The sequence below is a fragment of the Helicoverpa armigera genome, chromosome 27 (genome assembly GCF_030705265.1).
Source record: "Helicoverpa armigera isolate CAAS_96S chromosome 27, ASM3070526v1, whole genome shotgun sequence".
Lineage (NCBI taxonomy): Eukaryota > Metazoa > Arthropoda > Insecta > Lepidoptera > Noctuidae > Helicoverpa > Helicoverpa armigera.
In genome coordinates, this window is record NC_087146.1 from 2,659,989 (window position 1) to 2,897,552 (window position 237,564).

At 36.6% G+C, this 237,564-nt stretch overlaps 10 protein-coding genes, 2 long non-coding RNA genes and 3 other non-coding genes across 20 annotated transcripts; 4 read left to right on the forward strand and 11 right to left on the reverse strand.

Annotated features, from left to right (window-relative positions):
- Nucleotides 1–13,909: 13,909 nt before the first annotated feature.
- Nucleotides 13,910–17,713, reverse strand: LOC135118861 (uncharacterized). Its single transcript, XM_064041918.1, has one exon. The coding sequence runs from the start codon at nucleotides 17,711–17,713 to the stop codon at nucleotides 13,910–13,912; it is 3,804 nt and encodes a 1,267-aa protein (XP_063897988.1).
- A 12,038-nt stretch (nucleotides 17,714–29,751) lies between these two features.
- LOC110373783 (uncharacterized) lies at nucleotides 29,752–38,314 on the reverse strand. Of its 5 annotated transcripts, XM_064042011.1 has the most exons (11): nucleotides 37,413–37,580; nucleotides 37,191–37,306; nucleotides 35,420–35,526; nucleotides 34,602–34,832; nucleotides 33,907–34,083; nucleotides 33,280–33,344; nucleotides 32,618–32,768; nucleotides 31,710–31,872; nucleotides 30,845–31,298; nucleotides 30,508–30,608; nucleotides 29,752–30,245 (listed from the first exon to the last, which is right to left on the reverse strand). In XM_064042011.1, the coding sequence occupies exons 2-11, from the start codon at nucleotides 37,222–37,224 to the stop codon at nucleotides 30,127–30,129; spliced, it is 1,602 nt and encodes a 533-aa protein (XP_063898081.1). In that variant the 5' UTR covers nucleotides 37,225–37,306; nucleotides 37,413–37,580; the 3' UTR covers nucleotides 29,752–30,126. The 5 variants fall into 5 exon arrangements, with proteins under 5 accessions (XP_063898081.1, XP_049700461.2, XP_063898079.1 ...); XM_049844504.2 differs by lacking the exons at nucleotides 37,191–37,306; nucleotides 37,413–37,580 and adding an exon at nucleotides 37,911–38,314; XM_064042009.1 differs by lacking the exons at nucleotides 37,191–37,306; nucleotides 37,413–37,580 and adding an exon at nucleotides 37,911–38,313 and having other exon boundaries at nucleotides 30,845–31,121.
- Nucleotides 38,315–38,579: 265 nt separating this feature from the next.
- On the forward strand, nucleotides 38,580–41,214 carry LOC110373800 (RNA-binding protein 8A). The gene is made up of 5 exons (XM_064042012.1): nucleotides 38,580–38,776; nucleotides 39,080–39,182; nucleotides 39,535–39,652; nucleotides 40,456–40,569; nucleotides 41,076–41,214. Exons 1-5 carry the CDS (start codon nucleotides 38,716–38,718, stop codon nucleotides 41,178–41,180), a joined length of 501 nt encoding a protein of 166 aa, XP_063898082.1. The 5' UTR covers nucleotides 38,580–38,715; the 3' UTR covers nucleotides 41,181–41,214.
- Nucleotides 41,215–42,770: 1,556 nt separating this feature from the next.
- Nucleotides 42,771–45,345, reverse strand: Prosbeta7 (Proteasome beta7 subunit). Its single transcript, XM_064042133.1, has 5 exons — nucleotides 45,099–45,345; nucleotides 44,562–44,774; nucleotides 44,048–44,183; nucleotides 43,454–43,599; nucleotides 42,771–42,965 (listed from the first exon to the last, which is right to left on the reverse strand). The coding sequence occupies exons 1-5, from the start codon at nucleotides 45,233–45,235 to the stop codon at nucleotides 42,806–42,808; spliced, it is 792 nt and encodes a 263-aa protein (XP_063898203.1). The 5' UTR covers nucleotides 45,236–45,345; the 3' UTR covers nucleotides 42,771–42,805.
- Nucleotides 45,346–45,729: 384 nt separating this feature from the next.
- On the forward strand, nucleotides 45,730–47,940 carry LOC110373793 (large ribosomal subunit protein uL14). The gene is made up of 4 exons (XM_021331155.3): nucleotides 45,730–45,854; nucleotides 46,045–46,128; nucleotides 46,666–46,793; nucleotides 47,723–47,940. The coding sequence occupies exons 1-4, from the start codon at nucleotides 45,842–45,844 to the stop codon at nucleotides 47,918–47,920; spliced, it is 423 nt and encodes a 140-aa protein (XP_021186830.1). The 5' UTR covers nucleotides 45,730–45,841; the 3' UTR covers nucleotides 47,921–47,940.
- A 2,088-nt stretch (nucleotides 47,941–50,028) lies between these two features.
- Nucleotides 50,029–51,320, reverse strand: LOC135118976 (uncharacterized). The gene is made up of 2 exons (XR_010277898.1): nucleotides 50,789–51,320; nucleotides 50,029–50,082 (listed from the first exon to the last, which is right to left on the reverse strand). It is a non-coding gene; the product is annotated as an uncharacterized LOC135118976 (long non-coding RNA).
- A 305-nt stretch (nucleotides 51,321–51,625) lies between these two features.
- On the reverse strand, nucleotides 51,626–55,598 carry LOC135118929 (uncharacterized). The gene is made up of 4 exons (XM_064042088.1): nucleotides 54,946–55,598; nucleotides 53,314–53,511; nucleotides 52,869–53,045; nucleotides 51,626–51,912 (listed from the first exon to the last, which is right to left on the reverse strand). The coding sequence occupies exons 1-4, from the start codon at nucleotides 55,022–55,024 to the stop codon at nucleotides 51,848–51,850; spliced, it is 519 nt and encodes a 172-aa protein (XP_063898158.1). The 5' UTR covers nucleotides 55,025–55,598; the 3' UTR covers nucleotides 51,626–51,847.
- Nucleotides 55,599–56,770: 1,172 nt separating this feature from the next.
- LOC135118984 (U6 spliceosomal RNA) lies at nucleotides 56,771–56,876 on the reverse strand. The gene has a single exon (XR_010277906.1). It is a non-coding gene; the product is annotated as a U6 spliceosomal RNA (small nuclear RNA).
- Nucleotides 56,877–57,127: 251 nt separating this feature from the next.
- LOC135118928 (uncharacterized) lies at nucleotides 57,128–58,644 on the reverse strand. The gene is made up of 3 exons (XM_064042087.1): nucleotides 58,518–58,644; nucleotides 57,868–57,966; nucleotides 57,128–57,624 (listed from the first exon to the last, which is right to left on the reverse strand). Exons 1-3 carry the CDS (start codon nucleotides 58,614–58,616, stop codon nucleotides 57,490–57,492), a joined length of 333 nt encoding a protein of 110 aa, XP_063898157.1. The 5' UTR covers nucleotides 58,617–58,644; the 3' UTR covers nucleotides 57,128–57,489.
- A 163-nt stretch (nucleotides 58,645–58,807) lies between these two features.
- LOC135118936 (uncharacterized) lies at nucleotides 58,808–61,756 on the reverse strand. The gene is made up of 3 exons (XR_010277873.1): nucleotides 61,104–61,756; nucleotides 59,475–59,672; nucleotides 58,808–59,206 (listed from the first exon to the last, which is right to left on the reverse strand). It is a non-coding gene; the product is annotated as an uncharacterized LOC135118936 (long non-coding RNA).
- Nucleotides 61,757–62,927: 1,171 nt separating this feature from the next.
- On the reverse strand, nucleotides 62,928–63,034 carry LOC126055613 (U6 spliceosomal RNA). Its single transcript, XR_007511570.1, has one exon. It is a non-coding gene; the product is annotated as a U6 spliceosomal RNA (small nuclear RNA).
- Nucleotides 63,035–63,285: 251 nt separating this feature from the next.
- LOC110373794 (nucleolin) lies at nucleotides 63,286–67,287 on the reverse strand. Of its 2 annotated transcripts, XM_064042127.1 has the most exons (7): nucleotides 67,133–67,287; nucleotides 66,401–66,678; nucleotides 66,036–66,128; nucleotides 65,109–65,491; nucleotides 64,666–64,785; nucleotides 64,016–64,114; nucleotides 63,286–63,778 (listed from the first exon to the last, which is right to left on the reverse strand). In XM_064042127.1, exons 1-7 carry the CDS (start codon nucleotides 67,135–67,137, stop codon nucleotides 63,644–63,646), a joined length of 1,113 nt encoding a protein of 370 aa, XP_063898197.1. In that variant the 5' UTR covers nucleotides 67,138–67,287; the 3' UTR covers nucleotides 63,286–63,643. The 2 variants fall into 2 exon arrangements, with proteins under 2 accessions (XP_063898197.1, XP_063898198.1); XM_064042128.1 differs by lacking the exon at nucleotides 66,036–66,128.
- A 3,405-nt stretch (nucleotides 67,288–70,692) lies between these two features.
- On the forward strand, nucleotides 70,693–116,453 carry Np (Notopleural). Its single transcript, XM_064042095.1, has 10 exons — nucleotides 70,693–70,997; nucleotides 82,370–82,665; nucleotides 94,296–95,648; nucleotides 99,168–99,587; nucleotides 100,005–100,079; nucleotides 107,013–107,196; nucleotides 111,934–112,086; nucleotides 114,230–114,345; nucleotides 114,793–114,948; nucleotides 115,398–116,453. Exons 2-10 carry the CDS (start codon nucleotides 82,434–82,436, stop codon nucleotides 115,559–115,561), a joined length of 2,853 nt encoding a protein of 950 aa, XP_063898165.1. The 5' UTR covers nucleotides 70,693–70,997; nucleotides 82,370–82,433; the 3' UTR covers nucleotides 115,562–116,453.
- A 4,924-nt stretch (nucleotides 116,454–121,377) lies between these two features.
- Nucleotides 121,378–121,484, forward strand: LOC126055616 (U6 spliceosomal RNA). The gene has a single exon (XR_007511572.1). It is a non-coding gene; the product is annotated as a U6 spliceosomal RNA (small nuclear RNA).
- A 214-nt stretch (nucleotides 121,485–121,698) lies between these two features.
- Nucleotides 121,699–229,786, reverse strand: LOC110373752 (uncharacterized). The gene is made up of 53 exons (XM_064041889.1): nucleotides 229,434–229,786; nucleotides 198,966–199,119; nucleotides 179,860–179,951; nucleotides 170,747–170,908; nucleotides 169,939–170,119; nucleotides 169,439–169,530; nucleotides 168,822–168,971; nucleotides 168,106–168,239; nucleotides 166,546–166,646; nucleotides 166,302–166,319; nucleotides 165,859–165,943; nucleotides 165,151–165,267; nucleotides 164,470–164,587; nucleotides 163,756–163,851; nucleotides 163,052–163,168; nucleotides 162,496–162,579; nucleotides 161,687–161,788; nucleotides 160,449–160,606; nucleotides 159,851–159,989; nucleotides 158,967–159,091; nucleotides 158,018–158,157; nucleotides 157,367–157,511; nucleotides 156,704–156,778; nucleotides 154,537–155,253; nucleotides 153,352–153,417; nucleotides 152,805–152,849; nucleotides 152,268–152,285; nucleotides 151,105–151,274; nucleotides 150,354–150,502; nucleotides 147,498–147,614; nucleotides 146,772–146,918; nucleotides 146,164–146,304; nucleotides 145,469–145,646; nucleotides 144,808–144,944; nucleotides 144,004–144,311; nucleotides 143,409–143,542; nucleotides 142,784–142,938; nucleotides 142,179–142,370; nucleotides 140,909–141,651; nucleotides 140,206–140,450; nucleotides 135,386–135,515; nucleotides 134,674–134,823; nucleotides 133,766–133,947; nucleotides 132,516–132,613; nucleotides 131,958–132,094; nucleotides 130,812–130,933; nucleotides 129,877–130,018; nucleotides 128,979–129,118; nucleotides 128,375–128,502; nucleotides 127,686–127,790; nucleotides 126,332–126,428; nucleotides 125,784–125,927; nucleotides 121,699–125,202 (listed from the first exon to the last, which is right to left on the reverse strand). The coding sequence occupies exons 3-53, from the start codon at nucleotides 179,942–179,944 to the stop codon at nucleotides 125,061–125,063; spliced, it is 7,803 nt and encodes a 2,600-aa protein (XP_063897959.1). The 5' UTR covers nucleotides 179,945–179,951; nucleotides 198,966–199,119; nucleotides 229,434–229,786; the 3' UTR covers nucleotides 121,699–125,060.
- Between the last annotated feature and the right edge of the window lie 7,778 nt (nucleotides 229,787–237,564).

Below are 237,564 nucleotides of genomic sequence, written 5' to 3' on the forward strand. Positions count from 1 at the left end.
TGACATCGCTGTCGGACATCGAAGATCCTGAAACTATACTTTTTGTTATTAAAATTGCAGTATTTCAATTCGTCAGTCTTGAAAAACAAGTCTTAATTTCCTCGTTTTACTTCTTAAGTCGCTAAATCCATTTTTCATTTTTATATAGTTCCCAAGCTTTTCTATATCATGTAGATAAAACTTCTTCGAATCTGCAAAGCTCGCAATTCTAAAATTCTACGCAGTAGACACACTCATTATAACAAATGAGGAACATACACATTGTTTACCACGCGAATAGCTAAAGATAGCAGGAGTCAATGTAACGATACCGCGACCTGCGCACGAGTTGATAACGCAGATTGATCGAGACATTTACTATCTGATGTAGACGCTGTGACCGATGCTAAGGATCGCCATTTTGAAGTTAAAAATGTAAATTTACAGGGTTGACAGGAATATTAAAAGTCTTCAAATTAATAATGGTTCCGATTGTGAACCACAGCGGCTATTCCCAAACAAAGAGATAAGCCAGCTGTTCAAGACATATTGTAGTGCACAAGCATTTGCGCAGACACAAGTGCACTCACTATTCCTTCACTCTCGTAGCCTGTGGGACGGCAATCCGGCACGACCGGAGAGAAATCAGGCGCAGGACCGATAATAACCTGCTCTCCGATGTACTATTAAGATATTCTATGTCCATCTGTGGATGAAGCGTCTGCCAACTCACAGATTAAAATGATAAATGATGTTGGAGAAATTCTTATTACAGACTTTTACATAATACTTAATGAATCACCCGTTGATGAGTTACTTTTGAGGCACAGCGTAAATATTTATTTTCCGTAATGAGCCTCGTGTAAGGCAAGTTAAAATAGATTTATATTATCAAAAGAAAGGAAAAGCTGTAGTTATTTGAATGAAATGCGAAATATTACGGTTTGTTTTGCTCCTTGAAGGTCGTCAAGCAATGGATAAATGCCAAAACAATTGCGTTAATCTGAAACATAAAAAAAGCAAAAATAGTTATCTGTTCGTCATTCATGTCGTAAATTGCAATGATGTTGATATTTTTAGCCTGTTGATGAAAAGACAATCCACCAACTATGAACTCCAGGAAAACATTACCCACACGCTAGCTTCCGCCAGTGGTTTCACTTGTGTTCCGCGGGAACTACTTCGTAAACCGGTTTAAATGTAGATGCGATACGACAGACTTTCACGATAGATACCCAAGCTATTTAACACTGGAATAATTAGACATCGCTTGAAATTAGCTCGTTCAAACAAATAAACTCTTCATCGTTGACGTAAAATTCTAAAGTAAAAGTTCTAAGATTAGCTTGGCCAAAATTGAAACTGAATATTCTAAACCCCCAACCATTATTATCATCTTCAGCAATCAGTCTAGCCTCCCATTCAAATTCCTCAACCACTTATCACCTGATAAAGAGAAAATTTATACCGTCCAAAGATTACCATACATTTTGCAATATCTTTATCGACTCTTCAATCACCAGCCTATGAAGTATGCGTACGATAACAGTTGGCGCCTTGTAGTCAACTGAGATTATTAAAAGACTTGTGTCAATGCCAATTCTTTGTTTGTCATGGGCTGCGGGATTGTTCGAAAGAGTTACCGCGGCCCTGGTACATAAAGGGCTTTAGAAGGAACATGATGGGTTTTAGTCAGTAAGAGTCTGATACTCCCTCACGCTGCTAACAGCGGGAGGGGTCGTGATGATTTCCAAAAGAAAGTTGTCTTATAATTTTTCTTGTTGCTTTATATCTTTTTGTTCGTCTTTTGTTTCATTTGTTGCTTGTTCGTGTAGTCTTTACTAAGCTTTGTTTATCGTTTCGATTGGATTTCAGGAGCGTTTGTATCAGTCTTCTTTGTGTACATTATCATTCAGTTATGATTTTCTTTTGTCATATTACTTATCAATTTTAGTTTTTGAATGCGAACTCTGCTTTTGAATAGTCCATACTTATGACATTGGTTTTCTTACCCGACTGCCTAGGTACGATCTACTTTTGCTAGTCTAATATGATTATACACATTTCTGCTAACTAATACGAAAGCAAAACTGTTTCAAATAATGATTGTACCAGCTCATAAAATAATAACTTCTGAATTATTCGTTGCCTTATCATCTACTGTTTTATCACAAAGCGCCCCGATACACCAAGTACCGCCCTTAATTTGGAACAAATGCACTAATCCCGATATCGGTTACATAGAATATCTAATCTCCAAGTTCGATGTACACAAAATTATTAGCAGACATATTAACTCCTTCGTTGTTTATGTAATTATCTGATAAATTGAAAGTAGCGTGCCAATTTACTATCATAATCTTGGCGACATACCTTGTGTTGTTACGGGCAGTCGACAGAGCGGAGCGACTGAAAACCAGTCTCATTACATGTCTTATGGATCTTAGTATTCAGGAATTCAAGGTTTGAGTAATATGTAGTTTTAATTGCATGTGAATACGAACTAAGTATGCAGCAGGTTCTACATTTACTACCTCTTCTTCCTTCTTCCTCCTGCCCTGTCCCCAATTTTATTTGGGGTCGGCGAAATATGTCATCCTCTACCATTTTCCCCTGTCACTAGTCATACTGACACTACATTTACTACCGTAACGTGATTAACTGTATCGTTTTCTTCTGGTAACAGAATAAAGTCTAAAGACACAGTACTTTGTCTACACAAATACTTATGTCTGTCTGTATCCACGTAGGTAGTAATATAACTTTCATGTCTGTTTCTATTGTGACATTAGATAAAAGTTATATAGTGTCCCAAGTATTTCCTAAACAATAAGCAAATGGTGCCGATAATAAGGTCAGGAAACCCCGATAAAGAAAACATTAATCATCACAAATTGTTCGTAAATAACTTTTATCACTCTCCACATTTTGAAAGCGAGCCAGAATCACCCCAAATATGGATAGTAAGGAATGTTCGGGAAAGTCCTACAGGTGGCAAACATTTATTAAGATCATCATCTGCCTAGCCTTCCTCTCCCAATGATATTAGGTTCTACGACCTCCTCTCGATTCGAGTCCTAGGCGAAGGTCTTTGAGGCCGGCAACAAATCTTGTTTGCCATAAAGATTGCAATCTCTTGAATAAGAAAATATTTAGTCTTTCCTGCAATTCAACTTTATTTGATAATAGTGCATGCTTGATAGACTCTGTAGGACCTCTATTGTCCCCTATGACTGATCTACCTATAATATATCATACTCCACATGTAACTTCACTTCTACTTCATTTATGATTATTTTCTACAACCTATCCATCCTTTTATATGACAATAAATATTGAATTTTGACATAACTTCCACATAAATTACACCTTCAATCTCTTTTCTCAAAACAACGGCTTGATTATAGAAATTGGCATTCAGTAGTAGGAAATCATTTGATCACGATTCCCACCGTGTACCGGCCAAGGTTTTTATACCGTCATGTTATCACCGACCGGTAGTTTATTGAACTCTCTTAGCATTCCTAAAAGGATATTGAAATGCTAATCGTATGGAAACTTTTGTTTTATACCGAAGTATTTGGAATAATACTATCAGTTTCAGACGAGTTCTTCTATACTAATGTAATAAAGAGGAATCATTTTTGGTGCGTTCCCAATTTTTGTTCCAAAGCGACACTAATATAATCTAAATTTTATCAAAATATGGGCAGTAGGTCCCACGGGATTCGATTAAAACCGCGGCAAAACGGCTAGACATCAATAAAATTATGATCATACTCTATGGCTAAAAATCAATGAAAAACGTGAAAAGATAGTGCACAGATGCATTCTATTTTAGTTTTTATCGCTATCTGATAAAACAAAGCCAAACATGTAAACGGATATACCAATCCAAAACAATTTCTACTTTATTCGAAACATTGACATAATGTATCCATGTTATGAGATGAAAAATCTTCACACGGGTAAAATAAAATGCACAATAGCAGGAAAAGAAAAGCAGGATGCGTCGTGTACGCATGCTTGCATTTTGTTATTGTCGGCTCAATTGAAATGGAGAAATTGCTTTTCTCGCCGCAGACATTAAAATTACACGTGTATTTTGTTTTAGAAACTGTAGGTCTCGGCTGTCATTTGAGCATCTAACTGTTATGGATAGTCAGAAGCCAGTAAGTCTGACAGCCAGTCTTACCTAGGGGTATTATTCTGTTGCCCACGTAACTGGATTGAGGAGGTCAGATAGGTAGTCGCTCCTTGTGAAACAATGTACCCAGCTGCAACCGGTTAGACTGGAAGCTGACCTCAACATAGTTCGGAAAACGCTATGCAAAGAATTTTGTTTTTATTGGTGTTGAGTAAATTGTTTTCTTCATCATTATCTTAAACCAATATGATACTAGTAGGTAAACTGCTAGTTAAGAGGTCTTTATGCCTCTCCTAATATGCTGAGGATCGCGCAGCTATCAGCTTTACAACTTTTACCTACTGCCTGCATCATACATATTATTTAACCTATCGGAGAGCGAGAGGGCACGCGGCGTATGCCCATTTAACAAACATTTATATTTAAACTGCCTAATAATCTAATATTATTTTTGAAAATGAATACTTCACCGTACACCTATATGTGTACAATTCTGTATTGTCAATTTGATTCCATGTTCTGAAAACACGCATTGTCCATTTAACACCGTGTTTTGAAAAATTATGTCTCGAATAGTTACCAGGTCCTGAAAAAACATAATATGCAGCGAATGTCTTGTTGTTCTTCAAAAGCGATTCAACTCTTCTAGAATCTTGGGATTTTGGAGTATCAACTTAAGTCATTGTTTGTTTTGCGATATTTCATCTCTGGCATGTATGTTACTTTCTAACTAAACTGAAGTATACCCATTTATCTTCCAATGACTACAGCACATCCATCTTCTATTTTATTAACTTTCGTTTAAAACGTGTCTAGATCAAATTATAACCTTGCAAATATCTAAATTTTTAATCATAGCGGTCTTGAAAAATCTATATTTTTACCTAGAAATTGGTGTCAACATCCAAATGTTTTAAATCCGGGATTCGTTGTATTTGGATATCATCCAAGCTATTCTGTGCAATTTTATTTCTGTGGCCTCAGATTTGGGTACTTTAAAGATACATTTTGGAACCGAGCTGCCGGCTGCAACGGCCGACCCCACGTGCAGCGATTGCATGAAATCGGTCGATATCTTAGGGCGATTGCACGTGCTGCTGCCGCTTTAATACATACAAATCAGTATTGCAGCTTCGGCACGTGCTGTCGGCATCTCGCTTTCAAAACGTAGCTTTAATGTTTACTTGTGTTGCTGGGGAGTTTGTTGCGCCACTTCATCTTCCCAGCAAACACACATAGGAAGTGGTGAAGGATGGGCGTCTTTTGTAAATTTCTGACTTCTGATTTGATTTCCAATACAATCATTGACTGGTATGTAGTTTCTCTTAGCTTACAGAATTTTTATCACAATTAGGATCCTTTTGGAACAATCGTCATTCATTTCAATTAAGGCTAAGTGAATTGACAACATAAACTTTTATTAATACAAAATTCATAGTAAACAGTCGTTTTCAGAAAACTGTCTGTGAAATTGTTCTGCCCCTGTGTGTTAACTAAAATCGAAACACGAATGAATTTATATATTAATCAGGATTTAAACTGATGGTCTATGAATGTCAGTATAGATAACTATGACCTATCTTAATCTTAAGCTACCAGCTATGCTATATCATCTTACGTGTTCTTGCGATGATAGCCTAATTAAATTAATTATCATGACTAGATATATTCACCTTTACGTTTATCATGCATAGAAACTATCTTAGGTCTGATAAGTATGACCCCGGACGGTACATACTGTCAACTATGTATATACCAGTTGCTAAGTCATAGGAAGACATCACATACAACGATGACCTTATAAAGTACTTTCTTATATGAATTACTACTTTCGCGGTTCTACAAGAAACCATTTTTTGGTGGGAAATCATCAAATGATCCCTCCCGCTGTGGGTACAGCGTGAGGGGGAGTATCAGACTCTTACTGACTAAAACCCACCATGTTCCTTCTAGAGCCCTTTGTGTAGGTACCAGGGCCGCGGTAACTCGCGCGAACAATCCCGCAGTCGCGACAGTGTACTTATGTCTTGAGGCAACTTTTTCTAGCACCTGGATGAAAAGTAGCCCATGGTCTTTAGGTACCTACTTTCAATCGGTTCAGTAATTTTTACAGTGAAATCGCGACAGAAGAATTAGAATTTATACAAATTATATTATAATATTAGTTTAACATTGACTGTGTTTCGGATGGCACGTTAAACTGTAGGCCCCGGCTGTCATTGAACATCCTTGTCAGTCGTTACGGGTAGTCAGAAGCCAGTGAGTCTGACACCAGTCTAACCAAGGGGTATCGGGTTGCCCGGGTAACTGGGTTGAGGAGGTCAGATAGGCAGTCGCTTCTTGTAAAGCAACTCAGCTGAATCCGGTTAGACTGGAAGCCGACCCCAACATGATTGGGAAAAGGCTCGGAGGACGAGGAAGATTATATTATAATATACTTAATATAGTTTTGCCCTTGAGAAACTCCACTTTCCAAGCTAATACCTGAAGCCAAATATTATTTACGCTTTTCGCTCCAAAACAAACAATTACATTATTTTGGCAGCCATTTTGAATATTTCAGTTCCAAGCTAAATATAGGGATACTGCACTGCGTAAATAAATATCCAGTTATTATTATATTTTTGTCTTTTTATGTGTGAGAGGAGGCCTGTGCCCAGCAGTGGGACGATAAATAGGCTGTAACTAACTAACTAACTTTTTATGTCACTCAGATAAAATGTGATAAGTAAGTAAATTGTCTGTCTTGTTTGAGTTAATTATTGTAATAAAACTAAAAAGATAAATGCTACTGAGATTTTTTAATTGCATACAATTTTTTCTACGTCAATTTGTTCATACACTCCAGTGTCAGGTATAAAATGATTGATGGTAACTAGATTTTATTAAATTAGTAGCTTCTGCCAGCGGTTGAACTCGAGTTCCCTCGAAAGTACTCCGCGCACCCGAATACAAAGTAGCTTATGATCTTTGTGTGGCTTTGAAAGACTAACTAGGTCTATATTTAGTTGTTTCTGTAGTTTTGGCACGATGGCCGGAAGATAGTAACTTTGACATTTATAAGGGTGAAAACATTTTTCGATCTTCCTCTTATTTATTTATTTAGGCACACCAACAACTTATTTACAAATACTTTCACATATATAAGTTTACAATTGTAATAAGTCCTGCGTAAATATGTTCATTACAGGTGCGCACAACGTTCTAATTAAAAATAACTTAAATTAAACTAAACCAAACTATGCATAACAAAAATAATAATAAAAAAAAAGAAGAAGAATCGATAGAGGCAAAGGCTCTTCTTCTTCTTTTCGATACTTGAGAGGATATACACTCTTAAAAACTCATGGAATGGCTCTTTACTCTTCTAACAATAAATTCTTGCAAATCTAAATAAAGTATCGGATTTATCAAAGAAACATTGTAAATTATAACCAAGGGGTCAATCCAATCTTATCAAGTTATGAGCGTGGGACCATTACTCACGTTAATATAACTATTATTTTTATTGCTAATAATATAATTTACGTATTTACCTTCCGATACCCTCATTTCATACGGAATGATAAACATTATAATGTGTCAATGTTAAAGTCCTTATATCTTGGTATTTATATCTCATTTTTCTGCATTATTTTTTCAAATTCTTTTAGCATATGCTATCAGTCACTATCTTAGTATATGTTTTACACACTATAGTGCACAAGCATTTGCGCAGACACAGATGCACTCTCTATTCCTTCCCAATATTTTCAACTAGCCGTTTTCCCCCGTTTTCACCCGCGTCCCGTGAGTTACTCGTTAAGAGTGTAGCTTTATAAGAGTGAAAGAATTTTTCAAATCGGCTCAGTACTTTCGGAGCCATTATAATTTGTAAAGATAATACCTACAATGAATGAGTTTTCTAGAAAGATCGAGACCAGCCCATAAAAATATTCCTGACCTACATAACACATAGTAAGAATACATAAGATTTTACTAATTACCGGCCGCTTAGCACTGCCAAGTTTGTTATGTAACGGAATTATCTGTCTTATGTAGTCGGTTTGGCATATATAGGAATGTTTTAGAATACTATTAGAATAGTTGTCGTAATGATTTATTGACGTTTTATGTAACAGCTATTCCGTAGGATTCGTTATGTAACAAAAGACTAATTGATAGACGTTCCACCGTACACTGAAACGCTTCTCAATTTTGAAGACTGCTCAAACATCATTCTATCTCTGTTGCACTAACGTTAATTTCTGCATTGGAAATATTTTGAAGCAGAATTTAAAGTAACGTTACGAGTACTTATAGCCAAGTACGTATTTTGTTTGCCGAATGGTAGACAGACACCAGTCTAACCAAGGGGTATTGGGTTGCCCGGGTAACTGGGTTGAGGTCAGGCAGGACAGTCGCTTCTTGTAAAGCACTGGTACTCAGCTACATCCGGTTAGTCTGGAAGCCTACCCTAACATAGTTGGAAAAAAGGCTCGGAAGATGATGAGTCAGACAGCAGAAATCGCTCTATACCTATGTGGTACAGTTAGTTATCTTTGCTTTAAAGGTTAACCAAATCTGGTTAGAAGTGGATTCAGTTTAAACGATAGAAGGCCGACAGAAGGATACTGACAGAACCTTGGTCATTTGAAACGGTCGTGGGACGTCCCATATCCTTTGTCTCGCTGTCATATGCATTTGTGCAGAGGAAATTGTGTTTTGAAAAGGATCACATTATTTCAGTCTCTTCTACATGTAATGATCGTAGGACACAGCAAATCTATAATTCGTTCCTTAAGAGCGTGTACGCTCGGCGCGCGATGTCAACTTTAGGTAATTCAACGCAAAAAACCGCGCAGACTAGCGTCGCGGCTGTGTGCGTGCCTATCATACTTCACGTATAGTCACACAAACCATTTTGATCCTTTCGAGTGAAATTGGTAGAACAAAAAATATATTATTTAGTAAATAGTTAATAGCGGGAAAATAGTGTAAGTCTATGGATGTCTAAAATATAAAAGCATGAAAATAAGTCGTTAATACTTACACTCTTTTGCAAAAAAATCGGGCACCTATGAAAACCTTGGTTTTGAGGACTTTCTGTATATTACATACAATTTTCAACAGTACTAAATAGTCGACTGATTAATGACAATGTTAAGAGTTTCTGTATTTTAACCGATTTCAAAAAAAGAAAGGAGGAGGTTTCAATTAGATTGTTTTGTGATTGTTCTCAATTTGATTGTTCTCGATTTCTCAAAGACGCCTGGACCGATTTGAAAAATTGATTGTTTATATGAATGGTCCAGTCTATCCAGACCGAAAAATTGTGGTCAAATAACAACAATTGCCGGAAAGCCAAATATTGGTGAAGAGCTTGGGCTTACCATTGCAAATAAAGTTTTAAGTTATCTATCCTATATGCTTCAAAAGTTATTCGAGATCAAAAGTCAAAATTTGGGTACATCCAAAATGAAAAGAAAAAAAAAATTATAGCTCGATTGGTAACAGACATCTGCAATAAGTGATTTCTAGCCTAAGGAGTCCGCCATATTGGATTTAGACTCGCGACACATTTTTTTTCGAGTTATTCATAGCAAGCCCTTTCATTTGATACCCATATCGTAGGAATGCATTAAAAACATTTTTTTCTCCATCTTGGGTATACCGCCATATTGGATATAGAATCATACATTGTGTATGGACCTCAGGCGTCGTTAGTTTGTATTGAGTTGAAAAAGACCACTGATTTCCCGTTCAATAGTTTATTGTGCAAGTTACACTAGTTCCGTGGGATGCTAATCGTGGGTATAGTTCTAATCAACTGAACACTAAATAATACACAAATAATTAAATCGACTCGCGAAAGTAGGTCGCGCGACGTTAGCAAAAAAAATGCCTGTACGTAAACCGTACATGCTCCCGAGGGAAAAAAGTACGATGAGCATCCCTTACAAAGCAAAGTATAAAAATGTAAAAACAAATATAGCAGTAATATGCAAACAAATCATAGTAAAATAAAGTGTAAATAAAAGTATAATTATTAAATAAGTTCCTCAAAGTTGAACATCTTCTTCTGCGGGCCTTGTCCGCTGTGAACTGGTGCCGCTGATCTCGGGTGGCGTACTTCTTGCAGCTCGATTTCTTCTCCAACGGCAACGTTGTGGTCTCCTTTTGGTTTCACAGTCTTCTCCGTGGCCGTAGTTATCTTACGGCATCGTTTCCACAAAAAATATATGGCAAGTACTGCCAGTCCTCCCAACAGAAGCGAAGTTATTGAATAGTGATATATGTCGTGACTCGAGATGTCGGATGTTTTCGGTAATACTTCCTGGTGCTTTATGTCTTCCAGCTGTTGGTTAAGTCTTGTCACCTCACTTGCTGTCTCAGTGTCATGTTCCATTATGTTTAGTTGTGCATTTTTCCATCCGAGACCGAATATATGGTTTATGGTTGAGTTTATCGTTGGTACTTCAATATCCGGTTTCATATAAACATTACTACCTAAGTGATTGTAGGTAACTATCGTGGCGTCCTTTTTCTGTAGTATGCACTTAGGTTGTAATGAAATTATTCCAGTTCCGTCAATGACCGTCGGCGTAACTTGATCGCTACATATGGCGCGCATCAGCTGTTTGTCGCACAACGTAAACAGCCACAAGTTGGGCTTATGTAATTTTGTCCAGGTTTCTTTGCAGGTTACGTCATGGATAATGCACGATAATGACGTCTGTTGGCTGAACACCTTAGCTTCACAAGGCGCAGCCTCATCGTGTAAGCTGTAGACTGGTTGGTGCGATATGCAGATAAATTCATCTTCTCCGTACGCAGTACATTGACGTATGTCTTGCTCTTCCATAGTTATGTAGGAGTTCTTCACGAAGTTAATAGCAATAAAATTGGAGCCAGGTTGTAGAAGTTTTAAGTGCCCTTGTTGTAAAAATGGTATCGGTATGACTCGATATATTTTATAATCTTCGTCACTTAGTAACGGGATGTGAAGTTCAAATAAAAAGAAGTTGTTTGTTATTCGAGCCTTGACGTGAGTTAGATCGTAGATGTTTAGGAAATCCTTTTGAATATCTTTCACAGGCAACGACAGTCCTTGGGGTAATCTTCCCGATATGATATTAAGTTGTTCGATCAGTTGGGAGGCTGGAAACAGGTGAGTGTCTAAATGACCTTTGTTGATGTTACTTAAGGCATTCATTAGCATTTCTAGAATCCTGTTCAGCTCCTCGAAAATTAAAGTTGATGTCACCGCAGCAGAATGGATATCATTTATTGTAAACAACATTTGCGCGCGGTTCTCGATTTTTGTGATGACGTTGCATGATCTATTCATGTATGTTTTAATTGCTTGGAGTTGTTTTTCCATGAACTCAGCGTTTCTTTTGACAACATTGTTTTCTGCTTCTATGATCAAAGTTTGATTCTTCATTAGTTGTAATAAATAATTATCGTTTAATTGCATGTTTTGTATATCCTTTTCGTATTTGTTTGCAAATTCCACATCAAGGGTCCCAAATAACGTTCTCGATAACTTGCCAATTCCATTAAAGTAGCCACGTCTTTGTCTGGAATGTTGCGACAACAGAATTGAATTGTATTCTGCAAGGTGTTCCAGTTCATGACGTAAATGGCTGACAACTATTTCGCAAGGCGGATACTCGTGTGAGATCCTGTGGCACAAGGTGTCAATTTGATCGATGTATGCGCTGATCTTGTCGGTGGCTTGCCAGTATGATGTTAGGTTATAGTAGATGAGCAGTGTCCATTCGTCATGAATCAGTTGTAATTTGCCAGCTTCATCAAAGTAAACGGGATGATTGTTTACAATCGGTGTCACTTGCAAATTATTTGTTATGGGCGTGGATTGCGTTAACGTCGTCATAGTTAATATAGACATAAGAATGAGAGATAGTGCATTCTTATTTGCTCCTGTTGGACCTCGTTTTTTCGGTTCCGGGCTCGAAGGCTGTGTCTTGGCTTGATTCTCGTCGGTACTTCGCAATGGTAACGGCGCCAGCTTGGTAATGGGTCGTTTTACAGAGCCTTTCTTCGTTTTTAAAGTAACCACTCGGACTCTTCCGTCTGTTCCCGGGTGAACCTCATTTACCCTTCCGAGAGCCCATCGTCCTGGAGGAAGGTATTCATCTTTTACGAGTACTAGGCTTCCTTCTTTTAGATTGTCTTGAGATTGCTGCCATTTGCTTCTTACTTGCAGTTGATGCAGATATTCATTCGACCAACGCTTCCAGATTTGTATGTTGAGTTGTTCGACTAGTCTCCATCTATTTCTTAAATCGTGCTCGGCGAAGTCGTGTTCCTCTTGTGCTGGGCCCATTAGGGGCCCACCAGTAAGGAAGTGCCCAGGAGTTAAGTATTCGAGATCCTCTATATCTTCAGTTAATGGGCACAACGGACGTGAGTTTAGACATGCTTCGATTTGAGTTAGCAGCGTGGTAAATTGCTCAAAAGTGAGCTTCTGTTCCCCTAGCACTCGATTTAAGTGGTATTTCATTGCTTTCACGGCAGCTTCCCACAGACCCCCAGCTGTTGGCCATAGGGGAGCGTTGAAATGCCATTCCACTTGTAGGTGGCTCATCTCATTGAAGAATTCGGATGTCTTAAATGTGTCATGTTTTTCAAAGTCTTCTTTTAACAGTTTTGCTGCGCCCACAAAATTTGTTCCGTTATCCGAGTACATGTGCCGGGGTGTGCCTCTGCGGGCACACAGTCGTTTGAAGGCGGCGAGGAATGTTTGCGTGGTCATATCCGACACTAGTTCCAAATGTACCGCCTTAGTTGCCAGGCATATGAAAATAGCTATGTAAGCCTTGCATGTTTTCACTCCTCTCCCTTTGTTTATTTTTACGTCAACGTGTCCGGTGTAATCAACGCCAGTGTTCGTAAAGGGTCTGGATTGAGTTACCCGCTCCTTGGGCAAGTCTGCCATCAGTTGAACGTTCCGATGAGGTTTGAACCGGTGACACTTCACACACTGTCGTAGCTCCCTTTTTACAGTCCTGTTGCCCCCAATGATCCAGAACTTAAGTCGCACATAGGCTAAGGTGAGCCTGGCGCCTCCATGGAGAGTGTCGTGGTGCGCCTCTTGAATAATGAGTTCCGTTAATCTTCCTGTAGCGGGTATAATTAGAGGTTGTTTTGATTCCGGAGGCAGTGTTGAATTCATTAATCGCCCTTTTGCACGCAATAACCCGTTTTCATCAAGAAATGGAGACAACTTCAGCAGTGGGCTCTTTGATGATATTGGCAGTTTCTTTTCCAAACGCTCCATTTCGTCGCTGAAATACTCCCTTTGGACATTTTTGACCACCAACTCTGTAGCCGCTTTAATTTCTTGCGTTGATAAACACATAACTGCCTTTTTTCCTTCGCAGTCAGTTAAGTTATTATTAGAGCGAATTACCTTCTTATTTTTCATGTTGAAAGTTCTTAATATCCAGCCAAGTACTCGAATTACACGTTTAAAACTGCTATATTTATTTAGCAAGTTTTTAATGATGTCGCATGTTTTGTAAGTCGAAACGCAGCATTTTGCTGGTTTGTTATGTATTTGTTCATTGTTTGTTATGTAGGTCAAACAATAATTGTCTTGGCTATTTTTAGAATCATATGTCTTTAACCAACTTGGGCCCTCCCACCAAAGCTTAAATTCTAGCAGTTTGGAAGGCAGAAGTCCTCGGCTTGCGCAGTCAGCTGGGTTTTCTTCTGATCTGACATAGTTCCAATGAGTCGCAGGGATAACGTTGTTTATTTGAGCCACTCTGTTCGCTACATATTTTCCCATCTGTTTATATCTCCTTGCAACCATGCTAGCACGACTTTAGAGTCGCTCCAGCACCTTATCTGAAGCTTTTTCTCGACGAGTGTTTGTTTGACCTTTTCTATCAGTTTAGCGAGTAGTAATGCTCCACATAGCTCCATCCTAGGTAGAGTTATCCTTTTGTTGAGCGGCGCAACTTTAGTTTTTGCTGTTACTAGCGTGGTGACATACTCGCCGTTCAGATTTCGGACGCGGCTGTATAGGACACACGCATATGCCTTTTCACTGGCATCGCAGAATCCGTGTATCTCAATATCTGTGCCATGGCACTGTAGCCATCTTGGCATTGCTATTTGGCATAACAAAGGGATTTCTTTCCTCAATGTTTCCCACTCGTTAGTTAGTTCATCACATAGGCGTTCGTCCCAGCTGATTTTGCTGATCCAGATCTTTTGAAATAATAGTTTTGTTTTTATAATAAAAGGTGATAGGAAGCCCAGCGGATCGTACAACTTGCTTATTTCACTAAGTAATGTTCGCTTAGTTAGGGTTTTCTTTTCAGATAAGTTCCAGCTGTACGTGAAACAGTCACTCGATTGGTTCCACCTCATACCCAACATCTTTGTTGTTTGGTTTGTCGTTTGTTCCGGGCTGAAGTTAATGTGAGCGTCGCTGCTTCTTTGATCATCTCGTAGGTCGGCTAAGATCGTCGTTTCGTTACTTTTCCACTTGCGTAAGTTAAAGCCTCCTTTTTTCAGTAATTCGATAAGCTGGGCTACTAGTTCTTTCGATGCTTCAATTGTGTCTTTTCCGTGGACCAAATCATCCATGTAGAACGAGCTTCTGAGTACCTTTGAGGCCTCGGGATAATTATCCTGTTCGTCTTGCGCGAGTTTATGTAGAGTGCGCATTGCAAGATAGGGGGCACATTTCATTCCATACGTTACAGTGCTCAGTTCCCACTCTTGTAGCGGTTCTTTTGGGTGAGATCTCCAAATTATAGTTTGCAGATGTTGCTGTTCTGCATGAAGCCAGATGAAACGGTAGAGTTTCTCTACATCTGCTGTGAAGACATATCTGTAAGTTCTCCAACTGGTGAGAAGGGTAAACATGTCTTTCTGTAGGTTAGGACCGCAGTACATGTTATCATTGAGGCTGCTGCTATTTTTCGTTTTGTACGACGCGTTGAAGACAACTCTTAACTTGGTCGTGGTTGACTCTGCCCTCAGTACGCCATGATGAGGCAGATAGACTCTAGGTTTATTTTCTGTGATTACAGGTTTCATGTGACCCATAGTAATATATTCTTCCATAAAGCGTTTGTACTCGTGTTGTAGGTTTTTGTTTGTCAGCATTTTTCGTTCGAGTTGCAGAAACTGCGCTATTGCTTGGGACTTTGTGTCGATTAGGTTAGCTTCATAGTTAGGCTTCATGGGCATTTGCACGACATATTGCCCATTTTCCATTCTCGAAGTGGTCGAGTTGTAGTATTCTTCGCAGTGCTCCTCTTCGCTAGTTATAGTTGAAGTGTCGCCACATTCTTCCGTTTCCCAAAACCTTGCCATGTCTTCCAAGTTGTTGAGAGTTACAAAGCAGTTAAATGTTTTTACGTTTCCGCACAGAATCCAGCCTACTCTGGTTTGTTGCGCAACGGGGTAGCTGCTATCACTTCTCATTATTCCGTTTAGTATAAGTTCCGAGTAAGTGTCAGCTCCTAAGAGTAGATCGATCGGACCTGAGATATTGAAGTGAGGGTCCGCTAACTTTAAGTTTTCCAGATAACTCCAATTTTTTGTTGAAAAGGATGTTGTTGGTAAGTTGTTTGTAAGTTTTTTCATGATAAGTGTTTCCAAGTTGAAGCGATAATCAGAGTGAATTGATTTGCATTCTAGGGTCATTGATCCCTTGCAGTTACCGCTTAGCGATCCGATACCCGATACCACAGCGCTCAGTTTTCTTCGCGGTAGCCTAAGTCGCTGCGCTGCGTTTTCTGTTATGAGACTGACTTGTGAGCCTTGATCAAGTAAGCCTCGTAATTGAATGTAGTTTCCATCTACAGTTTTGACTTCCAATCGTAAAGTCGTCAGTAGTACTTCTCTCTCTTCGTTAGTTACATTGTTGACAGCGTGAGATGAAGAAGGTGTTGCTAGCGTGCTCGTAGTTATGTTGTTAGCTTGATTATTACTGGTTTGCAGAGTTTCATCATAATGTAAAAGTGTATGATGTGGTTTACGACAAACTCTGCACCTTTTGCGGGAGAAACATTGTTTTTCGCCATGACTGTACAGACAATTTTTGCAGACTTGCAACTTGCGAACGGTGTCGTCACGTTCCTTTGCGTTCATAGCAACAAATTTGTCACATTTCATTAAAACGTGATCCGTTTTGCATATCGGGCAAATTTTTGCTGTTGCGACGAAGACTTTAGGCGTAGTTATTGGCTTGTTATGGTGCATTGACCTCCGAGTATTGTATTTGTAATTGTTTTGATATACTTCTTTGTGGAATGACTGCTTGTTTGTTCTCCATGATTTGTTGGAAAGGGACATCTTGGAGCTGCTTCCTTGTAATGCTTCTAAGGCCATGAATTTGGCTTCAAGAAACTCGGTAAACTCCTCGAGGTCCGGAAAACCTCGCGGATCCTTTAGATCTCTCATGTAATCGCTGTGAGTTGCACTATCAAGTTTTTGGGATAGTAAATGTGCAACTAGCGGACCCCAGTTAGTGATATCCTGCCCTATGTTCTTGAGTCCATTCAAGCATTCCAACATGACGTCATGTAGTTTTCTTATGTTGGTGGCGCTTGCTTCTTGAATGGGGGGCTGGTTTATCAACGTATTCGTGTAAGTTATAAATAGAAGCCGGTTGTTGTCGTAGCGATGCGTAAGCAGTTCCCAGCAAGATGTATAATTTTCCGCACTGATGCCGAGATGTTGAACTAACTTTTCTGCCTCTCCCTTGAGCTTAGTTTTTAGGTGCTGCATTTTTTGGGCCTTGGAAAGGGCCGGGTTGTTATGCACACTCTCGAGGAAGAGGTCCTTGAAGGTAAGCCATTGAGTGTAGTCTCCGGAAAATTCCGGAATCGCAATTTTCGGCGTGGACTTCTCATAGTGAGCGTTGTTCCATATTTTTTGTTGCAAGCTTTTCCGAACATTATCATAAAGGTGTTCCGCGGCGTCATATTTTTGTTTATAGATGGAATCTTCGTCTTGCCAGAGGTAGTCCAGTTCCCAGTTCGCCTTTTCGATCTGTTCCCACTTAGTCTTCAACATGCTCAAGTTATCTTCTAGCTCCCATTTATCAGCGGATGCGGCTAAGTCAATCTTTTCCACAGTTCGTTCAAACGCTCTAAAGTTGCAGTATTGCTTGCGTAATAGATCTTGTTGCTTTTCGGACGTCTCAGTAGTTTCGCGTGGAGGTACATGAAATTTAATGTCATCGAAACTGAATACGGCAGAGCTTTTACCTTTTGTTGTTGAAGCGGACGGTGACGTTTCCGTCTTGCTCGGAGCTGAAGTGGGTAATTCCGCCTTCCGTTTCAATATGTCTTGCAAAACATCTTCATACATCCTTTTAGTGCAGCCGTAAACATCGTCAGTAAAGTATTGAAGGTCTGTTGCTTCAAACTCTTCTAGAAGTTGATGATTGTACACGAACTTCTCCCATGTCGTGTTCAGACGAGAAAGACGCTCCTCGAGGTATTCTGCATTCTTTCTGGTGGGGCTGTCCTTCTTGTAGTTAATGCAAATCTGCTTTAAGTTGTTAAAAGTAGCCTCTTGACGGCTGATAAGTTCTTGGACGCTCTGAGTCATCTTGTTTGTTCGTTCTGGCCTTGGATATGGCAGTATCGCACTTCCGTAGGCGGTTCAATAGTATCACGACGGTTTTGTGATTGTTATTTCGGACCCACAGTGTTTTCGCACTCTACAGCGATATATGCGCCTTCTCAATCCAACCGGGGCGACCCGCTTCTGGGAGACCGGCTAGACCGATTCGCTATCGACAAATAGAGACACGTTCACACTCTGGATCCGGCTCGAAGGACCATTTCTTGATGTATGGACCTCAGGCGTCGTTAGTTTGTATTGAGTTGAAAAAGACCACTGATTTCCCGTTCAATAGTTTATTGTGCAAGTTACACTAGTTCCGTGGGATGCTAATCGTGGGTATAGTTCTAATCAACTGAACACTAAATAATACACAAATAATTAAATCGACTCGCGAAAGTAGGTCGCGCGACGTTAGCAAAAAAAATGCCTGTACGTAAACCGTACACATTGTCATTAAAACTGAACATTCAAACAAAATTTCAACTCAATCGATAAAAAAATATGCTTCAAAATTGAGCTTTAAATAAAATAGTAATGTATCAAGATTTGTTGGTCGCGCTTGAAATGTACTCTATTCTCGGTATCCACGGCAGAGGTTATTCACCCTACGCGATGTGACGGAGCGACACGTCCTCTCTCTGTGAAGCCTTGCGGCGGTCTGGTTTGAGTTGACTCGCGTGCAGCGTTTTATAGTAGTTTTTAAATAATTTATAAAAAAATAAAAACGAGAGATTAAATTATAATATAAAGTTTATGTTTTAAAGAAAGAGTTATATTACTATAGTAAATAATTGTTATATTAAATTAAGTAAGATAGATAGGTAAAAAAAGCATTTGAAATTCACAATTTTTCACATTGTTAAAATATTTTTTTCTGAAAGATAGAGACCTAAATCAAAAAATGTTTTCAACTAACTATAGGCATGGGGATTTCGTCTATGAGTAACAAAATAAATATGATTAGATTTGCCACTGTTTTCACATGAATTTAAGCTTCGAAATAGACGCTGAACGGGAATTTTATAAAACATCTGTTACGTTATAGGGGTTTTAAGTATTTAAACTACACAAATTGAAATTTATGTTCAATTAACTATATAGACAGTGAAATTACCTTGCGTTATTAAAAAATAACATAGTTATAGGATAAGTAGTTACTGAGAAACAGTGGTTTGAAAAGTACCATTTTAGGCCAAATGGCGCGCGGTTGACGTACACGCTCTTAAAGTATATAGGTATATTTAAAAAGGATTGTTCTACTTATCAGCATCATTCGTACTCAATATAAGTGTAAGTGGAAAAGAAAGACTTATCTCTGACGATTCAACAAGTACTCACATTCATTGACACGATGATTCATTTGAGTTTCCCAACTATGTTGTGGCTGCTAGTATAACAGAATGAACTTGAGCACCAGTGTTTTACGTGGAGCGACTGACTATCCAATCTCTTCAACCCGGTTACCTGTTAGACTTGAATGTTTTAAGACTTCTGACTGCCAAACATGTTCAAATGACAGCCAGAACCCACCAAATTAACGTGCCTTCCTAAACACAAACAATATAACTATTTAATTTATACAATTATCACTAAGAAATCCCTAACTTGGTATCTCATTCACATTTACAAGAGACAGAATACCCATCCGTAGCGCCATTTGGCAGCATCACAAAACTCTGAATATAAATAGGTGAGGCAAATCATATGACTGCGACCTACGGACGGCTAACTATTTGTGGTATGTTTACTCTGGACATAACGAGGAATAACAGTGCGTATTATGGTTTTTTGGGTGTTAATAATCGAAAAATACAGGGGTCTTTGATCAAGAAATCGATTGAATTGTGATATTGAATTGGTTTGCTTGATTCGATTCAATTTTGGTGCATTTGCGAGTCGGCTGGCTCTCATTTTGGGATAAAATCAAAGCTGTCCTTTTAGTAGCCTATTTTAATATTACTGACGAAGAAAGGTCTAATCGAAGATACTATAATAATTATCGCACTTTGCTAGGCTTAGCCATGCAATTTCATTAAGAATAGACATAGATATTATATACCTTCAACATGCCCTACATATTAGCAGATAGATACATATATGAATTCATTCATAAAGCTCTTCATTCATTAAAACTGCATAACGTTATAGATCTGTGATAGTTTGCACATGCGCTCTAGTGAGTGTGCTGACACCTGACCTTTGCGAATTTGCGAAGGACGGCTCGACTTGTCTTTGTCAAGAGCAGACGAAGTACTTGGCAATATTTGATCTATATGCCAGCAATTTTGAATTGAATTGCAAAATAAAAAGATTTGAAAACCTAGCTTTATTTTTTTAGATTATAAATAGACTGCAATTTTTTCTAGTTTTTCTCTTTGACCTCATGGGACGAAGGTGCTATCAAATATCATGTAGTCGAAGGTTTGATAAAGTAAAGAACCTTTTGGGACCCCATGCAAACTTCAAATACCTTTTTAAACATTTTGAGGTCTCTTGTTCCATCATCTGGTCCTTCTAAACACAGCTACGTTCATAACTTATGTAATATTTTTCGTTGTTCCAGCCTGCGAACCGTGAGAAGATGATGTCGAGGTCTGCGCTACTGCTCGCCGCCGTCGGCCTAGGCTTGTCCACGTTCAGCGTCCGCCAGATGATCCTCCACCAAACCAGACGATTCTAGACACCAGACACTTATTCCCCAAGCCAGAGCTCAACAGACATGCCAGATTCTAACCACCGGTCTGCCCTGTCCATTAACGCGTTCTCTCACACAAACAGTCAAATATATATTTTTTTAAAAGTGAGATACGCGCAAATTCCAATTTGGGTTCTGGCCGAAAAAAATGGTATAAGAACATGTATGTGAGAAAAAAATGTAATTTATTCTTTTTTTTTATTTTTTTTTTCTCTGGACGAATGTGTTAGTACATTTTAGACATAGGAAGTAAGTTAATTTCGGAACGGATTTTAAGTGTGGTTTAGTATGGATGTGAGGAACGATTTTTGCGATTGTCTATGTGATGGAAACCAAATAAAAATAGACAGTAACATTCCTGTGGCATTTTATTTTAACGGTCGAAGGATAATACTAACTGCTACTTCTACATGTATGGTTTCACCGCCTCGCGATAGCTTTCTGCCTGAAAACTACAAACAAATGACGTTATAATTATTCATTTATCTTCAGATATAACGTATTCGGCAGTAGTGGAACTGGCCTTTAAAACTTTTGAATGCTACGCAGTAGTTCTTGTTTTGTAAACATCCTTTTTTGAGAGTACTCCATGACAGGTCTATTACGTTGGCTATTGCTATCCTCATGTGCAGTGATGATGGCACCGTATTCATGATATTTACTTCAACGGAAATAAATAATAATGAATAAGATTTGCGTTGAAAAACACGCTGAAAGAGGCCAGTTTCACTTCTCCCAAAAAAATCTGCTAGATAATAAAATAGGTACGTATGATGTTTTAAATGAATGAGTAGATTAATATCCCGAAGCGGTGAAATTCAAGCTTACAGACTTTATAGGGCTGACAAAATAACAGCTTTTTTTCGAGGTGCTTAATATCTGCACAAAAATAGATAGAAAAACGCTTTCTAAATTAAAAAGTTATTTTGCAAGCTCTGTTTAGCTAGTTGCCCGCTGTAATAAATGCTATAATCGCTTGACTATCAAAAATTAATAAAGTAGAACAACTAGATTTCTTTTGCGTTTTATTCCGCTCAATTTTCTGTTTGTGTAGTCCTTCCCAATGCTCTTTTGAGATGTACCTCAGCCTATAAGGGCGAGGACCTTAAGGTCCGCTTTCCTGAATTTCTCTTGCACTATCTTTGCATAGAATAAGTAAGTATTGCACTAATCCTTTGTAGTAAGGCTCATTAACCTAAGCTCGTATCTGAAGTCTAACAACCAGTGAAGTTGACCGATTGTATACTATCTCTGTCAACACACAGCAGGCCAACAATCCGCATGCGACTAATGATTACAACACGCAGCTTCTGCATTGCATGCATGCGGGCTCTAAAGAGTACTAAAGACTCCACTCCAAACTGTGTGCGTTCGCGCAGCGGAATGTTGTTGAATTTAAAGATTTTAATTATGCAGATAATTAGTGTAAGACGTCCTATAATTGTGTATGGTAAATAAAAATTTGTGTATGCAGCCATTGTGGAGAAATTCACCAAAAACAGATTCCGCTGGGCGAACGTTGGCGAACGTTGTCCTGGCGGAACTTTTTTTAATCCATAGACTTTAGAAGAAAAGAGATGTGTCCGAAAATTAGTGTGTATTTGTGTATAATTGATTATGAATGAATGAAATTAGTGCATGCATAAACTTTGGAGAAATTCAAGTTTCCGCTACGCGAACGTTTGGCCATTAGCTAGTTTTCATATAAAGCGCTTACATAGAGAGCTGTAGATTTTTACATACGTTGTTTTGAATTTGTTTATATTTGTTTAAAAAACAGATTTAGAAAAAGTCGTATGGTTTAAAAGATAAAAATATAAACGTAAAAAACACTTATTAGGTCTTAGTTCTTAAAGTATGCAGTTTGGGGTCTAGATTTTCACGTTTACACAAACCTTGTAAGTGTCTCCAACATGTTGCCAAGTATCAATGATGTTCCATTAGTAATTAAAAAGTTATAGGATATTTTAACATGAACAGATCACTGTTTACAAAGCAGTCGAATATCACGACGTTCTAAAGGAATTGCATGGTAAAATGTATGCCAATAATTAGTGTAATCATTCAACTATTCACTTGCAAAATTTCATGTCATTAAATTCAGTAATTATAGAAAGACAATTAAAATATCGAAACCCTACATAATCCGACCAAGTTCGGATTGCTACCAAAAAGCGGCCGTGCCATATGTCTAAGCAACGTTCTTAACTTGGAAGGTTAGTATTTATTAATATGGAACAGTTGCGTACACAAGCGTTAGGAAAAAATAAAACAATTGTATGTCTTGATTGATAAACATTTTTTTAATAATAATGCCACTATCTACGATAAAAATAAATCTTCAATTAACAAGTACTTCTATTTAAATATGAGTGTACAAAAATATTTTTATTATTATTACTTACATAAATTACTTAACTACGTGATTAAAAATAACTTTAATAAACGTTACGTATTTTAACTAAAATGTCGTAGATAGTGGCGTTATTATTAAAAAATATTTTTCATTCAAGAAATGCAATTGTTTTATTTTTTCCTAACTCTTGTGTACGCAACTGTACCATATTAATAAATATACTAACCTTCCAAGTTAAGAACGTTGCTTAGACATATGGCACGGCCGCTTTTTTGTACCTATCCGAACTTGGTCGGATTATGTAGGGTTTCGATGCTCCGTCAGTATTATAATTGTCTTTCTTTAATTACTGAATTTAATGACATGAAATTTTGCAAGTGAATAGTTGAATGACTAAACTAATTATTGGCATACATTTTACCATGCAATTACTTTAGAACGTCGTGATATTCGACTGCTTTGTAAACAGTGATCTGTTCATGGTAAAATATCCTATAACTTTTTAATTACTAACGGAATATCATTGATACTTGGCAACATGTTGGAGACACTTACAAGGTTTGTGTAAACGTGAAAAGCTAGACCCCAAACTGCATACTTTAAGAACTAAGACCTAATAAGTGTATTTTACGTTTATATTTTTATCTTTTAAACCCTACGACTTTTTCTAAATCTGTTTTTTAAACAAATATAAACAAATTCAAAACTACGTACGTAAAAATCTACAGCTCTCTACGTAAGCGCTTTATATGAAAACTAGCTAATGGCCAAACGTTCGCGTAGCGGAAACTTGAATTTCTCCGAAGTTTATGCATGCACTGATTGCATTCATACATAATCAATTATACACAAATACACACTAATTTTCGGACATCTCTTTCTTCTAAAGTCTATGGATTAAAAAAAGTTCCGCCAGGACAACGTTCGCCAACGTTCGCCCAGCGGAATCTGTTTTTGGTGAATTTCTCCACAATGGCTGCATACACAAATTTTTATTTACCATACACAATTATAGGACGTCTTACACTAATTATCTGCATAATTAAAATCTTTAAATTCAACAACATTCCGCTGCGCGAACGCACACCTCCAAACTTCCGGACGACTACCAGATATGTCCAAATGACAGTAGGGACCCACATAACGTGACTCCCGTGAAAGGAGGAACTCTACTACACTGTCGCCTATCACATCGCGCCTACCTTTTGATAAGTCGACCCACCTGTAAGTACTAGGTACGACATTTTCCTACTAAGGAACCACGCAAGGAACTGATAGCATTATAAGTAGCAATTATCCGGACAATGTTGTGATGCATTGACCTATAGTTCACTATATCTAACATAATGTACTATGTATTCACATGTTGTAGGAAGTAGTGCCAAATTATGTGCTCCCATGACCTTTTGCCTCGTGGACCGGTAATGTGCGTTGTTTCGGCATTTCTACGCATGCAACGTTTTTGTTACTTTGTCATTACAAACAGATCAGACTTCTAATAAAGGTCGCCGGAAGACGCTGGATGCAGGTCGCCTCCAACAGGTATCTGTGGAGATCTAAGGGGGAGGCCTATGTTCAGCAGTGGACGTCCTATGGCTGAGATGATGATGATGATTATGTGACCTCAGAAAAGCATGTATTAAACCACCGGCTTGCAGCTAAACACCAATGTTTAACAAGGAATAAATGAAACAACAAATAATAATAATTAACAATTTAATGAATATAATCAACCTTATTAACCAATTATGCATATAAACACAACGCAACTCAAAAACAAAAATATGCTTATTATAATACAAAGGTGTACTTTAAATGCTCTGTAAAATACATTTATTATAAAGTAATTATAAAATACAAATAATATCAATTTCTTGATGAATAACCAGTTTTCGGAAATATAACTAAGTTTTAAGTTCAAATTCTGGTCTTCTATGATTTTCAATAGACGTTGTACAAATTATTTTAGTAGGTTATTGAATATTGTGTATTAAGTATGTAGGTATGTAAAAATATTCTTTCTTGACTTTCGTAACTAATAATAATCGACGGTTGACCATTGCAAGAAGTTTCGTATTTCGCAAAATATCCAAATAATCTTATTAGATCGGATTATATTCTAAAATCATAGACGTACCTAACCAATGTTCTAAAAAGGCCGTTTAATTTTTTACAATACACATGAATACATTTCAATCAATTTCTAGTGTCCAATACTGGGATATTTTTAACCCAACAAAGAAATCATTAAGCCAGTAACTAAAATTTTTCATAATTATAATTAAACTGCACGTGAATACGACAATCCGCATTACGGAAAACGCCATTTCGTATTTCGGACTACGCCATTCCGGAATGCGTAATACGCCAATTCTTATATGTATGTATGTGTTAAATTATGTGTAACTTCGATATGTCGGATATACAACTTTACATTTTAACCCCTCTGCTCGACAAGATTTTGACATATGACTTTACCGTTGATTCGGCGGGATATTTTGAATCGCGACATGGAAGTCAAAAATTTGTACTAACTTTCAACACATGAATTCTAAGTCCGTAATGCCTGATCAGAAGTATTTTAACTATAACTTTAGAGCTCACTTATTTGACAACAACGTGCAAAGGTCAAATGGGGTCAGTTAATTCAGAAAAAGATAATAATTACGGTGTTTTTAAGTCTATCGAAAAGTTAGGCATTTCAAATTTGGTGAAAACTTACCAATAAATAATCGCATCACTTTCTCAAACACAACACAAACGTCATATTTATAACATTTTCAATCCGTTGCAATACATTTCGTGCACTTATTTATGTTCAATAACTAAAAAATCAGCACATAAAATACACAATAAAAATGAACAATTTACAAGATCAAAGAGAAGTAGACTTTGGAATGGAGTATGTATTTTTTTTTCAATCAGCGGTGTGCGATACCTAAATATCCGATTTAGGTATCGAATATACCTAAATCGGATATTTATTATAAATAATCGAATACCAATTTTATATATACATACCTATTTTTTAATAGCAACTTATTTCAATTTTATTTATTAATTTTAAATTATAGGTTCAATTTGTTTTTTTGTTGTTAAGAAAAAAGATATTTAAGTTTTATGAAAGTTTTTAGCATTAAATTTTTATATGTATTATTTATTTTGGTGTTGCGTCATTTGTAATAATTTTTAACTTTAATTGAATTTTTATTACCTATTACGGAATTTTAATTTATTCTTATATTATTTCTCAACAATTCTAAGATTTTTGTTTCGGCGGAGGGTAAGCCTGGTGTTCTGAAATATAATGCAATAAATAAATGCAATAAATAAATAAATAAATATAACTACCAAAGTAATGTACTTATTTGATGATGAGAAACAATAATAATAATTGATTGATTTTAAAGTCGCCAAATATTTTTAACCGAATCCCAAAAAGGAGGTGGTTCTCAATTTGGATGTTTGTTTTTGGTCGAAAGGGTATATTCCCCATATTTGTTATTAGGTCCAGGATCTGATGATGGAAACCTTGAGAAATCGAGGGCAACTCTCGAAAATTGTAAGCATAGATAAGGTTATAACTTGACACTCAGATCTATGTCTGATAACACTATGAAACAGTAAAGGTTTGGAGCTGACCTGATGATGGAGACCAGAGAAGGTCGAGGGAACTCGACAACTGAACTTCTCTCGTCTACATCTCCTTCACTGTTGCAGAGGCCTCGTAAATACGAATAATATAAGCACAAACACGAGAAAGTTTAAATATTCAGTTGTCGAGTTCCCTCGACCTTCACTGGTCTCCATCATCAGGTCAGCTCAAAGCCTTCACTGTTGAATAGTGCTACCAGGCAAACACCTGAGTGATAAGATTTCAACCTATGTATTTCTGCAACTTTCGAAAGTCGCCCTCGATTTCTCAAGGTTCCATCATCAGATCCTGACCTGATGATAATGGGACCACCTCGGAAGTATACGCTATCAAACAAAAAAAGAATCATCAAAATCGATAAATAAATGGCTGAGTAATCGCGTAACAAACATACGAAAAAATGGTCGAATTGAGAACCTCCGCTTTTTGGGAAGTCGGTTAAAAATAAGTCGGCGGCGGCCATCTTTCCTTCTTGGACCAGCTTTCGATGAACAGCGAACTATTTGCCCTTTCAAACAATAAAATCGTCATAAAATTTTGCGATAACTACACCTAACTACGGCTCTCGTCAAATTGCTTTGCCGCTCAGTTAAAAAGTTGGAAGTAACGAATCATTAAGTTTGGCAGGTCTACAGGAATCCTGCACATAAAACACCCGAATAAATAAATAAGTCTTCATTTGCCGTCTTCAGAAACCCTAAAAACCGAAGATTATTTTATTCCGGCTACAACGTATTTTCTACCACTGATTTTCTAGCATTTTTTTCAAAATAAATTTACTTTTCCTAATTTATTTTCAGATTATGGTAAGTATACAAAAGTGCAATTTAGTAATATTATAATATCAAATAATATAAAATTATTAAATCGATTCTTTATTTTAACGAATCGGATCATTCGATGCAAAACTTCTATCACCGTCGCCATCTTGTCTATGCGTCTTCAAATTAAAAAAAACAACTAATGTAAACAAACATGGCGAGTTCGATCAGAATTCCCGGTAATTACGATTGGATTTTAAAAAGATATATTTCTAACGGGATGCTAAATATGAAAGGTTTGAATGCGTAAAAATAATTTAAATTTATTTAGTTATTTTATTTAGTACTCACAAATGTGGTTTGATTGGAAAGAAAATAAATATGAGCGTTAATAATTAGGAAAGCATATGACTGATTCGCAGACCCCAATTGGGGTCTAAACCGAGCTTACGGTGACATTGATGTTCAGACCCCGATTGGGGTCCGCTACGGATTTGACGGTTAATTACAAGTAGGCATTATACTACAGAATTATTATATAAAAATACATGATAGTAAAATACAGATTAACATAATTACCAGCAGAAACATTACTTAAGTATAACAAGTTGTGAATTCATAAGTATGCAAATAAACATATTACAAGTATAGAAAACATACAAACCATCTTACAATAAGTACTATAACATTAAAATTATTATACTTTGACTAAACAATTAAGTGTATTTCTATACAAGATTAGTTTTTGTGCACTTTACCTAATGATTAGGCTATCTAAATATTATTTAAAATACTCACATAATTCCTAGTTCGTATCCCACATTTTGCACGCATATTTTTTCTTATACATAATTATCTATAGTTATTATTAATCAAAGTAGCGCTAGTACACAATGATCATCTATGTCATGCATTAAAATTCATTCTAATCGGCAAACAAATATAATTTTTAGGTACATTTAACCCGTTGTATGTTCGAACGCGAATACGCAAGACAATTGATTTTCTATTGTTTTATATTTAGCGACATACAAAAGCATTTTCTGCGGGCATGACTATTTAAAATTACTTATTTATTTACTGAATGGAAAGTATGTATGGATCTTTGGAAGTATTATTGATGAAACCTAACAAATACTGATAAATTATTTCTCATCATCTGTATATTTACTGGAAGCCATTGATTTTTTGATATTCCTGTTTCGTTATTTGAAGAAATATCGCTAAAAATCTAACAATTATTACCTAAATAAAATTAAGTGCAGTTTTCTATACAAATTAGGTACACGATGTACATTTTTCTAATATAAATCGAACTAGGTACTTAGAATAATTTCCTACAATCTTGACTATGACTCGAAATTATTAGTCTGTTATGTCAAAAAGTTCACAACTCAATTGTGTATTATTTTGATAATATAAAATACATTCACAAATAAATCCAAGAAAAACCCCCTGAAAAGATTTCATTTCCAGAAAATAAGTACGTGAATTGAATCTAAAGGAATTCTATTGAGAAGATTTCGCGAAGTTGCAAGTTATTTACATAAGTAATGCAATTAAATGCATTATTGTGACCATATAAACGATTACAACCTACCATTAGGCAGTGTTTAAGATTTGCTATTATTTCTTTAGCGCAACTTTAAATATAGGCACACAACAGGCAACTACAGACATCCAAATACATTTTGAACGTTGAATATTTACATTATTTTGAGAAAATTATACAATGTTGCGGTGGTGCTGAAGCATTTTCTTATAAGTACACCTGAATGCATGTACCTAACAGAAAAATATTTTATACAGCAGAAAAATTACAGAATCGGAGCTTTTAAATCATAATTAACTTACAACGCTTGTAAAAACCTATGTTTTAGCTGACAATCAAGCGAAACTTCTAGAAAAAAGAACATCTATATTACAAGATTTTCTACAAAGAAGACAGGGGTTTCAAGGACTAGTGAACGAGGTCGATATGTCCTTGAAAACCTGACGCTATGGTCTTTTAAAGTACTGTTCGTCTACTCGCTTAGCGAGAGCTACTAGCGACTCGTGTTTCCGAACGGTTTCAGCTAATTTGCGGCAAGGAAGTCGTGTGGTGATGATTGTGAATACGTGGCCGAAGATTAGGGCATCCAGTTCTGTGGGGCTGTGGAAAAAAAGAGTATTTTAGCCAGGTGGTAAAAAGTAAATATATGATATATTAATTTCTAAAAGTAAATTAATAAAATAGAATACAAAAATGATTTAACTAAACATGTGTTAAAAGTACCTGTACATATTTTAAGTATTAGTAAAATCATTTACACAAAAGTAATATTAATTAAGTAAAATTGCTAAAAATTTTAATTAGTAAACTACACCAAATCATGTTTACGTAATTTAAATTACCGTTGCTATCTAAAAAAATAATACCGACGCATAAAAATAAACTAATGTATGATCAACTATTGTCTACTCAAAATAAAGAACCATATTGCTATTAATAAATTAAAACATAACACTCACATTTAATTTGCCATTCTGCATAAACAAATGAAACGAAGTATATTGACAATAAACTAAAAATTTTATTGAAAACAATAAAATACCTAAACTAACTGAGGCATAGAATCGGAAAATGGCACCACCCAATTAATTTGGAAATCGAAAAATGTGCAAACTCAAAATTTCAATTAAAAATAATTGTCAAGAAAAAATAAGGTTTTACCATGAATGAATTCAACATTTGATATACATACTAAATTATTGTAATTTGAAATACATGCGAATTTCTGAAATAAAAACATTAAAAAATATTTCATGCCTAACTGTACTGAATGACATTTAAAAACATGTTACGTTTAACTGTCAAAAACTATCAATACGCCATTCCGTTCTGTCAAAAACACGCAACGTCGTATTAACGGATTGTCGTAGTCAATTTTAATCAATGTCAGCGACCGCAGTATAGTTATATGCCGCATTTCTTTGACGCAAATAGTTAAGTAGACTCTCAACGCTTATTTCCTCATTGCTTGGCAGTTTAAGCGTGGATTTAGAATCTGTAATATCGATAAAATATATTTTAGTATGCCCAGAAACGCAGTTTCACTACCATGAAACGCATTTATTTGGACGATATGTCGTCAACGCGTTTACTGTTGTGTTAATCACTCAATTTTCCGTAGATAATATATTGATAAAATATGACTGTCACTGGCACACTGTTGGATCCGTTTAGATGAAATCAGGCAGAGTGACAGACTGAATGTTGGGGATTGAAAACATATACAAAATAAAAAGTAAAAAAATATAAAAAATAACCTGCGGAAGTAGGGGTGCGAGCAAACGGTGATTTATCCGAATTCTCAGTAGAATCTTTGTCACTACTCAAATCTAGTTCGCATTCCTTTTGGGAATGATTGCTGTTCACCATTAGAAAAAAAATGTATGAATTAACAAAAAGATTAAAAAGAAAACTATAATGTAGATTAAAAAAAAATATGAAAAATCGGCCATCGTAAATATAAGATACAGACAAAACCTATAGATCATTGACCAAGGGTCGGTGATTGGTCAATCCGTGGATCTGCTACCGTTTCATAATCATCTACGTATTTAGAAAACTATCAAAACTACAAACTTAAAAGGTCAAAAATACCTCGTTTCCACAATCAAAGTTCTTGCAGAAAGTATATTTAATTTATCTTTATCTTGCAGCACACTGTCCGCATAATCGTCATCATTAATAATCATAACATCATCAGGGGTACAAGTTTCCAATGAATTCGATGTTTCAGTCAAATCGTTCTCTTCAATCGTGTCCAAATATTCGTTAACTTTCACCTCGACCGAGTCATACTTCGAATCGTCCAACGCATTCGGGAAAGCGATCACTTCGAAAGGATCAGTTTTCTCGTTATCCAAATCGATTTTCTCTGCAAAATCGTCGAGGACCTCATCAACTTTATCGAGAATATCATCGATTATTTCAACCACCGAATTGTATTTCTCTTCATCGACAATCGGGTCTGTTTGGCCCTCATACTTGCAGGTTAGATTGCCTTCCTTGGATGTCATTATAATTATTTGCTTAGAAGCAAAAGGTTTGAAGCCTGCATTGAAATTATTATCTGTACTTTTGACAACAGTTTCAAGACATATCAAATCCTGCTCTGCAAAGGTGTTTTGTATGGGAGTTTTGGATGCTACTAGATCCTGCGATCGAATGGCATTCATCAAAGAGCCAGCTGTTTTATTGAAAGACTCCAAATACAGCTACAAATACGTTGTATGCCTGTTTATGCCCCTTCCACGAAAAAACTACCGAATGGATTTTGATGAAACTTGTCAGTAATACATATAGCTAATACATCAGAATAACATATGGACTATGTTCTTTTTATCTAGATTCCCGAGAGAGAGAGGAAATAGTTCCTTCGGTATACATATATCTATAGTGAAATCCGCAAGAACCTATTGGATAAAAAAAATGCTATCTACTAAACTGTAAATACAATTCTTACCAAAAATATCCCTTTCCCTATTAATCATATTATCCTTGCTACTATTTCTGATGCTCATACGAGACTTCTTGGTCCTCGTGCTGCGTTCAGACGCGGTCCGCTCGGGGGACAGTCGACGGCGAGAGAGTTGGAACGCTTGCGATACTAAATACTCCTCTTGAGTCTACGATTGGAAGAGGGAGAGTTAGGAATGGAAGAAATTGGATAGATTTTTGAGGATTAGTGGATCTGGATATTGGGAAATATGTGAAGATTTATCTAAAGCTAATTTTGGAAACAGGACAAGTGTGAGTCGGGCGATTCTGATGCTCATACGAGACTTCTTGGTCCTCGTGCTGCGTTCAGACGCGGTTCGCTCGGGTGACAGTCGACGGCGAGAGAGTTGGAACGCTTGAGATACTAAATACTCCTCTTGAGTCTACGGTTGGAAGAGGGAGTTAGGAAAGGATTCGAAACTGTATAATCTTTTGAGAATTAGTGAGCGGGAAGGGAAGAGTAAAGGATAACGGGAATAGGACGTTTGCTGTTTTTTTTACTGTGGGAAATAAGTGTGGTTTTATCTGAAGCTACTTTGGAAACCGGCTTAATGCGAGTAGAACTACATATTTACATTTGAACTGAGTAATAATATTCTCAATATTCTGTGACTATTTGAAGCGGTCATTTTTGAGGTCAATAAAAACTAACTAGTTTTCAGTACCTATTCGCTATTCTAGCGACAACAAAATACATCTTCACAAAAATATCAAGTGTCTTACTATCTCGGTGCAACATATGATACACTACCACTGATGACAGACATACAAATACAAATAATTTATTTGCTTAAAATGCAGCCAAGTCTGACACCATACCGCTTTATCCTAGCATTATATACAAGTCTACGAGTAACTACCAAAGTAACATACCGTCAAAGTCATCTGCGTCAAATTATTGCACCTCAGCAGGTGTTTAAGCAGAGAGCCCGTGATGAGTTTGATGAGCGCCCCGGCTCTGGCGCCGGATGACATCAGTATAGCGCGCGTGTGACCGTATACTAGCGCGTCTACGGGGGTCGGGCTGCGGGGAGGGGAGGAGGGGGTGAGGAGTGGGAATAGGGGGGGTGGTAATGAAAGTATGATAAAAATATTTGTTTTTTTTATGGTATTCTTAGGAAGGGATACAGTGAGTTGGAGTTAGGTGGATGAAAGTTTGAAGGTAGGATTAGGTATACGTAAGGCCTACCTAACCAGAACCAAGAAAAAATAGTAGGTTCCGAAATATTTTGAAGGCTTAAATAATAAGCATTCGATTGTCAACCTATGTTCAATTATAATTTATGTTTTAAAGTTCGAATACATATTATGCAGAATGACAATTTAAAGAAAAATATATGATTTTAAAAATCTTATTTAAAATAATAAAGCTATTCTTAAACGTTAAAGTTTCCGACAAATAACTTGGCTTGTCCGAAGTTAGATATTAGACGCATTATTATTTTGTTCTTAAATTTAAAATCACTAGTAGCTAACTTCGGACAAGTAAAGCAACTTGAAATGTTAGTATCAAAAGTATTTAAAAAATGTCTTACGTGTTTCCGAAGAAGTAATCTCGATCGCCGAGCCTTTGACTCAAGGAGTTACAACATTGCTCCACCTGAAAATATTTTAAAAATATATGTAATAATAATATGTAAATGCATATTATTATAGGTATTTACATATATAATTAAAACAAACTACATAGTTATTGCGAACTAGACTAGTGTGAGTAGTTGCAACCGCAATAATATTAGAAGTTAGAATTTGGGAACGTTTAGGATAAGAAAAATATTAGGATGACAAAAGCAGTCAAGCTGTCTCGTTCGTTCTACAATAAAATTACATAAGTATATATGTTATTTAGCATGAAACTAAATATTTTCAGTTTAAAACTTTATATTCATTAACTAGCAAAGAAAAAATATCGAATCTTAACAACTCGAATTTTTAACAAAGGGGATCTAAATGCCATCTATGGTTTACTTTTCAGTATTTTTCAGATGAAGCACATCAAGCTTCTATAATCTGTTAGATTAATTTAATAGATTTTCAACTTTATCTCTACAAAATAAGATTCAATATTCATTGACAACATTTAATATATAGGAGTAAATTATGTGCTAAAGTCTGTACATAAGAAGTGTATTTTTTCAAACATTTGTTTAAGAAATACTCACATCAGCCAAAACCTGGTCCAAGGTCTTATCATACCAGTGCAGAGCCTTCAACCGCTTGATGACAGCGTTCCTCTTAGCCCTGGTCTGCAGCCAGCCCAGCGGCCAGGGGTAGACGGACGAGTTGCGCACCTTAGTCACCGCGTTGAACGTCTCGTTGTCCACCCACGATATGTACAGCTGGGTGAACAAATTACAGTATATATCATTTATGTTGGATGATGCTTCCAGCTGAGTACCAGTGCCTTACAAGGTGCTACTGCCTATCTGAACTCCTCAACCCAGTACTTAAACAACCCGATACCCATTGGTAAGATCGGTTGTCATGTCACACTTTCTGGCTTTTAAATACCCGTAAGACTGTGAAAGATGTTCAAACATAGTCCAGAACACATTCCGAAACATGAAGGAAAGATAGTGTACCAACAGTCAAGTGGTCAATGGGTCATCTTAGAGGCGCATTACGATTCAGTAGTTTTGGCGTGAAAGCCCTAATAGACCGATTTACCTTCTGCATTTATAATATTTCAGTTACCTAATGCTTCGTCATCAGAACTAAATAGCAATGCAAAATTTCGAAGACCTATAATATCAAGGAGAAGTAATTAAAACAAAACCAACATTCTCACCGTAACCAAAACTAAATAAAGCTTAGAAATCTGAAACAATAATTTGTCTATGCTACCAACGCTACCAACCTCAGCATTAACGAGCACATTAGTAATGAGGCTCATATAGGCCCTCATCTCAGCCTTCTCCTCCGTGCTGAGCTTGCCGCACAGCGTGACGCCCTTGTTGGCCGCGAACTGGACGATGGGCTCCAGCTCGGAGACCACGAACGCGCCGCACTTGATGAACGGCACCCGCCCCGACGGTGACATGAACTCCGCGTTCCAACGCATTTCTACCTCGAAGGGGAGGTTGCACATCTAAAAAGAAAGAAACATTTAATTTGCATAGAACATTTTAAGGAAGAAAGGGTAACACTAATGGTATGTCTGCGCCTTTCTCCTGACTGGCTTTGGGTTGGGGAGGTATTGTGGAAAGGTTTATGATGTTTTTGGTGGTTTGAGGAGGCATAGGTATTTCCTTGCATAGAACATAGGTTGTACCAGTTGGTGGTTGGGTACCTAAATTGGCTACTTGGGCTACTTGGGTATCTAAATGCACTGTGCTGATGCATCTATACTTTTACTTCATTTTTTCTTCTTATCAAGGATAGCAAGTGGTAAAAAAGCGAGACTATCTTTAAACGTTTAAAACTAACATATTTGGATAAATTTAATATATATTTTTTATTGTTTAAGTGCACTGGCTGAATAAAAATTGCTTGATTGATTTAATTAGGCCTATTATAATATGTATTTGCTATTTTGGTCATTTTTGCTAGAAGAAATAAAAAAGCCAGGAAGCAAAGCTAGTTCTCCTGAAGACCAAACACATTACTCAGTTATTTAATTTGAAACCTACCCCAATCCCGTACAGAAAACTCTAGCTACATTTCAGCAACTCGTACCTTCAAGAAAGCCTGGACAGCAAGACAGCTGGCGTTGTCCGGCAGCAGGATCTGCTCCACCTCGTAAGGTTGGAACAACTTCACGTTGTCCGGCCATGGCTCTTGAGCTGAAATACATTGTACGGTGATTAGATTACAACGGTGATAAAAGGACAATGAATACTACTAATATTTTGCATGTTAACTTCTTGAATGCGTTTAAATGATAGTTTGCTGCTATTATTAAACTGATTTATTTATTTATTATGCTTTCTTAATGTAAAACGGCAGACCTTACGCCTTAGGAATTCTATACTAGTCTATCTAAGGGTGGTGGTGATATCAAAGATAGATTACATCAAATGCACATGATGAAAATATTTAGGATTTATTTTTAGATATTGACGTTAAACTGTAGGTCCCAGCTGTCATTGAACACCCTTGACAGTCGTTACGGGTAGTCAGAAGCCAGTAAGTTTTACACCAGTCTAACCAAGGGCTATTTGGTAGCCCGGGTAACTGGGTTGAGGAGGTCAGATAGGGCAGTCACTCCTTGTAAAGCACTGGTACTCAGCGACATCCGGTTAGACTGGAAGCCGACCCCAACATAGTTGGAAAAAAGCTTGGAGGATGATGATAAAGATATTTAGGATTCTTTCAAATAAGAATGAAAACAAAGTCTTATAAATCCAGATAACAATGGCATTGTGTAACATGTGGCATTCAAAACAATACAACTAACAGGCATAAACAAAGGAAAAATAAAAACAAAACACCCAATTGTGTATGGGTTTCACATTAACATATAATTAAAACTGTCAACTGAAACACACTTATAATTAATTAAATATCAAGTCATTGCAATTTACAGGATTTACCAATTCAGTTTGTTTTAATTTAGTTAATAAACTAACTATTATAAAAATAATTATCTCAGTAAAGTAATATGTGTGGCAAGGAAAAATTTGAACTTTCAAGGATAACATGGTATCCCGAAAGAATTGTAGCAAATACAAAGATAGATTCTTGCCAAAAAAATACCCATAGGATCTGTCATCAGCATACTTTGGCTTCTTTTGAGTACTTGAATGCCAAGACAGTAATGCAATCCTACACAATTACTCTGATGTGATAATAATGATGATATCATCATGACATCATTGGTCAGACAGACTAGACAATCATCATATTATGTGGATGTAACTAATCTACTACTTAACTGAACTATTGGTTTTTATTTTAAATTAATTTTTTTGTCATAGTAGGTATCTCAGATTGTTTAACTTGATGTTAGAAAAGTGCTGTTTTCATTTATATATTTTTTTGGATATGACAAGATTTTTAGGACTAATGACTAGCTAGAGTACTATGATCAATTTGATTAATCAAGGAGAAAATCATACAGTTTTTAAAAGAGTCATGGAAGAATGTACCTATATTTTCAGAAATATATAGATTTTTCACTTTTTGAGGAAGAAAATGATTTTAATTATTTCCATCAGTGCTTAGTAACATGATAAAAATTACAATTTACTTACAAGGTTCTACATAAACAAATTGGAGTATGAGAATGTTACGTATGCACACTTTCACAACATGTCTATGTTATCACAATAAAACTTCAAGACTTAAAAAGTGAGGTTATGGACATAAAACTAAACACCAAACTTTAACGTATCAGGAACACGACTTGCAGATTACAAAGGGATCGTAAAGCACACCACGAGAAAAAATAACACAGTTTTTAACAGAAAACATACTCAAAATCACACACAAATCAAGAATATTATACCAAATTCGAACGGTTCGTCGATTCTTAATTTCATAGCTTTAGCTGTGTTACACTGTGTCCGAAAGTCCAAAATGACGCAACACCAGTAATATAGCACTATTTAGGACACCTTGGTGCTAAAATTAAATATTTGTGTCAAACAAAACAATATCAATAATGCAAACAAAATTATGTAACTTTCTTTCGTCCAAAATAATGACGATTTCTCAGCAAATAACTTACCATTCAGTTGAGTGATTATAGAATCCGTTATATGTAACTCCGGCATGATATTTAAGTTATTAACTAAGCAATAAGTAAATAAAATAATATTATTTCGTCAAAAATACTGAATAGATGCTCTGAAAATCCAATTTCACGTTTAGCTGACACTACTGACAGCTGTCACAAACTTAAGGTGTTGCCATTGCCATTGCCATTTCAGACTCTTTTAGTAAAAAAGCAACAGCTTTTCAATATCAACGAAACGCACGCGCATCAACTTATCGACCAAGCTATTATTCCTCAAAAATAATAAAAAGATGTACGACAACAACATACATGCAGCTTACTCGCATTGTATATGTTTTTGAATAAATAGAAATAAAAGCCAATTTGCCAATTGCCAAGAATAAGTTCTGGGGCTTTCCACATAATATTATAGTAAATTCTCCGACTGACTCTGACAAAACCCTTAGCAAATTTTATACCAAAATTAAAACAAATATTCTTATATATTACCCATTTGAATGAGCTTGGTCATATTATCGCCGACACACGCCACATTGTTGTTGAGTAAATTAATACCAAAAGCAAATTCTTCATCATCAAAAAAATCAAACGGTCGATCAGAAGGTTCTGCTTTGTTACCTCCCACAGAGGTAGCAGATTTAGAATTAATTATATCAATGTATTTGTTGAAAATCGCTTCTCCCCTGCTGGGTGATGATGAGCGGGTGGTTGCTGGCGATTTTGTGGATCTAGATGTCCAGTCTCCAGATACTGTATTTCGCGGTTCTCCTACGTTACATGCACTCATTTCGAAATTTTGATCCGTCCAATGAGCCTAAAAATAATATAACAAAATCAATGTAAAATACTGATGTCACTGTATTCCTGACATTTTGTTTTTTGGTAGCTTTCGTTAAGAAGTTTGGTGGCATATCCAACCACTTGTAGCAATAAAAAGTTCCATTGTTTTTATTTGGAGACGAAAACGATTTCGTTTTTTGCGTAACCGAAAGAATAGGACAATATCTTCCAAAAGGTGTGACAAGTTCATTCCAGTTTTTTTTATTTAAACCAATGTTGTATCGTATGTATAATATTCAATGTTATGTGATCTTAATAATTCATACCTCCTACACATTCGGAGTTAACGCCTATAGGAAATTACCAAATCTACTACAATGATGCGATCAATTTTTGGCAACATTGATAAATAAATACGTCATTCTGTCCGAATTAAATTCACGTTTATTTATGTGATAATTGTACGAAAATACATTTTAGATACATAATTTAAGAGCATAAAAAACACACAAAAATGGCAGATGTGCTAGATATCGAAAATTCCGAAGAATTTGAGGTTGACGAGGATGGCGAACGTAAGTAAAGCAGCAATGTTTTGATGCTCAGTTTTCACTAACATTAGTCAATTACTTCTGGTTATTAACTGTTAATTTGATTTCCCTTGTCAATTATAAATGTTACTGTCGTTACTCATGCTATATTTGCTGTATTAACTATTCGTTTACACAAACTTTTTTTAGGTTAACTTTCTAGTTGAATGAACTGAATTTAGCTCAGTTTAGGATTGGAATTTCGTTGCACCTGCTATGTATCAACGTTTAATATAGTTCAGTCAATATTCTGCAATGAATTATGAACGTATTTCGTGTATTTTTCAGAGGGAATCGCTCGTTTGAAGGAGAAGGCGCGAAAACGTAAAGGAAGAGGTTTTGGCAGTGAAACCGGCAGCGGAGGCGCCTCAGAGAGAGGCAACAGGGGCAGGTAACTATTTCAATTCAAACGCAAAAGAATTTTATGCTAAGAAAAATCAGCAAAACAGTTTGCAATAAAATCTATTTTGTTGATGATAACAATGATTTTTTCTGCATGGATAAATCAAAGATTAGAAATCAACCTTAGTGCCAATATCTAAGTATTCCTCATACTCCAAATATTTTTGGGCATTTTCTTAGAGCCTTATTGAAACAAAAATAACACCTGCCATATCTTATTACATTCCATATCATAGACTATTCTACTATGCTAACAACCTTTTTATAAGACTATCCAATGAAGCAAAGGAAATACATGTTCAGCCACTGCAAGAAGTAAAACCTCCTTTCCTAATTTCTAGGTATGATAGCTTGGCACCCGAAGGTGATGGCAACACTCCAGGTCCACAGCGGTCAGTGGAAGGCTGGATCCTGTTTGTCAGCAATGTCCATGAGGAGGCACAGGAGGAAGACATACAGGTAATTGTGGTGTTTTTTTAGAATTAAATAGAATGATATTTTTTATGACAACATCAGACATAACTTATGTTAAAATTTACCATGTGGGGTCAATTTTATTGAAATTCCTGACCTAATCAATTTGCGATCTCAATATTTAAATACTAAGTAACTATTGTTCATATTTAAATGTTAAATATCTATACTAATATTATAAAGCTGAAAAGTTTGTTTGTTTGAATGCGCTAATCTCAGGAACTACTGGTCCGATTTGAAAATTTCTTTCAGTGTTAGATAGCCCATTTATCGAGGAAGGCTATAGGCTTTTTATCCCGGTACGGGAAGTAGTTCCCACGGGATGCGGGTGAAACCGCTGGCAGAAGCTAGTAATACATAACATAGAAAAGAGTAATGGTGGTCTCTCAAATCCGAAAAAATACAAAACAAATGCAGTGAATATAAGGAATCATCATGTTCCCCTAAGTATGAGCAATCTAGATTTTGTGAGCAGACATCACCTTTTATACTATCCAGTACACATCCCTACTAATATTATAGATGCGAAAGTAACTCTGTCTGTCTGTCTGTTACGCTTTCACGTCTAAACCACTGACTTGATTTCAGTAAAATTTGGTACAGAGATAGAGTTGACCTTCAGAAAGAACATAGGATAGTTTTTATCCTGGACTTTTGAAGAATTCTCTTGGAAATGCGATATAACCGAACTCTACGCGGTCAAAGCCGTGGGCGGAAGCTAGTACACATAATAAAATAAAATAGATAAAATTACACAACTGTAATACTAATGCTTGTCCTTGTTACAGAACCAGTTCTCAGAATTTGGTGAGATCAAAAATATCCACTTGAACCTGGACAGACGTACCGGTTTCCTCAAGGGTTACGCTCTGGTGGAGTACGAGACTTATAAGCAGGCTGCTGTAAGTATTTCTATGATTTATACAATGTTCTTTCATTTCTTCTGCCAATAAATCAGTGTCCTGTAGACAAGAATATGCTCATAGATAGCAGATGTGGCTGAGTAACAGCAGCACAGTTACGCAAATGTTTGACCCAGTCTGTCTGTCAATGGTTGACCCTTGTGACATAAAGGTATTTTGTCAATGATGACATGGAAACTTATGTCTTGCATTTTATAATAAATAACCTCCACCAACTCGTTGAGAAAAGCCAGTATATTCTTTGACAGTTCCTGATACACCCGTTTCTAACTTCATTCTTGATCTCATCTATACAAGAGTTTGTTTGTTTGCTTGAACATGCTAATCTCAGGAATAAGTACTGTTTCAATTTGAAAAAATCTTTCAGTGTTAGATGGCCCATGTACATATAAGCAGGTCATATACATTTTGAAGTAGTTCCCATGGAAACACCGATGAAACTGCTGGCAGAATCTAGTTTTTAATCTAAATGTTTGTCCCACCAGAGTGCTCGCGAGGCCCTAGACGGCGCAGACATCTTGGGCCAGCCGATATCCGTGGACTGGTGCTTCGTCAAAGGCCCAACTAAAGGCCACAAGAAGAGGCGATAGAATCTAAACTTAATATATAAGCTTTACTTATAAACATTGCTTTTTATTTGTGCGAGAGTTTTTTCCCGAATTGCGTTAGTGTGTGTGAGATTTTGGTCCTCGATACGGTAAAGTTCTGTAGCTAGTTATGGTAATGTTATCATTTGTATCACAAGGAAATGAGAATCGAAACTGCAATAAGTTGTATTAAGTTCTTTCGTAAAAGATAATTTAATTGTATTACTTCTATATATAATACCTATTTTTTCTATATCAAAGATAGATATTATATTTACTAGATTCAGTAATTTGTATTATTATGTGGTGTAATAAAAAAACAATGTTTATAAGTGATTGTAATTATGTCTGAACAGAGTTATGTATTGCACTTTGTCTTTATACCAATTTCACGCAAAACTGCTGAACGGATTTTGATGTAACTTACGCGGGCGGACGGAACCCAGTAAATAATTATATACTTTACCATATTTCATAGTATCCGTATTATATAGAGGTGGCGGGATTTTGTTACCATTCTAATATAATTTAGTACAATACATACATTTATGTATTTGTTGAATAATATGAATAATAAAGTGCTTTGCGTAACGCTGAATTAACTTAGATGTAATTTTGTCTAAATATAAGCTTTTCTCTTTCTAATTTGTGTTTTAATTAGTCTCCCAATTATCTTTCTTACCAAGAAGTCTGTGTTCGCGATAAATTAATGAACTTATATTCATGTAGTCCTCTTAACCGAGACATTTGATGAAATGTGGTAGATTTATGCATAATTATAATTAATAACAATAAAGAGAAAATATTTTTACTTTTGATGCCAAAAGGCTTCGAAACTACTGAATCCAATTTGAAAAAATATTTCACCTAGCAATTAGGCAATGATCTGCATAGTACATGAAGAAAAGTTCCCCCAGAACGCGTAATGTTTTCAGTGAGAGATTTGATATGGAAGACTTCGTTACTTACACTTTAACACACTTGCGACACCCTATACACGTTAAAAAATAAAACAACAAAATAATTACAAAACAATATTTAATTTAATCCCCGACATTCACTTCATGTGTATCATGTGCGCTAGCGACCAGTCGTGCTTGAGTTCCGCCACATCTTCAACCTTGACGCCGGCAGCCGTCACCACGCCTAGTTGGAACCGGCTCAGCTTTTCTCTTTCTAAAGTATGTTTAATTTTACTGCCTTGCCTAATTATAATTACCATGAAGTGTCGCTATTCGCAGTATACCCATAAACTATTGAATTTATTTTCACATACTTTTCTCCAAGATATTTGATGTTATGTATGTCCACTAATATGTATAATAGATAGGAAAAATCTTTTTGTTTAATCGTATCGGAATCCGATTTGAAAAAAATATCACTGCTGGGAAGCCAGACTATCACCGACCCGAGCAACATAGGCTATATTATCCGGGTACGGGAAGAAGTTTCCCCGAAACTAATTACAATACACTAAAAACCCACTGATCTTTTTCATACAGTTTTCAGTGACATATTTAATAGGAAAGAGTTAGGTTCCTACCTATACTTTTACACACATGTGATGGCTCTCTAAAAATAAAACAACAAAAAAATTACAAAACAATATTTAATTCGAAACCCCACATTCACTTCATGTGTATCATGTGCGCTAGCGACCAGTCGTGCTTGAGTTCCGCTACATCTTCCACCTTCACCCCGGCAGCCGTCACCACACCTAGTTGGAACCGCTGGAAGGCGCGGGCGTCGCGGTAGAATAGAACCTCCATGCATTTGCGGACTAGGGCTCTGGGGAGAGAGAAAAATATGTTTAAAGTAACGAATTAAATAAATTATAGATGTATGTTCAGACAGATTTCCTGCCACGGCGATCTGCGTATGATATTATAGTGGCCAAGCATTTGCGCAGAAACAAGTGCACTCTCTATTTCCATAGCCTGATGGGCTTAAAGTGTTTCCTGGGAAACTGGTGTATCACCACTAACTTTCTAGACTATGGGCTGCTTTGTGAAAGTTTCTTAGAAACATAGCCCTTTCGGTCTGATCAAGGGTGGAAAATCGGTCGAAGTCGGAGATTTAGATCTGTCATCAGGTAAGGTATATTTACCGGAACAAAGTACATATGTAACCATTATTTGTCACGCTACATATTTCAAAATATACAGTGGGAAGTTTATCTTCTACTATATTACCTGAGTGATGATTCCGGTTTTTTTTTTAACCAAGAAAAAATATTTCTTTACAATAATAACGGAAACAGAAGACCATCAACTTACTTAGCACCCTCCTCATCCAAGTTGCCCTTGTCAACAGCCTCGCGCACCAGAGGAGTCGCCATGTACGCGCCGAGACCGGTCGCGATGGCTGCGTCTTCGTACGCTGTGCCTAGCTTGTCTACTGCGCCTAGGAAGGGCTCTCCGTCCTGTGTGGAAGAAAGAGTGATCAGTTATAAGAGGCGTATGCATATAATGATGTTTGAAGGAGACAGGACCTTGCTAAATATTTATTTAAATACTGGGTATCAGTATATTGTGTTGTTTTTAATGCAACAGATATACATCATCTGTTAATAGTTCAAGGCAATATACAGCTTGGTAACCGATGGATAGTGAAGTTACATAAGCTCTTATTTTTAAAATTGAACTCGATTCAAATGTACACTTTTTTATATTAAATAGAATGCTGAAAAGATTTGGGTTTTGGAAACAACTAAGCCACATGTTGCTGGGGAGTTTGTTGTGCCACTTCTTCTTTCCAACAAAAACATTTAAATGGTCAATGGTGGCGTTTTTGGATATGAGATGTTGGAAAAGTGCAGTTTTTCAGCAGTTATTTGAATAAATACTTTTAAAATTTGGTTTTTAACAGACCTGCATGCCAGCAACAACGTAGTTGCTCCACAAGGGGTCCATCTTGCTGCGTTTGTTGTACAGCACGCGGGTCAGCCAGCAGTGCAGAGAACGCGGCTTCAGGTGCAGACCGTCACCGATGCATTGCTCGTCGATGCTGTGGGAATTTTGAGATAATGAATTTCTACTATTGCTAAACAAGCCAAATATTTGTATGAAAAGGCTAGAAAAAAGCCAAGCTGCCCAAGTTCCTATAAACAGAAATATGTAGTTTTGGTTTTAGATAGTAGTTTTACTACAAAAGACTCACAGAATTAATGTCAGAATTTGTTAACATTATAAATTTTTACTAACTTGCTTCTAATACTGTAATAATGAAAATGAAGAAAATAAGTTTTTGACAACCAGTTTGAGAAGATCCTCAACATATAATCTTATATATCAAATAGGCTATGCAAATTACTACATATTTGTTTAACCACATTCTAAAATGAACCTCTTTCTATATATCTATATGGTACCATATAATACTTACATCTTCTGCTCAATAATGTCCTTCAAGTACTGGTAGTCAGCATAATCACCACCGTTACCCAGCAGGATCAGATCATTCACCTTCATGACACGAGGACAGTCACGGAATCTGGCTAACGTGCCGTATGAACCGAGGGTGTCAGCTGCGATCACACAGCCTTTGTCAAACTTGACTCCGATGACTGTGGTTGTGGTGGTGATTGGAGTGGCTGAACTGGAAGAGAGATCAGGTTATTTTAGTAAATTTTCATGATGGTTACGATGGTATGTGTGTTCTGATAATATTTCAGGGTTGATAAAAGAGAGATGCAACAGTTAAATGTAGAAAAAAGACGATATACGGTCACATGTTAGTCTTGTGGGATAAAATTATGGTGTAAATGAATTAATTTGTCCTCGTATGTTGGAAAACTTGGCTCACCATGACTGACGAATTGCAAGTTTACAGTTTAATATTGATTAAGAGGACGTAGTATTGAGTGAAAATAATCATTGTTTTAACATCAAAAATAGAAGAATATTGTTTAAATCTACTTACTGAGCTTTAAATTCCTGAACAGGGTGAGTGTTGGGTCCGAAGCCTGCCGAGTTTCCTGGGAAGTTATAGAACGCTCCTGGGGCAGGGCCGTTCTGCCAGAAGGGCGCAGGATTCATCATATCGCCCATAAATGCCATTTTATCAATAATATACTAATTTATTTTCTACTAAAATACTTTTTGTTACAAAATAGTGAATTGCACACAATGACAAGCCGCAACGAATTTGACGGAAAATGACAAACAGTTTTTGATCACATTTCGTTACACAACAAGATTTTGATTGATTTTATTTTGTCTTTTATTTGTCAGGATAGGGCTCACGTATATATTTTTGAAAAAATCAATAATTTTTAAATAATATTGCTGTTCGTATGCAAGTTACGATAAAATTAGGTATTAACATTATGTAAATAAACAAAGAAAAAGTTAAAAAACGGAACGTAAATAAATCGTTTAGAAAGTTTCACTTTGCAAAGAGGGATGATCCGAAAGAAATTAATTTACAGCGAAAATGACAACTTGTAATTAACCAAAAACCTTGTCATTATGTTTCATATAAGTTGAATGTATTATTGACCGAAATACCTACAACTAGATTTTGAATTTTGGAAACGTTTCTGCGACTTGCATACAACTTCATACTAGTCACCGGCATCAATTTTCTGAACGAAACGTAACTTCGATGATGTATTGCTAAGTTCACGTTCTTTCAATTTCCTCTCAAAAGATTGACACAACAAAATGTCTAAAAGAGGTTCGTGAATTTAATAAAAATCCATTTAGATCGTGTTATTTCGCGCTAAAATTTATAAGAAAGCATGTGTGAATCGAAACTAGTATCATATCTGTTTAGAAGGCACAAATATTTTCGTTATCCACTTTGTATTTCGTGAGTAGAAGTGTTGTGATGAAAAATGTATGAAGTGTGGTTTTTCTGTTTTAAGGACGTGGTGGTTCCGCGGGAGCGAAGTTCCGCATCTCCCTGGGTCTCCCTGTCGGAGCCGTTATCAACTGCGCAGACAACACAGGTTAGCACGAGTTTGTTTTAGAACACTAACATAACCTATTCAGGCACGTTTGACTGAACACTAATGATGATATTTTACGGACGCACTGTGTGCATTGATATCATAATGATTTCTTCCTTGGCTGTGTCTGAAGTTGTTCAGTTAGTAAAACATAACAAATTGCCGCCCTAACGTATTTGTTTCTGAAGGACGAAGAAGTTTTTATCAAAGTATCAGTTCAATGAAGGGCCTTGTTGCTACAATCATGATAGAAATTAGTTCATGAATAGATCCAACCCAGTTTCAGAATACTAATGCCTACATTTCGAAACATGACCTCATAAACATGAATTTCATACATGTTTGCCCATTAGATGCAGCAAATAAAACCAAAACAAAGACAAATAAGGTTACATTTAATACTACCTACCAAGGAGGCCAAAAGCAATACAAAAACAGTTAAGAACTCATTCATAGTTATGTTTTACCTCTATGTCTATGACAAAATTTTTAATTCAATACCTCTTTACTGAAATATTTGCCTATAATAATTTTCAGGAGCCAAGAACCTGTATGTGATCGCCGTGCAGGGTATCAAGGGTCGCCTGAACAGGCTTCCCGCTGCCGGATCTGGAGACATGATCGTTGCTACCGTCAAGAAAGGCAAACCTGAACTAAGGAAAAAGGTATTATCACCATTTTGTGGTTTTGAGAATGGCATGCTGTAATTTTCTTTGATTTTAGACATGATAGATAGTTGAAGTAAATAATGTCAAAACTTAGAATTGGGATTCCAAAAGCTGAAAAATCTGAGAAACTGAAACTTTCTCTGTTCAAACCGAAAGCTTAGTAACGTTTACATTTGGGAGAAAAAGATAGCAAAAGGGACATAATACCCTTTTTGGGGTATTCTCAAAACATTCCAATGTTATAAAGCTGGGTTCCAACCAATCTTAAGAGCTTTAAGATACATAGTAGATACTGAATGCATGAATGCTTGCTTTTTTACAATTTGTTGTACTAATAAAAAAGTATTACATTATCTCCAAAAGTATCAATAAAATAGAAGTTCTAGTTTTGCGATAATTACGGAGTTACCATGATGATATGCCATAGGGTTTCGCTAACATTTTACATCTGAACTGAGATTTCAGAGTGTTGATATGCCTTGGCTGACTGAGTGACTCCAATTACTAACAAAGAATTAATATCCTAATACATAAGACCTTAGAGTTTTTGTATTCTAACCCCCTAATGAGAGAGAACTTAAGATAATGAATGCGATTTTGATCAGAAATTGTATTCATAATGCAATTTGTGCATTTTTTAAATTGCTATAATAAGCATGGATTTTGTGAGTTTAATAGTATGAGTAGTTCGCAATAACGTTATACCAACTATGTTTTTATAATTTCGATAAACAGCAATCCAAGATGTTTGCCAAAATTCTAATCAAAGCATTCATTTCCGAAAGGGGTTGACAAAACACTAAAATGACAATTGAAGAACGATGTAATCAACCCCATTGGTAACTTATTTCATGGTTAAAATTTTCCACTTGAACTTGGTTTACACATGCATACATAAAACTAATACATATCTTAACTGTTCCCAGGTAATGCCAGCAGTGGTGATCAGACAACGGAAACCATTCAGAAGGCGGGATGGGGTGTTCATATACTTCGAAGATAACGCAGGCGTCATAGTAAACAACAAGGGCGAGATGAAAGGCTCGGCCATCACCGGCCCCGTGGCTAAGGAGTGCGCGGATCTGTGGCCCCGTATCGCGTCTAACGCCAGCTCTATCGCTTGAATAATATACGGTTAAGATTATATGGCTATTTTATTGGTTCACTTGGTATTCCCTGCTAACAGTAACTTTTACCCTATGCAGCTAATCTCTTTATAATTCTTACTAGTGTGATTGATCTCTACATTTTAGGTACACACCTACCCGAGATCTGAGGGTACATTCATAAAAAGTATTTAGGTAGGTAGTGAAATATTTATTCAGTTGTAAATTGCTCGAGATCAGCAATAGTCAGTAAATTCAACTTCACTACTTTTTTAACCCTAGAAGCCTAATCTATTTCGAACGTACACAAAGCCTTAACATACGTCTCAGAGGCGTACACATATAAAAGCCCCGATTTTAGGTAAATTATTTAATTATTATTTTTATTATTGAGCAGAAATTTTAATTTGGAATATAAACTAAAAATAAAACAACACTGTTATTAATTATAACTATAATTACAGTTATTTATTACAACAAAAAAACTATATGCATAAATTGGAACAAAAAAAAAATAGCTTCTTCAAAATCAGCTAAAAAATATATATTTTTTTGAATACCAAATATTTTTTTTTACGCTAATACCTATTCTTAGAGCAAATATTACAACTAATCAGATTTGAGCTTTAACAGTTGACCAAATATGTCCATTCTGAGTACGATTACGAACACTATAAATCCGCTCCGAGTTGGTAGGTGGTAAAACACGGTCTGCGCCAGATCATAGATAATACACTATATAGAGATAGATACGCAACTCATCGTTCAAAACAACTTACTAGCGTGAAAGTTAACGGGCCCCCGTCACAAGATGGCGTGGTTACTTCATGTATGGTTAGGGTAGATGGCGCTTTTCAAGAGTTCTCTTAAATATGTTTTTAAATTTGAAAATTGAAATCACTGTTTTAAATTCAATTTACTGTAAATTGAATTTAAAACAGTGATTTCAATTTCCAGTTCCAGTTTCCAGTTTTCAGTTTCCAACTTCTAGTCTAGTCAATAATATTATGGGAGATAATAAAAAAACAAAAGATAAAGAGTACATTTATCGGCTAAGTATATTTTATTTCCTTTTTTTATGTGTATTACAATATTTAAATGCTTGTAACTTAATTTCATCATTTACATCGAAATTTGTTATTTTTCCGTTAATTATTCTATTAACCCCGGTGCACCAACTGTGAATGATTAAATTAATTGACATATTAATTATAAAATCAATTAATTTATTTTTATGAACTATACAAGTAATTATACTAAAATCACAATGGCAATTGATGTAAAATTTCATTTTTCTTTCAGATATTTTATTTCAGGTGAATCTCGTAAACATGCAACAATCATATAATATATTTCATTTAATAATTTTATAAAATCATCACATGCATTAAATAAGGATTTTTCGTATAATCTATTTCATAATTAAATGATTCAAAATCAATTTCCTTTCTTAATATATCATTAGTACATGTTCCACATTTTTGAACACTTTACATTTCGATTTTTTACAATGTATCCTGCTACATATTTTTTTGATTCGGCATGCAAAATCGAGTCATTCCATTTAATTTGGTTCATTGTATTAATTAAAGAATCAATAGGAAAATCACCACTAACCAATTCAATTTCATTGTTTTGTTTTTCAGCAAGAAGATCTTTGAAAGATTGCAGTGATTTATTTTCATCTTTTCACAGTTGGCACTTACAGAATGGGGCGAATTTAAATTATTAAGTAACAAAGTTTTGAACGCATTAATAAATTGTAGGCACGAGGGATTAACATTTCGTATCCCATTACTTCTAATGTTACAAAAAAAATTTTCAAGAGGGTCCTGATTGAAATTTCTGGTTAAAAGGCTAGTAACTTTATATTTGATTTTTAAAACTCCCACATTTCTTTAAACGTTTTAATATTGTGGATCCAATTTTGAAGGGATGGCACTTTTTCATATCTTACTTCTTCTGTACCATCCCGTTTTTTTATAGTTTTAAAAGTCATTGAATCCAATATAGGAACTACCTCTGTCCATAATCTAAAATGAGGAGAATTATTCATTACACACCCTTGAAAATTTTTGGATCACCTGTATATGAATGTCCATTGAAAGAATCAAATAGTTTGTCCATAATGAGTAGAAAATCAGCAGTTTCTTCGCACTCCGCCGGAAGAAGGTTGTGTTCTGAAACAATATATTAAATAAGTACTAGAATACAGTTCATATCAATCTTTTGCTATTGTGGACCGAAATTAAAGAAAAAGAAAGAAAATACATTTATTCGACCCAGATTAGGGGACACAATAAAAAACAAAAATACAAAAATTTAATTAAAAATTAAACGGTGTGCCTCACGGCTGTGTCGAAAAGGCACAAACTTACAAACTTTAAAGTGGCAGTAACGATTTACTGTGCGTCTTTATCAGTTGGTTCAGTAAATAGTTGTGGGTGTAAATATAATTAGTAAGAAACCAACATTAAACTATATTTTGTAGTTTCATAATGTCTCAAATTTTTATTTCAATATGATAATTTTAATTTATTATTTCATTTCAATTTATAATGTTATTCCAACAATATATCTTATGCATCTTAAATATTGACATAGCCAATTTTAGATAAATTATTAGATATGAATTGTATTTTTATTTTGAATTTTATCGAGAGAAATAGCATCTCAATTGTTTGTTTTTAAATATTTTTGAACTTATAAATGTAGCCAGGACATCTAATATTATTTTAAAGAAAAATAATGAACTTTCTAATTTGTCTGTGGAGAATGAAGATGGTTAAAAACATGTAAATTAAAAATAAAAATCTAATTTAGTAAATTAATAGCAATTTTTTTTAAATATAGAGAAAATAATGAGAACAATAAAAGCATACTTACTTGCTAAGAATCTCAATGCTGATGATACCCTTTGGCTGAAAACTTGTGCAGCATATTTCACTTTCATTTTTGGAATTTTCTCTTTATTAACATGGTTTTCTGTTAATTTATTAACAAGCCTAATTTCATCATCCCCAACATCTAACTTCAACAGCATCTCCAAATGTTCCCACTTTGCATACTTTGTTTTCCCATCTTGTACAAATTTCAAATGTTTGGCGAGTAAATTATTTCTCATTCCCTTTAAAAGATGTGGAGGATCAAATAATGGGAAGACCTTTTGGTCTTCAAACTCGAAGGCTTGGGTCCTATATTCATTACCCTCTTGTAAATATTTGCGTTTTGTGTCTTCTTGAAGACTTTTATCACAGAAATATTTGTGGCTGATTGGTCACATATAGTGGCAATAACTATCAATCCAGTATTGGAGATTTCTTTTATTATTGTTTTGATCAGCTTCTTTAAATCGTCCTTTTCGTGGCACCTTGGCAAAATGAAAAGCATAAAGGTTGTTTCACTTTGCTTTTTATACCCTTGATCATAAAGACCAAGGCATGATCTGCGAGTTTTTGTTTGTCTGTGCCCAAAATCTTCAAAACCAGTTATCTGTTTTAGGGCAGGGTTGTAAAAACACCCGGAGCCAATGATACCTCATCAAACAGTAAATTGACCAACTTTTTTCTGCCGGCAATTTTGCTACTGTAGCTTTTAAATTTTAAATATATCAGGATTGAAGCCTGGTTTCAGTTCAAATTTACTCAACATTTTTGTAGGCTGCGCTTTGATGGCAAGACAAACATTTTTCGCATGAGGTTGTAAGCTTTCTGACTCTGTTTGTAAATGGTCAATGCCATGATTTTTCGTTAAATGTAAATCGCCTGCCTCGTGGTTTCTTTTTCCATTTCATTTGGAGGGAAGTAAATATTTTTATTGTTGCAGGCATTTTATTTAACTCTTTCAAAAATGATTTTGATGTGGAAATTTTCCTTGCAGAGAGTTTCTTGTTATTTTGTTCCTTATATTTCTTTTTCAGCTTCAATACTTTCTGTTTTAACTTTATTATCTCCTTCTCTTTGAGGTGACGACTCGTTTTAAATATTGACAAGTCCCTCTTTTCCTAGAACCTGTAATTTAAATTATGTTACACCTCAGATCAAAGAAATAGTGTTACACAAAGTTTTAATAGAATTGTGATAAAAATATGTTACATAATATTGTTCTGTTATTATATTATGACCAGAGATTGGAATAGGTAGGCTTCGAGGAACAGATACAAAAAGTGGAGACTTCCCTACAACAGCAGATACAAGCTTGATAAATATTTTTTATGGGGATTTTATGGGTAAACAAAATGGATATAAAGAAGATCATTCAGACTCCATACATTTTGGGCCTTTTCTACCAACGAAAAAAAATGGTATGGATGGTTAGAACTAGCTATTTGGATGAATAATTATTATGACACATAAGTTGTAGGATTATATCAAGTTATTATTATTAATCCATTTAATTCAGGTTTACAAGTTCGGAGATTTGTTATTGTCTTACATTTATTGATTCCTGCAAGTGCGGAAATAATCCTACCTAAAATTATAAACGCGAAAGTTTGTAAGTTTGGATGATGTTTGTTACTCTTTCACGAAAAAACTACTGAACGGCTTTGGATGAAATTTGGTATGTAGATAGCTTATACCCTGGAATTAGACATAGGCTATTTTTTATTCCGGTATACGCGGGTGAAACCGCGGGACGCAGTTAGTATGAAATAATCCTATACTAGTACTAATATTATAAATGTTGTGAGGATGTTTGTTCCTCTTTCCCGCGAAAACTACTAAACGGATTTAGATGAAACTTTACAGTAATATAGCTTATAAAAAATGTAATAACACATAGGCTTCACTACATAGTATAAAACAAAGTCGCTTTCTCTGTCCTTATTTCCCTATGTACGCTTAAATGCCCACTCTCTCTGCAAGAAGTTTTATGACCCTACAGTGGAAACAAATTGGAATCCTGATGATGGAAAGAAAAACCTAATGTTACAAGTCAAAGGTCAATTGTCAATAAAAATATTTACCTTTAGGGCGTTCAGCTGTCTGTAATGCATTCTGTACATCACTATGATAGTGGGTAGAGCTGGATGGCTCAATGACAGCAAGTTTATCTTGCGAAATGTTTAATAAATTCGACATGTCTGCCTCGACATGTCCCGATGGACCTTCAAGAGTTTGACCAACTGGTAATGTAGATAAATCTGCAAAAGGATGAAATTATTTATAGTTACTGTATAATTATGTAGAATATAGAACAATATTCATTTAATTCTTAGAAGATAGCATGTTGCATCAATTATTTTTGGTATATAATATTCATTTTATTTTCTTCTAATTAGGATTAGATTATTCAGTAGAAAATTTTATTTAATATTTGAGGAACAATTTTGTTATTACAGCGAAGGCAAAGAAATGTGGTTTTGTTTCTATTAAGATTTAAATAACATAAGACATCTAAATAGTAGGTACCTAGAGTTGGTATTGCATTTGGAGTAAGTCGGTGACTGGCTGAACGGTAACACTCTTCAAAATGTCTGTCGCAAAATCGAATTTGGTTATAAATGTAGATGTCGCCTTTCTCTTGTAAAGCTTTATCTAGTACTTTTTTCCACGAGTTAAACTTTTCCAAATGTGGGTATTCAGGTTTAGGAAATCGGTGCAATGGGCCTGAAATCAAGAAGTTTTATACATGAACAACTCACTCTCATTAAAATACCGTAATAGATATCATCATCATATGTATAAAATTTTAGTAATGTACTGTGATACCATCCTTGAATATTAATCTAACACTAGAAATAATAGCTGAGGTCTAGCAGTACTAGAACAGGAACACCACAGTTGAAGTAAATAAAATCACAGTAGCATAGCATGGGGTGCCGAGGGGCCATGGCCCTGGGTGGCGCTACTCTAGGGGCCGGCACCGCCGCCTAGCTGCAGCATCAAGCCAAGTAGAAGCTGATAGCGTTGACAGTAGAGGCAAAGGCATTTTTTGCCGCCTTTACATTGTCAGTTCCTATTTATGCCACCCCATAATACAATTTTCTTGAGAAGAGTCACTATACATTAAAGGTTGTCTGTAAAAGATCGCTTTTAGCGATAAGACCACCCATTGTTACACCCTTTTAGTTATTAAGTTTTAATTGTAATTTGTTATGGTGTACATAGTGTGTATAGATACCACCACCACCACCATAACAAATACAACAAGATAGATAGATATCTATCTATACTTCTAGCCTACCTCCCAATAACTTCTTGTCTACTAAAAGAAGATCTAACCTATCAGGCAGGCAGGGTACTAAATTTTTCGACTCGCTCTTGAATTTTTACATCTGCTTGTTTTTCGTTTAATTTGACAATAAATGCTTAGTCCACACAAGGCTTTATGTTTTTTGAGCTTTAAAGGAAAATCTAACATATCCTAGTTTGCAAAAAATATTGTTGCATGCTGTATGAATCGACAAAGTTATACATAGATCATTAGTGTATGAATCAACAAAATCCTAGGTAGGATGCTAAAATTTTCACACTGCTGCACTACATATCAAAGAGAGCCAGTAACAATTTCTGAAAGTATTCCTTCCAGCACCCTAGTGAATCCCAAAATCATGGGCTGAGACCGCACCTGGTCATGAGTCGATATCAATAATAATTCTTTCTTGCCAAAACCATCTTTAGAATTTTATTAAATTGTAGTCATTTGAATTTAAATAAGTACCTAAATAAGGGGGCTCGCCCCTAAGACTACCCACTGACCGGCAGCTAAATATACCTGCCGGGCGGCGGAATCCCATGCTACGCCACTGTAAAATCATAGTTTTAAAACCTGATGAAGTTATTTGGTCAGAGGGTCGTCTAGAGCGGGCTTTGTCTTATACGTAGATTCCGAGTCTTTTGATTGGATATAAAAGTTAATGTGCAGTTTCAATTGTTTGTGTAGGGTCAGGACAGGAGTGTGTGTGGTAGTGCATCTTAGATTTTTGATGACTCAAGGACTATGATGACCACAGATTGCACGGATGACAATAATGGATATTGTGCAGCCTATCAGCAAAAGATAAATTACGTGCATTATAAAGTTAAAAGTTTTGAACTTACCGTCATTGTCACAATCAAAGTAGCACTTATATCTTGACGTTGATGGCATTCCGCCCCTAAGACGATCCACTGGACGCATTTTCTAGTCCTAAATACGGTGCCGGGTCAATGTAAAAGCAGTCGATCGAGGTTCCAAAATACAAAGCCGGGTCAATGAAAATGCAGTAGATCACAGGTCCAAAATACGAAGCCAGGTCAATCACAGAAGCAGTCAGTATCAGAGTCCAGGAACACGCAACAATCGTAATAAAAAAACCAGAAAATAACACTCAGAATAAACCAACACGTTAGAAAACGGAAAACGGTTTAATTTAAAAGTATGGTCGACTGTCAATGTCAATCGTCAGTGTTTCAAGTGGTTTCAAGTAGTGTGATTATTGTGATTAACTAAGACGTCCTCATAGATAAAAAAGAATTAAAAATAAATCATAAAATTATTTAATTACAATATTTGTTAATATTTCTAATCACAAAACTTTTTTTAGATTTGTTATTAAATCGATGAAATATCGGTCTAAGGTGCAGTGACATCTAGTGACTAAAACGAAGTACAAATACCCAAGTTACGGGGCATCCGTCACTAGATGGCGCATTTCTAAAAAAAAACCTCAGAAAATTATTGTACTTCAGTTGCATCCCCATGCGCCAGATGATGGACCAGCTTCTGCAACAAGGGTAGGGTCGGTTTCTTCAGAGGCTCCAGATTCTTGTAAAGACGAAACTTACTCAGACACTTCATTATTTTCGTCCTCGCTTTGAACGTTGTCGATAATCTGGTTATTCTCAACTTCGGAATCTGAATCTTCCTGAAAAGGATTGTCTTCCTCGTTCAAAATTGCAAAAATATCGTCTTCGTCTAATACATTAGACCGTGACATATTTATACCTGAAACAACGCCGAAAAAAGATACAAAATATACGAAAAACAAGCAATAGTAAAATCACTCAATCTCAGTTAAAAGTTACACAAAGCCTAAATATACGTCTCGCAGGCGTGCAACACTTCGATAAATCAAAAATGGCGGGACTTTCCTCAACGATAGGGGCACCATCCTCTAGCTCCCGTCGGCCACGAAGATAACAGAAGAGAACCACGCGCTAGCTTCAACCGTTAGAAAAAAACAAACGATATTCGAATGCGTGTACGTCTCGCAGGCGTAGATTAGGCTTCTAGGGTTAATATTAATATCAGTAGATACGTAATACCTGAAGATCCGCGTACCTACATCAGTTATCTACATATTATATTGTATCTACCTACCCCATAAGATAATCGCTTGAAGGCCTAAGCGGGTACGCCCGGCAAACTTACCTACATACAAAAAGTCATGATGCCAAGCTTGAATGAAAATTCTCGAACTAAATACAGAAACCCATTGATCTAGATTCTGGAACCAATGGTTTCCAGGTTTTCCTATGTAGTACTAATTCAAGAAAGATTTCAAACTTGCGCACCCCTTGTCTGTTCTAAGTTGTAAATTTTCATTTGGATAATTTTCATCAATAAAATTGGGTGATGCATGCTAGAGTCTAGTTAGATTATCAAAATGTTTAAAGATAAGGGATGAGTATGAAACTAATCCCATCATTTAACAGATAAAGCAGTCAGTAGAAGTCTGCCACTCTTAAATCATAATTTTGCATCATTAATTAGTGATGGTTGCTAAAAGGTGCGTTCTGTCAACTCTTTTCGAGTACAAAATTGGGAAAGGGCAGTTTCCTGCAACGGAGAAACAATAAAAAAGTCGACAATGACGATATGGGACAAAACGCAAATAAATAACGAATTTTTTTATTTAATTTATGTTCATACCAAAGTTGTCCAAAAAATGTGGAACGCTTCACGATTTTGCGTGTCATCCTTGCGCAGGGCCATGCTAATCTTCTCTGTATCGTTCCAATTTTAGTATATGTACTGCCGAAGCAAGTACGACTGAAATGCGCAAAATTCTAAACATGTTTTGACTTTGTGGAAAACTTTGATAGCGCGATTTAGGATTCGATACATTTCGTGACTGTTGTATGACACTTGAGTACAGCGCCATCTATACGCACTTTAAAGAGAAAAAGTTTCTGAATCTTAGTATAGGGTCCCCTTCAAAGCATGATTATCATGGACATCATATTAGGTATAGTTTGCAAAGACTCACTTTTCGGAAAAAAATAAAACAGCCAAATTGTGTTTTAGGTTTATTGTATTTAAGTATGCGTTGCACACTTAAAATTATTTTACCATTTTTTAAAGCTTATTAAAAAAATATAAACATTTTCATTCGTATTACAGTACTCTTAACACGAAACTGTAAAATTTCCGCATCTTTTTAATACTTTTAAAAGAAAAAAAAAAACCTTTAACTCGTTTTTCGAACTGCTTTATTCCGAGAGCGTTTTTCTTTCTTATTTTCGATAATCAATCGAGCCATGCGTAACACAGATACTGAGAAACAAGTAATTATAGCGTTTCTAAGATAATTATTGATCTTCATAATTCCGTTATAACAGTACTATAATACGAGAGTATAATGTTGATATTTTTATTAAATTTTAAGCGTTTTCTGCCGCTAATTTCGCTTGAGCTTGCTTCATTTTGAGTCGGCGTTGGCTGCGTTTTTTCGCTAACGGTATGCTGCCAACTAATTTGCCTTTCTTTTGTAGAGCTATTAGTTTGGCTGATTTGCTCTGTAATAGAAAAAAAAAATGGGTTATTTTATTTCGGTTTTTCGGTCACTGGGTTGAGGGACAGATAGTCGCACATTGGTGGTCAACTGCTAGGAAAAGGTAGGTAGATGATAATTTTAGTTTTATACATTTTACGGGAAGTTAGTTAAAGTTTACTTTTCAGGATTAATAGATATAATTAAGGGTGTGATAATAATGTAATTATTTGATTAAAAAAAAAAATTAAAATAATGTGATTCTTACCTTAGCACCTGCTTTTGTTACTTTTCCTTTTTTCGGTGCCGTGTACAATACATTTATTCGCTTGTTACCCAGCATTGAGTGGTGTTTTGATAATGCAAACTGAAAATAAAGAATTGATTTAGTAATTATATTTCCTCCATCACTTCTGTCTGGATAAATAGGATACATTGCAATTTTCTGCAATTAGGTACAATAAACAGGCACCATCTATCCTTATGCAAAATAACATTTCATTCTGTTCCGCCATTTTAGCGTGACAAACCAACCAGCAACTTATATTCGCGTGAATACTAATAATGCAAAGCTGAAAAGTTTGTTTGCTTGAACATGCAATTCTTAGGAACTAGAATGCAGATTTGAAAATAGATTAGTCCTTTTATCAAGAGAGACTATAGGCTAATTTTATCCGGCTGAGCGGAGTAGTTCCCACAGGACTGACCACCACTGATGAACATAGGACTGAACCACTGAAGGAAACTAGTTTATGATATTATAAGTAACTATCATCATCATCATCATCATCTCAGCCATAGGACATCCACTGCTGAACATAGGTCTCCCCCTTAGATCTCCACAGATAGCTGTTGGAGGCAACCTGCATCCAGCGTCTTCTGGCGACTTTTATAAGTAACTATAAAAAAATATATTACCTCGTAGCTAGGTTCATTGCTAAGCTCCAAATAAGCGATGGCATTCTTCTTGCCTTCCAATGCTTTGGGTATGCGAATGTCTATGATGTGTTCATTCATCTCTGAGAAGTGGTTTATTATCTGTAATTAAGAGAAAAAAATGATTAGAATATACTTAGTTTAACTTTACGAACATAAGAGTTTCAGAACTGACATAATTTATAGTGGAACATGGAGGAAAGAATTATGAAATTAGAGAGACAAAGTTATTTAATAAATCAAAATCAAAAGTCATTTATTCAACTTTACAGTAATATAGCTTATAAAAAATGTAATAACACATAGGCTTCACTACATAGTATAAAACAAAGTCGCTTTCTCTGTCCTTATTTCCCTATGTACGCTTAAATGCCCACTCTCTCTCTCTGCAAGAAGTTTTATGACCCTACAGTGGAAACAAATTGGAATCCTGATGATGGAAAGAAAAACCTAATGTTACAAGTCAAAGGTCAATTGTCAATAAAAATATTTACCTTTAGGGCGTTCAGCTGTCTGTAATGCATTCTGTACATCACTATGATAGTGGGTAGAGCTGGATGGCTCAATGACAGCAAGTTTATCTTGCGAAATGTTTAATAAATTCGACATGTCTGCCTCGACATGTCCCGATGGACCTTCAAGAGTTTGACCAACTGGTAATGTAGATAAATCTGCAAAAGGATGAAATTATTTATAGTTACTGTATAATTATGTAGAATATAGAACAATATTCATTTAATTCTTAGAAGATAGCATGTTGCATCAATTATTTTTGGTATATAATATTCATTTTATTTTCTTCTAATTAGGATTAGATTATTCAGTAGAAAATTTTATTTAATATTTGAGGAACAATTTTGTTATTACAGCGAAGGCAAAGAAATGTGGTTTTGTTTCTATTAAGATTTAAATAACATAAGACATCTAAATAGTAGGTACCTAGAGTTGGTATTGCATTTGGAGTAAGTCGGTGACTGGCTGAACGGTAACACTCTTCAAAATGTCTGTCGCAAAATCGAATTTGGTTATAAATGTAGATGTCGCCTTTCTCTTGTAAAGCTTTATCTAGTACTTTTTTCCACGAGTTAAACTTTTCCAAATGTGGGTATTCAGGTTTAGGAAATCGGTGCAATGGGCCTGAAATCAAGAAGTTTTATACATGAACAACTCACTCTCATTAAAATACCGTAATAGATATCATCATCATATGTATAAAATTTTAGTAATGTACTGTGATACCATCCTTGAATATTAATCTAACACTAGAAATAATAGCTGAGGTCTAGCAGTACTAGAACAGGAACACCACAGTTGAAGTAAATAAAATCACAGTAGCATAGCATGGGGTGCCGAGGGGCCATGGCCCTGGGTGGCGCTACTCTAGGGGCCGGCACCGCCGCCTAGCTGCAGCATCAAGCCAAGTAGAAGCTGATAGCGTTGACAGTAGAGGCAAAGGCATTTTTTGCCGCCTTTACATTGTCAGTTCCTATTTATGCCACCCCATAATACAATTTTCTTGAGAAGAGTCACTATACATTAAAGGTTGTCTGTAAAAGATCGCTTTTAGCGATAAGACCACCCATTGTTACACCCTTTTAGTTATTAAGTTTTAATTGTAATTTGTTATGGTGTACATAGTGTGTATAGATACCACCACCACCACCATAACAAATACAACAAGATAGATAGATATCTATCTATACTTCTAGCCTACCTCCCAATAACTTCTTGTCTACTAAAAGAAGATCTAACCTATCAGGCAGGCAGGGTACTAAATTTTTCGACTCGCTCTTGAATTTTTACATCTGCTTGTTTTTCGTTTAATTTGACAATAAATGCTTAGTCCACACAAGGCTTTATGTTTTTTGAGCTTTAAAGGAAAATCTAACATATCCTAGTTTGCAAAAAATATTGTTGCATGCTGTATGAATCGACAAAGTTATACATAGATCATTAGTGTATGAATCAACAAAATCCTAGGTAGGATGCTAAAATTTTCACACTGCTGCACTACATATCAAAGAGAGCCAGTAACAATTTCTGAAAGTATTCCTTCCAGCACCCTAGTGAATCCCAAAATCATGGGCTGAGACCGCACCTGGTCATGAGTCGATATCAATAATAATTCTTTCTTGCCAAAACCATCTTTAGAATTTTATTAAATTGTAGTCATTTGAATTTAAATAAGTACCTAAATAAGGGGGCTCGCCCCTAAGACTACCCACTGACCGGCAGCTAAATATACCTGCCTGGGCGGAATCCCATGCTACGCCACTGTAAAATCATAGTTTTAAAACCTGATGAAGTTATTTGGTCAGAGGGTCGTCTAGAGCGGGCTTTGTCTTATACGTAGATTCCGAGTCTTTTGATTGGATATAAAAGTTAATGTGCAGTTTCAATTGTTTGTGTAGGGTCAGGACAGGAGTGTGTGTGGTAGTGCATCTTAGATTTTGATGACTCAAGGACTATGATGACCACAGATTGCACGGATGACAATAATGGATATTGTGCAGCCTATCAGCAAAAGATAAATTACGTGCATTATAAAGTTAAAAGTTTTGAACTTACCGTCATTGTCACAATCAAAGTAGCACTTATATCTTGACGTTGATGGCATTCCGCCCCTAAGACGATCCACTGGACGCATTTTCTAGTCCTAAATACGGTGCCGGGTCAATGTAAAAGCAGTCGATCGAGGTTCCAAAATACAAAGCCGGGTCAATGAAAATGCAGTAGATCACAGGTCCAAAATACGAAGCCAGGTCAATCACAGAAGCAGTCAGTATCAGAGTCCAGGAACACGCAACAATCGTAATAAAAAAACCAGAAAATAACACTCAGAATAAACCAACACGTTAGAAAACGGAAAACGGTTTAATTTAAAAGTATGGTCGACTGTCAATGTCAATCGTCAGTGTTTCAAGTGGTTTCAAGTAGTGTGATTATTGTGATTAACTAAGACGTCCTCATAGATAAAAAAGAATTAAAAATAAATCATAAAATTATTTAATTACAATATTTGTTAATATTTCTAATCACAAAACTTTTTTTAGATTTGTTATTAAATCGATGAAATATCGGTCTAAGGTGCAGTGACATCTAGTGACTAAAACGAAGTACAAATACCCAAGTTACGGGGCATCCGTCACTAGATGGCGCATTTCTAAAAAAAAACCTCAGAAAATTATTGTACTTCAGTTGCATCCCCATGCGCCAGATGATGGACCAGCTTCTGCAACAAGGGTAGGGTCGGTTTCTTCAGAGGCTCCAGATTCTTGTAAAGACGAAACTTACTCAGACACTTCATTATTTTCGTCCTCGCTTTGAACGTTGTCGATAATCTGGTTATTCTCAACTTCGGAATCTGAATCTTCCTGAAAAGGATTGTCTTCCTCGTTCAAAATTGCAAAAATATCGTCTTCGTCTAATACATTAGACCGTGACATATTTATACCTGAAACAACGCCGAAAAAAGATACAAAATATACGAAAACAAGCAATAGTAAAATCACTCAATCTCAGTTAAAAGTTACACAAAGCCTAAATATACGTCTCGCAGGCGTGCAACACTTCGATAAATCAAAAATGGCGGGACTTTCCTCAACGATAGGGGCACCATCCTCTAGCTCCCGTCGGCCACGAAGATAACAGAAGAGAACCACGCGCTAGCTTCAACCGTTAGAAAAAAACAAACGATATTCGAATGCGTGTACGTCTCGCAGGCGTAGATTAGGCTTCTAGGGTTAATATTAATATCAGTAGATACGTAATACCTGAAGATCCGCGTACCTACATCAGTTATCTACATATTATATTGTATCTACCTACCCCATAAGATAATCGCTTGAAGGCCTAAGCGGGTACGCCCGGCAAACTTACCTACATACAAAAAGTCATGATGCCAAGCTTGAATGAAAATTCTCGAACTAAATACAGAAACCCATTGATCTAGATTCTGGAACCAATGGTTTCCAGGTTTTCCTATGTAGTACTAATTCAAGAAAGATTTCAAACTTGCGCACCCCTTGTCTGTTCTAAGTTGTAAATTTTCATTTGGATAATTTTCATCAATAAAATTGGGTGATGCATGCTAGAGTCTAGTTAGATTATCAAAATGTTTAAAGATAAGGGATGAGTATGAAACTAATCCCATCATTTAACAGATAAAGCAGTCAGTAGAAGTCTGCCACTCTTAAATCATAATTTTGCATCATTAATTAGTGATGGTTGCTAAAAGGTGCGTTCTGTCAACTCTTTTCGAGTACAAAATTGGGAAAGGGCAGTTTCCTGCAACGGAGAAACAATAAAAAAGTCGACAATGACGATATGGGACAAAACGCAAATAAATAACGAATTTTTTTATTTAATTTATGTTCATACCAAAGTTGTCCAAAAAATGTGGAACGCTTCACGATTTTGCGTGTCATCCTTGCGCAGGGGCCATGCTAATCTTCTCTGTATCGTTCCAATTTTAGTATATGTACTGCCGAAGCAAGTACGACTGAAATGCGCAAAATTCTAAACATGTTTTGACTTTGTGGAAAACTTTGATAGCGCGATTTAGGATTCGATACATTTCGTGACTGTTGTATGACACTTGAGTACAGCGCCATCTATACGCACTTTAAAGAGAAAAAGTTTCTGAATCTTAGTATAGGGTCCCCTTCAAAGCATGATTATCATGGACATCATATTAGGTATAGTTTGCAAAGACTCACTTTTCGGAAAAAAATAAAACAGCCAAATTGTGTTTTAGGTTTATTGTATTTAAGTATGCGTTGCACACTTAAAATTATTTTACCATTTTTTAAAGCTTATTAAAAAAATATAAACATTTTCATTCGTATTACAGTACTCTTAACACGAAACTGTAAAATTTCCGCATCTTTTTAATACTTTTAAAGAAAAAAAACCTTTAACTCGTTTTTCGAACTGCTTTATTCCGAGAGCGTTTTTCTTTCTTATTTTCGATAATCAATCGAGCCATGCGTAACACAGATACTGAGAAACAAGTAATTATAGCGTTTCTAAGATAATTATTGATCTTCATAATTCCGTTATAACAGTACTATAATACGAGAGTATAATGTTGATATTTTTATTAAATTTTAAGCGTTTTCTGCCGCTAATTTCGCTTGAGCTTGCTTCATTTTGAGTCGGCGTTGGCTGCGTTTTTTCGCTAACGGTATGCTGCCAACTAATTTGCCTTTCTTTTGTAGAGCTATTAGTTTGGCTGATTTGCTCTGTAATAAAAAAATGGGTTATTTTATTTCGGTTTTCGGTCACTGGGTTGAGGGACAGATAGTCGCACATTGGTGGTCAACTGCTAGGAAAAGGTAGGTAGATGATAATTTTAGTTTTATACATTTTACGGGAAGTTAGTTAAAGTTTACTTTTCAGGATTAATAGATATAATTAAGGGTGTGATAATAATGTAATTATTTGATTAAAAAAAAAAATTAAAATAATGTGATTCTTACCTTAGCACCTGCTTTTGTTACTTTTCCTTTTTTCGGTGCCGTGTACAATACATTTATTCGCTTGTTACCCAGCATTGAGTGGTGTTTTGATAATGCAAACTGAAAATAAAGAATTGATTTAGTAATTATATTTCCTCCATCACTTCTGTCTGGATAAATAGGATACATTGCAATTTTCTGCAATTAGGTACAATAAACAGGCACCATCTATCCTTATGCAAAATAACATTTCATTCTGTTCCGCCATTTTAGCGTGACAAACCAACCAGCAACTTATATTCGCGTGAATACTAATAATGCAAAGCTGAAAAGTTTGTTTGCTTGAACATGCAATTCTTAGGAACTAGAATGCAGATTTGAAAATAGATTAGTCCTTTTATCAAGAGAGACTATAGGCTAATTTTATCCGGCTGAGCGGAGTAGTTCCCACAGGACTGACCACCACTGATGAACATAGGACTGAACCACTGAAGGAAACTAGTTTATGATATTATAAGTAACTATCATCATCATCATCATCATCTCAGCCATAGGACATCCACTGCTGAACATAGGTCTCCCCCTTAGATCTCCACAGATAGCTGTTGGAGGCAACCTGCATCCAGCGTCTTCTGGCGACTTTTATAAGTAACTATAAAAAAATATATTACCTCGTAGCTAGGTTCATTGCTAAGCTCCAAATAAGCGATGGCATTCTTCTTGCCTTCCAATGCTTTGGGTATGCGAATGTCTATGATGTGTTCATTCATCTCTGAGAAGTGGTTTATTATCTGTAATTAAGAGAAAAAAATGATTAGAATATACTTAGTTTAACTTTACGAACATAAGAGTTTCAGAACTGACATAATTTATAGTGGAACATGGAGGAAAGAATTATGAAATTAGAGAGACAAAGTTATTTAATAAATCAAAATCAAAAGTCATTTATTCAAAGTAGGCTGAAAATCAGCACTTTTGAATGTCAAGTTTACAAAAAAACGCCTGCCCTTCACCACTTCCTATGTGTTTTTGCTGGGAAGAAGAAGTGGTGGAACAAACTAAGAACCAGTAACACAATAAGAACTGGAAGTATCAAAAAAGAATCTATGCTCACCTTTTCCTTATCCACATCAAGGGGCAAGTTCCCTAAAAACACAACATATCTCTTTGGACCCTTAGTTTTCTTAACCAACTGCTCTCTTTTCTCCGTCTTCTCTTTCTTCACGCTATCTTTTTCTTTATCCTCAATCTTTTTAGCCTTTGTGTCTTCTTCAACACTTTTCTTTACCTTTTCCGGCTTTGCTTTCGGAGCGGCCAAGGATTTTTCTTTTAATGCGGTTTTAAGTAGATTGTATAATATGCGTATACGTCTCAGTTCTGAGTCGGTGAGATTGGGGGATCCTTTGAGAATCGATTGGATTTTGTTGTGAATTATTTCTGGTACAACCACATTGGACGTACCTTGAAGTGATTCTCTTATGGCTTGACGGATTCTACCTGTAACAGATGGTTTTATTAGTTAATGATATTTATTCATTCGTATAGTTATCGGCACGGATATTGAGCCCTGACCTTCACCTCGCGCAGAAGCGATTTATTGGTTTATTGCCTTATGTGTACAGTGCGCAAAGCGATCCCCACTCTTCCGCCGAGAGCTCAAGATCCGTGCCGATAACTATATAAATACTATATTTTATTTTAAGATTATTGAGGATATGGAAGGGATTTATTCAGATTTCAGGGCTAAGGGATGATCAGTGAAAAATAAATGTCATAGAAATAGGCACACATTGAATATGTAGAAATTACTATGCTATTACTTTGTCTAAACAAGGGGTATTGGATTGCCCGGGTAACTGGGTTGAGGAGGTCAGATAGGCAGTCGCTCCTTGTAAAGCACTGGTACTCAGCTAAATCTGGTTAGACTGGAGACCGACCCCAACGTAGTTGGGAAAAAGGCTCACTTTGCTACGCTATGTGCGTACACTAATTATCTTATAACTATTTTTTTTTTGACAAAACTTTCAGTAAGAAATCAAACCTTCTGCCTGTTGTTTCACCGGTATCCAACCTACTCCACGCATCCGGATAAAAAGTTGCTTGCAGTCTTTCTCCATTAATTCATTTAAAAGCACTGAAAGAAATTTTCAAATTGGTCCAGCAGTTTCTGAGATTAGCTTTATAATCTATACTTCTACACTAAAATAATAAAGAGGAAAAATTTTTTTGTTTGTTTGTACCATAAAGGCTCTGAAACTACTGACCAAATTTAAAAATTTCTTTTAAAATTTTGGGTAGCTACACTATCCCCAAAAAACATAAGCTATATTGTATCCAGGTACGAGAAGAAGTCCTCCTCGGACATGGGTGAAACCATGGGAAATGGATATGTATTAGAAAAAATACCTTTCTGATTATTAGTCATCTGTACTTTAAGGAATCTATCGATCAGTTCCTTGTTATTTAATATTGGATACTTTTCATTATCATTGTCATTGGTTTCTTCCACCGGCTTTGGTTTCGGTCCAGTTTTCGAAGGTTTTAATGGATTTATAGTAGCTATGGTCTCTGTAGTGTCCAGTTTAATGTTTTTCTGTTCCGAAGTTGTGAATTTGGTTTTGGACTTTCTTTTACGTTTCAGTTTTGTAGCATTAGGTGACGCTGAACGTTTTGATGTTTCCATTCTGTAAATAAAAAATATATATTATAATGTTTTCTTTTTTATTTTAAGTTTAGAAATGAAATATTGATTATTTATAGAACATCTATTAAACATATTATGTACACTTATTAAGAATTAGTAATATTATTAAAAAAATGCATCAAAAGTATAAGTGAATAAAAGTACTAATTAACTTCTACTATTTATAGTTTAACCTAACCCCATAGCTCAGCTCTATAGATACAAATTCACGTGCATATTTTGTTTACAATTTTTAGGTTATAATTTATCGTGTAGTTAAAAAACTTAAATGAATATTATATGTAGTCTTAACTACACTTTAATCTTTAATTACGAACTTATTTGAGTAAATAAGCACTGAAAACTGAAATCCAACATGCGGTTTTCAATTTGTGACACGTGCAAACATTTTAAGACAGATTTCAAATATTAATAGTAATACATATGATACGTACTTCATATTTTAACAAGCAGCCGCTGTTTATGTAAATTAGTGTAAGTTTTTCACTTATTTCATTGTAGTTTTCCGAAAAACTGGCAATTTTTTTGCTGTTTGTGATTTGTTTTGTTTTTTGACAGTCTAAATTTGATGAATGACAGATGACATGACGGATGGCAGACAGCTGTTATTTCGTTTAGAAACAAAATAAAATTATTATACGCTTGTTTGCCTCAAGAGGTACAGAGGTTTAACTATTTTTTTTAATTATTTGCAAATTATGTTTCCGTATTACCACGAATTAGGTACATGTCTTTCCTAAGGTTTGTTTTGTTACAGAGACGAGCAAAATTCTTATGAAAACTTTTATTTCACAAATATTACAACAATTTTTTAATCCTAAATTACGTTGTCGTAAATCAGTTACGTTGACGATCACTGATCACTTGACTAACGAGGCGGACGTTACATATTGCCTATGTATTGCCTCTACTTGCTATCTTCACAGGAAAAAATAACAGCAATTAAAAAGTCGTATCCTACCTTAAATATTTAAACGATGACTGTTTGGTTATGAAACGGTGTTAAAGACATAATTCTGTTATTCGTGAGTCATTCGGCTTCCAATACACATTTAAGATAGATGAGTAGGTTTGTTATGATCTTTCTCTTCGACAGAAATGTTACGAAAATGTCCCCATTAGGATGTCAATGACTCACGTTTTATAGTATCTCTTATTTATTTAGTTTTAAAGAAAGCTTACAGACTAATTACACCAATTATTTAACAAAGTATATAAAATAATTGCTAATGACAAGCTTCCACAGTTATGACAGTTAATTAGTTAAGGTAGTTTTACAGCACATCACACGGAACAGAGGTGACCAAATGCGTTTTAAACATTGTTCACACCATCAACTTCTGGCCATTTCTTAAATTGTCGATAGGGTTGCTTTTGACCACAATCTCACCAGATGGCATTATTTATCGCTTTTTGTGTATTGTTTCTTTTTATTATTGGTAGTGGTTTAAATAAATTATACCTAGATTTCACTAACGTAATGTAAAGGGACAACGGTTGTAAAAAAGCTGTTTACTAGACATTTGAATGGTTATGCCTGTACATACACATACCTAAGGTATAAAGGCTAGGCAGATGATGAAGCTTTCAGTGCTCAAAAGTAAATATATCTGGAAAAGTCTATACACTGTAGAATAGAAGATCGAGGCATTAACGCCTATGGCATTAAGCAGCAGGTTATTCAATACGACGAGTGAAATGCAGAAAATAAAGGACTTTGGGTGTTTTAATAAAAGTTACGTCTACGCCCTTCCTCAGACTTTTCAATTCTATCAAAAAAGTTTTCTACGTGTCATTGCACTAGGAAATTGCAATATTACATTGACCATTCATTAAAGAAATCTTTAGGCTATTATTTTCCTAAAGGACACTTGTGAAAGTTGTTCGTATGGTGCTAGTTGTTTAAAAATTCTAAATCTGTTAGACTAATTTTAAATTAGAATGGAGGAATAACGGTCTAACACATTTCAATATCCGATAATTTTATTCTGGTTTTAGTGTGAATCGGTTTATTACTTGACCTACTTAATTTCAGAATGTATTTTCCTTCAGCGAAATGAATATTGGTATTTTTGGCATTAGTATTTTTCCTCATATCAGTGAACAGTATTCAAATTATTGAAAAACAAAGGAGGTCGCATGCATTGAAGAGTTCTGCCTGCGCGTGCATCGATTGTAAAAAATGCGAAAAAGGGCTTGTTCACTCGCGAGGCCCAGTAGGGCCAAGGCCCACCGTGGCTGCGGGATTGTTCGTTCGAAAGAGTTACCGCGGCCCTGGTACACAAAAGGCCTACGAAGGAACACGATGGATTTTTAGTCAGTAAGTCTGACACTCCCTCACCGCTGCTTACCAACAGAGGAAGGGGTCATTTGATGATTTGCCATCGCTAAGAGAAAGGGCTTGTTCACACCTTTTTACGCCTGTGTGTGACGTTGACGCGCATTTTAGCGACACATAAGACTGGGCTTTTGTACATCTATCTATGACAAAATAAACGCCCGTGTGTAGAGATACAAACAGCAACCAACTGCTCTTTAAGATAAAAGCACGGCGTTTAAAAATCCTGGTGTGTACCTACTAGCCCTAAGAGCACTATAATCTTTACAATATTGTTTTTACTCGAAACTCTTATTTTATATTAAATTAACCCCTTTTTGAAAGGAAATAAAAATCTTCGAATTTATATAAGTACTAAACACTGACTAAAACCACAAGCCAGCAGTTTCCATAGTTATAAATTAAATCTCTTGGCAAGTTAATTGGCCACCCGGGAGGATGCCATTTGTCAATGAGGGCTACTTTACTTCCAGCCTCCTTGCCAACAGTAACCAGAATAGTATCAATTTGTCAGCTCTTAAGTATGATACTAAAGTATGATTTAGAATTAGATTTGCAAGGAATCTGGTTAATATGTATGTACATACATTTATTTATTTTATTTATTTATCGCATCACATAGTTACTTTGCCCCTGTAGACTTGTAATATTCTATCTTTTTGTAACGCTTTATCTTTTGAAATATTTGACTGTTTTTGGTTTAGATTAGGTAATATGAACTCCGTTCTCCCCTGGCCGTCCTTTCATTTGCCACCAGGCTAAACCTATCTCTTTAACCATGATAAATAATATGTGTTAATTAAAAAATTATAGTCACATCTATGTTACGAATAACCAGGCAGGCGTTGAGTCTGATTAGATAAGGACTATTAGTAGGTAACGCGAAAGTTTTTATGTATGGATGACATGGATGTGTTTTCCTCTTTCACGCAAAAACACAGAATGGACTTTGATGAAACTTGGCAGAAGTGTAGCTTATAGGTACCCTAGAATAACTTATAGGGTACTTTTTATCCTAGCGTGGGAAGTAGGTAGTTCCCTCAGGCCGCGGCTGACCGGCTGACGGAAGCCAGTAATTCATAATTAGAAACAATTAGAACGGTATTTTGTTTTCGCGGTTATCAGCTGATGTTTTTTCTCTACATAAGTATGTAGTTCATGCAAAAGGAGGACTTACTTGTCACCAAGTGCATTCTAAAAATTCTCAACCAATTATAGATTACCAATAAGAGATAAGCTTTCTTTCCTGTTCAAAGCTAAGAGACAAAAAATAAACTCAAAAGCTGACCGGAATCGGTGCACCCGAGCGAAAACTAACTGTTGGAAAGTAATTTACATGCTGTGTTGCCAGATGTGATAGCAAACCTCCGTGGAGGTTTCAATAATTGTAGCGTAGTTACAAGACTGGTCCCAACCTTTTTGCTTCTTTTTCTCAGCAAAGAGATCCTGTTAGGTCAGTTTATACAACCGGCTGGTAATTGAAACAGTTATAAAGTAAATACGACGTAGACATACACGCAGCCATATTGAATTTAGCTTTTGGACCAGTTTATGTGCCACAAATTGGTGTGAACTAGAAATCTCCAATGTAAGTGGGTAAGTGTCTCTATGGCAATGCTGTTTACATGGCCCCTCGAGAGGACAAGCTCCGTGCACCAAGACGGTTCGTTCAGTAAGACCGCAGTCGCGTAGCGGTCAAGGCTGCACGACGATCGCCTGTGCCTGACATCGACCAACAAAAAAAAGTTACAATAAAAAGCGCGCGCACGCGAAACTGTCAGTTATATTTTTTTAATCAGTTACATTATTTATTTTTTATTTAATTATTTGAAACAAAGCTTGAAGCGAATGTCTTAGTTGTTAATCATCGCTTTTAGTACGAATAACTGTTAAATCCTCAGTGCCGGTGGATAATGAGTTCGCTGTGATTGTGAGAGTTCGTCTTGGTGGCCGCTAAACAGGTGAATATAAAAAATTGATTTCAATGCACCGTTGCGTCTAATGACCCTTATAATATTTCACTTCTCGGCCATAATTTTGGAGTTTTTTTTTTCGACAACGACCGCAGTAAAATACTAATTAGAAGGTTTTTGCGCGTTCGGAATTTCAAATTCGAAATTTGAACTTTGCTTTTTTAAATGTGAACTCCTTTGTGAGAAAGGAGTTCTGGTTGAAAGAGTATCTATTTTTTCACGTTTTATCAGTGGTCGGTCGAGGCGATCGGGAATAACGGCCCTGCAATCATAGGTTGTTGCTCTTCCTATTACCGCTCCGTACTTGAGAAATAAAATCAACTCGTTTATCGAAGGAAAGCCTCTTGACCGTAGCTAACTACTGCTCGCAGGAAACGCGTTTCAAAACTATAAATCACTTTTTATCTCAGCACTTGTATGGCAAAGGTATTTCTCATTCAGCCTTATAGATAGATATTCTGTATTAAAATAAATTATCCTCAATAAATTGCATACCTCTGTGAAATATTTATCTACATTTTTAAGCTTAACAAAAACCAAAATGCGTTTAGTTACTCCTCTAACCAGTGTTCAAGGACAAAGAAATGTGTTATCTCGACAAGGTGACGTCTTTGCGTTCCGTTGTCGTAATGTAGGTCAGTGAAATGATCGAAACTCGGTCCCGTACGGATTCCGACCCGCGACGTCGCCGCTGACCGATTTCGTAGCCACGAGAAACTATGACATTCTTTTTTATTATTATTAGTTAGTACTAGGTTTTATATCGGCTACTTTCTTTTTGGAATCTATGGGCGATTGTGTTGAAGTTTTTTTGGGTAATAGGCTGTTTAGTTTTAGGTTTTAATATGGTTTCTTAAACTAGTTTGAAGAGCGGTTCTAAAATAAGTATTTTAGCTAAATAGAGTTCCCGGTTGCTAGGATAACTGAGTTGAGAAGGTCAGATAGGCAGTCGCTCCTTGTAAAGCACGGGTACTCAGCTGCATCCGGTAAGACTGGAACCCGCCCCCAAATTTTTGGTAAAGGCTAGGCAGATGATGATGAGTTTTTTCATTACTACGAGTTTATGATTGTAGACAAACAAAAAAATAATTGTAGCTCCCTACAGGATATCAAACAACTGGATATTGTAATTACTCTGCAAAAACAAAACGTAAATAAAAACTATTAAAAAAAAAAACTATTAAAGAAACAAATGCTTCCTTGTAATTCGCGCCAAACAATTCAGATTTAGAACCACATTACGAAAAAGAACGTCATTTGAATTTAAAAAAAAACAAAGCTGCGATGTTTAATTATACAGCCTGTAATATCACTGTGAAGGTTTTATACGGTTTGCAAGAATTCAATTGACTTTCTTAAGATAAGCGAAGATAGCAGGTTTTAAGGTCGTTAACACTGGTTGAGCCTTTCCTCGGTGGAAGGTATGAACTTATCTGAATATAGTATTTTAAAATAACCCATATAAGGTTTATTTTGTACATTTTTTAGAGATATCATTGTGCATGCGTAAGAAGGAATGCAACTTTAATGTTTTAAGTTGTATAAACTCGGTTTTTAAACTGCAGCTTTTGTGTTGATATAAAGTAGGTATATTATTTCGGTAATCTGAAGGAAATATATACGCATTTTTTGACCTCATTAAAAACGAAAAGTTTCCTTATGATGATGATGATTATATCATATGAATTTATTAAACTTTTTGACTCTAGAATAGAATAGAAAAAAATAAGGACCTTTTAGGTTCTAGGCTATATGTAGATCCACCGGGTCAGCTGTGCTTTTTGCCAAAATCAAATCAAAACTTAGCGTCGATATTATATATCTTTTAAAGTTATCCAAAAATTCCGCCCTAAACTAATATTACGAAGTTTTTGCGATACAAAATGTATCAGCTATAAAATATTATTGACATAGTATTTAACTTTCCAATGATATTTCCCGTGTTATGTCCCACCCGCATAACGTTGCATTTTATGAGCGAAATCGATATTTTATGTAACTATTGCAGTTACCTACATCATACCTCTATGTACGCAAAGGAATAGTGAGTGCACCTGTGTCTGCGCAAATGCTTGTGTACTATAATATGTCCTGCGCAGCTGACCTCCTGATATGAGAACAGCCGCCGTGGCTATCGGCTAGGAGGATATCACCTTTCTGTTTGCTATTACCATATGTTGATGATTTACACTTGAGTGCAATTAATTTGGGACACCAATAAAGTAATTCTATGCGTCTGTCCGTTGGGCTTTCCAGCCAAAACTAAAACCACTGACAGAAGCTAGTTCTAGGTATCTCAGAGTTTGTAATTTCACTTGCCAGAATCGTGCAAAAAAACTAGCATCTCAAAAATACGTCTCACGTTAAATCTTGGTAAATTAGCGTTTCACAATGTACTGCAAGATACATTAATTTTCAAACTTTCAGGGCCATCTTAGTTTCGCAACTTCAGTTTAAAAAAATTGCTGCCTATGGGTAAGAATTACGATGTTAATACAGTGGTAGTACTTTGAAATATACTCCAGTTTTACCTAGGGGTATAGGGTTGCCCGGGTAACTGGGTTGAGGAGATCAGATAGGCAGTCGCTCCTTGTTAAACACTGGTACTCAGCTGCATTCGGTTAGACTGGAAGACGACCCCAACAGAGTTGGGAAAAGGCTAGGCAGGTACTGACGGTTGGTTTCGATATAATTTCGAAGGTATATCAGTTTCGTTAATGACTGCGGTAACAGTTGGTCGTTATTCAGAGCGTGTCGATACCGTATTACGATTGCGATCATAGCGAGATTTAGAACAGCACTAACTAAGGGAGATCTACTGATATGAGTGATCTTGTCCCGTATAGTGATGTGAATTAGCCTTATTTTCTGTAAAGGTGTTGTGTACAGTTTTTTAAATTGTTTATTTTTTTCTACTGTCGAAGGAAGCTGAAATCAACTTTAAGGTAATCTTCTTTTTCAAAAACGAAACATAGTGACGGAGTATTTTGTTTTCTGATAGTTTAATGTATTTTGTTTTTATTATGGAAGACAGGGTGTAGTTTATTTTAAGTAGGTACTTGTGCCACACGTGTCTTTCATCTAAAACTGCTGGAGAACTAGGTACTCCGCGTATCTAATAAAAAGTAGCCTATACTATATATTTCCTCGATAAATGTTTTATGCAACTATTTTCAAATCGTTAATGAACTTTCAACATTATAATTTTAGTATAGGTCTGAATACATATGAATAACAACTGTGAAAAAATATACTTACATACCTATACTATTATGAATAAGATAATGAGGACTTTGACTGTTTAACACATACCTACTGAATACAGAAGGGTCTCAGGGTATTTAATATAGTCAACCAACCGTGGAAGACTACGGCCAGCGGCGCTTAACCTCGCAGATCAGTTGACAAACACGACCTAAGCTGCCCTTTAAGTTATTGCAATAAGTAACGGATTTCCATAACCTATCTGTTGATTTGCTCACTAGAGATTTCATTTTGACATTTGACATTATTTTGACATGTTATATTAATTTTATATATTTTGACATATGTATATCAAATTCAATATCCAATCGAAACACAACGTATAGATAAGTAACAGGAATCGGCAGTAAACCACCCGCGGTTTCACCCACATCTCAAGAGAAATAGTTCCCGCACATGGTTAAGAAGTACCCTGTATATTTGGTGAAAAAGCTCAGCTTTAGCGTGAAAGTAGTAGGTACATACAAGTAAATATCTTATCTATGTGCATAGGTACAAAATCCATACGTTACATAGGGACTAAAGGGCAGGTTAACAGGAGAATCGTGTTAAATATTCTTCTTCTTTTTAGCTACCTCAAAATAACAAATACACAGCTTTTACCTTCTTAAACTTATCAATACAATCAAAAACGTTTATCAACACAAATCTACCTATCATTACAATCCGTCGACCGGACACGCACCTATATTATATATCATGCATATAAACACACGCATTAGAATACAATGAGAATTTAGCAGTTACTCACAATTTGAGCCACCACTTTAGAGAACCAGCACACTGCAAACTTTTAGTCGGCCGATAGTTTGGGGCCATAAATCAGTATGAAGATGAATGGTAGTACGCACAGGATAAAGATCAGGGGCACGATTCTGCTAATTATTTTGAAACGACGTACGATTGATATCCAACTGAGATCCAATCACGATTACGATTGAAGCGCATGTGGCACTACCACTATTTTTTCTTTTAAATGAACGTTTTTATCCTGTTCTGTGATTCAATAATAAATCATATTGTCTGCAAATGATTTACGATAGCAATATGATTTTAGAACAGACTAATCTAGAGACCATATGGCAGACCAATATCAAATCATTGAAATGTCATTGGAATACGTACGGTCTTATATTAGCAGTAAAATGCCCGCTAAGGTTAAAACTGCTATTGAGATTCAATTGTTATCCAATTTTCACATTATTAACTTAGCAGAGCCGAGCCCCATCGAGCCCTAGTAAGCTGGTATGTAATGTAAACTTTGATTAGAATCAAGATTTTCTTTAAAAAAATATGTAATCGGTCGGCCGACTGTTTAGTCTGCAGTGTGGTAGCTACTTTTAGTTAACTGTTTATCTGTTTGGTTAATATTCGCGGTTTCCGCACTAACCAGTTGTGGAGAACCTATGATTATGGTCGTGATAATAAGCCAATTAATTTGAAGTTTCCTTTTCAGAATTTTAGAACGGACTTTATTATTATATATTAGCTTCCTACAACGGTTTTTCCTGCTTTCCGTGGGAATTCTTTTTCGTGGAAAAGGTATTTTCCACATCCAAATAAAAGGTAGCCTATAGCCTTCCACGATGCGGCTATCTAACTCTGTAAGAATATTTCAAATCGGACCAATAGTTTCCGAGATTAGCGCGTTCAAACAAACAGAGAAATTAAACTTCTTACAATATGTATCTATGTATTAGTAAAGCACTAGGTACGTTACCTAAGTCTTTTGTATTTTTAGTGTAAGTATAGGTTTAATTGTTAATATCCTTAACCAAACAAACTGGTATCGGTGGTAACCCACTAGTGTTCAAAGATTTCATCTTGTGTTTATCAGGTTATTAAACCTGCATCCCACACGAAGATCAGCTCCAAATAAGAAAGTATATCACTCAATAGTTTGCCTCCTTTCAAAGGAGAATTGATTTATCTATACTTGTTATCTTTTGCTTACTGTTAAAATCTCGAATGACTCATATCCATTGAGAATATCGCTAAATAATTCGTCAAATAATATCAAAAAATCATCGGAAATCATTAATCATGATTTTGATCGGTCAATGAACTCACCTACAAAATGTCGTCAAATCAATTTCGTCTTAATATTTAAGGTTTTACAGTTCAATGTCGAATGTTCTCTAATGGGTAATTTAATTAAGTGTATGTAACTTTTGATTAACCTCTTTGATAATGAGCATTGCTTATAAATGCGAAAGTAACTCTGTATATCTGCTTCCCAAAACTATCGTACTGATTTAAAAAATATGTTATACAGAGCCTGAAACAGTCTAAAGGCTACTTTTTATCCGGATGCTGGAAGTATTTCCCGCTGGACGCGGGTGGAACCGATGCTCAATAATAAACAAACTCCAAAAATCTATAATAATGAAATCCTTTATGCTGACGGACTGAGACGGATCAACGCACAGCCTGCATCACTAGCGCTTCTATTAAAACACATGTAATTTAATTTGAACATAATTGATATTTGAAACACATGGAAACAATATTTTATCCCATTATTACAACGGGAACCGGGATAGATCCAGAATTAACATTGACAAAGTGGCGGGCGAAAGCTAGTATAGTTACATAGAAAACCTACCTCAATTCTTGACACAAGTACATTCGATTCTATACTCTTATCCCTTCCGTATTTTCTCCGATAATTCATTAAGATAAACTCTCGATCTTAGTTAGAAATCTTGGCTAGTTCTAAATCAAAATGGCGACACTACAATTAAACCTGTGTTTCCTTGTGATTATCGCTTCAGCCATCGCCTTGGATAATTGCAAACGAGAGCTTTTAGAATTATGGGATGCATATAGTTGATTGTATTGGAGATAGGATTAGAGAGACTGGTACCTAAAGCTAGGCTTTCTTAATTTCAATATTTATGCCTTCACTGTTCAAAATTCAAAGGGCAAAAAACCAACCGTCCAAACTGCCGCTGAGAAAATATCGCATCGACATTGCTTCATCCGTTAAAAAGCTATGATGCTACAAAACATGAAGACAAGAATGTTACTCGTGAGATGACGGAAGATAGAAGAGTATGGAAAGAGAAAACATGCAGCTTCGACCCCAATTAAAATTGTTTTGTAGCATTCCATCATTCATGTAGCAAGGGCATCCTGCCCTTATGGCAGGAGGATGATGAATGCTACAAAACATGCAGACAAACAGACAGAAGGAGTAAAACTTACAACACCCCTCTTTTTGCATCCGGGGAATTAAAAAAGGGGTCTATATAGTCTTTTTCCAATTATATATGTATTGTAGTGTATTTGTGCAAGCGGCTGCAGCTGGATACGAGTGGTTTACATAGAGCGACTGCCTATCTGACCTCTCTTCAACCTAGTTACTCAGCCAAACACCCCTCTGTGAGTCTGGTTGTCAGACTTTCTGGCTTCTGGTTACCCACCCGTAACGACTGCTAAAGATGTACAGAAGACAGCGGACATCTTTCCGAAACACTGTATGGAACATACCTAAACATTTCGAACAATGTTGGAATGTGGTATTGCGTTTAAAATCCTTTTTCGCAAAACTTGAGCGAGTGGAAGTTTACAAAACTTTCTCCAACATTAGTGGGTCACTTGGCAGGTTTCTGAAAAAGGAGATGCGGCCATATCTGATCATAATATTGTCCTGCTACATACACCACTTTCATTTCAAGTTTTTTTATGATTGCTATAAGCACATACATATATGGAATCCACTCCGTCGATAAGCATTTGCGCAGACACAGGTGCACTCTCTATTCCTTCACTCTCTGCGCCCGATGGGACGGCAATCCGACACGACCGGAGAGAGATCAGGCGCAGGACCGACATTTACGTGCTCTCCGGTGTACGGGTGTATCAATCACCAACTTGCAGACCCTACGCTGCTTTGGAAATGTCTCTTAAGACTTAAGACCACAAAGCGAATTTGGTCCAACTCAAGAAGCGAACCCGGGACCCATAGCAGCCGACCACAATATCAATGCGGCAGTTAAAGGATCTTAATCTAAACCTAATCTTATAAAACAAATAGGTATTAAGTACAAACAGTGACACAGTAATCTCACCACACAACATACTTACAAAACCACCCTTATTTATAAAGCAATAAAGTCCATTTTCCAGGCAATAAAGTCGATTTTCCCACACATCTTTTACTACAAACAAAGATAATTATACAGTTATATAGCTCGTATTACTAAAGACATAAGGGAGTGTTTCGCATGCGTTTGGTATGTATGTCAGCTGCTCAGTGAACCGTTAGGCGGTTCGGCAAAGGTTAGAAATGTGTGTGAAAGTTTTTAATGGCGGGCTGATTGTCTATGGGCTTTGGTGTTGACGTGCGAAAAAGGTTGTGTGTTAAAATTGAAAAAATAAAACGGACTGTGGTTTATGGTTATAATGTGACTGGGCATAATTTTGAAAACATACTAGATCATGTATGCGATGGCGTGAAGGTTTTCGAAAATATTAAGCCTGTTTATTATTTTTCATTTACTAGATTTTACTGACCTCTTCAATATTCTTTTATTCAGAGAAGGCATGAGCCCATTTTAAGACTGGTTGTCAGACTTTCTGGCTTCTGACTACCCGTAACGACTGCCAAAGATATTCAAATGACAGCCGGGATCCCCCATTTTAACGTGCCATCATGAAAAAATAATATACCTATTATTTGGCTTAACCGTTTGCAAACAAAAAAAAAACATTTTAAAGTAAGTCCTATCAACCGTTGAAAGAACATTAAACCAACTTAAATACAACACAAGTTACTCAAACTACTTTCACCATTGTCAAGCTGTAACATCGAAAATCACTTTATACATACATAAATACTATGTAATATGTACATGTCTGTCTGTCTCGACATTTCCTTTGACCTGCTTTTGTCAAAAATAAGTATCGAAAATTTCAATCAACACTCTTTCACTTACATGATAGAGAAAGCTTTTAATTAAAATCTTGAGGAAAAATAAAACAAAAAAATTTTTAGCAAATCAATATAGTTCATTAAATAACTACATTCACTTCTTAACTTTTCTGAAAAGTTCATCATCTGCCGAGCCTTTGCCCAAATATGTTGGGGTCGGCTTACAGTCTAACCGAATGCAGCTGAGTACCAGTGTTTTACAAAGAGCGGATGTCTATCTGTCCTTCTCAACCCAGTTACCCGGGCAACCCAATACCCCTTGGCAAGACTGGTATAAACATCCATTGTCGTACCACAAGAATTTAAATGTCTGTTGAACACTTGTCTAAAAAATGGCAGATTATGATGTTGAAATAAGGTCCGTTTTGCAGTCACACTTTTTTTAGACATGTGTTCAAGAGATGTTTAAGTTTTTGTAGTAAGACTATAAGATCTTCATAATTGAAACTAAGCAAATGAAACGCGTTGATGTCTTTTGTATGTAACAAAATTTATTTCATTTGTAACATGAATAAATTGTAAATAATTACCACAATAACCCAAGAATGTTCAGTTTACATACATTAACATGTAATTGGGTCATTTTAATATAAATTCCGTTATTATTAATAGATGTTCTTGTAGTAAATGCAATGGATTTGTCAAAGTCAGTGATGTTGCGTAAGGCTTTAAGTTATAGTAATCTTGATTATGATAGATTACTCAAAGATATATGAGATGAATTATAAACTACATGTATTATATGTATAAAGTATAGATATTTATAAATAACTGTACTATACATATAATATTCTTCTACGCTACGGTTGAAATGTAAAATGCGGTTACAAGTTTTTTTCTGGATATTTATAGAAAGCTGGTTTTCCGAGTATTCACAAAGAAAAGAAGCTATTTTTCTGACAAAAAAGGGAAACCTTAAAAATTCTTATTGGCAAGATAATGAGGAAAAGAAGAAATATATATTTAAAAAAATAGTCAAGTAAAAATGAAATAACAAAGTCGCAAACATTCGAATTGAAAACCTGCTTCTTGGGAAGTTGTTAAAAAAATAGTTTGTTTACAATTAATATCCCGAAAAAATCCTAAACTAAGCCAAACACATACATCTAATCTAAATATAAAAAAACTAAAACAAACCAGCTCATCTTACGGTAGTCACAATATATTGTTAATTGACATAGCTGCTATCATGTAACGGCCGGTTATTTTCCTAGCGGCCCACAGTCATTACTGAAGCATTTCCTTGTTACTGGCTATGTGTGGGACAGGGCTGGCGAACCTTATTCTTTTGTTGTTTTCATATGGTCGGTTAATCGTTATCCCATGGTAATTGGTGCATCATCTTTTGAGCCTTTTTCTCAACTATGTTGGGGTCGGCTTCCAGTCTAGCCGAATGCAGCTGAGTACATGATGCAGTGTTTTACAAGGAGCGACTGCTTAACTGACCTCCTCAACCCAGTTACCCGGGCAACCCAATAAATACCCTTGGTAAGACTGGTTGTCAGACTTACTGGCTTTTGACTATCAGTGACGACTGCCAAGAATATTCAATGATAGTGGCGAAGCTTTGGAGTGCCAAATAAAAAAAATATGACGATAGGGTGTTCCACGGTGATAACCATAGCCAACCATGGTTACTTTTAACCTGGTGTTTCCTTCAGCATGTGGGTGAAACTGCTAGTTATTAAATACAAATGGCATAGTGTTGATAGCCAGTTCCAAAACGTCCACTACTAGACTGCTGGCTCACCTGCAGATATTCAACGTTTTGAATGCGTGTTGGAGAGCGCAGTGTGGCATATTTTTAGCTTTAGATATGGCCTATGTAATGTTTTTTATTAATGTAATTTAAAATTAATTGTTCGTAATTTTAGCTTTTACAATGTGTATGTAAGTTAGCGGAGTCTTTAAATTACCTCTACTATGCTATGTCATCACGGCGTCTCAATCCAAAGGTTTACCACCCCTGTTCAGGAGCTATCTTGTTGGTAGTTTTATAACAGGTTTAGGTTCGTCTAGACTCTACATAGATTGTAGACTTTACCATCCCTCTATTTGCATAGCGAACTTACCTCGGACCTACAACATACACAGAGGCAGTGATTTGATGGTATTCGCATTCTTTAAAATTGTCTATGTATATAAAGTCCAAGACAAATATGATTATATTCAAATTAGGCTAAGTAAATTAGCACTTTTTCAAGTCAATCACATTTGACAGCACCCCCAAAAACGCCCCTTTCACCACTTCAAGAAGAAGCGGTGACAAACTTCCCAACAACACAACTCTCTATTACATTTTCATTTACAATAATTCTTATAAAAATAACATTTGACAGTTAGCTTGTGTTGTGGATGCTAACTTTGGGGTTATAACTCAAGAATGGGTTGCCAGGTAGAACCGGCATTACTTGAACTACGAATATTTTTGACATCGGACAATCAAAGCTTCTCCACAATATATATGTACACGAACAAATGGGCTTAGTTAGCAGAAATGCAAAATTAATTGTCACTAACTGTCCCTTAAGATACCTACAAGTTAAGACCCACAACTAGTACAGATACCAACATATATTAACACAAACTCGTCTGGCGCCAGCCGGCTGCGCGGAGTTGTCGCTAACTGTACTCGCTTCCTGAACTACCCGTACTGCGGGTTTGTGATACTAGTGTGTTGAGGGTAGGCTGGTTTTGTGAGCTTTACTTAGTGTAGGAAGATTGTTAGGTAGCTTGTTGGTAGCTTACATACGGACATTCACATGTGATGGGACAGACTAGACTTATTAGACTTATTGGTAATAATAAATATGGAAAATTGCAGAATTTATAAATAAGAACAGTGTGCTATGATTTCCAGTACAAAGATGCTCAAGTGGTCAAGTTATAGTGTAGTTTAAGTACTGTTTTTCTGATGGAAAACTTATGTAAATACGGGAAAGTTTTATGTATCTATTGTAGTTTTATATGTTGATGGGAACTATGCAATGATTTCTTAATATTTGGTCCCAGTTCGATCTTTATTTTATTAAGCTTAAATAAAGAAAGTTTGTTAAGCTATTATAACGTTTTCTACAAAACGCTATCTTCTAAAACCGACGTTCAAACTTAATATTTTAATTTTTCAACACTTTTCTGACTCCTCATTTTTTTGTTCCAGGTCCCACCATCAATTTCCAACAAACCATGCAACAGTCATAGCAACAAACAAACAAACAGACAAAATGGGTCCCCCTCTAAGCACGTGGCCTTACAGCCATCCGCAGAAAGGTGCGAGTGAAAAATGTGACAAAACAAGTGACGATGTACATAAAAAGTGTTTTCTCTCCCAATGCGTTGACAATTTCAGAGTGATTTGTTTAAATTTTACATTTGCGTTGTTATTCTTTCAAGTGTTGTTAAGTTTGAACTCTGTGACCGCGGGGCCTGTGGTACTGAATATGGATTATTCTCAAGGTGAGAAAAACAAATGATTTTATTATTAACATCAGTGAATAAAATTTGCCAATAGGTTTATTGAACCCATAATTTTTATTCAAAATTAGGTCTGAAATCATCAGGAAACTGTTGCTTAAGACCATTGATTTACTTGAAAATTAGTACTGAAAGTCAGTCTACAACAGTCCTGGTTATTTTTTTTTATTGAAATGAGAGATTTTTAAATTATCTTTAAGAATCGAATGGCTACTTTATAAAAAAGTTTTTTTTTTAAATCAAAGAAACCACAGTTTTCATTGTAGAGACTTCAAAATATTTAGACAGAACTTTCCGTTATCAATTCATCACCTCAAAGCATTGAAATACCACAACACTGAAAAAAAAACTCGTCACAATACTAAACACTAGAAAAACAATGACAAAGAAAGCTTGTAAAAGTGCGAGTGTGGATAATCATGTGTTAACTTACATACAATAGTATGACGAATTCGGTAAAAGTGAGATAGAGGTGAAAATGTCGAGACTAGACTTTCAATTTGTTAGTCTATGTTTTGTGAATCAGCTGTGTATTGACCTAGAATTTGGGGATGAATAAATTCATTAGTGTGAGGAAAAAAACATTTGAAATTAACTTTTCGAAGTATATTTAAAAGCGAGATTCCGCGTATATGTAATGTTTCTTCTGGTGTAGGTACTCGCTATAGCAAACAGTAACAAATTGCGTGCGAACATTTCACAATCTTCATTCAAATCAAATCAAATCATTTAGGCCTTTACAAGCAGTTATGAACGTCAAAAATATAATTAAGTTTGATTCTAGTTGCCTATTCCAAAAGTAGCTTCCTATGGAGAAGAACGGGCAAGAAACTCCATGGTTACTCTTTTTAAATCTACCTAATAATATGCCAATATGGAAGGACAAATTATGTATGTATGTCGCTAAGGTGCCCTAGATATTTCGTCCTTGGCCTCATCAAAATATTAATGAGATAATTTATAATCGACACAGTTAGAACTTAGGCCCAATATGGCTTGCTATAAAGTAGTGCCTTTTTGTAATCCAAACGAAAGTAAGTACTACGAAATCTAATGTTTTGTAGATGTATGTAAACGTTTCTTTTTTTACTTTAAAAATATAAGGGGTTTTTATCCACATGGATACCCCAACGAAGAACTTTGACTTTGAGATTATAGGTACCACCAGCAATGAAAACGTTTTTTTTTTCGAAATAATCAAAACCCAGGAACTACTAGTCCGATTTGAAAAATTCTACCAGTGTTAGATAGCCCATTTATAGAGGAATCTACTGTTTACCCGGGTGCGGGTTTACCTGGCAGAAGTAACTTTGTAAACTGTTATCACATCTATTTCCGAATTAATTTTGAATATTTAGACCTTAAAAAAACCGTGTCAATTTTAGGCAGGTCACAAATTCAGGGCGGCAATCCCAAATCGGTGACAAACGTAGGCACTACCACACTTTCACTTCCTTGGCTACCAGGACCAACGAGGTCGGCGCCACTATGCCATCGATACAGGCTCTCAAACCGAATCATCGGAATTTTTATCGATTATAGTTACCGGCACGAATCTTGGGCTCTGACCTACATCTGCGCAGAAGTGATTTATTAGCAAAGAACCAATCCCGAGTGACGGCTATGACGCGATGCACTGCGGGCCAATCACCGCTTTAGCCCGCCCCCGCGCCTCACTTCATACCACAAAAGGGACCCTGCACAGATGAAGGTCAGAGCTCAAGATTCGTGCCGATAACTATACAAATTACCAAGGGAAGTTATTGCGATTGAAGTAAAGAATTGTGTGTGTATAGTTTGTACCAGAAAAAACCGGCCAAGAGCGTGTCGGGCCACGCTTAGTTCAGCACATTATATTATTATTGGAGAGGAGAGAGAGAGGGTTCCGTTTCCCGAGTATAGTCGGTAGTTTCACTTCCTTGCTACCAGGACCAACGAGGTCGGCGCCACTATGCCTTCGATACAGGCCCGCAAACCGAATCTAAGGAATTCTAATCGATTACAAATTACCAAGTTATTCGGTGGAATGTGGTTAAAAATGTGTAAGTACGTAGTGTGTACTGGGTATGTTCGGTTTCACCCAAGTCCCGAGGGAACAGTCACTAATAGCGGACCTTTTCATTGGTAAAAGAATTTTCAAAATCGGGTCAGTAGATCTTGAGATTACCCTAATTTTATAATATTACTAGACTCCGCCTGCGGCTTCACCCCCGCATCTCGAAGAATCTATGTATTTCCCATAAAAAAGTAGCCTCTATGTAATTATTATAAAAGTTATATGTACTACTGCCAAGTTTCATCATAATCCATCCAGTAGTTTTAGCGTGAAAGTGTCACAAACTTTTTTATATTGGATAAGTATTTATAAAACTTGGTCATAGCAAAAAAATAATACCAATATACATACATAAAAATAGCCTGTATCGCGTGCCTACATATCATATCATCATACCAAAAATCCATGACCACAACCCAATTGAAATATCTACTACATCTAGCCGCACCTTTTAATTAATAAATCATCATCAGTTACAATCTTGATAAACGCTTACATATAGCTTCAATTTTAATAACATTCAAGGCTTGAAAATAATCAAACAAAGCATAATATATTATGTTCATACTTCGTCGATCAGTGCTAATTAAATAGCAGTACCCAATATTATAAAACTGAAGAGTGGGTTTGTTTGCTTGAAAGCTCTAATCTCAGGAATAGCTGTCCAACTTCTTTAAGCTGTGCCCTTGGGTCCATATTATTGTTATATTATAAAATACTAGCCATTTCCCCGCAGTTTTACCCGCGTCCCGTGGGAACTAACTACTGCCCGCACCCAGATAAAATGTAGCATATGTTACTCTCAGAATAATGTAGCTTTATAAAGGTGAAAGATTTTTTTTCCTGTGATAATACTAGTGAAGTAAAAATATCGTATATACCTATATGACATATGGATAAATAATTGAATATTGATTTTAAATATAATTTCAGTGCTTGGCTAGCCCATTTATCAAGGAAAAGGCTATGATTTAGATACCTACTTTAAATCCGGTGGAACTGCTAGTCGTCTATAAATAGTCAGAAATCTATCTGAAAAAAGCTTCAGAGCTTTTAGAACATAATAGGACTTCGTCATTATAAAGTCTGTCGATAGATTTAAGTTAATCTTGTATGTTATTGAATGTAGGTCAATGACCTGGGGCCAGCTGTGACTCAGTTTTGTGAAGCACGTGTAGTATTTGGGTAATTCCATAATGTGGATAGACAGATAGATAATTTTTTATTGTATATAATAACATATTTAATAATACAGGAAATCACAAACATAAAGAGAAGTACAGTAAGTTAATTGAATTGTTTTGGGGATTATAAATTTTCACAAAGTAGCTCGCAGTCTGGAAGTTGGAGATTGATACCGACGCATGGGTATACACCGAGAGCACGTAAATGTCGATCCTGCGCCTGATCTCTCTCCGATGGTGTCGGATTGCCGTCCCATCGCGCTATGAGAGTGAAGGAATAGTGAGTGCATCTGTGGCACTATAATATGTCCTGCTCAGCTAGCTGATCTCCTTATATGAGAACAGCTGCCGTGACCGAAAATCAGCCTTGGACGTATTATTCAGCAGTCAAATCGCCGATTTGGCCAATGGCCGGCAATTTCACGGCTGGTTATCGTTACAGTTAAATGGTGGATCCCACCCTTGAACTTTAAGACGAGGAATTGGTCAACAATAATTCCATAACCGGCACGCGCATCTAAGGCGCCAAAAGGGGTCGGAGCGTCTGAGCGGGGCGAGGATAACAATACGCGCGCTAGCTTATAACTAAAAGTCGTAAGCGGCAAAATGGTTTTGTAATTTTAATATTTAGAAATGATAATTTAATAAAAATTCCTTCTACAATTTTAAAGAGTATGTATATACTCAACTACTAAAAAAGTTAAGAGGCTTAAATCGGTCCCGTTTGCCCATAATATGTGAATCTCTTTTTAAAAAGAGGTATGTTTGATATATTTTTCTCTGTTATAAAAGTTACCTAATCATGTTTTCACTTCTAACAAAATAAGGTTTATATCATGAACTTTCAGGTAACCAAGTTGTATTTTGATCCGTTTTGTATTTACTGAGAAAAATTGAGATCCTTGGCGCCAAAAATTCCAATTCGTCCTCTTAACAGCCTTACGACAAAAACTTAAACAACTGTTGAACACTTGTCTAAAATGTGTGACTGCAAAACGGACCTTATTTCAACGTCATAATCTGACATATTTTAGACAAGTGTTCAACAGACGTTTAAAGTTTTTTGTGGTACGATGGCTACTTATTTATTACTATCTACACAAAATCAATTAACGTTACATGTCAAAAACATTGCGATAGGGAAGGGAAGTTTGAACTGAGTGCGCGTGCACACCCAGTTGCAGATCCAGTCCTTCTACATACGTACGAGAACTTGTCTACAACTATTAATAGTGTACAGGGTGGTACAAGAATATCCGTTATAAATGTCTCAGAGATCAATGTATAGTTATATTGTAAAGAGGTTGATTTGTGAGATGTAAGGAGTAATCTCTATTGAACCAATTTTGTTTGCTAGCAGAAACCTAGGTTATTTAGGAAGTAATTCTCTCAGAACTTAGGTATAACTATGAGAAACAGAGTAATCCATTTTTTATATTACTAAGGCTCTCTTAATCGGAGCTTAAAAGTGTTGTTATGTAAAAATCATAGGTCTATATTGTGTAAATTATAAGATTTTACAGAAATATATTTTTAAACGAAAATCATACAGTGCACCGTTTTTGAGACATTGCAAATAGTATCTTTATAAGATGTCATTTAAAAACCTATCTCATTACATAGTCGGTACGGTATAAGGTACATAGGGTATGACATTCTTGTAACACCATGTATACAATATAAACGGTAGTCCGCAATTATTATACCCACAAGGTTTAAACTGTCACTGCTATCATTTAGCGGGAAAGCTTTCTAGAAAGCGATAAACTATGAGAGATATTAATGAGGAAACTGCCCAGTCTTGATAGGTGGCCACAGTGATTTGTCTACTTAACTATAATGTAGGAAACTAGTTATAATCTAGCAAGGTTTTATCTGCATCCTGGACTTTAATTTGATGTTTCTACAAAATAAATTAATTCACGTGAGAGGATTTATCATGTCAAGTGGGAACTATTTTGCGCATCTGGATAAAAGGCAGCCTTTCTCGAAATGTGGGCTGTCTAACACCGAAATAGTTTTTAAAATCGGACCGGATTTTAAAAACTTTGTTTGCTAGCATATCTTAATAAACAACTGAAGCTTGAATTGTTAGTGTAGATCAAGTACGGCTATAATATTTAAGATTTAACAACTGGTATATACACTTAATTAAGTAAAGAAAGACTGTGGATGGGGCTAATATCAAAATTATCCAAAACTATCTTATATTCTATCCTTTCTATCTCTATTAACCAAAACAAGAGATAGATAAAATATTGGGACAAACAAAATACAAAACAATATGTGCGGAACTTTAGTTAAATGTCTATATGTCATCTTATAAGGAGAGTTTGTCTCCGCGAGCATGATTCATCACTTTCTTTTTGTTTGATGAATGCTGCATGGGAAAACCCACGCGGTATTGCCAAATCGAAATATTCTAACAATTAAGTGGTGAATGTTTATGCTTTTTTCCTTTTTGTAGTTTTAGAAGGACAGTTATATTATGATTGTTTTTCCGTAGATTTTAAAGCCTGTCTGAATTTTAGGATAAATAATGGACAAATAAACCAATTAACACTCTACAATTTGCATTGTTTTTGCATAATTGTTCATTATATAATGCAGGCGTAATTAATTGTTGTTCCTTTTTAACCGACTTCCAAAGAAAGGAGAAGGTTTTTTTTAATCATTAATATTTACAAGCTGCTGTCATTTACATACTATGAGATAATCTGTAGAATCGGTTCAGCAGTTTCAGAGACTATGCATAAGGCATACATATCTCTTCGTATGCTTATAGTTCTAGGTACTTATGGAAAAGGAAGTAAAGTATCTAATAGCAACATTATATTATTCTGAATTGTTACTTTTAGCAATCTACATGCTGAAATTACAGCAAGATAACACTAAGTACCTATTTAGGATTGTTCAAAACACAAGTTTGTGAGTTGTAATGTTTCTCAAGCATGTCCGTGAAATAATTATTATTTATGTGTGTTTCATTGTTATTAATCTTGATAAGATTTAACATTAATAATGAATGTTGTTCTGGTGGTTTTGAAGTAAGTATTTCTCATTATTTTAAAACAGTTAAGCCAAACAGTTTTACTAAAAAAACTTAAAAATCTGTTTAACACTTGTTTAAAAAAGTATAGCCGCAAAACGGACCTTATTTTAACTTTATAATCTGACTTTTTTTTAGACAAGTGTTCGACAGACGTTAAAAAGTTTCGTGGTAGAACGGTTGTCAGTATTCTATTTATTCCTATGTATGGTTATTCTAAATGATCCTAAGTATTAGCATTTGTCCAATTAATATTCAAATACATTATATCCTGTGTGAGCTATGACTCATTATACGATAATACATTTCACCGAAATAGTCACAGCTGTTTCGTAGTATATTGATTACATAAAAACAAACATTTATTCATTTATTAGTGACTCATGCCAAAACTGAAACTGTGTTATGTAAGCGCATATAAAACAGTTAGTCTGACTAATCCTATATGAGACATCAAAAACATAAAAAATAGGACCTAAAGGTCCAACTATACCTAAGACCAGGTGTAAAAAGTCTGGTGCAACAAGAATAGAAAAATCACTATCAGTAAAAATCTTTTTAAATGGTTGACATACCGAGAAACATGCGGACAAACATACATGGTAGACATACAGACTTGGTCAAATTGAACTGAGAACTCATCATCATCATCTGCCTAGCATTTTTCCCATCTACGTTGGGGTCAGCCTCCAATTGGTTGCAGCTGAGAACACATGCATGTAGACTTTAGTGGTTTTATTACTGTTTAAATTAATGCAAATGAAAATTAAATTAATGAAAAAAAACATTTACATTATATATTTTTAAAATAGAACAATGAGGCTTTTGATACCTCAAGTCAATTCTGCCATCGATCCAAAATAAACATAAGATAAGAAAAGAAAGAAAGAAAGTAATCAGAGATTTTCCAAGGATCCTGGTACCTTAACGTGTTTCTACACTACTAAATTCATAATTAACAAAATCCTCAAATAAGACGAAATCTAACATAAATCTAGCACAATACTAGGTTATGTTATATCAATTATAAGTATGTCAGGAGTGCTACTCCGACTGGTTTGTAAACGGTACTCTGTGCTGCTGTGACGTGAATATGATGTGTCACTGCGCAGGTTGGGCGGCAGAAGGTCCATTACATAGAATTCAAAGATTTTTTACACAGAAATAAAAGCAAAAAGGATTATATTTTCCGCGTATATTGTATGTATTATGTATGTATGAAAATGTCGAAAAATATTCATTTAAATAAGAGAAAATTTTAAGCTCTATGCAAAAAGAGGGTCGATATAAGTTTGACTGCTATGTTTAATTTGTCCGTCTGGGGCATTATAGCTCTTAAACCGATGTACCGATTTGGATGCAGTTTTTCAGACGAAAGTTCTTACCGATGGTTCTTAGAAAAGTTTCATCAAAATCGTTGAAAGTTATGAGCTTTTTTGTAAACAGTCTTCATTTAAAATTTGGTTTAAAATTGTTATATTATCGTAGTTAAAATCAAATTAGCAAATTAAACAAAACCATCACTTAGTTTTCTGCAGATATCTTAAGGTGTCTACACACCAAAGCCGCTGATGCCGGCGGCACAGCCCGGCGGCCCAACCCGCCGGCCGTATTTTGTACAATCATGCCGCCGGCTTTCATAGAGTATTTGACAATTACTAGAACACCACATGCCGCGGCAGTCGTGCCGCCGGGCTGTGCCGCCGGGTCAGCGGCTTTGGTGTGTAGACCCCTTTACACTATCAAACGTCTAAGGCTTTGCCACTGTTTAGTAAACGCCTTGTATGTGGTAATTGAGACGTATTTAAATTCCGTGCTGGTTTAGCATTTGTATTGCAAGTGCCTTAAGTAGGTGCTTTGAAGTTTATACTTGATTTGTGGATAGACTGTACTTATTGGCATGTGTGCTTGTTGGTGAACTTTCCTTGATTAGCCTATTTTTTTACGTACATTTATATGCGTTTTAGAAACTAGTTAACCTATGGTATTTTAATGTCAATGCAATTAAAGCACATTGATAGCCTAGGGTATATTCAAATAGGTATTTCTATTTGGAATCCCCAGCTATTCTTTAAGAATAGATAGACAGAAGACAGTTCTACCACAGATTACTAAATAGTTGTTCTACTTTAATCATTAACATTGCATTTTTTACTAGCGTGAAAAACATAAATACAGTTAACAAAACGAATAAATGTTTGGATTTTTAAATGCTTCGTTAGTCCTTATCCATTCATTTATACTTTTGAATGCTAATGACGAGATTCTACTTTACATTTTATAAAAATGATGGCACATAATTTATTACTGTTTGCTAGAGCGAGTAAACCAGATGAACAAATTATGTCTATGTATTATGTGCGTCACAGCATCGCACACCCGTGGAATTTCACCTTTACGAAGACCAAACACACTAGAACTTCTGTACCTCACCTACGTACTGGCAATATCAACAAACTCGTTTTTGGAGTTTAACCTGTCGCTCAAATTAGTAGTTAACCCGTTATACGATTCAATGGTCAGTGCCGCTTGCTGGACACCGACACTTCCACAAATTATGTGTGTACATATTAAGATTAAAAAAAAACTGACTAAGTGCGAGTTTGAATCGCGGATGAAGGGTTCTGTATCATTTTCTACAAAAAAAAAAACGCTTGTGGTATGGGCTCCTACCATCTAACATTTGTACTGTATCTTTGTTTACAGTATTAGTTATTTTAGCGGTAACAGGAATGCATCTTCCTTCTGTGAAAATCTCAAATGTCTAACTATCCCAGTTCGTGAAATACAGCCTGTTGACAGATAGACGGACAGAGAAGTTTTAGTATAGGTCGGCCCATTTTACCCGTTACAAACGCTTAAAACAGGATAAAATAATCTTTGTTGTGTTTATCAATGGTTAAACTTATTTTCCCCGCGATTCCACCCGCACCCTTCCGCGATAAATGGGCAATCTAACGCTGAAATAATTTTCAAATAAGTCCGGTAATACCTGAGATAAGCGCGTACAAAGAAACAAATGCTTTACTTCACAATACAAGTACAGATATAAGCATGATATTAGATTAATTATGTAGGTCCAATTGTAAACAAACAACAGTAATTCTTTTTAGCAGTTATATTAATTGCAAGCTTTACCCCGTTGCTCTAGATTTTCTTAGTACCACAGAAACCTAGTCATTCTATGCATAGTTTTATAACAATGCCATCTATCGAATTTGAGCATAACTACTAACTCGAGAAGCCTTCTACTGTAGTAGATGATAGCTTGAAATGTACATAGAGGTCGCTGCAATGATCGATCAAGAAGATCTATAAATCACTGATAAACTAATATTATTAATACGAAAGTAACTTTGTCTATCTGTCTAGAGTGAGAGTGGAACTACTGAATCGATTTAAAAGAAATTTGGTGCACCGATAGCCGAAAAAGGACGTCGCAGGCTATATTTACCCGGATGCGGGAAGTAGACCCTCAGATCACAGTAGATCAAACCATGGGGAACTTCTAGTTTAGACATACACATCATTGAGAATACCCTTCTTCCTAAAATACATAATCATCATCCTCCGAGCCTTTTTCCCAAACTATGTTGGGGTCGGCTTCCAGTCTAACCGGATTCAGCTGAGTACCAGTGTTTTACAAGAAGCGACTGCCTATCTAATGAAATATAATATCTCCTAAAATACATAATGAATAAAAAAAATATAATTTCTGTTGGAACACTATATTTTTACATAGATATAAAAAAATTGCATTACTTGTAATTTTATGTTGAACTACCAATTAATTTGTCAAGCTTTGCCTTGAATTTAGATACAATATATTACGACCTTGATAACGCCCATTACGTGGAGGCCTAGGATGTCATATAGGAAGAAATTATATTAATAGGATTTCATAAAAGGCCTTCTATTTATCATGCAAAATATAAAATTTGATCAGAGTTTTTTCGACAAACTATACCTCTGTATTATAACTAGTTTCGTCAGTTCGGTTTCACTCGTGTCCCGTGAAAACTATCTACTCCACGCACATACATAAAAATTAGCTTATTTTTTCTCAATAAATAAGCTATTTAACACTGAAATAATTTATCATATTGGTCGAGTACTTAGTTCCTAAGATTAGCCCGTTCAAGCAAACAGACTCGTCAGATTTATAATATTATTATAGGTGACCTCTAAAATAAGTTAAAACACAAAGTTTTTATAACAATGTCATTGAATACAATAGGTACCTACAGTAATAAATAAAATAATAGACACACGATTTACTTAACTATGGCGTCCAACTTTTTTGGTAAAAACGATTGCTATATTTTGACACGATAAGTATTTACTTAGTGTCAGAGAATTAGAGAACTAAAGATTTCTCTATACTCGTTTGCTACTTAGAAAAAACGCCTTTATTTCCAAAAATATATAAAAAAACGCTGTTTAAAGACTACCGAAAGACATGTGTTGCTGGTGAGTTAATATATTTTAAAGCGCAAAAAGCAGCTATTAACAAGGTGGGGAAATTATTCAATTCATATTTACATTTACTTAAAAACTATTCTATAATCAAACCGAAAACTAAAAAAAATTAAGGCATAAAAAAATATCGTTCCCAACCCCAACGCTGTCGACTGGGAGCGTGCCCAAGAGGCTGGCAGCATTACCTCGTTTGCTTGAAGTTGAATTACTCGATGAAAATAACTTTATCTTAAACCTGAAATAAATCCAGTGAAAATTCCAAAACAGACGTTAAGACCGGTCCGACAGTTTAGGAAGTACGATAATTAATCACACAAACAGACAAACAACACATGATTCATATTACGTGTAAAAAGTGTGTGAACTTCGCGAGAGCATTGCTCGGACTCCACTTAAAAAAGATTATGCAAATATAATATCGACTACCTCTGTTCTCGAATGTTCTACTTTTGTGCAATTTTTTACCGACTTCAAAATAGGAGGGTACAAGGTTTGACCTGCATTATATGGTTTTCAACTTAGTATTTTTCAGACTTAGGAGAAGTTTTTAGGTACACAAAGTTTAACTTTGAATATTCAAAACCTCAATAAGACTTCTACTAGACACAATAAAAATACGTATTTGTCATTTTCATAACATGGTATTATCATTTCAGCAAGTTCTCTTTTCTAAACGGTGCAATGATTATTCATATAAATATTATAAAAAACAATAAGTAATTAAAAGCCCCATGTCCTACATATCTTTTCAAACAGCCCAAAAATATTTTTATCCACAGCCATCATACATCAAAACGTATGTATTTTTCATCAATTTTAACCTATGTATTTTTTCTCTTTCCAGGTCCAGTGCCACTAGCTAGGAATATAAGACACTTGCCGTGCATATCCCGGAGGTCCGGTCAAGAAGGCCTCTGTATGTTCGCCATAGATTGCCTCAAAGCCAACGGGTCCCATCTCGGCACCTGCATAGACAGGTTCTACTTTGGATCCTGCTGTCAAATACCTGACAAAACGATCCTACCACAAATCCTGAACAACATCGAAGATAATTCTATAGACAGCGCTAATTTTGTACATCCTCAAATCGTTCAAACTACAGTTAGTAAGATTCCTGATATATTCCCTACTAAAAAGACTACGACCACTACTGAAAGAATTGAAACTACGGTCACTGAAAAATCTGAAACAGTTCAAGATAGAACGGAGGCTGCAGATTTAGAGACGAAATCAGATGAACAATCGACTATTGATAATAAGATTGTAAATGATGATGCTAAGTTTACTACATCAGCTATTGTAGAAACTACTATGAAAGCTGAAAGTAAGATCACTGAAGCACCAGTGACTGAATTGCCTATGAAACTGTCGACTTTCCAAACTGTTTCAGGGGAGAACAATGTAGTAACAGAAAAACCTCAAGTTGACAACGATGAAGCATCAAAAATAACAACTACGACTGTAAAACCAAAACCTACTCGTAAGCCTTCGAGGCCGACTTTCAGGCCTTCTTCTCAGAAACCTTATAACCACACAAGACCTCAATATACTTTATCTACTTATAAGCCGAGACCCGTAAAGCCTGTTTACAATACTACCAGAAAACCTCCATACAGGCCTCCATCTAAACGACCTTCAACGAAAAAACCTCTGCCTATTCCTCCTAGACTTAACATAACCATATTACCTCAATCAACCAGCTCAAAACCCATATTCACACGCCCATCATCTGTTTCCATCACATATATCAACACAACAGTTTCATCATCAACAACTGTTGAACCTACGACCACAACAACTACAACGACGACGACAACAACAACAGAACAACCTTCATCAACAACAATTTTAACAACTGTGACAGAAAAAGTTGTTGAACAAACCAATCCAGTGACTGAGATTGAGAAAATAACAGAAACATCACCAGAGCCAACACAAACAGAGAGAGTTACAGACAAAACAACAATTTCTGAAGCTGTCGAAACAACAGTTACAGAAGCCGTGAAAGAAACAACAGTACAAGTTACTGAGGCACCTGAAGTTTCAACAACAGTCACTGAACAATTGATCACTGAAACTGAAGCCCCAACTTCACCAGTGGTTGTTTCAGTGTCTACGGAGTCAACTAAAGTTGAGACGTTGACGACTGCTGAAGAAGTCGTTACGAAGGAGCCTGAGAAGATCACTGAATCTGATGGTAAGTTTGAACTTTTTACTTTAAACGTGCTAATTTAGGAGTATGATCAGGGTTGATCTTAAATAGGGCTGCAGCGTTGGTCGAGTCATCGCAAAAAGCGGCTCCTATGCTATTCACATAGTATTGGGTTCGATTCACAAGCTGGTGATTGATACACACATGCATTGTAGAGCATGTAAATGTCGGTCCTGCGCCTGATCTCTCTCCGGTGGTGTCGGATTGCCGTCCCATCGGGCTATGAGAGTGAAGAATTAGAGAGCGTACCTGTGTCTGCGCAAATGCTTGTGCACTATAATATGTCATGCGCAGCTAGCTGATCTCCTTAAGCTCGAGAACAGCCACCATGGCTGATTTTGTCTAAGACTGGCGTCCGTATTGAGTCTCTTCTTCATTTGATAATGAATTCGTTCAGCACATAAGTGAATGACTAATTATAAACAGTTTAAGAATGGAGAGCTTCTATGACAGAATGACTAATTGGTAAAATAGCAATGATTGTATAACATTATTTATTCTTTAGAATAGGCTTGTTACTATGTTTTTTTATGACTATGAGTGTGGCATGGCATATCAATAGCATAACAAAAAACTTTGCTTTTCTCACAAAAAAGCTTTTGAACTCGTAAATAAAATTCATTCTATTCATAGAATGTTAAGTAGTGATTGACACTATCTTTTTATCAAGTAATTATACTATTCTTCTTATCTTAGATTAGTTTTATTTCATGAATGTCAAGTAGATAGAGATTTTACTTGTGAAGTATATTTTCTGGTTCCTTTACTTGAATGGTTTTGGTTGGTTAGAATGCAAATCTTATATTTGTCTTTCTGTTTTCTTGTTGCTAATTGTCAGTGGTATTGTTTATATTTGTAGTTTTTTGTAACATTTATGTCTCTTCTTAAAAAAGTTTTAATTTCTATGAAAATCTTTGGTTCTTTCATACACTTCATATACCTCCTTGTTTGTGTGATTTGTACCAGGTTTTTTATTGATTTTAAATCGTTTTTTTTTAATAGTGAATGTTTCCTATAACTCATTGGCATTCTAAGATTGACTATCCCAAAATCACAGTATATAGGTATGACGCCACAAAATACCGCATGAAATTGAAGCCATGTATTTTTTGTCACCCGTGTTTGTCACCTACGCTTGTCTGCAAGTTCAATGACCAATAGTACACTATACCTACTTGTTTCATGCGAATTTATGTGTGTTTGCTCATGTATGTAATTGTTACAGTTTAGTGGATTGTTGCCCTTATTGTTTTGTCAGAAGCTTCAGTCAGCTGTTTCACCCGCATCCCTTGGATAAAGTAAACTGTAGACCATGTAGTCAGACATATTTATAATTTTCTTAAAATCTCTTTACCTGTCTTCCATCGCAATAAATGGGCTACCTGACGCAGACAGAATTTTTCAAATCGGTCAGGATTTCTTGAGATTTCTATGTGATATGCTATGTTGTTAAGACTGTTGGGCAAAGGCTATTCTTTAGTAGTTTTGGTTTAACTTGTAAGATTTGACCTATACAAATATTGTAACTTAAATAAATCTTGTTTTAGCTAGTAATATCGTTATACAGTTTTTATGTATTTGCAATGTATCGGTCATCTTTAACGGTGATAATGTCACCTTACCGGTGCACACTGTTTACCTTTTAATATTTGATCTGACTTTATTGACATAGTAATTGACAGGTTTTCTACAAAAAAAATGCTAAACTATAGATAATGTTGTTACTTAGTTTTTTTGAGTACTTAACTTTTTTTGGATGTACCTTTTTTGATCAATAAGAGCAAAGAAGACAGCCCATAGGTCATGTATAACGTTCCCTAAGTCTAAAACATAGGTCGATATATTGGATGCGTCTGTCAGTCATCTCTGTCTGTCTGTTTGTGTCATCATTATATCAGCCCTTTGCATTCCACTGCTCAACGTAGACTAGTAGCCTAATCAATCAATCCTCAAATGATTGCCTACGATCCCAGCCGATCAACGGCACACATCCATTACCCACCGCCTTCTTCAAATTGTCGAATCACCGAGCAGCATAGCGTCTTACACTATCTTTGCCTAAATGCAATAATACTCTAAGATACATATGTCTGCTCCGACCATCTGTCTGTCTCTAGACATGATCGGATATACTATATGCTTTCCCCTTACCGTACACTTAGGGTGTGTATTGTTCTCTCTGGGACATATTCTTACTTCAATTGTTTCATATACTTTCAATCTACCACCAACCACAGCCGGTAAGTCGTTTCCTCGCTCTTTAGCTACTCTTTAAACTAGCCACGTATATAGGCCGTACACGAGCACACTCGGGTCAAACTCATTGTATTGTCGTTATTTAGAGGGCTCACTTTCTTTTATTCATTATTGAGGCATAGAGAGATATCTGTAGACTTTGTTGGTGGTGTGATTCTTATTCCCGAGAAGTTCGTGGCTAACCGTCAGTAGCACAAAGCTAGTTTAAAATTAAAGCTTCATTACTTAAATCTATTGCTAACACTTTTTATCTAGTTGGCAACGAAAGAGTCAGCAAAAGATTTAACATTGTGCAACACATAACTTTGTGCAACTGACGGTAAGTAAGAAATATCAAAAGTTATCTTTTATTTGTTGCTGGTAAATTCTGGAGGCTAAGAAACAACTGCATGGGTTGATGATAAGTTTAAGAAAAAAAATTGCATGGTATATTCTTTTATGGGTATGGGGATTATGTATATCGTCATGAGTTAGATGCCCGGGGTTTCGGATGGTACGTCAAATTGGTGGGTCCCAGCTGCCTTTTGAACATATTTAGCATTCGTTGTGTGTATGGTAGCCAGAAACTTTTTCAACAGTCTTTCCAAGGGGTTGTCCAGTTAACTGGGATGAGGAGTTCAGATAGGCTGTCTTTGTACTATCTACTTACCTTTTCACCTATAATTCCATTTCCCATACTATTCTATTATTAAACCTTCTTGGCTCACCTCCAAACTGCAAACGGTACTCAATTGAGCCGATCACGAGCTTGCCGTGACCATCGCGTTCTACTTACAACTGTCACGAGAATCGTGACAGCTGTCAAAATGTATTCGAATTTAGAACGTTGTTCGTGGATTTGTGAATTATGGTTTTGGTAGGCTACCTAATGTTGTCGATAAAATCGATTAGTGAGTCAAGAAATCGAATATAGCTTAAAGGGTTTGATTTGAAAATAGAAATTTAACGATTCTGCTTAGTCAAAATTTTAACCGACTTCCCAAACAGGAGGAGGTTGAAAAATCGAATGTTTCTAAGACATATTTTCCTATAATTTAGTTCAATCTTTGTTTCTTTTTTTTTAATACTGTACTGTGTTGTAAGTCCGCAATCATATCATTGTAAACAGTTCTCAAAAAAGTGTGTGACAATGGCATTCAATGTTGCATTGTATTCGTACATAATCCAACAGTATTCAACCATAGGTACGGAGTAATTTATAAAAATATTTCACACCAATAAAACTAACAATAACATTCAAATTTCCAGAAAAATGGCCAACAGAAGGCTGGGTGCTAATATCAACAGTCCCACCAAAAACAGAACCAACATCTACAACAACAGTATCATCAACAACAGTTACAACAACGACAACAACACAGGCACCGCCAACAACTACAACAACAGAAGCTTCACTAGAAACACAACCACCAACAGCCGCAACAACAGAAGTACCAACAGTTTCATCAACAACAGTTACATCAACAGCTGAAGTACCAACATCGTCATCAACAACACAACAGCCGATAGAGTTTGTTGTCAACGTGACTTTGTCGCCAACGGTGCCGACTTCGACTTCCAGTGTTGGGCTCACGACTTTCAGTTCGGTTTCTTCGGAAAATGTTACTGAGAGTGCCAGTGATAAGAATGGTACTAGTTCTAGTACTACGGAATCTGTTAAACCTACTGGTAAGTTACCTATATCTAACTAATCAATCTTTCTTTACTTTTTTGTATAGGAAACTAATTTCCGCCCGCGTCGTTGTCCGCTTTCTCTAAGACTTACATCTCACATCTAGATAAAAAGTAGCCTTTCTCCGTTTCCAACGTAGCAGCTATCTCCATACTTAATTTTATCTAATTCGGTTTAACCGTTTCAGCGTGAAGGCGATAAAAACAAAGTTACTTACAGCATGGGTGAACCAGACTATGTTCTATCAATTTATACCTACTTCTATTTATAAAGTTGTCACTTTGGTAGTCTCGGGAACTACTTTTCCGATTTGAAACATACCTTCAATGTTTCATATTTCATATTCCATTTGTCATGAAGTTAAGTTATGTATACCTCTATAAGTAGTTTGATTGAATATATTTATTTTACAGAGGCAGCTATTCCAACAACAACTCTTCTGCCTGAAACAACAACAGAAGCCATCAACATGTCCGATTATAAGAATGGTAAGTTTTTACAGAACTTAATTAAAAAAATATGCTTATATATAACAAACATATAACGAAATAACATTTCAAAAACACTGGTACAAAATATATACCTTAAAAGTAATACGAAATCTAATCATAAATATAAAAGCTATATAAATACCAAACAACTTAAATTACGCAGGGTACTTTTAAAAGATACCAATTCAAAATCCATTAAAATTACACACAATATCTCAATATCTTTTGCATTTCCAATAAAATAAAAACGACATACTTGCTCACTACGCAATAAACAATAAAAACAAAAGAACTTTCATGTCAAATAAAGAAACTTAATTTAAAAAATGCAACAGCAAAAATTGCGAAACCTGTCACCATAAACTGATCAGTCACTTTATGACTACAATCTTCCTATCATTGTTGAAGTCTATAAATCAATAGCAAAACTAATAAACTATACTTTAACAATTAAACTAAATTAGAAAATTGGCCTCGATTTACTCTGATCACGGTTTGTGGTTTCCGCGTATATTGTGAAGAGTTTCTGTCACGAAATCATCATTGTCACATGATCTATTTCTTAAGTGAAGCTTAGAATTACTTGTCTTGATTTCCAAGACTTTCCATTCCTTGACTGCCCATCTGACATCTAGAATTCCATATCTCCACTATGAGAATACTTGTACTTTTAAAGAACTCTTCCTATGAGCTCTATCTACTAACTGCCTCGTTAGGTCTAGCTGGCTGTGCACGAGGATTCGAGGATCGATTCCCGGTTTGGGCCGAAACGTTTTGTTGGTTTTAGTAACTTTCATAAAGCAGCTGGGACTTGCCGGTGTTACATCCCCGTGCCTCCCAATACTACTCAGTACTCAGTAGAAGTTTTTGTTACAATTCCACGTCAGACGCAGGCGTATTTCAATTAGGAAATTAGAATCGATTGACCATCTGACGTGCGTCGTAGTCATCATCTGCCGACCCTTTTCCCAACTATGAGGTTGCAGCAATAACATATTTGGCAGTCGTTACGGATAGTCAGAACCCAGAAAGTCTGAAAACCAGTGATTTCAAGAATTATCGGGTTGCCCGGGTAATTGGGTTGAAGGGGTCACAGTCACATAGGCATTCGCTCCATGTAAAGCACTGGTACTCAGCTGCATCCGTGGAAGCCGACCCCAACGTAGTTGGGAAAAGGATAGACATGATTATAGTTACAAAGATTAATCAATTTTCTTATCTTCATAACAGGTATCCTATTTCAAGTCATAGTAAACTAATTACTAATAAAAAACATACGACTACAATAATAAAACATAGCGAGGAAGTACAAGTTACCCATGCTATGACGTTGGTAATTGTAAGATTATTAACTACGGCTTAATTACAAGACGCCATTGTTTTGACCGATAGGCTGTGTGTTCAATGGTGATGAACGTTTCAATGAATATACTGTAGATTTTGATAAATAGCTTCCTTCCTGCGGCTGTTTTCATATACTTGAGAAACCCCCTTCTATAAAGGAAATTTAAAAAGAAATTGCAATTTTCTGGATATTCTAACTAGATATTCTAACGAGTCATTGAAGCGAATGAAAAATAGTTTTCTATATTTTAGGATTACTATTTTCCGCGCGTATATGCGGGGTACCTATACTTACGATCATTTTTGCTTTTAAGCTAGCCGATGTTACTCGATTATTTTACGTCGCTCATATAAAAACTGCTCAGAAAATTGTCTTGTGTAAAAGCACTCTCTCTCATAGGCTTACAAAAAATTTTCAAAAGTACTTTTATTCTCAAACCCAAGTGATCAGCTCTAGTATAACATTCTAAATAGTATTCTCGTGTACACTAAGCCTAACACTAGCAGTTAATTAATGAAAATGTCCCCACAGTCACGGACGGGCGGATTAGCGTTCCTAATTACAGATTTACACATATCCATATTGATCAGTTTACTTTGTTAACTTGTCGCTAGATAGACTGAGGATTAAAGTTACTCCGATCGTTAAAAGTGTCGTATTTATTTATTTACATATATATTAACATATTTACAATACATATAAAAAACTATCCTGGTAAAACAAACAAACAAAAAAAGCACTACCTATAACTAAAACGCGTTAAAAGTTGTGTTAAAAGTTATTATATGGCTTCAATCAGCATCATTTCGAATTATATGAAACTAATATTAAATGCATACAAAATTAAATACATACTCTTCTTGGTAGTCGGGTAAAAAATATATGTACTTTAGGAAATCAAATAACGTTTTTCTAAATAATTTTAAAACTTAACTGAAATAGGTGATATGTATTGTTCTCTAACGAAACGAATTCCACCACAATAATGAATCATAGTTAAAAACGGTATTATCTTAAATCAAATAATTTCTCTTCATGGCGTAGTCGGGTAAAAGGCATCCCAAAAACAAATAAGTACGTAAAACACATTCATATCTTTAAAATTCTTCACTAAGATAAGAAACTTTGTAACTTTAGACAATCATCTTACTATGCTTGATATGATAATGAAGTATTTCTCAAAGTTTATGACTAAATGCATTTTTCAATGCAATGTATTTTTTGAGCCCATTTGTGCCTTATTTTGGGAGTACCTAAACTATATCTCATTATAATTACCTAAGGTACTAAATTAACTCTGTTTTCGCTAATACACAGCTTAGCCCGAAATGCTTAAGTACAGGCCCGCCGTAAGCGGGCGTGCAGCGCGTGCACCGCACGCGGGCGGCACGTCCTAGGGGGCGGCAAATCGAGCGACCTATCACGTACTATTAAAAAATACAATATCTTTTTACCAATTATTTGATTTCAATATTTCCGAACACAGCAATAGCGCTAAGAATATTACTTACACTGCCGGTTTCAGTTACATTTGTTGATCATTTTCAAAATTAAAAATTATTAAAAACGATTTAAGATCAACAATTGGCGTAGCGTGGGGGGAGAGAGCATTGGGGCAAATGCCCTGGGCGGCACTATTTAGGGGGCGGCAAAATTAACCCATACGGCAAATTGAACCGTAATTATTTAGGGGGCGGCAAAATTAACCCATACGGCAAAATTAAACCATAATTATTTAGGGGGCGGCAAAATTAACCTATACGGCAAAATTAACCCATACGGCAAAATTAAACCATAATTACGTAATCAAAATATTTTTACTAAAAATAGATGAGTAGATTAGCAATACAATTTCAGAAAAACCGCCCTCGCTTTGGTCGTCCCCTATCAATTTTGACGGGTTCATCCTTTGCATCCCCAAAAAAATTCGCGCTAGCTGCGCTCGCGCCTCCATGTCGGATATCGCAGTCAGTAGCGGTTTTAGGGTAGGGCGCGGTTGGGCGACGGCCCAGGGCGCCGGATATAAGGGGCGCCGCAGGTGCCCCCAACCAATCCTTGATCAGAATGTTACTCCTATTTTTGTTTTAAATTTCATCGAAGATTGCAACTTACAAGAACTGTATCCAAATGAATGGATAGCATCAGGGCCATCTTAACCTATGGTGCAGCGTATGTGAATAACCCGGGCGCCGCAGGCTCAAGGGTGCCCAAGGCGAATTTGTGTTTAATTCCGCGTTAAATTTGAGAAATTCTCGAAGAAACACTACTTTTCTGTCCCAAAACTCAAAAATTTTCGGGCTCGCTTCGCTCGCGGTTTCCTTGCTTTACGCTTCGATTTTTTATCACATATAGCTACTTTTAATGTCCCAATACTCAAAAAAAATCGCGCTCCCTTCGCTCGCGGCTTCTTCACTTCACAGTCGCTTTTTATTATATATATTTAGGACTTTTAGTGATCCAAAACTCAAAAATTTTCGGGCATGCTTCACTTTACAGTTGTTTTTATTTTTCAAGATTTTTTTAGTCTACCTTAGCAAAAAGGGAGCGTCGTTTTTAAGTTCTTTAATTAATAAGAAAGGAACTTCTAGTTTCCATATGAACTTTCTTATTTACGGTACTACTTTAAGTCCCGAAATTTTAATACATAGGCGCCATCATCAACAAAGAGATGTACGGGCAAAATTTTAAGTAATTTTTGTTTTGAGTTCTAAAATATTACAAAAAATTTCGCGCTCGCTCCGCTCGCGCAATCAGAAGACATATTATAGTTTTTTTGCATTCACCAACCAGCAATAACTTATGTACGATTGGGCTACATTTTACGTAATTTTTGCTCCGACTTGTGTACTATAAAAAAAATATTCGCGCTCGCGTCGCTCGCGCAATCGGTATCTACATAGGTCTCTATTTTTCGTATGGGTTTGAATTGCAGTTGAAGGGCGCCGTACAAATCTCGCCCAGGGAGCTGGTTGAGTTAAAACCGGCACTGATCGCAATTTATCTTTGTTTAATTGTTGTTGGTATTCAATGAAAAATCATTTTTCGCGCACGTTCGTTATAGCTTTTTGTTCACTTTCGCTTTTTGTGGTATGTTTACTTCATGAAAACTCTAAAGAAAAAATCGCGCTCGCTTCGCTCGCGGCTTCATGTACATTTGTACTTCATTTCTGTGTATATCTTACTTTTTGACTTTGCTTTGTTAATTTACAGTGGTTTTTATTTGTTTTGTGTCCTATGACTAAATAAATTTCGCGCTCGCTTCGCTCGCGCTTCCTTACATATAAAATATATCTCATGCGTTGACTTTTTCAACGGGAAACCCACCAAAAACCATTAATAACATATTTTACTGAAATTAAACATTGCTATAGATATTTAAGTTCGTTAGTTTAAGTTACCCATAATCTGTTCTAAGCACTTTGATATACATTATGTTGGTACCTACCCATTAATCACAATCTTTCAATACATAGGGGCCACTTGGGTAATGATTGCACTGCATTCATGCCCTAAGCAATTGCTTAGTCTACTTATGGGCTAACCCAGGACTTCTTAGGTTACTCTAAGACTTGAGCATTTCAAGTAAATAAAAAGTTATGTGTAATATATGTTATGTACCTATTGCAATATTTATGTATCCAGAAGGAAGTGCGTTTTCTGCAATCAGAGCGGTGCATGTACATATTTTTTTCTGTTGGACAAGTAAAATGGATATGAATGGGCGGGTGGGTCTGGACCCCCTTATATATTTTTTGACAATAATATGTAGTCGTAGGGCGGCATAATCGGTTTTGCACGCGGGCGAACAAACAGCTAGCGGCGGGCCTGCTTAAGTACTACTTAACTTAAAGTTCTATTTAAAAAATATTTGCGATAAAATGATGTTTGAGCAGTCCCTAAAATTCAATGACATGTCAGTAGCCACTATATACACATATGAATATTAATTTAACAATCTTTTAAACTTTATCTCTTTTTGCATATATCTTAATACATGCATTGACGTATGCATGCAACGTTTTTATAAACCCAATTAGGTATATCCATGTTTTTTACAGTCTCATAGTATTTTTATGCTCTAGAACTTTATACAAGGTCACCTCAATTCCCAATTAAAATGCAATTAATTACGTTCTTACCCAATGACACGAAAATCCCAGTAGATACCGAATAATTTTCTTTTCATTTTTATTTTACAAAAAACTACTAAAAATAGCTACAGTCAGGTTAAAGACCTCTGTAGTCCCAACAAAATGTTCTGTGCCCGTGTGTAAACAATAATAAAAAAATAAAAAAACTGTTCGATGTTCAAACAAAGAGTAGTGAGATCGCGAGGCGACCGCACGCCACGGCCAAGGCGTTCGCAAGGACGAATGTGGTTGCATTGACATTTAAATAAGGAACATTTTTCCAATTTGAAAATCGAAGCTTCATTTAAAAAGTGCCAGTTTTGATATCAATGTTGTTGCATTGACATTTAAATAAGGAACATTTTTCGAATTTGAAAATCGAAGCTTCAAAAGTGCAAGTTTGGATATCAAATGTGGTTGCGTTGACGTTTAAAATAAGAACATATTTTTATTGACATTTAAAATAAGGAACATTTTTCCAATTTGAAAATCGAAGCATCAAAAGTGCAAGTTTTGATATCAATGTGGTTGCGTTGACGTTTAAAAAAGAAACTTATTTCGAATTTGAAAATCGAAATGAGTTTAAATAAAAAAAGTGCAAGTTTTGATGACACTGTTGGCAGTATACCAAACTTTCTAGTGTTTAAAAAAATAAAGGGACGTTCGTGACATGAAATTCGGAAAATAAACATTATTTTTTATTCAAAGTTATGTTAAAAAGTGGGCCTTGTAGAATGCCAAGGAGGTCTTTAAATAGTGAAAATGTAAAATTAAAGATGTCATGGGAGTACGAGGATCAAGTGCATTCGTGAACTGGATTTAGAGTTCGTGATTTGAATTGTGATTTTCAAAAGTGTTTCTAGAACAATCGAATGTGATTTTTGAAGTGACATTTTAATTTAAAGACTTTAAGACATTTTTAAATTAAAGACTTAACTAAAATAAAATATTCAAACTTTTAAAAATTAAGATTATTTCACAGTAGCAAAATAATAAGTGTTTAAATGGTAGAATATTGAGCAAAAAATTTAATTACTAGTTCCCAAGTTTTATTGTACAAAAACAAGACCAATACAATCCAGTTTTAATAAAAAAGTGTACCGAACTCTTTTTGTTGATACTTACCAAAGATTGAGCAAAGATGTGTTAAATAATGAGGAAAACTTTGTTTCTTTTGTATATGTATAAAATATATTTTAAAAGTTAATTTTTATGTCATAAATCAATTGCATAGCAGGCCATAATTTAAATCATATAAAGATATAAAAAGAAACATCCCTAGCTAAAACCCCACTAAAACAAACTAAAAACCCATTAAAACAAACTAAAAAACCACTAAAACAAACTAAAAACCCACTAAAACAAACTAAAATCCCACTAAAACAAACTAAAACCCCACTAAATTCACACCCAATTCCAAAATGATTCTAAATTCAACATTATTGGTGCTCGCAGTTTGTGGACGTAGACTCTGGCAGGCTCCTCAAGGCAGGATCGTTGGCGGGACCAAATCTGGGTTCGGCCAGTGGCCTTGGCAGATATCTTTGAGGCAGTACCGGACTTCTACGTATCTTCATAAGTGTGGTGCCGCCTTGTTGAATGAAAACTGGGCGATTACGGCCGCTCATTGTGTTGAACAGTGAGTATATTTTGTTTTAACTATTTAACTGATCTATTATAAAGCTGAAAAGTTTGTTTTATGTTTGAACGGTATCCAGAAAAAACTGAGCCCATATTAAAAAAATCGTTCAGTGTAAGATAACACATTTATTGAGGAAGATTTATTGCCAAGATTCATCAAAATCCATCCAGTTGTTTTTGCATGATATGGTAATAAGCATACACACCAACAAACATACATACAACGATTTCGCATTTATAATATAAGTAGGATTACACATAGTAACTAACTAAGTGATCAGAAATATGTATTCATTGTAATATGGACTTCAAATTATTTCTTAACAGCAATCCCATGAGTAAAGATTACATAATCAAGAAATAACTCCATTACAACACAACACATAGTCAAACCATTAATTTCCTTCGCCTACCACATTCTCAGAAAAACGCAATTCTTCATTACAACTACATACTTACATTATAACAATAAATATAAAACATACAGTCATGGACACATAATTAAAGACACTGTTGGAATCTTAAATTGCTGCCGCATTTCATCTGTATTTCTTTTTTCTGATTGCTACTGGAACTTTATTTTCTATTTTAAAATATTTAAGAGGGCATTGTGAAATATTAAAACTAAAGACTATCTTCAGTGATCCTTCGCGACAAGTTTTTTTTCGCTTTATCCGAATCTCGAGCGGTATGAACCATAACGTGGCCTGGCCGTATAATTAAAGACACTCCATTTGCTCAGAGGAAGAAATGCAAATTATTAATATTATTGATGGTACTTTTCTAAAACAACATTCCCTACACTGTAACTAAGCATACTAATGAGTACTAATATTTGGTTTATTTCCTTTTACCTCAATGACAGCCAAGGACGTACCCAGGGGGGGGGTCCAAGGGGTCCGGACCCCTCCCGAAAATAGATGCAACCCATAAAATAAATCCCTCAGTAGTATGTACAGTGCCAAATATGACTCTCAGTTTTGGTCTGCGGGGCAACAATTTTCTTTTAATTTTAAGTACCTATCCATTTACGCGATACCTTAATCATTTGCCTGGACCTGGACCCCCCCCGACAAAAAATTCTGGGTACGTGCTTGATGACAGCACGACATCCCTAAGTGTGCAAGCGGTCAGTTTTAAGTCGCTACGGGAATTTTCTTCCATGCTTCATAAAAATCTGTGTAAAATTGATCAATGTTTCATGTATGACTTATCGCCATTGTGTTTTCTGGCCTATCACCAGGTTTTTTTTCTATTAAATTTGCGATGGGCCAAACCAAAACCGTCATAAGTTGCTCGATCAAAGAGTCCTTTTTACTACTCTTACAGTGTTTTTCAGAACTTTTCTAATTTGGAAACCGCTAAGGACCGGTAAATTATGCTTAGCATATAATAAAATGCTATTTCTAAAATATTATAGTACTTGAATTCGCCTATTTTTAATAATATCTTTCTAAAAGATCACCACACCAAGTAGTGGAGAGAAGCCCCACACTATTACTTTTTCGCCTCCTATGTTTGAGAACTTTCTTAGTGTATTTTGGTTCCATCTCATGTTTTGGAGGCGACTAATTTCGATACATTATTTTAGAATTATTCGTATCCCTTTGTTTAATGAGAAAAAAATACATTTTTGAACACTTGTTAACTGCACCTTTCACATTTGATAGAAATAGCCAACTACAGTATGGACACGCGGTGCTTTTCCAAAAGTAACATCTTCCGTTACCCATGCCTTACAGCTTTTCCCGACCCGGTTGTAGTCTAAAAGTTCTGCAGACACAATTGTCGTCCTTTTAGCATCAGATGACTCCCAAAAAAACCAGTACCGAATCATGTAAATGGTTCACTATTTGCCTATAGCACCGCCTTAAAGTCTGTTTGCGGACAAGTTTTCCTTGGGGTCGGTTTTGAGTTTTTTCTCAAACTATGCCTTTTTTAGTGCCATTGATAAGAAATCTTTAATAATAAATTTATTATGTCCATGTCCTTACTATAGATCAAGTAGTATGAATAAATCCGTATGTCAAAATATAATATTAAAAAGCCTAAAACATTTTACTTACCAGAATTTTTGTTCTAGTCTTATTGATAGGACTAAAATGAAAATTTTAATGAAATAAACCTAAATTATTACCTAATTCGAGTTTTCATAAGTATTTTACTCACATCTAAAAAAAAGTATGGCAACTATTTGTATCTTTCGTTTTTTTTTCTTAACTTGGCTTTAACTGTCTTTAATTAGCTGACCAGCCAAGTATCAGCTACAAAAGTTAGTGTTCATTTCCCATAGAGCTTTATATCTAAAGTATTAAAGAAAGAAAATATTTTTTGTCCTTAATTTAAAGAACACAATGTAATGTTTGTTTTAATCTGAGGGCACGGCAGTGCCCCAGCCAAGACTCGAGCAAAGCGGGCACGGCCGTACTATCTTTTCTCGAAGCGTTTCGCGGCTATTTCAGCCCCTTGTAACTTCCATGTGAACAAAGCTATGAGTTTAGGTTTTCGATGATCAAGAGTAAGTATTAGAACAAGCTCAGTCTCAAAATTACAAGACTTTTGAATAAATAGTTTACGAGTTATGAGCGATCAAAGTTACACCATTTTGTCACTGACTCACTCACTGACCGATCATCAAAAGTCTAAGGTACTTCTAGCAAACTTAGAACCTTCAAATTTGGCACCAAGATAGGTTACTAGCTACATATAAAGGGAAAATTATAAAAACCTTAAAACTTAATAAAAAAATAGGAAACAAATTTATATTTGCGGTTTTTCAAGAACATTGTGTATGAATTTTGACTGCATTGATAACTTTGTTATTTATTTATGTACAAAATGTTACTATTTGTTCTATTGTTACGTAGTGTGGTATATTGTTATTATGTATTAAATATACATACATATGAATAAAAAAGCTAGGTTAAAATGAAATGAACAATGATAAAATCTTTCATATTAATGCAGTGCGATACATACTGCATGCTCGCTCGATAGATGGCGTTGTCCTGTTCTAAATCGCGCTATGGTTTCGTTACATAGCTTAGTATAAGTATAGTACTTAAAAAAAAAAACAAATAATTACATGTGATAGCGCCATCTACCTCTGAAATAAATCTCTTTTGTTCTAAAAGATATTTGATTCAAAAATTCGTCAATTTCGAAAATTATTATTTTATTTAAAAAAAATGTTGTTTACGTGCTACTTTAGGTGTAAATATTTAGTTTGTTATATAGTTAGTTAGTTGCATGTAAGTTAATTTAATTTGTTATATACTACAGAAGAAAGAGATACTTAGAGAAGAAAGAGACCTACAAAAAATAAATTAGATCCCATCAAAAACATTAAATGTAAAAAAAGCCAATCCTCTACGCAGTTCCTCCACCGTAAAAAGTTTTGAGATCGCATAGAAGCCAAGTCCTGTTCAACTTTAATTGTAATAATAAATCAACATTTTCTGACTATATCAATTAAATAGTTTTGTTCACATTACAATAATATTGTCTTGGCCATGAGCACAAGTTAAAAGTCGCTCCTTGTAATAATGTGTAAATACCATTGAATTGATAAATTCTATATGGACATGATTTTACGATTGGACTGATTATGCACTGAAGAACTTAGACAAGGACTTAAAAGACTTAGAATTTGAGATCACCATGGACTAAACATCCGCCATAGAACATGTGCAGTTCAGTGATGGATGATACTGACTGTCATTTAGTAACGATTGAATAAACTAAATGTATTTAATTCTGTGATATTAAACTCCATGTTTGACTTTCACCTCTCCAAGATATGCTGTATTATATTTGTAGTTTATTGTGCTCATGGCCAAGTCAATATTATTGTAATGTGAACAAAACTATTTAATTGATATAGTCAGAAAATGTTGATTTATTATTACAATTAAAGTTGAACAGGACTTGGCTTCTATGCGATCTCAAAACTTTTTACGGTGGAGGAACTGCGTAGAGGATTGGCTTTTTTTACATTTAATGTTTTTGATGGGATAATTATTACACTACAGTTTATACCGTGCTTAAGCTCATGTCAGTACCATAACTATTTATTTCACTTCGAGTCGGGTGTCTTTAATTATGTGTCCATGACTGTATGTATGTATAATGTAATATGTGGGCTTTTTCCTCATGATGACCTACTCGATATATTGGTAGGATACTAAGTCGTTGCAGGTAACGTATTTTGTGGGTTTCCTTAAAAGATTACAGGAAAGTCATGATTTTGGAAGTTTTAAGCTATCTCCACAAATCAAACCATCTCTTAAGTGACTTTATTTACCTAATTCATGGCGCTTGATCTCGTCAATATCCTTTGAGACCTTGTCACATCATTTTATGCTTAGGGTTTAATCTCGAAAATGGTTCGAGATCCCGCGAGATTGGGCTTGCATTTTGATGATATATCTAGCAAATCGAATCAGTAATATAAAAAAAGTCTTACACTGGTTCTTGGTGTATGTTAAACAATACCATAGAGCCACACTAGTATACCGATTTTAGGTTCAGAAGTTTTGTCATGAAAACGCTACAAGCCATACCTATATCCTTCGCATTTATAACACATATTAGTAATGGACCATGTTACATACTATGTATATACTTTAACATTTACACTTTTAATAAAAAAACCTAATCTTTACGAGACCACAACCACTTGTACCATCATACCATCAAACCTCTTAAAAATCACGTTTTTCTCCCAACTCCTCAGCGTTCCACCATCAGAGCTGCTAGTACGACTAGGAGAGCATGACCTAGCGCAGAGCGACGAACCATACGGCTTCGTGGAGCGAAGAGTTCAGATCGTGGCCAGCCATCCACACTTCGATCCTGCTACGTTCGAATATGACCTGGCTTTGCTTAGGTAAGTTATATTTAGTGGTAGTAAGTTTAATCTAGTAAATAAAAGGGGAGATCTAGCAGTCATTGTGACGAAAATAAATGTTTCCTCTGGTCTACTACCTGCCTATATTGCCTTATCCCGTCTACAATGTTGGGGTCGGCTTCCATTCTAACTGGATGCAGCTGAGTTCCAGTGTGTCACATGAAGGCGACTGCCTATCTGACCTCCTCATGCCAGTAACTTGGGTACCAGTATCAGTTACTCGCTGTAGCAAAGGAATAGTAACAAAGAGCGTGCGAATATTTCTTAAATGTCCATGAAATAAATTGCAACCTTTGTGCAAATTGTCCTTGTGAACACAGGGGACAGACCGCCGCATAAGTAGATACTTAGATACTTACACTTTTTTTTGTTTGCAAACAAAATGGGTACTGGAATGGGCCACTAGAACAAAAAATACAAAAAATCCTGCACAATGAAAAACTTCAATATGTTGTGAAAAATATAGCTCATACAAAACAGCAACATACAGCTATGTGCTCATTATAAAATTGACGAAAATACTCATACTGTAAAAATAAGAAGTTGTTCAGTTTTAACAAGATCCCTACGACTTATGTACGTACACTTACTACGACTTTTTTAGGAAACCCCTAATTTAAACATCTAAAAATCGTTGCGAAATAAAAAAAATATAGAAACATTAAAAATGCAATAAAATTACAAAAACATCATCATCAAAATATTTACTAGAAACAGCCGCGTGCCAAACATCGCTGCCTACGAATTAATTAATTAGCAATATTAATTAGCAGTCGAATACAAAATAAAGTTATTATTAATGTGTGCTAATCTACTGATCTCAAAACTGATGGGCGTCGTTATAAAAACAGTTAGCGCGCCGGTGAACGCGGTGCCAGATAAATTAGGGTTCCGCTGGTTAGAAAAACAATCATACATAATTGTATAAAAAGCTATAACAAACTGCCAATAGATAAAGGTCTACTAGCCGATTATTGGCCACGGCGGCTGTTCTTTTATAAGGAGATCAGCCAGCTGCGCAGGACATATTATAGTGCACGAGCATTTGCGCACTCACTATTCCGTCACTCTCATAGCGCGATGGGATGGCGGCAATCCGACATGAGTCTTAAGTATACTATGTTATCCAGTCAAAACAACTTTAGAAAAAAGTATTGGTACAGACTGATTAGTGCCAAGTTTTATCTCAAAACAATTGAGTACTGCTTATTTTGATACACAGACAAACAAATTATTATTTCTATAAACACTTAGGAAATCTGTTATGGAAACCCGCATTTACTCATTTAATAATATCTTTATTTGCTTCTATTTTATATTCGAACAGTAGCTATTTTGTGTGCAAAATTCATAGTACAGAACCCATTTATTTTAACTATGTATTTATTTGCCACAATTCGTTGGTCACTCGCGAATGCACTTGACCTTACAAAGTTCATTATACCGTGTTATTCTAAACTATATCCGTTGGTTTGTGCAGTTTATAACGTCTATTCATTATAATAGTTTCGGTTAAGAGCAAAAAAAGGACTGGAGCTCTATGGATTTTATAATTAAATGAGGTATAACCTTTTTATCCTTGTCTTTACCTGTTTTTTCCCTATTTTTAAGCTATCTCGTTGGTCTAGGGGTGTGGTGTCGGATTTTCCGTCCCATCAGGCTATGAAAGTGAAGGAATAGTGAGTGCACCTGTGTCTGCGCAAATGCTTGTGCACTATAATATGTCCTGCGCAGCTGGCTGGTTTCTAAAGGCATGTAAGGGCTCGTTCCTCGTCCCTCGAAGACCCGCATTTTAGCGCGTTACTTTCTTAGGAGAGTTTGCGTCATTTTGTTCTCCATGAGTCTACCATGAGTCGTTCACGATTTTCAGACTATAAATCAGGGTTTCTCAAAGTCGTCTTAGAGGTCCGTAACGCCAGTTTGTAGAGTGTACGTAAACATAGATTGTGTAATAAACTCAACGAGACGCATTGTAGTTGTTGAATGGCGAAGCTATTTCCAATAATATTTTTTAACTGGGGTCCGTAGATTTGTTTAAACTGTGAACGAGGTCCGTGACTGCAAAAAGTAAAAGAAATCCTGCTATAAATAAATGTTAAGACCCACCTTCTCCTATCCTCAGGTTCTATGAGCCGGTAACGTTCCAGCCGAACATCCTGCCGGTGTGCGTGCCTGATGATGACGAGGACTTCGTCGGCAAGACGGCGTATGTTACCGGCTGGGGGAGACTGTTTGATGGTAAGCTAAATGAATTGTATAAGTAATCCTTATTTTTATACGAATAGTCGTATACGAATCTATAATCCTCACTTTTATGAATGTGGAGTAAGAGTAATGTATGTAATCAGAATCGAAATAAATTGAATTTGGTAAACAGGTACCCGTCGCGGGTTCGATTCCCGCATAATGCTAACATTATTGTGAGTCTATATGGATTTTGTCGGGGTATTCCTTTGTATATCTAATATATGTATATAAGAAAAAGTACATAATAAATAAATAGGTACCTAATGTTTGTGTTTATCAATTTATCAAATACCCCTCGTACAAGCTCTGTGCTTATACCTCTAGTTTGGGACTAGATGACGACGTATAAATGTGTGTGTGACGAAAAATATAAAAATAAATAATTCTTCTCCAATTTTATAAACAACAATATTTTAACACAAAATTCTCCACCCTCAGAGGGTCCGTTGCCCAGCGTTCTCCAAGAGGTGAAGGTGCCGGTGATCAACAACTCCGCGTGCGAGGCTATGTACCAGGCGGCCGGCTACAACGAGCACATACCCAACATCTTCATCTGTGCTGGCAGGAGTAAGGGTGGTGCTGATTCCTGTGAAGGTAAGAGTAAAAAGTATACTTTAGGGGTTTTATCCGGTCAAAGTTGGCCGGGGCTGCGGGATTGTTCGCACGAATTACCGCGGCCCTGGTACACTGTGGGCTCCAGAAGGAACATGGTGGGTTTTAGTCAGTAAGATTCTGACACTCCCTCATGCTGCACTTACAGTAGGAGGGGTCATCCGATAACTTCCCATAAAAACTTGAACCAAAGCACTAGCAGCCTGAATTTAGACATTTGGAACCTAACCAAGAGGCTATCGCTTTTAAAAGAACAGTACTTTTTCTGTAAAATACCCAAGTCAAAATCAAATAATACATCTATTTACCTAGGCCTTTAAAAGCACCAACACTTTGCTTATTTCAAAAGTTACTTTCTTTGGAGAAGAATGGGCAAGAAACCCGATGTCTTTTTTATACTTATTAAGTCAATATTTTTTTTATCCTTTCAGGTGACAGCGGAGGTCCCATGGTGGTCCGCAGATCTCGCGACGACCGCTTCGTGTTAGGAGGCATCATATCCTGGGGTATCGGATGTGCGGAACCCAACCAGCCCGGGGTCTACACAAGGATCTCCGAATTCCGGGATTGGATCAATCAGATATTACTGTTTTAGTGAGGAAGAACTTTTATATGAAGAATAAAAGGGTTAGTGAATACTGGGACAGGGAACAGTGGGTGATTTTTGGGATTGGAATATAAATGGCCGAATAAAAAAGGATGTTTTAAGAGCAGTGACTTTTTATAAATTGTTACTTTGAAATATGTCCTTGACAACTTAAAATTAAGTAGCGTTTCAATATTCGGCTATTAGTTCTTTTACAAAATGATAATTTGAAAAGTTGAATACACCTAATTTCTCAGAGGTGATTACTGAAAAATAAAAGTGAAAAAAAGGGGTGACGAATTGTTTGTATGAGAAATTGTTCATTCCATGTAGTAGATTAAAATTAAAATAAGGATTGTCATTTGACCTTCCCTTCAGGATTAATAAAATAAATCACTCATCAAATCTTATTAAGTATTTGATTTAATAAAAATATCTAAGAAACTAAAATTAAATATAAAATTGAAAAAATCTTGAAAGGACAATTTTCCAGGTATTAAATGGTCAATCCTTATTGATATATTTTTATGTCTGTTATATTAATAAAATAAAATTATACGAATTTATATAATAAGTAATAAATTAATATACTTTTGTAAAATATGTCTTATTAATTGAAATTGCCATGGGCTTTTATTAAATAAAAAAATAGTTCCAATTCTTGAACTAAAATTAAAAAACTAAATACAATAAAGTATTTTTATGGAAAATAAAATAATTTTAGTTTGTAAGCAACGGATTCCGTCCTTAATTTATTTCTTAGCGAATTATTTGTAAATATATTTCGATATACTTTTTTATATGAAATGCATTTATTAATTTTATTTAATTAGCCATAATAATGTCTCAGAGTAATATTTGAGTTCTGATTTTATGAATTTATTAAATGATTTAAAATGGTTATATTGTGTTTTTCTTTACAATCGTACAAAACATCAGTCTTATTAAAACAAAAAAAAAAAAACATTTCAGTCATTGAACAACGTCAAAACTATGATTTGCTATGGCAACTGTTCAGGGTGTCCTCGTAAAATATATTTAAAGAATTAATTATTTATTCGTTTAACTGGTTTCAAAATACACAAACATGATAGGTATTCATTTTAAGTATCTGATGATTTGAAGTCCATCGCTTCGGACCGCTTCGCTCCACTTTGGCAACCACACCTTTCCATCTTCAGGGATTCCCATTTGAGTTTTGGCTGGAAATACTAAATCGCGTAGGGCCAGGATGTGGCGCAGTGCGAGGCCCGCCGAGCGGGTGTGCGTTCGCGCAGCGGAATGTTGTTGAATTTAAAGATTTTAATTATGCAGATAATTAGTGTATGACGTCCTATAATTGTGTATGGTAAATAAAAATTGTTTTGAATTTGTTTATATTTGTTTAAAAAACAGATTTAGAAAAAGTCGTAGGCTTTAAAAGATAAAAATATAAACGTAAAATACACTTAGGATTAGGTCTTAGTTCTTAAAGTATGCAGTTTGGGGTCTAGATTTTCACGTTTACACAAACCTTGTAAGAGTCTCCAACATGTTGCCAAGTATCAATGATGTTCCGTTAGTAATTAAAAAGTTATAGGATATTTTACCATGAATAGATCACTGTTTACAAAGCAGTCGAATATCACGACGTTCTAAAGGAATTGCATGGTAAAATGTATGCCAATAATTAGTTTAATCATTCAACTATTCACTTGCAATATTTCATGTCATTAAATTCAGTAATTAAAGAAAGACAATTATAATACTGACTGAACAGGCTTTGGGATACTTCTTTTCTCATCCTTTTCCCTCCCTATTCTACATAATCATAAAGCACCGAACGCAACCATAACTGCGCAACGAACGCCATCTATTGAATTCATAGACAAAACTCCAGTTTCAAACTCAGCAATGGCCGGCCGGCATCGATAATTGCGCGCGCGGTGTAAAAAATCAAGTTAAACCTGTGAATACGACTAAAAGTGCTCTGGTGTTGTGATCCCTGTGTTCCTGGCATCCTGTAAGTACTTGATCTTTCATTCATTTAATCTCACAGCCTGTTTCTAGCAAAATACCTAAATCAAGGCGTCCCCGGCTGGACGCCAAACTCAATCATATTTGTGGTCCATTTCGAGCGCGAATACCTGTAGATTACAGTTTATTCAAGCATTCTCAGGTTCAATTTCTATCGAAAACTCTGAGATTATCTAGATTTTTCAATTTTAAAAGTATTATCCTACTAAATATTGTTAGTCATACTCGCCGGGAGTAACCTATGCGGATTCACAGGTCATCTTCATTTAGTCGGGTTTCGTAACTATTTACCTACAAAGTAAATTGTTTACTATCTTATTATATGAATATAACTTATAACAATTAAAACTATTTCACCTAAACGTATTGATTTACACCTAATACAATCTCAACTTAGGTTCGCATTTCATACGTGATTTCTTAATACCTACATACTTTACGAAACAAAAACAAAATGGAGGAGGGCAAACTAAAACTTCTTCAATCTCAACGCGAATATGTCTATCGTGATATTCAAATCCTTTATGACTTATCAATAGCTATGATTCAAGATCATTCAAAGGTATCGTCGTTCAAGGCGAGATATTCTCGGATACATTCAATTCGCGAAGAATTTGTTTCGTTATTGTAGTAAAATACAAGCATTGGAGTTAGCTATAAAACCTGATGCGCAAGTGTCCCAAAAATCTTTGAGTTCGTTTGATGATTTGTACTATGCCGTAATCAGTGCAGCGGCTAACTTGCCTACTACCGAGAAGAGCGGCAACGTCGACGGAACGTCCCCGCATACGTCATCGGTTCTAGACCGAGCGGAAGTAAAATCTAACTCGGGACGTAACGCGCGGCTACCCAAACTTGAGTTACCTAAATTCAAACAAAACATTTTATGATATTTACAAAAGCTTGATTCACGATAATAAGTCGATTTCGGAAATAGAAAAATTTCATTACCGCCGATAATTAGGTACGAAGTCGTTTTTAATAGTTTAATCGAGCGTTATCAAAACAAGCGTCTTATAGCTTTGTCATATCTAGATAAATTCTTCAACTTGCCAGCTGTAAAACAGGGTAACTTCCAAGATCTGCAAAAGTTAACAGGTGAGGCTTATGAGGCTTACCATGCTCTCCAATCAATGAAAATCGAAAACTTGGGTGATTTTGTTTTGTTTTATTTAACATCGCGTTCGCTCGATCCGGACACGCGCATTCGATTCGAAACTCAAACAAAAATTTCGCAAATACCTACCTTTTGTGAATTGTTAAAGTTTCTTCAAGATTATGTTAAAATCTTAGAAACTAATCAGCTATCTTCTAAATCTAATAATAATTTTAGTTCCCGATCGGACCCGCACCGCGCGGGCAAAATAGCGGCGGACAAAAACGCTCATCTTATCTCGCTAAATCTAACTCACTTGCAAATGTGGCTTGTGCTCATTGCAATAATGCGCACTCAATTTATCAGTGCCCTACCTTTCAATCTTTAGACTCTCGTGCTAGACTCGCATTAATAAAAACTAAAAATAATATGTGTACAAACTGTTTACGTACAAATCACGTCATAGAAAAATGCTTATCAAAAATGACTTGTACGGTGTGTGGTTTACGTCATCATACCCTGTTGCATATAGACCGCCATCCACCAGCGCTGAAGCGAACGTTACAGCTCATTCTCACGCTGCAGTTCCCAATCGCGACATGGTTTTACTAGGAACCTGTCAGCCGCCGCCGCCGGCACGCAATGTACCGTGCGCGCACTCGTTGACAGTGGGGCGCAGGATTGTTTTGTTACTTCTGCATGCGCAAAAACACTTGGGTTGAAACTCCGCCGGTGCAATCTTACCATAGCCGGACTAGGACAAAACTCAGTTACACACGTAAAGGGGGTGACAGACTGCACTATACTACCTGTACATGGTGATGCTCCGCACTTTAATATCAAACCAGTCGTATTAGATAACATCACAGCTCTAATACCTAGCGTTAAAGTACCATCAGTCGTTCGAGAACGCTGCAACCATCTCGTGTTAGCTGATCGCGACTATGATGTTCCCGCCAAAATTGATTTATTAATAGGGGCGGAGCTATTCCACGATATTTATGACGGTCAACGTATCAATCTGGGGCCCGGTTTACCTACCGCTCTGCATAGCGTTTTCGGGTGGATTTTGACAGGGGCAGTCAATTCTAATTCTGTACCCTTGAACACAGCGTGCTCTTTAGTGGCCACCACATTTAAATTAGAGGAACAAATTCAAAAATTTTGGGAAGTGGAGGAACCACCACGCGCTACTATCACCGTACCCGAGAATGATACCTGCGAACGTATGTACACAGATTTAACCTATCGCGAACCTAACGGCCGATATGTCGTACCTATCCTCTTAAACTTTAGAGCGAATAAGGCTCGCTTTCAAATGTGCGCGCACCGCGCACGTTCGGGAACTCGAGCGTGCATTTTGTTTTGATCGCGCTCTTTTCAAAGTCGACATTTTTTATTATACAATAATTTACGGATAGTACATATGATTGTTGATGTTGTTAGTTAGAGTTAGTAAAAAAAACATTGTTTAATCAGACACCTTATAGGTCAGAGCCAGGGTCCAGGGTGGGGCAAGTGCCCCAGCTTGCCCCAGTGTGGCTACGCCCATGGCTGCAGCCAGGATGCGGCGCGATGCAGTGCGATGTCCACCGAGAGGTGCCTCCTGTCGCGGTCCTACGCGACTGCGCCAAATGTCTGGTTCCGATCTGGATCGACAAAATTATAATATTCTATGTGACAGAACGCCTTACGACGTTAACGCCTATATCCGTTCTGTCATATCATATGGTTTTTTAACCATGCGTTGTGACACTACGCCCCTGGGCAATTCATGGAAAAAAGTAGTGTTTCAGTAGCTGGCTCCTGATTCTCCTAATTTTACTTAAGCAACATACGATTCACGTTCGACTGCGATCCAATCCCGACTCGATTACGATTGGCATGACTCGATTATGTGGCATTCCGCTATTTTTTCTTTGAAATAAACGTTTTTATCCTTTTCTGTCATTCAATAATGAATCATTTTGTCTGCAAATGATTAACTATTGCAATATGATTGTAGAGCAAACTACCGTATAGACCAAAATCACCAAAATAGCAGACCAATCGCAAACCAATCGAATGTCGTTGGAATACGATTGGTCTTATATTAGGAGCAGAATGCCCGATATGGTTAAAACTGCTATTGCGATCATATTGCGATTCGATTTTGACATTATTAACTTAGGAGAATCGGGCCCTAAGATAGTGCTGTCCACGAACATGTTAAAAAAGGCTGGACAGATGATGATTGGAAAAAAAAACAATTCTTCGCAAACTAAATTAATCTTATGGCTATGTTTAATACTATATACCTGTAGAATTATAATATCAAGGTAATATCGTATGAACATATAACTAATGACTGGACGGTCATACACATTCAATTATATATTATGCCTATCTATCTATTGGTACTGAGTGATTATAAGGTTCAGCTTTAAGTTTACCCACGCACGGCAGACTTTTTGTAGGACAGATAACCAGGCCGATTTTTTTCAGAACGTTTTTGTAGGACCCGATTAGGGCAATGTCTTATTCCTATCTCTAGTAAGCTAAACAACAGATAGATAGAATACTGGGAACGTCATCCGTTAGTATTACATATGAACGATAGGTGGCGCTATAATCAATCCTTGTACAAATGTTATGAAATGTATAGAATTCTGAATCGCGCTATCAAAGTTTTCTTCTGCATAAGGACTTGTTCAAAGCTTTGCCAACATCAATCGTACTTGCTTCGGCAGTACATATACTAAAATTGGAACGATACAGAGAAGATTAGCATGGCCCCTGCGCAAGGATGACACGCAAAATCGTGAAGCGTTCCACATTTTTTGGTCAACTTTGGTATAAAATTTGTCATATGAACATATTTATATAACCTCGTGTACTGTATTTTTGAGGTTGCAATTTTGGTGTTTGCATGTTTTTCGAAAGGCTTTCAACAATTATTTTTTGATCAATTAAAGGAACATGGTAAGGGCTTCACCAATTTGGCCTTTTGAGTTTGGACTCATTTGAAATTATTGTAGAAAATAAAACTAAAACGGAGTGCTTCAAAAATTATTTATTTATTCGTATATATAATTTATATATCCATTTTATAATTAAAATCAACCGATGCACACAACATAAACATCATATTATCGACCTTTCACTCACGCCGGACGAAAGACGCGCTCTTTGCGCCAACACGTTTTACGAAAACCGACTTTATCAACGATGGCAGTAGGTCGAAATCACCAAAACGTGTTCCCGACAAAGACAAAGTATACATAGATTTAAAACTAGATACACAATAATTTATTTTAAAAGTCCTGTCTATGACGTTTGCTTGTAGGACGCACGAGTAAAAATTATAATTATAAAAAGCTGAATTAAGTATTATCTAAATTAATACTTTTGCTAAAATACTCTGTAGTTAGTAAAATAATGTTTCGACATAATGTTGTGAATCATAATATACATAGTTGAATCGTAACGCGGCCTTAACAAAATACACCAAACACTAACAAAATGTAGGTAAAAAAGAAAACAATTTGTGTGTATAAAAATATTATCTATTCTATATCCCGTAAAAGTCTAAAAATCACTTTTATTGCTATTGTTTTATATCAAAATGGTTGTTAACACAACACTATGTCGAAGTTATAGGAAAAACGGACAAAACGATCCTTTCATAAGTACTATCCTGTAATCGCCTAATGTCATTTTGGCTTAAAAACGATTATTATCAATTGGAAATAAATAATGCAAGAATAAATAGAAATTCAAAAAACTAAAACACTAAAATGACTGTCGTATTCGATTTTTTACACAGAGAAATACAAAAAATTATAGATATAAAAAAAAGAACTTGTATCACTGAAATAATTAATTTTACCTTAATTATTAATATTTTTGACTACATGAAATTGATTTTTATTTGACACTAATATTATATTTTAATTTTGAGAGTTATTTCAGTGATCAAGTTTCGAGAAATTTGCATTCGAGAATTATTAAAAACGTGTTTCAATAAAGCAAAAAATTGTATCATAAAAAAATCTTAACCAAATTCCCTTGTATCGAAAAAGACAGATCATTTTTCTTCCCAAGTTATTTCAATTAAAATCATGCTTGATAGAACTAAGATTAAAAATAACACAAAAAGGCTGCATTGAAAACACGTTTTTATTTTAAAATACACAGTTTAACCAAAGATCACATAGAGAACCCTCTTCTCTATAACGGAAACTTTCTCATATATTATTAATTTGTTACAATTAAATGTTGGGGGGACCTCACTCAAGTTGTTTATTAATACTATAAAATACACTGACATACAAATGGTATTTTTATAAAACGACATCACAAAATCAATTACATGTAAAAATTGCAAAAATCAATCAAGTTTAAAAAGTTATTATATAATCAGCAAAAACGACATTAAAAATCAATATCAAGATAAAATAACCACCATGCATAAAAAAGTCAATTTATAAAATAAAGGTCGTCATAGACGGTTCTACAACAAACGCGTTCGAGTGAGATCCCTCTAAATACACAACACAGTCACGCAACCACGTGAATACATTTCATCGTTCGCTACATTAGCCCTAAGCCTACCGTTCCTAAGCTAACTCCGCCTAACGCACAAATTTAGACAGACAACTAGGAATTTACACACGAATGACATTGTACAGTTGATTCGACTACGAAACTGGCCACCAAATTGACAAATTAATAGAGTATTTTGTTGGACCGTCTGGTGGGGTATTTACTTTTGAATGAGAAGTGATGTTAGACAATAAATATGTTAAAAATGTAGAGAAATTATAAAGTGTGTCTTTAAAAGTTAAGATAAATAATAAAGTATAAATATGTGATGCTTTTGTGGATCAGAGAAATATAAGTAAAATATATTTTTGAATATTCAAAAGTAAATAAAACACCCAGGTATTAATTAATTAATAAACACGAAAGAAATGCGGAAATCTTTTAAAAATACTGCTTCGTTGCAAGCGCAAATTACAAAAATAATATTCGAAAAATTCTAATAGCTATTCACTTAAAAATATATCTTTCTAATACTTTTTATTTTTAAATTATTATTTTACTGGCTAATATTTACATGTGTCCTAGAATACACCAACAACGTGTCATGTGCGTTGTTTTTCGAAAAATTTTCGTTTTTTTTTCATCACATTAAAAGTCAAAATATTTTGAAAATGAGATTCTTTATTCTCGAGTCATATCCGGTGTCGTCTCAATGTTGGAATGTTATTTTCATTTCCTTTTATTTTCAGTACTTTATCACATTTTGGAAAATGTTTTTTTTTTCTTGTTTTGTTGGAATTTTCTTTATGCGGAATGGAAGTTGCGTTAGTCTTGAAAATCGATACTTTTAGACAACTTATCGATATTATTAAGTAGTAATTTATCGTATGTATAAGCTTTATCGACATCCAGTTTTTTTTAATTTTTTAGTTGTAACATATTATGTAAAAATAGTAATTTGGGTGAAATGGAACAATTGGCTTTTAATTTGATCGCGTTTCTAATATAGGCCTACGCGACTTATTAATAATAATTATTAGATGTTTTGTGAATGAGTTTATTCAAGACTCCATTTATTTTGATTAGTTCTACACATCTTACGTATACTTTAAATATTTCTCATAAAAGATTGTGATGAAATTATCTAGAAAATACCATTAGGAATTTCAGATTCATAAGTCGTAATTTTTATAGAATATTTGTTTATGAAAAAAATCTTCTATTTCTCTCCATTTGCACACTCGTAATACCTTCTAACGTTCATACTTAATTTTATAATTACAACCATTTTTATCACTTAATAAGCGATAACTTCAAATACGTACAATATCCAACTTGCTATAAAACGTGGTCTTAAAAAGTAGTAGTTTTAGTACTAGGTTTAAACCATAATCTTGGAGAAAGTATAATGGGTTAAACCTAGCAAGATGTTACTTGTAAGACCACGTTTTATAATAAGGTTTGAGTCTAGATCTAAATCCAGACTCAAATTCCTCTCAATTATTCCACGACAATCCCTGCCTGTTCTTTTTGTTCTATATTTTAATATTTATGTTTTGCTATAAATGGTTTTTCACCACATTTGGATATAAAGTCATCTAATTGTTAGCTGTCAGACGAATTGTTCTAAAATCAAATTTTCGGTACATATAATTCACTATTAGTTTTTATAGCGTTATAACATCCACTGCACATTTTGCACAATCACTGCGCAAACATTGCGCAAAAAATCAGTTTTGCGCAAAACATGTTTCACTAGAATTCCTTCACAAAAGTCTCAAAAAACACATTTAAAACTTTGCGCAAAAGTTTTTACGTACAAAGTGGGTTCCACAGATAGTTTTAGTCTTCATCCCACTGTTGGGCTTGGGATCAAATTTGCGTCCATCTGTCGTCGAAGAATTGTCGCATGTTGTGTCCAGCGCGTCCGACAGGGCTGTCGTCCTCGTTAAATACTTCACAATTGCTGAATATTAGACGGACGTCGGACGCGAATTCTTCTTTGCATTTGTAGCTGTTGGGTGGAAAATTGACGTTAGTTTGACATTGACATTAAATTACAATTACTTTTTTGTTTTAAATTGTGTTTGTCAAACCTTTTTCGCAATAATTATGCACACAGTTTAAAGTATATAATGATGAAAAAAGGCAGTAATCAATGATATCTACAAAGAGATTCTCTCCCAAGGCGATTTTTTACTTTACAATACATCTACATTTTATGTATCGAGTGATAATGTTCGGTACTAACGTTGCTTCTAAACTCAAAGGTTACGTTGTTCGAAACGTTGCTCGTATATGTAACAGTACATAATTTTCAATTTTTGATACGAAATATGAAATTTAGAATCAAGCGACAGATTTTTTCCGTTCGAAATGCATAGTACATTCAGTTCTGCTACACGCGGAAAACCCGATCGGGAAATATGCTAAAGTGAAAGCCCTACAATGCTATGCTTTTTTTTTCACATGACCAGATACTTGGTCTGGAAATTAAGTTTTCTTAACCTTTAAATTCGACCCTCACAATTTGTCTTTAAAATGTAGCCTACTACCCTTATAAGTTATGTTAATCATAGAAGTATAAATACGTACATATTATCATGCAGTTTCCGCTTGATGGTGGAGAGGTCCATGGGACACTTGATGACCTTCTTGTACTGCGGGAACTGCTTGGTGTTCACCGGTAACAGGAACGGCCACGCGTGCTCGTGGCATTCCATCTCGCAGAGGAGACTCCTGGGGGGAAGGAGGGGACATTGTTATTTTATGATTAAATTAATTAACATTATAAATGTGAGGAAAACTCTCTCTGTGAGGCTTTCACTTCAAAATTAATGAACTGATTGAAATGTTTGGTACACAGATACTTATTCTAGACTTTAAGAGACATAACTGTTTCTTTTCCAAGCAGTTTCACCAGCGTCTGCAATGTACTAAATCCGTAAAAATTGGTCGTCGTTTCAGAAATTAGTGCGAAGAAAAGAAAGAGACTGACAATAAAACTAAATTGTTTTGGTATATACCTGTATGTATACCTATGCCAAAACATAGAATTTTAAACTGTTTTTTGGGTATTTGATGAAAATATAAAAAAAGGTAATATGTATGATTATTTACCTAATAAGGTTTAAGATACTTACTTGCAAAATTGTAACTCTTTGAGCAGTTTCTTGGCAGAGTTCTTCTCTTTCTTGGCGCGAGACATTAGCGGTACATTCTCTGTGTCTCGGTCCTCAGCTGAAACCACAAATACATATAATAAATAAGGAAATTTTCAAGAGTTTGTTTGCTACGCTTTCGCGCAAAAACTACTTAACCGATCATCATAAAACTTTGTACACATATTCTTGGGAGTACTAGAATGCACATAGACTTTTTATATCAGTACACCATGCGGGCGAAGCCGCGGGCGGTATAATAATGAAGATGTGAATACTTATTGCATTTTAATTTGTATTTTTTTTTCATAAGATTCGTCTTATCAACATTTTCCTTTGAATCATTATTTAAGCACAAGCTATTTTATATGTCGATATGTTATGGACCATGTGATTAATTCGGGCATTATTTATAATGCCCGAGCATTATGAATAATGTCTAGCTTCATCGGGCCAAGTGATTAATAACTATCTTAACTTCATTATTTATCACATTGCACGGGCATTATTATATTGCTACATGATAGTTGGGCAATTTGATAATAAAGCTATATTTTATGTGGTGCGAGGGTGGCAATTGTTCTAATAAATAAATCCTGTTGCTTGCTGCATATTTTATGATAAATGTTTCAAATTATATGTTCTATTTTAATGGGAAATTATAAGTCTAGCTACAAAATTATTTATTGGACAATTGTCATCTAACTTACTAACTCGGCCTCGTTTTTCTTGATCTCATTTTTCTTGGCTCTTTTTTTTTTATGGTAGAATTTAATTTGGATTCAAAACATTGTATTAAAAATTGAAGTTAGTGACGAAAACGAATCGCTGCAAAACCGACTCCACGTAGTCTTGTCTGCCCTACCCCTAGAGTGCAATTCAAAACCGCGTAGGCGCGGAGGGGCGAGGCGGCCTGCGAGCTGAGGCGCAGGTAGTTGAAGCGCTCGCCGCCGCTTGCTGCTTGTTGCATGCTTACTTACATGCTCGGTCAATTAATATGGGATGTGTTATATTTTAAACGTCCTTAACTTTTAAATGCAAAAACTAGTGTAAACTAGGATGTCCTTCATAATTAATCCAAATCATGAGGCTGATTATTTAAGTGGTTTAATATTTAGTTTATTTTAAGTTAAATGTCAATAACATTTAAAAAATGAAATTAAATATGTTTGTATTACTTTGCCCAAAAGGTCACAGGCAATATGTATAGTGCCCGGTCAATTTAATGATTTGAATAATTATTATCAAATTGCACTCTCATATTGGGCATTTATCATAATGACCGGGCATTATGTATACTGCCTAATTTATCACTTGGTCCATAACAGATACATACCATCGTTAGCAGGTTCAGTGTCGGCATGCTGCAGGGCTCCGTTGCCGGCCACGTACTGCAGTGCACGGCGCTTTTCCGCCGGACCCTCGTCCGATACTAACTCGCCTGCGAACATTATATAGAAGATTAATTATGATTGTAATATATTTTCTACCCGCGCCGATAAAGAATGGGATTAGAAATCGCGACAGCTGTATTTACCTCTCGCTCATACACATGAGTGAGAGTTGAATACAGCTGTCGCGTTTTCTAATCCCACTCTTTATCGGCGCGGGCTCGTGGCTAAGAAAAAGCCGAGCGGATCGATCGATACAAAGGTAAGCAACGCTTGGCGCGGTCGGTCCATCGATGGGTGACCATGACGTTATAACGAGTTATTCCTTGTTTAAATAAGCCGCTGAGTCCAGGATAGCATTTGAACATGTTCGGGAATCTTTATTGGCTACTTAGAAACTAGAAAGTCTGACAGTCTTTCCAAGGGCCGATACCCGGGTAACTAGTTGTGGAAGTAAGCTAGTTTTTACCACTTTTTCACGTCAAAATAACAAAAGGACAGCACCCCCAAAACGCCCCAATTTCACCACTTCCTAGAGTTACGGCTAGGAAGAGTCTGGGAAAGTCTGTTGCTCTTTATAAAGCTGATACTCAGTAACATCATTTTAGACTACAAAACGAATAATAAAACTGACCAGTACAATGGTTAAGTCCGTTCTCTGCGTCATGCGAGTCGATCTTGTCGTCGTGCTTGTCGGAGGGGAGAGCGCTGCCTGAACATTCCTCCGCCGTCGTCGAGGTAGACGCTACGGATGCTGCTGGACTGGAAATAATGGTGAATTTTTGTTTCAAGCAAACCGGTGAAAATTTTGTCGGTTTTTGCTGTGTAGGTACAGATGTTTAGACATACATACAGTAAACATTTAACTAAAGGTCTCTTAATCTTGATATGATTTTTTTACACAAACTACTGTTAAAAATAATGATAATTGTTATCATTGTATTTATATTTTAACAGCATTTTATTTTTTAACTGAATTTTTGCCTAAAAATAATATCAAGACTGTTTATCTAGTATCTTTTAGATTTTAAAAGTACTCAAAGACTTTGATGTATTATCCAATTTAAACGGCTAACAAGCTAAGTATTTCAATAATTCAACGAGGCAATGCAAAGACGCCACCCCATTGGGCACACAATTGGGCACCTTGCAGTAATCAGGATTAAGTTTTCGATGTTATCAGTTTCAAGTATTTTTTGTATATGTATGTGTATAGTTTAAATAATGTAGATACATACCTGGGCACCATATTCTGGTCTATATCTAGACTGGTGTTCGACAAGTCTCGATGTTTTGCGTCACGTTTCTTAGTGTTCCGCGGTTTCTTCGGCGGCGCCCGAGATATGCACTGAGAGCAGTACCATTTGCCGCGAGGATTCTGTAGAAAAACATTAAATATTAAAGTAAATATGCGAATATTAATAAAGTTGAAGAATTTTTTGTTTCTTAACGCGCAAAAGTTAGCAATTTCTTATTTACCAGACCTATTTATCGAAGAAAAATATAGGCTGCTATTTATCCAGGTGCATGAAGTAGTTTTGACAGGACACGAGTGAAACCACCAATGGTGGTTATAAATATGTTTAATAAGGCAAACATAAGGCTTGGTGAAACAATAACACGATTATCCGGTCCAAGACGGGCATAGTCTATGTGGACAATAAGTCTGCAAAGTTGAAGTGGGATTGGACGGGTCATATCTACCGAATGCACTGGGACAATTGGGCCAACATTATCACAAAATGGCTCCTTTGTGGTGTAAGGCGACTGAGTGGAAGACCAAGCAAATGATGGAGAAAATATTTGTATAAGTTCGTAGCGGACTGGCCACAAAAATATGGGGGTAGTAAAGGGGAAGCACATCAGGACAAAGTCAAGGGGGGGATCAGGGTCGGGGAGGGGAGGCGGGGCCTTCCAGGATCAAAGGTCAGGCCCGTGAGGACTAAAAGGGTGGGAACACCAGGGCAAAAGGTCGGGCCCACCAGAGCCAAAGGCGGGGCCCATCAGAGCCAAAGGCGGGGCCCATCAAGGCCAAAGCCTACCGGCCCTGCGAGATTGTTCGAGCGAGTTACCGCGGACCTGGTACACTGTGGGCTCCAGAAGGAACATGGTGGGTTAATGGGTGAATGAATGTACCTTCAGTAGCGGCGGGTAGTGGCAGTCCTGGTGGTATGCGCGGGAGCAGAGCGCGCAGGGGATGGTGCGGCCGGGGGTGGCGCCGCCGCACACGATGCAGACCCGCTCGCCCCGAGCCTTGTTCACGCACTCCCAGCAGTACCTAGGGGGAAAGACAAGACTTATTATGTATAGTTATCACCGATAAAAGCAATACAATCTAAATGGTACACAGTATTTGTTCATGACTTGACATTGCGTATTGCACGATGCGCACATGCCCGACCTACATATCGCATATTGCAAACCGCACGGCGGGTATGCGTAGCACGTGACGTCATCCCATCGCCTATACCATGGGAGGACAAGGAGCCGGCGAGACTCGGCCGACCCGGGTCGCATCTACTCGACCGCACGTGCGCGACAGTCACTTATTTCTTGTCATTATACAGTTTAATTTGAATATATAACTTTAGCTCTTCAATCAACCAGTAGCAAGTGTACACAGTTTTTTTTATATGGACTTCAAGCCTTGCCCTTTAGGTGTAGTTCACACTAGAGGTATTTCCAAATGGTGTAGTAAAAACGAAATTACGTCATCAGATTATAGATGTATGTTTCTTTCATTTATGAAGGATAACTTAGGTTCTACATTGATTAATTTCGAAAATGATTAAAAAAAACTTCTAATATAACTCCACAATTCAACTTTTCTTTTTTCTTATTTTTATTTTACTTCGAAGATTTTTAGTTGTAGGTAATAATTTTAAGTTTGTAAATATAGTAATAATTTTATTTTTTATTGTAAATATTACTAACTGAATTGCATTTAAATTCTGCAATTTTAATAAACGACTTCACAATGTAAATGGTTAAATAACAACCAAGACTTATCCCTAAACAATATTCACCAAAAATTAGGCATTAATACTTATTTATACTATACGAAAACTCACCAGTCTCCATCAGGGATCTTATCCATCCTAGGTTTAAAGCAGTAGGTATGGTATCCCTTATCGCATCCGTCACACAGCAGCAACTGGTCTTCATTGTCGCCGCTTAAGCAAAACTGACAGTTCTATAGAGAGATTAATGTTATTAGTTAATGTAGGGTAGGAGAGAAGGCACATATGTAAATATTTACCCAGCGAGTTATGTAAGAGTAATTAGTAGTAGTAGTAATTTGATGTCTCTTTGACTTATAATATTTAGAATACGACTCAAGTTATATTTCTTTATTTATTTTATGGTTATTTTGTGTAACGTTTCTAGCAAAATGGAACCCCTTAATAATGTTCAGAATATAGTCCAAAGTGATAATGAGTGTGAGTGGAATAATCTGATTCCATTAGTAGCTTATATCGAGTCAGCTGTACGTTTAATAAACCTAACGAGCCCTAGTGCCATTTAGGGTCATTATATTGAATATATTTTCGTTATTCTTTACCCCCGTTTCTCGACACCTGAAAAGATCCTTAAACGTATTATTTGACTTCTTATTCCTAACCTCTTAATGGCCTAACGACTTGAATACTCAATGACCCCAGTATTTGCCCCCTAAAACCCATAAAGTCCTTTAAATACTGTCTTTGACCTTAATGACCATATATTCACATCTAAATGGCCTAATGCCCTCAATGATCAATGACCCCTAACGACAACTTTTTCGCGGACCAGGGAATATTTTTTTGGGTACAAACGCGTGTAAATACGTACATGTCTCATACGTACCGCCTTCATGATGCTCTTGTCCCACGCGACCGCCGCTTCTAGCGCTTGCAGTAGCATCGCTAGTTGCGCTGAAGTGTTACTGCTAAACGACTCCTAACAACTGTCATTTATGACGAATATACTCCTTCTAGACCCTTAAATACTGTCTTTGACCTTAATGACCATATATTCACATCTAAACCGCCTAATGCCCACAATGATCAATGACCCCAGATGAGCAATGTGCCCAGATGATCAGTGACCCCAGATGATCAATGACCCCGGATGATCAATGACCCCAGGTGATCAATGGATGTATTCGACCCCTAACGACCAGGGAATATTTCTTTTGGGTACAAACGCGTGTAAATACGTACATGTCTCATACGTACCGCCTTCATGATGCTCTTGTCCCACGCGACGGCCGCTTCTAGCGCTTGCAGTAGCATCGCTAGTTGCGCTGAAGTGTTGCAGCGAGCGACGGCTTCGCGCCACGTAGCTAGGCCTCGGGCTATGCCTTTGCCGTCTGCTGTAGAGAATTATGAATATTTTAATATGGAACATTGAAAATACGGCCCCATAAGTATATAAATGGGTGGCAATTATTTAAGCATGATAAGTTTGTCGTTTGGACTCTATCAGCAATATGCAATCTCTCCTCAATCGTGCTAACCCCTTTTCTCGTAATAAATACAAACAATGAAACCACGCAAAAAGTTTTTCACGAAGCAATTTGTGTCGCGCGTAGTTAAACCTCACGATCAAATTCGCAAGTGTAAAAACGCAATTATACGGTCATCAAAAGTCGTAGGTCATAGCTAGCAAACATTTTCTTATATCTTTACATACATAGAGATTTTACTAATTTCCAAAAAAGTTCATTAAATATTATTATAACTAACAAAAAAGATCTGCTACGTAGTAAAAATATATTATTTCTAAACATTTACCTTTCCCTTCACTCGAGCTGTCAGTATTCTGCGGCGAGGGAGCGGACGCGTTACCGTGTTCGGCTTGCAGTACTGCGCCGAGAGTCACTTCTGATGTGCTGTAGTGAACACTAATCGTTAGAACTACTGTTTGTTTGTTTTAATAAGGTCACCCTTATCACACTAGCGAAAAAACAAAGCGACAATACGAAGCAAGTAGTGTCGCTTGGAAAAATGGAACGGAAAATGCGCTAGTATGAAAAGGGGCTGGCATTTTTGTTGTGTCATTTTTTAAATGATAGATTAATAGCTGTATTCAGGACCCTTTATATGCTCTCCCAGGCACGGGGATGCAACAATGCAGTTTCTAGAATTCATGCTGCTTTGTGAAAGTTTATTTCGGTCCGGCCCAGGAATCGAACCCGGTGCATCACAGTAGTTGGGATACAAAATTTTCTGTTATTGGTGGTATGTCAGATTTTATGTATTTTTTTTTGTTTCCATTGAACCCAAAACCAATTAATACCAATTTTTTGTGAGATTTTTAATTTGCCAATAAATTTTTGATCACACGTAAAATTTTGAAAACAAAACAAAAATTGCCAATTATTAAAAATAAAAACGAATTTTGAAAAGCAAAACATCCAATACATGCGTGCAAGTTAAAACCACCACCATTTTGTTTTAACCAATTATATGTTTAAAAATATTAATAAATTATTATATGTATGTATATCCTTCATGATGACTGACGGTAAAACCTGAGCTCGGTAAAAGAAAATCGATTATTCCTGAAAATTGTTGAATATGTATAGAAACACAGACGACATCTTTTATCGTATGTGTTGAAAGTATTTATATAATTTAAAAAAACTCTGAATCTTGTAAATAACTGCGTGTTTATTTCTATATACATTCTATTGGATAATATAGTTTATTTGAGTCAATTTTAACTTCTCTGTAACATTTTCATTATTTCTACGAAGTTTAACACTATTATCGTCCAAATACTAGTACCTAATCTAGCCAAAACTATACATAAAGAAACTTTATCTTATTTATTTCAAAGATATCGACATCTCTACATAACTATTAACTAAACCATCACTGTATCTTCTATCCTAAACTAACACCCATAACTAGGTATTTAAAAAAATCTCTTATTCACCAGTGTTAAAAACCAAAACCTTACCAAAACTACGAACCAAAAAACAAACAAAAAAAAACACACCGAGCTACCGTCACGTCAAAATATAAATGTTATACATTACCTAGCGTACCTTTGTACGAGAGGCGGCTTGAGGTACCTTCGCTCTATGTGAGCTTCTAATGCTTGGAGCTTGTGTCGGGCCCTGGCTACGGGCTCTGATGGACCTTCGGAGGTGCTGCGGGCTGGTCGCCAGCCTTTGACCTGCATAGAGGCCGCTGCTACTCGTTCTTCGAGTTGTTCGACCTTTTAGAGTGGATGGTCAGTGTGTTTTGATTTTAATGGTGGGTTATAAAATTGGGTGTGTAGGGAAAACAGTTGATTTTGTTATTCGTTCATAAATGGTAGATATCATTATTGGAAGGTTCGTTTAACTAATAAATACATAATAATTCCTAGTGATGTTTGTACTTAGTAGCGTAATTTTTTACCTGTTGCAATATTTTTTTTCTAATATTATGTACCTTCCTTTCCTAGCTATATGATGAAGTACATAATTATACACCACTGTACATAATTCACATATTTATGTATATGTTTATATACATAAACCTTCTAGCATTACCCGTAACATATAATTATACGCTAATAAACATCCATATCAGAAGAAGAGGTATTTATGTTTGATATTTTACATATTTCATTAGTTATTATTTGTTTCGCTATTTCTTCTTTTCCTCTGTCTCCAATTTTATTTGGGGTCTCCGCAATGTCTTCCACTTCCATTGTTCCCTGACACTTTACATACTAATGAATTTCATCCTAATCATCCTTCGACCCTCTTTCCCATGGCTGAATTTCTGCCCTAATATAATTTTCCTGGACTATAGTCTGAAAACACCAACCCGCATTGAGCAAGCGTGGTGATTGATGCTCAATCCTTCTCCGTGTGAGAGGAGGCCGCAGCCCAGCAGTGGGACGATAAAAAAGGCTGTAACAGTAACAGGAATATAATTGAAACTTAATATTCACCATAGTAAGCAGCTGCATGTCGAGTCTTCGCTGCGTATGCGGCGAGTACTCGGCGTCGGGCGAGGGGAAGCCGCCGTTCTGCGCGATGACCCGGTCCTGGTGCGACACGCATAGCTCTGTGCCTAGAGTGTCGCCTTTGTCTATGTGTAGCTGTGGATAACACGTTTATTACATAAACATATAAAAAAGAAACGTCCGTATAAATAATTTAAAAAAAAACTTTAACGGATTTTATCGCGATAATCCTTAATATATTTTTATTTATTTAAAAACCTTAAATTTGCGTAAGTGTCAGAAATCAACAAATAAACGTCCATATTTGACACTAATGTAATCAATTAAACTATAGACATAAAAAATATAAGAATTCTAACCATTGGTCTGACACTACAACTATGCCGTTTTGTATGCATATTGAAAATATTCAATGCTTTATAATATACAATGTAATTATAAGAAAATATAGTTGCTAGAAAATCATAGTTAATCAAGTCTTAATAGTATTCGAATTCAAAACAATCTACTGGTACCAATCAAGACAAATAATATAGACAACTTTGACTCATAAACGTTTTTCATGTGAAAATGTATTTTATAATTTACCGTATTAAATTTTATATTATGATAAATAAGACAATATGTTTACATTACATATTAAATCTACATATTTACAAATAAAAAAGGTGATATCCAAAGTAATTATGATAAATACCTTGTTATTAACAGTAGGTAGATGGCTGGTGAGAGAAGCATGTAGTTCTCTCTCCCTAACTCCTCGTGGATGGAGGGCATCCATCAGCTCTCTCAGCTGATCCGTCTCCGTAATCCGCCACCAGCCGTGTCTGAAAAGAGATTAAAATAATATAGTTAGTAGGGTTAATATTTATATGTGATGTGCTGAACGTAGGCAAATATTACGAAAAAAGGTATACATAGGTATATATTTAGGCAGAAAACTAATACACAAATATGTAATGTGATAATGAAGTCTATTGTCCTTTACTGAAGCACGTGTTCAATCCAAAAGATTTATTTAGGACGAAGATGCACTTTTCAAATTTTGGTGAGAACTACCTATTAGGTACCATCCATTGAGAATACAACCTGAAGTAATTTTATCTGGAAACGTCCAAAATCACATAAAACATACACTAGAAAATCACCGAGGAAGGCTGCGGGAAGGTATTCTAGGACATGACCGAACCACAGACAGCGTCCACCTTAGTATACAAAACTCACCTTAATTGCCTCGACGAAGACCATAGACTCCTTAGTATAGACTGACCTGATCTCCGCGGGCACGAAGTTCCCCGCTCGCTTCTTGGGCAGGCCGTTAGCTTTGCAGTAGTCCAGCTGTCGCAGCTCGTCCGCAGACATCTGTATGGGCGGCGGACTGTCGCACGTCACGTACGTCGACAGCGCGTTGAAGTTCAACAGCCCGAGGCTGCTCAGACTCTGAGCTTTGGCCTTTTGGGTTACAAGATCCTATACTAGTAGCTGAAGAAGGCTGTTGGCTACTTTTTATCCAGTTGCGGGAAGTAGGTCTTCTTGATACTGCCAAAAACACACCAAACAGCCACCTAAGCACTAGAAACTCACTCAATTCTCTCGAGGAAGGTTAGAGGTTACTTTTTATGGCTGATGGCTATATTTTATCTAGCTGCAAGAAGTAGGTCCCCTGGGACATGACCCAACCACAGGTAATAGCAACCTTAGGACTAGAAGCTCACCTTAATTGCCTCGACGAAGACCGTAGACTCCTTTTTACCCAGCTGCGGGAAGAAGTATCATCTAAGTGCTATCTAGACTGACCTGATCTCCGCGGGCACGAAGTTCCCCGCTCGCTTCTTGGGCAGGCCGTTAGCTTTGCAGTAGTCCAGCTGTCGCAGCTCGTCCGCAGACATCTGTATGGGCGGCGGACTGTCGCACGTCACGTACGTCGACAGCGCGTTGAAGTTCAACAGCCCGAGGCTGCTCAGACTCGCAGCTTTGGCCTTTTGGGTTAGAAGATCCTATACCAGTCACTGAAGAAGGCTGTTGGCTACTGCTTATCCAGTTGCGGGAAGTTGGTCCCCTGTTACATGACCCAACCAGTTAAAACAGCAACTTTAGTCCACAAAACTCACCTAAATACCAGGGAGGAAGACTAAAACCTAGTTTTTATCCAGCTGCGGGAAATAGCTACCTAAGTTCTAGAAACTCACCTCAATTCTCTCGAGGAAAGCTTGAAGATACTTTCTATCCAGTTGCGGGAAGTAGTATCCTCGCTACAAGACCGAAATCACGAAAACCAGCCATCTGGGTCCTAGCAACTCACCTGAATTCCTTCGAGGAAGGATGTAAGCTACTTTTTACCCAGCTGCGGTAAGTAGTATCATGTAAGCGCTATAGACTGACCTGATCTCCGCGGGCACGAAGTTCCCCGCTCGCTTCTTGGGCAGGCCGTTAGCTTTGCAGTAGTCCAGCTGTCGCAGCTCGTCCGCAGACATCTGTATGGGCGGCGGACTGTCGCACGTCACGTACGTCGACAGCGCGTTGAAGTTCAACAGCCCGAGGCTGCTCAGGCTCGCAGCTTTGGCCTTTTGGGTTACAAGGTCCTATACTAGTCACTAAACATGGCTGTTGGCTACTTTTTATCCAGTTGCGGGAAGTAGGTCCTCTCGGACATGGCCTAAAACCCATAAAAAGCTTACCTTTCCAAGAAAAGCTCCCCTGAAGTCTCTCGAAGAAGGATTTAAGCTACTTTTTACCCAGCTGCGGTAAGTAGTATCATGTAAGCACTAGACTGACCTGATCTCCGCGGGCACGAAGTTCCCCGCTCGCTTCTTGGGCAGGCCGTTAGCTTTGCAGTAGTCCAGCTGTCGCAGCTCGTCCGCAGACATCTGTATGGGCGGCGGACTGTCGCACGTCACGTACGTCGACAGCGCGTTGAAGTTCAACAGCCCGAGGCTGCTCAGACTCGCAGCTTTGGCCTTTTGAGTTAGAAGATCCTATACCAGTCATTGACAAAGGCTGTTGGCTACTTTTTATCCAGGTGCGGGAAGTAGCTGTCTCTTGATATGAAAAAACGCAGAAAACAGCAACCTTAGTAGTAGAAACTCACCTCAATGTTATCGAAGAAGGCTATAAGCTACTTTTATCCAGTTGCGGCAAGTAGCTCCCCTGGGACATGACCAAAACCACATAAATCACTAACCTTCATACTATAAACTACTTTTTTTCGCTGTTGACTACTTTTTAGCCAGTTGCGGGAAGTAGGTCCCATGGGACATGACCTACATCACACATAACACTCACCTTCTTACATAAAGTTCCTTCAATTCTCTCGAGGTAGACTATAAGCTACTTTTTACCCAGCTGCGGGAAGTAGTATGATGTAAGCACTAGACTGACCTGATCTCCGCGGGCACGAAGTTCCCCGCTCGCTTCTTGGGCAGGCCGTTAGCTTTGCAGTAGTCCAGCTGTCGCAGCTCGTCCGCAGACATCTGTATGGGCGGCGGACTGTCGCACGTCACGTACGTCGACAGCGCGTTGAAGTTCAACAGCCCGAGGCTGCTCAGACTCGCAGCTTTGGCCTTTTGGGTTAGAAGATCCCATACTAAGTCACTTAAGAAGGCTGTAGGCTTCTTTTTAGCCAGTTGCGGGAAGATGGGACATGACCGTAACCACACAAAAACCTACCTTTATACAAAAAACTCGTCTCAATTCGCTATAGGCTACTTTTTATCCAGCTGCGAGAAGTTGTTTTCCTGGGACATGACCAAACCACACAGAACAGCCTAGTAACTACTAAAAACTCACCTTAATACCCTCGAGCAAGGCTATACATAATAGTTAGTTAGTTACAGCCTATTTATCGTCCCACTGCTGGGCACAGGCCTCCTCTCACACGGAGAAGGATTGAGCATTAATCACCACGCTTGCTCAATGCGGGTTGGTGATTTCAGACTATATAGTCCAGGTTTCCTCAAGATGTTTTCCTTCACCTTTTTATCAGCCACTGGTGTCTAAGATATACTTAGAAAGTACATACAAACTTAGAAAAGTTGCATTGGTACTTGCCTGACCTGGATTCGAACCCGCGCCCTCATACTCGAGAGGTTGGTTCTTTGCCCACTAGGCCACCACGACTTTTACATACATAATAATAAGCGACTTTACTATACTATACATAATAAGCTACTTTTTAACCAGCTGCGGGAAGTAGGTCCCCCTGAGACATGACCTAAGTCACGAATAACAGCCATCTAGGTCCTAGAATGTCACCTGAATTCCTTCGGGGATGGCTATAAACTACTTTTTATCCAGCTGCGGTAAGTAGTATCATGTAAGCACTAGACTGACCTGATCTCCGCGGGCACGAAGTTCCCCGCTCGCTTCTTGGGCAGGCCGTTAGCTTTGCAGTAGTCCAGCTGTCGCAGCTCGTCCGCAGACATCTGTATGGGCGGCGGACTGTCGCACGTCACGTACGTCGACAGCGCGTTGAAGTTCAACAGCCCGAGGCTGCTCAGGCTCGCAGCTTTGGCCTTTTGAGTTACAAGGTCCTGTACTAGTCGCTGAAGAAGGCTGTTGGCTACTTTTTGACCAGATGCGGGACTAAGCTCCCTCTTGATGTAAAACTGTAGAAAACAGCCATCTAGCTACTAGAAACTTACCTAATTTCCCTCAAAGAAGACTATAAATTACTTTTTATCCAGCTGCGGGAAGTAGGTCTCCTGGGACATAACCTAAAACCCATAAAACACTTACCTTTATCCAGTTGCGGGAAGAAGTACCCTCTTGATAAGAAAACCCGCAAAAAAAACAGCCACCTTAGTACTAGAAACTCTCCCTAGTTCGCTCAAGGAAGGTTGGAGGCTACTTTTTACCCAGCTGCGGTAAGTAGTATCATGTAAGCAGTATAGACTGACCTGATCTCCGCGGGCACGAAGTTCCCCGCTCGCTTCTTGGGCAGGCCGTTAGCTTTGCAGTAGTCCAGCTGTCGCAGCTCGTCCGCAGACATCTGTATGGGCGGCGGACTGTCGCACGTCACGTACGTCGACAGCGCGTTGAAGTTCAACAGCCCGAGGCTGCTCAGGCTCGCAGCTTTGGCCTTTTGGGTTACAAGATCCTATACAAGTCACCTGTAGTTTATCCAGTTGCGGGAAGTAGGTTCTCTGGCACATAGCCGAAGCACCGAAAATAGCAACCTTAGTACTAGAAACTCACTTAAATTCCCTCGAAGGAGGCTATATACTACTTTTTATCCAGCTGCGGGAAGAAGCATCCTCGTAAAACGACCAAAAACACCAAACAGCCACCCAGGTACTAGAAACTCACCTCAATTCTCTCGAGGAAGGTTAGAGGTTACGTTTTAATGGCTGTTGGCTACTTTTTAGCCAGTTGCGGGAAGTAGGTCTCTTGGGACATGACCTAAATCACACAGAACACTCACCTTTATACATAAAGTTCCTTCAATTCTCTCGAGGAAGGATATAAGCTACTAATTACCCAGCTGCGGTAAGTAGTATCATGTAAGCAGTAGAGACTGACCTGATCTCCGCGGGCACGAAGTTCCCCGCTCGCTTCTTGGGCAGGCCGTTAGCTTTGCAGTAGTCCAGCTGTCGCAGCTCGTCCGCAGACATCTGTATGGGCGGCGGACTGTCGCACGTCACGTACGTCGACAGCGCGTTGAAGTTCAACAGACCGAGGCTGCTCAGACTCGCAGCTTTAGCCTTTTGGGTTAGAAGGTCGTGTTTTAGGGAGTCGGCTTGTAGTTCTTTTTCTAGGTCGTTGTCCTGTGAAGAAAAAGGGTATTTGTTTTATTTATACTAGTATTTTGACTTACGACGCCAAAATGTATTAACCAATTTAGAGGTAAATAAAAGGTAAATTGTCTAGAGCCTCAGAAAGGATATTGGCTACTGTTTAACAGGGTGCGCATAATAGTTTCCTCGGAATGCTGGTAGGACCGTGATGAACCGCTTATATTCAGTATCTTTTAAATACAAAAATTATTTGTATAGGTACTCGTTTTTCAATGAAATATGACGTATTTCTATGTAGATCAAAAATTTTAAATTGGTGTACCTAATAAAGTATATATCTGTCTAAACGTCATTTAATTAAAAATATTGTCCTCAAGATCGCACTGAACGTAGTTCATATGTTTAAAATTTTGTTATAAGTATTGGATAAATAGTTTTAAAATGGAATTACAATAAAACAAAAATTAAACAACTAATTCCATATTTACCTGGTCCTTATTATCTTCTTCAACTTCCGTTTCCTGCACACTTTCATCCTTATTAAAGCTATTATCTAAAATTTCCTGTTCTAGCCCAGACATAGTCAAACTGGAATCCGCATAAACATTATTCGAAGGTACTTGAACACTCGTAACCATACTATTCAGAGTAAATAAACTAGGGTCATTTAACAAATGAAGGTTATTCGAAACATCCCATTTATGACCTTGACATAAGATGACCTCGGAACACGTATGTTCGTTGTCACAAAACTCTGGTAAGTCCTGTTTTTCAATCTCGTTAATGTTATTCAAAAATGAGCTTTCATGCCTTAGAATAGAGAACCATTTTCCATCAAGTATTTTGGCATATAATTGCAAATGAGCTGCAGCTGCATCTAACGGTTCTTGCTTAACTTTCTCTTTCTCTTCTTTAATTTCTTGCTCCTTCTTCGCTGCGTCTAATTGTATTGATACTGCTTCTGCCATTTTTCTTAGCTCCTCTAAATTATTGACTAAAGTGTCCTTCGTTTCTTCATTTTCTTCGACCTCTGTTTCGTTCTTGACAACATTTTCGACCTTGACTATTTCCTGAGGTTTGTCCATGGGTTCGGCTTGGGCAGCGAACATGGGTTTGTGGGTTGGTTTCTGGACAAGGAATGCGGTAGGAATGGAGTCTTCTATATCTAGCATGTCTTGTTCTTCGTTGTTTTTCTGTTGTATGTATTTTTCTTCCATTTTTATTGAGGAACCTGGTGGATGGAAATGAAGGTTATTTTTAGTGTTTTAATGATAGAACTGTTATTTTTATTGTATTTAGTTTTCACGCTAAAACGACTGACCCATTGAAACTTGGGGTGAAATTCGGCATGAAAATTAGGCTGTTACTACTGAAGACCTTTTATATTTTCTCAATAGATTCTAATGCTAATCCTACTAAAATTGTAACTATGTATAATAACTGGATGTGTCAATGTTTGTTTCGCTTTCACGCAAAAACGACTACAAAGATTTTGATGAAACTTGGCAGTAATATAGCTCATATACAGCAGACTAACATATATACTACTTTCCATTTCTCAACTAGAAGTAGTTTCCCTTAGGACGTGGGTGAAAAAAAGCTACTGACATGTCTTGGCAGTAATTTAGCTCATGCATCTAAATAACGTACCTATAGGTTTTTTTATCTATGTGTGCGAAGTAGCTTATCTATGTGTGTGAAGTAGTTTATCTATGTGTGGGAAGTAATTCTCTAGTTATTAAAGAAACAATAACATACCTTCAACCTTACAAGCACCATGTTTAACATTAGGCTCATATTTAATGATCTGAGTATGATCACTAAGATTTAACTCAGACTTGATGCTCTTGAGTTCCATCTCGCTCTTCAAGGCTTCTTCCTTCTTTTGGGCTTCTGTCTCCGGGTCGCGTTTCTCTGGTTCGGAGGCTGGTTCTTTCTTTTCGCGGGGACCTGAGAGGGAATGTAAAAGTTAATTTTATAAATAAATATACAATTTATTAAGACTCGGGAGATGGTGACATAGTTTAGAGAAATCATATCGGGATATCGTTACGGGTAGTCAGAAGTCAGTAGTCTGACACCAGTCTTACCAAGGGGTATTGGGTTGCCCGGGTAACTGGGTTGAGGAGGTCAGATACGCAGTCGCTCCTTGTAAAACACTGATACTTAGTTGCATCTGGTTATACTGGATGCCGACCCCAACATAGTTGATGGAGATGATGGTCGGTTATTCCCATGGCAAGGTATTGATCAGCTTATGTTATGGGTGCCAACACAAATGATATACTACTTAATTTTTGTAAATACATTGCCCAGAGACCAGTAGCGGCGCCAGTATCTATGACAAGACCCTTTTTCCTCACCTTTCTTCTTCTTCTTCCCGCTATCAGGCTGTGTGGCGGCGAGCGCGTTGCTCTCCAGCTGCTGGTGGTACGCCATGATCTCCGGCTGAGCTGACTCCATACCCTCCACGTAGATGCCTCCGCACTTGCCCAGAGACCAGTAGCGGCGCCAGTATCTATGGGGTAAGGAGAAATATATGAAACAACTTTTTTTTTCACTATTCTGAACTTTTTGACCTATAAAAACATTAATTATTATAATGCAACATTACAATATTGCACTGATGAAACTGCGGGCAACCACTAGTTAATTGTCATTATACTTATTTTAATTCATCGAAGACTAGCTGTCTGGCATAATGCTGAACTGGATCTATTTGGCGCAACCTTTTGTTATTTTTTATTCTATGTGTATGTATGTCTTGTGTTGTGTCAAAATATATTTTTTCTTTCTTTCTTCTTTCAACAGAGACAAAAACGTGGATAAGTCTGTTCGTTACTCCTTCACGCAAAAACTACTGCACGGATTTTGACTAAACCAGACAGTCATCTAGCTTATATATCAGAATAACATAGGTATAGGTAACTCTTTACTTTACCCATATGCGGAAAGTAGTTCCCCTCGAGATCCAGGAATGAAACTCACCTGTCCTGTCCATAGCAGGTAGCTCTTAGCGCGTGGGAGCCGGCAGTGAGTTGCAGAAGTTGTTGTTCCGATTGTTTCAGTAGTTTCTCTAACTTGCGTGCTAATTCTTCTGATGATAGGTTCTTGTCTTCATCCTAGGGAATTAGAATTATATAGTTGTGTATACGGAAAATCGAAATCGGGATCATGGAATGAACATTGGAAAATAAAAAACGGGAAATGCGAAAAAAAACAAATACATACATTATAAAAGAGCTGCTCAAAAATTAAATACATCAATTTCTCATGTGCGATTGGATCGAATAGATTAATCGATCACATTAAAATTATTTCGCTACTTCTTTTCAAATGGTAACTTTTCAAAATTACTCAAAGGTGACTTGACTTTTACTTAAGGTTTATTTGTCCCAAAAAAAACGTAGGTATGAAAGAGATAGAAGGATATTTAACCAGTTTAAACTTGACTGTCGTAACAATATTCAACCGTTAGCCAAATATTATAAGCACATTTTTTTTAACACATTCGCGCATACCTGTCCTATTTTTCAACATTTTTTATAAGAAATATTAAATTAAAGATTTTTAATATACGAACCTCCTCCGGCTGCGTCCCTTCACTCTCCAAATCACTCAAAATAGCATCACAGTCTCCCATCACACTATCCTTATCTAACTTCGAGTTATCTGCCGGAGAACATTCGTCCTTATTGTTATTCAACAGCTCTTTATTCTTCATACTGTTGGACAGGTCCTTTAAGGGCGATAATTCCTTGTCGCTCTCGGTTGGTTGTGTGTCTTTGTATGGAGAAGGTTCGGATTGCTTGTCAGTCTCGCTTTCTGGGTGTGGGGATGATTCTTTGTCCTTTTTAGGGGTTTCAGGCTTTTCTGGGGTTTGTTGGTTTTCTGTTAAAAAGGTAGAGAAAATAGATATTACTTATGTATTGTCTCTTATGTTTTTCTTAACTAATATTATAAAGTTTTTTTTTGTTTGTTTGTATCTTAAAGGGTCCAGAACAACGGAACCGATTTAAAAAGTTATTTCGCTCTTGGGTACTCTATCTTCGGGTGCACTTTATTTGGGTACGGAAAATATTTAATCTTTTGTTTAGTGTAGAGTCAGTAGTAAATAAGATACTAATTCCAATGTAATTAGGTAATATTATAATGACTACTTATACCGTCACTTGTCAGTTGCAGAAAGGTCCATTAAAGTCAAAGCTTCTTTAAATCTTTCTTTGTAAACAAGATATATTTTAATGGATAGCAATAGATTTAATTTTAATGGCTCTTTTTGTAAATGACGGTTAGTAATAAATGTAAAAAAGTTCCTAAAATAATAGCAATGTCTTGCTTACGGATACTTTGAACTAAAGATTCACTCTTTTACAACAATATTTACCATCATCATTCAACTGTGGTGATGTCCTAAGATTAGCAGCACTCTCTTCTACCAGCCTCTGCATGCGTTCTAAAGCTAGAGCTTGTTGCTTCTCCGTCTGTTCCGCGCGGACCTTCCGCTGGTGGAGGACTCGTACCCTGGAGAAGAATTATTTAGCATTAAATAAATTAACTGCTTGTATGTCGCTAATTATAAAATAATAGAAAATCAATTGTGTATCGCAGATACCTGCGTTCCGACATACAACGGGTTAAGTTCCATTATTACCTTTTATTTATTTTATTTACTCACTATCATAATAGGATGTAAAGAAAGTAATACCGGTTTCAACTCAGTAAGGACATGGTGCATTTATATAGTTGAATGACAAAAAGGTCGGTCCTACTTGTGATCTCTCTCCGATGGTTTCGGATTGTGTTCTCATAGCCATCGCGCTATGTGAGTGAAGGAATAGTGAGTGCACCTGTGTCCAAGCAAATGCTCGTGCACTATAATATGGCCTGCGTGGCTGTCAGATCTCCGTAGAGAGAACAGCCACCATCGTCGACCTTGTACGCCATTATCATTATGTAACCTGTAGCCAACTTTAGAAGAGCCAATTTTTTTCATAGCTGTACATCATAAATACTAAGTATATTTTACAGAAATATTATATACTAACTTCCTAATCTTCATATCCATAAGATATCTCTCTTTCTTCAGCTGGTTAAGGTGTTCGAGCGAGGCGTCGACCTGCCTCAGGACGGCCTTGTTCTGCAGTAGCTCGTCGCATATAAACGCGAGAATACGCGCTTTTGTTGTCGCGCTTAGAGCGAGGAAGGATTTGTCTCGAAGTGCCTCTGTGGGAAAAAATATAAAATATTACAGGTGAATGAAAAAAATATTAAATGAACTTGGAATAAGACAAAGAAATGGAGGTGAATCGAAAATATTAAAGCCAACTTTGACCATTTTTTTAGTAGTCAGTAGAATGGAAAAATAAGTGTGTTAAAATAACATGTTATTTCAAGCATATTTGGACTAATTACAGTTTTCTTTAAGTCAAAATAACTAGATTTTTTCACCACAACTCTCAGCCAAATTAGAAGAGTAAATAAGTAGGTAGTCCCTCTTTTGTGTCACTTTACAGAGCATTATGTATTTTCTTTAACATTAAACCAAGAAAAATATGATGATACATAATCATAAGCCTTTTTTATGATACCTATGCAGTACTGCAGTTTCATCTCATAACAAGAAATGAGTGGTAAATTAAGTGATTAGACAACGTAAGTGATTAGACAACGCTTGCTCAAAGCGGGCCAGGTTTAAAAAATATATATTTTTAAGAAGTTATAGATATATTAAATGACATACCAGACAATTTATAAGTAGCGTTGCTATGCAAACTCTCATAGTAGGCCGTGTTCTTAGAGTTAGCGTAGGTATGCTGCATCTCAGCGTCAGTCTGGTGATGGTCGGCTACTCGACGCTCGCGTTCCCGTTCGGCTGTTAAACCTGGAACAAATGGAAATTAGTTACAGCTGTTTTTATTTGACTTAAGTCCAAGTTTACCGTGTAACTTCAGTTTTCTTAAAACGACTGTAAGTTTGAAAAATTGGACTTTACAATTCACAGTTAACAGTTGTTTTAGGAAAACGGACGTTCTACTAACTTAGGCCTAAATGATTGCGCATAGATCTGAGTGTGACACGGAGACTCGATTTCACGCATACTCGGTTTCGTGAGATATGTAGATATAAGGATCATACCAAAGTTTTATACACGAGCTGTGTGTTTCACTAAAGTAAATAAAATAAAAAATGATTTTATTTGCCATTTTCTATTCTATGATTAAACAAGGTTAAAGCAGTGAAACTCATGATTTGTTGCTATTTATATTTTGTGGTAGAACTTTACACAAATTATATGATTATTTACAGCCTTCTTAAACCAAATACATAGTTAAACTATATAGTACAAACCTGTCAAAGCCTTAACTTCTCCCGTAGCGTTGGCATAGAGATATATTCTGAGCACTTCGCTCAAGTTGTGCGGGTTGATATCGCCCATCCGGATAGCGTGGCCTAGCAGTGTCGTGTGTCGACCCGGGTGGGGTATGCCTGGGTCCTCTGTGGAAATACAAATAGGAGTTAGAAGACTTAACTATATTTGTATAATATAAAGAGGGAATATTTTTTTAATCAAAAGGCTACTATAGTACCGAACCGATTGTTTTTTTACAGTTGAAAAGCTACACTATTCCAGGGTGATATGTAAGTGTTTGAAATATAGTAATCTCATTATTTTTTCTCGGGCAAGAGTGAAACCGCAGGAAATAGAATTAGAAAGGAAAGGAAATAGAAAATAGAATATTTCAGTATTAACAACTAAGCTGTTGCCCGCGGTTTCACCCGCGTCCTGTCGGAACTAATTCCTATACCCAGATAAAATAGCCTATGTTACTTGGGAACAGTATAGCTACCCAACAGTGGAAGAATTTTTCAAATCGGTTCTGTAGTTTCGGAGTCTTAAAAGTACAAAAAAAACATTTTTACTATTTAATATATTACGTTTAACATATTATTTATTTATTTTATTATCAGGGCATCAATGGCCCATAATATAAACCTTTAACCAACATATATATGTTATATACAATTAACAAATAATATAATATAATTTTACATAAACTGCATTAATATACATACCTATAGCAGTAATGAGCAGCTGCGTGAGGACTTGCAGCAGTTCTTCTTCAGCTTCCACGCTGCAGTCCGGCAGTAGCGCCATTTGGAACGTGTTGAGGGTCGGGATAGCGTCCATATCTGAAAGTAACACATTCGTTTTAAATCGCTGATATACATATGTGTGTATATTTGTTACTCTTCCACGCATAAATAATGGATGAATTTTGAAGAAACATGGCAGTAATATAGATCACAAAATCATACAGGCTGCGTTCTCTTTTAAGCGGGTGATGCCACTGGTGGTCGTTACAGTCTTTTTAACGTCCCACTGTTTTGCTGTGGCTTCTTAGAGAAGGATTGAGCGTTAATCACCACGCTGGCTCAATGCGAGTTGGTGACTTCAGACTTTATAGCCCAGGTTTCCTCCAGATGTTTTCCTTCACCTTTTTATCAGCCATTGGTGTCGAAGAACTGCAGCTTCAGCCCCGGGATCCTGTTGAGCGTCGGCAGCGGCTTCTGGTCTGATAGTGACGAGTCTAACTCTACTGGTACTCACCGAAGCCGAGCGTCTGACCGAAGTTATGTATGAACTCGTAGACTTGCAGTATGTCCGCCATGGCTTGTCCCGGCAGCTTCAGCCCCGGGATCCTGTTGAGCGTCGGCAGCGGCTTCTGGTCTGATAGTGACGAGTCTAACTCTACTGGTACTCACCGAAGCCGAGCGTCTGACCGAAGTTATGTATGAACTCGTAGACTTGCAGTATGTCCGCCATGGCTTGTCCCGGCAGCTTCAGCCCCGGGATCCTGTTGAGCGTCGGCAGCGGCTTCTGGTCTGATAGTGACGAGTCTAACTCTACTGGTACTCACCGAAGCCGAGCGTCTGACCGAAGTTATGTATGAACTCGTAGACTTGCAGTATGTCCGCCATGGCTTGTCCCGGCAGCTTCAGCCCCGGGATCCTGTTGAGCGTCGGCAGCGGCTTCTGGTCTGATAGTGACGAGTCTAACTCTACTGGTACTCACCGAAGCCGAGCGTCTGACCGAAGTTATGTATGAACTCGTAGACTTGCAGTATGTCCGCCATGGCTTGTCCCGGCAGCTTCAGCCCCGGATCCTGTTGAGCGTCGGCAGCGGCTTCTGGTCTGATAGTGACGAGTCTAACTCTACTGGTACTCACCGAAGCCGAGCGTCTGACCGAAGTTATGTATGAACTCGTAGACTTGCAGTATGTCCGCCATGGCTTGTCCCGGCAGCTTCAGCCCCGGGATCCTGTTGAGCGTCGGCAGCGGCTTCTGGTCTGATAGTGACGAGTCTAACTCTACTGGTACTCACCGAAGCCGAGCGTCTGACCGAAGTTATGTATGAACTCGTAGACTTGCAGTATGTCCGCCATGGCTTGTCCCGGCAGCTTCAGCCCCGGGATCCTGTTGAGCGTCGGCAGCGGCTTCTGGTCTGATAGTGACGAGTCTAACTCTACTGGTACTCACCGAAGCCGAGCGTCTGACCGAAGTTATGTATGAACTCGTAGACTTGCAGTATGTCCGCCATGGCTTGTCCCGGCAGCTTCAGCCCGGGATCCTGTTGAGCGTCGGCAGCGGCTTCTGGTCTGATAGTGACGAGTCTAACTCTACTGGTACTCACCGAAGCCGAGCGTCTGACCGAAGTTATGTATGAACTCGTAGACTTGCAGTATGTCCGCCATGGCTTGTCCCGGCAGCTTCAGCCCCGGGATCCTGTTGAGCGTCGGCAGCGGCTTCTGGTCTGATAGGGATGAGTCTAACTCTACTGGTACTCACCGAAGCCGAGCGTCTGACCGAAGTTATGTATGAACTCGTAGACTTGCAGTATGTCCGCCATGGCTTGTCCCGGCAGCTTCAGCCCCGGATCCTGTTGAGCGTCGGCAGCGGCTTCTGGTCTGATAGTGACGAGTCTAACTCTACTGGTACTCACCGAAGCCGAGCGTCTGACCGAAGTTATGTATGAACTCGTAGACTTGCAGTATGTCCGCCATGGCTTGTCCCGGCAGCTTCAGCCCCGGGATCCTGTTGAGCGTCGGCAGCGGCTTCTGGTCTGATAGTGACGAGTCTAACTCTACTGGTACTCACCGAAGCCGAGCGTCTGACCGAAGTTATGTATGAACTCGTAGACTTGCAGTATGTCCGCCATGGCTTGTCCCGGCAGCTTCAGCCCCGGGATCCTGTTGAGCGTCGGCAGCGGCTTCTGGTCTGATAGTGACGAGTCTAACTCTACTGGTACTCACCGAAGCCGAGCGTCTGACCGAAGTTATGTATGAACTCGTAGACTTGCAGTATGTCCGCCATGGCTTGTCCCGGCAGCTTCAGCCCCGGGATCCTGTTGAGCGTCGGCAGCGGCTTCTGGTCTGATAGGGATGAGTCTAACTCTACTGGTACTCACCGAAGCCGAGCGTCTGACCGAAGTTATGTATGAACTCGTAGACTTGCAGTATGTCCGCCATGGCTTGTCCCGGCAGCTTCAGCCCCGGGATCCTGTTGAGCGTCGGCAGCGGCTTCTGGTCTGATAGTGACGAGTCTAACTCTACTGGTACTCACCGAAGCCGAGCGTCTGACCGAAGTTATGTATGAACTCGTAGACTTGCAGTATGTCCGCCATGGCTTGTCCCGGCAGCTTCAGCCCGGGATCCTGTTGAGCGTCGGCAGCGGCTTCTGGTCTGATAGTGACGAGTCTAACTCTACTGGTACTCACCGAAGCCGAGCGTCTGACCGAAGTTATGTATGAACTCGTAGACTTGCAGTATGTCCGCCATGGCTTGTCCCGGCAGCTTCAGCCCCGGGATCCTGTTGAGCGTCGGCAGCGGCTTCTGGTCTGATAGTGACGAGTCTAACTCTACTGGTACTCACCGAAGCCGAGCGTCTGACCGAAGTTATGTATGAACTCGTAGACTTGCAGTATGTCCGCCATGGCTTGTCCCGGCAGCTTCAGCCCCGGGATCCTGTTGAGCGTCGGCAGCGGCTTCTGGTCTGATAGTGATGAGTCTTCTTGTGGCCGTCTGTGGGTACAGAAATTGGGGTATTAGTTGATGATAATATGGACATAGTTAAATGAGGTTATATAACATTTTAACATTTCAATATTACAGTGTAAATAATCCTTTCAAGTCCCAGAGAAGTTCTGGGATCGATCAAACTTTTATCAAAATTACCAAATGGATGTCGACTTGAGGATGCAGCATGTGGCAACTCCTTAGTTGATTCATCCAATTCATCGGACTTGGATCAGACATTTTGAAGCCAGGGTTCCTGAGATTTACTTGTACTCCGCTGCAAAGGTTAGAGTGGATGTCGACTCCAAAGCTTCGGGAGATGCTGTTTAATGAGATTTACTTTTCTCAGATCCTATTCTCTTACCTGAGCTCAGAGAGCAGTTCCATCTCCTTCCTTCGCTGCTGTAGTTTCTTCTCTTTGACCAGCAGCCTGTCTAGCAAGTTCTGGTGTCTCTCCTCTTATCTCCCACTGATGTGTTCTCTTACCTGAGCTCAGAGAGCAGTTCCATCTCCTTCCTTCGCTGCTGTAGTTTCTTCTCTTTGACCAGCAGCCTGTCTAGCAAGTTCTGGTGTCTCTCCTCTTATCTCCCACTGATGTGTTCTCTTACCTGAGCTCAGAGAGCAGTTCCATCTCCTTCCTTCGCTGCTGTAGTTTCTTCTCTTTGACCAGCAGCCTGTCTAACAAGTTCTGATGTTTGCGCCTCTCTCTCTCCTCCCATCTTCTGCGGGAGTCTAGTTGACGGATGAATGTGGTGTGTTGACGGCGGCGTTCTCTTTCCTGGGGGAGAAAAGGGATGGTTAAAAATGGTGAAGTTTTTGAGAAGGGGTAGTAAGCGAAGTTGTAAGATATTTATGTAAACATGCATGTAGTATTACTGAGTATAACCTATAAGGTTTGGATATTATGGAAAAAAAAGCAGTTTGGTTTTCCTCCTTTATGAACAAGCAAAAGATCGTAACGTAGTTCTTTAGACAGATATAGCTTGAATATAGTACATTGTGCAACCATAGTAACAGAAGAGCAAACCTCTTAAACCATGTAAAGAAAGTGTTTGGCACTTTCTTTACATGTTTTAAAAACAAAAAAAGGCGTAAATAGAGGCGTAATTAGCCTTTATTAGAGCACTACAAATAAACAAAGGAAAGCAGATGTATCTAAAATTGTATAAGTAAAAAAGCGCCAGTTACTAGATAAATGTAAGTACAAGAAGCACTACAATTTATAGGTTGGCAAATTCGTATGTGACTCTCCAAAGGTCGTCGGTTAACGGAGGTCTTAGGCACGTGCGCGTGAAGGCAAGAATGACTGTCGTAGGTTATTCTTGGGCTCATCAATATAACATACATTGATTTACAGAATTTTTCATTCCTCAGCAGAGTGATAAAAAAACAAAAGTCGTAGGTTATTCTTGGGCTCATCAATATAACATACATTGATTTACAGAATTTTTCATTCCTCAGCAGAGTGATAAAAAAACAAAAACATATGGACTTGTCCGAAATAAAGTTTTTATTATTATATTATTATGTTAGATATAACATATTTGTAGCAATGTTACCACTTTTAATATTCGAGTGCAGTTTTGAGCTCGCAGAGAAAAATGAGAATTGTCTCATTGCCTATTTTAACATTTTCGCCGTTGATCATATTGTTAAATATTTTTTGAACCAAGAGGACGACCCTCTATATAACGTCTCCCGCCACTCTCAGGAGTGTCACAAATAAACTTGCCAAACTATAAAGATTAATTCTACTGCGTCATATAATTACCTCTGTTATGTACTTTTGCTGCGCACGCGATGTTCCAACGGGGATTGGAAAAGAGAAACATTGGGTTACACACAGACACACACACAAGTTAAAATGGGCCATATGTTTTGATGTTGAGGAAGATTGACACAAGAGAGATGAAGTAAAATATGATATATGTACTTAATAGTAATGAAAAAAATATAACCCTTTTTTGCAACCGGTTAAAAGAGATGGAACTTTTTAGAATAACTGTAACCCTTTTTATCCATGAAGTATTTATTGCATAAGAAGATATAAACCGTCTTTATTTTATGATGAATTTATGAAAACAGAAATTTAGCTTCAATTATTGCTGAGCAATCTGGGGGCTCGTCAATGTTCCAGTCAAGATCTATTTAATTCGTAAATTAAATAAATCATGATACAAAACAACAACATCCCAAAATATTGTTTTATCGAAGCTCTTGTCCCATCTTCCTTAACTCCAAAACACACATAATTAACAAATTAATCACACACACACACACACAAACATGAACAATATAAGAAACTAACCTGTTCTTTCAGTAGTATAGCCTGTTGCCTCTTCAGTTCTCTTTCCTGAAACAAAGGATTATATTTACTTACTTTTTGAAGATGAATATTAGTGTGAATCTTGAGATGGGAGAAATATAGTATGTAATGTGACTGTACTATTGTACTACATTTGGTTAGGTATTTAACTAAATGACATTTCAAACAATTCGCTACTACTTAAAGTAATGGTTAAGTTATGTTTATCATATTGATTATTAGCTCTAATTAATTTTTAAGTGATTTTTTTAAATAAAAAGTCATAGCAAGTCAATATAAATTGTTATTGTATTGAGTTTTAGCTCTCACTAATGTTTTAACTGAGTTTTTAAATTAAAAGTCATATCAAGACAGCAACTTAACCACTTGAACCATTATTTTAAGCAGTAGCTTATTTCAATAATATATACATATTTGAGAAACAAGTTCTATCAAGATTGTTGTCATTTAAATTTCTAACCAAATGGAGTACAGTATACCCCTAATTCTGTGGTTCCCAGAATAATCAACAAGAAATAATTTCTCAAACCTGTTGCCTCTTAGCCTGCTCCTCAATCTTCTGTTTCTCAATCTCCTCGTGTTTTCTCCTCTTAGCCTTCAATACGAACGTGCGAACAACATCGAAAGCGGTACAGCAAATTATAATAAAACAGCGATACATGGAACAAAAAAATTAAAGAATTCGCTTAGAAAGTTACTGGGGTGTTATTGTGTTTGATTTTATATTTTATTAACCGACTGCCAAAAAGGGTATAGTTTTTAGACTGTTTTTATCTGACAAGAACATCAAATATTTATATGCAAATTGCAAATATGTAACTGCATATATTCAAATAAAACGAAATTTTAAAAATAACTTTTTTCAATATTTATTTAATCTAACTTAGCTATATTTTGGATACTTTCTTTATCAAAGCAAATTAAATAATTGGGACATGTGATAAAAAAATCAAACACATTAAAAATAATATTTCTAATATTAAAATAAAAATAATAATTTACAATGGAAATAAAGGCATACGAAGGTGTGAATAGCGTGCACAACTAAATAGGGTTAAAAGGAAAATATAAAAGTAAAGTTAATAACAATTTATACATAACATAAAGCATTTTAAGGCTTTAAAAGCCAATGTTTTTGAAGTATTAAAACTTTTTGGACTCCTTGCAGTGATCTTTTCTAGGTTTCGTGGTGAAATATAACGCTTAATTTTGAAAAATATTTTTGTTCGAAATTAATATGTTACGCGCATATTCGACATCGTAAGAAAATATGTAATTTGCATTGATAGTTTTCTAAAATTATGCGCCCAAAGCCAAGCCCGTTATTATTTCCGTAGCAGAGTTTTCGAGAAAAAATCGTTTCGAAAGATGTACCAATCAAACGCATCAAAATATGCTCAGCGGCTTGGTAGTAAAATATTTACAATATACATATACGCATGTTTAAGGCCCTAATAATTGCCCTAGCCAACCGTACTTTATTTGACTGCTTTTATAAACAAACCGACTGCCCAAAAAGGAGAAAATTCAGAATTCTAATGTTTTTGAAGGCATAGTTTCCCATTTATTGACTCCGCCTGTATACCTCTCCAATCCGTCACCACGACTTCTACACAATTTTTACACAAGTATATACTCCTTATACCTGAAGATTATACGTGCATGTTAGTGAAACATTATCCGAAAGTTAGTACATTTAGTTTGTATCACGTACCGATGTCACAGCCTCCTTGCCTAGCGGGTGTACCGATATCGACAAAGCCCCATCCTTGCCCACATTAAACGTCCCTTTATTAATTTTCTTTATCATTATATCCGACAAAATATCATCATCTTCACTCAGGTCAATGACCTCTTTTAATACAGACTTAGGACTGTCTTTTTCTTTAGGCATCAACATTAAGTTTTGAGACATGAATTCATTTTTCGCATCTAAATATTTCTGCTCTATGGATTTCGGGTCGTCGGATTTCTTGTCCCCTTGCAATTTCGACCAATCACAGCCGTTTATGAATTCTGTTATTCTAGAGTAGGACTCGATTAGTTTTTCTAGATTATTCTCTTTATCTGGCGCTTTCAAGCGCTTTTCAGCTGACTTTATTAACGTAAAATCGTATTTCTCTTTGCGTTTAGGGAGATCAAAAGCCGCTTTTTCAGCGAAGTCTTTCATTTTATCTAAAGCGTTGTATTCTTCTATTTCTTCCTTCCACCCTGATTGGTCGAATTTTATTGTTTTTATGGGGGAGTTTTGTGTGTCTTTCGGGCCGCTGACCGGTATTAGAGAGAGACTGATCGGAGGCATAATGCGTTCCTTATTGGTCTTAGTGGCTGGTCCCATGACTATGTCGGGCGTTTTCCACTCGTCGATACCGGTTTTCGGTAGAGTAGGGAGGGGCTCAATCGTCAACTGCGTTCTATTCTTGTTGATATGCTGTTTCGAAGTATTGCCTCGTTATTATATAATTTTTCGCATTTTTCTTGTCTTTATTATCAATTTGGATTATGACAACATTGTCAAGGTCCCTTTGGCGGTTCGGTTTTGTGTTATTAATATACTCTTTACCCAGACAGACAGATTTTTACATAAATATTATAGAGAAGTATATAAGTATGTATATACCATATCTAATGCTAAACACACAGCTCAGCTACCAACTAAAAGCTAAGAATTCCAACGCTTTCTACTAGAAAAGCAAAAAGTAACCAATTTTTTATGAACGTTGGCAACCCCAAAAGGCCCTTTTTGCTTTTGAATATAGAACAAAATCTACAGTACGAATGGTGAGCCAATGTTGCCAAGCATCAAATTGATAATAAAAAATAAAACAAACACAAGCACATGGGTTTAAAACATAGACAACAAAACTAGAGACAAATATATTATAGTTCCCATATTATCACAACTATATAAGAAATACATATTTAGATATTATTTACAAAGGGGGTTAAAAATGTACAACTATAATTTAACACTTTTGTACAAATAACTACACCCTTGTATATTATAATACAAGTATATTTATTAGGTTTATAAATATGTGAAAATTTAATAAAAACAATACATTTTAATCTACAAGTATCCACATAACATTTATACTTACACAAATATAACTTACGCAAAAAAATCTTGTTCTATTCTTTATGAGAAAATATTTTACAGAAATCATCATGCACAATAATATGAGAACTATATATAAAAACACAAATAAGAACGAAATAAATATATCCCACTGATCTAAACATTGAACTAAGAAAACCCATATCTTTTGCCTAAAAGGTAATAAAAGTCACATTAAAGTTGTCACCGTATGGTTGTGAATATCGTTGGTTTGTAATCGGCCTAGCCATATTGTAAATTATCGACATTTTGTTAAATGTATATATCATCATACTAGCGGGCTAGCCTAGTCGCAGCGGGGGTATGCATAAGCTTTCCTTATGAATAATTCTATGTATTGGTGAAAACTGTACGAAAATCCTTGAAGTAGTTTTTAAGTCAGACAGATCTGGATATGATTGCTAATTTAAGATAGTTTATAGTACAGACAAATTCCTTAAAAAAAAATGTACATGAAGTGCTCTCTACGTAATATAGAAAGAGTTAAGAAAATAAATAGACCTATGTAGTCACCTGCTTCGGGTAAGATTTTTTTAATTTTTTTATGAATATTTTTACGTAATATTTTTTTTTATTTGGATAAAAGAGATCATGTTCCTTAAAATGTTGATAAGTTGTGCAATTATTTGACCTACTTCAAAAAAATATTTTTTTTTCTCTATTTTCGACCAATATATATTTATTAAATAACGATATTCACAATAATACGGCAACAATCAGTAACATATATTACTACCTTCTAACACAATAGGGTTGTAGTTACCTCTAACAGCTGTTGACTTCGCGCTTCTTTCTCGCGTTTAGCGAGTTCAGCCTTTTCAGATCTGTCTAGACGACTCTGTGGGGAAAAGATGGGTTTTAAGTAGGTTAGGTTAATAGTGTTGCTAAGGTACCTTTTTGTGGAGATGAGATGGGAAAATAACGAGTGTTTTTTTTGCATAACAAAATGACTATCGGAGATTTCATAATGCGTCAAAATGAGAGTGTTAGAGGTCGAGGAACATTACTAGCTCCGCTTTCATACGTCTTCTTAGGAACCAGTTACCAGCTCGTTTTTTTTACCCAAATCACTATTAATTCAAGGCCAATCTTTGACGGATGTCTTAAGGAATTCAAAGTTTGTTTTTGTAACTGATAGTTTTGATCACGCCTACCAAACGTTACTCGACTCACAACAAGTCGCCTGACCTACATGTCTTATGGCAATCTCCGTGAATCCACTTAAATGTGATGCAATCGACCTCTTATTAACAGTGCCCTATACATCATGTCGCACTGAAATGTCGGTCCTGCTCCTGTGGTGTCGGATTGCCATCCCATTGGAATGGTGAGTGCACCTTTGTCTGTGCAAATGCTTGTGCACTATAATATATCCTGCGCAGCTGACTGATCTCCGTATATGAGGCTAGGGACACAGTATACGTACATGGCCATGATCGCGTCCGCGGTGCGAAGCATCTCGTCTCGCATCCCGTGCGGCCTGCTGCAAGCGCGCCAGCTCCATGCGTCTGTCTAGCGGCGGCGGCGTCGGCCGGCCCCCTGCACCCGCTAGGAGACGGGCTTCTTCTAACCTGAGCGAGTAATAACGACATTAACTATCATCATAAAAAAATATGTGGAAACCGGTTGTAATGGTATGAGCATGTGATGCGGAGGAATCAGAATCATGATGCGAGGTTTTTCTCTATAAGAAACTACTATTAGGATCGGCAACTAAATTGTGCACACATGTAAATAGTGTGCCTTTATAAGCAGAACAATATTTGAATAAACCGTTCATACAACTAGCTATAGGACCAGAGTTGAGTAGCCACGCAGCCAATTTTGAGCCAAGTAAGACTAGAACCTATTCGATAGCCTAGCAGCCTTCAGGAACCACCTAGGGGAATTTGATTGGCGGTAGCCACGCAGTCCCTTACATCCCTCCACTTAGGGTTACCTTAACGTTTTTGCATAAATTTTGTACAATGTAACTTAATATAAGACAAGTTATCAATAAACTATCTTCTAGTACAACGGGGCTTAATTTTAAATCCAGAAACCCTACAAGACTGATTTACAAGATTCTAAAAATTACCTCTTATTAATCTCATTCTCGTTATAAACGAGTGGTTCTCCCACATCGCTGGCGGGCTGTATGTATTCGCCGAGGACCGTCCGCGCGGAAAAGCTGAAGTTATCCGTCGATAGCGGCGGACTGGGGTTTGATTCTAGGAACTGGAATACAGACAAAAATAAGTTAAAACATGTAAGAAAACGTCGACACAAAAAATATTGAAATGGTCGCAGATTTATCCATCATCAATTTAAACATACAAACATGTACCTCTACATAAAGCTTAACGTAAGCCTTTTTCAGAGGTCAAAAAATACATATGATATCGTGAACAGCGATAGAAAATGCGGCTGTTTTAATTGAAGAAAGAATGCAACTTATTTCCAAACAATGACCGTGGGCCAACAGGGTGTTCCTCGACGTACTGATAAATAAGAGTAGGTATTTAAAAAAAACTCCGTCGTTTCGAAGTCTAAAAGTTGGCAAACGACCCATTCCCTTATTTCATTTGATCAATACTTCGAGGGACATCCGGCACATATTTTTGCCAGCGGTTTCACCCGTCTCACATAGCGGACTTTCTAGGATAGGACTTTCTCTAAATGAAAAAAAAAATAAGAATACTCACATTCTGTATATCATGCAGTGAGCGCATGGTGACGCCCGCATGCGGGTCGGGCGGCGAGTACGTCACGTCGCCCTTAATGCTTATATATAACAACTATTAACAATATTTACTCACATTCTGTATATCATGCAGTGAGCGCATGGTGACGCCCGCATGCGGGTCGGGCGGCGAGTACGTCACGTCGCCCTTAATGCTTATATATAACAACTATTAACAATATTTACTCACATTCTGTATATCATGCAGTGAGCGCATGGTGACGCCCGCATGCGGGTCGGGCGGCGAGTACGTCACGTCGCCCTTAATGCTTATATATAACAACTATTAACAATATTTACTCACATTCTGTATATCATGCAGTGAGCGCATGGTGACGCCCGCATGCGGGTCGGGCGGCGAGTACGTCACGTCGCCCTTAATGCTGCAGTTCCGGGATAGGCCTTTGATTACTGTTACGCGTTTCCAACCTGAGGGAATCAAAATATAGAATTACATAGAGAAATTGCTAAAGAATTATACAAAATATTATCTTAGGTCCAGTATTCAACAAAGCGGAGCGGAAAGGAGAAGTTTTTAAACAACCAATTAAACTCCTCTCAGAATACTACTGACTGAATGGCGACGAAATGATGCCGGCCATACAAGCTACGGTCTACCGGAGAGGTCCACCTGTGCAGGTATGCAGGTAGACCGGAGTGTGTGGGAATAGACCTGTACAGATTTTTGAATCTGCGCAGGCGACCTATGTGTGAAGGAATAGGTCGCCTGCGCAGACCGTAGCGTGTATGGCCCGCATTAGAATAATGAAATTCTCCGCTCTGCTCCGGTGAAGTCTGGGCTTAATACTATTTCTTCCATAACATTTCTTTATGGCAACCACATGGCACAACTAAAAAAGACGAAGTGGATTGTATTGAAAAAGCCCATATTCTCATAACTGATGTCTATACACATGGGTCCAAGTTCAGACGCTGTCTGGCTGTGGATGGGTGACTATCTTGTCAAGAGGATTTCCTCCATGTTTTTAAAGGTACAGTCAACTTTAGGTCAGTGGTAACAGTTTTATATTAAAATCGTACTTATTACTATTGAGTTAAGGTGCATGCCAGTTACCACTGATGTGCAGTCTACATAGGACACTCCGAGTCCGTGCTCGCCGTCTCGCCGAGTAGCGCTTTAGTTAACAATACTAGTAGGATAGGCTGTAGCCCAGGGTATAGACTGACCTAGTGCTAGAGGCAGCCGCAGCTGCGCGTCGTTGGGGCGGCGACTGGTGTCGCTGGCGTCGGAGTCTGACGGACAGCTGTCCGACGGACACTCCGAGTCCGTGCTCGCCGTCTCGCCGAGTAACGCTTTTAGTTTCTCCTGGGAAAGAAGAGAAATTAGGTAAAATATACTTTAATGTCAAGAATATCTGATCCCAACTCCAACAGACTTGAATCTTATGTCATCAAAAGTCATCATCTCCCTATTAGATAGAACATTACGGCAGCTTACTCCAAATAAATATATGATGTTCAGGTTTTAAGTCACTTTCACAAAGCAGCCCAAAAGAAGAGGACGATTGATACATACATAAGCAGTGCATCGGAGAGCACGTTAATGTCGGCCCTGCACCTGATCTCTCTCCGGTGGTGTCGGATTGCCGTCCCATCGGGCTCAGAGAGTGAAGGAATAGTGAGTGCACCTGTGTCTGTGCAAATGCTTGTGCACTAGAGGTATAATGTGTCCTGCGCAGCTGACCAATCTCCTTAACGCGAAATGCCACCCCTAAATTGATCTACCCTTCATTATTATTATTATAAAAACCTTTTCAAAACTCACCAGATCAGTCTCAGCTAACAGCTGATGTGCGAGCGCGGGTCTGAGGCCTAGGGCTCTGCTCTGTGCCAGTAGAGAAGCTACGGTGTTCTTCTTGGGTTTGCTGACGCCGCGGCCCAGGTTGCGGGGCCGGCCTTCTCGACCCGCCCAGCCTGCTACCGCTGTTGTGATATTGAGAAGATTATTTTATTAGTTTAAGAAAATAAATGATTACTTATTTACAATACATTTTAAATCTATTCTATGTAAAATTAAAAATATACGCACATATCAGATTTTTTAATGTAAATGTAGGCTGGGTTTTAAGAAAATGTATATTTCGAAATTTAGTAACAAGAATGGGTCTATTATGTGGTATTTTAGCGGTAAAAAGAGGTTGTATATGACACCTGTAAAAGTGTTTTACCTTTTTAATATTGCATTCACCTTTTTTGCAATTAAAATCATATGTGGTGATTTTTACAAGCTTGTAACTTGGAATAATAAAAAAAAACAAACATAACAGTTGTAAAACACAAACATGTTATAGTTAGTTATTTTTGCATCAATACAAAGTGTATGTTAGTGACAATTAAATTAAAAACAAAATGGATATAAATACAAAATCTAGCACTATTCAATAGAGGACAGTGAATGTCATATTTTGTATCGATGCAAAATTATCGCATGCACATATTATTATAATAAACAATACCATTATTCTTTCTTGTTTTTGGAATATTTTGAAGAGATCTTTATGCTGTAATAAATAGTTTAGGTAGAGTCTTTTTTGTGTTAATGAAAAAGGTAAAAAGTTGGCCAGATTGGTATGAACATTACTTAGTTTGGTTTACTTTCCAGGCTAGGCTACTTTACACATACGGAGTAAAAGTAGGCTACCTTCCTCGATAAATGGGATATCTAAAGAATTTTGCAATTGAACTCGTTGTACCCGAGATTAGCGCTTTCAAACTAATAATAAAAAAGTCTTCAGCTTGTAATATTAATTACTTTACATAGAAGAATGTTTCATGGTAGTAGTGGCTTTAATCTTTACAGCCAATATTTTAGAAGCGACTCGCCTGAACCGCTAATCTTAACATAGATTGTTTTGCATAGAAAAAAAAATCGCAATGCCTGTATTCCTGCATATGAAATCAGCTAATTTGTCTGTCAAAATCAAGTCCACACCACACTATTCTTTATAAATTTCAACCAGCATAAGGACCCCTCCCCAACATCCTACTTCTCACACAACATACATTCACTGTCCTCGCTGCCGGAGGACTTGGGGCGCGGCGCGTCGGGCACGGCGGCCAGCTCGGGCGCCACGCGCCGGGGCTTCGCGCCCGGCTTGCGGCGGGCTAGTGGCGGGAGGCGAAATGTGTTCAATGTGGTGATTGTTACAACCCGTGCCGACAAAGAATGGGATTAGAAATCGCGACAGCTGTATTCAACTCTCGCTCATGTGCTATAGTGTATGAGCGAGAGGTAAATGCAGCTGTCGCGATTTCTAATCCCATTCTTTATCGGCACGGGTTGTATGTGTTGTTTGGTTTGTAATTTTTTATATAAATCAAGGCGCATAATGAACACCTTAATAAAAAAAATATAAGTAGGTAAAGAATGTCCGTCTTACCACAAAAACTTTTAAACGTCAGTTTAAGACTTGACTAAAAAAATGTCAGATTATGACGTTGACATATGGTTCATTTTGCAGCCACAATTTTTTTAGACAAGTGTAAAACAGATGTTTAAGTTTTTGTGGTAAGGCCATGTACCTATGTCTACCTGTCGCGCTTTCACGAAAAAAGTTGTTAAAAGTAACCTCTGTCCTCAGGACCTCAGGCTTGACTATCTATCTGTTATCTATATACTACATTTAAATAAGATGCAGGAATTTTGGCGTGAAAGCGCTACAGACCAATTTACTTTGGCATTCATAATATGAGAAAAGATTAAACATGACGCAAAACAATTTATTCATTTTCCCATTTTATAGGTAAGCGCTTAAAATCTCTCGTGTAGGTATGTTTATACATTAAAACATATTAAGGGTATAGGTACTTACATATCCTGTCATGGCTGGAGGAGGCGTTGAGCGAACTGCTGAGCGACGTCAGTCGGGACAGAGCGTCCGATGCTTGCGAACTTGCTGCAATACAAATATTTAAGGTTAGCCATCGCCATAATAGAACACTATTTCATGATTATCGTAGCTCGCCCGAATTTTTTAATTAACCTCCTGTATATCGCTTATTATCATTCAATAGAAAATCAACGGTGTCTTGCGTTTACCTATCTCCGTTCCGACATATCTACAATGGGTTAAAGGAAGATGGTTCCTGAGCTATCGGCGGCCAGTCAAGAAATTAGTAACAAATGATGGCTAATAGGAATAACTTTTACATATTACTGTATCAGAATTGTATGAGCTAATCCACTCAATTATACAGGTTTTGGTGTTGACTTTATTCAGAGCTTTTAAAAGCCTTTGAACCCTGTCACTTTTTGTCTTCGTAAGAGAGGAAGCTCTACGCTCCTCTAGGCTATCAACGACTATCAGTATCTAGTGAAACTGGCCAATTATATTTCTCAATTGTAAATTAATGATAAATACTACTTACCAGGCGTAGGTTTTAACGATAGATTCAGGGGTGCATCGTCATCCATTGACGAGGACTTGACACCGAGGTCTAGAGGAGAATCCTCTCCCATCTTAGTGCTCAAGTTTAGGCCTGCATCTGCAAATTATAGGGTGATTAATGTATGTAGGAGGTTTGTAGGTGGTGGTGTTAGTAGCTATGGGGGATGGTTAGTGGTTTTGGTGTGTTATTTAGGTAGAAGGGGAAGAGATATATGTATCTAGTGGAAAACGAAAATGTGATGTTTAGTTTGAAGCGCGAAGTTTTTGACCAATGCTCAGTAAGTTAAGCTTGGTTGTTTAAGGGTGAGTTGCTACGCCATTACCATACCATAATACTATTGAACTATAATGAATACCGATCCATAACCAGCCATGAAAATCCCTTTGGTCCAATCGGTGGTTTGGCGGGTGGACATTAGTCCAGTTATCGTTATAGTTGAATGGTAGTTAAATAGTGCGTTTTCAGTAGAAATCAATAAAAAGAAAAAGGAAATCAGTTAGCGAAAGGGACTGTTGTTTTTACTGTTGGTTAGTTAAAATACAAAAATGTATAACTATCCCACACCATCTAAAAACAAGTTCACCTAGATACTGTTAGTATCATAACCTCACCAAATAACCTCAAAACACATACTACAAAGATAATAAAGCAGTATATTAGTAAAGTGCGTTGGTTAAACATACAATAATCACCTGTGGATCCGGCGAGCTGACGTTCTAGTGCGGCCAGCGACACGCCGCTCTGACTCGCTATCGTTTGTAGTAGCTCGCGGGATATACCTGGGATAGACAGATACAATTGTATTTAAGTTGTACATATGTGTTTAGGTACTGGGTGTGGTGAGAAAAATGTGACAGAGTAAAACAGGAGTAACACATTCATATTCTGTCAGAGTGTCACAGTCAAACTGCTTTTACAGTTTTGTGGGACATTGTAATTAGTTCTTAAGTTTACTCTGTATCTTTCTAATAAAGAAAATAAATAAATATAACTGTCTATAGCCTTCCATTATTACACCCGTGAGAGTCTCATCTGTACAAATATTATAAAAAGTTTTTTTTTAACTATTCGACCAATTGACCAATAAAATGCTCCTTGAGTTGGACAGGCTATTTATTCAGGAAACTACTACTACTTTATCCAAGTGCACGGAGTATTCCCTGAAATTGGATGAAACCGCTGGCAGAAGCTAGTCTACACTAATAAAATAAGGAGGAAACATATTTTCGCTAAACCCTAAAGCCTCCGAAACTATTGGACTGATTTGAAAACTTATTTCACTGTTGGAAAGCTACACTCTTCCCAAGTAACATAAGCTATATTTTATCCCGATACCGGCAGTAGTTCCCACGGGACGCGGGTGAAACAGAAATCAGCTAGTAGAATATGACACATACCTGCATAATCGGAGAGGTTAGGCGGCGGCGTGCCGGACATGGAGTTGTGTCCGGCGCGGTCCGGCTTGTTCGGTAGTCGGATCACTTCCACTGACGACCGCGAGTTGCCGTACTCGTCCTGTAGGTATAATATGGTATAGGTAAGTTTAAAAAAAAATCTTAACTTCCAAAAAAGTCCAAGTGCACAGAAAACATAAGCGTTCTTTAAAGTAACTGTTTACGTTGAAACTAGAACGTGAAAATTCATAGTAAAAAGTTGTTTTTCGAAATCTGAGGTTTATTTTGTCTGTGAAACTAGACATAAAAAAAATATGTATGTGTTTGCGATTACTCCGTTATCACATTATTCTTCAGAGCGGGGGCTCTTTGCAAATAGTAAGCGTATAACGTCAATGATTTTCAAAATGAAAATTAACGGGTTTCTTCCCCTTAAGGCTGCCTGCTCAAGTCAGACTTTACGTAGGGACACTAATCAGCCCGTTTTGTTCTGACAAGGATCGTCTAACCTATTTTTTTGTAGGAGGTGTGTTGCACTGTTGCTATCAGTGTTTCAGTTTTCTCCCACAAAAAAATCATCTACCGATTATCGAACGTAAACAGGCAATCTAACAGTTGGTCCATATATCACCAATACCTATATAACCAATAACTCTATATCTATATAGAAATGTATATACGTACAAGTTTAGGTCGCTTGCTGGGCAGCGGCGCGGCGCGGTCGGCGGGATGCACGGACACGTGCGGCGGGTCCAGCGAGATCGTCTTCTTGCGCCCGCGGGTCTGCGTGCCCGAGCCAGACTGGGGGAAGAAAGAGAAGGTTAATTATATCATGTATTATAAATATCATGTAGATGTAGACCATATAATATTTGTAGAAGATTAATTAGTGTTTAAATATACATAAGGGAACATATGTATGAACGGATAGAATAGATAATCATGTGTTCTGGACAAACTTTATGGCTATATCTTGTGACAAAGGGTTGCCATTTCATTATAATTGATTAAAACCGGTTAACAATTAAATTATTATACTTTGATATTAAGATTGTTTTAGTTTAGAACACATTCAAAATTAATGAAACCAAACATTACATCTAACACCGCTTTCACACTAGACGATATCTGTCGCATAACACCTTCGGGCGACAAAAAATCTATGACAAGGTTTTAAACGTCAACTTTAGCATAGGTTGTTTTAAACAACGCGTAGCGATCCGAGCGTTGTCGCCAGTGTAAAAACGTTGTTTTAAAAAGAATTTAGATGGTTTTAGACTTTGCTCGAATGGGCTCTAAGACATTTTAAAAATAAAAAAAATCTATTATTCTTCATATAAATCGAATTATTCTAATATTAGTATTCAAAACTGCACGTACATGAGCTTTTACCTTAGGCCCGGCCAGCGAGGAGGTGTACTTGATGATCTCGGTGTCGGGCGGGAGTCGAACCCCGCCTAGCACTGACGACGGATCACTGTAACGGAAAATGTGACTTATTGTTACAAGTATATGGTGGAAATTGGTTTAATATGATGGGATAATGCTGCAAGATATATTTGGGAAACATAATGCTTTAGAAATTTCATGAGTTTCGATGTAGTTTTGACAAAATAGCCAAAAAGATTTTTTTGTTGTTACTCTATCAAAATTATTAGGTTCACTCCAGTCCACATTGTTAGGTTAACTGGATCAGTCCAGCCAGTAGCAGGCAGTATTCATTATAAAATGATCGTATGATGATCAGTTGAGATATTCATTAAAAAATAAAAAGTCCAACTATTCTTGTTACAGTGTATCAACTAATCAAAAATGATATTAATATGATATCTTACCCTCCTTCTAAAGCAGCACTGATAGAAGAGAAACATTACATTAGTCAATTGTATTTATTCAGGAACTAATTACAAGAATAATCAAAACGTTATTTTTTATCTAAAACATTAGATATGGGTAATGCCTTAAAGTAAGGGATGTCTTATTTCCGAAAATTCTTACAATAGAACCGTTTCTCTAAAAAACTTTTTAATGCGAATAATTTGTATATGTTTTAACAACTAATGAATAATGCTAGCTTACCTGAGTATAGTATGCGGCAGGCCGGTGAGGGAGTCGATGCCGGCGTGACGCCCGTCCTTATCCGCGCCGGGCATACCGAACGGGTACAGAGGGGACATGTTCTGAAAGACAAATATATAACATTAGCACTAAACACGACATGTTCTCAAAGTAAATATTAATAATAGGGGTTAAAGTATGAAATTGCCGATTTGTACTGAAAACCTAAATTGTATTTTTTTTTAATTTTTAACAAACTTATTTAATCAAAATAGTTGCCATTATTATCTATACATTGCGGTCATCTAATAAGAAGGTCATTTATGCCTTTACGATAGAACTCTGAGGATCTAGACTGCACAAACAGTGTGAAAGAATTTTGTTCTGCCTCCTGGGAAGAAACTTCTTGTGACGTAGATAATTGTCCAAATCACAAAAAAAAATGGTCGTCCGTTAGAGCAAGGTCTGGCGAATATGGAGGAAGACGAATAGTTTCCAACTGCAGTTCCTGAAGAGTTAAAACGGTTTATTTTGCTGTATGAGGCCTCGCGTTGTCATGGAGCAATAGCGGTGAAGGTCGATTCATGAGTCGTGGCTGTTTTACTGCTAATTTTTTCAACATTATTCGGTGTTCGGCTGGGTATCTGGGTAGTTTGACTAGGATCGGCGTTCACCGTCTCTCTTAATTTCTCGTTAATCACCTGTCAGGCGGTCTTTCTCATGGCTCGTTCTTCAAGTCGAAGTTTCCACCACGAAAGCGTTTAATCCAAAATCGCACGGCGCGTTCTTTAGCAGACACCTCTTCAAATGCAGCATTGATATTGCGGGCTGTTTCTGCCGTTCAATCCCGCGTCGGAACTCATATTCAAAAATTACTCAAATTTTCGCAGTATCCATCTTTCTTGTTTAAGTTGAATAACAAAAACAATTGAACATCGATAATCAAATGTTTCACATTTTTTTAAAAGAAAAACATCACAGAAACCACGTGAAAAAAGTTCCATTCGAAAACCTCAAACCATGAAGACTCTATGGCAATTCAAAAACCTACTAGAATAAAACGGCAATTTCATACTTTAACCCCTAATATATAGTTTATATAGGATTAGTAGGTACTAAAGCACCAATAGCATTTTCAAGGATTATTGGAGAGTGTTTGACCGCGAGGTCGCGCAGTACGCTTATAAGTCCGTTTGAACTAAGATTTTTTAAAGTATTTGCGTTAAGATTCGTCGCAGGGAATGTGGTGGAATGAGTAATGGATGGAATGTCTAGTCATTAAAACCTATCAATATTTCTTCTGGATACCTTTGAACTTTTCCGAATAATAACGCAGCCGCGTCAGATTTTGGAGCTTTATTAAGCCTATTTTAGTAACATTTCTTTTATCTTCACAGTCGCGGTTTCTGAACAGCGACTTGCACCATCCTCCACGCTGCCATAAACCGGTTTGACTAGAAGGCGACTTCAACATAGGTATTTGGGAAAAGCCTACTTTGACTAGCGCCATGTTTCGAGCCAGTTGCAACAAAGTTAGAGACCTGAAAAGTGACCCTACTATAGTTGAGGGAAATGACATACCTTCCCCTTAGCGGCGGCAGCGACAGCAGCATGATAGGCGCCGTGTGCTGCCGCCTGCGCCAGCATGAGGTCGCCTCGCAGTAACGCCAGCTCGCGCTCCTTGCCTTTACACGATGATGATGATGATGGCTTTTCTGGAAGGCAGATATGTTTTATGTTAGAACTGGTAAGTGTTGGAGGGGGTAAATAATGGCTGGTTGGATTTGGGAGCGGTTTTATAGGAGGTGAACGTAAGAGTAAGGTCCGAGTCACATCGGAATGGTAGCGGCCGGCAGCGACGCGGCCACCACTTTCAGTCCGACCGCGGCGCCGTGAGCGGCCGCGCGTCGGTGCTGGCAGCCGCTGCCATCCGGTGTAACTCGGACCTTAAGTTTGCTAGACAGGCGTAGGCTCAGCCGGTATGTCGCGACAGCCGGTCGTCAGGTCTTTTTGCTACCGGCCATCATTTTCCAACAGACTAACCATACCATATAACTATACCAGGGCCTCGGTAACTCGCGCGAACAATCCCGCAGCCCCGTCAAGAATTACTGTATGCCTCCGTTTAACTTAATACTGGAGGTCAAGGCACTTCGGAACAGCAAACTTAATATTATTTTTAACACCATAACATATGGGTTAAGGCCAGGAGGATGATGAAGATCTAACAGTCTTTTAACGAAACTTTGGACCGGAAGACATGAAGACAGAAAAACAAGAACCATTAACCAACTCACTGGAAGGTTGTGGGGCAGCCGACGGCTTACTGCTGGGCTTGCTCTGATGAGGAGCAGACACCAGGCTGTTCAGTGACGCCAGGCTCGAGAGCGACTGCGAGTGCTGCATGCCTGAGGGGGAGGAAGTCTTCGGGAGGCCGTATGATGATCCTGTGAGAACGTGGTTGATAATTAGGGGGTGATAAGTGTTGACGTGTTGCAAGGTTGGTGGGTCAGCCTTTTCACATAGGCGGGTTTTTCGCGGTTCGAACTTCATTTTCGGATAGGCAGTTGTCCATTTTTTACGCTGTGATGTGAAAAGGCTGTTAAGGTAAAAAGCAAGCGATAAATAATTATTTGTTAGTACAGAAGAACAGTAAAACAAAGTTAAATTGAAAACTCTCACACTCCTCATGTTATTTTCCTATATCAATTCAGACAGCCATCCTGACGTCAGAATGGCTGTCACCTTTAGATGCTGAATATCTTCAAAACCACGAGGGTAGCAATTAGGTAGCAACTTATGATAGCTGGTAGCAATTAGGTAGCAACTCTCTATACATATTTCGCATGAATCGGTGAAGAGTGACAGCGATTCTAACGTTAAGAAGCTTTGCTATATGCCAATAGATACGTGCCCCACTCACTCATGTTCTGAGAGTTGGAGCTGCTGGTGGAAGGACTCTTGTCTTTAGTGGACGCGCTTGATGATGTACTGCTTCTGCCTGACCTGGAAGACGAGAGGTTTTAGTTAATGTCTTGAAGAAGCAAGGTTAGAAAAGAAGCCTTAGACTGCTAGTAAGTTAGAAGCTAAGCCCTATGGCTTAGCTTTAGGGGTACTAAGCTCACTAAGAGCCATAAAGTTACAAAAGTTATTGTAAGAACTTTGGTTTTATTTACTAATCCGTTGAAAAAGAATGTTCGATACAATTACGGTGTTATTTCAAGATGCCAGATGCTCTAATGCTACTGTCCTCATGTAACACATTCTGGTAGGTATAATGTATCTGCGCAGTTTTGTAAAATATTAAAATTGCTTGATAAATGACGTGGGTTGCTCTTTAACAACAGACTTGCTTTTAATACCAAAACCAGAGCAACTGAACTAAAATCAAATGAAACAGTTCTCTCTCCTCACCTCTCATTTCGACTAGACAATTTCCCAGGTTTCTGCGGCTGCTTCAAGCCCCCGCTGCCCGACAGTGCCGACAGTGCAGCATAAGGGTCAGCCAACGGCGGGAAGTTGAGCCCTGAAGCCTGTAGCCTGGCTAGGTAGTCCTGTGCCGCTAGGTGTGATGCCATCGACCACCATGCTGCACCTGTGAAGGATTAGGGCTGTCTGTAGTTCTAGATAGATTAGCGGCCGTTTTCAGTATTCTATCTATGTATTGCTTACTAAAGTTATGGATAATGGCTTATGTCAGTAGATACCTAGATAGAGTATTGGATATGGCCGTAAGGAGTTAAGGACTTGTTAAGGAGATGGTGGTTGACATTGACGTTGATTGCGACAATCTTTCATTAATACCTAGTCATGAACTGAATCTACCTAGAAGGCTGCATTTATCAGAGAGTGCTGCTAGTCCAAAAGTACTTGAGATTTTGCCAATCAAACCAGGTGTGCAAAGTTCACAAGATTGAAAAGTGAAATGAATATAGAGGCTATCTGAAGCTCCTTCACAAAAACCCCAAAAGTTAACTTTGTCACACTCCTGAATTCTTCTTCTTCAATTTAAGAGCCCAGCTCTTGTCGGTGCAGCTCCTTCCATTTACGCCTATCTAGCGCCAACTCCTGAACTTCCTTATACGTCACAACATTCACCTTCTCTTTAATTTGCTTTTTGTAACTGTACCTTGGACGACCCTTTCCATTCTTTCCTTCAACTTTCCCTTCTACGATGTTTTTTATAAAATCGTCGTGACCAGAACCTTATTTAGTGACTTACTGGCAGCGGGGTGCAAGCCAAGCGAGGCGGCCTGGTTGGCGGCCACCCCCAGCGTGGTGGGGGGCGGGTAGCGGGACCCGAAGCCGAAGAGAGCGGCCTGCGCCTGGGCTTGGGCCGCCGCCGCCGCCCCACCACCGGCTGAGCCGTCGCGGCCCCAGTATGCTGGAAGAAGAGATTTTAGAATGAGTATAATAGATACAAGATGTCTATACTAATATTGTAAAGTTGTATAATTAGTTTGTTTACTTGTAAGGGGTAATCGCAGGAACTAGTGCACAGTCTGATGGAAAAAAATATTTATATTTTGTGTTTAAATAGCTCATTTAACGAGAAAGGCTATAGGCTACTTTTTATTCAAGTAGCGTGAAGTAGTTCCCACTGGGTGTCGAAGAAACCGCTGGGTGGGAGAAGATACTTAGCACATTTAGGAATGTTTTCTCTTTAGAGGTAAGCAGCAGGACTCTTGTAAGTCTTTGAAGGAAGACAGTCGTACACTGCTAAGTACAAATAGCTCCGTCTGTTTGTACTTCATAGTAAAACGGATGTTTGGATATTTGACTTGAAGATGGAAAGACTGCGGAGCGCAAATCCAATGAATATATGTAAGGGTGATTAGCTCAGAAGTTTTTACTCAGACAGTGATATGAACCAGATTTTTTAAAACACAGTGTAAGGTAAAATAGGTACATATGAGCGGTAATAACAAAAACAAGCACAGCTTTACCAGTCTACATTATACACACAATACTATATAGTACACATCAATGCCATGATATATGAATCACGGGGCACGGACATTATAAAGTCGCGATTACACGATCACTAACAAAAATTATTCAGTGATGTTAGATTTTCCGAAGGTTATTAATAGCTTGCAATATCATATCATAATCGTTTTTTTTTTAATAAAAAAAAACTTTAAAGGACATCCATCTACGGTAATAAATAATATCATCATCATCCGAGCCTTTTCCCAACCATGTTGGGGTCGGCTTCCAGTCCAGTGCTTTACAAGAAGCGACTGCCTATCTGACCTCCTCAACCCAGTTACCCGGGCAAGCCGATACCCCTTGGTTAGACTGGTGTCAGACTTACTGGCTTCTGACTACCCGTAACGACTGCCAAGGACGGTAATAAATAATATGTCGGGGGAAAATAAGTAGACTCAGCTACAATGGAAGGAAATGCTCCAATAGGACTATAAGTTTTTTCTAGTGCTGCTACATACAAGCATAACCATACACCCCGTTTTTTGGCGGGTGACCCATTTTCAAGCCAGTCAAAAGCGTCCCAAAATTCCACCTTTTCTTCGAGATGGGAAAAGGAAGAACAAACAGTTCGCGAGTCATAGGTTTTTTTTTGGTCGTTATCTTCCTCTGTATGCAGTCATGTCCATGTCCAAACCCTTCCTTACAATAAGATCCTTTATTCAAATCATTTGGATACTGGTGCCACCAAATTAAAACCGGATACACATGTAAAACCACGGGAACCAGCACTGGTTATAGGTACTCAACTTGTTAGAAGGTAACTTTTGTCATTCCTCCGAGCCTTTTTCCCAACTGGGAAAAAATGTTGGGTTTCGGCTTCCAGTCTAACCGGATGTAGCTGAGTACCAGTGCTTTACAAGGAGCGACTGCCCTATCTGACCCCCTCAACCCAGTTACCCGGGCAACCCAATACCTTGGTTACCCCTTGGTTAGACTGGTGTCAGCCTTACTGGCTTCTCACTACCCGTAACGACTGCCAAGGATGTTCAATGACACCCGGGACCTACAGTTTAACGTGCCACCCGAAACACAGTCATTAGTGTCTAAGATATGCCTACGTTCTAAGATTCGAAGTCCTTATGTCAAAAACTAAATAAGCAAAACGAATTGTAATTTTGTATAGGAACCTACGCCTGATGTGAACACATCCTACGATCCACATCAGTAATGGCCGACTAATGGCACAGAAGATTACTTATTAATAGACCATTGATGTGTAATATTTTCAGCATATTATTCACAGTCATCTGTATTGATATAGCGAAGATTCATGACTAATCAGAAAATCTTAATAGCTATGCTTTTAGCCTTAAAATTGTTTTAACCTAGTATTTTAGATATGTAATTTAGGTGACCACAAATTTGTCTGCTATAAATCAAAAACTGGCAAGCTACTTAGCTTATATCTATGGGCAAATATAGGCTGAAAATAAAGGTATTTGATATATAATATGTAAATATGTTTCTAAGTTTATCTAGATCCGATTAAAGATAAACAAAAAAAAAAACAAGTTAACATGGACTCATAAGATACCCAAAAAGTGAATAAGTCAACATTCGCGCCTTCTTTAAAAAACTATACCTATATAAAATAAAACTATATTATGCAAAGAACAACACCTGTGATTACTTAAGAAGTTTGTTATTAACAGGTTCCGCTACTTATGCGATTTTAATCACAGCCATTGTAATTATTTATAGAAGGAAGTACGAAATTGCAGTTATTGTTTACAAAAATGTAAATTACAGTTACTGGGTTGTAGTCGTGAGCAATGGAAATATTGTTATTTAATATACCCTAGAATTCAATTCAATTCACTTCAAAAAGCATTAAAGTACAAATACTTGTTAATTTAGTACAAACTAGCTTCTACCCGCTGCTTCGCCCGCGTAGTGTTCGGATTAAAAACTATCCTACGTTCTTTCTCAAGGTCAGCTCTATGTCTGCACCAAATTTTATTAAAATCAGTTCAGTGGTTTAGACGTGAAAGTGTAACAGACAGAGAGACAGAGTTACTTTCGCATTTATAAAATTTTGTACACAGATAGACAATAATCTGAGAAAGGGCATAGGCTATTTTTAAACCGTGTGCGAGAAGTAAAAATTCCCTCGAGATGCAGGTGGAATCGTAGGCAACAGCTAGTTCTGCGAATATTGTAATTTACAACTAAACTGACTGCTCATTCATCAATTTTGTCATAAAGTAAGGTAAAACATTTTTGTTATTTATAGTACACTTATTAGTAGCCATAAACCATTGATACTGTCTTACTTGGTACGTTTTATTGTATAAATGCTGCAATTTATTTGTGCGTTTTAGAGTTCCGTATGTAAAGGGGTGCAACAAAACATTATGACCTAGTGATACCGTATACATATACAAAAAATGAAAACGTATGTATTTGTTAAGTGTGTTCCGAACGTTAGTCAGATGTCCCATCAGAGAAAATAATGGATCTTGGTGTGAACTCTTAGTCAAATAGATGGTGAGAAGGAAGCTTACCCAACTCTGATGGAATAGCCTAGGATATATTCATCGACATTAACATATTTTAGCAGCTTCAATTTTAGACTTGTTTTTTTTTTATATATTTGGACAGGCTTTTATACAAAACTGTATCATTAAAATCCAAATAAGTGAGTCAATGAGTTACAATTTCAATCCCCGAGTAACAAAATAATAAAAACCGTTTTATCGCTGCGGAACCCATAGTACAAGAGTGCGTCTCGCACTTACCACTTTTTTGACCAATTACAAGAGACCCGGCGAAGTGTGTCGGTATCAATTAAACCCATGTATAGAATACACAAACTATAATTGAAATGTAGTAAAATATTACTCTTAGCTCTCATAAACACCTCTATGACATAGGTTTTAAGATTCAACATTGTATATCAAAAGAACACCTGTCAACAGTATGTTTTATAACCATATGAGTAGGCATTTGTTTTTTTTTTGTAGACTTGTCAAGCTCTTTATATGTATGTACTTCTGGGCAAATGTGGCTATGGGAATAGAGTTCTTATTAAGGTCTATCTATATTCTTTATTGTTTATTCTCCAATTGTCAAGAAGATCGAACACTTATTTTTATTCTGAAACTCGATCTAAAATTATAAAGCTGAAGAATTTATTTATAACTTTATAATAATAAAGCAAGTATGTACGGAAGAAGAATATAGGCTACATTTATCCGAGTGCGCGAACTTGATATTTTTGCCATTTTATAGGTAATAGGTACGGAACCATACGTGCGCGAGTTCGAATCGCACTACGTCGTCTTTGCCTTCCTAAAGTCACTCTACAGTGAATTTTTCAAATACATCATATTTCTAAATAAATCTCCTTAAACCAATTTTCTGCTTACCATCAACAAAAATCAGTCGTGACAACAATACAAAAGTTAAAACCTAGTTCAAACACTAACAGTGACTCACTTAACCACGGCAGTTCTTATGGTGTTTTAAACTGCAATAGTGCATGAGAAACGACAGTTAAACCACAGTTATAGTAACTAAGTATAACACAAACGGGTTCCGCACACATTTTTACAACTAAACAATGTTTTTCTCACATTCTTTCATGGAAGTTTTATAAGGAATTCTGTTTTGTTTCGTGATATTTTTTCGTTTGTATGTTTATGTGTTTTGAGCTTGTGGCTCTAAGTTATAGCCGTCGGGCCGCCGCCGCGCCGGTCGATCGATCATAAGGTTAAGCAAGGGTTGGAGTGGTCGGTCCATTGACGATTGACCATCGTATCATGAAAATTTCCTCCGTGTTTCGGAAAAGTCGTCAAATTTGTGGGTCCTGGCTGTCATTTGACTTGTTAGGAGTAGTTAGAAGCCAGACAATATGATAACTAGTCTTGCAGAGGCTATCTGGCCTCCGAGAAACTGTATAGACGGAGCCTATTTATAAGACACTGGTTAGGCGGGACCCCTACCTCCCCTACCTTATCGTATATGTAATTGGTAAAAGACTAAGCAAACGATCGCCTATTACTAAGAACACTAAGTTTAAATGACACTAAAACATCAAACTTCACACCAACCAGATCCATCAACCTTAAAATCACCACAATCCTTAACAAGAAGTCAAACCACTACAAACTTAACAAAACCATTAAAACAAACGATAATCATCTTTATTGTTACAACAATAAGAGTTAAGGAGTCAGCAATGTTATGTTTGCTCGAGAAGCGCTGGGTGCGGGGTCGGTGACCTCAGTTTGCGTATATGGTTTTGTATCACGCGAATGCAGGGCTGTCACATTGATAATTGAGCTAGATAACTGATTCACACGTTTGTATAATATATTATTGAAGACTAGGTTGTTCCCGTGGCTTTATATGTACAGCTAAGAATATTATACATATAAACCTCAATAACTTTGGTCAATGAACTGAACACTGTAAAACATATCCCACCCAAAACAAAAATGTGAAAGACTGCCAAGTTCGATAATATGGGAATGCTTCGCCTATAAAAGAAGTGAGATCTGAATAAGTACCAAGTTCCATGCACATACCTCAGTTAAAAATAGTTACTTTTTAATGATGTTACTTGGCAAGTTTTCACACACCTACTAAACGCAATGAATCAAGTATTTAATTTTCTATTAAAACTTGCCAAGTAACATTATTAAAAAGTAACTATTTTTAACTGAGGTATGTGCATGGAACTTGGTACTTATTCAGATCTCACTTCTTTTATAGGCGAAGCATTCCCATATTATCGAACTTGGCAGTCTTTCACATTTTTGTTTTGGGTGGGATTTCATTTATTTTTGTAAGGTTGTTCATTTAATTTTTTTCTTATGATTAAGTTAGTTAAGGAAATGTCTCATTTATACTATCTTTTAGATTTTTTAATATGCACTATGCTTCTTACAAAGAAATGATCTAGAATAACTAAATGGACTAGAATTACTAACTGACTGACATGACATGTTATCATATATTATGTTCGTGGATCAAAGTTACACATTCGTTATTTTCGAAAGTGCCTCACACTTGGCCGTTTTCAGATTTTTACTTTACTTTGACTAAATACAAACCTTTGTAACGAATTTCAGATCGGTACGACCATTCGAAGACATATAAATATAGATAAATTTAGTTAGTTTTAGTTCCTTAGGGATATAAATTTACACCTTCATTATTTTGAAACCGACTCACACTTGGCCATTTTCAGATTTTTTCCTTTACCTTGACATAAAGACCTACCTCCATGCCAAATTTCAAGTCAATACGACCATTGGAAGTGGTCTAGGTTTTTGATGAGTGAGTGAGTCAGTCAGTGAGTGTATAGTAAAAATAGCGATTTTCTGACGTCAATATCTCAAGACCTACAATAGGTATATTAATGAAATTTTGTATTTTAGATAAGTGAGGGGGTCTCAACAGATACTAGAAATTTGATATGCGTAAACAAAATAGATTTTGAGTTATAGGGGGGTCGAATTTGGCCCGAAATGGTTCGTGTAATATAACCCACGGCCGGTGTGTCGCTTTTTTTGCTCGAACTTGGCGGACACACTGCCGTGTGTCTAGATTAAACTGATTGAATACCACATAAAATGCCACTTGGGGATACAACTAATACGCATTATAGTTTATTAATCGCATTATACTGTAATGTTATTTAATATTTATTTATGTATCGGGATTTAAATAAGAGCACACTCCATACTTTTAGTCGGCCGATAGCTTGATTGGGCTCATAAATTGTATGGATGAATGAATGATCAATATGGATGAGTGAAGTATGAGAGATGAATGGTAGTGCGCACATTACAACGATAAGGTATCCAGCCAGTATCAAACCGACTAAAAAGTTTGATCGCATTGCAAATAAATTGTGGCCCGACTGTCTTCGCACAGTTTATCCTGCGGTGTGTGAAAGCTCTTAGGTTACTTCCTTCTCAAGGTTTTAATCTGTTTCAGTAGATTATAGAGGTATTAATCGGTTTACCAGTACAGGCGTAATGGCTTAGCAAACAGTCAGACTGAGTAATTATATTACAACTTACTGGTATAATTGCGAAAGTAACCCTGGGTATCAGTTACGCTTTTACGATATAACGGCTAAGCAGATTTAGATGAAAAGTAGCTGCAGCGGTAAATAGAAACTTAGGTGGAACTGCAGGCTTAGAATGAAGTTAGACATTACTTTATCCTAGGTTTCTGCACCTATTTTTTATTAAGAAGTAGCTTCCGCCAGCGGTTTCACCTTCATCCCGTGGGAAACTCTGCACGAACCCGAATAAAAAGTAGCTTATAGCCTTCCTCGATAAATGGGCTATCTAAAACTGAAATATTTTTGACACATAAGTATCATAGTTTTGTCCAAATGAGTGTTATATACTAACTAGCTGTTCCTAGCAGTTTCCCCCAAGTAAAGGGGAAACATCTTCCCGTATCCGGGAATACCGATGTCCTTTTAGGCTTTGTACTATATGTATGGGTGTGGTTCAGCAGTTTCGGCGTGAAAGTGCGACAGACTGACAGACTGATAGACGAAGTCACATTCTCATTTATAACATTAGTGTTATGTACAACCCTATCAATAGAGCTTGTTCAACGGTTTAACGACAATACATGCAGTCCAGCGAACAAAAGACAAAGTTATTATTGGCGACTGACCGATCATCGGATACCGCTTACTGAGAACTCTTGAACTTTACAGCCATTATTGTTTTATGATCGTGGGCGTTTTTAGGAGTTTGTGGTAGCTAGGATTCTTAATATCTCAAAGTTCCGAGGCCTCTTAGAAAAAAATGCCTAAGAATAGAGTTCTGACCGACATACCTAATCATCAGTCTATATTATGATTCCAATGTGGAGACAGGCCCTGCAGTTTTCTTACATACGGAAGGATTTTAGGAGTCTTATTTCCTTGGCTTAGATTTAACCGTCATAGTGGTCGCAAAGCAGCAGTGTACAAGTACGGGTGTACGGGTTCGATTTCAGCTCATGAAAGTAAAGATGTAACTTATTTATCAGTGCCGAGTCAGGAATAGAACTAGGATAACAACCTCTAAAGTTTATGAAGGACCCAGTTGGAACCAGATAAGCCGAATGTAGAAAAAATCAATAAAAAAAACCTACAAAATTGTGTAAACTGTGCTAAATCAATACAAAAAACAAGCATTGTTTATTTCTCAACCATATTTTTTACAGGCCTCCTCGTGTAAAATTCTGAGAAAAACACAACCAATTCTTCAAAGTTTCCACGGCCAATACCCCAATGGATCAATAAGGCATTTTCTTGGATTCCCAGATCAATATGGTAATAAGGGAAATACCGAGGTGATAATAAATTCCGTACGAGTGTGCTGTGAGAACGGATTGTACGCCAACAGTTGCTAGGCGGAATTAGTGGGGTGGCCAGCCAGTTACACTTCTTGGAAACGCCAATCGTCTGAATTTTAATGGCAGTTAAATAAGTATTGGTGATTCGTTAATTTTGAATGGATGTGGTTCGTCTTTTTCTCATCGATTTTGGATTCCACTATTCATATACTATATCACTATGAACAAATTGAATAGTATCACATTTTAAGGAATGTGTCTGCTGTAAGACCCCTACATCTTTATTCCTTCTGGAGCCCTTAGCCTACCAGGCCGCGGTAACTCGTTCAAATGCTAACCCCGAGAGGAACTGTGAGCTACAGAAGTATAGCTAAAAGACAGGGTAGTCTTGCGTATTGTTTATATTGCTCCTGCTCCCAGGATATTAAGTTCAATTCTGATTGAGATTTTATACAAGTTTTTTTAGACACAAAACAGCTCATGAGTCAGTTGGCGGCTATCCCTTTGCCAGGGACAGCTTAAGCCATCGTCCTTGGCTCCTAACTTGGCAACAGCCATGTTAAAGGCTGTCAAACGGTTTCTAGAACACTTTGGCACAGCTTCCTATTTCATGTATGTTTCATATGGGTCAAGGTACCAAAATATAATTAAGTAGTAAGTTCTCACCAAATAACTTTATCGCTCTGAAGTATGCCTTTTGATGCTTTGTGCAACACAGCAGTGTTTTGTTAAGTAAATACATTTTGACTGTTACACAGTTGAATGGTTTTTCCAGTTGATGTTTTAATAGCAAACTTCAGAGCTGCATTTGAGCGAGCATTGTACCTTAGGGCGGGTTTACATGGTGTTTGTAGCTGGAGCAAGTAAACATGCGTAAATGACAAGAGCACGCGGATGGGTACTTTCCTTCGTAGATCCGCACGTTTTTAAAATGCATTTGCATCAATATGCGCAAGCTACTTGCCGTGTAGACGCACCCTTATCGACATCTAGAGACTTAAAAACTGTATCGATATTTCATAAACTTACCACCGAATAGGTTAGCGGCATCGAGCAAGCCATCAGGGGGCGCCTTGCCGGCCGCGTCGCCGCCCTCCGCGCCTTCCTTGTCCATAACACGCCTGAAACACAATAATAGGTTGTTAGGTTAACATCGAAATACTCTAAGGGTCAATCCCCACTGAAAGAGCAGCGGCCGTAAATGCAAGGGATTGAGCGCGAGCTCGGCGGGCCGCGCTCTTACATTGTCCGTGCTCTTACGGCCGCTGCCGGCCGCTGCTCTTTCAGTGGGAATTGACCCTAAGTTAACTATAAAGTGTAGTTCATAATCATTTATTCATATGTCAAAGTGCACACTAAAATATAACATTATTTCTTAAAATCTAAACATATGTGCTAACATTATACCTAATTGCCTGAACCAGGTTGAACCTGTGTCTCAAGCAAAAGAAGAGCTTATATGATAATAAGTTATAGTTAAATTAAAAGTATTTCTCTCGCAGTATTCTAAGGCCTATTTTCACTGACAACATAACCGTCTTTTTCTCGTAAAACAACTGGCACTTTGAAAATCGAACGTAAAAATTCATAGCACAGTGATCATTGTTTTAAGAAAACTGGCGTTTATGTTGAAATGTCCGTAAAAGTATTTCTGTCGGAGTAAATGTGAAAAAGATGGAATTATATTTGCTTTGAATTCTGTAAGGTTTTTGTATTCGGCCGTGAAACTTCCAAAAAATTTAACAATTTTTCAGATGTAATTAATGGCAATATTCGTTAAAAGTGTTCCAACAAATATCCTGTATTTCTGTTACAGAAACCTGTTATTGATTTTATAATATTACTCTGATTCGTTATGAACACATATTGAAGTAGGTAACTAGGTCAAGGTTACCCACGATCTCGTATAAAACGGACATACGTATACAGCTGATTATGTATAAGAAAATTAAATAAATATCTATTACATATCTACTTATATTCAAACTAGCCGTTTTCCCGCGGTTTCACCCGCGTCCCGTGGTAACTACTGCCGTACCGGGGTAAAATATAGCCTATGTTACTCGTGGATAATGTAGCTTTCGAATGGTGAAAGAATTTTTTAAAATGGTCCAGTAGTTTTTGAGCCTATTCATTACAACCAAACAAACAAACAAAGTTTTCCTCTTTATAATATTAGTATAGATTAAAAATTGCCTGATCCATATTAATTAAAGGTGAATAGTTTATGTGCTTGCTTGACACGCTAATTTCAGGAAATGCTAGTCCTATTGGACAAATTATTTCAGGGTTCGATAAGCCATTCATGGAGCCTTTCTCGATAAATGGCTTTTATCTGGTTGGGCGTAAGTTCCCACGGACGCCACGCCGCTGAAATAGCTGAAGAAATCTATTATGAAATAATTTTCCTTACAAATAAAAGTAAGTACTAAAACCAACATAATTAAATTACTGACTAAATCATCTGCCTAGCCTTTTCCCAACTACGTTGGGGTCGGCTTCCAGTCTAACCGGATGCAGCTGAGTACCAGGGTTTTACAAGGAGCGACTGCCTATCTGACCTCCTCAACCCAGTTACCTGGGCAACCCGATACCCCTTGGTAAGACTAGTTGTCAGACTTTCTGGCTTCTGACTACCCGTAACGACTACCAAAGATGTTTAAATGGCAGCCGGGACCTACAGTTTATCGTGCCATCCGAAACACGGAAGAACTCATTATGACAAGATGGTCACCCATCCACGGACCGACCGCGCCAAGCGTTGCTTAACCTTATGATCGATCGATCCGCGCGGCTTTGACTTAGCCACGAGCTCTTACCCCAAAAAATTACTGACTAAATATTATCTTTAATATACTCGTATGTAATGAGCCGTGGGTATTTCTACGTTACCCCATACCCCGGTGGGGGAAATTCGATGGGGGAGAATCCCCCCGCGTTGTGAATGGAGGTTATTTTTTAATGAATGCGTACTCTGGTACTACGGCCTACTGAAATATTATTATTAATTTACTATAGGATGTTTTTGAAAGCGTCAGTGAAATATTTTAACGGTTTGGTGTGAAATGATATTCAGTTGTTTCATTATTTTTAACACTTTTACAAAGTAATATAGTAAGTAAAGAAGTATATTGTAAAGGTATATTGTAAATAATTATGGACTTGGTTGATTGGATTTACGGTCCCTTTCATGATAAACTATCAACCAACTACTTATCGGCCAACAGTCTACAGTTTGCGCGTCACATTGCATCTAGTCACATTCTTCAAATCATATTCATATTCATATTCATATTCATATCGTTTATTGCATTCCACAAGTTTCACATGGTGTTACAAAGGCTTACAGCTAGGTACATTTGTGGACCCCGTTAGGGCACAGCAACATTTGGCATTTAATGCCAGTACATTTAAAATACTTAAAACTAATTCAAAATTTTTATGGTAGTTTTAAACATTAGGTATAATAGGAATAGTTAATTTACAATTAAAATTATATATTATATTTCTTTATATTTGTATAAATATATGTATATTAGGAAATTATTTAGATATTAGCTATTATAGTGTATTGTAGTGTGTATAATGTTTATGTATGACTAATATTTATTTTGTCGTTCATGTATTCTTGAATTGTATAGTATGCCTTTTTAGTTAGGATTTCCTTAATTTTATTTACATATACATTATACTTTGGTTCGTTTTTTATAGCATTTGGTAATTTATTATATATTTTTATTGCCATTACATATGGACTATTTGAATGTAATGTCATACGGGAAGTAGGTAGCATGAGCATGTTCTTATGTCTAAGTGATCTGGTTTTGTGTTTGTCTCCTCGGGTTGTGAAGAAGTTACTGTATTTCCTAACAAACTTGCATATTTCTAGAATGTAAATAGATGGTAATGTGAGTATTTTGAGTTTAATGAAGAAGGGTTTGCAGCTGTCAGTTTGTTCTATATTTACAATAATGCGAATTAATTTCTTTTGCAGTGTAAATAAAGTAGTCGCGTCTGTGCTATTTCCCCACAGTATTATGCCATAGCTTAGCCATGCGTTTGCATAGGCGTAGTACATTGTAAGTGCGGTTTGTATGTCTGTAGTTTTTTTCACTTCGCGGAGAGCATAGCTAAATTTTGAGATTTTTGCCTTGGTATTATTAATATGCGTTTTCCATGTTATATGTGTATCTATTGTTATTCCTAGGAGCGTAAAGTCTTTAACTACTTCAATTTTTGTACCGTTTATGGTGAAGTTAACTGCCAGAGGGTTTTTTTGATATGGGTAAAAAGTCATAATTTTAGTTTTTCTGTAATTTATTTCGAGATTATGTTGATCCATCCATTTAATTGTTTTATTGAATATTAAAGTCAGCTGATTATTTATATCACTATCATCTTGGCATGATGTTAGTACGGATACGTCATCGGCAAAAAGAACACTTGGTTCTTCCAAGGCTTTGGGCAAGTCATTAATATAGATTAAAAACAAGAGGCATCCTATTACGCTTCCTTGGGGGATTGATGCATTTATAATTTTTTTATTTGATCTTACTTTTACTATTTGTTTTAGATCATAATCGAAGTGCTCTATTTCAACATATTGTTCCCTATTTTTAAGATACGACTTGAACCACCTGTGTGTCTCACCGCGAACGCCGATTTTGTATAATTTATCAAGAAGAATGTCAAATTGCACTTTATCATATGCCTTGGTCATATCTAACAGGACACCTACGGCATATTTTTTGTCATTAATTACACTGCGTTACACGATTTTGGTACCCTCTTAACTGTTAGCTGGAATGAATAGGTAATGAGTCATAGATTAAATGTTCCAAACATATGTGGTGTCCATCACGTCTAGTTTTCGAGGTACATGTCAATTATTATTTTCTACTACCCTCACTTTAGGCGTAAAAGACCGTTACCGTTTTTGATGTATTGTACTTTTTTATTTTTTTGTTTTGTTTAGTAATCGTTTATATTCGATAACGCCAACATCTTTACACATATTTGTTGGAAAAACCAATATGGATACTGGACTAACTGGTCGTCGCAACTGTTTAAATGTACCAAATAAGTTTTGTTACGTTTGCGGACAGTATATAGTGAAATCACAAACAAAAATTCTTGTTCAAATTGTTTTCTTTGTATGTGGGACAGCAGAGCCACAGAAAAACACTACATTACAAAAGTATGGCCAGAAAGGTCAGAGTTTGTATGCGGAAAATCTAATGTGAAACATGTACCATTGATAGATCCTAAAAATGTCATTTTACCACCACTCCACATAAAACTTGGTTTGATAAAAAAATTTGTGAAGGCTATGAATAAAGAGGGAGATGGCTTTTTATATTTGAAGACAGTATTTTCAAAGTTAAGTGATGCCAAACCCAAAGAATGAATATTTGTGGGACCACAAACACGTACTTTGATGAAAGGCCCAAATTTTGACAAAAAGCTTACTAATACGGAACTTGACGCCTGGTTGTCACTGAAAGCAGTTATAAAAGGGTTTTTAAAGAACCACAGAGCCGAAAATGCGGAGCAGCTAGTGAACGACATGTTAAAAGCATACGAAAAGTTGGGTTGCAGAATGTCATTAAAAATTCACTTTCTTCATTCTCATTTTTCTTTTTTTCCATCTAATCTTGGTTCGGTCAGTGATGAGCACGGTGAGAGGTTTCACCAGGATGTAAAGAAGCTTGAAGAACGATTTCAAGGCCGTTGGGACACAACTATGGTAGGTGATTACTGTTGGCGTTTAAAACGAGAAGATCATTCGAAGCACAAAAGAAAGAGTTGAAGTTTCACGATATTTAAAAAAAAAAAATCATGGGTAATATTTTTGTTGACTTTTTTTTACTTAAATGATAAAATTAGACTTCATTAATGTAAAAAAATTTGGTTGATTTTATAAGATTTCTTTCAAATATGTTTTGACGTTTTAATTTCTAATATAATCTGGCACTTTCTAGCGGAAAAAAAATGACACGTGATGGAAAGATAATTTGTATGTATGTTTATTAAACAATACGTATAAATAAAAAATCATGACATTTCAAAGCGGGTACTCAAATTTTTTTTTAATTTGTAACGCAGTGTTATATTTACTACTTCTTGCATAAATTTGTATACAGCAGGGGTTGTTGACCGCATTTTCCGAAATCCATTTTGTCCTTCGTCAAAAATTTTGTATCTTTCACAGAAACTATATACTCTCACGCACATGGCCTTCTCATAGACTTTGGAAATCGTGGGTAAAAGAGCAATGGGTCTATAATTGTTCGGGTCTGTTTTTGAATCTTTCTTATAAAGAGGTTTGAGGATAGCCTTTTTTAAGCGGTCTGGAAATGTTCCATCATTAAACGATTGATTTATTAGATTACATAGAGGTAAAGCTAGTTCAGCTGCACATTGCCTTATTAGGCATGGAGGAAGTTCATCTACTCCGTGACTTTTTTTGTTCTTTAAATTTTTTATAATAGTGAATGTTTCTTTACTATCCAATGGTCTGAGAAAAAGGGTATTTTCTGTGGACACAGACGGGCCTTGCCCCTGGCTGGTCGATGGGTGATGGCTTTCTGCTCCAATTGATGCGAAAAAGTTATTGAAAACATCTACTACTTTTTTTGGATCAGAGATTAGAGTTTTATCAAGTTTTAATTTAATATTGTTTTTATCTGATAATCTAGTTTTATTGGTGCGTTCATTTACTATCTGCCACATGGCTTTAATTTTGTTTTGGGATGTTTTTATCTTTTTTATGTATTGTTGTTTTTTGGATGTATTTACTGCCGCTTTTAATACTTTTTCATATTTTTTGTAATAGGTTTTGATAATTGGATTATTTGATTTTAAACATAGTGTTTTTAACAGTCTCTTATTCAGGCATGATAATTTTATACCCTTGGTAAGCCAATATTTTTTGTAGCTTGTTTTTATTTTAATTTTACGTTTTGGTATGGTCTGATCGAGTATTTTGGTTAATTGTTCTATGAAAGCATTATAGTTCTGGTTGACCTCGTTATTTTCATTTATAATATCGTCCCAATTTATTGAATTGAGTTTAAGTTTAAAAGCTTCTATGTTTTTATTGTTGTAAAGTCGTTTTTCAGTGTACCAAATTGTTCGCTTTTGAGTCTGTAAGGTTTTGAAACTTAGTGTTGTGCCGCAGTGGTCTGAGAAACCAAGTTCTTCTACATATGTACATAGTGGTTTATCATTAAAGTTTGTAAATATTAGGTCTAGGCAGGTGGATGTGGTTTGTGTTACGTGTGTGGCATGTTTTATGTGTTGTGTATATTTGTATTCTGACATAAGATCTAAGAATGTGCTACTTTTTAAATTACTTTTAAATATATCAATGTTGAAGTCTCCACCAATGATCACATTTAGTTTAGAGTATTTCCTGTTTATGTGGGTGAGTATTTGATTGAGTTGGTTATAAAATGTTTGTTCTTCTCTTTTATTCCAATACATTACCACTAGTAAGAGATTCTCTTTTGGTATTTCAATAGCGCAGACTTCTAATATATATTCTAGGGACATGCTGTTTATGTCGCATTTTTCTATGAATTCTTGGTGTTCTTCTAGTAGGATGCAAACACCGCCACCTTGTCGGTTTTCTCTGCAGAAGGATGCTGCTATCTTATATCCGTTGAAATGAATGATGCTGAGTTTATCTCGAGATAACCAGGTTTCAGTAATACATATAGCTTGGTATGTTCGGTTTTGATCAATAAATGCTTCCATTATATGTTGTTTGTTATATATGCTTTGAATATTCTGGAATAAAACTTTAAAATGTTGGTCTTTGTTTTCGAAATGTCCGGTCATCATTGACTTCTTGAAAGGTGTTATTGTTGTGCAGTTCACTTTTCCTATTGGCTGTAGAACCTAAAGTAGTTTCATTTCCGAGATTGATCAGTTGGCCTTCAATGTAAAGTCTGTTGTTTCTTATTACTGCATTTTGTCCCATATTCCGTGCTACTAGCATTTTATCCCGCAGAATTTTTCTCTCGGAACGAGCTTCTTCGTCTAAGTATTCGGAAATATAGAGTCCTGTATTGTGGAACCATTGGTAATTTTGTACGATGTATTTTGCCATTTTCTTACTCATTAGTTCAATAACTAGTGGTCTATTTCGCTTGTGGTATCGTCCGATTCTGTAGGTCTCCTCAATGTAGTCGTATACATCCACCCCCAGTATATCCCAGAAAATAGTTCTTATTCTGTCATGTAGATCTTCTTCAGTTTCTCGATAAATTTCTGTAAGGCCATACAATACAATTCTCTTAACATTACTCTCAGACGGTTGTTGTGTCGGTTGTTGCGTCGTGATAGCATTTTTAGCATTTGTTAATGCCTTTAGTTCATTCTTCAAGGTTTCTGTTTTAGATTTTAGTTGTTCTATTTGAACGCTTATATTTTCTATTTCTTTCTTCCTTTGCTCGTTCTGTTTAGCCAAGTTATTAGTTTCAGTTTTAAATTCCTCTCGCAAATTTAATACGGCTTTATTGATTTCGCCCTGGATAATGGTTTTTATTTCAGATACTATCGATATATTATTTTCTTTCAATTTAAGAGATATCATTTCGCTTAAGGTCTGTAGGGATAGGCCATTTCGTTCGCTTTCTATGTTATTTGCTGAAGGTATTGTGTCGCCTATAATACTTATTTCCTCTTCCGATTGAATAGTATCATCGTGACTTTGTTTGCTTGGTTTTCGTCTCAGAGTTACATTTGCTTCTGGAGATATATTGAAAGTAGTAGATACGTCATGTTGTGGTCTTGCTGGAGTATTTGTATTATTATTTTTAGGTTTTTTACACCTGCATTCTTGGCACTCCCAATGTGACTTTTGCTGACTGTTCATTTGGTCATATTTAATTTTTGGGATGTTTGCGCATTCCAAGTCATAGTTCTTGTCACAATTTGTACAGCGTAAGTTATTATTGTTTAGTATCATTTGCTCACAACCTGCACATAGCGCCATCTTGTGTTTATTAGTGATAACTCGAACTCTTGAAATAATGTTTCGAGAATCACAAAAAGTGGAGCAGTTGTCGGGGTCCGAACTCGCGCCGCTTTGCACTCGGATAGTCGCGTGTTGTAACGAGCCAAGCGACCAATTAGTAAGTATGCCAAAATTGTGGTTTGTATTCTAATAAAAGTCAATATCACCGTTATTTTTCTTTGGATTTGAATTTTGTTTACACTGTTCAAAATGGTTGTTTGTTTCTACTCAAAGTTCACTGTTTTAGTTTAATCACTTTTATATGCGCTTATTAACTAATTTTATTGTTTCTTTGGAACACTGTGTACACTTTTTCGTAGTTTTTAAGCACTTTTAATACAGTTTTGTTGGGAATAAGTTCGTGAGAAGGAAGAAGTGAATAATTGTTTTTGCTGTACGTTATATTGAATATTTTGTTTTAATAACACTTGCACTTATGTTACACACTTTATACTTCAGTTTTATGTGATATTTAAGGCAGTTTATTCGTTTTTACTATTTTTAATTGTTTAATAACACAGAGCACTTTTTATTTCTTGCGTACCGTCACGCATGCGCCGCGCCAATATCTAACAACACTAGAAACAAAACCCTACTTATAATAAGAAAAACCGTAATAACATGCTGCGAACCGTAATACCATCATGTTAAACACGCATAACCGTAAAGGCATTAGATTTACATCTCGCGCATTTACCGGTCACCCATCACTTTACAAGCCGTGACTTACGACGCTTTCCTTTGACTTATGATCAAGTTCCGAGACAACGTAAACGCGTGTTATCTTAAAACAGCTGTTTGCTATGTAAGAACCACATATTTAAAGTAAATACCTATGTGGTTGTTTTACAAAAAACTGTCGTTTATGTCACTGATGAAATTGGGCCTTAACCCCATCATCATCTGCCTAGCCTTTACCTAACTATGTTGGGATCGGCTTCCAATGTAACCAAATGCAGCTGAGTACCAGTGTTTTACAAGGAGCGACTGCCTAGCTGACCCCCTCACCCCAGTTACCCGGTCCACCAACTACCTATCTTTTCACAATCAATTTTCATCTATAATTCACTAACCAATCATCAACTTCTAACAATTGTTACTAATACGAAGTTTATTTACATTGCCCATATGTTTTTATGTATGTGTGCGTTATAATTGTACGTATGTATGTGTGAAGATATTATCAGTAGGTTTATCGACCGTAAAATATCATAGACAATGGAGTAGGAAGTTCTCAGTTAAAATGGTTCATGTGTGGTCAGAATATGAATTTAATTGTATGTAAAAGTACAGTACAAGTTTTTTACAACAAAGAAATGCTCATAACATTTTGGAATCCTTGTGATAAGCCCTTTAAGAAGATATTAACATTTCAAAACATACCTTACTGCATTCCCCATTTTTTAAAACAAACTTAAGTACCTGCTGATCAAAATCTATAAAAAATAGAAATATGTAATTCACTAATTACACGTTCTTTGATAAATACAGCCTTCGGATATTAAAATGTTCTGTTGTATAACTTTGTAACTATAATGTCGGGACAATGTGTAACTGAACTAGATAATTTAAAAATTCGTAAGCTGTGAAATATTTCACACAGACCTGAAAAGAACCAAGATCTAAGGTCATTGACCTACATCAAACTGATTTTTTTTTAAGTACTGCTATCTCCAATACATCTACATAGTAAAATCAGCTGAGCCCCCATTTTTTTCTCACAAAATTCATTCACTGCACCCTCAAGGTTACATACAAGGATAATGCAATAAGGAAACCCCTCCCCCTCACCGATTCATACCCCTCGCTCAGCTGATAGGGGGTAGGTACCACCCCGAGGGGGTGTACCTCCGTATAGCATTAATATATAAGTAGGTATGTATGTCAGTTGACCTAGGTCAGAAATTTGACGTCATGACTTCATGAGATATAGGTAAATAAATTATTTATTTTATGTTAATTACGTAGGCCTTTTTATGTGGGGAATATTATATTTTAGTGAATGTGAGAGTTATCATGTCTGTCTGTTTTCATCTCTATAAAACGAATGTTACGTTGTCACAGGTCTAATGGCATAGTGGTCTAATGGTCTATAGTGTAAAGAGATTCTTCAAAACTTCTTTACAACCTCTGTCATATAATTGTTACCACAACTGCTATCAATACATAGGTATAGCAGCCAGGAATGATGACTTACAACCCTCGCATACTGCAAACTTTAAGTTGGCTTTGACTCATTAATCAGTATGAATATGAATGGTAGTGCGCATATTACAACAATCAGGTATCAGATAGACTGAAATGTTTAATTGGATTAACAATTACCTGCAAAATGAACTGTCAACTATCGGTTGACAGTTTAGTCAGCAATGTGCAGGAACTAAAGTTCTTTCTTTTATTGCCATATCTTATCTATAATTATCGCAATAATGATTGGGACAAAGAAGTGTAGACACTTAATTAAACACTTTCGTAGTAATTAAAAGGTTTTTAATGAGCTTATCTTATGGATTATTCGGGGTCTTAAAAGACAGGTGAGGCTATAAAACTTTTTAAAAGCTATCATCATAGTAACTGTATTACATGTAGGTAGGGTTCGCTATTTATTAGCATTTTATATTATTGGTACCTAGATAATGAAGATAATAGTTTTTAAAAGAAGAAATTGCCTTCAAAAATAGTGATAAAGCTATTAAAGAATTCTCGAAAATTCTATTATAAAAATAAAATTTAAAAGAAGTCGGTAAAAGAATTTGATACCTACAATTACGTCGTTTTTATTTAAATAATCAAAGTGAAACATTTTATGTAATAAGCTCTACTTGCATTTGATACCGAACCTGACCTACCACAACGCAAACTGTTTGGGATAGGTTAGCAAAACAAATGCGCAGCTAGCTTGCACAAAAACCTGATATGTTGACATTCCAATTGCATTTACATAAACAGCCTTACTTATAAAAATCAACAAATCATCTTCTAAGCATTGTTTTAAGTAATTACTACTTAAAGCCTTAAGTAGTGATTAAATTATTTTGACCTATAAACGTTGCTTAAGCATGTCTTAAGTAATGAACAGATAATGACATAAAAACATACTAATTTCTCAACACTACCGGAATGTTGGTAGCTTAAAAAAATATTTGTGTTCAAAACGTTGTGTAATGGCAACAATGGCATCCGTAAAATATAAAATTAAAAAGTTGAGCTGTCAATAAACCGGAAATGAAAAATCAGCTGGTAAGAATCCAGCCATTTTGATAATTAGCGGGTTAAACAAGGGTGTGAGGCTACTTAATTTGACAGCTCATTTAAGACATTGCTAAGAAAATGATTTATTTCAGCCACGTTTATAAGTAAGATTTTTTCTTAAACATCTCTTAAGTATAACTTATTATAAGTAAGGCTGAAATTTTATAATCCTTATATAATATTCTAAATACGAAAGTAGTTTAAGTTTAACCGGGTGTGAAAAGTAGCTTTCTCGGGACACGGGTGGAACCGCGGGGAACAGTCGTCCTTTCTTTTTGTTATGAAATACCCTTAAAACCAGAATCAAAGAAGTATTCTCATGGTTTCTTATCGGATATAAGCTCATAAGCCCTCTTCGGCCCTGGATTTCGGCCTTGTCAAAGGCAATATGATACTTATTATGGAAATTCTATGCTCATCAGTAGACCAGTATAAAGAAAATACACCTATAATTATGGTCTCCTTAAACGGGACTTAATCATAAGTGTGAAATGTCACTCAACTGTAGATTATGTTGCTACACTTCTGCCTTGGGCGAAAACCGTCATAACATTATTTTTTAGAGTTCCATAGCGAAACGGTAAATAGGGTGTTACAATAATATCGCTATTCGGTTGTCACCAGGCTGTATGTATGAACATGATAATATATCATCATCATCGTCTCCCGAGCCTTTTTCCCAACTATGTTGGGGTCGGCTTTCAGTCTAATCGGATGCAGCTAGTACCCGAGTTTTACAAGGAGCGACTGCGCATCTGACCTCCTCAACCCTGTACCCCTTGGTTAGGCTGTCATGTCGAATCATGATAGGCTTTCATACAGACGTGATCATTTAGGCGAATTATACAGCGTGTGTCGTATGCTACAGAACCCCTCGCTAGCGAGTTCGACTTACTCTTGGCCGGTTATTTCTCATAACAGACGAGCCGTTGAAAGCTGTATAATAAAATGATGATGTCGTCTGTTAATAAAGTGAACGGTCTCTGATGTAATACTGTGGCCGCTTTCGTCACGGTTAGAAGATGGCTGTAGTGACTTGTCATCAATTGGCACAAAGGAAAGAATATATAATATCCATAAAAGTTCATTTGATGCTTAATCTAGGCTAACGGCTGACAGTCTCTCATTATAACCATTGTAGGTAGGGAGGCATGGAATTGCTTTACAAACTAAAACATGATTTAGTTCTAGTTACAGGTAACTTCCTAACGCCAATATTCTTGTTATTTCAGTTGCTCTTTTCATTAGGCTCATAAGGTTTTTGACTGGATCATAAGAATATTTGTTTCTTGTGTGTAACAAGCTGAGTAATTTAGTATCCAATTAGAGATTCATATTTCAAAAGACACCATAAACCCACTAACTACAATTTCCATAGATCCATACACCTACAGACCTGGCCAGTGACAAACAGATTTATCTACCAATTTGAACAGTTGTAGCCAAAAGCCCTGGGGTCAAACGACACAAATAATACATGGCTGTCGATATAGTAACGGGTCGCCCACTCAAGCATTTCTCTATACCCCATGCTAACCGAATTTGGTTACCATTAGTTTAATACGGGAACAGAACGCCAAAGATCAAGATTGGAGACAGATGCGACTAATATTGCTGAGTGGTGTAGATGGATGGGTATTGTGATTACGACTAAAGGTAACTCTGAAATTCAGGGAAATGTGTTAAGAAGTATACTGCAAAACATGAGCTATGAAACTTAGGTACCTTTAGTTAACGCAATAAAATGGTACCTACTTGGTTAAATTAAAAAATTGAGTCATATTTAAAGCCAGATAGACATTATGCAAATATCAAAGTATGATATCGAATTATGAACCTGCTGCTTTTTGGGAAGTTGGTTAAAAATTAAGCCAAAACGTATTTTATACTGCCTGTATATCAATAAATAAGGAGTAACTATATGTAATAGTTTGTAATAAAAACTCATACACCCGTAAATAGTAAAAGATATTCTTCTGAAATATCATCGCGATCATTTGACAATCAACTTACACACATACGGCTGCGTGTCAAATAAAAAAGTAAACATGATAAAAATAGCATGACATACAGGCGTCGCCTCGCTTCGCAATAAATGTGTTTTCAGTACCGATAAACGATCAATATCTTCACGACTAGTTAAGTAAACAAGTTTCCATCTAGATAAAATACTTATTTTTTTAGTATGATATGCAAATGCTGGGGAGACAGACAAAAACTGTGTTTCAGGTGTTCTGTCTAATAAATACATACCTACCTGGGAATAATTCACTACAATAGGCATGGCGAAAGAAAAAAAGTAATTAGTCCGTCTTTTAGATAACCCTAAAATAATGACCACGTCTTTTTTCCTTTTTCTCACAAACAAATAACAACGAAGATACAACTCAAACACAGAATTTTGTGTTACTTTAGGGTACAAATATACAATGTGTCCCGGGGATAAGTGACCGCCCGAAATTTTTTGAATATTTGTACAAAATTAAGGATAATTTCCTTTATATTTGGGACGTACCGCTTTTGGTTTTTTTTAATGATTTTTAGTAAATACTGTGACGTGCTGCAGTTTTTAGGGTTCCGTAGCCAAAATGGCAAAAACGGAACCCTTATAGTTTCGTCATGTCCGTCTGTCCGTCTGTCCGTCTGTCCGTCTGTCACAGCCGATTTACTCGGAAACTATAAGTACTACAGTGATGAAATTATGAATATGTAAATAAAAAGAATTGGGGTGGGGCCCCCCATACATGTAACTGAGGGATGAAATTTTTTTTTTCGATGTACATACCCGTGTGGGGTATCAATGGAAAGGTCTTTTAAAATGATATAAAGTTTTCTAAAAAACATTTTTCTTAAAGTGAACGGTTTTTGAGATATCAGCTCTCAAAGTCGTAAAAAGTATGTCCCCCCCCCTCTATTTTTATAACTACGGGGTATAAAATTCTAAAAAAAATAGAGGTGATGCATGCTAATTAACTCTTTCAACGATTTTTGGTTTGATCAAAGTATCTCTTATAGTTTTTGAGATAGGTTGATTTAACTGTAATTTTTTTAAGATATTTCCTAAGTTTTTACATCTTTTTAAATTCTTTTTTCTTTATTGACTAGCCGACATCATAGTTTATCAATTAAAATTACCAAACATAACAAAAATGTAATAAAACATTTATTAGAAAAAAAAGAAAATAAAAATTCAAAGAAAATAACGCCTTTTTTTCAGTTTTTTTCAAAATAAGTCTAATAAATGCCCCCTTAATATCACTTTCTTTTAATTTATTAATAAACTACATGATATTTCCTACAATAGCTCACAACAATGTTTGCTGCTATTTCAAACAAATGCAAAAATACAGTCAGTTGAAATTTGAAAAAAAAGAGCAAAGCCTGTTATTAACAGGCCTGACAATAAAATTTTTTTAATGATTTTTTTCAAAAATATAAATGAAATTATCCTTAATTTTGTACAAATATTCAAAAAAATTCGGGCGGTCACTTATCCCCGGGACACATTGTATAAACCCCACTCTCAATATTTGTTGCATTATATCTTAGTAAACATCTAATGTTTTGTTAAAATAAAAAAATTGTGTCCAATATTTTTTGCCAATCTAAAATGTGGACTAATTAGAACCACTGTTTTTAACCCTGTCACGCGTCAACTTTGACCAATCCAAATCGTTCACACAGTCCTCACAGAGACTATACTAATATTATACCTATTTGTCCATCTGTCTTTACTTAATGGTTACCGCTGGTCACGCCGGTCGCCAGGTCAATGACCTCTCATTGTCTCAACTTTTACCCGGCTCGAATCACTCGTGTTTAACAGTGAGTAAGAATTAGAAAACGATTTAAAATGCCGCCCCGTGAGAAACTACTATATAATAAAGGATATTATTATGTACTGTAGTTGAATTTTATAGCCATTTATTTAGTAGGTACAAAGTAAGTATTTATGTTACATAGAGTGATGTAAGATAGCTTATGTAATACGAGTTAACATGACCGTTTAGTGTTTGAAAATGATTTTATATAGCTACATACATACATACATCATAGACTTGAGAAAATACGGGATAGACTTTGGTAAAATATGTTTTCAATTACCTACATAATCAAACTTAATTAATCAAGTAAGTAGTTAAACATCAATTTAAAAAAAATAGTTTAGTTGAAAATGCATATTGAGAACCGCAATCTCTTAAAATAAACTTGGTTTTATTCAATCATACTGATTGTTGTCCTTATTGGTCATGAAATGTGTTTCTATGAGTGGGTGGTTTTATGTGTTTTGTAAGTTTATTTTATCGCAAAGGTTTTGATCCAGATTTCGCTATGGCACATGAAAAGTAAATCTTTCAAATGAGAACCTACATATTTACCTACTTTTCTTAGACTCAAAACGTCGTACCACAAAAACTTTTAAACGTCTGTTCACCACTTGTCTAAAACAATTACAGATTATGACGTTGTAATATGGTCCGTTTTGCACCCACACTTTTTTCTAGACAAGTGTTCAACAGAAGTTTTTGTAGTAAGACTGAAAGAGCTTAGCTCGATTATTTTTTCGTACATAGAGTACTCCTTAAACGTCTTACCAATCCAGAAAGCTTTGTCTCAGGCACCACAATAAATATGATACCAAGAAATTCAGGTTACACCAATAAAAAACAAATGACTATCACGTTCAAAATGATTATTATCTTTTAATTGGTTGTCAACAGTTCTAAAACCCAAAGTATTTTCAACCTTGATGTGTTAATTTTAAGGTATGATTTCTGAAATGAATGGTTTCTTTTAAATTTCTACGTAAACGTTATAAGGCGTGTTGGTACACATGTAATATTCAATACAGACTATTGATTTTGCTGTTAGGCGTCTCACAAATCTGTTTTACTTGTGTTTTGTTTTTACTTTATTCAAGCGTCTATTCAGTGTTTATGAGTACTAAATTCCTACTCTCGTTTTGAGGCGTAATATAGTTTAAACCGACTTTCAAAAAAGGAGGAGGTTCTCTATTTGGGTTTGCATGTCTCATTGAATTACTTAATGAAATTGCTAAAAGGTTAAGTAGTTTTGGCATGACAGACAGGTAGAGTTATGCATTTAAAGATGACACACAATAAAGTGGCTTTCTATTGATAAAATAATTTACATTATCAGTTCAATAGATCCAGAGATTGCTCCCTAGAACCTCTCATACTTCACCTCTGTGTGATAAAAAATTCTTGGCTCGTCTTCAAAGAAATATCAAAGACCTATCAAAGGGCTCTTCTCTTATCATTGAATTTATCAGTATTCATGAATATATCTACTATGTAATAATAACCATATACATAATTATGTACAATGCGGTTATCGATTAACGTCACATTATTTACATTTAACCCTGTTGGTTTCATAAATTATTTATTTTGGGTGGGTTGCACATTGTAACTACATGTAAGAACACCGTAACTAGCCGCAAAATAACTAAAAGTTTACAAAAGAAATCGTCCTGATGATACTGCGCTCTAAGTTCCTCAAAGTTTAGTAGATAATACCTACCTGATTACGTTATATTTCTATTAGAGGAATCAACTGTGTATCAATATGTCCTGCATGTGCAGGGCCTCCTTTTAGCCATCTGAACTACAGAAGCACTTATCCCTTATTCTTCCTGTATCTCCAGTTTCTACACCATCCTTAAGTAATTTATGATTAACAAAAAGTAGAACAGACGTTTGTGTATTTGCATTTTTGTTTTCTTTAAACACCTATCAAACGTCTATTAGATTTAACTTTTTACTACCAACACTATTAGTGCTTGTTTCAACCGACATAAGTAAGTGTGACTAACCTGTTTGTTCTAGACATTAGCTTAACAAAACCAGTCCTAATTATTTGCACTTCCTTGACTAATAAACATCACAGTACATTTAGGAGTCGAGAGGAACTGACTAAGACATCCGTTGGATTCAAATCAAGATGATTTATAATGTAATAGGAGACAGAGCCAGATGGAAAGCGATCATCATCATCATCATCTCAGCCATAGGACGTCCACTGCTGAACTTAGGCCTCCCCCTTAGATCTGATCAGCAGGTCGCCTCCACAGATACCTGTTGGAGGCGACCTGCATCTAGCGATCATCACCCGCAGAAAAAATAATGAAAACACACGTCAATTCAATTCAATGTATTTATTTGTGAGCATAAGTATACAGAAAGGTCTTAGAATTAAACATTTCAGAGCTCTATGTTCTACCAATTGGAATTGGTGTTCAAATATCTTCAATCATCTATTTAACTTTTTTTTAATACATGATACCATTATCATCCGCCCTTTTGCTATAACTGAGCAATTAATGAAGACTACTTTAATCCCTTTAATTGAGAAACTAACCCTTGGAAAAACCAGGTCATGGTTTCAAAAATCATGTTTTTAACACAGGACAGGTATTGAATGAAGATATTTTCGACAGGATAGCAACAAGTGAGGCATGTATCGTTAAATCAATATACAGATAAGAAGTGTGTCAATATTACAGAAATATTTACATTCATAAATGCATTTGTTTAAATAAGTTACGGATCGTTGCTACGTGAAATCGATGTCATTGCAGGAATTTTAGTTAAATAATCTCTTTTAATTCCATAGTTCTTCCATGTTTTAGAAGGCACCATAAATTAGTGGGTGTCGGTTGTCATTTGAACATCTTTGGCAGTCGTTAGGGGTATTGGTCAGAAGCCGGACAACCAGAAATACCGAGGGAGATTGCTCAGGTAACTGGGTTGTGGAGGTCAGATAGGTAGTCGCTCCGTGTAAAACACTGGTACTCAGCTGCATCGGTTTAGACTGGAAGCCAACGCTTACATAGTTGGGGAAAGTCTAGGCTGATGAAGGCTTTTAATTCATTCCCTACTTCTGAAAGTGTTCTCCACTTAGGCACGTTTGGTTAAAATCGAAATGAATTTTACAGTCCCACTTGGTAATCTAGCAACTAGCACATTTGCATTAGCCATAATATGCACGAAGTCACATTCTCAATGTTCTAGGAATATAAACGAAAAAAAAAAAGCGTTACTTACATCCTCAGTCAAGCAATAATAGTATTTGGAGGATATGAGTCATTTAAATACCTTCGAGCAACCGGTAGGAAATGGCTTTGGGTCTAAAGAATTACTTGTAACTTATTGGTGTTAATTATCTTGTCTATATTCATTAGTAGTTCTACTTAAAGAGCGTTATTTAACAATTTTGGACGCTTTGATGCTTCCTTGCTTCAAGGATTTACATTTTTGCAGCTACAGTATGTTCGGTTCAATTAAGTGCATTTTAATGGATCTATTGCAAAATCAATTGCACTTGCTCAGTTTTTTCTATCAAGTGGATTGTTGATTACTAGAGCCATATTAAACCTGTACATGTGGGCCTTTAAAGTATACTCTAAAAGGCTTCTGATCACAGATTACATAATGTATAAGTTAATTCTCATCTCTTTGGATTGTCATTAGCAATTTACATGTTTGTTGAAAAGCATTCAGTTACAAATCCGAGGTTTACAATTCAGTACTTAGTTCATATCAACCTGCATGGCCAAAACAAAAATAGAATGAGCGTCAGCGTCAACCGTACCTATGTTGGACAGCCCTTTTCCATCTACTTCCCAATGAATTGACTTGACAAAATAACTCCATAAATGCTAAATACCTCTTACAAGTCTCTTAATTGGGTTGAGGAGGCCACACAGGCAGTCGCTCCTTGTAGAACACTGGTACTCTGCTGCGACCGGTTAGACTGGAAGCCGACCCCAACATAGTTGAAAAAAGGCTCGGCTCGGGAGATGATGATCTTACGAATAAATAAATGTTGTTCTTCTCACCTTTACCGGCAGTTATCATTCAGAGCCGCGGCCCCACGTCCTGCTGGGCACTCATGCTGCACTCATGCTGGTCACTAAGACATGTCACTGTTCACTGCACTGCACTACACTACACCAGTCACTTAGCACATGATTGTATATCCAGGATTGTGGTCTGTAACAAAAGAAAGAGATAATTAGCATTAAAAAAAAAAGCAATTAGAAATATACCGACTTGATCAATGGGCGGCAAGTATATTATCGTTATAGTGAAACGGTGCAACTGGATCTCAGAATGGTAGATATACACACAGCATGATATGAAAAATCTGAGGTGTCACTCTAGGCAATTTTAATGAAAATGAAACTCATTAAAATTGTCTAGAGTTAACGTTTTAGGCAGATCAATAAAATTATTGAATTCGAGTTATTGTCAACTACCGCATTCTACTAACAACGCTAAATTATGTGTGAACATAACACGAAATGAAGAAAGAGAAATTATGGATCTGTCTCTAAGATGAAGTTTATTTCCCCTAACTCCAGTAAGAACAGTAACAAAAATGTATAATCAGGTAGCAAGGCAAAAGAAGACTGACACTGATAGACCATTCTGATGCAAATGCAATGAATAGCATTATAATATGATTGACGAAGGTCATGGCTATTGCAGTACATATTATAGTAGAATCAAACCAGTTTAAACTAGAAATCCAAAGATTTCTTCAGATGCTAAAGAACTAGTCAGGGAAAAGTTAAGGAAATCATCATTGATTGAAAAAAAATACGGGTTTGTCTTATTTCGGTTTCGCCAAGGAATACTCCTTTTGCATGTAAGGCACGATTTTTTCTACACCACTTTTAACTTTGTAGGAAACCAAGCAGGTTATCAATAAATGACTGTATAATAAAGTAAATGACACAAAAAGAAACAATTAAAACTCAAAAAAACAAATTGAAACAATAATTCAACAACAAAATAACGGTCGAGCTCACATACAAAAATTAAACGTACACAGAAGCACCCTAATAAAATTACCTTAGCTACTATTCAGCGAAATTATCGTTCACAATGCCAACCACCCTTATTGGGGTTTTCCTCCCCTTTGTTTACCCTCTCACTTACTCCTACACCGTTACAATCCTCTATCCCTTTCTAGCTGACTCTAGGATTTCGTTGGAAGTACGACACGTCAATTTTATGTTTAAATGGGACGATGAGTGCTTGTTCTAAAATATTGCTTTGTATCATCTAAATACTAACTACACCATTAAGTAGTTTATTAGGTCAAAATACATGACAATATTCTTCAGAATCACTAATCATTTTGGCTCTTAGATCATTCTCAACTACTTTGTCATTAAGTACACTGTATCTCTCATAACGTCATCTAAGTAAAATTGAAATTTTTTCACCACCTCCCCAACCTCATTTATCCGTGCATATTATGGAAAACTTGTATGAAACACACCAGGGCGGTTATAACAGCTACCGTTTCCCAGAACGGGGTATCGATCCTGAGCTAGTATGAAGTGAGATTGAAATAGTACTTAACCTAGAAATAATGTACTCTTCTCCTAATATTTAGAAGGTAGGCTAGTTTTCTGCCAATTTAGCAGTTTTTGTCACTTGTTCAAGTACATTTAGTTGATGATATTGATCATTAATATTCTTATGTTGACTTAAATGACTTGCTTATTTAGTAGGTTAAACCCAGTATTGTCTGTCAAAAGCAGGTGAGGACAAAAACACGTTGGTTAATTCAGAATCATATGGCTAGAATGTTAACCGTTTATTTATTGAAGTTTAAGAATGGTCAGACATTATTTTAAAAGCCTAATGCAAAATATTGTGTATCAGTCAAATAGTAAAAGAAAATTCTTCTGCAAAAACCTACATTATTATTCTAGTATGTTTATAGATTCGGAGATATCAATAAAAATGTATGTCACGTCAAACGTACCCAGTTAGAAATAGCTATGGGAAAGGATTCATAGATCAATCGTACGGCTCGCAATATAAGTCTAAGCGTTCAAATTATTATGGTGTCGGAACTGCAGTCGTAAATCCCGGGTCTAGTCTAACTTTATGTCTATCGGCTTTCAGTACAAAGTGAGACTGTTCACATGAGTTTTATGACTTATGTGGACGCTAGGCCAGGAGCGTTATTTTTATCTGCATTCCTTGATTGTGGTGGAATGATTTCTCTAACTGTAGAAATAAAGACGTTTATAATAGGTACTACTAGCTTTAGTCAGCCATTTCACCTAAGACCGTCCGTAAGACCGTGGGAAATACACTCCTAAAAGTAACCATCCTCCATCAATGGGCTGTTTAATACTCGAAAACATTATTCATATTGATATGTAGGTGCAAAGATAAGCGCGTTCAAGCAAGCAAATATACTCTAACAAGGATTACAATGGAACTCTGTAGTACACTTCTCTTTAATACTCCTTGGTCACATCTGGTTAGATGGAGACTTTAAGTTACTTCGCAAAGTCTGGCCTGAGTAAATCAAGCGCGACTATTTTAGTCTACAAATTGCTACTGAGTACATCCATTTGGTTTTCTTTTTCATATTTATCATTCTAATGACTTCTTTCGTTCTTATAGACAGATTATTTTATGCTAATGAATTTTTACCTACAGATTTAAGGGCTCTTAAATCAAAGTGCATACCAAAACTCAATTAGACTGATATAGAGGAAAATAAAAAATGTTGACACCCAATCTAACCGTTACCGGACAGCATTCTTTCTAAACGTCCATAAAATCAAACCAACAAGGGGAGCCACCCCTCTTCCCGCAGTGGTGCCAAATTATACCAAATGCTGTGATTCGTAATAATATACCATTTTATTTGCAGTACAATTCATAATTAGGGTTTTCCTTTTTTGTACCTAAATTGCAATAAGTTGTAAAAGGTGTTGCATTTATGCCCTTTTTAGAATAGTTCGTGTTTTCTTGCTTTTGTTTCCATCTCTTATGGAGAATGTTCGATCTGTTTCATTTCTTGAGACTAAAAAGGTATGCAATAACGGTGTGATCACTCAGGCTCGAACGTAATAAGCAAATTGGAGGCAATACCTACTCCAAAAATAGAACAGGGTCCAAATTACGTAAGAAAAGAAAGTGTTGAAGGGTATCAATAAGTCATCAACATATAAAATAATGTGTAGACAAGTAAAACTGACCCTTTTAACATTATTAGGTACTGATAAACCGGGTATATATCCGAACAAAAGCGTGTCAGATTCGTTCAACTCAAATACCTTATAACATACCTAGACCTAGTTACATTTAAGTTCATATCCATTATCTAAACTGGGAGCTGCTAAAACGCTTACTCTGAATCTACCGCATTACGCCAGGCAGCGCTATCCCAAAACGTAGAATTAACATGTGAAAAGCCAGCATTAGGCGGCTACCTAGCTCCGGCGCGGTCCAGCCACCCACACAAGCAAAACACTATAGCTACACACGCAAAGATGTCTCCAACAAAATAAAACACCGGCCCCTGTCATATGGTATTGATTCCGACCCTTCGAATGCCGTCCCTCTCGCACACCGGTCAGCAACGAAAGTGCGAAAAGGACAGGTGTAGATACTTTCTTCTTGGCGACTCGGTTTGAGATGTAATGTTTACTTGTGTGCAGATTAATACTCGGGTAACGCCCTGCTTGGGATGATTCTGTATAGCTTTTAGTGTCCCCGAGTCGGGTTTTGATCGGTTCGAGGAAAAGTGATGGTCGTTTAAGTAGAACTATAATGCTTCTTATATTACTGACCCTTGAAGTGGACGGTTGAGTGTTTTGTATGCTTTCTTGTTTATGTTTGTATGTGTGTAAGTAAAGGTGCAAAGAACTCTTTGTCTAGGATGACGCATTGGCGTTATACATTTGCTTTCTGCACAAATTCTAGACATAATAAGTGCAATTCTTTGCTAAGGTATTGAATAGAAAAAATGTTTGCCACTCACTGTATATTGTTGTGAATAATTAAAACACTACATCTTGAATCGATTGTTGGACTTTAATGGCAATTGTTTGATGAGTTTTATGCAGAAAAACGTCGTAGGTTGCAATTTGAGCTCAATGTTTACACCAACAAGATACATTTTGCGTAAGCCTGTATCCAACAATACAGGAGACGAGATCACCTTTGTACCTAGTAGCATTGTATATGCTGAAGGCATTTCAACATCGGAGATCGAATTGTCCGGGATCCCAACAGAGCGGTCCTGCCTACGCGACTGAACATCCAACTACTATAATATGACCTCTTATACACATTTATATTATTTTGATGGATAGACCGGTTTGCAGGGGTGACAACTTCGCCCCTAATTTAAGTATATAGTTAGGGGTGGTTTGGGGTACAATAAAGGGTAGAATTAATCCGCGCTTGTTTTAGGGCGCGTGTACAACAGATGTATGGAACTGGACATGGAAGGGAACTTTAAATTGTAATTGTGTAAGTGCTTTTATGTTGTAAGTGAGAAATGAATTACTTGAATATTCATTGGCGTTACAGTGCCCTGTCTATCAGGCTATTTTAAAAAATATACGATCAAATAGCTGTCCCCAATTAGCCATTAGAAATGTCTTATCAAATAAACAAATGTTAAATAAAATAATAGTCTTGTTTTTTCAACATTCTGCTCCATTCGAAAGCGACAAAAATGCATTGAATTTCAATACAGTCTGGCCCAGTCAATTTTGTACATTTTTTATCACTTGTAACACAGAACTGAGGTTCAAACACAAAGGGACGTAATTCTGCATGCAGTGATGATGCAAAATCGTTACTATCACCATAATTTTAGAGTTGATTTCTGAATGATTGTTATATGAATACGTTAGTTTATTATTTTGTGTGCTTCCACGGATTGATTGACGAAGCTTTTGCTGTTATTACTTCTGGGCTCTCAATGTAAGGGTGCTTTTATGGGAACCGGTTTTGGTAGAATGTGGTGAATAATTGTTTTAAAAGTGCTGTGCGAAATAGCGCCATCTAGATATGTTACAATATTTAGTTTTTGATTAACCTTTGCTAGGACTATTGGTAGTCAAAAATACAAGACTCTCTCACTGAGCTGAGACCTGAGCCCGGAAAAAATGTTATTTCATAGTAAAACAAGCGTTTGCCCTTTTGTGGGGACTACTTTGAACACACAGATAAAGAACCCAGCCTGCAATTCTTTAAAATTGAAACATTTTTAAAAGGTTTAACGAATCGACGACGAACGTTTCCACGAATCCCTCTAAGTGTACATTTTTTGGGTAAGTAATTTCAATCTACATACACGCCAGAACATTTACTAGTTAATGTTACTATAAATTCTAACTGGGTTGTAACTGGGTTGAGGAGGTCAGGCAGGGCAGCCGCTCCTTGTAAAGCACTGGTACTCAGCTACATCCGGTTAGACTGGAAGCCGACCCCAACATAGTTTGGGAAAAAGGCTCGGAGGATGAGGATGATGAACGTGTTTAGCAATATCACAATTAATGTGTTACCACCAAAGTCCAAGAAACTTCGGCATACGAAGATTTTAGAGTAAACAAATGATTCAGGACTTTGGATGCTCCATTTTTATCATAACAATAGACACTATATAAAATCATGATCTCATCGTTGTTTTGAACTTCTAGAGGATTAAAATTTGACGAAATCTTTACACCAAATATATTATGATTTGCTTGACAATGAATGGAAAATACAGTTTATGACTCCTAAACAGTTGGATGGCAGATATTAATAATTCTCTTACACTTGCCACTAAAGGTAGGTACGCAGTTAAAAATATGATTATAAACCAAAGCACTAAAAGAAGTAGTGTTATTCTAAAAACGAACAACCCTATGCTCAAGCGCATATGAAAACGACACTATAGTTAACATGGGAAACAGAATCAGACGTATCAGACTGGGTCACTTTCTATTCGTTGCCTAACCTATGGTGCTTCTTAACATGGTCATCTAGGACAATGCCAAAGACACTACTCTACAACAGTGTGAAGAATCACAATTTGAAGCCATTTTAGGGTTTGAACCCACAGGGTAATAACGGGATCCATATGATTTTGCCCTTTTTAGGCTAGATATTAATAACGGTAAGGACGGTGATGCAAAAGTCCGACTCCTACTTAGACGGCTTTTATTCTCAAAAAACGATTCTGTAGTAAAAACTGCGTTATTGGTGTTAGGAAAAGTAGACATGTAAAATAAGTGATGAAGTTATTATCATTAAAATCGAAGTCAAAATCTTAATGTTCAATACTCAAGTAATTTTCCTTAATAACTCTCTGTGTCAGCTTATTAAAACCAAGAACCAAGTTCATTTTTCACAGCAATGTATTTTAAAAATGTTAAACATGAGTTGGTTTAAAGTTACAAATACTCTTTCTTAGCAGGAAAAGTTTCGTTGCTAACTACGTCGGAAGTGCGTTTAAGTCCATTTTTGGTAACATTTATCTTGTTTTTATTGCTGTTAATTTTGTGTTTTACGTCTTCTTATTAGTTAATTTTGTTTTGCATAATAATGTTTTTGTTAATTGATACATTGTCATTATAACCATAATTTAAGCTTTGCTATATTGTATTTTTAATCTTTGGCATATGTATACCCATAAGGAAAGTAGAGCCACTTTCTTGCTCATTCAAATCATTTCGTTTACTTTTACCATCTTTTACACTGTTCGCCTTGGCAATAGAAGGCAATTAATCTACATATACATTTCCAAACATTTTTAATTTGCTGACGACTAATATAATAATCTATAATAGTTTTGTCAACAAACAGTGATGTGCATTTGGCACAGTTACACACAGTCTAGCGATAATACACGTCATTACATCTCCTACAATATGTCTGCTAACATCGATATTTTCTAGTCTGGTGACTAATCTTGCTCATATGTCATTTCAGTTTTGGGCTGTTGAATCATACTTATTATACTAAGTAGGTATGTATGTCATTGGATGACTTTCATTTGTTCTGTACATTGATCTTCTTGAGAAACGTAATCCGTCTTGTCAAGTTTTGGGTTCCATTTTTCACCTTTGATTTGATAATGGGTCGTTGGGGACAGAGTGATCAAAAGGTTTATTTAGATAATGTAGGTACATAAGTTTGATGTTCACATGAAGTTAAATTAATTGAAATAGTCTCTCAACAAAATAAGCATACTGCAGACAAAAACTTTTGTCCGATAGTTAACCCTATACATATTTATAAAGCCGATCAAACTATCAGACTAAAACGATCTCTCAGGTCTCAAGTTAGCACTGCTCATATAACTGAAAAATGACTCATAATTAGCTCATACATCCTGCAAAAGTAAATAAACCAGTAAAAAAAATCAAAGCCAATAAAATCCTATATCACATGAAAAACGAGAGTAGCAAAGAAAGTGGTTTCTCGTTTTACCCCTGAACGTGAAACGGGATATAAAAGAACCACAGAGGTTGTTAACCTAAAGACAATAACAACTGGGAGGCCTAACGATTTGATAGACAGGACTGTGAGGATACAGGATCCTTTAAAAAGGACCTATTAATCTACACCAATGTTATAAAGTTGCAGAGTTTGTAAAAATCTTGTCAGTGTAAGATAGCCCATTGACACATACTCTATTACACCTAGAAAGACTATTTCTGCTATCACAGTCAGGACTCATAAACAAGACAAATCCCATACAGGTAATACACCACAATCAAGTTCAAAAGGATCTACATCTATTCTGCAGTTTATCAATGAAAATAGAAAAACAGTTGACCAATCGACGACCTCGATGGCGCAATGGTCACCATGCCGGACTGCCGGACCTGAGGTCCCGGGTTCGATTCCCGGTTCGGTCGACATTTGTGTGATGAGCATGCTTGTTTGCCGTGGTCTGGGTGTTACAATATGTATTTATAAATATGTATATGTAGCTATATGTAGTTTATCAGTTGTGTTAGCACCCATAACACAAGTTAATTAATAACTTACCATGGGGCTAACCGACCGTGTGTGAAAAGGTGTCCCGACATTATTTAATCATCCAAAATATCTTATGCATTACAAAATAACTCATAACATCATCCAGAAACTTCGACAAACGCATGCAAAAATGCATCCTGCTCCCGAACTCGTCCTCACATCACAATCAATTTGTTTATTGTTCCGAATGTCGCCCAAAATAACAATGCACGCACACCCGCATCGACCAGGTGTAAGGAACACTACCAAGCCTCCAGAAAAAACCTCATCTGCATATCCGAAGCCACTGCTAACCAATTAACAACCTTACATCACCGTAATAAGGTCTTTAGCACTTACAACGTAATCTTGTTCAAAAAAACACACAGTCAATGTCCTTAGTTGCATTCGTGTGCTGTCTCTTTCGTGAACGTAGTGTTTGAAAGAGATGGCGCAGGGATTGTGACAAAAAATGATCGCTTGCGCACTGTGGGGACGTCGAATAGTATTTGCATTTTTTTGACGGTAAAGTAAAAGTATTATTATTTTCTGCAACTATTCTGCTAAACGGAGAACATGGGATGTTTTAGTATTGAGGCTTATTGGGTATACTCTCCCTATAAAATCGTGAAAGTCGAAAGAGAAAGGCTTGCTAGACAGATAGGTTAACGATCAGTGCACGGTGTAGCATGAAAAACAATATTTTGCAAGTCCGATTTCAAGGTCAAATTGGCGTGTATGAATCATGGATAAAACTATACGATTTTGCTGAGAGTTATCTGTATCTTCAACGACTTGATCTTAATCTTGATCATTTATCAAAAAGCCGGTCATATTAATTTTGGGAATCTTGGTTTTCCTACACTGTGCATTTACTTGTATTTATTTTTAACTTATGTCTCCCGTTTTGCTTTGCTATAAGCCGTTACAATGTATCTACCAGCTTCACCGGTAGATGTATTTATTACAAACCGTACTAACATTAGCATCTATTACCCAGACCTACATGTATATCTTATTGTTCGTTTTATTCAAATTATGCATAAAGAGCGGGTAGGAAATAGCAATTATGTTCGTGTTCTGTAGACAAGGCCGAATCAATCTGAGCCGTGAAGAACAACGTGTGATTTATAATATAACATTTAATGCAGATGCGTAATTTGTGGAATAAAAATCCCTCCGCCGTCAAATGGATACTAAAAGTCTTAAAGTCTTCAAGAGAGTCCAATTATATATTTAGTTTTATAAATTCACACGTAACAAGCTTTTTTCAACAACAACTGTCATTACACCTTATTGTCTTTTTTTTTTAACACACTTCTATCAATTTTTCGGCTATGTACATACCTAACCAAAGAGGTTGTACATACAATAATACTTTCCCTAATTGATGAGAAGTATTCAGATGCCTAACGCATCCCAATCCTTTCTCGCAAATCCACGAGCCGAGGTCTGGGAACTGCCTTTCAGCCACTCATCTCTGGCTTCTCTTCCCAAGGCGTCCTTCCCAAAGTAATCAGAGTCAATCAGGCCGATATAATCCTTAATCCGCTGTGGAGGTCTCAGGGTTGATCTGTCTCTCAAATTATACCTGTGAACTTCAGGTTCCCTTATCTCCTCTTGAGCGTCAATGAACTCATCTGCTTGATCTGCTTCTGAAGCATCATGAACGTGATCTCCTGATACAGCCTCGTCATTGGTAGCTGTATCATACTCTCCCTCTAGAGCACGTTCATTAGTCTCATTATCACGAGTTTCTGGCTCTCTTATTGGTGAACTTATCTGCATTGGAACATCTTCCGATAAGATCACTCCCTCTGTGTCTATCAGATCGAAATCTCCCTCTGTCTCACTGCTACTTGGTTCATTAATTTGTGGTAAATTCATTTCTTCTTGAAGACTTGGCAATGCAGTTGGGATTCTCAATTCGATGCTTGGACTAAATATGACATCTCTAGATCTTTCGGTCTTTTTTCCATTCCAGATGCGATACCCATCGTCGTTATCGTATCCGATAAGTCTGCCCTTAATAGCTTTCTTCTGTAGCTTCTTCCTTTTCTGCTTAGGAATGTGGAAGTAACATTCACTACCAATTACACGCAAGTGAGAGATCTTAGGCTTCTTCTTATACCAAAGCTCGTACGGTACTTTCCCTGCTTCTCTAGTGGGTCCAGTGCGATTGAGAACATAAGCAGCTGTATTAATAAGCTCTGCCCACAAGGCTTGTGGAAACTCCTGTCCCGAGTGCATGTATGATCGAGCGGTTTCTACTAAAGTCCTGTTTTCTCGTTCTGCGCACCCATTTTGCTCAGGGGTGTATGGCATCGTGAGTCGCTGGATTATTCCCTGCTTGTGAAGAATATCTCGAACAGCTTTATTGTCGAACTCGCCACCATTATCGCTCAATAATGTTCTAACTGTATGTCCAGCGTTTTAGCTTTTTTAAGAATTGACTAAGCTTGTCCTTTACTTCACTTTTGTTGCGAATAAAGAAAACGTGACGAAACGCGGAGTAATCATCTTTAAAAAGAACAAAATAGAGATGTTTGCCATAGCTCTCCGGGAATGGTCCGCATACATCAGCGTGTACCAGCTCTCCAGGCATATTAGCTCGTTCTCTCTTGCCAAACTTCAGTCGCTGTGCTTTACCATAGATGCATCCTTCGCACTGTATATCACTCTCTAGATTTAGATTAATCCCCAGTTCCCTCTTAACAAGATCCTTAATGTACTTCTTGTTCTGGTGACCAAACCTCTCATGATATAGCTGGAGTAAGCATGATGGATCAACAGCATTAATTTGTACAGGTTTACTCGGTAGAACTGTCTTCATCTGTAACTTATACAGTCCACCATTATGTTCCCTGTTACCTACTGCAATAACCTGACCATTTAGTTCCAATCTGCACTCTTTAGTTGTGGAAATAAATGTACTGTTTCGCAGTTTGTCCTGTGCAGCTAGCATAGATAGCAGATTTTTCGTTAGTTTTGGCACGTACCAGACATCACTTAGGGTAAGCTTCATAATTTTGCCGTTAACATTTGTTTCAACCACCACAGACCCTTTCCCTTTTGCAGGAACTACGGTGCCGTCTGCCGTCGTTACGGTGTGGTTCGACCCAAAGTCCTCATAATTTATGAATATATCTTCCCTATTGGTTACGTGAGTTGTGGCACCATTGTCCACATACCAATGTTCTGCATCTTTATCCTCTGAGCAAGTATATATCATTAGCGTAATATTCTGCACTTGCTGCTTCGTCGACGTAGACTGTGAAGGTGGTTTCTTCGGTCTGCCATCCTGGATCCACTCCTTGCAGTTCTTGATGCGGTGTCCCTTTTGTGAACAGTACCTACACCTCAAATTCTCGTCTCTGGATTTTACTTTTAGCTGCGGCTTAGAGGTAGAGGCGAGCACTTCTTCAGTCTCTTCTTTGTGACCACCTAGTGCCCTCTCGTACCCACAGAGTTGTGCTGTTAGTGTGTCTATGGTCCTCTCCTGTTTGTTCAACAGCATCCAGCTGGATTTGAAGTTGAAAAATTTTTCATCGAGGGAATCCAAAATTTTACAAATCAAAAACATATCTGGTAACTTCATATTCGGATCAGTCTTCAAAATTTCGGCATTCAAATTGTTCCAGATGTTTTCAGTTTAGACATCATTGTCGACACATCCTCTGAACTATTTTTGTAGCTAAAAAACTGCATGCATAACGTGTATGCTCGATCTTCGGACTGTCCATCAAATAATCTATGAAGTTCCTCCCAGACTTCACGTGCTGTCTCGAACCTCATGACTTTCATCAGCGTCTCTTCGGTCATGTTACTCGTCATTATGAGCAGGGCGTTGCTGTCTGCCTTCCTATACTTCAATAACTCTGAGTTATAGGCCATCACTGCACCATCGCCTGTTCCTAAAATCGGCTTCCGAAGCTTTCCTTCTGCTGCCTCCATGGCGCCTTCTGTGCCACGCAACATAATGGAAACTTTATACTTCCATGTAGCCCAATTTTCACTGCCTTTGAGCTGACCAATTTGAATTTTAGTAGTAAAATTTTCCATATTGACGGGAAAGATTTTCCGCTGGCCCGTAACCTAATGCAGATGCGTAATTTGTGGAATAAAAATCCCTCCGCCGTCAAATGGATACTAAAAGTCTTAAAGTCTTCAAGAGAGTCCAATTATATATTTAGTTTTATAAATTCACACGTAACAAGCTTTTTTCAACAACAACTGTCATTACACCTTATTGTCTTTTTTTTTTTAACACACTTCTATCAATTTTTCGGCTATGTACATACCTAACCAAAGAGGTTGTACATACAATAATAACATTATACTTCTGTATTATGGTCTTAATCTAATGAATATTGTTTGTCTCTGAATAGATGCTTTGTCATCCCAAGTCATATCATGACGACAGCCTTATTAAAGTTTCCATCGATTAAAACAATGTCAGCTTTACTTCAACCTTCGATATCATTGGAAGCCATTTTCTTCTGAATTCTGGCTTCATTTGATAAAAACCTTCATGGTTACTTCAGTATATGAAAGCAGAAACTTTCCCAATCTTTGGTTCTTCATAACCTTGGTCAGAATGGGTCTTATGTCTAGGTACATAATCAACAGCTAAAAGGCGTGTTGCGTCATTACGCTATAATATACTTGTATAATTGCAGGAAACATTAAATTAGGAATCGTTACTTCGGCTACAAAATTTTACTGTCAACAACCATTACTAATTAACACCACAGTTTTAGTAAATGGTGGACCTTTAAAAATGACAGTTTACAATCCCAGAGAAGTTTTGAAATACCTCTTGATTTCCTACTCGACAAGACCAGTCCGTAATTAAGTAATACATTACAAATGCATAATTAAGCAGCTATGTGGATAGGAAGTGAAAATGTCACAGCTATACTTACGAACGCATCCGATGCATACTTGCATACGATTAGTGCATTCGTGCTATACTTTCCTATCTTGCAGTCAGTTTATGCACTGCAGAAATAGCTAGCTGGTTCCTTAATCGATAACCGAATACATTCCAGGATCTTGTTAGACTGTTACAGCTTTTTATCGTCCCACTGCTGGGCTGCGGCCTCCTCGCACACGGAGAAGGATTGAGCATTAATCACCACGCTTGCTTAATGCGGGTTGGCTTCTAGGATCTTTCGTTCTGATTTTCTTCAAGGGCAGAAATACATTTTTCGTCAATCCACTAAAAAGTTTTATATGTTGATGATTGCTTAATCATTCCTTTTTTTGGATAGGTCGTGTAAAAAAACTGTAATGTGTAAATTGAGATCAATAATGCTATCAATACCTAAGCAGCTTGATATTTACCAACTTAACTCTGACACAAATGAATACAAGGTAAGAAATAAAGACTAACAGCCAATTTCTTCATCAAAAGTAAAATCCAAAGTAATGTCTAAAGTAAAAGTAACGGTCAAATTCGCTTTTTCTAGTAGTTTTGCTGTCACTTTAGCCTTGAAAAAAACGATTTTGACCGTTACTTTTACTTTAGACATTACTTTGACTTTTATGTTTGATGAAGAAACTGGCCGTAAATAGAGAGGAATAAATAAGTGCAAATATATTAAGATCATTTAACTTCAAGTCACATCGGAACTGAGTTTTAATCACCATAAATAATGAAGATGGAAAAGATTTTACCTTTAAGGCACGATATAGAATTAATGGTACAGTCAACTTCATGTCAGTGGTAACAGTTTTATAGGAAAATCGTACTTATTACTATTGAGTTAAGGTACATGACAGTTACCACTAATGTGCAGTTTACTGTACCTATAAATATTATAAACGATGATCTATCTACTATCAACGTTTCAATAGCTGTACCTTCGCAATTTGTTCCAATTAATCTGCTGATGTCCAATAATAAAATAATTATATCTATGAGAATCATTTTGTTCATTGTCATTTTATATTATACTATCATTAATAGGCTTGTGTATACTTTCATTTACAAGTGCTCGGTTATTGTTATCGAGTATTTATTTCAAAACGTTATAAGTGGCTTGAGACTCAAACAAAGATTTTTGCACCTTTAAAACAAGAGGAATTTTAGCGAGTTCAAGGGGTATTTGATTTGCGCTCTATAATTTCATTATTGGCATGCTTATCCCATATCCGCAGTAGTATTAAAAACCCATTTTGGAATGCCGTTTACAAATCGTCTTCATGTCTCTCTGTATATTTGAGATACAACATCTTTATTTTGCTCCACTGGTCAAGGATAAATTGGCAACTGTTTATAACAAGTACATTTTAAGATTGTGTTTCGGATGGCACGTTAAACTGTAGGTCCCGGCTGTCATTGAACATCTTAGGCAGTCTTTACGGGTAGTCTCACACCAGTGTAACCATGGGGTATTGGGTTGCCCGGGTAACTGGGTTGAGGAGGTCAGATAGGGCAGTCGCTCCTTGTAAAGCGTCGGTATTCAGCTACATCCGATTAGACTGGAAGCCGACCCCAACATAGTTGGGAAAAAGGCTCGGAGGATGGATATTAAGATTTAGAGAATTTATAAAACCCTCATCAAAATAACTATAACAAACAAAGAACAAGAAATAAAGGATATAATAAAAGAAACGTCACGGCACGAAGTAACAGGTCTAATGGAGATATTTTCCACGCAAGTGACTTCCTTGTTATATGACTGTATTGTTTGGCCATTTCCGATGACTCGCGTACTCAGAAACGCATCGATGATGAGAACTTGTTTTAACCAGTTATTGAGACAGTTTATTTAGTGGTTTAAGGGATTAAAGATGGCTTATATTCTCAGGTAAAAGAAAATCGGGTTTATCTCTTGCTTTGTCTGTCACTGGTGCATGAGTTAGCTGACATTTAGCATGGTGCAGCATTGAATGATTTGGATTACTCATCCAAATGCATGCCCAATTCAAAAAAGAACAGCAAATACCTACTAATATTAATTAATTTAACTGTCAAAATGATCTAGACAATCCATTTCTAATCGCAAATGTATTAAATGCGAGTCGATAATCATGTTCTTATGCAAGTAATTTTTTACTTATTAGAAGAATTCTAGCTTTAAACTATGTATTTTCGACAGTGAGCTTCCCTAGTGCAATTTTCAGTACAGTCTAACATGCTCATCACAGTCGCACCTCGTCCCTTTGTCCACTAATAGTGGTTGCCTTTGACATGACCTTGCGTTGATTGTCGGCTTGCAGTCAGGCCCAGCCTATATCCATCCGTCTAGTTTCATCTAAATTTGCTACACTGTACAAAATGCACATAGATTGATGTCTGGTGACTGAAGCGTACTAGAGAACATTTTTTTCGCCAAATCTGGAATCCCCAAGTCCATAGACAGATCCTGTTATTTCTATAAGATACATGATAAAACATTTTTATTCAGCCAAGAGTTTTATCAAGTAAAACATCAAAACTCGCAATAAAACCCAAGATTTATGGTACCCAAATACATGACAACCAAATACCGGCTTTAAAAGCTACAAGAACCTACTTATGACACATACATGTCAGCAATAGGACTGTATAGCTGAACACTCCACTTCTGGCAAGTTTTGCGCCAAACGTAGCTGGATGTCTGCCAATCCGCTAGGGAATTGATTTAATAATCTTTCATTTTACTGCGACAATTCCTGTTTACATCGTTTTGTTTGTTAGCCATTTGGGCCTTTGTTTTGTGGTTCGTTTCAAAGTTTTGGGCAGGATTTGATTTGGATTGCGTTACGTGTCTAGAAAAGACAATTTTGTCGAGTCTTCTTTTAATACAAAGATTTTTGGTGCGGTAAGAGATCAAGCGATATGCGTTAACATGTTAAAGGACAAAGAACTGTAAAATAGGCTGATGATGATGTTTTCTCTTATGTAAGAGTAAATTTTACTTAAATAATAGATTAGTGAAGATACCCTTAACCAATATGAATAACCAATTGTCATAATATTCTATTACATGATACACAAGATGGCCTCCCACAACAATACAGTTATGTTAGAGACGGCTTTCAATCTAATAGCTTTCTGCATTGAACGGGATCAAAGCGTCTTTGAAATGCTGTATTGGTGCACGACAACGGCTACTTGACTATAGGTCTCAGATGGATTCAGTATAGATTAATAACATAGTGAGCATCAAGACTGTTTTGACCGAAGAGTTAGGAGAAAGAGAAGATATTTTGATACCAACAAAATTGGTGTCGAGCTTATGATCATCATGGACTTTCTACGTAACTTGTGTCTGACATTATTTGCTCACATTTTGCAACTGCAACTGTTAACATTGAATCTTATAGATAAAAATGAATCGCTGTTCGTCAGTCTGACTTAACTCGAGAATGGCTGGACTGATTTGGCTTATTTTGGTTTTAAAATGTTTGTAGAGATCTAGGGAAGATGGGTCAGCTAGTAAGTAATATAGAAAAATGTAAAGGTACTTTGATTAGAGCGACTTAGAAAACTGTGACTTTTACCAAACTGGTATGAGTCGTTCAGTTTCTGAAAATACAAGATCTGCACGCATTATTGTTCTTACAATGCGCACGCATTTAATCCTGAACACGCAGATACATAAAACCAAAATAGAAATGACGAATCTCAATCATTTACGCGTTTACCATATTCCGAGAACGAAAGAAAAACTGCTGTTTATCAACCCACAATCGAAGAATTATTGAGGAAACTTTTATTATGGTAAAGGCGAAGACAAGGTTGTTAGTATAAAGGCTGTTATCAATAAATGGAATGCCTTGCATATATTGCATTTGGTATGCATTCTGAGTTATCTGTTCCTAGTGTTAGATCTCGTTCAGAGATGTCTAGGAGATATAAACAATGCCTAAGTTGTGGCTGACCTTTGGTCTATCAATTTATCTTGTAGCAGTCTCCAGAAATATTTGTAAAATCCCTACTAATATTATAAATGCGAAAGTAACTCTGTCCGTCTGTCTATCTGTCTGTTACGCTTTCACGTCTAAACCACTGAACTGATTTTAATAAAATTTGGTACAGAGATAGAATTGACCTTGAGAAAGAACATAGGATACTTTTTATCCCAGACTTTTGAAGAATTCTCATGGAAACGCGATATAACCGAACACTACGCGGGCGGAAACTAGTATTTTTAATAATTTCAGGCGATTTTAGTATCAAACTGGACAATTGAAAACCCAAAGAGATATTTTTGTATCTGCTGAAACCAAACCAATATATCTTTCACTCATAGAAGGGTACACCATGATTTATAGTGACACAAAATCAGGATAACAGAGCCTATATTACTAGATATAGTTACTGTAGACCAAAATACATGTTTGGTACGGTAGACTGCACATCAGTGGTAACTGTCATGCACCTTAACTCAAAAGTAATAAGTATGATTTTCCTACAAAACTGTTACCACTGACCTGAAGTTGACTGTACATAAATGCAGCACAATATAGCGAAATGCTGCATCCAACCGTCGCATAGCAATACATTGACAGGTTGTCGATTCAGCTGCGAATATTTCAGTGACCCATTTCCTAGTAAATCCTTTTTAAATTTCAACTATGGATAGGTTTCCTTTGTTCACTGTGAAAGAGAACTTTAGCATGATTAATCTAGGTAAACTTCTATACTGATATAATAAAGAATAAACATTGTAAGTATTTGTTTGTATCCATAAAGGCGTCAGAACTACTGAATAAATTTGAAAAATTCTTTCACTGTTGGAAAGCTACACTATTTCTAAGTAATGTAGGCTATATTTTTACCAGTACGGGCAGTAGTTTCTACAGGACGCGGGTGAAAATGCGTGAAAACTAGTAGCTAGGCTTGTATTATGAAAACCAGTAACTAGGCTTGTATTATGTATAGCAGTAAAATTACTGTAAAAACAATACCAGCGGTTATTTCAGAAATAATTTCATGTGTTTCGTTTCATCTTTAGTGCTTTGAATTAATGAAATCAGAAATTCAAAGCCTTCTAGTAACCGATGTGGAATTGTAAACCAATCTTAACTTAAATCACAGAATTGGAACATAAAAGGCAGATTTCGTAGATAAAACAACTTTAAGCGAAATACTTTTTCAGCATAAAATGTCTTTAGCAACACATTTTCAGTTTTTCTTCTAGGAACGCTAGATTGAATTTTGGGTTCGGTTACACGGCTTAGCTTTTCTCTGAATTACATAAAATAAATGAGAGACACAAAGAGCATCATATTTCAATAACCATGAAAGATAATACATCAGTACTTCGCAGGATAAATTCTTTGATGCTGACCTGAATATGAGACTGCAATAATGTCGCATCATACAGATATTGAAACATCGATGAGGCTTGTAGTACCTACTATGTAATATAGGAATAGCACGGTATTACTGATTGGAATTTGTATTGAATTTTCGCTTTTATATGATTCTAGTTCACCCGACTTAAACATAGGAGGTTCTCAATTTGACCTGTAATAAGTATTTGCATGAATATCTCGTGGTTTAGCCAAAAAAACGATTTTTCTTAAGTTGCCTCGTTGGGTCAGGCCAAAATCGCTTTCTATGTTTTCAGCATCATTCACAAAGAAATCTAAAGTCTAGAAGTCTTCGCTCCAGTACCTGTAAGAGCACCTAAAGCCGGCATTACCAACTGTTAGCAGTCGTTAAATTAGTAACTAGTAGCAGTCGTTATTAAAATTCGTCGTAACAAAAAAAGAAAGTATCTGTCAAAAAAAGCAATTACCTACTGTAAATGGCGAAGACCCTGCCGATTCAGAGAAAGTAAATAATATAATGATGTAATTGATACCACGGAAAAAATTGAAAGGTCAATCTCTGAAGAATGACATTTCGTTATTTTTTCGGCTATTTTTAGACATCCGATTATCCGAAAAGTATCACCTTCTAGTATTACACTCGGGTTTTGAGAAAAATCTTTCTGAACCACGATAAGAACCAATAGACTCTCTGGTCTCTAGAGCCAGTTTTCAACCCAATAAAGTAAACAGTTTAGGCGTGAAAGCGTAGCAAACCAACTCAACAATACAAATATAATATTACTGTTTAATAAACTAATTGTAGCTAGAAACAAATTAATAAAATCAAAGTCTCTTTCCCTTGAAATAACTAACGAACACACGACACGAGCCTACCAGAATATCACGGTTGGTCCTCAAATAGCTTCACAGGTAGAAATCCGTGGGCGATCACTAGTTCGTTATATTTAGACTAGACCACAGACTATGGAAAGGTCACGAGTTCACACGGGACCAGTTGAATTATTTATTGAAGCTATACCAAGCTTATTTAGATCGGTTCCAATTGATGGGGAATTCATGTCGAACTGTAAACTGTTGATATAGTATTAATGTCGACTATTTTTTTTGTTAATTAAAATGAGTAGGCCCGATTAAACGATTAAACAAGACTTCTTTCCTTATTCAATCTGCTAAGTCATGTTTATAAAGAACTGTGGACGTAACATCAAACGTCAATTTAGATAAACCAACTTCTCTATTACTAGACTAAACCTAGCCAGCATTGTGGTAGATGCAGGTACTTAAATCGGTACTGACATTATAGCTGAAGAATTTGTTTGTTTGTATAGGTTTGAATGTACTAATATCAGGATTTGCTACTCTGATTTGAAAATCATTTCAGTTTGAAGAAGGCTAAAGAATTATTATTTCGGAGCTCTAAGTAGTCCCCAAGGAACGTGGCATGAGTGAAGTCACTGGTAGAATCCAGTTTAAAATAAATCAAACATATATCTATAACCACAAAAATGTAAGTACACATGTACCTACAACAAACGCTAGTCATGTAATTGTAAGCAAGTCATTCGTACTAAATATAAGCGGTAAAATTCATAGTTCCAACAAACACAGGCGAGTCCAATGGATTCCACACTAAAGTACTGAATGCACACATAAGTATGCATAAGTGTAAGATGTTGCAAGCCAATGCGAAATTGGAAAGAACAAAGAGATGGGAAATGTAAGACTAACCTATCACGATCAATACATGGGAGGCGGAATATTATGCTGTGGAAGTTTAGAGACAGATATGAAAGTAAATATGAGTAGATTTTCTTAAAACAACTGTTAAATATGCAAAATTGAACGTAACTAATTGTTCTAAGAGAACTGTTGAAAACTGAGATGGTTTGGCTAGAGATATAAACGCAATTTTCAACGAGATAGAATATGTTTAAGTAAACAATGACCAATCACAGAAAACAGTGATTTGTTCTAGCTGTAAGATCAATATGGATGAATTGAGTAAGAGCAATTAAAGGAATTATTTATACAGAATAATTGTTCTTTAATTGAATTAGCTAACGAGGACATAAGTAACTATAAGTTACATTATACCTAGCAACGATGAATTTCAATAACAGATAGACCGATAAATGACGGGGAATTGACTAAAAAGAAGTCGTGGTGGCCTAGTGGGTAAAGAACCAACCTCTCGAGTATGTGGGTGTGGGTTCGATTCCAGGTCAGGCCTGTGCCCAGCAGTAGGACCATAAAAAGGCTGTAACAGCAACAGTACAGCATAAACTTCAAAATTCTATCGCTAGTAAACTAATGAGCCCAAAGATAGGTTATTGAAATCTGCAGAATTGAAAACAAGGAATCAAGATTACGTTGGAAACAGAATACTCAGCTAATAATACCCTGCCTCCCTAATAAATAAACGATTATAAGGCCTATTTTTAGCTCTATTAGCAAGAATATCGCGTGACTAGTAAAACGATTTAAATACTAATTGGACTTCACCTGGACTCATACTCATCCCCTAAAGGGATGGAATGAAAAATAGGTAAAAGTATCGCAATTAGCCGTAATACGGACAATTAAAATGTCTAACATTATTTATATGTCTGTGGAGCCAACGATGAGTAAAATGGAGAAGGTCTATAGGTAGACGACCAATTATATGGTAGAAGCAACAACGAAAATAGTTTATGGTAAAACACAGTTACATAAGAGAAAATTAATGCTACGAGGTTCATGCTCAAACATAATCACCAGAATGATATTAATTGATTGATTTTATAGCGACAGTTTAATCCTTCTCCGTGTGAGAGGAGGCCTGTGCCCCGCAGTGGGACGATGAAAAAGGCTGAAACAGTGATGCAATTAAAGATGTGGAGGAGCGGGAAATGAGTATCGGGCCACTAATGATAGATAAGTAGAAATAAACTGAGAATTGGAGAATCTAAATACAAATCCAGCTGCTGTATTTAAAGCACATGATGATGGCTGTGTAAACAGAGGTTACACTACTTTGAGCCTGAGTGCCTTAGCCATTAGGGTAGAAACTATCCACAAAATGGTACTTCTGAATTCAAACCACACATGAACAAACGAATGGATGAAGTTTAACATGTATGTTATATTTATGGCATCATTTATCATTGCACGACCTTTTTCATTGCCGTACAAGGAAATTATGTTCATGACCAAGTTATTACAGCGTTAGATTTATAGTAAGGATTATATGAGGAAATTGATTAGCTTATACATGTAGACTAGATAGAAAAACTTGAGTTTCTACGTAGTTAATAGGTGCAGATGATCTTTGTTATCCACTTCCAACGACCACTTCAGTATAATCGGTTGCACCAATGACAGTGAAGGATTCTTTTAAGTGTCTCTTACGACCTTCAGGTGCAAAACAGCTTGCTCATTGGTTAAAAATGAGTCTTGTTTTTATATGTATCAATAGACTGATAAGCCACTTCAAGACTAATTCTTTTATTTTCGTCTCCTCATCTATTTTTGCAATTCTCATCGTTTAACTTTCCATGACCCCGTATGCTTGCTGGCTTCGCACTAAAACATCATTATTAACGTATCAATAAAGGTTCTGAGTTATATTTTTATCTGGGCAGGTAGTCCGACCTTGGAAGCACCTCGCGATCAGTTCGAACAACTCCTTTTATTAACTTGAACACTCGTGACATGTTTTATAATAACTTGTCTTGGTTTACAAGCCTTATTGGCGTGTCAGAGGTTTTGATGATCCAAAAATACCTCTGAACTAAAATTTTCCTTGGGATCTTTCGTTGGTAGAGTGGGCATTTCATGAATAGTAAATGCCTGGTTTCCACTCAGATATGATAGCATAGTTATGTCGGACTTGTAGAAATATTTCGTATTATACTAAATGTTGATTTGACATTAGTCATAAAGCCCGGCAAAGCACCCAAAGCCACTGGTCAGAAAAAAAAATACACAGAACGGTTAAGCCATAGGTCATTCTCTGTTCTATTTAGCCTCTCATTATTTATGCAAGAATTCGCCTCAGTCATTGACATTTTACTGTCTCTGGATAAATTAATTTGTTGAATAAGAAGTCTTATTTCATTGGCATATTTTTTTTTCTTATACGGTTTATTTTTAGCTCGTGTTTGAGAGAGATAGCTAGCTGTGTGTTCTTCATTTATACCAACGGTTAAGCGGAAACTAATTAGTATAGAGTTAATGTGTACCAAGAAATTAACACTTATTCGCGTCTTAGCGAACCAAAACCAAATGGATATTTTAGTTAAATTGTAGCTGTTTAAAGGTCAAGAAAAATAGCGTTATCAGTTGTAGTAGGCCTATTTTCTGGTTGAGAACCCGCAACTCCTCATAGGTCCAATTGAAAACCAGCGTCAGACACTAGCTGTCTGGCATAATGCTGAACTGGACCTATTTGGTGCAAACTTTTGTTACTTTTATATTTTTTATTCCTATCTGTATGTATGGATTGTGTCAATAAATAATTTTTCTTTCTTTCTTTCTTTCAATCTTGCAATTTTTGTCATCTTAGGACGAAAATCATGTCCTTGGTGCAGTTTCTAAAACTAAAGTGCTCTTCTGAAGAAAACAATGCACAAATTCTTAGTCGTATGACCTAAGCACAAATGTCATCCAAGCTGTTTACTTTTGAAAACATAAAAGGATTGTGTCTGCCATTATTTGGCGAATCGACAGTTATTCTGATAATGACAAATGCCGATTCTGAAAACAAAAAACTACTTACAAACGATGAGTCACAGGCCATATTGTGACATAAGTCTGAGCACGTTTATCCAAATAAGCAAATTATTGTACAATTTCCGTGTTTTTATGAAATTGTAGGTAAGAATTATTAAGTGTTTATTGCATTATTGATTTGCCTTTCAACCTTGAAGCTGAATCAGAATAATAGAGCAATAATTTTAAATTGGATTTGAAATTGGCCTATAGTTTTGTGGTAACAAGCTTTACTTAATAATCTTTGTACATTTGTAGCCAGGACTCTACCCAGTTGACTCATAGAGATAATGATCAATTGACAGATTATAGTAGAGAGTAATGATGCAATTTCAAAGAAAAGCACTCTTCGATTATCCTGATAATAACAACTATAGGTATAGATAATCATGTCAAAATTGATAAGGCTTTCATTGACATTGGAGACGAAAGAAGTATAAGTCACCAGAACGAAAAAGAGTCACTAAGAGCTGAAGAACACTTAGCTGTATGAGAATGGTGAAAAATGTATGCCGAAACATCTATTTGATCACAAAAAGAGCGCACAAGACAAAGAAATCGACTTCTTACCCTAATTTAAACCAATCATGACGTTGACCAGTCATTACGTGATTAACGACTATTTCAGCATATTCCTCAGTTAAATCATGCTACAGTTTCACTTCGTTTAGTTAAGTTGTGACTGCATAAAGTGATCTAATCTCCTTAGTACTCGCTTCATTGGGCTCATTGGCATCGCTGCAGTTGCTAGGGCTTCTAAGTTCTCAGTTTGATTTACTGGGTTTGTATCAATAGATGCTATTTCTCTGTATGTTACTATCCTTCATATTTTTCCGCATATAACTGTTTATAATCTCGTAGTAAATGTTCATCATCTTGATAGTCATCAACAGTGTCTTGCATTCTTCTCAAAATGCTCTTATCTCTTTCATATGTTTTTACTATTTCTCTTGTTTTTTGCTTACCCAATTCTAAATACTTATGCGTAAGTCCAAAGTCTCTTTGTAACGTAAATCTGCGTGATCTCATGGGGTCATACATCTACAATATGTAAACGTTTGATATCCTTATTAGCACTGGTTCATATTCCACTTATATTATTTATTATTTAGGACGAAATTGATAGATTGATGATTGATTTAAAACCAATCCCAAATCTAAGAATCACTTCAAAAGTGTCAGATGTTTCTTCGAATTCAAAATCTATATCAAAAGAAACCAGATTAATATTAAAAGCTATTTCATTTGCAATACTAATATAAGATCCAGGATGTACTTAGCTTTGATGCGATTTCCTGAGTCCGTCATACAAAAGTACTTGATCATACGATTTCGTGTTTCCTTTGCAGGCCTAAAATATAAGTGATGAATTAATGTGTCATCTTGACTTTATTACGACCAAATGGTTGTTCTATTTTTAGCTAGTGTGTCGCTCTTGGTTCGCTCAGGTGGTCTTCTATCTTTGATATAAATTCGTCAATGATTTTTACTGCTACAAAAAGACGTTTTGTTTGAAAGTAGAGCAGTAGTTTTAGAGATCATTTAAAATAGAGATGCATCATCATAATTTAGAATTAAGAAATCGAAACAATAGTTTACTCTGCTAAAAACAAAGATAGATAAATGTTCGCATGGGTGCTAGTTTAATCACTAGACATTTAGGTCTCTCTAGTAGTTCACAACTATTTACTCGTTGCTTTAAATTCAATCGTATACAATTTTTGGATGTATAAATATCAAAACGCAGTCTTATTAAGAAACCTAAGCTAAATCACGGCAAAATCAAACCCATATAAGCACAAAGACTTCGATAATAAAATAGGATTTCTAAAAAGTGAAACGTACCATGTACTGGCATGCTAATGTAGGTCGCAGTTGACTGTTAGCTGCGTTGCGACTCATTGCACCGTGGTGCATTACTATTAACAATACTAAGTGCTATTTGTTTATTACTGCAGTACAGTTTGTTATATGCTGGCCTTTTTGGCTTACGTGGGAAGATTTTTATAGTATGCTTTGGCAACTGTGTGGGTTTTGGGAGTTTATTCTGTTTTAGGATGCATTTTGTTGGATATTGGGAAAGATTTCTTGCGATCGTAAACTTCTTTTATGAATGATCGGATGTTAACTAATCCAAGATCTGAAATATAGGAGAATTGCAATACATAAAATAAAGACATCCCGACAATCAGACTCCATATGTCACATAGTCCCGAAATAAGTAACTAAGCCAACCATTTAGCATGAGAACTGATTGTGTATGAAACTAATACATTGCCATCATACACCTTTGTTGAATAAGTATTTCCAATGAAACTCTTTTCTCTAGAAAGATCGATTCAAATCAATCTTCACATAGTCGTTTGTGTGCGAATTTCTTCCAACTACATATTCAAATAAATATGTTGAGAATAATAGAACTTTCTTTATGTAAATGTTCGACTAATATGAGATATAGCAAGTGGATTCTATTCCCGGATGAGGGTACATATTTGTTTAGTCTTCAATGTTTGAAATCTGTTGGCCTTTGTTGATAAACTATTGCTAGAGACACTTTGGTTCGACGAGAATTTTAATGATAATCACACCAATTTCTATAGACATTAGCATTTATAGAAATTGGTGTGATTATCATTAAAATTCTTAACAGCCAAGATTTACGCTAAGATCAAGCTTATACTTTGGAATGGGGGATTTTAGGAAGCAACAACTTCTGCAGGCAAATCTTAGTCCAGGGGCTTACATTCCCGTCTTTTTATAAATTGCAACAGAAGGTGCTCATAAGTTATACAAAATGCAGTCTCTCGAATAAGGGTTTATCTGTGTTACAATATGCAGAATAAAATGAGTCATCTGCATCGTGAGCCTTACGCTTATTATGATCAAATCAAGCGCTGCAGTTAACCTAAGTTCCCAGGAATTCTTTTATGCAATGTATAGCACATGATTGCTATGCAGAAGAAAATGTATCGTATGTATACGAATTTAAATGTGTTTATCGCGTGTGGCGTGCAAGTTTGAATGTCTTCAAGCTAATTTCTCCTTATTTGATTAAATATTAGAAGTACTTGGATTAATCATCGTCATGATTACTCGTGATCACTCGGTGTTCGTGATCAACAGTTTTAACTTTATTCAGTGTCCTGCTTTAAAACATTATCTTTCGATCAATGAATAATGCTCCATTCATTGTTTTTTCTAACTATGGTATTGACCATAGTTCTCACAGGAAAATCTTTCCCTAACAGCATAAGTCCCACCACTAAGCTCAAATGATTGGCAACTGTTTTTTTTAGCTTTATTTCTATGCATTGGTCTGAAATTCTCAATTTCTCTTTCATCAGGCTCGAATATAACTTTCAAATCATCGGCAGTTATAATAGTGGAAGTCTACAAAGCAAAGATGGCCAGAAATCGTCGAAATGGCCACAATACGATCTGGCAACAGTTTTTGCGGCTTGCATTCTCCGTCTGGTGAAATGGCCACATTCCTTACTCTTCTGAGGAATTAGGTAGGTATTTTAAATTCAATTGATTTATGCCCTTATATGAAAAGCGTTGATGTGGTCAGCGATTTCGATGAGAGAAGAAATTTTTTGAAATTGTTTCTTGGTCAAGTCTTTTTATCTTAGCGTGTCCAAGACAATTTTTAAGTAAGGAATCCTCACGTTTGTAACACAACAATACACAAGAAAGATCTACTCTTTACATCACCTTTTCTGAATTCATCTAATCCAATGGAGGCTATGTTTACTATGACTCCTTCATAGATATTTCTAAGTCACAGTAAATAGGTTGGTGACCGCTCTTGTCTTTATGACGCAGTCTTCAAAGACAGCTATTTGTACAAAGCAACATTGTATTATTCCGCCATCTTTTAAATGTAAGTATACTCAGCAGTCACCAACCCGCATTGAGCAAGCGTGGTGATTAACGCTCAATCTTTCTCCGTGTGAGAGGATGCCTGTGCCCAGCAGTGGGACGATAAAAAAGGCTGTCACAGTATACTCAGCTGTAATAATCTTCATCAGTTGTTGCTAAAATCCAACCACATTTTCAATTACTCCACTGATAAGGATTAAATAAACAGAAAAAAGTATAGGTACATGTTATTTAACAACCAATAGCCGTATTTATGAATGGGACACGAATGGATTGATTCAAATTACTTTTTTTAACGGTCGTGCAATGGTTCGTTTTGGACACGCTTTTACGTCCATTGATGATTTAGAAAATGCTTTCAATGGCCTCTTCTGTGGAATTGGATGAATAAAAGATGAAAAATCAAGCTAACAAGTAGAGACTAGTTCTTCTTTTGTTTGTTAACAAAATATCTTATCATCAATATCATGGGGAGTTGTAAAAATTCCCGTTACAATTAACAAGGGTGCTATGGGAGTGGATGGAGAAAGAAATGAGGCATAAGAGTAGGGGAATGATGATTTAACAAGGTCTCTGATCCTCCAACTCTATCGTACTTTAACATCATTAAAGATTTCTTCAACCTAGCACTACTCAGCTTTTCTTCTAGTTACTTATTTGCAGAAGGTGTAACCTTAACGGCTTCCACTTGTCAATGATTAACAACGAAGATGACAGAATAATTATTATCAAATATCCAACTGCTATCAATATAGGATTGTAAGGATTTTATATTTTAAAATTGTCTGTCAATTCAGTTGATGGACAGCCTAACCGTTTGGCTTAGCCCTTATTTTATAATGACTCAACAAATGTACTCCTTTGAAGTATTCTCAGTAAGCAATACTCATCTGAACAAAATTATATTGTCTATGTACTTGCTAAGTCATCATCTGCCAAGCCTTTTCCCAATTATGTTATTGTCGGCTTCCAGTCTAACCAGATGCAGCTGAGTACCAGTGTTTTACATGGAGGGACTGTGTATCTGAGCTCCTCAACCCAGTTACCCGGGCAACACGATACTCCTTGGTCAGGCTGGTTGTCAGACTGTACTTGCGGATCATCATTTGAAAGATTCAGATAATTTTCTGTATCTCTAATCTCATAATTTCTGTGTTTCATTATCGGAACCTAATAACAATGGAACAAAAGATGAGTTTTGATCTAAAGCAGGTAAAATACCGACTTGAAGACTACACAAGTCAAAGAATACGATTTATCATGAACATCGTTCAATCTGAACAAATGAACATGAGTGTATAAGTTAATCATAGATGGCATCGATCTTTACATGTCTTTTATAGCACTAACAGTATCGAAATCGGGGACAAGGCCTTTCGTTGCCCGTTTTCCAACTAGCAATGCTGTGTTTCGTTATTATTGTAGTTTGTTCGTACTGACTACACTATATGACACAGTGTCGCACTGTGTTAGGCTATGGGTAGATAGCAGAGCAAATCGTTTGTTAACATTATTTGTATTATAATACTCGTGTAAGCATCATTTGAGCAGGTTTGTCCTATTAATTGGTGTCTGATTTATGTTTAGCTGATAAATAGATAATATGAAATTCGGATTCGTGCGGTGGACTTAACTATGCATTATTTAATGTTGATTAAGTAACTCTTCATTCTGGGTAGGTAGGAACTTAAGGGGCTAATCAGAAGATTAATTTATGCGTAAAGCTGGATCCAATGTTTGATCGAATCTTCTCATGAGTTTTATAAGATGTTCGTAAGCAAAAGAGTACTATTTTGGTGAGAGATACGTTTACAAGTGAATAATAGAATTTCAAATTCAATACACAAGAGCACTTTTTCAATGCGTACAATAAACAAACGATCATTTATTGTCGAAAAACGTTAGCCAGGCCGCAGCGATAAAAATCTCGCAAACCATAACGACTGATGAATCAGCATTTAAATGGTAACTCTGACAATTTATGGACGACATAGGTAATTACATTTACTCAACTTGGAAACTGACGCTTTCCGTTGGTCGCATAATAAGCGGTTGAGAGCACCTCGAGCCAATGTTCGTAAAAAAACAACGATGACCCGTCTTGTCTGAGGAATGCAACGCGACAAAGTCGAGATGAGCGCACCGCACCGCTCACTCGGAGATCGCGTTCACACAATTTCACGTATTCGGGTAATAACGATAGGCAGTAACTCTAAAGTACATGGGTATGTCTAGCTAATATGCCGAGAGGCCGTTCACAAGGCGCGGTCGTGAACGAATGCAATTATTTCATGCTCGATGTGCTTGTATCCGCCATTACGGTGGACGCGTTCGAATTTTGAATATGCTCAAACTTTTTTTTCTAGCATTCGACCGTAGATTGCGTTCCAACTCACGCGAAACTCGATTGTTATTGTTTTAATTTTCATTTTCTCCTTATCTGCATGATTCAACGAGTTTACGTTGGTTATGTATTAAATGGATTGTAGATAGCTATTAATATTATGTTTTATCAATTTTATCTTTCGTAAAACCACGCTATTATGAATGAATGAAAATGTTATTGACCTTGTTTCACAATAATCAGTCATTAACTACGAATATTGTTAGTGTCGACCTATTTATTATTATTTATTTATTGGCTTTTATGAGGAAACCACAGACGTTACATGGTTACCTGTCAGATTATAATTTAAAATGTTTGAAATTATTCTGAATACATTTAAAAATATTTTAAGTAGGTATAGAATAGGAAGGAAGTGTTTTACAATACCTATCTCGTTATGTAAATACCTGCACAGTGCAGTTTATAGCTAAAATAACTGTAGATAGGTAACTCTGTAGTCAGATAATAAGCAAAATATAGGTTGGCATGTACTTACTTCGCTAATAAACGTATTTTGTTTTTGCACTTTGATTTTACTACAGAGCAAGTTTTCAATGATTTTCCACACTTATCTAAACGCAGCTGGTTAAACCAAGTCACCTTTACATGACTTTACCGCTGTTAAACACGAAATTACTAAATAACAGACTTGATGACCTAACATTCAACCAAGCTAAGTCTTAAGTGCACTTCAAACTAAATAAACGTTGTCAAGCCAACACAGTTTTTACTAACTTATTAATTGCATACTTTAAATGTTTGCTCAAGAAACAAAAACTGGTCTAATATTAGACGTTGCAACTGATTTACCAATACCATTTACTTAACGTACACCTGGCAACCAATATTTATAGAAAATAGGGGGCTGAGTTAACATCTGAACAATCACAAACAAATATTAACGTAAGCATAGTATACCTGATTATGATGATCACTTTTAACACTCGAGTCCTACTGTTAAATAAGCAGAATAGTGTTTGTTAACTTTCGCACTGCCTACTCAATAGGTTCACGATAAAAGAAGCACGATTTACTTAATAAATAACTGTTGCGAAACGACAACACCTCGCGCTTACACGAATATTGTGTTAAGAACGCGGGGGACAGCTAGCCGCCACTAAAATTATTGATTTACAAAACAACAAAAGATATAAAACGGCCCGGCTGCACACCCCCGCGCCGCCGAATCGATCAGAATGATAATTGTCGCGCACAAAGACTGACTACTCACCTAGACAGTTGGAATGCACACACACATAAAACAACAACACACAATTTATGTCAACAATGTTCCGGATCACGACGTCCAATACACTAATTAGATGTGTTACGACACTTATTTATATTGTTTTTATTGTGTTTAACTGTTAATTAGTGCGAATTAAAACCGATTTGTGTGTCGGAGACGCGAGCAATTCGACGATCGCTAGCAAGATGGCCCCGCGTATGGCGCGCGGCGCCCGCCCCCCCGCGCGTCGCGCGTACGTGCAATGAAAGATAGGTGGCCGGTACACGAGGCACGACCAGAACGGACGCCTGTCCCGAGATAAGTCGCGAGTTACCTGCACACAGCACAAAGATACAATACGCACTGTTTCGCACGCTTTGAAAGAACGGTTCACTGTGCCGGAATGGTGATTGTAACCGAGGTATTTGCATAACGATGCCGACTATTGTGTTTAATATTACCTGCTGTATTAGGGAAAAGATAAAGATAAAAGATTATTATATTATTTTAAAACATACAATAGATGCAATCATGACAAAAATGTTAAGTTATAAATACATAGGTAGTTAATTAAAATCCCTCTATTTTAATTTAACACATTTTTTATAAATATGTAAGTAGAATAAAAACCTACTGATAATGTAAAACACGACTATCAACTAACTAAATCACAAACAACTTCCAATACCTACCAGTATTTTGAATATGATATTTCTAATACACAATAACACACTTCAGTTAGCTAACAAAAATGCGAATTCATGAAAGTGACATTGATTTACGGCGGATTTATCGCGAGACTGATCTCGGGACGGCTGCCGCCGTGCGGACCGACCGCAGTTCTTTCCCTTCACACCGCTTTGCCCGTGCCGAGACTCCCCCCGTCGCCCGCCCTGTCCTCTGCCTACCGACCTCTTATATACTGCTCTCTTTACAACAGAAAAAAACACCAATTTCCCAAATTCCCGAAGCGGACCGCTCTCTCGCTCGCGGCAGACCTAAGATGGCCGACGGCTTCCATTTTGATCGCAGATTACAAACGCGTCGCGTCCCCGTGCACTCAAAGCCTAACCGATGTGGCGTCCTGTAGTTAAAACACGCTTTATACACTTATCGCACATGTTTTTAGGCTATTTTTTGGCGTCCAATACGACGGTGGCATCGTATCGTGTCGTTTGTACGTGTATTTGCTTATGTTGGCGTGACAGCTCGTTTGATTGTTATTGTATTGATTAGCCGTACGTTGTGAAAGAAAGTCCGTCTGTCTAAACGTACGCGTTAAATTGTAGCGGTGGCCAATAGCTATGGTTTTGTCTCTTTTCACCGGTACGAGTGTCTACCTGGCTTAGCTAGCTCAGATTGGCGGACAGTCCTGCGCTCAACTATACAACAATGAAATATGGATATGATTGCTCAAGTATTCGTTAGAATCCTTTGTAACTGTAGCGAATTGATTGCGTAGAGTTCACGAATATATTATGTAAGTATAGAATCTATAAGCACAAAGGTACGCAGCAGTATTCATGTAGGTAGGTACACGGAAATTTCTAGGTTCGATTCCCGGAATAATCAAAGTTTGTTTGGTTGATTTACTATTTCGTAGAAATCCGGGATATTAGTGTCGGTTTATAAGTTTATACATATTGATTTGCTGTCATAGCCCTTGTGTGATTCTGTAGGGTTGTTTGAGTTGGTTTTCCTCTGATTATGATGAAGTATTTTGGTACCTTGCTAATTCGATCAAATAGGTAGGTAGGTACCTACTTATCGTACTGCGATGACTCTAATAAATGATGATGAGTAAATGGACGTATCTCAGTCAGTAGGTACCTAATCATTATTCTAGTACCTACTTAAATTACTTCCATATGTAATTTGAAAGTTTGCAACAAGCCTAGAATTTTTGTTGGTGGGAAATCATCAAATGACAGGACCCCTCGGCTGTGGGTGCAGCGTGAGGGAGTGTCAGACTCTTACTGACTAAAACCCACCATGTTCCTTCTAGAGCCCTTTATGTACCAGGGCCTCGGTAACTCGCGCGAACATTCTCGGAGCCCAAATCCAAGTAAAAAGCTAACTTAACCAATTGATTTATGCGTAGAGCATTTATGGACACTTACACAGTCTTTTGTTTCGATTTCAATTTTGTTACGCCCGTATAAAAATCTGGTAAGTAACCATAGACAAAACAAAATAGAGTAAGGACCTCTGTTGACATACGGGCCTTCCTGTTTGCCCAACTAGGGGGCTAGTCATGTTTGTCTTTATAACTTCACTTACGACCGGGGGTAGAAACGGCAGTCAGCAGCCATTTGATTTTGTATTATTTATTAGTGGTGAAATTAAGAGATTTTCTGAGATGGAACCAAACAAAGGATATTTGCTATAAGCAGTTTCAAAGTCTATTTTTATGGTTGGAAACAGAAGTAGGACATCTTATATTTGACATAACAGGGGTTGTTTAAAGTAAAGTTGAAAAAAAAAGTATTAGACAGCCTACGAACTTATGTACCGAGGAAGGCTGTAGATGACTTTTTAGCTAGGTGCGCGATGTAGTTCCCATGAGACGCGGTGAGGCTATCGTTAAAACAGTAGATAATTATTACGGCTTTGGCTACAATTTTGGCTTCAAATTAATGCAAATCGGGACTGAATTGGTAAAAACCCCGTGGTTAAAGCCAGCCTCATAAACTTATTTACTTTCGATAACATGGTTTGTAAGCAGTAAAAAGGATTAAAAACATATTTGATTAAAATTCCATTACCAATCCGATTCCAAATACGAAAAATGCCGCCAAAACCAGCTCAGACCACAGACAATCTAGATTCCTGCAGGTAGAAGCACAGATTATAAAGTCCTGTATCGATAACATCAGAAGCAGATTGATTCGATGTCTTGACAGCAAAGCGGTCACATATGCGAGGTCAATGCTCTCTACACAACCAGTCATTAAGACCTTTTGTTGTACCAGTGGTACATAAAAAGGTAGGTCTATTTATATTGGGCATAATTGACGGAAGTTGACAAAGTTAGTACATTACATTGGTATTATCAAGTTTTATTCTTTAAGCGTATCGACAGAGAAATTTTAAACCAGTTTTGTGTGCTCTTGTTTTTATTTTTCATTGGTCATTTTACTCTTTTTGAAGTTAATGCTGGTACCTATACCCCTTGGTAAGCTAAGGGGTATTGGGTTGCCCGGGTAACTGGGTTGGGGAGGTCAGATAGGGCAGTCGCTCCTTGAAAAAACACTGGTTCTCAGCTGCATCTGGTAAGACTGGAAACCAACCAAAATATTCGGAGAAAGGATATGCAGCAGATGATTCAATCTTAAAATAAAAATATGCAGGTAGAATACTAAATTATGAATAAACTATACAAATAATTGTTTAGGTATCCTTTTAATCGTAGTGTGAGAGAACCTCATTCTTTTTTTAAATCGATCAAATAGAAATAGAATAAGATATTCGTTATGTTATGAGTTATTATTTACATATTTTATTTCAAGTTTAAAGTCTTTGACTGATACCACTCTGACACCATGTATGTTATAACGAAATTCATTAAGATAGTAATCTTGAAACGAGTTACAAAAAGTCTGTATGAAATGATTATCCATGTTTTGGAATTTTTCTTCATTTAGAAACATAAAACTCTTTACCTATCCATAAATATCTACCATCTACCATAATCATCTACCATAAAATCTTGCGTTTTAGCCACAGAGATCTCAAAAAAACGGTTAAAAACGTACTTTCCTTAATACAATTTCAATCAAGTTCTAAAATAAGTATAGTCTTGTTATTAGTGTATAACATTAGTGTATAAACGAATAGTTTCCGAGTTTGGTAGTTTTTTGCATGAAATAGGATATTGTGACGCAGCTGTCGCTCACTGTACCGTTAGGGTGACTACGTTAGATGATGTATTGAGGATAGATTTTTTATAATATGTTTTGGGGCTTGCTTTATGTATTTTTATTAAATCATAGCATTCTTTGTATGTACTTATTATGTTTTTTTTATCCGTTTTTTTAAGATTTTTTTTCTTGCGTTGACAGATAAACCTAAAATTTATTACTTAATGAAACAGCCAAGTTTGCTGCGACTGAAAATTCAATTTTCTCGCATATAACGTCACTTTTTTATATAAACAGTGGAAATAGGAACCTCGTGCTTTCTTGACAAGTTGCTTAAAAATGAACTCAATTTTATAAAGGATAACAATTTGTTTAACCGTTTACTTCATCACAAGCACACCACACCACAACATACACAAAGATTATTTTATTCGCCGCAAAAATACATTTAGAATATGGCAAGGAAACGACAGAGCGTAATTAATTACATTACACATAATTACAGTATTTATGGCCTTTAATAACGTAGATCCAATAAAAATATAATCTTTCGTTATTCTACGCGTACCTAGCCTGTGCTGTCATGATTATTAATTATCAAGATAAATTACTAGAACCTTTGAAGGGTACATATATGTCTCTACTTATTTACTAAATACAATGTTGTAAATGTTATATACTAGTTACCACCCAAGTGTCAAGGAAACTACTTTCCGTACGTGGATAAAAAGGCCTATAATAAATGTTACTCTGATATATGCTATAAGCTGTGTTATTGTTAGGTTTCATCATCATCCATCAATTAGTTTCATCTGTTTCCTATTAACATATTCGAGTTTTTTTATTTTATTTCTTAGTAACATTATTTTTTGTTTACATAGATATTTACATACTTACAATGGGTAGTACATATCATCTACCTATCAATTTATTATAGCTAGAAAATGGACCAATTAATGATTTGTTTAAAAAAATAATACTTCGATATCGTTCCACCCGTTTTAGGAAAATATAATACAACTTTTATACGAATTATAATACTGGTAACGAGCATCTTTTTAGCTGTATCAAATATTAATTTAATAGTTTGTTACTCTTCCACGAAAAGCCCAACATCGAAACTACGAGCAACATACATATTTCATCATAAAACAGACTGTCCTCCAAAATACAGAACTCACAGTCACCCTACATACAAAGTCAAAGAATTTTGTATGTATTACCGTTGAACGTTAATACCATTGAATTCCTTAAAACTGGAATCTTTTGTAATCACACTTTTTTAATCTTTTTGTACATGTTATTATTGATACCTCTCTCCGGTGCGACTGGATTAACTTTCTGGATTGGTCCCGCTCAAATCGTGATAAAAAGGTACAAATTGATTGTGTAAATTATTTTGGGTGGTAAATTAATTGAAATAAACTTAATTACTTATGTGTAATATCAGCCATTTATTGCAAATAAAGCACGAATCGAAACGAATCCAAATTTAGCTACTTCTCATTTTATGGTATTAATTATCAGTTTTATATCTGCGTAAAGAAACTGCATGAAAAAAATTTCATCCATTTATTAGCTGCGGCGCCATAGACACAAATGTCCATAGTGGTCAAACTTACTGTAAAACACTCCTTTTTGCGCCAGTATTGAAAAAAAGTTCGAATTTTACTCATTGTTTTTTTTTTTTACTTTTATCACGTCAAATTGAAATTGGATTTCGAACGCCTTTAGCGATGGTCACGCAAGAGAATACCTATATGTATTTATTTAAACTGTGAAGCTGTTCTTTACCGACTCCTCCACTATGCCTCGGGATTAAATGGTTCATCGAGAATAGTACCAAAATACAAGCAATCGATATGCAGTAGTAATGTTGATAAAGTGAGAGACTGCTGTATCTAGAGGTGAAGCGACCTCCATTAATATTGATTTTATGCGAGAGGGCGGCGGCCGGCAGGGTTGTCTGTTGTTCTTTATTTCGAAATATGAATTTAAGCGGTTTGGACCGTTTTGGTTTAAAAATGGAGTGTTCTTTTTTATGGGTTGTTTTTTCTTTTAAGATATAGGTAGGATAAATGTTCGTTAGTTAGTTTATTAGTTTGGCTAACATTTAAACATCTTTGACAGTCGTAACGGGTAGCCATATGCCAGTAAGTCTGACAACCAGTTTTACTTAGGGGGTTTGAGGTGCCCGGATAACTGGGTTGAGGAGATCAGATAGGCAGTCGCTCCTTGTAAAACACTGGTACTCAGCTGCATTCAGTTAAACTGGAAGCCGACCCCAACATAGTTGAAAAAAATAGGTGGCTAGAGGACCATTACAATAGCATCAAAATTAATATTGTAAAAAGAGGATTTATTAAGGATTATTTCCAAGCAAAAACAACCAGATACTTTTTACAAGTAAATGCAAAACGTTAAAGTGAAAATTGCTTGAATTTAGATGCGACCGGCCATTAGTCTATTTATAGAGCTGGAGGACTTCACATGAGGTCCGGCCGTCATGGCTGACAGGCAAATTGTTAGCTGCATCCATTATGAAACGTTATTCTACAATCTATATGGATACCTAGGTATATCGTTAGTTAGAGATTGATGTAAGTAAAGTTGAAAACTTGAGTTTGTTTCGGCGTTTCTTCTCAGGGATCAGTTAGTTAGGAAATGCCGACCAGCGTTCTTAAAATGACGTGTAAAAGTGATGTAATGTCCAACTTGCAAAATAAACAATTTCATTTCATTTCAGTATTAAGGTTCTTTTACACATACATCGAAAATAAGGAGGTTTGACCTGTTTGTATACCTACGTACCTACTATTTATGTCAGTGCGCTTGAGCACGATAATATGTCCAGCGTAGCTAGCTGATCTTCTTAGTGAGAACCTTCTTAGTCAGAAGCTTTTACAAAAAAATATGCAACTTGAAATTTCAAAACAACACTGAAATGGGTAGAATTGAACTTTTGACATGACTAAAGCAGTCGGTGTCTGAAAGTTGTTGGTGTGTTTATTTTGCTACCGACTTGAGAGTAAATTGAAACACTTAAAAAATGGATCCTGGACAGGATTACAGGAAAACTGTGAATATTCAATGTTGCCTATGTATCAGTTGAATAGCTTTTTTTATAACTGCGGAATAACCAATATCGAGTTTGATAACAAACAGGTATAAGGAAAACCGTCAATCATTCAACAAAGTAACTGTTATAAAATGTAGGATAAATCATACGCATCGAATAAAATATATCCCTATATTTACAACATTACAATGTTGTTTTTGTAGTTTTTTCTCCGGCTACGATTGAGGGGCAAGCTCGACAGTCTCGACAGATTACCTAATACCTCGGAAATGATGATCTGGGTTATATTGATCCCAGATGGAACATAGTTTTGGGTACCTAGGTACTTAATCTAATTGTCTTTGTAAGTAACAAAACGGTAGAGCCATTATCAAAGGGACGTTAAAACATTAACGAATCGAGGATGTCATAATTTTTGCGCTAAACTATGCTTTTCTCAAGAAAACGGTAACTTTTTCAAAGATTTTCTTCTGAATGGTTACTCCTTATGGGTATGTAGTGTAGCATGGCGCTTCAATAAACGCTTTTAACATTGTTACAATAATAAAAAATAAATTAAATACCTAATTAATTATTTCCCCAACAACACAGCCCTTTGCAAAACCAATAAATAATATTATTTTAATCGGTTACGCACAACCCTGGACCGCACCAAAGCCCACGGGATGTCACACGACTGAGAAGTGAGAAAAGGACACCACTACTCTCCCAGTACGAGTAAGAGAGACGGCTATACGTCTCTCCTTTCCTCTCCAGCCACGTAACTTGGTAATTCTTTTTACTCAAATAGGTAAGTCGGGTTATGGAGAACAAAATGACTAGTGGAGGTGCCATAACGGAAAATCTAAGAAAGTATCGCGCCAAAATGCGGGTGTTCGGGGGACGAGGAACGTTACTGTTTTCGCCCTTAAACACCTTCTTTGGACCCGATCGATACCGTAAAAAATAGACAGATGTCTCAAAGAACCCGAACGCCTCGTTATTTCACTCGTAACTGATCGTTTTGGTCATACCCACCGTACGAATTTGACCTAGGAGAAGGCGCCTGACCTACCCGCATTATGGCATCTCCGCTCCTCTTTCCTTACTCTGTGGTGCACTGTATATCTTTTGTTATTACTTATAGCTTTTGGCGGGATTTCATTTTGCTTGTTAATTGATTTCGAATTTCGAATCGTGTTTTTTTTTAATCTTT

What these genes read in the sequence shown, in the direction of transcription:
- Prosbeta7 (XM_064042133.1), bottom strand. Translation starts at nt 45,235, where the DNA reads ATGGCATTTATGGGCGATATGATGAATCCTGCGCCCTTCTGGCAGAAC. An exon ending in GTTCAGGAATTTAAAGCTCA is followed by an intron (nt 44,775 to 45,098) that starts GTAAGTAGATTT and finishes TCTCTCTTCCAG; the next exon opens with TTCAGCCACTCCAATCACCA. An exon ending in TTGGATGAGGAGGGTGCTAA is followed by an intron (nt 42,966 to 43,453) that starts GTAAGTTGATGG and finishes CTCTCTCCCCAG; the next exon opens with AGCCCTAGTCCGCAAATGCA.
- LOC110373783 (XM_049844504.2), bottom strand. Translation starts at nt 38,208, where the DNA reads ATGAGTGCATGTAACGTAGGAGAACCGCGAAATACAGTATCTGGAGAC. An exon ending in ATGTGCTCGTTAATGCTGAG is followed by an intron (nt 34,084 to 34,601) that starts GTTGGTAGCGTT and finishes TTGTTCACCCAG; the next exon opens with CTGTACATATCGTGGGTGGA. An exon ending in TGACGCAGATGACTTTGACG is followed by an intron (nt 31,873 to 32,617) that starts GTATGTTACTTT and finishes TTCCAATCGTAG; the next exon opens with ACTCAAGAGGAGTATTTAGT.
- LOC110373800 (XM_064042012.1), top strand. Translation starts at nt 38,716, where the DNA reads ATGGCAGATGTGCTAGATATCGAAAATTCCGAAGAATTTGAGGTTGAC. An exon ending in GGTTGACGAGGATGGCGAAC is followed by an intron (nt 38,777 to 39,079) that starts GTAAGTAAAGCA and finishes TGTATTTTTCAG; the next exon opens with AGGGAATCGCTCGTTTGAAG. An exon ending in CACAGGAGGAAGACATACAG is followed by an intron (nt 39,653 to 40,455) that starts GTAATTGTGGTG and finishes TCCTTGTTACAG; the next exon opens with AACCAGTTCTCAGAATTTGG.
- LOC135118861 (XM_064041918.1), bottom strand. Translation starts at nt 17,713, where the DNA reads ATGACTCAGAGCGTCCAAGAACTTATCAGCCGTCAAGAGGCTACTTTT.
- LOC135118928 (XM_064042087.1), bottom strand. Translation starts at nt 58,616, where the DNA reads ATGAATGAACACATCATAGACATTCGCATACCCAAAGCATTGGAAGGC. An exon ending in GCAATGAACCTAGCTACGAG is followed by an intron (nt 57,967 to 58,517) that starts GTAATATATTTT and finishes CTTTATTTTCAG; the next exon opens with TTTGCATTATCAAAACACCA. An exon ending in TAACAAAAGCAGGTGCTAAG is followed by an intron (nt 57,625 to 57,867) that starts GTAAGAATCACA and finishes TTTCTATTACAG; the next exon opens with AGCAAATCAGCCAAACTAAT.
- Np (XM_064042095.1), top strand. Translation starts at nt 82,434, where the DNA reads ATGGGTCCCCCTCTAAGCACGTGGCCTTACAGCCATCCGCAGAAAGGT. An exon ending in CATGTCCGATTATAAGAATG is followed by an intron (nt 100,080 to 107,012) that starts GTAAGTTTTTAC and finishes TGGTGCTCGCAG; the next exon opens with TTTGTGGACGTAGACTCTGG. An exon ending in GCCGCTCATTGTGTTGAACA is followed by an intron (nt 107,197 to 111,933) that starts GTGAGTATATTT and finishes CCAACTCCTCAG; the next exon opens with CGTTCCACCATCAGAGCTGC.
- LOC110373793 (XM_021331155.3), top strand. An exon ending in CAACTGCGCAGACAACACAG is followed by an intron (nt 46,129 to 46,665) that starts GTTAGCACGAGT and finishes AATAATTTTCAG; the next exon opens with GAGCCAAGAACCTGTATGTG. An exon ending in AACCTGAACTAAGGAAAAAG is followed by an intron (nt 46,794 to 47,722) that starts GTATTATCACCA and finishes AACTGTTCCCAG; the next exon opens with GTAATGCCAGCAGTGGTGAT.
- LOC110373752 (XM_064041889.1), bottom strand. Translation starts at nt 179,944, where the DNA reads ATGGACAAGGAAGGCGCGGAGGGCGGCGACGCGGCCGGCAAGGCGCCC. An exon ending in GCGGCTGCCTCTAGCACTAG is followed by an intron (nt 159,092 to 159,850) that starts GTCAGTCTATAC and finishes TGATTCCCTCAG; the next exon opens with GTTGGAAACGCGTAACAGTA. An exon ending in ACTACCCGCCGCTACTGAAG is followed by an intron (nt 129,119 to 129,876) that starts GTACATTCATTC and finishes GTTTTTCTACAG; the next exon opens with AATCCTCGCGGCAAATGGTA.
- LOC110373794 (XM_064042127.1), bottom strand. An exon ending in GATGACTAATAATCAGAAAG is followed by an intron (nt 66,129 to 66,400) that starts GTATTTTTTCTA and finishes AATTTCTTTCAG; the next exon opens with TGCTTTTAAATGAATTAATG. An exon ending in GCAATGAACCTAGCTACGAG is followed by an intron (nt 64,115 to 64,665) that starts GTAATATATTTT and finishes CTTTATTTTCAG; the next exon opens with TTTGCATTATCAAAACACCA.
- LOC135118929 (XM_064042088.1), bottom strand. Translation starts at nt 55,024, where the DNA reads ATGCGTCCAGTGGATCGTCTTAGGGGCGGAATGCCATCAACGTCAAGA. An exon ending in AAATGCAATACCAACTCTAG is followed by an intron (nt 53,046 to 53,313) that starts GTACCTACTATT and finishes ATCCTTTTGCAG; the next exon opens with ATTTATCTACATTACCAGTT. An exon ending in GACAGCTGAACGCCCTAAAG is followed by an intron (nt 51,913 to 52,868) that starts GTAAATATTTTT and finishes TTTAAATTACAG; the next exon opens with GTTCTAGGAAAAGAGGGACT.